Consider the following 266,988-nt stretch of genomic DNA (forward strand, 5'->3'; position numbering starts at 1 on the left):
TTGTTCATGAGAGCTTATAAAATAAAATTCTCTTTATTGTAGATGTGTGTAATAGTGGACTTTTGTGCTACAGACTCTTTTGTATCTCAAGAACTGATCATATTAGACGAGTTCTTAAATTGAGTTCTTAAATCTTAAATTAAAGAACAATTTGTATTTTTTCCTGCCAGAGTAGGAATGACTTAGTAAAGCCACTTATTTGCAAATTTATTATGAGCTGCTGTCACCTGATCTTTTGTCTAACAATCCTGATGTATAAACCCCAAGTCCTGTCAGACTGTTGAATGTGTCCCTTATATCCTGTGTGTCTTCTATTTCCATGCTCACTTATATGGAGAAGACTGACATCTGCATCCCCTTTTACTGCTGAGTCTTATTTGCACAGTTGTAAGAAATAAGTGTGCAATACCATACTTGCATTTCGGTTTAAAAGAATTATCTTTTGAGTAAAACTGGAGCTTAATTGATTTAATATATTATGTTTCTAAAATTAAATCCTCTAGGCATTTAATTCTTCTGGATTTAGTAATTATTGGACTTTATCATATTCTCCCATTCCTTGATTGGTCCATAACAGTTTGGCCTTCACTTTTGTCCAATGCTTCACTTTCTTCCAATGCTTCTTCCAAAATAAGCATTTGCTCCTTTCTCTACCTAAACTTGATAATTGCTATGAAATCTGTACAGAATATCCAGCTCAGCCCTATGCTGGATAATTTTACCCTCTTCTGTCAAAGCTCCTCATTGTCTTTTGTCTGCTCTCTGCTGTACAAGAGCAGCAGGCAGTGACAGGTGAAGGAAGTCTGTGCGGTGTCTGCTGAAGAGGACACGCAGGCAGGTGAGTCCCAGTGAGCATAAGAGCTGTGAATTGGCTCCCTCTTGCTCAGTATCTGCAGTGCAGAGATTGCAAGCAATCTGGTCTGTATCAGCGTTCCTAGATCCAGGCAGTGTCAGAGGTTGTGGCCCTGCTGTTGTGACTGACAAGCAGGATGGAGTTCCTTCTTTGAGAGACTGAATTGTGTGCAGAGCCATACGGTAGTTACATCAGTTGCTTTATGTAACCAACACTTTCTTCTCTTCCTGAAGAACAATTAGTTTGGACTCCTTTTGCAGTTTTTCTGTTCTCCCCAGAGTTCATCATTTAACTACAAGTTAGGCCAACAGGAGCAGTTTGCGGTGAGAATTTTGACTTTGGAAGTGTCTTTTCATTTTAGAAGGGACTTCTGAGAAATTTCTCAGTACCTCTTAACACAATAATCTAGTGTCAGAAGTATCAGCAAATTTTAGTGAGCTTGTGGTTGTTGGATACTGTCTGATTTTTTTGTCATTTTGATGTGAATTGTGCAGTGATATAGTTTATAGCTGATGCACTTCCTTAGGGAAAAGAATAAGTAGTGGACCATGTGATTTCCGCCCCCCCCCCCCCCCCATATGTTACAAGAACAGGTTCTTTATTTTATGTAGTTTCAGATGTAAAGAAGTCTGTGGGTTGTATCTGGTAACATCTGACAGTTTTTAATACCAAGAAGTTGGAAAGTTTAGTAAAAGTTAGTAATGAAAAGTTCTATCACTCGTTGCAGAGATTTTTGTCCCTTTTCAGAGCTGGTGGAAATGTGGCTTTGTCATCTTATTTTCTTTGACTAAAACTTCTGTATCAACAACTGGGAACCATTCCTGCTTCCTGTGCCCACCTAGAATCCATTCCATGTTTTTCCTACAAATGCCCTTGTTTACATAAAGTCCCTGACTGAATTGCTCAGTCACAATGCAACTCAAGAGTTCTGCTATTGATCTGGGAAAGGAGGAGGAGGAGGCTCAGGAACACGAGTGCTCTATTGGTCTGCTGGCACAATCTTGTGAAAGGTTGTGCCTACTTATCACTGAAGAAGTCGGAAAAGCTTACTCTCCTACCACTCCCAGTGAAGTTTTGGGCAGGATGTCTTCCTTCAGGAGGTGCTGAGGTGGTTGCTGGAATGAAAGTCGCTTTTGTTTTTCTACTTGAAAGACTTAAAAAGTATGTATATGGTATCCAATTTTCCAGGTAAAAAATTGAAATGAGTAAATGTTTCACATATTTTGAGTAAAAGGGCTAGAAGGAAAAGTAGACCTTTAAATGCAGTCCTTTAAAAACATTTAGGAGATCCTAAAAGATTTGCATTCTCTATCAGCAAGCTTCCCATTACAAGGAGACTAATAATACAATTACCTGACAATTATTGTCAAAATACCACTGCTGACATATTCCTATAATAGTCTTGAATTGTGGTGCTAGTTTTCACAATATCTAAAACTGTATTGTGAGTAGAGGCTAAAGATGACAGCTGTCCTCCTGCTTCAGAGAATTTTGGCACATGTCAGTATTATTTGGCTGGATTATTTACAAATTTTGATTATAATAATCAAAAGGCCCTTCTTTGGATATTCATTATTTTCCCCAATAATCCTGTCATCAGGACCTCTCCTTCTGCAGTGGAAATTTGAATAATTTTTTTTTGCACACTGGAAGAACAACAGCACGGTGCTTTTGTTCCAGCTGTGTTTCTAGACCTCCTTACATTTTAATTTCTGCTTACATTTTCATCCAGCCTGGAAAGCTAAAGTAGGCCTTAAATCACATTATTTATGTATCTTAGGAAGAGTGTTCAGACTTTCATTGTTTTTGGGATGGATGTATTCTGACCTTTGTTTAAGGCTAATTTTAGGCATTTGATTTCAATGGGACACAGAAGCAAAAGCAGCAGTCTAAATTCTCTCTTTAGGTAACAGAGACATGGCAGTAAAGTCTGCAGGGGTGGAGTTGGCACTGATTGCTTCAAACTTCTGATCAGCTAAAAATGTCTTAGATTAAAATACACTTGAATATCTTTTAAAATAATTGATACAAATAGTTTTTACATTTTGCAGATGAAGTGCATGGGTTTAACCACAAGAGAGCAGTATCACACCAGGTCTATGTTGCAAGTCTTTAACTAAAAGAAATTCTGCTTTGTCAGCATAAAGTCTCACAACAAAATTTTAATCCCTTTATCTTTTTATTTTTATAGTGATATACACTAAATTGTCGGGGTAGATTATTCTGTCTTATTAGCATTATGATGAACTGTATTTATGTGCACTTGGATTAGTAAAAAGTCAACACCTGGCTCATTTATTCCCTTCACAAAATAAAACTGCCACTTCATTTTCTGGGAGAACAGGCTGAAAATTTTATTTGGTGAGTTAGAGAAGAGCTTAAGCTGGTAGTAATTTTTTTTATGAAAAAAATATTCTCTTTATCCCATGTAAAATGGCCATTGGACATTTCTCTTTGTGGTCCAATACACACATAACTTCTAGCTTATACAAGTGAAAATATGCTGCTTTTTACTGATTAAAAGTCAAAGTGACAATAGGGCGTAGAGATTCACTTTTTTTTTTCTTTCAGATGAAACACTATACTGCTCTTCTGTAAACATATGCATTCTTTGCTTCTCCTATGTGCACAGTGACTTGAACCAGTTTAGGTGTATCCATAAAGCTGGGTATGGGGATGTTTGCAGAGCTGGGCAAATTTTAACCTTTAGTAGTGTCAATCTTTAAAGTGTCCACTTCATTCTTCCCGTCTGTGCTTTCTCTTTGGTAGCCAACATTTTGTTTAGTTGGAAAAGTTAAACCAGATTGATTGTTCCCACTTCTCTGTTTCACTTTATAGTTCTCATGCCATAACACAGCAGCTGTGTTTGCTGGGAGGCAGGTGCCACTGAGCAACAGCTGCTGGCGTAAAGGAGCAGTAGGAAGAAATTTAAAGTAAGCTTAGTTTTAGGTTTTTTCCCTGTGTTATTCTTGCCTTATGGCTGTTTGATGCATTGTTACCTTACAGTTTACAGCTGTAAGTATTTGTCCTGGTTTTTTATAATGGGAACTGTAGGAATAACTGAAATATCAGAGGTTGTGTGTTCTACTGCTGAAATGAGGGGTTTCTGTCCTTTGGAATATTGGGGGGTTTTAATGTGTATTCTGTTGTTTCTTACTTAATTTTGACTGTCATCTACTGGGGCAGGCTTGATAAGCCAGGCTGTTTTTAAACTCTTTCTTTGCTTGTATGGAAGTGTTTCTGAAGAGAGGACAAACTCAATGTTCTTGGTGTTAATTTATTAAGTGTGGAGTTCCTTACCAGCATGTACAGTGGGAAAATAATATCCAGCTCAGTATTTTGTGATAGTAAAAACAGGTAGTTTGAAGATGTGCTTTGGTTTGACTCAGGTGAGATGTAAGCTCTATCAACACCTCCTGTTCCTGTCTGCTCATTGGACCACTCCAGTATTTTTCATCCATTTGTGTTTGCTTCTTCTGTCTGTTTCTCTCATATGCACTCTCTGCATGTGCAAGAATTATATTAAGGCTTTACTAGTTACATTTCTGGGGAGTCTGCTTTTTCAGGACTTCTAGCAAATCCCCAGCTCATTTATTATTTTTCAGTAGTGGTATAGCCTTTTCTTGCAGGTTTGAAGAGTATACTTTGTATTTAGTATATCAGAACAATGCAGCTGCTAGTGAGACTTATACCAAATAAGTATAACCTAGCTTGTCACTGAACTAATTTTTGATGTTAAATTAGGTTTTTTAGTTCACAGATAAAAGAATATATTGAAGAAACATTGACATAAGGTGAGCAAAATAAACAGAATTTGTGAGCTCCTGCTTCGTGCCTTGTGAGCTCTCAGAGCTGTTGCTAGGAGAAGAGCTTGGTAACAGTGCTCTGAGCTGGTAGTTGCCTGGGGAACCCAGAGACACTTGTGCTCTTTCTACACATCTGTACCAAATCACAGTGCTTTTCTTTCATGTACCCCCTTTTTCCTCTTCTCTAGCATAATAAAAATTGTGGGGGATCTTGACCACAGGACCAAGTCCTTTGTCATCCTTCAGCATACAGGTCTCACAGTCAAGACTTAGAAGCTTTTGTGAAAATGGTACTTGGCCAGATCTTGACTGAGCACGATAGTGGTGAATAGCTGACCCAATACAGGTTGAGGATGGTGAATATCACACCTGGTAATGGGCCCTGGTGCTTTTATTTGGAAGTTGTTGCTGTTCCATTGCTTTAATATGAGTAAAAGTCTCACTTAGAAATTGCATAGATTTTAGGAAAAGTGGAATGTATTTACTTAGGAAAAAGCCCAGGATCACTAATTACCAGTGAAGTAATTATTTGATGGAGGAATAAGTTAAACTCTGCTTACTAGAACAAAAAAACTTAGAACTGCAGATGGCTAAGCAATTTAAATCTGCAAATTCTAAAGAAGCTGGCTGTCAGACGTATCTGGCCCTTTATATTTACTTTGAATTAATTTTACAGTAATACAGAAGTTCAGAAAATTGTGTCATCTAAGTTTTCTTTTTAAGAAAAGTGAGGTAAGACACATGACTATAGGTCGATTGGCATGTATCAATTCTAGGCAAAAATACCCTGTACAATGGTATCCTTTTGCACAGTTGGAAATATGAGATTTATCTCTTGTGACTTTATTGTAAAATAGATGTTTTAAATCATCTTTAACAAAAGTAGCTGCAATAGAATGCTGTAAATTAAAATACAACATTTTTATTACCCACAAAAGTAGATGTTAAATGGATGTAGAACTGATTAGCTGCCAGATAATAGTAATCACTGAAAGGAAGTATTTCTACTAAAGATTACAGAGAATGGTACTGGACTGATGCTGTTTCATATTTTTAGTAATGAAATAAATTATAAAATTTGTGGATAATTAGAACCAGATATTACATAGAGAGAAATAATGAAGATGTGAAAGATGGCAAAAAGCCACAATGATAATGCCGTAGCAGGTTAGGTCTTAAGAAGGAAAGTACATTCTAGTACAGTCAGTTAAAAACTATAAAGCTGTTTCATTCACACTGTATTATTTCAGAAACAGAAAATCTGTTTGCAGTGACTTGATTTGTCAGTGAATGCATGAAGATTAAAAAAAGTGCTAAAAGCATCTTTCTGTGTCAGAGAGAAATTGTAATACTAGGCTTTTGTAGGAAGTGAGAACTAAAATAATTTAAATGAGAGTGCATTTCAATAATGGGCATGACATCCACAGTGGGAAGTGGTGACTCTTTATTTATTCTCTGTAGTAGAGCCCAGTGCTGGTTTGACAGTGACCCAACTACAGAGTGAAACAATTATCCCTTTTTGACAATGGTGCCTTCCTTCCTCATATGTTTATTTTCTAGTGTATTTATCATAGGTTGTCTCAGAAAGAGCACAGCTCTTACTATATTCGTTTTACATCTCAAAAGTCCTCTTAGTTTCACAGAGTAACTCGTGCTACTCTTGAAGGTGCAAAGTCTTTGCCGATATTCAGATATTTAAGAAGACTTCATTCCATCATGAATCTCAGTAAAATTGAAGCTTGTAGATGTGCCATGCCAGCTGAAAAATGACATCTGCATTATTATGTAAGATGTCCCTGAGAGCAATGTAACACCCACAGGCAAAACTTCAAGCTGTCAAGTAACTCAAGTGATGATGTAAGCTCTCCCTTTAAATTAATGATACTGAAGTATCAGAAAGAAAGAACTGTGGTTGAATTGGTGAAGGAATAAACTCAAAAGGAAAAAAACAAAACAAAACAGGACCCTAAACTCCTAGCAACACATACAGATTTTTTAAAGGTACCCGGAGGTCATCAATTCACTTTTTCCACAAAACCATAGAAGTTGTACTCCTTTATCATTGAAGTAAAAGCTGTCCTTTCACATGTTGCTCTCTTCAGGATCTATGATGATTTGCTTCTTGACCTCTAACATGGCTCTTACTAAATTATTTCTATTATAACAATTTGTCATGGGAGCAGCATGGTGTTCCTTGAGTGGTTCCTGATCCATAACTAGAGCACTCCAAAGTGTAACCACAGTGAAAATAAATAAACTACACCTCTATTTAGCATTTCTCATACAGCAAGACTGTTGAGTTGCCATAATCAAAATGTCAGATAATTTTATTGGTGGTTTGTATTTCAAAGCCTGTCAACATAAAGACCTAAGTAGAGGAACTGTTCAGAAAAAAATGGGGCCTATTTGTCACACAGGATTATATTGTGACATGTTTAGGTCTTGGGCAGGTGGAGGATTTGGTAAAAGGCAGCTGAAGTCCAGACTTTTCCTATGCTTCATCCTAAGAAAACATTAATAGTAATATTATTGTCTATTCTTTCTTAAAACTGGAAAACTGAAATACTCTTTAAAAAAAAGAGAAAATATTTCATACTACTGTAAAATATGCTTAATAAAAAGTGGGATGGGAATTGAAGCAGGTCTGAGCCTCAAGAAGCTGTTTCTCTTGAAATCAAAAAGACAGGCTTTATTACAATAAAACCTTCACAGTTTTATCCAGGGAGAATATAGGAATTATCAAGGAAGACAGAAAATAAAAAAGGGGTTGTGACCTTGCACGCAAGTCTTTGCTTCCACTCAACTCAATACCTTTCTGAGTTGCAGCAGTCTCTTAGGCCCCTCTCCTGTCTGGCTGACTGCGAAGGCTCGCAAGGATTTTATTTACTTGCTGCATTCTCTGAGTGAGCTGTGAGCTTCTTGCTCTGGCTCTCTTGCATGAGGTATCCTGCAGTTTCTGATCTTTCTATCTTCCAGCTAAATCCAGAATATCTCAGAGAAGAAAGAATTCCCTGAGGGGGAGGGGGAAATCACATTGCTCTTTAAAAGTATGTAACTTATGAATTGCAATTATGTTTGGAATCATAATAGATATCACCATTTCCCAAATCAAATTATTTTTTGTGTTGCTTGTGATTAGTTGGTGTTTTGAAGAAGCTGACCATAATTAGATATGGAAGAGAGGGGATGAGGGCAAGAAGGTAAAAATTAAGGTTGATAACCAGTTTTAGTTGTCTCCAGACAGGACATGGATAGACCAAGCACAGAGGATTTGTGAGGATAAAGTGCAAAAGGAAATCAACTGCACAGCTTCTTATCCAAGTTTTTTTACTTTGATTCATGAATCCCATCAGGTAACAAAATTTCTGTTTTATCTTTGTAACTACAATGGAGTTAAATGAAGGAAGTGTATTTGCTCTGTTAAAACTTTAGTACACACTTTTATGTACCTAAAGCCAATATGCCAATGTCACTTAGCCATTTTGAGTAGCTGATGTTCCCATCCCAAATCTTATTTATGTTTCTTGTATCTGCCTTTATAAAGGCTGTCTTCAGGCAGTGGCATTGTTGAGGAAGATTTCCTTTTCATGTGGGAACTGGGGCACTTACCATGTACATCTGTGTGCATATTAATTCAGCCCTAGCACTGAATAAAAGACTTCAAAGCACCAAAGTGCAAGGGGCCACTCCTTAATGGTCCATGCAGAAATGGTGGAGCTGGTGGCAGTAACTTTCCTGATGCACTGAGGGAAATAAATGTTGTACCACAAAGGGCAATGGTGATGCCTCAAACTACTTGTCATCTACATGAACCCTCATCCCAGCAAAACAGTACATTTTTTTAAACAAAGTAATTCCACTCAGGTTTTGGTCTCTCAGCTGAGGATACTAATGTATCTATTTTTTCTCCTCCTCCTAGAAGTTGACTTGAAATAATATTTACCCAACACAAAGCATGGCAGATACAAACAAGTGATCTTTGGGACAATAGTTTCTCAATCTGCCCTTGAATCTGCCGTATGTTCAGTACTTCCTATTTTCTTTGCATTTTGGTTGTCTAATGTGGACTAGCCCCTGAGAATATCTGCAGGTGTTGGTAGGTCTAGTTACAGAAACGAGGCTGGGCATCAAATACATGTGTAAGTGTAGCACCAGGTTTTTCTTTTTGGTAGCTGTATTTCTTTCATAAATATGCTTATATGTGAGCTGAGCTCATAGGAATCCTCTACACATACAAATGGAAAATCTGGATTTGGAATGTAACAGCTGCTGAGTAGCATGAATAGGTCAGGAAAGCATAATTTTAAACTAATGGTGGATTTAAGTATTAAAGTGTATTTTCTTCAGGATTACAGTTTTAGTAATATTTATTTGTAACCAGGAATTCCCTTTTTGTTTCATATAAATGTTCAATCTTTTAAGCTTTTCTATGTGGTAAAGGTTAATATATTCTTATGGCAGCAACTTCCATATATACTGCTGCACTTTGCTTACCTATGTTTTGATTTGGGGAATGCAGAAGCTCTCAGTCTGCCCAAATGTTCTGATTTTTTTTTAGGTGATACTAATGAAGCTACAGTATTTTTTCTTCTCTCTCTCCCTCCTGGAGGCTTTTCGTGATTCAAATTGCTTTTTGCCACTCTTTGCACTTCCCACTCTTGTACTTGCACTTTCTAGAGGGGGATGATTGGTATACAAATTGAATTTATCTTTAGGTGGTAGGAGTGCTGGAAATAATAGGACAACTCCTCTGTTTGTATGAATTCTAATACTCCATTTTAGTTACAACTTCTTAAGACACCCAGATCCCCTTCCTAATCTAGTAGTACAATATATTTAGAGCTCTGTAGGGTAGAGGATTCAAATCTTCTCTCTAAATTCTATTACTATAAAATCTGACATGAAATCGATCTGCTGCTGCAATACTTCCTTGTGTCTTAGGTCTGCATGGCCAAGGTAGCTTTTAGGAAGTGCTGCTGCTGGTAGCAAAATCCAATTGTCATGGATTAATGTGTTGCACAGTGTTCAACTCTGCCTAAGAGCCAAACTAGCCCAGGATGCAGTGAAATGATCCACTGGTTTTACTGGTAGAGCGACTTCAAACTCTTCTCTAACCTGTGATTCATTTGCTGTCAGTTCCTGAACAGCTGTTTGAGACTCTACTGTACACAACATCAGTGAAACATTGAGAGGTGTTGAACTGGGGACACCACAAACCTGCTTTGTTGGTAAAACCAGAGTATTTTGTAATAGCACTCATTTTATCTAGAAGAGGATTGGGACATTGGAGAGACCCTGCCTTCCTCACCTTTAGAGAAAAGGAGTGTCTGTCACATAATCGATTGTCACAAACATATTACATTGTTTCTTCTCTTGTTGAATAGATATATTTCCAAGATTTTCCACCTGAACTTTAAATAATAATTAAGTATTTGGCCAGGACAAAAATATTGCCATATAATTAATTTTTCTTTTGCTGTTCATTGATGCATTTCAACTTGCTGGTCTGCATTTTTTGTTTTGAACCATGGAACATCAGCATCCATCCAGACAGTGCCTGTGCAGAGTGGGAAGATGTATTGATTTGGCTGTACTTGAAAATAAATGTTAAATCTGTTATGGAAAACAGAGTGGTTTTCCAATGGTGACTGTGTAGAACACTCCTGGAGAAACCATCACAACTCCAACCCTATACAGGACAGATCTCTAAGGGGCTTCATTCTAAAATCAATTTTGCAGTTCTGCTTGCATCTGGGGGACAGAGGAAAACACTTACTGTGATTCTGAAGGGTGCATTTTTTTTTAGAAAAGTTTAATTTTAACATGTTGGCTAAATAGCACTGAAACAAAATATATTTCTAGCTCCTGTATTTTGTTCAATTGTAGTATTTGCATAGCATGAACTATGTGAGTATTGTTGCTGAGCACTTTGAGATACTAATGAATTCTGGCTTGAGAAATGTGTCAGAGTCAGGAAGAGTCCCTGCAGTGATACCCATCAGTGATGACAAGTATTTCTCACTTAGAAATACTTATCAGCGTAGAACATCAATACTTCTCGTATTTTTAATTAAACTTCAAAAGATTCTGTCATGTTGCACATATAAAGAACATGGTCTGAAAGAGAAATGAGAAAATGGAGATTGAAACTGACCAATGATCCTAAGGAGAACTCATTACTGGAACTGAAACAATAGTTTAAGGAAAACTCCTTCAAATACTTAACCAGGGAAGCATGTTCCCTGGGGTTTGAAAATCTTTCTACTACATGCTTAGGAAAATTACATGGAAATGCTTTCCTTGCTGGGAACTCCATTTATATTCATACAGCAAGTCTAAGGGGAAATTTAGAGAAAAATTCTCAGAAACAGCACACTAGGAAAGTGATTATTCTGTTGGTAGAAAGGAGAGGCAGTGAGAGAATGGATGCAGGGGGATTTTTGCTGCCTTGTCAAACCAGAATGTCTTCTGCAAACAAAGGAGATCCTTCAATCAACTGGCTTTACCAAAGAACTTGGAACACTTCACTTTTTTTTTTTTATTAGCTGTCATTCTTCGACATGATGAATACTTACAGCAGTATGTTAAAAAAGATACAGTTAAATCTCTTGGCATCACTGCATAGCAGTCACAGCATTTTCACACAATCTAGTGCTTCCTTTCAGAATGATGCATATGGCATATATACGCACATATGGGGGCTGATTCTTGGTCCCAGTGAAGTTGGGGGGACCAGTGTTTGGCCCATAGAGTTGTATAAGATATGTGACTATGTATATATAAAATGCTTTACAATAAACATGACATATACAATCTTGAATTCAAAGATAAGCAGAATATATTTTACATCCATGTCAAGCTTATGGTCTGCACTTAAAGTTTATGTACCTAAAATATTGGATGGATTATAGAAACAAAGAGCAACAGTTTGCACCAATCAAAGTAATTTGAATACATATTCATGGCATGAAGCTTGCCTTGTGTTTTTGTTTTGTGTTTTGGGATGGCTTTTTTTTTCCATTTGCAGGGTTTTAATTCGAATTTAATTATCAATTTTTGTGGGCCATGGCGATCATGGGGACATCAGGACGGGAATGGGCATACTTTATGGACAACTCAAGATTAGTGACTTAAAATATAAGGCAATAAGTTATGGCTGGTACCCTGTCTGGTACCTGAAAATAAAATTGTGACTACTTGAGTTTTTCCTTTCTGAGAATTCATTTGGAAGGGCAAAGTGTGCCTTCTGTATCTAATTTGATGGAAACTTTAAGAGAAATTGAAACCCCAGATTGCAAAAGCTGGTGAGATCACTATGCAGTGTAACAACAGCCTTATCTCATTTACAGCTTTCTCATTAATCGTTGGGGAGGTTTTGGTTTTCTTCATGAAAACCAAGCTTTTACAAAACTAATTGACCTGTGTTGTAGATTAGGTTAGACACAACTGCAGATCATGTGGTTTTTTTTTTCTTTCCTTTTTCCTCCATAGACTCTACTTAATCTCAGCTACTCCTTTGTTCCTTGTATTCCAAAGGTACATAGTGTCAATAGTCCTTTTATTCCCCATTTGACTGGTGGCTGAACCATTGACACTTACAAACACAAAGGCAGGTAAAATCTTTACTTAATGACAATGCATATGTATGGATTATTTTAACCAGCCTAAGATTTTCACTTATTATCACTTATTGTTAGTTATACAATTTTTTTTTGCCTCTTAGATGGTATAAAATCTTCATTTAGAGGAGCTAAATTCAAATCTTATTTGTGGGGCATAAAAACATTTTAACATCCTGCTTTTAACAGCTTTTTTCTTCTTTCTAGATATGAAAACCTTAACTCAGTTTGAAAACTCTAAAATCTTTCAGCTGCACTGGCCCAGTGGGAAGGAAAAATAATTTACAAGGGCCTTCTGTAAAGTGGCTGATAGGGCTGACACCACCAAAATCTGTGTTATCTGCATAGCTTTCCTATTCTGTGCATCAGCAGCCTGTTGGCACACTGGGGAGAAACCCCAGTGCAGAAATGCCCTCCAAACCAGAGAATACCACACGTGTCACAACTGCATGTGCTAAGCACTGGTGCTGTGGGATTGCCTGTACCAGTTAGGGTTTCTAGGGAAATCAGATGGCTGCATTTTGCATTACAGACCCCAGGGAATCTGGCTGCCAGGCATCTGCTTTCTCAGCACCTCTGTCTGGAGCACCTGAGGCAAAGTGGCCCAGGCCCAAACCTGTGCAATGGGTTTGGCTCACAAGCACAGAAGCATTGCTGGGGCCACCCTGAACCTCTTTCAAGCACTGTTTCATTACACAAGGTGATTGAAATCTAGCAGGTATGCTCAGTGCACCAAAATCCCCCGTAATAATTTTGGCCCCTACTAGTTTGTAAGGGCCTGATAATTTTCAGAAGAACTTTTTGAAGTTGGAAAATTTTAACATGGTAAGAGCAAACTTGTAATGGAACCTGTAGGTTCCACTTGTAGAAAAGGGCTTGGGTTTAATGTGACTGTAACAAAATTTCATTTGTACCTAAGCTTTCTGGTTGGACCTATTTTCTGGAAGCTCTTCAGAAACAGCTCGACAATGTTTCTGTCAAGAGCTTTTTATGCTGCTCTGGATGCTGAGTTTATGCTGAGTTTAACTAAATTTCAGAACATATTAAAAAAATTCTTTGAGCTAGATGGCAAAGGGCTTCCATTTCTTAGTAAAAAGACAAAACACGGGAAATTACATTCTTTTGTATGGACTTAAGTGCTTCTAAGCAGCACATTACATTGCTCACGTAATGTCCTAATAATTGTCCTACATCTGTCAGAAGGAAAGGTACACCTAAAAAGCTGCAAAGTGGTGGTGCTTCCACCCCCACCACCCTCATGTGCTTAAGAAGACATTTATGTTCTGTAGTTAGAAACAATTTAATTCTACTACAACTCTCTTGAGTGCCCTTTGCTTGCTGTGGTCCTTCTATTATATGAATCTCATTTAGATTAGTGGGAAGAAGAAGGTTTTCTATTGGTTGTACCTTACATAACAGTGGAGGGGCAGAAAAAACACGGCTGGAACACTTTGCGTGCTCACCACGTTTTGCCCCTTTTTACTTCACTGGCTTTCAGCCTCTTTTCTCTGAAGATACATACAAAGAATTAGTGGAGTAAATCATCCTTCCCTAAAACTCATGCTTTTTATTTTCCTTTCAACACATTAGTCGCCTTATGAGCATGAAACTTCTCTCATCAAGTCAATATCCCTTGTAATTCAGAAAAATGTATTAGATTTTCCCTTGCCCTTCTGTGACTATATATCTTTCTCATGTTTCTCAAACACCAACTTGAAAAGCTCTTTCTTTGTTGGCCTCTTCAATGTCTTCACATCTCAAAATGACTACCCAAATGCGACTACCTGGCCATACCTGCTGGTTCTTTTGGAAAGCAGCTGTACAGATTTGATGTACAGGGGGTTCACAACAACCCTGCACTTCACCTGAATGCAGTTATTCTTTCTTGGGACAGAGGAGCAGGGGACAATCCCTTTGGCGCAACACAGTAGTGTCTGAGAATACAATCTCACTGAAATGGTAGAAACTTAAGTAAAGTTTAATAAAGACTTTCAGAACTGAGCTTGTTTATGGCAGAGTTAAGGCCAAGTATCTTTCACAAAGATGAGATCACAGAAAATTCTTCAGCCACTCTGATAGCTAAGAGAATTTTAGTAGTCTGACTACAACACTTTTTTTTCCTTCATTGACTGAGAATAATATAAAAGTCAGTTGAAGTATTCTTTTAATTAAAAGAAAAATATAAATGCATTTTGATGCTGACTATCTAAGGAGGGCATGTGGGGAAAAAATCAGCTACACTGCAACATCTCTCAAGAAAACAACTGAACTCCAGAACTAATGCCGTGCTTTGTAGATGACTAAGCTATTTAGTAAAAATCCACACGTTTGAATAAATGGTAATCATGCTGAACTGTCAAATCATGTGGTGTTGCTGTGGGGCCTGGGGGCTTTTTTGAGCTAAAAACTTCAGGCGCTGTGAAACATTTGCCTAGACCGAATGTGCAAGGTGCCATGGATTAACAACACGGACCCATATGGAATGTGTTTGAAGTTTTCAAGAAGTTATCCTGCCAGACTTCATTCCTTAATGACCTTTGATACACCTTGGATAGTGGAAAGGCAGTTCAGAATCATATCTTGTAATTGTATGATTTTGGCAGCTATCAGAAGATGAAGGATGCTAGAAGTTAAGGCTTTTATCCACAAACAATGGTGTATATTAATAAACTCTATACCATATTTACAAATGCTTTCTCTTGTATTAAAACTAACAGTATTCTGTTCACAGTGCCAATGTTTTTACAGGTAGCAATCATCCCACAGTACTCCAGTATTTTGGCATGGGAATCAGTAGCGCTTTCTATTTACAGAAAATGTACACATATGAATATAAACAGGTAACTTGAAACAGTACTCAAAAGATAGATCTGTTTGTGTTTCAAAGGTTTAGACTGTATTACACCTTCCCTTTTGGCTGCGAGGGAATACTGTTCCTTGCAATGAGAAGATGCCTGTCTTTTATCCAAAGTGGCATAAAAATGATTACCAAAACAAGCCTTGTTACACTGAAGGTGTGTATACGGAGAGTAACTTCAGTCCAAGATTTAGAGATCTGGTGTTTAGTGCACAGAATACAAAAGTTAAAAAGGTTTTTATCCACTAAAACAACCCGACTCTCTGCCCCCTGTGAGCACTGTCCTGCTCGGTCCATGTCCTCTGGATGCTGGAGATGCTGGTGGTTTCATGTGCAGCCCAGCTGCCAGCCTAGAACGGGTGTGGCACTCTGGGCCTATATACATATGTCACAAAATGACTTGTGGTAAATGAGAAAATCACCAAGAGTGCCTCTCTGTGCCCCCTGTCCTCTCAGCAATCCTCCCTGCTTCACGGCAGCTGGAACTGGCCTGGCTTCCCGGCGGCTGGCTGGGACTCCACGTTGGGCAGATCGGGATCAGGAGTGACTAACGGCATCAGGCATGCGCAGAATGGAGAGAGGGGAGAGGAACGTGAAGATCAGAAAGAAACCCAGCAGAACCATGGGCATGTTCATGAGGACCCTTAGAGCTTTGCCATTTCTTGCCTTTGCACGGTGTTGACAACAGGCTCCAGCTCCTCCGGACCGTTTTTGCTGCTGTGACCAAGACGGAGATAGCAGTGCTAGAAGGAAAAGTGCAAAGCTGCCACTAAGGAGTCTCTTCTTCATTTAAAGTCTGTTCCTGGCTGCCAGTCACTTGGCCTGAGTGGTCGTTGCTCCTACTACTGCTGTGTTGCTTGTGGAGCAAACTTCTCCACTTGGCCTTGTTCCTCCTGAGATGGTTTAGCATGTTTTCAGATAGGGGAGTGTTGCCTGTAAACTGGGCCCACCTCTCAAAGAGTGGCTCAACGATGTATGTCATGAATCCTGGAGAAACACACAAGGGACAGCTGGTGAGCAACAAGTTCATTCCACAAGTGCACTGCCCCACCGAGTGCCTCAAAAGCACAGAGCCAGGTAAGTGGCAAAAGCCCTGATGAGAAATAACAACAAACTCTCAGACATCAATTCGTTTTGAAATGCACAGCTTTTGACCAGCATACATGACAAGATATGGTTTTATCTGTGTGTGTCACAGTAAACTCTGTGACAGCCAGCAACCCTTTGAGGAGATATCAGACAAGAAAGTAACAAGTGTTTAACACTGGCTGCAATTTTTTCACATGGGTATTTTCCCCCTATGCAAAGACTCCTTTGTCTTTCTGTTGAACATTGGGCTTAGATAGATTTCTTTTTGAACATTTTAATTTAGAACACATTTTTAACTCTTATGGTATCCGCAGCTCTTATTGTTAAAACAACTGGATCAGAGTGGGGCATGTGGTGAATAAAAGTTTCTCTTAGAGCTTCTGTCATAGTAAGATAAACATGAAGGGAATGAAACTAATACTTACCAATCTGGATGCTTGGTACTGTATCCTTTTGCTGATTACAAAGGGGGCTTATTTCCAGTTCAAATTTTTGTTCCAGATCACCTGCAAAAAAAAAAAAAGGAAAAAAATTATCTTTTTCTGACACTTTTACATAGGTTTCTCTTCTCCATACCTATGCCACACTCTTATTACAGTGTCTGCAACTGTGTGAGGAGTTGGAATCTTCTACCAACGATGTCCATGGTAAATGTATAAATACCTTCATTTTCTGGACTTTTTCTTTTTAGGTATCAGAGAAACCAATTATCCATACAAAGAAAAATCTAAGAAAAGATGACTTTTAGATGAACATTAAATCTGAGCATGTAAGTGTTCTGAGTACCTTAATTTTTAAAATAGACTCTCTTATGTGAAAGGTTTTTAAGACATTCTAGTTAATTTACTACTTGTTCAGATCACTTCCTACCAGAAAACTGCAGTGTATCAATTTTAGATTTACAGTAGTACTGCGTGGAATTTGCTGGTATGTTCTTGTGGAAGTGGCTTGTAAAGGGAAGAGTGTTGGAGCCTGGAATGCCACAGCTGTGGCTGCACTAACAAACTGGTAAGGGCCAAAGCACGGACTCCAGTAATGTTTCAAGAGTCAAGAGCTATGGAGCTCAAGTTATAAACATGGAAAAAGGATGAAATTAAAAGTCTGTCTTATTATTGTGCAGTAGCTGGGTATCAAGCTATGCCTTTGCTGCTGCACTGAGCATATTTATTCCCTGGGTCATCCAGGAAGTCCCCAGAGAGGCAACTGCACAGGACTGACTTGAGACAGAAAAGTAGCTGGCTGAACTCCTAGCCACCTTCATAGCAGAGTATTTTACTAACTGAACCAGCAGGTCTCCAGTTCCAAATATGGGACTGCCCTGAAGATTCCTGCAGGCAGCTCTTGCTGTGACCAGCCCTGGGGACTGTTTTGAATTGTTGGAAGAAAAACCTGACTGGGATATCTGCTCGCTCCAGATGCCACCTCAGACTGGCCGTGATGCAGAACTGACCAGGTTTGACATTGAGAAGACACTTATAAACAGTCAGTAGAAATTATTCCTGCAGAAATGGTCACACAGGACAGGCTTCTGTACATAGTAATGACAGGAGATGTTTTTTATGGAGTGGAATGTAATCAATAGCAACGACCATGCTGGATTTAAGAATTCAGCAGAAAAACATCTCAGAGGCTGTAATTTGCTCACTGCCATGCCAAGACAACAGTCACTTTTTCTGCTGAAGGGACTGCATTCCCCATGCCTGCAATTACCTCATGCAAAGACTGCTCTGAGTTAAGTTTTGGGTGTAGGGGTTTCCTTAAAACAAACACTCTGTCTGTGAGTGCAACACATTCATCCTTTGTGACTGTTAGCCTTCCCTGCCAGTGAAAAATCCTGGCTACTGCAAGAGGTACAGGACCTTTCCTGTCTGCAGTAAGGAAGGGAAGTGAGAGTTAACTGTGTGCAAGCTAAGATGTGCCACTTCCCCTCACACAATAATATTTTGTCCATCTGATTTACTAATCAGGATGTAGTGAGGGCTGGTTAGGAAAATCTTTCCTGTAAGAAAGACAGACCTGCTAGTTTAGACAAAACACTGTATTCAGCCCATAAAGAAATATTTTGCTTTAAATCCACTGTTTTTGTTTAAAAGCTCTTTTCTCCCCATGAACAGTTTTTGCTATTGTGCTATTCAGGTTCTGTAGCCCCATATAAAACATGGTGTGCATTTCCAAGCCTTGCCTTTCTTCCTTCTGCAGCATGGAATCACTTCTTAAATGTGAACAGAATATTTTCAGTTGTAATTGAGTGCTTAAAAAGCATCAGGAAAACATTTTTAGCTGCATGAACAATCAAAAGGAACAATTTAGCAAAACTCAGACACAATAACAGTTTCTTATGTTTCCAAATGTGCAATTTGTCTTCTTCTCATCTACCCCTCCAAAAATGTTTGACTAAAAGAAAGTCTCTAATTCCAGTGATATCCCCTCTGTAGCTGTTCTGGGTAGAAAATGACTGACTCAAAGTATATCCGTATCTGTCTGGCTCAAAGTATATCCACATCTTCTTGTCTTTCAGAAATCACTTAATTGACATAAATTAGATTTGCTTTTGCATGGTAAGAGCACTGGAAGATCACGATCTGAGTCTCTATTAAAATGGCCTTAGAAATGTTCTATTTAAAAATGTTAAAACTTTGTTCCAGGAGGAAGATTAAACAAAGCACTAATTGTGGTATTATGTGTCTCATCTACAGTTAAAAATCAAAACATGAGACCTTATGGTTTCCAAATATTAAACATAATGCTGAACAATACCTTCAAGCCTCATCATTGTGTGTAAGGGGGTAGAGAGGTCTACAAAAACACTTTAAAGTGATAATGATATCTAAATGCATGCTATTTAATACTGGGGGTGTTGTACCACTGAACAGGATTATACAGCCACTAGTGATAATCAGACCACAGTTTCTGTATAACTGTCCCACATAAAATGCTCCTTTTCTCCCTGTGGTGCTTCTAACTCTGGTCTCATGTACTCAGGTATCCCCTTTCAGAGGTGTATTTTTGATGTTAGATGAACAAATCTTGAGGAGAGTGGAAAAAGCTTACATTTGTAAGAGTTGAACTCTCTTTCTCAGCGTGGTCCCCTAATACACTAAAGGTGATACTGCACCTCATGAGCTGCCTGATTATGCCTTCACTACACATCTGACTAACGAAACCTGCACTGGGAAAGTTGCTTATGTTGCTTCACAGGCATCAAAGTCAAAGACATTTCACCAGCTTAAGCTGACATTGGCTGAAAATTGACTTGCTGACCTGTCTGTCCTTGTTACAGACTAACTCTACCAGGTGCCAGCTCAGATGTGGCTTAATTTTGTAGTGCAGAATATTAAATTAACTAAGAACTTTATTGTGTGCTCTTCCACTTGCCTTCAACTCTCAGGATGCTCTGAACAAGGAATTTAGCAGTGATTAAACTCTGCTGCACCCTGTATTGTAGCACAGCATGACCTTGCCTATGCAGATAGAGCCAAATGGTGTAATTACTGTGTTTCAAAAAAAGCCCTGCTTGACTGTGCTCTCTGCAGGGGTCTGAAAACATTTGCAGTAGGTTCTAGCTGAGGTTTGGCTTGCCTGTTTTGGCCTTTTCAACAGCATGCTGGGAAGCATGTTTGAACCCTTTCTCTGCATTTGCAGGCAGAAGAATGTGTCATATTTGGTAAATAGCGAGGGTAAGGCTCCCATCAGCGTTGTAGTGGGAGCATGAAAAGCGAGACAAAACCCAGTCTGAGGATTTTGGGGCAGCGTGGCGCCGGCACCATTCCAGCTCAGAAACACTCATGGTGACTGGAGTGTCTCAGAGAAGAACGCAGCCATGGGCTTTGCAGCTGAATTCAAGTGCTGAGGCACAGCAAAACCCTCCCTCCTGCCTGATGCTGGTAGAGCAGCAGAGAAACACTTGTTGCTCTTCCACCCCTTCCCACTTTTCCAATGAGGCAGCGCATCTCTGAAGAGCTTATTCTCAAGGGACATTTCAGTTCTGCCTCTGGCTTGTCACACAGAGACCATGGAAAGCTGAGGTGGAAGGGACTGTTGTGAGCTGAAGGCGCTCACCTTGCCGGTAAAACTCTTCGCAGACCCGTTCACTCCACTGCTTGCTCAGATCCCAAACCCGGCAGGGATTGCAAATGTCAGCACACTTGAGTGCAATCTGAAAGCAAGAAGAAAAGCAGTACTGAGAAAGGAAGTTACTGTTTAGCAGTGCTTCAGCAGTAAATCTGCAGCCATGGAACTCCCAGGCCCCAGCAGCAATGCCAGGAAGGGTTAAGATTACCTTTCAGAGGCTCAGCCTCACCCAAATGTGCCCTTGGAGGAAAGAGCATTTATTTAAGCTGCAAACAAAACTTTCATTCAGCCCTCCACTTTACCGTAGTGAGAACAAGAGCAGGGCCAAATTCCAAGGCTGCAAAGTGTTTTGGATATTCCTTGGAAGAAATAAGCCAACAAAAGCCTCAGGCTGGCTCCTGCTGACTGCTTGGCTCAGCATCCGAGGCTGATGACAAGGAAGGAAAGAGCCAAGCTGGTGTATTAGGGCATGATTCCTCTGTGGTCTCAGTGAGTGACCTTGCATCTCACTTCAATTACACTTCATCTTAATGTCTGCGTATTTTTGTTTACAAAGCTAAGCACAGGGCTCTCCACACTGCCCCTGGCCTGGTTTCACTTAGTTAACTAGTACTTTTTAGTGCTTTGCAGGAGAATGAGTACAGGGGAAAAGTTTTTTAAAACCGAGTAACTACTTCAGAAAAGTAAACCATGTAATAGTCTGCCTGTCTTACTGCCTTGGAACAAAATATCATCTGCCTTGTTTCTTCACAGACTGAACACAGTCATTCAGTCTGACAGAAGTCAGAAGTCATTCTGGCACCCAGGAAGAAAACATAAGTATTTCCTCTTAGGAGTGCAGACCTGTGAACCAGCAGAGGGAAATCTCCAAGTCATTCTTCTCTTTGGATTAAGCTGATTAGCCTTAATGTCACTGTCTACTGCAAGGACCTTTCAAACGTTCTTTAGCTTACTCCAATCAATCAAGAATTCTTGATCTTTTTCTTTTCTTCTTCCATAACTAGAATCCACCAGATAAGTGAATCTTACTATCTGTTCCCTTGTTCCTAAGTTCCTAGTGCATAAGAAACTTTTTTTTTGCCATAGCTGAGCTGTAATTCCTCTGCTTTTGGTATTTGCACAACTTTCTTGCCTTATCTGTCCAGAAATATAGTCAACCTGTCACCATGCCCTGCACAGTCTGTGCAGGAATCTGACAGAAGACTGTGTTTGAGACAGAACAGGTGAGAAGCTACTGCATTCCCCATGCTGCTGGAGGGGGAAGAATTAACAGATCAGCACTTCTTTCCTTGCAGCTGTCACCTTTTCCATGACTTTGATGGAAGGAAAATATGTAGGTGCTTGTTTTATAAATGAAAACGATTACTTCAAATTCTTTATGTATTTAGGAATGAAATTATTGTAATTTCTCCAAAGAAGCAAGTGTATGTAGCTACGTTAATCACAATAATGCTTTAATAGATAGAGGTTTACTCTGAAGAGTCTGCTAATGACTACTGCTTAGCTGGAAGAACCAGTATGAACCTATTTGATTTCTGAATAAAGCATGGGCTTTCTGTTAGCTGGTCAGACGCACTAGAGAAGCATCTGCTGCCATGGCAACAGCTGTCTCTGCAGAGGCAGTTTCTGAGCATCCATCATGGGAACAGGACTTGGTGACCCAATGTCAGGCTGTCCTAGAAAGAACACCAACGAGGAGGCTCTTCTGCACAGTGCTAGAAAATAACACCAGTGGAGTGACATTTGCCACAAGAGAGAAACGCTACAACTGAAGCATTACCTGGGAAGAGAAGCAGTGTTCTGGAAATAAAATAATCTAGCTTATCTCCATTCCTTAGCATTTGACGCTCACCTGTATCTGTTGCATTCACAGCTTTTTAACTCAAGGAAATTACATAAGGAAATACCAGAGGCACCTTATGCTTGCCTGATGTGCCAGAAGGTGGCAGAAGGGAAGTGTTTATGGTAATAGGTAAGGAGAGGCTGATGTACAGTCATGCTATAATATATTACTCTTAACATATACTAGGAAATACTGTGACCTGAAAAATTAGTAAAAACAATTTAAAAAAAATGAAGTTACCTGAAGCATAAAATGTCTGTCCTGCGCATCCTCCAGCCTCAAATCCTGATTGTCAAGATGAGATTTCAGACGGATCAAAAACTCATTCTGCCTGTTGATGTCTGTTGCCAAGATCAGGGAGCCCAACTGCTGCTCAATGTCCTGTCTGCAATGAAGGTAAATAAGCCTCTTTAATCATGGAACCATTCAACATTAAGAGCTCAAAACAACCTGCTCTGGATCACTGGAGCTGGCATAAAGCTCCCTCTTTCTTTATGGACCCAGTCTGATCTGCTTGGTCAGTCTCTGCTGGGTTTTGCAGGGTACAACTGTTCTACCTGCCCAAATGGGTTCAAGAAGAATAGATAATGTAGAAGAAAAATGCTTGTTGGCACAGGTTGTTCTGAAAGCTTCTGAAAAGTACTAGGAAAGTACAAAAAAACCCACCCTGAAACAACAGCATGTTACATCAAGAAAAATGCTCACGTCTTACTTCAGCTGCTCAGAGCTGAATGGTGAATACTGCAACTTTGAAGTTGCAGTCAGAGTTGTGAAGGTCTAGACTAAAGTTCTTTAAAGTTGCTGATCTGATGCAAAGAACTTCTGGAGGGATATAGAGCTTACTGCTTCCAGGTAACTTGTTTATATTCTTGGTAGTGTCACCTGTGATTTAAAATGTATTACTGCAGTCTGTTCACTGTCTCGATCTCCCATCCTTGGTGGGACGAACACAAACAAAAAGCTAGCAGCAACTTGGCCAAGGTGTTCATGTGGCTGCTCTTTTTCAGCTTTATCCATAAAGACTGAACCACATTCCCTCAGTGACATGTGAAGTCCAAAGCAGTCTTGATGCTCCTTGACCAACTCCTTCAATTTCCTCTTTTTATCACTAAATCTTTCCATTTTTGGTTGATGCTAGGTAAGATGAAAAATGCCAACAATCCATCTAAACAATCCCTCAGCTCTTGCTGGCACTTTCTGTGTTCCTGGTGCTGAGAGTGGCCATTCCACTCCTGTGCTGCAGAAGTGGGTAGGTGTTAACAAATACTTCTGCTGTTTAAATTTATCTCATGGTTTCTCAGTGGCACCAAGAAGGCGCAGGAAGCTCAGCCTATTCTGAAGCCTGGGCCTCTTTGCCAGAGTGCTTTTAAGAAGGGAGAAGGAGGCCATGGCCTGGTTTCGGTGATTCTGGTGGACACTTACGTGACCTCCTTGGGCAGGTGGGCGAGCAGCCGTGACTCCCGGAGCATGCCGATGGTGGAGCGCCAGTGGTGGTTCTCCAGCACCGACACGTTCTGGCGAGGAACAACACCGACAAACGCAAGGATTAGGATGGTATCCACGGCACACATATGGATTTGCCAGATCACATGATACCCAGAGCTGGTTGGACAAGCTGTAACATGAGCCTGAAATGTGTGCTTTTCAGCCACAGCTGGATTAGAGTAATTGGTCTAGATTTCTACAGCTAAGGACCTTGTGCTTCTGGGTGTCTTAGCTAAGGTCAGCCCCAGAGGCCTGTTGTTCTGCAGTTTTCGAATCCTGCTGTGAACAGAAGAGCTAATCTCATCTGAGTGGGAGGCAGTTTGCATTCTAGCAGATTTATTAACAAATAAATTAAAGCAGGAGTGCAAAAGCTTATTTTTACCTCCTACTGATTCCAGGCTGACTTTTCAGCCTCTACAGTTCGAATGCAGAGCGGACAAGAAAAAGAAAACTAAACTGCCAAATTTCCCTTTGAGTCAGGGAACTGCAAACTGCCTGCAGCTGTTCAGTGAAAGCAAGAGGAATTGCAGTACTGCTGAGCATTTGCAGGCTTCAGCAACTTAGTCTGCAACAAATTTTGACTCCTCTTTGTTTCCTTGCTTTCAACTAAGTGGAACCAAAGTTAGGTGGGGAAAAAACTTTGAGGGAGCTAAAACCCAGCTATCTAGGTTGTCAGTAAATTACAACAAATTTGGTATCTTTTGTCTGATGACTTGAAATTACTATCCTAACACACAATGCATTTTCCCATCATCACTTGGTTAGTTCACAGAGTACTTTCTACCACAAAATGCCTCAGACATGTCACTTGCTCAGAAACCTCTGTCATCTGTTCCCTGTTTTGGGCAGTTCACAGCTTTTGCAGTAGATGAGGACTGGATAAGAAAAAGAAAACAAAGCACAACCAAACCTTTTGAGCAGGCAGGAGAACAAGGACTCCACCCTCTCACTGCCAGCTGGGAAACTGGAGTGAGAATCCCTCCCTCCAGCCACTGTTGACTTCTAGCTCCCTCACACACGGTCCCACAGCTCTGAGGTACTGCTGCCATAGTACTGCCTTTCCTGTGGGACATGATGTGCAGCTTCCACTTTTCCAGGAGGGACTGAGCAGTATTTTCTGCCTAAGTCTTCCTCATCTTCCTTTGTAGTCCTGTCATATCTGAAGACTGTTCAATAACTAAACATTGCATAAGCAAGATCCAATTTGCATTTTGATCATCTTGCCTAGTGCAAAGGTGAGAGTACAAATTGGACTGACTTCCTATCACACGATTTTCCACAATGCTTTTTGTTGCTTCTGAATTCACAGAAACAATGCTGCTTTGGTATTTCTCTGGCTTTGTCTGTTTGTTTCCCTTACAAAAATCACAGATTCTGGGGAAAAAAAACAAAACAAAGTAAAACCAAATCCAAAACTTTCAAACCATGTAAAAACCAATTCCTTTTCTTAGGAAGAGCTGATGGACTCAGATCACAACATCAGTTATTCAATAGAGAAATTACTTTTGACAGCAGTTCTGTTCATTTGCCAACTTAAATATCCCTTTTCTCCTTTTGCCTAAATACATCAGGATGGACTTTTGCAACCCTACACTCTGACCAAGAAAAATAACAGAATGTAATAGGACATAATAATGAATTTTTTTTTTCACCTACCTAGCTGCAGATCTGAATACTGGTCCCAAGAGTCACCCCAAGGCCACAGGCTGCCATCTTCCTACTAACTTGGACAAACTCTATCTGATGTCACCTTTGGCTTTTGGGATGGTTTACACTGGTTTAAGACAGTGCCTGTGTGCACAGTTTCCCGTGACCCTGGTCTGACTGGATCCTTGAAGCATTGTGACCAGGGACATCCCCCTTGGAGCACCCTGTGTCCCCACAGCCCTTCCAGCATGGCAGCCTTACTTGCTGTGAGGAGCTGCTGCAGCAGCACCTTCCTCAAAGAGGGAATTACACTCCATGGATCAGCTGCTCCTTGGCTATCCTGAAGGCCAGCCAGAACAGTGCTGAGAAGTGATGTAGGCATCTGAGACCTTTCCAGCATCCAATTAGTAGTTACTCGTAGGGAAAAGCACACTCAGGGAGTCATCTCAGAGTATTTCCACTTCTCTAAGTTTCTCCTCTTTGCCTGCTGCTCTAAGGAGAACCTCAGATTGTCTCTGCTGCACTGTTTAGTTTCCCACACTGGAACTACAGGGAGGAGGGAAAAGGAAAGGTCATGCTAACAAGCTACAACAAGCATGAAGTCGTATGATTCTCCTCTTAAATGTAAGGAGCCAGAATCCCTGAAGTGGCTGCCAGCAATTAGTAGAGTCAGCTCATCCCCCTAGGAACACACTAGTGCTTTATTAAGACTAATTGCCATGAGCCATCTGATCACCCAGGCTGGTGGGAGACAGCCCATGTGGGCAAAGTCTCTGTGCTGGCCTGCAGACCGGGGCTCCCAGCTCTGCTTCACGTGGTGTTCTGGTTTTTTAAAAAACTGAGCAATGCAGCTTTACTTTAAAGGCTGCACTATAGGAAGCTTCTGTCACACTTACATCCCCACCCACAGCAGTAGATTGCTAAAACAGACTTCAGGATTATGACAGTTTATTTTACTTAAGCTACCACAGTATTTCCAATCTGTTACTTGGTCTGAGCCATTCGAACCACTGCATTCATACACACTGGAAAAAGAACAGTACTTGAAGAGAGGGAGACTTGCTACTAACTACGTGCAGAGCAAATTTCAATTTTAATTTAAAGTCAAAGGGGATTGACTTTTTTCAATCTCTTCAATCTATTCTTACTCATTGAGCAGCTGGTTTAACTGCATAAATAGCCAAAAATGACACTTATTCTTGGAAGTGTTGCTTTTAAGGAAGATTGCATAAGAGTAATGTTTTCACTGATGCCCAAAATGTACTTTCCTATCTCCAGCCTACCTACATTAAAGTTGTAAAGTGTCCTTTCATGGTTTTCTGAAATGTTTTGTACTACAGACATTGTACGTGATCTATCCACACTTCTAAACTTTTACCCTTCATTTAAAAGCCAGACAATACAAGTTAGAAGCAAAGTCTGCATCACATTACAAGGAATGTTGTTGTGCTCCTCACAGGAAAACTAAGGGACCTCCAGACCACTACAGTGACCTTCTATGCTCTCAACTGTCCTTGTAATGCTGGAGACTTCAATGAACTGCTTCTGTCTTTGTAGAAAATTATGGCGTGTGCAATCACGTGCAGCAGACCTTAGAAAGCTACCCTACAGATTACAAAACAAACTTTTTTGCATCATAAAATACAGATTTAGTTTGAAAATAAATACTGAAAGCTTCGAAGTCCTTGGTGATGTCCTCCTGAAATATGAGTCTTCTCACATATGCACTTCAGAAGCTGTCAAACACTTTACATCTTTGTCAAGAACTGACCTACCTCATTTTGCAAAACCTTTTCTTCCAAATGTAAATGTAAAGTTTGAATTTAAATGTCAAGAGACATTTAAAAGCATGGAACTGCCATACATGGATAAGTCCACTGTCTCAATGACAGATGACTGCCAGCTCTGTTAAAACTTACTTTCACTTGATCCTTTTGCTGATTAATCCCAGCAGTTCTGTGGCTCTGCTTAAAAACCAAAAACCTAAGAACTTTGTTTCAGTTTCAAGCACATGTTAAAGTACATGTTTTAATGACTATTCACTAAATCTAAGTTTTTGACTAAAAATGTTTTCACCAAAACTTTTTTCCAGGAGTTATTTTTATTGGCATCCATATACTGCATACTACTAAAAACTTTGGAAACAATGTGGGATCATTTTCAGTTAAAATAACTCAAACTTGCCAGTGAATGTCCTCAAGTAGGGTACTTCATATCTCATTTGCTGTTGAAAGATTGCATTTTCTGCTTTGTCACTGCCTTTTCTAACCAATATTTGTAAGTATATTCAAACCCAAATACCTGAGCAGAAACCACTTCTCCAAGATACCAGTATTTTAGCTGTATGTCTTTCAGGTTAGCCTGATTTTTCAACCTAATTATAAAGTACTGTTTGCCACCATTAATTTGAGAAGGAATTGTTTGTACCTTTTCAAAAGACAAGGGGTTTTGTGGAATGGCTCTACTCACTCATCTTCAAAGCAGCCTTACCATTCCCAAAGTACCACGGCTTAGGCCCCTGGCTTTTTTCCCTCTTCACTCAGCTGGCCTGACGCTTAGAAAAGACTGGACCAGAAACATATGGGTATGACATAATAAGCTGCATCAGCTTATGATGAGGCCAATCACAAAGTTTTCAGTGTTTGAGCATAACTGTCCTTGGCTGGGGCTCCCACAGTCCAGCCCATTCCCATGTCTGAGGGCAGGACAGTTGCACCATTACACAACCAACTTCTTATGGGAAAACCCAAACGTTGCTAGTGTAGGGTAGAAAAAGAGAGACTCTCTTATCAAGCAGTAAGCACATTGCAGCAATTCCTCAATTGGCTATGTATGTAGCTCTTAGTGAGTCTTCCTCAGGCAGGTTAATTTTTAACACGGGATATTTTGTCTCTGACAACCTCCGCAAAGGCTGAAATTGACTCTTCTGAAGTGGCTGGAAAGCAGCCCAGTGGGTGCGCTGGCTGACAGCTGACTGAACATGATTCAGTGTGTGCCCAGGTGGCCAAGAAGAACAGCGGCACCCTGGCCTGCATCAGGAATAGTGTGACCAGGGCAGTGACTGTCCCCCTGTACTCGGCACTGGTGAGGCCCCACCTCGAATGCTGAGTCCAGTTCTTGGCCCCTCACTTTAAACAGGACACTGACGTGCTAGAGCATGTCCAGAGAAGGGCAACAAGACTCACGAAAGGACCAGAGAACGTGTCTTACAAGGAGTGGCTGAGGGTGTTTAGCTTGGAGAAAAGGCAGCTCAGGGGGGACCTGATTGCTCCCTACACCTACAAAAAAGAGGCTGCAGGGAGGTGGGGCCAGTCTCTCCTGCCGTGCCTGCAGTGACAGGACCAGAGGGAATGGCCTTAAGCTCAGACAGGGGAGATTCAGATTAGATAGCAGAAAAAAATGGTCACTGTTAGGGTGGTCAGGCACTGAAATAGGTTGCCCGGGGAGGTGGTGGAGTCACCATTCCTGGAGGTGTCTAAGAGGTTTTTAAGAGGTGTCTGGATCTGGTGCTAGGTGAACAGTTGGGTTGGACAGGATGATCTTAAAGGTCTCTTCCAACCTTCATGATTCTATGAATCTGTGATTCTAAAGGATAGAAATCACTACTAACTCCATTTATTACCTGTGAATTACGGTTAGTGCAACCAAAATTAAGATTTGTTCTGGCAGCAAATTGCTCTTGCACAGTGTATATATAAGTACAATGCAAAGAATAGAGAGATGTGCACATATAATAACAACGTATACATGTGTGTGGAGATTATACTCATAGGACAGTTTTAGATAAAATACAAAGCTACAATGATTGCCATGGGCCAAAATCTCAAATATATTCAAAAAGAACCACAAAAATCAGGCAGTATGGGTTCATTGCTAGTTATTGAACAAGTGAGTCTGTGTTTTTGTTTCAGGAAGTTTTCTAATGCTGCTTGCCAGAGCAGAAAGGATGGATACTAGGTGAAGGACAACTCTGTACCGATCCCAGACTTGTATTTCTCTCTGAGATCTTTTACTGGCTGCTCTTAGAAACAGGATACTGGTCTAGACAGCCTGTGGTGTGACCTAGTGGCTTTCTTGAAGTTCTTTCTTTGTATCTCGAGGAATGTTACTGTAAATGTCTATGACTTTTCCTTTGGTTTATCTGTCTGTCTTCTATTTTTTTTTAAATGCGGTGCTCATTAAGTGTTTAATTTTACTACAGCCTTATGAATCAAAGGTTTCCTTTAATGCAATACCAATTTAGACCATGCCTGTAGCTTATCTGAAGATGAGATCTTCTTGTCATGATTTTAAATGTCCTACCCACAGTTCCTCATCCCAGATATCTACAGCAAAAACAACCCAGACAACTGATCTGGCTGAAATGTCCTCAAAAAAAAAAAAAAATCTGACATTTCCACCTCTTTTCCTGTATCAGCTTTGCTTTAAGAAGTGACACCCAGTGAGGTGCTTGACTGAAATTGTCCAGACTCCAAAGTGCAGGATCACTTGACCCACATCCTCCCGCTGCCAGATTTTGGCATTAAAAGTTCACTGCAAATTGCTTAAACTCTCCTTGACTGCATTTTTTACGTTAGCAACTTGATGAGCAGTTTTACCTGGTACAAGCTGGCAAGGTGGTGTTTAGTTTTAATCAGAAAGGGTTGGTTGACCCCTGGGTGATCCACGTCATGAGCTGCGGCAGCGAGCAGTCCGAGCATGATGTCCGATGGGGTGAGGAAGTTGGCAAGCTGAATCATCACACACATTAATCACAACAAGAACAGGAACAGTAAATATTTTTTGGTAAATAAACAAACCAGCTGACATCATGGCATAAATTGGGTGTGTTGGCATTTGTACACAAATGTCAAGTATAAATTTTCTGAACAATGTTTTTAAGGTAAATGTTGAACATACATCTATAAAGATATTATACTACATAATCATCTTTTATTAGAGTTTGTATTTCTTATCTCTTTATTACCCATGGCAATATAAGGATTGTTGCAATAGAAGGGCATTGGCATAGTCTCATTTGTTTTGAAAAGCAAACAGGTAGGCTGACAGGTAGGCATATGTTAGCATCCATTGTAAGAGTTCAGCCCCTCCAAGTATTTAGTAATGCCAACAAAAGATCAGGCTTCAATTCTCTAGCATAGCACTGCGTTACAAAATGCAGTTTATCAACTTCTGAAATTTCAGCTTTGGCTGTTAAATATCTATCCCCATTCAAGTATATGTATTTTATTAGAGAACCTAATTTACCTTTCTAACTTTAAACATTCAAGTTGGAAAACCTCTCCAGATTTTTTTCTGCTACAGGGCTCATTTAGAAACAAAAAAGGGTAGTCTTAGCATTTTCTGTTTGTGAGAGTGAAGCAGTTATTACCAGCCCAATGAGTCTGTAAAGAGTACAGGTATATGAGATGAAAGAAGCATTCTGAGGTCAGAACTGATGAGCAGTATGGTCCAGGTTCTGGATGTTGTCTGTCCTCTGCACTTCCTGGCAAGAAAGGACTTGCAGATCTTGCAGGAGATGAAAATACAAGAAAGATGGGGCCTGGTCCTGCCCTCACCACTGGTATATTCTTGTGTAACAAATTGCTAGTTCTAGCAGAACATCCCTTCATTTGAGCCAAGCCAGAAATGGTTAGTTATGTTCTTATACTGTGGCTCAGCATGGCAATATCACAGTGCCTTCCAGTAACACACAAGGCAACACCACTCTGATGCTGCGAGAACTTGCAGCAGCAGTCAAATACTCATGCAGAGGATACCCTTGCAACAGACCCGTCTGAAGGGACTGTTTTCCCCTTTCCTGGTGATATTGTGCCCAATTTGGTATGTTGAAATAGTGATGTGGGGACCTGATGCTCTGAGGTGGCTGAGGCACAGACATGCATTGCCTCCTTCGGAGTTTGGTGGGAGAAGAGCTGCAGGCACCAGTGGGTGCCTGGGTCACAGCACTGTGCTGGCTGGAGCTTACATGGCAGCACTCAGACAGGATGCCTGCGTGATGAGAAGTGACTCTCACAGCTTGACTGAAACATCTGTAATCTGTAGCCAAGGCTGCTCCTCACTTGCTGCTGACTTCCAGCACGCCATCACTTTCTGCTGTCTAGAAGTATGTCCTGGGGCTTTTATTTCAACCCTGGGAAAAAAAATCTGAGAACTATCTGAAAGCAACATCAGTGTGAAAAGTTGTCATTACCTTGGGCTCCCTCAGATAGCAGTGCATAGCTTGTGTGACATCAGCGGCATGGACAGCATTGTGGTATGGGTTCTGGCTATGGTAATCGTCTTGAACCATAACTGCGAATCAAAACAGAAAACAAAGATCCTTTTGTCTCTGAATGCCATGGCCACAAGTGGGAACTGGACTTAAAATACAAACTGAGGTTTTGCAGTCAGCTGCCTGAGGAGTTTCTTCAAATAGCCATAGCTTATTTAAATTGCCGCTTTTATCGGGGTACCTTTAGAGAAAAAATGCATGAAAGGATTTGTGAGGCCCAAGGGGATGTACTGGGTCTAGTGCATAAATCACCTCTTTCTTGCCTTAGTGAAGGCTTTCATTCAGGAATAAAATAAACAAGGAAGAGAGGCAAATTTATCCACAACGGAGTGTAATTATTTAGCCTGCTGTTGTAGGGTAGTAGTGTGCCATTAAGGCAGTACCACCTATTTTACAGCAGCAGGGGGTGAGACCCTGATATCCTGCCATGATTTGTTATTTGAGTGATGAACTGCAGGCAAAGGCATTCCTATACCCCCAGGAGAAGAATCAAAAAATACCAGCTTTGGGGTATTCACAGCAAAATCTCCAGTGACAATTTCAGTCACATCTGTGTGTTCATTTTAAAATGCCAGTCCCTCTTGCTTCAGTTTGCAGCTCTGGAAGCGGTCCAGTTGGACCAGGAGCACCAACCTCTTAACTCTCAGCGCTCTCTCTCAGACAGAAAAATCATTGAGATGTGTGCTTCACACCCCTCTGTTCCTTGCAGCAGTGTGTGCACCATTACGTGGGTCGTGGGACATCACCACGTGAGCACTGGGAGCTGCATGTGATTGTGCCTAGGGCGCTCTCCTAGACACGATCCAATTAATCCAATGGAAAGCCAGCGGGCAGATTTCCCATGGCGCTCACTGCCAGCATGAGGAGCGCCAGAGAAAGTCCGAGCCTTCTGTCTGTTTCCAGCCACACAAGCATCTGGAGGTACAGTGGGTAATCCCTTAAACTGGGAGTTTAGACCATTAGCTCTAATTGCCCGACTGTCCGCTTCATGTCTGCCCACAGGAGTTAAAACAGCAGGGAGATTTTGTCTGTCTCCGCACCAGAGGAACACTTTCCAGAAGCAACAATTATGCAGTCTTAAAGAAGAGACCCTGCTTTGGAAACTCTGCCTGACAGCCTGAAAAACTGGCATTTAGATGCTTTCAAAAAGTGATGCAAAAAGTAATTGATTTTGGCCAATTTCTTCTTTTGGTTCACTGACAGCATGGGGCTAATATTTCTGTTGGCAGTAACAGCAGCAGGGGCTTTCATCAACACTGTTCAGTGCAGACAGGACAGCTTGATATAATTTGTTAAATTTTGCACATAAGCTTTTAACTGCCCTGGGCCTCAGTGGTCTTTTTGTCACTAAAATAATTACACTGCGCCACAATTGTACTGCGCACGCGTAGGTTCTGCAGTGTCTGTCTGTCTGTGTGGGCCTGAGCCAGCCACATCTCTGCATGGCATATTTTATTTTAAATCACAAGTGTGACTGTGGTGCTGGGATGCTTTAGCCCAATGCAGAGCCTTTTGAAATCCCTCCACTGACTAGGTACTGAACCAAGTACTTGAGTGCCTGGAAACTGTATGCTGATACATATCATAGGTATCTTTTACTGAAATATTTCCAACTACGTCATCATTTTTACACAGACAGACCAAGCCAGTGCCTTCTCGGATGTTCTACTTAAGCTATAAACTTCATTCAAAGATGGTTGTTGAGGTGTGCACTTACCAAAAAACCTGTGTAATGTAACCATGTCTAACTGGAAATGGTGAATAAGTCCATGCACATTGAAGAGGTGACAAAGCAGTGTTACAAGACTGTTTCCTAAAAGGAGGAAGGAACAACTCTTAGATTCCCTTTACAGGTAGTTATAAACCAAGCAAGGCTAAAAATCTGGGTAATTTCCTATTAGTCAGCTCCTATCACCTCATCTCCAATGAAGTGAGCTTAGATGACTCTCAGGTAGTCAGAAGTCACTTATACAAATTACTCCTATATGTAATCAAGACTTGATGGAAAGGTTGTACCAATGGAGTGTCATCCTTGTGTCTACATGCCTTAAAGACACGTTTGCTGTTTCAACATGACAGGCAAACTGTGGTTTTAACTGGAAGGAGGCAAACTGACGTGGTTTTAACAAAATCTTCAACAGGCTTGTCTGAGAGCGATATCATTTTCATAATTCAGGTCTATCTTCAGAAACAATAGAAACAAGAGTGGCTTTTCTGCCACTTGGGTTTGCCATACTGTACTAATTAATTACTAAAAATCAGGAGTTTGGAATGAATTTTTTTTATTTTGCATATGGCTGTATAAACATGTAATTAACCGTGGTAACCTAGCTCAGCTACAACTGCATCTCATAACAATGCCACAGACAGGAAAAATGAGTTGCAGCATTCGCAGTCTCAAGTCCCACAGTAATGCTGCACTGGCCTTACTGTAAATCCAATACTGGGAACACTGGCAAAATTGAACCTTACTAGTATTACATGATCACATAAACACAGTATTTCAAAAAGTTTGCACTGCTTAATTCAGCGTCACTGTTTCCATAAAAGTTAGAAAAAACCCCAAACCAACCAACCCATACTACACATAAACAAAGCTTGAAGGGAGTCTTCTCTTATTTAATGTAACTCAGGAAGGAAAATAAATATCTGTATGAAGAACATATGGAAACTAACTTGGTCTTGACTACTGAGCAGGGGCACAGAAAGATAATTTAGAAGAACTATGGTTTTGCTTCCCAGGCAATTTGCAATCCTTTTCACTCTTCACTGCCAGTCACTCAGCTGAATGAGCCTCTAAACCAGCTTTTTTCTACATCTTCTGCCCAAACCAAACCTAATTAGTCTGGAGTGAGGAATGAGGGATCTCAATTCTCTGAGCAGTGCAGAAAGGGGAAAGGTGTGATCATTACTCTCTCTAGCAGTTACCTGATCAAGGGGTAATGTCTGGACATTTGTGGGGAAGGGGGATGGTTTACATGTGTTTAGAGAAAACATTTCACAGATTTTTACTCTCTAAATAAATTTCCTAATTTTTGCTGCTGAACAGAAGAGAGGGTATCTTCAAATGTCTTTAGTATTGATAGAAATTGACAGATTATGGAGATCTGGATTTATTATATCTAACAGGTATATTTAAAGTGGCTTGGGAGTTTCACAGGCAAATGAAACAGAAACATCTCTTGAAAAGGCGACAACAACAAATGTAGAGGATTAGATTAGTACAAAAGCACACCTGAAACATTGTCCTATAGTTCAGGAAAAGCCTGAAAAAGCTCCAGGATGTGATTTTAATAGAGGTTAAATATGGCCAATTTCTCTTCAGTAATTTGAACTGGAAACATTTAACAAACAATTAATTATGGATTTTTTGACTAGTCATATATGAGACAGAGTAAAATAAAGACTTAAAAAAATTACTTACCATTTGTCAAGCGATCAAACAAGAAAATGTCAAAATCCCACATTCCCACTTTGGATAACATATGCTGGAAAAAGCAAATGTGAAAAGGCCAGTGACTGGTATGTCACACTGTAAAGCAGATTTTTATTATTATTCCACATTAATCAGTCACAAGATTGGTTATTACAGCTTTAAAGTTTTTTTTTTTGAGAAACCTATAGAAGTCATATTTGAAATATCAGAAATCAGGCTCATGTGGCTGTACTGCAAAAAATATCAGTTGCACTTTTAACTGAGAAGGTTTTGAACATAACAGTAAAAATGCCTCTAAATGGAACTCAAAACAATGAATAATATAAACCAAAATATTATGAAAATATTCCCTTTTACTGTACAAATGCTTCATTGTTTCTTCATGTCCCCAGACTTTCAAGTGCAAATTCTCTTAGGTTTTAAAACACTTAATAGTGTTTTAAAATCTTAGCTCTCATTGCAAATATGAGTTACAATGTGCTAAACAAAGAAGTACACAGGAATAGCTTTTATAAATTTAGATACAGTGCTACTGTTAAGCCCACTCAGACATGCCGAGGAATCCATCATTACCTACAACTGCAGTGTTTTCACAGCTACATCAGTTGAGTCAGAAGACTGATTGTGGACTACCTCTATGACCCACAGTGATGTGTGTGTGAATGAAATACACATTCACTCCCATCTCTAATCTACATTCAAGCAGTTCTAGACTCTTAATTTCTAACATCTGCCCCATAATCTCCTCCAGCAGAGAATGAAAATCACCTGGGCATATAATCCCAACACCATCAATTGTGAAAGTTTTGCTAGAAAATACCATTCAAAGTAAGTGTAAGAGCTGCAAAATAAGATAATTATATTTTTATCAGTGTGAAGTTCGCAGTCAATGCTCCACACTTCCGAGCCCTTGCCACTATGGAGAGCTATTGTGGGTTTCCCAATAGTTATTCCATAGCAGATGAGAGACACCCATCTTTTTTCAAGTGGATGAACTAAATGCTGTGTCTGGGCTGCACTTAAATCAGTAACTTAACCTGAAATCCTTCATTCTTTAATAAATCCACATTATAATTTCAGTTGTTGGAATCTGAAAATGCTGAGTAGATTTAGCAACGTTTTCTGTTGCTTTGAGACCTAAGCCTTTAAGGCTGTAACCACAAATGAGGAATGGACAATCTGTTTGTTGAGAGATAGGCACTAACGTGGGTCATTTAAGAAAGATCAGTTAGGAATTTCGTTACCTGAAGACTAAAACAAAACTGACACTCTCTGTAGTATTATTAAAAGAAATGGAGAGCTGGAGACCTGTCTTACCCTTGCTTGCCCAAGGTAGTCCTCATCCAGTAGGTAGAGAGAGGCTTGTGGTACAATTCCACGCAGTAACCGGGATGCATGGAAGTATCTCTGGAAACTTAACAGTCTTTTCACTTTCTTCTTGGTGCCGACTTCCCCTGAGAGTGCACTATCTGTGAAAAGCAATCAGCACAGAAAGCATCAAACCCGAGGTGATGGATGACATTGTCAGCTTAATATGAGAAATATCAAACACTTTAAAATAGTAATACAAAAATCATGGAGCTCACACTTCTTGCCAAGCCACATGAAGGAGCTGTATTCAAATCACTTCAGCATAATATATTTGTTTATTTTAGAGAGGAAATATGTTCCAGGGAAGAGGATACTATTGTAGGTTTTGGAAGAGCTGAGTTCAGTACACTGCCTGCCACAGCCTTTAATGTGATCCAGCTCAGTCACAGGCAGGAAGGGGGTGATACATCTCCTACCTGCAGGTGTTAGGGAAAGCCTACATGACTAGGCAGAGCTAGGTACAGGAAAGCTGCTCTTACCCTCTCTGCCTCTGTTCCCTAACTATACACCTGAAAATAACATTAATTACTTTGATACCTCACAGGAGGTGTCACTGGAATATATTAAAAATTGCACAGCACTACGAGGTGATCTTGGGTATAAAATCAAAAAAATCATACCAAAAGAGAACTCAAAATACAGTTTGAGAACACAAATGTGTGATCCACCTTTGGAAAAGGAAATAAAAGAGAGAAAGAAATAAGAATAGGTTCATAATCCTACTGCATTGTCTGCTGTCATTTCTACATATTAAAGCAAGTTATAAATGAAGAAAATATTTCACCTGTGCAATGAGGAAAGCAGGTATATTGAGATAATATAGGCATTTCTGGTTACACAACAGAATATGTTCTTTTCACTCGGTACCAGGATAATTCTAATTCCCTAATGCTGTATTAGGAGATTTTCATATAGGGCTAAATGAGACACAAAAACCAAGGCAGTTTTTATACAGTGATTAAATTACTAATTAGAGTAATTAAATTACCTTATTGTTAGTAAGAAAAATATGGAGGCTTTCTAAAACTCATAAAGTTATAGGGTAATTTCATCTGAACTTTTAATAGAACCTCACACTCAGCTGTGGTGTTTTCATTTTGCAGTCTGGTATAAGTTTTGGAAAAAAGAGAGGACAGAAACTGGACAGCTGGCCAAAGGTAGCAAGATACAATACAGTTTATTTGTAAGACAAATCTTGTAAGAAACTGAAGATTAAACAGTCCTTTGAGAGAAAAGTAATGATTTCTTTGTAAGACAAAGTTTTATTTGTAAGACAAACCTTGTAAGAAACTGAAGATTAAACAGTCCTTTGAGAGAAAAGTAATGATTTCTTGAGATAAGAAGCTCCATAGCAATGCACTGGTTTAAACAGAGCTCATGAAAAATATCTACACACTGAAGCTGACTCTCTGTTTTCTATTTTTCCATCTCTTTTTATGGAAAAACACTGAATGTTTGTTCTACTGTGACATTAAAATATCACTTTGTCCGCTGTTTCTATGGGTGGTATTATTCTGAGAGGATTTCCAGAGAAGTCGCTAAGGTTTTTTGGATCGTGGATGGTTCAGGGTTTGATTTCTCTAACAGCAGCAAGCACCCTCTGTAGCAAGCTTCTTCCTTATTAAGTAATCCAACAGCTACTGAGCGGCACCAAGTCAGTAATAACATCCAAAAAACCCATCCTTACATACTGAGGAGCAACAGAACTCCCAACACCAAGTAAGCCTCATGGTTCTCATGAGCAGCCCAAAGACCTCACTGAGTTTTAATAATATAAAAGCACAAAACAACTTCATTGCATCTTGACAAGCCATGTGGTTTCCAGAATGAAAACAGTAACAACACCACTACTGTACCAGCCTGAAGGTCAGGTTTTCATTTATGATGTGCCGGCACCTGCCTTGATTTTCTCACACATTTTAAAAGCTGGAACAATTTCATGGCCTGTTGAAGGAGTGACTAATGTAGGTGTGAACAGTTACCCAGTGGCAGCAACACGTGGAGGAACAAGTACACTTGTTTTCTTATTTCTTTTCATTTATATAGGGCTGCTATGAAAGGGCTGGCATTCAATTTAATTCCTGGATAACAAAACACTCTTAAAATTAATTCACTTTTTAAACTTCTGTTAGCTGTTTCTCAACTTTCCAACTTTCCTATTTCCATCTTAGCCACAAGCTGTCACTACTTTCAGGTAACAAGTTTAAAATTTAAAGTACAAAAAAATTCACTTTTTAACATTAAAAATTAGAAGTTGCTCCCACAAATTTTAATCTAAGTTAATATATTTTTTTTCAGTTAAAGACAGATGACTGAAATCACCACCTACACTCTCTTAAACTGTCTTTAAAACTCACACATAGAGTTGCTGTGGATGATCTGAAAATGAAGGTTTGGCCTCAGTCCCAACAAGCAGCTGTACATTGGATTATGAAGAAGTGTTTATTTTATCCTTTGGATTACCAGATAATTTCAGTAGCATAAATAATACTTGCCAAAGCACGAACAGGTCAGATGGAAACAAGTAACTTCTTATTACGAAACATATTTTCTGAACTGAACCACCAAACTTGCTGCCCATTGCTCTGTATGGTTGTCATGGGTCTCAATTAAAATTTAGTTATCAGCAGACAGCGCCTCTGAAACCTGACTTGATGTTTCAGGTGAGCAATGTACTCTAATATATTCTACAAAAAAGATTACCCACAATAATCTGTATTTTCATTCATAAGGGAAGAAGTTCATAATACTGATTCAGAATTGTAGCAAATGTATTTTCAAAACTGGGCTCTTGACAGGACAGCCCAAATCCAGCACTGCAGGCTATCCACATGCAAACTCTGGATGTCAACTTAAAAGAGTATCATGATCCTTTGGGTCATTTTAGTAATAACTGATTTGCTTTTGACTCACAGGACTTATCAGCTGATTGCTATGACCTATCTCAGATTACTCTGACATCCACAATAATGTGTTTTATTTTGATGGTGTCTTGCATAAAATTGGACTGATGCTGCCCTTCTCTGAGCACAACACACCCCAAACAAGTATAATCTCACTAGCGTTTTCCCTTTCCCCTTCCCATCCGTGTCAAACAAAAAAAAAGGAAAAGCACAACTATATGAAGTTGAGGGAAAAGGGTAAATTAGAACAGAAGAGCAAAAGGCAATGCAGCCAAAAGTGAACACTTAAATTTTGCTCTCAGCTCAGCAGTTGCATCTGAATCTCCCAGAAGCAAAAAGCCATTCCCAACATATGGGATCTACCAGCTGACATAAAATCAAGATGCATTTTTAAGATGAAATTAAGGATTTATGTGAATGACTTACAGTAAAATGCTGAACATACTATTTTATTGACAACCATAAATTTCAATTTAAATAATAAATATAAAATTTTGATGATGACACATGTTACAAGTCATACTGTGCCTTCAGATGAAACTGAATTGCAAAGTAAATGAATCAAAAATATTACTGCAGATATCCCTGAACTTCAGCTTTGGAACTATGGATACCAGAACATATGCTATAGCATCTGGTTAAAGGCCATGATCTGCAAAGGTCATATGGGAAGGATTTAGTAATTATGGGCAATTTTGAAATGAATGTGAAAGACAAACAAGAATGTCTTTTGTTTATACCCATAAAACTTCCCTCCAGAACTGTGTGTAACTTTAGTCACTGTGGCAACTTTTGAATGTTTTGCTTACCTAAAAAACTCCATCTCTTAAAAGATGCCCATTCTCATGCTACGGAGCGACTGCCTAGCGGAGGGTGGCAGAAACCCTCCTTTGTACACTGCACAAAGCTACTGTATGGATTACACAGACATCTTGTATGAATTACACACGTGTTTACGGAAGTGCTTGTGCAAGCATTCCTCACAAAGCTCAACCTCTGCCTTCAAAAGCTCAGCTGGCCTGAGCTCGCAGCGTTTCTCCCGTGTTTTAGCAGGCAACCAAAGTGGCTGCATTTTTCTCCAGGTAATTTGACAGCCACATCACGCAGGCACGCACAGCCAGCAGACCATGGGTGATGTCTGCATTACTGCTCGTGGCCCTCAAGAGGTTAATAAGCTGCAGAAATCAATGGCTGCCTTCTTTCTCCCAACACAGCTCCTCCAGTTACACAGATCTTCTCGCCTTAAATTGATCTATGCCTCGCTACACACCAACCTCTGTTATTTCAGGAAAAGAGTTTTCCTGCACTGGGAACTGCTACCGGTTTTATTTCACATTTCTTTCACACTGCTGCACTAGCACGTGCCCACAGGCAGCATGAATATAAAAATGATGGAGGTTATGCTAACAATGGTTGAGTTAACATCCAGAAATGATCACATAAATCAAACTTGGACAAGGGTGTACTTAACTCTGCACCAGACATTCATTACATTGTTACTGTTCTTTCAAAGTAAACAACCTTTGTTATGCATTCAAATAAAGCCTCTGAGTTTTTCTTCACAGTACTGCCTTTTGTTATTTTATTGCACTTCAGCGTACAATAAAAACAGGTCACCCAGCAGCATGAGTGGATAAAAAAAGGGCTTATTAATTTTCAAAATGAATGGATTCAGAAAAGAGAAATGTTTTTTTTCCTCTTCTTTTCTAAAGGATGCAGAATAAATCAGGTCCTCAAGCAGCTGCCTTTGATTCATATAATTTGTAATACCCTTTCCCCTCTTCCAAGGATGCAAAGGCATTTCATACACAGCCACTGTATGCCTGAAGACCCAGGCAGGACTGGTGGGAAAGTGCTGGGGTATCTGGGAGATAAGGTGAGAGGGTGAGTCCTGCAATTTAAGGTCTGGACAGCCTGCAAACAGCAAGGACTCTGGGAAACAATTTTTCTCCAGTCCCACAATTTTCCACACTGGTTCCTGGCTTGACAGCTGGTTAGAAAACTTCTCTTTGTGAGCCTTTGTGAGAGATATGTAATTGACTTGGGAAGAATAACTGGTGTTTTTCCTTTTTATGCACATAAAACTATGCCATGCATTTACATCACCTTTACTGAAATCTTGTTTGGCATATTCATTGCATGCTTGGTTGCTGAATTTTTCTTACACAGGCGAGTGCACAGCACTAATGATAGAAAAAAACTGCTGTGCCTTCCTAGTATCTTCTTATGTTACAGACTTATCAGTGTCCAAAAGACAACAGCAGCATTAGTGTGGGTAGTTGAACTAACACCGGTGATCTAAAAATTAATGACAAACTTAATGTTTTAAATTTGAATTTTGTAGAATGCACTTATCAACTAGAAAAACAGAAAACCTCTTCTCTCTGCACTGTCTAGGCCTTCCAGACACATTTCACCTTGTAGTCCAAATAGCCTTCAGAAAGAAAACACTGAGGTTTTGAGGAAAGGCCTGAGAAAATGCACAAGCCACCAGAAGCCTATGTGGAAGGACTGTCACTTAAAAGCTTTCCATCTGGTGTAGAAGGACCAAGGAGCTTAGATGAATACCCCAGTTCTATGTCTCAATCACCTGCGTTAGGAACTAAAAAAGATTGATTCAAAATTAGCAAGATTGTGTCAATTTTATCATCCGAATATACACTGGTCACTGCAACTAAGAAGACTGAGATGAAGACCTTGCACTATATCCTATCTACAGATAAAAAAGTGTTGTTCTGAAATCTTGTAAATGCAGGAATCTTTCTGAGACTTTCTCTGACTACATGGAAGTCAAAAAAGTTGTTATAAACACTTTGTTTTTACTTGCTTCTCCAACATCTAAAATATTCTTTGTTCCTTGACTTCTGAAAAATTTGTTCTTAGAGATCAAGTGCTCTCTGCCAGCTGCCATTGTTTATTTAGGTTGCAACTGCATTATTTCTCTTTAGAGGGGCAAACTTTTTTTCAATGAAAACTTTTCTCACAGCAGAAGCTGTGAGAAAGAGAAAATGACCCTGAACACATCAGAGAAAAGCAAAAATTTATAAGTACAGCAAAAGAGGTTTAAAATTTTCTGCTTTAGAGTAAAAATTTTGTTCTCCAGCCACATCCACAAGCACACAAAACCAATGCAAAGCCTTGCTTAAAGAGGAGTCACTTGTGCTTCTCTGGCTAGAGTGAGAGGTTCTGAGAAATCACCTTTCTAGGTGACCTGGCTCTGGAGTTTCCACTTCTTTGAACATCACTTGAAGTGATGGTGCCTCGTTACAGCTGAATTTCCAACTCATGAAGTTCCTGCACAATTATTGGCACTTTGAAAAAGACTAGTCACGCAGTTTCCTCCCCATCCCAAAATACATTCTTTTCGATACTGTTTGAAAGAAGTTAAGAATTATGCTGATAATTCCACTTATATACTAAATAATCCTATTACAACAAGTTCTGGAGAAATTAGGGTTTCAAAGACCACTTGAATAACAGAATATTAGTCATAATAACAGGAAGGGGAATAGATTAAATCAAAATTTAAGATAAATTCAGATGTGTTTCTTATCAGAACTTGAAGCCTTTATTTGGGCTATCACTCATCTTTATGCAAACAAACACGTTGGCATCATTTTATTAAGCCTCCTCCAAGTTCTTAGGAAATGGCATGTTATTTTCTGGTTTGTCACAATCTCATTATCATTTCATTATGAACCTTTACTTTGACACTTCAATCTTTGTACAGCAGTCAGGACCTTTTCTTCCTAAAACTGTTAATGTTCTATGGCTGATTACAGTTTCTCCAACAGGAAACAGTGCATCCCCTCCTCCTTCACTCCTCTTGAGAAAAAACAACATAACCTGTAATAACAGCAAAACCCAACCTTCATTTATCACTTTAATGATCCCTTCTCCTTGTTCTCTCTCTTCCTCTGGTCATTTGGAAAGTATCCTCAGTGTTATCTTCAGTAGATCCTTTCCCTTTTCTAATCAAGGAAAAGGAGGTGGGGTGGCAGAACGGGTCACGCATCATTTGGCAGCTTTTAAAGGGACACCTTCAGTGACTGAATCCCAAGTCTGTACTAAAAAGTAAGCTACAAATGAGTGTATCAGGTCAGTGTTTGCTAAGACTCAGTGTGTGAAGCACATGCAGGCTTTTTGTTTGTTTTGCTTGCTTTTGTTTGCTTTGAGTTCTTCTGACGCATTCATAACCCAAAATGATGGATTTTGTTGGCATATGAGGCCATGTGCATCTATTGGTTTTACATTCTAGCTTTCATTTTTCTGCAAGTGTGGCATTAAAGCTAAACAAGGAGCATGAATAGCAGGAAGTCCATTATACTTTTCAAGCAAACTCTGTTATTAAATTTTGCATATAGCATCACTTAAAAAATACAAAAATGCAAACTCTTCCTCCAAAAAAAAAAAAACCCTTCCTATTATTTGATGAAAAGGGTGAACCAGATTGACTTCCAATGATACAAAGAATTTTTTAATATAGTGAGGGGTTACTGGAAAAGAGAATATTCTCTGTGCTGAAGTATTAAGAGGATTCTAATTTCTCTTCCTTGAATAGGTAACTGATAGCAAGGCCACAGGCTGACCAGTTCTGAAAATGTTCATCCCATTCAAACAAGCTAATGTGATTAAGAAGCCTATGTGTCTTAGGGATGATGATGAGTATCTTTTGGATATGTTTATCTACAAGGAACTAGGGGAAGTATTATGCAGAAATAATGCAGACCTCCTAAGATCTCTCCCTTTCTAATTTAAAAACCCTCTGGAACTTTGGACTCATCTCCACAGGCTGGGCTGAGTTCTGAGTAATCCAATCAGCCCTTGAAACTTCCTCACAAGACTTTTAGTGTCCTAATTTAACCCAGGTCAGAAATATCTAAAAAAGCATCTCTCACTCCCACTTCTTTTTCTAGCCAAAGGCAACAAAACAAGGCGCTTAACCAAACTCTTTTTAACCTCACTCAATTGGGTTCAGGTTACTTGATGGTTCAGTTTTGGCTTGGTGGCTGTGGTTAAGTTTTATTTTCCCTGGAGATGGGCCCTACCTGAAAGCCCTGGAGTGTTCAAAATTCAAACCCAAAAATGAATGTAAATTTTGCAATAGACCCTTCTGTAGACAGGCAGAAACCACAGATTCAAATGTCCACAGACTTTGGTTCTTTGAGATGGAGACATTTTCATGACTTCGTATCTTCCCTTACTGATCCTGACAACATGTTTTATTTCTCCAATACCTAATTCATCACATTCCTGCAAAGTATGTGATGAATTCACTTTATTTGCAAACAAACTGAAAACCAGAGTATTTTGCTTGACTCAGAACAGACACAAATCAAGGACAGAGATGGAATGTTACCTAATATGACCATTTATCACCATCTGGAGTTAGAAGTATATAATCTGTAATAAATTAATTTGCCATGCTAAGCTTAAAGCAGGTGGGGTTCTTTGGGACTCAGCTTCTGCTTGCATGACAACATCAGGATCCTAAGTAATACAGAGACATACCTTTGGAATGTCTACAGACATGTTTTGATATTTTGCATATTCTCAGATCCCACTCTGCGTTCCTGCTGTGCAAGGTGTAAGAAAACAGGTATCTCTCTGGGTAACACCACTTGGGTACAGAGACTCCAACTTGCAGGTCACATATATAAATACAGAAGTGAATACTGAAGAAGGGAATCAAATATAGTCAATTAAAGGCAAATAATTTTGTTGTTTGCAAGCCAAAATTTAATCCAGATAAAAGCTTAGCATAAACAAGATGGGAACGGGAGAATTTAAGTCTTAAGAACCTTGTCTTCTGGCTTGCTTGACAAGCAAACTTCTAAATGGCAAGTTACTTATCACAGCTGTAATCTATGTTATTTTGTTACTCTACTTGATTGAACCTGGCAATAAAACAAAGTATCCAACATAATTTCCATAGGGTGAGGTCTTGCTTACTGCTGCATGTTTACCTACAAGTCCAGATTAATCACAAGGAATTCCCTCAAACTTCTGAGTTAAGGCAGTGAAGAAGTGTACTGTCACAGCCACCAAAAAAACCCCTCATAATGAGATAATAAAATCCATTTAAATCAATGCATATTAGTCACTAGTGAGATCTGCTTCAATGACTCACTGAGCAACTTTATGAATCAGAGAACTAAATTATTGCTTACCATAGCTATGCTCCTTTATTCCTCAAATCCAAAATATACTCTGCTAAAAGGAAAATTGGATTAATTTTCACTGCAGAAGTGTTTTGAATTCTAAATTATTACCCTGCAAATATTTAATTTAACTCCTTTTCTGTCCTGTGAACAGTAAGGTTCGTTTAATTCACTGAAATGTGGAAGTGTCAATGAGTTGCCAACATCAATTTTGACCTGCGCCAGGTTCAGTCTCAAGCTTGAGCTACCCAGTTCAGAGTCAAAATTTCCTAAAATTTGTGAGGTTTTGTTTGGAATTAATTGAAGACAAAACTATCACCCTATCTTCCCATAAACCTATAGGGCCGTGCAGAATTTGTATCTCTTATTTTAGGAGTCCTCCCTCTGCTGGGGAGGAGCTGCTACACGGCTTCCCCTCAAGCTTCTGACCGGCTGCCATCAACAGCGAGCAGAATCTGGTGGGTCACACAGGTCTCCACAACATTCACTCCTCAAAGAACAGAACCAAGGAGTTCTCAGTGACACAGGGGTATTTTGCACTCAATTTTGTATTCCAGAGTTATTAAGAGTCCCCAAACCCACAAGTGCAGCTATGCCTAGGAAAGCCTAGGCAGAGGAAAGACAGGAAGACACTAAAGCCCTGCATCTCCCCCAGAGAGGATTCTGAAAAATCCTCATGGTCCTGAGAGCCTGGCAAAGACAAGGTGAAGCAACACTAACTTTCTATATACTGCAGAGTCACCGGGGGAATGTGTAGATGGCATCACAGACTCAAACAGCAAGAAGCCAACATTGGTACAGTTGGCTTTGATTAGGGCTACAGAAGATCCCATTTTCAGAGTCAAGGAAGTTTTCCTATCCAAAAAGACTTCATGGTGTCTTAAGTTACACAGAGACTTTACTGTAGGACTCCAGAAAAAACAGAAGATATGGTCTAGTCAGTGTTAACCCTTAACAGACAAAGTAGGGAAACATCCACTAATTTGACTGAATCTGCACTAAAAAAAGTTACATATAAGTAATCTTTAGTCTGACATTAAATATCAATATCCTGTATTTTTTTTACATGTGAATTTACATAATGGATGTCAACTTGTTCAAGAATGAGCTTCAGTGTTTTCCCTTACTTTAAAACAAGGCTAGTACTGTTTTTTGGAACAGTATTTCAGATGCAAGATAGAACAGTCGCTATTTAAGCTCAGTTTGTTAGTGAGAAGCTGCAGTAATGTTTATGCTGCATTTGTTGATGACCTTTGAGAACTATAACATTTACTATAACATTTCATCTGCCTCTTCCTTCCCTCACTCTAACATTTTTCAGTATACAGTTGCTGCCTGCCAGTTACTGCCCCCAAACAAATGCAGCATGGTGACAAAATTTTATTGCAGGCATTAATTGGGTACTTTTCAAGAAAGTGTGCAGTGGTGGCATTTATATATATTTCTTTTTGATAGGATGGGCAGCACCATGTTTTTTGCTGTTTATGTGGTTATGTTTTTTGTTACTTCTGCACAGCAGGAATGGATTTAACAGAAAGATGTAGATGAACAAATATTACAAAAGCCTGTTTATTTCCTGGCAAAACACATCTGCATGCTCTAACACTGAGCATCTTCATTTACTTGTAGGTCACCAAGTGAGCCAGGCCCCGTGTGCACTTGCCAGCTACAAAATCAGTAGTCAAGCATCTAGAAATCCCACTTCATTTTGCACCAAAAAATTGAGGCAACACTACTCCTTAGAGAGAAAGTGATAAATATAAAAAATCCTGAAAACCAGGGAGAATCTAAAATCAGGATCACTGCTTTCCCTTACAGAGATCATGATCAGCCAGCCATACATTTCAGGTTATGGAAAAGCAGTGAAAACAGTAAGCTGGAGGTCTCTGAGAGAGAGCATAGGAGCACAGAACTCCCAGGTTCCCTCCCCTGTTGGACCAGAGGTGCACACACAAGGAGGCATCACGCTTTATGTTCAGCAGTTATATTTAGAGGGGTTAGGTGGAGTGCCCTGCTCCTGGCATGATCAAAGGCTGAGTATTCACCAGAGCATCCCTCGCCATGGATGTCTCATAGCAGCAGCATTTCCAAGAAACTGGCAGGATCTGGAGGATGGCAGGACTCACATACAGGGGCTAGAAGTGAAAGCCCTATACCCAGAAAAAATCCTGAAACTATTCTTGTGTTCTTCCTTTTCCATGGGTAAAGAAACTGAAAACTCTTTCGAAGTTTAAAAGAAACCAAATTTTATATAATGTATATGTATTCAAAATAAAAAAGAAGGAATCAATTTAGTCACGTTTGAATATGAATATATATCCACTTCTACTTCATGAATGAAAAGTGCTTTATTTGCTCTCAGTTTTTACAAAAGCATGCATGACCAATACTATTTCCAGCTAGCCTACACCTGATTTTTCTTCATGCTTTTCATCGGCAAGTCAGAATAAACTGTCCTCAAAACTCTGCTCAACCAGAGTAAGTTATTCCCTTTGTCCTGGGAAAACTGATGGACCCATCTTACCCCCTTATGCCTTTCTACCTCAGCCATAGCAAGCTCTCTGATGGACTTACAACCCAGAAAACACCTTTAATCAGCAGGAGTGACAGCAGCACGTTGCTGGGTGGCAGTAACTCAGCCAGAACGGGTGGATGGAGCCCATCAGACCCCAAGCCCTCCCTCCCCAGCTCCTCTCTACTCCTGACTCCCAGCCAGCCCTCCTGCTTCGCCTCCTCTCTGCTCCCTTCCCTCCCCGCTTCCTCCTCCCTTCCCCAGACACCCAGACAAGGAAGTGCAAAAAGGAGAATTCAAAGTGTGGTTTGACAATTGCTCTTTGATGAAAAGCACAATCCCTAGGAGCATGACAGTGTCAGCACTGAAATTGTTGGGAGTTCCAGTTTGTTTTGATGAAGACAGTGAATAACAGTTTTTTCAAAGGTTCCTTGTGCAGTACACAAGGACACATCAAAATCTGCCTGTGTCCATACACTGAAGTTTATACACAGGCTGAGTGTTACAGGACCCAAGACTTAGTGGTTCTTTTTATTTTATTTTTTTACACGCTTGCTAATGGGTTTACATCAGTATAGAGAGTCCATCAGGTGAAAAAAACCCAACGGGGCCTCGATTTGTTTCTTTTCCTTTTTAGATTTGCTGTCCTTTATTTACAACAGTGGCAAAATAACTTCAATCAAAATGAGGTTAAGATTATTTTTAACAGATGTTCACTGCTGGCCTGACCCAAAATCCATTGACGTCAATGAGAAGACTCCATGGGGCTTTGGATTGGGTTCTAATTGTTGGAAAAATTAATGTTATTGTAAACCACTGGTCAGTGCTGTCACATGCTCCCCTTCTGTGCCAATTCTATATGACCGGATAACAGCTTCACATAAATCTGTTCCAACTGTTGTCTAAGAGGCTAAAGGACACAGAGGTTTATCTCTTTAATTCTGAACTGCCCCTGCTCCTTCCCCAGCACACCCCATGGCCCTACTGTATTTACATTTTTACATTTGACAGATTGAGCATTATGGACTATTCACACAATCAAAACATTTCACAGCCAGACACTGAGTGGAAATAATGGAATTAATGCTGACTGTGTGAAGACAGCTGAGATACAGATATGTATGAGAAGAGACAGTTTGGTTCATACACTTCCAGTAGAGATTTTTATTTGTTTTTATTTAAATACAGACCTGAAAGAAGGGTTGCACTTACTGTTAAGAAGACGGAAGTCTATAAATGGGTAGGAGCCGCGGCGCTCGGAGACAACCCCTGTCTGACCTCTCACCCGTGCATCTCCTGCAAAACACAAAATCCCCAGAGACATTAGAAGGGGCAGCTGCCTTTCCCTGCTGTTTTCATCTAGATCTATTTTTTAATACAAAGTGACGACATTACACTCCTCCAGTGGGAAAACTAAGGTCCAAAAATTCATCTCCCATGACATCCCGGGGTAATTGGGTAAAGCAGTACAGCTGATCCTCTTATCAGAACAAAGACACAAAAAACCCTTCATTGCTGGCTGGGATTAAACAACATTATCCTATTGAACAACTTCTTGCCCAGCAAGCAGGCTCTCATTGCTTCACAAGAAGTGCAGACATCTGCCTTTTTTTTCCTCAAGCAACAACAGGTAGGACTCTGACTGTCAGGGCTTCACATACAAAGGTCCCAATCCCAGACTAGGCTCACAATCCAATGGACCTCCACAGCTGTGGGATTGCTCTCAAAACCATCAGTTGATGAAAAAATCCCCCCCAAAAAGTACTAAGATGTTTTTGCACTTAGGGGGGTGGTTTGTATGTTTGTTTGTTTTTGTTTTACTTTCTGCTCTTTGAGCACTCTGGAAAACGCAAACCTTCTCCTCAAACACTGCAGCTGTTTTATGTAAGTGAAAACCTGATGTTCTCAGATAAGCATTACTCTGAAGCGTCAGCATGTATATTTAAAGGTGATGAAGTGCCAACACAATACTAAGAATTAGTACTGTGTATTGCTGTGTAACTCACACTGACTAGTTCCTGACTTACCATGTAATATTGATGAAATAGGCAAAACTAATTTAAGCAGAAAAATGCTCCCCAGGATATATAAGAGTTACAAAACCTCTCTCCAAGTAGACAGGAAGTAGTGGGCAGGCATGTCAATTTTACGTGTCCATAATTTTAAGTATCTTGCAGTGAAATGTAACTGTTCCTTTACAGGCAATCAACAAGACCAAAATATTAAAAATTCTTAAATAAGATGAAGTCTGGAGACCTTGAGGTTCTAGTTAAGAGTACTCTAGTTCTCCACCATACTAACTCCTCTTCTACAGAAACAGAGACCACAGTGTTGAAAGCAAACCCACTGCCCATCCTTACACAGCTCACACTAGTAGCAGTAGTAGTGTAGTCCTATCAAAGTTTGCAATGAAGTGTGAATTTTTAGTTACTTTGAATTGCATTTCCTCTGGGATACAAATATAGCATCTGACTAATCTAAACAATAATTTAAGAATTTGGCTGCTAGTGCTAGCTTCTACTGCTTGTGTTTAAAAACAAGAAAACATCTAGTAGCATAAAAGAAGGACCTAGTTAAATGCTGGTTTTTTTTTTTTTCTATCTAATGTTCACTTAAAATGTGCTTACAATTATGTTCAAGGGAAGAAAGCCAAGTAGAATTACTAAGTTAAATATCTGAGGTGGAGAAAAACTTCCGTGCCCTCTAGGGGTCCTTAGAGATACGAAAGACACAAGAGAGTGCATGCAAATTAAGAATTTTTCAAACACAGTCACTTTTGATTATAAATATAAATCTAGGTTCTCTCGCCCTTACTTTCGCTTTGCTTTTTTGTTCCCAGAGACAGAACACGTGCTCCCCGTTCTCGGCTCCTTCTTGCCAACCACTCTGAGGAACCAGTCCAAAGCAACTCCGGCTGCTGTTGACCCCAATTACCCCTCCTGACAGCAGGGCCAGGAGGGGCAAACCTCTACCTGCTCTTCAGCTGTTCCACTTCAAAGGTACGCTGATGCCGTGGGTCTACCTTCAGCAGCAGCTTAAAATTATGTGTAATGCAGTTGTGGCAATGAAGGTACAAGAACCCATTCCCCCGTGATCCTCACGTTAAAAGAGAAGAAGGGTGGAGCAAATAGCTGGAGAGTTTGTACAGCTCCGACGCAGGATTCACCAGCACCCACAAGCCAGAGCTCATGAAGCAGCGCCCAGACTTAAAAGCATTGCTCTCTGCCACAGGTAACCCCATCAGATTGGCTCACGTGTGCACAAAGAGTAAGGATGGCAAGCACATGGTACGCATGATATAAACCCAAAAAAATCAGGCAGGCTTGAGCCTGCTGCTGATACAGGCATCAGCAAATTAAGAACGGGTGTGAATTCAGAGCATGCCTTGACCAACGCTTTTGTTTTTCTGCAGGCACCAAGGAATTAACAGGAATCTGCAAGTAATCCCCTGTATTACACACTGATAAACATGTCACTTGTGACTGTATCAGCGGAGACATTAAAAACAAAACAAAAAAAGATAAATTCAGACTCCAAAAATCTGAAAAAACACCAAAAGCACATGATACTATAAAGCCAGAAAGACTGATATTCTTTCTAGGCATGAAATAATGCATCTATCAAATCAGAGGAGGTACCACAGTACTAGACAAAAAGAAAATCATATACAACAGTCATGTATCAAAAGGATTCCTTAACTCTGATCTCAGAAGTGTGACCCCAAATTTTGAGGAAGAGAACACTAAAGGTAGGTAGACAACTGTAACACTGATGAAAAGACAAGGTGGGCTTACCAAAAGTAGACCATACAAGATACTCAATTACCTCAAATAAAATAACTAATTGTTAGAAAAAAAGGAAAAGAAAGCAATACTGTAGTGCAATTCAACAATATGGACCTCATTAAACATCCAAGAGAAGGGAAGAGATGAGTACAAGAAATGAAGACTAAAAATAAGAAGATAACACGGTGCACGGAAAGGAAACTTTTGCGTGGGAACAATTACTCCGTAACCTCCATGATATTTAGAAAATTTATGCTGGGAATGGTCCTAAAGAATTTTTCTTGATGATCTTGACACAGAAGAGCACTCATGATCCTTGAGGATAACACAATGCTGGGAGATACCAGGTATTGAAGCTACAGCTATTTTAAATTAGGTTCACCGCAGCTGTCACCTCTTTGTCCCAGCTGCTCTGTGGCCCAGATGCCTGATGTTCCTGCTAGCCCAGCTTCCTCCCACGGTCCTGCTGTCTCATACAGACCTACAGACTAGCCAAATTAGATGCTTATGTACACCATTCAAAGCAATTTCAGCAAAGGGAGGGAAAGCAATAGAGCTATTGATGGAATTAGTAAGAAATGTGAATGAGTTTTATTGAACTAGCAAGCCCCAGAATCGGAAGTCATGACAAATTAGTGATTATTAGAATTGGCTGTTTGTGTAATTTTAAATTTTTTACAGATAATATAATTTTGGACTGTCTCTAGCACTATAGGAACCTGTATACAGAATAAATCTGCATCCTTGCTGACTTAGGAAAAGCTACTAAAATCTTTATATTCTTATATGATTATTAACTTTATCCTGAGGGAAGGCAAGTTTCTGATGAGTCAAAGATGTTATCAAGTAGCTCTACCTCATGAATCTGTTATTTCAAAATACTTCACCAGGTGCCTCCTAGTCTCTCTCTACATCATTAGAGAAAGATTAGTTAGGAAGTGGTGGTGGGCTAAATCAACCACACCTCCCTTCCTCCATTTTTTTCTTGGCACACGAATTTGGAAAATATTCATATTCTTCCCTTTTACTTTTAATTACATCTTAGTAAGGGATTGCACCAGATATACAACTTGCCACATTAATTTGGGCCGTTAATGGCAACACACTCAATGCTTTTTTTTTTTGCTTTGGCAGATGACTTTGAGGCTGACTTCCATCAGTCCACCAGACCTTTACATCTCTTTGTCTCCACCTTAAAAATCAAGCTAAGCAGTCGTTCTGACAATTTATGCAATTAGCAGTTTTAGATAAATAATACTTTTTAGAGCGAAAGGAAGGAATTCTGTGGTAACAAAGCAGGAAATTTTGACAGCTCATTGTGTTCCCAAATGAAACGGGCAGGGTGAAGGGAAATGGTCAGGGTACAGATTCTCCTTGACTGTTTTGGGCTGAAGATGCAGGGCTGGAACATCTGCAGCTGCAAACACCAGGGGCTGCACCCTCACTGGTGCCAAGCTGCCACGAGAGCTTCCAGCAGGGAGATCTCCCAGGGGCTGCTGTGCTCTTGAATTTTACTTTGTCGTTGTTAAAACAAACAAGAACACAAGCCAAATAAACCAAAGCAACCCGTTTAAGGAGCCAGTGCTGTGACTGACACGCATGGCAGATCACAGGCACAAGAAAATCATCTACAGGGCAAGAACCACTGCACTACTATAGCATCAAGGGCACTTCAAGATGGTTCAGAAGGGTTAAGAAAAAAATGAAGCAGCTCTTAACTGCCTTTCACATCTGGAGGAAAGAGCCATCTGCACTGAGGAAAACAACTTCTCCAAGACTTGCCTGAAACAGCGTGCGATTCAATTTCACTGAGCAAGCACAACAAATTAGGAGAGAAAACAGGCCCATAGCTGTGACAAAACAAGAGAGTAGCTTCATCCAGCAGAAGTCAGGACCAACCACCAAATTATTGATTCTATTTAGTACACAGCTCCATGTGGTAAATCTGGAATACCACAGCAAATTCACAAGAGGTTACAAGTATTTATTCCAGTCAAGCTTTCTTACAATCTTCATTCCAGTATTGCTTAAGTTGACTGTTCAGGGTACATACTGCAGTGGCTGACAACTTTCCATGGAAAACCAAGTGGAGTAGTAAGGCCTCCTGTGGACTCCATGGAGCCCATGGCTCCTCCACTATTTCAGTTATGAAAAGGCTTGGGATTTCTGACCTGAAGGAAGAGAGCTTGATGATGTTTTAAGCATCAATCTGGTTTTAGTGGAAAGGTTTCTAAAAGAGAGAAATGTTGCTCTGTAAAAGTACCAAACTCAAATGAAAAGCTATGTTAAAAGTGAGCACCAGAATTACTGGAATTATATTTTTATTTGAAGACATCTAATACTTGCTCATGGTGATTCATGCTGGTTTGGATAATTTCATTCTGTTGTATTAGTGCTATAAGTGTTACTGTAAATTCTTTTTTGTCGAAGGCATTTCATAAAGATTTCTCACGTGCATCAGATCTTCTGAACAAAACCATTTCCTCTGAACAGACACAAAGAGACTGATTTAAGGGTTACAGACTCAGGATGACTCCCCTTTGCAGAAGGAGAAACTGCAGCAGCCACCTCACTTCATTCACTGTAAGCACTGAATTTTTAAGCATGTAAACATTCCAAAATGTAAGTTTTTCTATGCTGTATGCTGGAGGATTCTACTATTTCTGGTAGTAACCCTAATGAGTTCATAAGTATTGATTTCATCCAATGTATTCTGTAGTTTTGTTTCAAAATGCTCTGCAAAGGAAAGTAATTGATGGTACTCCTTTTTAGGAAAAGAGCATAAAATGATGATGTAGAAACTGTAGTTCAGTTGTTCAGTTTTGTAAATGTGTTTTACACAGAAAATGACTTAATTTCCCTTGTAGTGGTCCTATCCTGTGCATGAATTATTTTTATTTATTTATTACCAGTCAATTACTTGACATTCAGCTATTAAAAATTCCTTTTCCAGCTGCAGATGAGACATTTCACACATGTTCTGTTTTCTTAGTATTCTGAAGTGCACGGTTGTTCTTATGTTCTACAAGAGCTACGGAGACTGCTTTAGTGTATCTGCCAGCACTAATTTCTGCCCTCCTTTTCTGACCAAAATCCATCCCACAGCTGTATCTTAACCTACCATACAGTACCCTCACCACTCCCTATCAGTAAATCCCTATCACTCCCAGTTAGTAAAATGCATGAAAGAGAAGCTGACAATCTGTTCATAAAACCCTTCTCAGTGCTGGAATTCTCCTGGTATGTCTTACCTGGATAGAGAGGAAGAACCAAGGATCCACAGGCATACCTTTAACAACTGTCCATTCTGACAAATGAACAAGTTAAATATTTTACAGCCACTCCAGAAATCCTCTCTTTAACCATATCATATGACACCAGTGACTGGTGAAAAGACTGAACTGATGAATCTTGAGGCATAGCTCTTAAAACTTGCAGACTTTGGAAAGAGTTCTTGCAGACAAATGAAAGCCAAGAGGATGCAAAAACTGCCATCGAGAACCAGAAAACAGCAGTCATCAGCAACTGAGATATTGAAGCAGCACCCACATTTCCCCCTTCACAGACCTGCCTGCTCTTGCATGAGCAAATGTAGAGCAACACTTACATCTGACTGTAAAAGTGGCCAGAGTCGACTGACAGACATCAACCCTCCATTTCATGAGCTAACAAAGGTAGGTTTCCAAAACATCAATGTGTTATATTGCACTGGCAATTCTTTCACTTGTTTTTGAGTTTGATAATGGGCTACGAATTACTGCCTCAAGGTCAAACGTATTTCACACCCTCGTAGGTCTAAATGAGTGAAGTAGGTGCCTCCACCCAGTGACTAATGCTTAAAGAGATTTTCAAAGACCCAAAATGTTTCTGACTGATGCAGATGGAGTCTAAGACCCTTTTCCTGAATTAGGTGCCACGATTATAAGCAGAGCATGAGGAGGGAAGAATCCAAGATCTCACCCTTGAGGACTGTATTCAGAAAACTGAGACACACCACACCCCTTAGCTATGGGTATGCCTTTCACTGTGTAATCCCTGGGACTATTGGTGAGAAACAGAACAGATACATGCACCTTTAGTTCACACCAATGTAGGCACACCCTCAAAACACGTATGTACTGTGTACACTCATACAGTGTAGTACTATCCCACAGCTGCTCAGTTAAACAAAAACCAGCACTTGCTATGCAACAGCCATCGGAGTACTGTTGTGGATAAAACACAATAACTTATCTCTTTGATTCTACTGCATGGTATCTACTTAACTTTCAGTATTTTCTAGATAAAATATGAAAGTTTATATAAAAGTTTGCATTAAGTGCTAAACCACTGGACACAAATACAGAGAGGAGCATAAGGATGGGCAATTTGCACAGCCTGCTTAAATAGGAACCCTTCCTTTTGAAGACATGAGAGATTCAGATATAGGAAGGTACCTGCCAGTACAAATTTTGCAAAATTCAGCCAATGGCTTTCACATGCACATAAAAAGATAGACAAGTGTTATTATCTAGCAGGAAAGGATAGGGAGTTATAGAAATAAGGCCAGGAGACAGGTCTTGAAAATAAGAATCCAACAAGAGAGAATGCTGTATAAATACAGCATTTCAAGTGCAGAAGTCATCTATCACCACCTCCATACTTGAAAGGCATGGTTTAGACAACCACCTTGACTTTGGTAAATATTTCTTTGCACTGCATTTTAAAGACCAAGCCATCTACTATCTAGAGGAGCTGATGGTATCTTGAGAGTCTCACAGCTGGGATCCCAAATGGAAGCACTCTGGCTGACTTCAGGCTTACCATACTGCTGCTGCTCAGCAGGGCTGGCACAGTAACTGAGGTCCTGGGATATTCTGAAGCAGACAGGATCCTCCAAGGATCCTAGGAACCATCTGTTTGTATGTTTTGTATGGTGTTATTGGTGGGGCATTTCTGTCTCCAAATATTGATCACTGACTATCCACAGGGAAAAGTGGATGTTAATATAGATAGGGCACTGAACTGTCTTGATAATCTTGTCTTCCTACATGGTTTGATGGCTTGTAAATGTCTCTGCATTAGAGGACAGGAGCCATGTCAGCAGAATCAGGTTCTTGCATTGCTATCATTGCTTTTACTATAGAGCCCTCCTGGCAAATGGCAAAGCTAACTGGTTTTCCTAAAAATGAAATTGAATTGTAACAAACATCTTAAAAACTAAGGGATAAAAAGCTGTAATAAAAGTAATAACAGCTACAGCATAGTCTTAGCAACAGGTAGTAGGTTGCATTACCATGGCAACTTTGAACATAAAATCCTACTGTCATGCTACTCCCATGCCTCTCCCAAGTAAACTGCAGCATAAATAAAAGAACATTATTACTTATTCAATTTGAAATTTTGTGATTCTAGTCTTCAGCCAGGCTCTCAACCACTGAAATAAACATTTATTTAATAACAAACTTCTAAGACATCTACACTCCCAATTCCAAGTCATTAGGCTTTCATTTTGTATAAAAGAAAAATATCTGTTTTTTCTAAGACCAATGCCAAAAAGAGGTACAGAATTTGTATCTCTATGAAGAGTGCAATAGCTGAAGCCATTTCTGTTGCCATTCCCCAAAGATAAAGATTTTCTTCTCTCATGAATACATCAAAACCCTAAGTTATCCTGAATATAAATTACATTTTCTTAACTGTAATAGCATTCTAGATACAGACACTCTTTCAGAGACCCTTTTATATTTGCCTATGAATTGTAACTTCAAACTGAATTCTTTCAAACATCTACATCTTATTTTATTATATGGATTTCTGACTTGAACATTGTTAATGCTTTAAATGCTTCTAGTGTGAGAACACAATTGGACCCATTGAATTCACCAGTGAGGGTTTTGCAGTTGAAAAACAGATTTTTTTTCTGCAGAAAGCTGAGCTAATTGTCCAGCATTTATTCAACCAAATTTGCTTTACATTTCTGCATTCTCATTTCTCACCCACCAATAATATTTGTTAAGGGATCTCTTAAAATAACTTTTTATTTTTGTTCTGCAAGTTCTTCAAGAACTTATATGTAAGTATACACACATAATGGATTGCGCTGACTGAGCCGCAAGATATGATTCTCATTTTCTGCTAAGGCACTATTATGTTGGCAAGCAGAAAACATTTGATATTACAATCCACGTAAATCTAGCATACCATTGCTTAAAACTTTATATATTATATATAACTAATTTATGTAAAACAGCAGTTGATATAATGACATAAATATTAATGAAAAAATGCTGTTCATTCTAAAGTGGAATAGAACATTTTTTTAAATGTTCAGTAATTTGGTATTAGTATTTTTTGTTTCTGAGAAAGATAAGGCATGCTTGGAAATAACACACAGGATGATAATCATAAGCCCTGAGCTCATTTCCTGGTTCTTATGGAACAAACTTTTCTTTCCATGCCTCAGTTTTCCACTTCTGTGTTTTGTTTGTTCTGAGTAGACAGCGAGTTCTCTAATGCAGGGCCTCGGCGGTTCCACAGCATTTTCTACCTGCAGTTCTGGTCCTGGTTTCCACATTACCACAGTTCAAACACTAATTATCTCTGCTTTTTTTACAACCAACAGCTAAGTTAGACAACACAATAGAAAATGAATGCACAAGGGTTTACTGGTGCCATTAAATCAAAATATGCTTTCAACTCTTTAACGTGACACTTAAGAAAATTTCCCTCTATTTCCACAGCTTTGCCCACAAGATTTCTCCACCCTCTCTTTCCCATTAAACTACAAAAGACACATGTTTAAAACCATAAGTAGTAATACAGCAATTGCCATTGACTACTTTTGAAACACCTAACATTAGCCAAAACCTCAAGTCTATCAACACTTTTCACAGAACAGCAGCCTGTGGAGCCAAGCAGGAAAAGCACAAGCCCCTCTGAATTTGCTCCCCTCTGATTTTTGTGCTGAAATTGCACGGCTGCCATTTCCCTCACACAAGGAGACTGAGTCTCTGCTGATTCAGTCTGTCTCACCAGATCTAACCTGTGGTGCCTGCTCAACCCTTTAAGGTGCAGCAGTACAACGCGGGAGAGGAGCGAGGCACAATGAACTCAAGTTGTCTCAATCTTCTGCACTGACCGCAGGATGATCCTTCTTTGTCAGACTCCGCATGTTCATCTCCTCTTTTCCAACTCTGCTCTGCATTATACACACACACATTATACACACACACACACATAAATATATATATAAATATATCCCTAACTCTAAAGTGACCCTTCTTCCCTGCCTCTGACCAGCAGTAATTCAGCCTCCCCTCTGCTCCCTGCCCTCTCCTGAGGCTGGAGTGCTGTGCAGTGCTCCAGTAAATCCAGCCCAGCAGCTCTGGCCACTTTTTCTTCACCACGGGGCTACCCCAAGGGTGTTCATGGCTGGAGAGAGCAATGTCAGGGAGAAGGAGGAAAAGGAACTGAGCACTGGCATGGCAGCACACGGAGGTGCCTGCTACATCTTGCAGGAGAAAACTTCACTCACGACCTGAAGCTCTGCTCTGATTAAAAGCTTTATCTATAGGAGAGACTGCAGGAACAGATGTCTTGAGGTTAATAATTTGAATTCTTTTTGTACATTATATACTACAATAAATTCTTCTCTATCTTTTGAATTCAAAAGAAGTATCTACAGTAAATAACTGTAAATCTTCTTATTTATTTTTAAATTTGGTCTAGTACCAAATGGAACATATAAATACCTCCATAGCTCAGTGAATTATTGATCAATAAGGCAAGGGAACTTTGTCCAAAATAATCACTGTTTTTAGTGATAAGGTAACTTCAGTATTATTTGTTTATTCAAGGTGATTATTTCCTGAGCTAGTCCTGGGCTAGTCTATGTCTTATCATGCAATACTTCTTAATCATAAAGTATTTTTTAAATAAAAAGATAGCATATGTATGTAGCATAACTATTCAGGATGGAACCTGTTACATTTTGATGACAGACACAAGAACAAAGCTGCATCAAGTGGAAGCTGAGCTTAACTGATCTACTGTTTGGAAAATACTTTTCTCTTGCTGTTTTGTACACTTTATTTTTCAAATAATTCATTGGATCTAAAAAAAAAAAATCAAACAAAAAAAAAACCACCAAAAACCATCACACCCCAATCATCAAATGAAGAATCCTAATCTGGCTATAATTTAGCAAAAATGCTACCTCTTACAATTAAACAGATCACTCATCTGGGTCATTCTTGCTTGTTACTATGCATTTAAATTTTAAAACTTCAGAAAAGGATGGCAAAAGAGAAAGCTCTGGATCAATCTCATGTTACTCAAACATTAGCATAGTCTCTGTGCACTGTTCACTGTCATGGTTTACAGTCTAAAGTACATTTAAATAGCAGTTTACCGTTTTTCTCCATGACACATTCTTAAGAGAGGTAAGCACAAGCTGTCTCAAAGGAAAACAATTATCTACGTATTTCTGTAATTACAAAACACCTGATAAACCCATCTAATTAGGTGCTTCCCATGGGCTAAGTCTGGTTATTTCCCCAGAGCCTGGTTTTGTGTTTCCTGGGATGGCTGAGCCCTGGGCCTGGCACAAAGCAGCAGCAGCAGCAGCAGCAGGAGCAAGTGGCATCTGGGCCTCTTGGCCAAGCCATGTGCTGGCAACCAGAGCTCCACTGAGCCCAGAAAATGGCCAAGCTGCTGCCAGGGAGTCCTGACCCAACTTCTTCAGACAAACATTAGCTGGGTTCCACTTTAGCTGAGTTCCACTCCAGCTCTTTATTCCAGAAACTGAAAACTTTATCATCTGAAAGGAAGAGCAACCAGCAAGGTATGCAGAAAGGATGGCTTACCATAACCATAACCATAACCATAACCATAACCATAACCATAACCATAACCATAACCATAACCATAACCATAACCATAACCATAACCATAGCCCCTCTCAAGGCCCTTTGTTGATTTCACTTTGACGAACAACAACATCCCATAAGGAACCTGCACTGAACATTGCCCTTTGTGAGGAAAGGCCAAGCATACCCAAAGAGAGGAAAATCCTATCCTGCCCTAAAAATAAATAGATTTTGCTGGGCCCCTCACTGAGGAGAACAGACAGAGCAGGGGAGAGAAAGCATTTTCCTCCTTCCTCCTATTCTGTACCTACTTCCACAAGAAGTCAGGAGCAAACCTGGTTTTCAGATACACTGCTCCACATCTGCATCAATACATATTTGATTAATAAGCTTCTGAAACCACCACAAATGGACAAAACCATGAATTAACACTGTAAAAACTGTACAAATGATTCATTTGCTAACTGGCCCAACCCACAGTCTCAATTTATGAACAACTACACTGGAACTACATCTAGAGACTATCTGCAATTCAGGCCCATTGTGGCATAAACCTTGCCAAAGTTTTATTTACTTGATGTCAGCATCAAGAACCAGAAGACATATACAGGCAACCCACGGTGAAGGGAGCCAGTGAGGAAGCTTTTTGGGATGTTGGCAGTCCAGAGCAGGCTGGCATCATACCCCTTCTGGAAGCCAAGACACACAGTACTATCTTCCTGCTTAATGTCTTCCAATTACTTCATCCTTTAAGAAGGGTCATTAGTAAATATATTTAATTTTTTAACTATAAGGTTAACTTCATATTTGAAGTTTCCACTAAGCCCCCCCCTGCATTTAATCCCTGTTTTTAGTTAATACAGAAAAACAATAAAACCAAAACAGCATCAAAAATACTCCCAACATTTCAGATGTTTTTACATGAGAAATGCCTGGTCCTCCAATGGACAGCATACACTGCAATATGGCCTTTCTCCACACCCAGGATTGAAAACAGAAGCTGAGGCTTTTGTCTCCTGTGTTTTAACATACTCTTAGGGAATTCAAATAATTGCTCAAGTCTTTCAGAAAGAAGAGAAAACTGCAATCTAAAACTTGTAATTCAACAGAGATAGTTTTTTTGGGTAGAGGCAAAGAATACTGGGGATGTTTTTATAAATCCCAAAGGAACAATAAACTATGCAAATAGTAATTTAATTTCGTTTTCTCTCAAAATTTACCTTTCAATTACAGCTTAGCAACCCAGGAGTTCTATCTTAGATATTAAACAGATCCTTTTCTGAGCAATCCAGCTCCTCAGGCTCCTTCTCAAATAGTATTTTAAAGGAGAAAGAGCAAGACAGTGCTTCAGTATTTGCTCTTCACAACCCCCTGTGAATTCCAACAGAGAATAGCTCTGGCAGAGACCTTTTGGCATGTGCATGTGAAGACACATAAAAAATATTTCTCGACTCATACTCTTGTGCAATTCATACCAAGCAAAATGTTTTGGGTTTTTTTTCTTTTTATTTTGCATTTGGTGGGGAGTTTTTTGTTGTTGTTCTGGGAATTGAAAGATATAACAGAAAAAACGGTAAGGTTACTCTCTTCTTCTTCAAAACAGATCTGTTTGAATAAACACTGAGCGTAACTTCAAGCAATATTCGAAAAAAGGTTTTGTTTTTCCTAAAATCTACCTTAACAGTATATTCAGAAACTAAGGATTAGCAAGAAAAAATCAAGACCTGTATGAAAATAATCTTAACTAGTTAGACTCTACTTCCAAATGATATCTAATATAAAGGTTCTGTAAATTAGATTTTAAATTATTACAGAAGAGCAGTTCTGAAACTGTGATAGAAAACTTCCACCTTCTTTACTCAAATATTTGGCTGACTGACTGAGCCAGTGAAACATGTAACGCTTGGAAACTGTGAAAAAGTTAAATTTTAATTTGGTTCTACACTGATGAGAAAGTCCACGAAGATTTGTAAGAATCAGCTCATCATTATCACATTACTGAAGAATGCAATAAAATTCTGTCTATAGTTGTAGAACTGACTAATGTTTTGGAGCAGGCTCTAATACAGATGTATATTACTGGGAGAAACGCTGTACTCCATTAGTTCCCACACAAGTGTAGCAAGGTAATTAATGCACACTGTACTTACAGCTATTCAAGCACAGATCCTGTATCAACCATATGATGAAAAACATTGATTAAAATTTTACCACCTGACAGAAGTGTGCCTGGTTCCAAAGGACAGACATTCCAGTTTACCTTAAATTGAGCCTCCTGGTTTATTCCTCCCCAACACCAAGCAGCTGAGTGAGTCTTTCTCCAGAATGCAACATGATCCATTGAAGTAGGAAGGGATTGGTATAGAGAAAAATAAACCAATTCTTCCATCACCATCTTATTTGTTTAGTACACTGCAGCTGTGAGCTCATACTTCAGATCAGTTGTTTCACTATGAGATGTTCCTATTCTCTCAGTCTTTATGAGATGAAGCTCTGCAAATGTTTGTTGGGTTTTTTCCCCTAGATATAGGAAGAACAGTTATTCCTAGATCTCAGATATCAAGTACTGGGTGCCTTCAGTACCTGTGCTGGCTCCTGCAGTTGCTCTGAGATTTGCTGGCCCATCTCCAGGTGTCCCACCAGCCCTGGACACCGAGAGATCTCGTGCACAAAGGCCAGTGGAGGTAGTGGCTACATGTGGTCAGTCCCCACAAAGGAGATGAAAAGCCTGCCCTGCTGAAAAAAGGAATCTGATTTTTGTGAACTGACTTTCCATTTGTATAATAAAAGGGGAAAGTAATTTCCACTCTATGCAAATGGGAACGAAGTTCTGGGGGTGAGCTGGTCACCTTCCCATTTGTTGATCACCTCTGTGACCTCACTTCCCAATCTCAGTAACTGGCATCATCACTGGGGACCAGAAAAGTAAATGTGTTGGTTTGGGGAGGTGTTGGGAGTAACAAGAAGAAAAGAACAGGTTGTCCTGAGCCTTCCGCAGAAGGAACAGCAGATGCAGCACACCCTCAGGCTCCTGGGGCAGAGACAGCAGTCTCTGTTCCCACATCTTTCATTTTCAGAAACTGAATGACTGCATCTGAATTCAGATACTGCAAAGTCCACAGATACTGCAGGAACCACGGTGGTCAGTGAAAAATCAAAGTTGTTGGCAATGGTTAAAGGTGAAAACAAACTCAGGCAAGCAGGATGCTACCATTACTAAAAGGATATGCTATTCTGTTTGCATATTACTGAGGAGTCTTGACAACTCAGATCAGAAACAGGGCTGGAAGTTCCAACTTGTAAAAATCACAAGTATTCAAGACCTTGATCTAACAGCCTCAGAACTCTGTCTCCTAAAAACAAGCAATGACACCCAGCACTCCTAGGACACTCATGTCAGGCTGTGAGGAATTTCAGCAGAGACCAACACACTTCTAAAAACTAGATGCAAAAATTCACTTATAATTTTTTTCCTGTAGTCAGGTAAATACCTGAAGTGGAACAGACAGAAAGTGCAAGAAGTTGAAGTTAATATACACTTTCTACAATGAAATATATTGACTATAAGTAAGAAGTAAGCCCTGTAATCCATCCTCAACATGATAATACATAAAAAGGAAAAATACTACACTATACACACATATCCAGAGACATTAGTGAAGAATGGAGAAACAGAACTGGGTTTTAGCAAATCACTAAATAGCCTTCAGCAATTTCTTGTCTAGCAGATTTAAAAGGATATCAGATTTTCTTTCTCTATAATATGAGCTTCTCAAAGAAGAGCATACATAGCTAAACCAGAGTAGTACATAGGTTGTTATTTGACTTTCTTTCACAGATTCTAGGCACCGGAAAAAGAACCACCTTTGCCAATAACCTTTGTAGCACTACTTACAATCCTCAGAAAATGTGCATAATCATAAAAAGATCAGTAGTCACAGAGTACAAATGTTTTCACTGCATTTATGAGAGGGTGGAGGGAGCCAGAGGAGATCAAAGCCAACTATTCTACATTTTTCCTCAGTGTTTAGTCCAAGTGTCTCTTTCCTTCATTTATATTCTCAGAGATTTTATGTGCTAAGTCTTATGATATTTTAAGCTAAAAAAAGTAAATTTTAGCTCATGTGAAATCCTGTATCATCTAATCAATACTGTAGCAATACTATGAGAATTTTTCTATGGATATTAACATTACATGCAGTAAAAAAAAACTACTGGAAAAAACCCTCCTATACCACAGGGCATCTTCAAATACCTTCAGATGATTTCACATCCCAGTCCTTTAAAGACAACATATTCCCTGAACAAAACAGTCTGAAATGTTTGATAGATTCCAAGAAGAAATTCTTTAGCAATCTTAATTCTCTAATGTTATCAGCAGCAATAAATAGGACAGGTGTGAAATATATTTATTTTATTGAAAGTTATTCTGCACATCCAAGAAAGCTTCATCTCTACCCATTCTTCAAAGGCTTTTATTATACAATAAACTATCAATAAAGCTTTGTCTTTTTCCTCTCACATCAGTATGAATGAATTTGAGGTGGGTTTCCCTTCCCAATATAACTTTTTTCAAAACACCAGACACTTACCATTTCAGATTTATCATAATTAGTTTCACACCCAAAGACTGCCAACAATATGTGCTTGCTATTGTTTTTAGGAGCAGAAGTGGGTTTGTATAAACAGTTCTACATCATCTGCCTGGCAAGCCATCGGCTCCATCTGCGAGCAGCCCTTCAGTGTGGAAGTTCCTGCCTAATTACTGCAGACAGATGTTGTCCTGCTGTAGCTGTAGACACTGTGGAGGCTCCTGCCATGTTAATTAACCAGCTTAAAGACATTCCTTTTACAGAGTGAAAAACCTAGAAACATGGTGGAAATTCAAGGGCACACCTCACCTCCATTTTTTTCCCCTGAACGTAATTTTCTCCATACTCCCTGTTAGATGCTCAGTGGAAATTCAGCCTAGCTTGGTATTTTTAGTATCTCTAACCTCTCCTCACCCAAGCAGTCCTTTTCAGATGGCTTTGGGCAACTACTCTGAGAGACCAGCACAATTTTATACTTGCCAGAGACTAATTTCACTAAAGTAGCGTATTAATACATGGATCCACGGTATTTCTAAAGGTTATACTGACAAAACAAGTGGCAGAGGTGGTCATGAATTAAATCAGACTGGTGCAGGATTTGAGTAGCCAAGCTCCTGAAAAATTCTCCAATGGATAAAAAAAAAAAAACAAAGCACAAAGAAAGAGGAAAGAGAAATATGTATTTACACACATGTAAAATATATGTTTATGTACATAAAAATAAATTGAAACACAATTCAAATATTTTTAAGATGTGATGTCTCTCACAGCAGTGAATTAGTAAGGTAGTCAAAATGGTTTTTGTGTAAATTATTTTATCAAGGGAAACAAAGGTTTAAACACTGCAAGTATTTCAGAAACATGACCCTTTCCTAAAACCTTATTTACCAGTAAGATCCTCAGATGAAAGAGTTTGACAAAAAGATTCAAGTTGGGAAAATAAACTGTCCTTTCATTCTCTCGTTTACACTTTTATTCTGGCTGGGAAAACAGATGTTTGGGGATTAACTGAAGGACAACATATATGCCCTGCCCCTGTTATGTCTTCAAGAAACACCAAAGAATTTGTATGTGACTAGTGGTAAAATCACGAAATATGCAGAGTTTTTAAACTACTATTGTTAGGGGTTGTTCTCTTTCACAAAGCCTTCTGCAACAGGTCACACCAAACCTGACCAGTTCAAAATACAGGTAGAACACCAGACTTTTCCAGTTAATGCAAGCAAGGGATGAAGGTAAAGTAGGCTCAGTTCATTCTTATCTAGATGTTCAAGTCCATTTCACACATGGGAAATTAATGCTGGAAACTGAAACTGACTTCTGAGAATCCATTAAGCCCAAACTCCTTTACATCAAGCACTGCTCATCCTTCACCCTATTATTAAGTAGAACATTTAGTTTACACAAAGGTGTTTTGGTCTCCAGGAGACTTCTTTACTTCAGAACAAAGGTGGAGAACAGGATGGCACTTCAGGTTTTCAGGACCTGAAATCTCGGCAACAAGCGGGTAAGTGCTGTGCCCGGACAATTGCAACAGACAAACAAATGAGAAGAGTCATGACCCCCAAAAGTTACTTGTTTTAAAGGAAAATGATGTTGAAATTGAAAATTTTTCCGTATTTATACTCAGATCACTAAATGATCCTACAACATAGCTCAGTTTCTGTGACACAACACGGAGATTAAGGTGTAGAGCTGGAGCTGACTCTTGGGATTCTCCTAATGCAGTCTAATGGAGAGGCAGCTCCTGAGTCTGGGCTCCAGTTCACAAACAGGCCATGTCCTAGTGGCCACTTTATTTTTCCACTTGGTCCCAGCACAAAGTGAATCAAGCTTTAAGTGCAACTGCAGCCTTCCATCTATCAGGTCAATGCACACTGCCCTACAGTAATGCATCACCAGCTGTAAGGCAGAGGCAGGAGACAAGAGGCATTAACTAAAACCTACTCATAACTGAGGGAAATGCTGATACAGAGAACTGAAAAATCATATGAAAATTAACAGAAGAGCCAGGAGCACACAGCATTATGTCCTTGAAGTAAGGGAGCATTCATATACAATCTATTCCATCTTCACCGCCTATAAATAATTATCTCTTACAAGACTTTTGAACCTCAAATTACTAGATTTCATTAAATCCTCTCAGACATCAGTATAAATACCACTGTAAAAAAAGGATGTCTTTCCTATATGGGAGGTATTAGTCCTGAGGAGGTCCCACTGAGAAGTAGAAAAGAAATAACTTTTAAAAAGAACTTGGACATTGGTAGAGGCAAGACAGGAGTCAGTAATATAGAGCAAGGATGCTAAATGGCTGCAGTGCACTCAGCAGGTTACCAAACAGCTGCACAAAATAAAATGGTAATGCACACGCACACCCAAAATATGTGACAGGCACACAGATGCTGGCGTACAGATGGCTGCTCTGAAAGATGTAAATGCAAATAAAACACCCCGCTGCCTAGAACATGATGTTCTTGAGCGTGTGATGGCTAGTGTGAACTCTTCAAAAATATCTCATTTGGTAGGTACGAAAGATGATATGTAATTACTTCTTCAGAGCTCTGCAGTAGGTCCAACATCCTTCCTCCTTTGTGTGAAAAATCTATTACAGTCGACTCTGAGCCTCCCTAATTGGTCTCCATTAGTAATGATTTGCATGATATTACAGCTTTCACTGAATGTCAAGGTAATTTTCTTGTTTTCTTTCTTTGAATCCTTTTATGAATTTTAGTTTAAAAGAGTACCTACTGTAAACATGTTCTAACAGAGGAGACTGCTAAAGAAAAACAAATTCTAAAGGACATGAGACTGTGATTTTGAAGTATCTTGTCATTACAAAATTGACATTATTCATTTCAAGCTATGAAGACTTTGTATTTATTTTTGCACCCATCGTGAGGAGTGAAGAATTCAATTTTCTGATCTGACAATGGCATAGGAACAGGGTGGAACAATCTGTCACTCCACTTGGAAACTTGATAACGTGATGTTTTCAATTCATACAGCTTCAGCGGTTGCTAAGAAATCCAAAGTTAATCTTCACAAAAGCCGTTTCTTAGGATCACATGCCAAAACTGGGCTTAGGACCTGCAGGCCTGAAAACTTCTAGAAAGAGGACAGGCCTGGGGTCGCCTCCATTTCCAGCTGTGAGCCTGGAGGAGAGGCTGATGCTGGAAACAAGGCTGCCTCCCACCCCAGTGGTGTGTTGGATGGAGGAGCATGGCACGTAAGATGGAAAGCAGGCAGGGCAGCATGGAGTTGAAACATCCTGGCTTTACACTGTGAGGCCCAAAAGAGATGCAGTACAAGCATCCTCCCTCCAAAGGAGCTGCTCTAGACTGAGACTGACCCGAACCTGGCGGGTACAGGAACACAGGCTGCCAGTACAGCTTCCCCGTGGGTGTGACTCACGCGGCTCCTCACGGCGGTGCTGACAAGAGACTTGTGAAGAGAGTCTTCTCAAAACCTACACACCCCAGCTATGTCCTGCATTTCCACATTTGACAAATGTAGTCAAAGTCACTCTGTAGTCACTGACCTCTAACCAGGAAGGTTAAGATTCAGAAAGAAATACATACGATGGTGCTTCATTATGACATTTAGACATGGAAAATAAAAGGTAGAAGGAATGTATTGGCTGACACAATTGGACTGTTGCCTTTAAAACTGTTCCTAACAGTAATTTAGACCTTGGTTGATTTTTTTTTCCTTTTTTTTTCCTTGATTTTTTTTTCTTTTTAGTACAGGTCTTTAATTCACACTTACTAAAGATTATTCAGGAACCACTTAGGAAAGCAAAGGTGAACTTGAAAAGGAGTAAGATCCACTGAAAATCTGCCCTGGGCAGATTTGTTTTCATCCTGAATAATGTCTTTCTTCCAAATACAAGTCCCATTGATTACCATTATAGAGAAAATCTGCTTTCCTTTAAAAAGTAATTATAAGCAAGTTGATTTGTGTTCGCTTCTCTGTAGCCAAGTCTTCATGTCATAAAACAACCATTACCATTTACACTACTGGGTGTACTTCTCAAGGAGATTAATAGGGAGTTTTGAGGGCTCTGCTGTCCCAGTGGATGATGCTCGGTTATTCCTGAGGATCCCATGGAAAATCAGGACAGAACAACTCAAAGAGAGCTAAATGGGAACAGCTGCAGCCACAAATGACCACGCTCTGACTGAACAAAGCAATTCACTCCTAAAAACTCCATGCTGTCCATAACAACCTATCACATCCTACTTGGAAGAAATATTTATCTGTCAAATAGTAATTTTTCAAATAAAATTTCAGAAGCTGTTCTTGGAAGCTCCAGACTACATCAAACATTGTTTGTCCCTAAAAACCAAAGTGTGGAAAACACTGCAGTATCCTTCTGCACTGAGGAGGGAGACCAAAAGAAAAGCAGAAGGCTGTTTTAAGATTCATTACTGGTTAAAAAACAAATCCCCCCCAGCCCACATAATAAAAAAACTATAAGCCTCCAACATGGTAGAGAAGCTTCCTTAATGCTTTAGCACATGGAAAGAGAATACTGTTTATGCAGAATCAGAAAACTGCCAGAAATTGTGGTCAACAGTTATACATACCAAGCATCAGGAGAGATTTCAAAATCATGCTTGAATTGCTAACAACTACTACGTGAGACATAAAATGGCAGACAGACATAACTCAAGTGAGTTTTGCTCTTCCTTTTTTTCCCTATTCTTATTTTTTTACCATCACAGCAAACAGCTGAACAGCAAATGTTCAGATCCCCTGAGCTTTACTAAAACTTTTTTTACCAAAATATTTCGCTAAAGTGCTGGGCAGAAGTGGGGCCAAGAAGCTGTGTACTGTGTTGGGTGTCAGTGTTGGGCCCTGCTGTATTTACTTCTCCCCTGGGACTCAGGCAGAAGATGGATGAAGGAAGGACTGTTCCCTCAACCTGCCACCAACAATGGGAAGGGATTGGGTTAAGCAGCAAGAGCTAGGTTTGCCTGCCCTCTCCTTGCTTTGTTCCTGCTGTCAGAGCTGCTGGGTGCTGGCAGCACAGCCAGGCTGGCCATGCATATTTAGGCCTGCACCTACGAGCACACCTCCTGGCTGCTCTTGTTTGGGGAACATAAGAAATAAAGGTGGCTTGCCAAAGGGAGGGCACTTACAGGCTAAGATGTGGGTTTCCCTTGTACTGCCAACGAGGTGAGGGCCCCCACGGACCCATCCCAGCCTTACAAAACATAGATGGGAAGGTCAACCTGGGGAACAGCACAAATCCCTACACTCCTCTGAGCTCTTCCAGCTTTCACATGCCCACCCTCTTCTCCCAGAGCTTCCAACCCTCTGCAGGGCCTGGCAACTCCTATAAGCCTTCCTCAGCCTTCCTTGTCTTCAATTTCTTTTACTGGTACTAAAATACTGACTTCTGCTGCAACCAAAGCTAAGGACAGAATATGTATTCCTTTGTTCTTGGAGAGGCCAGATTTTGCCTTGTCCATGGAGAAACCTTGAACTGGATCTAGATCAGGCCCATCACAAACTAACATCACTAAACTCTAGCAGAACCTAAAGGTTGAGAGAAAATTCCCCATATCTAATAGTTAAATGTAAGCATTTGCATTTGAGCTACATGTCTCAGCTCTCACTCCAGTCAAAGCTGTAAGCCAGTGGAGCTTAAAGAAGCATTCAGTTGATTCAATTTCCATTAGTTACAGCAAGAACTCATGTACCAAATTTGAAGCATTTAACGCAGAGCTGAATCACTGACCCCTAGTGACCAAGAACAAAACTCTCTAGAAGGATTACAATTTTAGGACAAGCTGTATAGAAAGGAGACACCTATTAAATGCTGGGGGTAATTTAGAATAACATACAAAATCCCATTAGAATCACCCTAATTTTGGGGGTTTTGTTGTTGGTTTTTTGTTTGTTTGGATTTTTTGTTGTTTTGGTGGTTTTGTTTGTTTGTTTGTTTGTTTTGGGGGGTTGTTTGGTTTTTTTGTGGAGGGGTTTCAATTCAGTATTTTCAACAGTTATCTGACACAGAACAAATTGGATTTAAAGCCTATTAGTTCAACAGTATGAAGGTGAAAAAAACCTCATCTTGATAGGTTTTCAGCAGAAACCTGTTTTGTGGATATTACTCAAGAACACTCTAGCTTTCAGTATGTTTTCTGATCGTAAATTCATACTTTCCCAGTCTTAACTCAGAAAGACAATAACACACTAAAACACTTGCTTTTCATAGCAAGCTATGTTTAAGCTCAACTAATTAAACTAAACCCTTAGCAAGAAACTACTAGCAGTACATAAGTATGCTTTGTGAAGTCAAAACTCAGAAACCACTCATTACCACAATAATTATATAATAATTGTGGTCAAATTCATTGAGCTACACACTATGGTGCCCATATCTGAATATTTACTTCTAGCATACCACAGTTCATTAACTAGCATCTTATACATTCTTGAGCAGCACGACATGAGATGCTTTCAGGCTGTACAAACACATTGAAAGATGTGGAAACATCGTCTGTCAGTTTGCCTAAATCTGCATAATCTTTGCTATCTGAAACTAATGAATACTAATTTAAAGGCTCCTTTCCAAATTCTGTCCCGCAATGTAAATGTAACACCCACCACTCTTGTGAAGTACCTAATGCTTCCACTTCACTGTACCTGCACAGCAGCTATACACAATAGGAGAAAATAAGGATTTTCACCAGGGCAGTAAAAAAATGACATTTGAAATGTGTGTGTGTGCAGTTTGAGTCAATAGGCCAGTTTCCTCAGCTACCTTAGGAATGCTCTGCTTGCCTAGCTGATGTTCAGTGCATTTTCATACAGAGATGAAGCTCTGCTTGTTTAATGAAATTACTACTAAAGTGAACAGTTTTCATTGCTGGAGATACAGAGTTCTGCTGTAATTTCTTGCCTTTAAGAGGAGTAGGCTAATGGAAAAGTAACATTTTTGGCCCTAGCAAAGAGTCCCAAAGAAAGTTACATTTTGGCTGGATTGGAAATACTAAGAGAAATACTGTAATCCATCTCACAGTATTTTTGTTCAGTTTCCATGAGATTTTGGGCGAAGAACTTTGATGGTCTTTGAACTTCAACAAGCCTACCATCTTCAGGTCAGGTGACATTAAGACATTTCTCTACCAGCACACAAATTAACATCCGTGGCTTTGACAAGTCTACATACATAAGGTAGACTGCTAAGGCAGAACACTTATTTTCTTACAAATCCAGTAGACAGACAAACAAATCCACATAGACAGGCGTTGTACGACTCAGTCGTCATGTCTGTCCTCAAAAGAATATTGAGATAAGACTTCTTTGCAGGCTTTTGTGTAAGCATATGTTTCAACTAGTGTGGGCCAAACCCCGAAACTGTAGGGGAAAAAATTCAAATGCTAGAAAAACCAAAAAGAAAAGAGTACTCTTTTCATGGTCTCAGACAACACAGTTCTTAGTGTGTGGTTTATCAGGGTTTTGGGGTACCCCTCGGCAATTTCTAAGAAGCGACTCTAAAATAAGAACCAGAACAGAATATATTTGAACCATGGGCGTGCCTACAACAGGAAGCTGCATTTTAATACAGACTTTGCAAAGGCATCTTTTGTGGCAGCAAACAATTGCAAACTTTTTAAAATTTTTCTGCAACTTTGTGACAGGAATTTCAGTTTCTGTGAAGTGCTGACACACTGACATGTTGTCTCCAATTAATTACAATCACTAACATCTCTGCTATTTGTTATTCTGAATAGATCCATTCCCATGGAACTAGTAAGAGAATGAATCAAAGTACCTTAAATCATGAGCATTTTTATTACACATTTTGCTCTTTAAAGCACTCTAACAGAATGAGAGAAAATAAGGACTGTTAAGGAAGGGAATCTTGAGTTGTTATGTGACTATTTTCTCTGATTCGCACCTTACACTTATAAGAACTCTGTAACTCTATGGAGAGGATGATGATATTCTCATTCCTGCTGCAAAGAGAGATGGGCGCATGCTGTGCTCTTCTAGAGAGGGTTCTTTTCCCTCACTCTAACTGCTCTTGTTATCAATCTAAAGTGAATTCTACTCTTAGTAGATACCTATGACCACTCATCATTATTTTCTGAAGTTTGTGGCTCAGTGACAAAGCCTCTCATTAGAAGAAGGAATTTGTTCTCTCAAGGATGTTTTTCCACCTCTGGCCTCCTGCATTTCCTTTGTTCATCTGCCTGTCTTTTCAAGACAGATATACAAAGTTCAAAATGCACAGCACCCGACACCCCGTCTTTCTGCAATTTGCCACAATTTCTGCATGAACTCTGTGCCCTGGCATTAGCAGCACAGTGCAGCCCATGGGAGGGCAGGGGGTTCTCCCACCCAACAGGTTGTGCAAACGTGTCTTTACTGCAAAGACGACTAAGTTTTTGACAGCTCAAGGATGATTAAAATTTTCAAGAGCCTGGCAGATACCTCTGCTAAAGCAGAAGGGAAATGGTGGGTAAATAAAGCAAATACATGCTCACCATTTAGCAACAGCTTTTCTCTCTTCATGATGCCAGTTTTTGTAATCTTCCTGTCAGAAGTTGTTTGTTTCATACACAAGCACTGCTGCACAAAGCCCTGCTAATCTGCCCTTGCCTGAAGCACCTCCTCCTGTGCTTCAAAATATAACAAAAGGTGATTTTCTTTCCCTTTTTGTGTAATTGATTTAAGTGAAGGAGGTGTTCTTTTCATTAGAAACCTTCTTTATACAAGACTCAAATACCATGTCTTAGACCCAAGCATCAGGAATTTTATTAGATATAAATAAACGTACCGTCAAACCTGGCACTTGAAACAAAAAAACTTTTCCTTTCCCCAACATCTCTCTGTTCTCCAAACTACTGTTTTATTTGCTGTACTCTGATGCTGACCATAAGAGACTGCTCTTGTTGATAAACACAGTGTAAATTTCCAACTCTATCAACATCCATCTGCTTGCCTAAAAGCTTCCGTTTTGCTGTTATTTCATTAAACACAAGAATCATGCAGTGAGGTGATACAAATTTGGAAATAAAATGTTCATGCTTTCATGCTGGGTATTGTTGTATTGCACTAAATTTATTACAGGGTATGTAATGCAGAGCATGATGAGATGTTATATCTACCATTTCAGAATTTCAGGCAGAAATAAGAGTTAATTAGACAGGATTTGTCTCACGCACTCAGTCACACTTTTCACAATGCTCTGAAACTGGCTTTTTCCAGCCTTCCCTTCATGAAGAATTGCTACCAGTGTCCAGTCACAGTGAGTTGTTAGACACTTATGAAGCAAAATCAGCTTGCCTGGACTGTTATTCTGAAAATTCAAAGCTGTGAAAAGGACTGACAGCTCAGAGTGATCTGACAATTAGAGAAAAATAGAATGCAGCCTAATAATTTTCAGTGTCAGCCCTGGTTTGGTCCTATTCTACCCTAAAACCATCTTCAGACCCAAACCCAGGACAGCTCCAAATCTGCAGGATGGATGGGCCTGAAATGCACATGTACTTATCAGCCAAAGTGCAGAGTAAATCTGAATTTTGACCAAACAAATGTATTTCTCTAAAGACATTTTTTTTTCCTTTCTGATCCTGACTGGTTCCTATATCCCTGAGATATTAAATTTCATATGCACATTTGTGCATAAGTAATAAATATCACTCACTTCTGCTCCTAACAACTTACTGTTGTGTTCAATGACAAAATACATAACCTTGGCATTACCAGCCTTGCATTTCAAAGGCATTTCATAATTGTTTACCTCTTGGCTTGAACAGTAGTACTGTATGTACAAGGCTCTCCTTGAACTTGTGTAATTCAAAACTGTTCGGAAACTTTTCCTCAAACTACTTTCTTCAGGGGAAAAAAAAGCAAACAATAATAATAATAACAACATATTCCTATGAAGGATTTCTGTTAAACCTATTTGTTAAAAATAAAAAATTCCTTTCTCTTTTACGCCAGAAAAGCAGTTTTCATTCCTGCTTATTTCAAAGGAATGTCTGCAATTTTGCGGTATTATGCAAACTCCAATTAGCAGTCCACAAGGTGTTTTGAGAAACAGGGCCTAATGTGTTACAGACACATTTAGTGGCCAACCTCCAACAGCCTGAAAAAATGCCTTTTTTGAAAGAAAGTTTGGGAATTAAGTCACCTCAACTTTACTGGGAAATGCTAATAGAAATAATTCTTCCAACAGTTAATAAAACTTTTTTTTTTATTAGTTGTTGTTGTTTTATGCTCTCTTACAGGAACAGAGCAGGATATTTCTGGTACCTCAGCAATTTAGTTTCCTTCAGTCTTTCCTTAAAATCCAGTTCTACAACTACTCACTGCTGAGCAAAGTGGTTAGTCCTACAAATTGTATTCATTATTTGAGAGCAGTTCCAAAGACACCCGTTGATTACATTTGTTTATTTAGATTTGTTACAGGACTTAATAACTGTGAGGGTTTTTTACCTACACTGTGCAGCATAACAGGACACAGATACTTAGACCACTTGATAGGGTAGCCTTCAGGATTGGGGTTTACAACAGCAAGAACAGTAAAAGATGGGGTGCACTGTTTATTCTGGGAGCACTCCTGGGCTACATCGAGACTACCAGTGAGCAGAATGTGCTGTGTGACACAGCTTACCTGCACTGCAGAAACAAGACCCCACAGATTTAAAACACACAAGGCAGCACTGACAGATACAAGTGACACTAAAGCTGCTGCTCATTAAAAGGGTTGAGGTTTTATTCCTCCCTTCCTCACCAGAACCGTGGAAAGATTTTATGAACTCCAAAGTCAGAAGGAAGGTAAGGACAAGCATATGTGCATTTCAAATACTCAGGACTACATTATGCTGAGTATTTCATACCCCTTAATTTCTCTTCCCTGCAGAGGAAAAAACCCTCATCCTATTGTTAGCAATCTTTTACAAGTGATCCTACCCTAGCCAACTGCAATAAGCACGTTTTATTGCTCAATTAGTTCTTTATTTCTATCATGCCTGGGAACAGAAGCAAGATCTTGAAGGTTTAAATCTTTTTTCTTCTTGGCTCACATTCTACACAAACTGTTTCTAAAACTCTCATCCTTTCTCACTGACACATAAAAGTTCCTGGTCTCCTTTTTCCAGTTTCTAATCATGCCTCAACTCTGCATGAAACTCCAAGAGGCCCTGGCAGGCTCAGCAGCTCCTCTCTCTCATTCTTTGCTATAACGAAGTGGGGCAGAGTGGGCCTTACTGGACAAAAGGACAGAAAGGGCAAGGCTTTGTTAAAGTTACTCTTGAAAGATTTTAATTATCATCAGAAGACGAGTATCTTAAACTGTGAAAAATTTTCCTGAAGGCATAAAATATTGTGCCTATCTAGAAACATAATAAATTACAGATCAGCTGTCAATACATTGTGTAAATAAATATTCAGTGGTTGAATTAGACATATTTCTGAGCCTCTATGGCTGAGTACCATTTAAGTCATTCAACAGCACAACAAATCAATTTTTTTGTTTTTGTTTTCTGGAGAAGTCAGTTTTGCTGACCAACTGCCATTTTACTCTTCCTTGTTTTAAAATCCACAAAAGGAAAATACATATTTAAAAATATCAAAGCCATAAACCAGTAAATTAAAAGCTTCAGAGGAAAGATCTGAGCTTCAGCTGAGTGATTCTTACAACCTTGGCTTTAATCTGTGTTGTACTGAGCCTCAAGCTGACAAAATGGGGTCAGCCAGCCAAAATCTTTCCCTTTTGGTTCACACTGGCAAATTGGGAAGGGCTGAGTCAGTCACAAAACATGGGGCCCAATCTGTTCTGTTAGAACAGCCACTGTGGTAGCTGGTCTTGCTAACAGGCCATTACTTTCAACAACAACCTGAAGTCTTCCAGGCAGTCACCAGCCTTAAAGCATAAGGCAAGCTATGTGATGGTACTCCAAGTGGGCATTGGTTTATCAAAGGAACTGCCCTGCTGCTGGATCATCCCCCTAGCTCTGTTAGGTTAGAGGAGCGTGCAAACACCCCTAGCCTCCCTCAGCGCAGGATATATTAAATATGTTAAATAACCTGACTAATGAACTTGTGGGTGGTTTCCAGAGATATCATCCCTCTATACCCACATGCTGTGGGCTGCTTTTAAAGGTCAACTCTATAGGAACCTATGATACAAACAGTTTTCACCTCACTAGCAAGCATAAGTCTCTCTGCCAGTGATCAGCACAGACGACAAAGCAGATCCAGAAGGCCAAGGGTTTGGTTCTCACCTTACCTGTCAAGTAACATGAAAACTCTCTAAGTCTATGCAGTTTCAAAGCTAGAAACTTAATGAAAAATTTATATGCTTTTACCTGTTTAATTACAGCATTAAGAAAAACTGCCACTCTGAGCCTAAATAAAGTGCATTTAGGGCTTGGGCTCTATTTCAAGTTCTTATTAACTCCTGGAGAGGTGCCACAGCAGCTCAAAACCTCTCCTGCCTGAAGTTGCTTAACTCTGCTGCATCTGCATAGAAGAAGATCCTTTGGATTCCCCACCAGTGGCCCTGCTTAGCTCTGTGCACCCATACTCTCGATGTGCTGAGCTGCCTGAGCCAGAGATCAGCTCTGCTCCCCATCCCCACGCTCCCCTGCAGCCCAGGAAACATAACCCAGTGCACACAGCAAGAATGCACCACCAGACCACCAGCGATCCTAAGCACAGATCACCTGTGACACTCAGCACAGCCCTGAGCAGCTTCTGAGTGCCTCATGCATAATTCACGCTTCCTAACGTGGTTTCCATGTGTATTTCATCGGCTGACACCCCAAGCTCCTTTCTGATCTGTTGCACCATGGCATGGAAGAGCTCTAAATGCTAGCTGACTGCCCTCAGAAAGCATTAAGTTACACACAAAGTCTTTGTTCTCCACACCTGCCCCTCACCAGAAAAAAAAAAAAAAAAAAAAAAAAAAAAAAAGCTGGAAGCTTTCCTGTAAATTGGTAATTGGTTCATGCCTTCAGTAGCTAAAAAGGAAATAGAAGAAAGTCAGTTCCTTCCTCCACCCTGCATCTTATAGCAGACTCATACAGAAAAGCTAACACCGTGGTCACCCATCCTCCTCCCACCCCTCCTTTTCAAGCAGTGGAGACTTTGAGCTCTTTGAAGGCCATCTCCTTGGGTAACAGTCTGCAGGCTGCACTTTAGGAGCCTGCCACTGGTGACTGGGGAAAATCACAGTGCGGCTCCACCAGCTTGACTTACTGCCTCTCTCAGCTGGTCCAGCATTCAGGTGGTTTTCCACCCAAAGCAAGTAGGAAGATACACTACTCAAGGCAATGGGAGCTGACAGGCAGCTCCTTTTTGGTTTGGGCTTTTTTCATTATTTCCCCCATGTTTCTTTATTTGTAGAAACATCTTGTAAACAGAGATGGAAAAAATAAGTATTTGCCCAGATCTTCCACGGTTCCACTGTAAAATCTGTTTGCTGATTTTACATTCGATAACAAAGGGAGAGAAATAACAGAGAAAACACTTTTAAGTGTTTCATCTTCCTTTCTCCTTCAAAGAGTGAGCAGTCCTGTCCTCAGACAGAACTGAATGCCACCTACTTTGTGAATTGGTGCCTCCTGCTCACAGGCCACCTTCCATTAGCACGCGTATCAAGCTTTAAAGAAAGTATTTTCTTATTTCATCCTCAAGGATGACAGCCTGAAGTGGAGGTGATACACATCCTGACTTTCAAACTAGTTTTTGATTTATATAGCACTCACAGGCTACTTAGATATTTTGGGAACTGACAAATGAAGCAGTTAAGCCACACTCCATCATATTTGAGTAGCTGTGGCATTCAGTAAAGTCCCCACCAACTGGAAAAGGGGAAGCAAAATCCCCATTTTTATAAAAGGGATACAAGGAAGATATTGGAAACTATATGTCAGTAGGTTGGTCAGGTTCAGGCTGGTCAGTCTCACTTCTGTGAGTAAATCATGGAGCAGATCCTTCTACAATGGAATTAACGTGTTGGTGGATAAGGGAAGAGCTACTGACATCATCTACCTGGACTTGTGCAAAGCAGTAGATGCTGTCACACACAATACCCCTGTCTCCAAACTGGAGAGACATGATTTGACAGAGGGACTATGCAGTGGATAAAGAACTGAAAGGATGGTTGCACTCAAGGGCTGCAGTCAATAGCTCAAGGTCCAAGTGACAAGTGGCATTCCTCAGGGGCTGGCTTAGCAACCAGCACTCTCCCACACTTTTGTCGGCAACGTGGACAGTGGGACTGAATGTACCATCGGTAAGTTTGCCAACAACACCAGCCCTATGGTGTGTTCTGTATGCTGGAAGGAAGGGATGCCATCCAGAGGGGCCTTAACAGGCGTGAGAGGTGGGCCTGTGCAAACCTCCTTGAGTTCAACCAGACCAAGGGCAAGGTCCTGCACCTGGATAGGGGCAGTCCCAAGCACAAGTACAGGCTGAGTGGAGAAAGGATTGAGAGCAGCCCTTGTGAGAAGGACTTGGACATGCTGGTGGTTGAGAAAGTTGACATGAATGAGCTGTGTAAGCTCACAGCCAGAGTGGTCAACCATGTCCTGGTCTGCATCAAAAGCAGCCTGGCCAGCAGGGCAAGGGAGGTGCTTCCTCATCTGAAGTGCTGCATCCAGCTCTGGGGCACACAACATAAGAAGCACATGGATCTGTTGAAGCAAGTCCAGAGGAAAGACATGGAGATGTTCACAGGGCTAAAGCACCTCTCCTATGAACACAGGATGAGAAAGCTGGGGGGCTCTTGGAGACACAAAGGCTGCAAGGAGACCTTACAGCACCTTCTGGTACCTAAAGGGAGCCTACAGGAGACCTGGAAAGGGACTTTTTACAAGGGCATGAAGCGACAGAACAAGGGGAAATGGTTTCAAACTGAAAGAGGGTAGGTTTAGATTAGATGTAAAAATGAAATTCTTAACTGTGAGGGCGGTGAGACACTGGAACTGGTTGCTCAGAGGAGCCATGGATGCCCCATTCCTGGAAATGTTCAAGGCCAGGTTGGATGGGGCTTTGAGAAACCTGGTCTAGTGGAAGGTGTCCCTGCCCTGGTGGCGTGGTTGTAACTACATGATCTCTGAGGTCCCTTCCAACCCAAACCATTTTATGATTTGTAATGCAATGTAGCGCTACATAAGGGATGTCTAAGAAGTTGGTCTTTTGTCATTTCAGTGCAGTTTATTTTTGTTCTGTCCTTGTCCAATACAGTTCAATTACTGGCTTCCCTCTTTAAAGGGATTTTAAAACAGTCATCCAACTGCTCTGATATCCCATGGATTAATTGTGCTCCCCACCCAAGCCATCTGTCTCGCATTCATATTTTTACATGCTTTTCTGTGTTTACTATCATGCTGCTTTATTTCATTTAATCACTTCTCCTTCCACTTCTGCCCCTGTGTGAGGCTCTGATGGTTCTGGGTTACTTTATCAGACTCTTAACTATAAGAAAAATTTGGGACAGATACAAAGTTTTGCTGCTGTATGCTCTGTTTGTGCTCACTCAGAAGAGGCTAAGGCTCTTCTCTTGATAAAGAGATGGGTTTGGGAACAGGAGCAGAATTTTGAGCAACAATTCTAAAGCCAAACAAGTTTCTACTGGCAGCATCTTACCAGCTCAGTTGGGAAAGCTGCTGACTCCTACAAGCCATAGGGTTTTGGTTATTGCGATGCTCATGACACAGTGCACAATGAGGTTTCCATAGAAAACTAAGTTTCAGTATCTACTCTCTCCTTCTGGACAAAGGTAAAAGAGAAGCTCCTGCAGGACACGTCCTGGCTGAGACACATAATTTAAACAGTTGCTGGCTAGTAGCATGGCTGCCTTTGCACCATGACAGTCATCCCAGTCGCTTCAGCTACCCTAATTAAAATAAGGTGTAGGGTGTTGTCTGGGGAAAAAGAGGAGTTCTACTGACTTGAGCCAGGGAACAGATATTTATGAGGCATTTCACAAGCCATTCTTACAGTGCCATAGCAAGATGTATTTGTAGGGGACATCAACTGTCTGCAGACTCCAAGAGGACACAGCCTCATCTACCATGTGCTATCCTTCGTTACAGAAAAGGAGCAGTAAATAAAATTCTGCCCATGTAACAAGGAGGAAGAATTACAGAGGGACAGGGGATGCCAATTTTCTGTTGAAAGAACCATGAGTGAAAATGTACTGTGCACAGAGGGGGAGGTTACAGGAGGGTTTCAAAGACTATCTAAAATAGAGAAGAGGCAATTACTACTGCAGGTGTGGGAACCAGTTAAGTTGAAGACAGAGATGCGATTGCAACAGAAGAGAATTAATTTGCAGCGAGGTAGTCAGTCTGGTCATAATAATTTGGTAAGATGCTCAAAGGCATGGCAGCTGAGGAGCACACTAGGACAGACTTTGCAGTATTAAGGCAGAACAAATGACTATTAGGAGAAATCAAGGACTTGACAGTGATGGTGAAAAAAAATCCTGTATTGAACTGTTCTTCTACTTTTCTAAAATGGAGGAGAACTGGCTTGGCGATTTTTCTCCCTCATCTCTCCACGTGACCTAGAGTCAGCATAAAAACTGAAGTCTAAATAGGAGAACAGGGGAAAAAAAATTAAGCAAATGACCAGAAAAACACAGATCCTCAATGATGATCCAAGCTTCAGTAGCTCTGCCTCTAATTCATAGTGTTGCTCTTAACTCATGCTTGTTAACAAGGTCACATGCAAAATGTTTTTCTGTCTGTATGACAAGGCAGCTAAGTATAGAGTGCTTTCCCCTTCTAGTCATTTGATCCTATTCAAAACATATAATCTCCCAGGTCTCCAGTCTGTGCAAAGCCAGAAATCAGCACATTTTTGGCTACAAGGCACCTACAGAAAGATTAGTGACAGTCTTGTGAGGCTTGTGGTGCAGATTTTGTCAAGGGGCCAATATTTAAATAAGGAACCTTGCATTTTCATTATGAGAATTCCAGCTCACTATTAGCAAAGTTAGTTTAACTTTTACTCTGTTTTGCCAGCTACTTAGTAGGTACTTAATGATGTGCATGGCTGGAAACGGGGGATGGGAAGATCTATTCTATTACTATTCCACAGGGAAATTAAATAGGTTTGCTGAGTCTGCCTGGTTAAGGGTTATAACTTTATTCTGAATTCCATCTCTTTAATGTAATTATGATTTAACAGCTATGTGATTTCGGTAGATGATTCCATTTTACAGATTGCATCTTTTAACTCCTAAAAACCAGAACAGTATTCTGTACGTAGCTTAAGCATTTATTTAGCACAAATCAGGTAGCTTCCTTGACACTTAAGTTAGGCTTCTGTCTTGAAGCAGAACTTCAGACCTAGTTATTAGTGAAGATCTGAGCATTCTATCTATCTGATCACTGAAATCTTGTCAAGGATCATACATTTATAACAGGTAAGCCACACAGACCACTCAGTGAACACATTCCAGTCCAGTTCCGACAGGAAAATCCCATACTTCTGAGTCTTACTAGTTCTCCCCCAGCAAAATAGGGTCTTCAAGCACACTTCTGTGTTAAGCTACTTATTACACCTTAAGTTACTTAAACTGCATCTTAAGTTACGTATTACTTATTGCACTTCACCTTGCCTGCAGTATGTTATCTGCACTTGCCTCACAAGTCCTACTATCCCTTTCACTTTTACAATGGGTAAGTTAGCTAGTACTCAGGAAAAAAGAGAAGATATCAGACTGAAACCTTCTGATTACTCATTAAGCTGAACTACTGTAGTCCTGTAGCAGCTCCTTTATGCTCTTGCCTGCAGCACATCTTCAGCATGAGCCCCCATGCTGCTGTAACTTGAGTTGCTATTCCTTGATATTTTCATCACTTTGGCTGAGATGCATGAAGCTAGAGAAACAGATAAACCATACTTCACAACACGCTCCTTAAAAAAAAATGTCTCTAAGAGTCAGTGCAGGACCGCACCAAGCCCATCTCATCTGTGTCACCATGCCCCTATCCACATCAGCAATTATGGTTTCCAATGAGAGGGCAGGACAACTTGACAGAAAGAAGATGGGGAAAAAGCTGTGCCAGCACTCATACAAAGCAGTGACTGCTGCTTTATTCATGACTGACAAGGAGGGAGTTTGGGATTAAATGTGGGACATGTCAGTGAACTAAACAGCACTGAGGTAATTACCATTTCTCCCTCCAACTCCTGCCCGCTGCTTGTCTCCTCCAAGTGCGCTCTGCTCCTTGCTGCTCAGCTTCCTTGAGAGCTCTCAGTTTGCTGACTCTAAGCAGGATGTTCAAACTGACCTTGCTTTGAAGTGTATGCTGACAGTGTCTCACCTAAAAGCCTCGCACCTCTGCCATTTTTGGATGGTAGCTCTCAGCTGCGCAGTAAATTCTTCTTTCCTTAGTCTCCTTTCCAGTGGTCATGGAAAGCAACACACAGATGTACACACACAGAACTGAGTTCAGTTCTGAGATATTCCCAGTACAAATTTATTCAGCTAGCTTTAGTTCCCAAATGAGAACATGAAATGCATGTTCACTAGTGCTTCCAGGAAGAACAGAAAGCAAGTGCAATAGCTGTGCAGCACCTATAAAGTTCAGAATCTCTTGCATGTGGTTTTCTGCTTCTCGCTGTTAGTGTGCCCGAACATAATCTGTATCACTAAAACAATCTGCAAGCAGGGAGTGCAGAATTCTTTTCTTCTCCCCACTTCTTTTAATGAGACAAAGCTGCATGCAGACCCCAAGCTGGATCACATCATTTTTTCTGGCATTTCACAGAAGCCCAGTGTCTCTCACTCCTTTATTCTCTCAGTTCCACTTGGAATTAGAAATGCAATTGCCCAATTACTGTGAAGGCAGATGTTCCTGCAGTATATCCACCCAGGCTGGAAGCGGGAAATAAGAAATCTTCCATGAAAGCCTGTAATTACAAGATTTCCAGTTTAAGTTTTGCACACATGAAGTGTTTGGAAGATGTTTGGATAAGTGAAGTTTGGAACACAGCTATCTGGATAAGCACCTGGGTGTTGCAGTGAACACAGTCTCCTGACAACCCAGATAACGTGCAGAGATAAATCCCCGAGGACTCGCTGCTGATAACCTCAACTAACGGAAAGCTCGCTCACAGAAGCACTTCTTATTGGACAAGGAAGAACTTAGCCAACAGATATTAAAAACAGGATAATGGACTGAATATTGAAGGTGTTTTCAGCACCTGTCAAAATTTTGATGGCTTAAGAAATGTTCTGCACCTGCATTTTCCAATTATTCTGTATGATTTTTAATTGAATATTTGCCTAGCACATCCGTGTAGACACCAGTTTTTGACTCTTGTGGAACATTGCTTCAGCAAGCTTAAAACTAATTCCTTCTACTTGATGAACCTACTTTATGATTTAAGTTTCAAAAGCAGTGTTCAAACACTATTGTGTAGTACTTAGTTTAGAAGTATTTTTCTGTCTGATCTGTAATTCCAGCAGCTGAAAACAAAGCATTCAATCTCAAGGCAGTGCTTAAGCAGCAGGAAAGAAGCAATGCCTGCCACAGCACAGCACGCTCCAAAAGCCCTCCAGGATAACACTTCATTTCCAACTGCACCTGCACAGAGCATCTTTTAAGTAGGCCTTTGAGTTAATACTTTGTCCTTACCTTAGGTCAGGGATATGAGGAGAACACTGAGATAGCAATATTTGAAGGGCATTACCTCCACACAACCCAGAGCTGGCTACAGATGAAAGAATTTCATATGCTCCCACAGGAAGCAGAGTTTTGCATACTTCCCCTTCAGAAAGGATCAGAGCTGGGGAAGTTTACAGCAATTTCTCCAAATGGTCTTGTGTGTATAAAGAGACACTCAAGAGTACACCTTCCACAGGGTTTTACCTAAAAGTAACACTGAACATCCTGGTTTAGAACAAAGCCCATCCACGTCCATGGAAAGACTGTCCCTGGCTTCTCTGTAATTTTAAACAGGTTCTCGGTTTCTGGGACTGGAGAGCAATCCCAAAGTATTGCATTCCCAGAGATTATAAATAAACTAGCAAAAGTCAATGGCAAAGTTTTATTTTCTGAGGGAAATTTGAAGGATACCTGAACTTCAGAATATTCTGTTCAAAGAGTAATGGAATGGGTTTGCATCTCTATTGCTACTGTAATAAGGGTGACAGTATTACTGACAGCAATACTCTTGAGCCTACTAAATCCTCGTTGTGTTGGACTTCTCTCTTTGTACACACCTTAGACCATACTACATTCCACTTTTTCAGGGAAAACCACAGCTGGGAGTCCACAGAGGAGCCAAAAGAATGCTTTATCCAGGAGGTGAGCATGAAAGATTTACTGCTTCTCTCACTTAGAGTTTGTTTTTTGTTAGCCATAACAGTGACAGAAGAAATTACATGTTGCAAGCTGAGGAAAAAAATGAAAAGTGGAGACATTTTTGTCTTGCAAGTCTACACCATGGGTCAGTTAAGTACTTTACCTAATGTAATTTATCCCATAGGCTGAACGCTCTTTTTGAAAAAAGGATGACTTACAAAAAGTTATTAACAAATGTCCAAGCATATTTTAAGCTGGATATCTCTAGAGTATTTCACTTTTTAGTCCAGACAAAAGGAAGACAAGAGAACTAGGAAGTTTTATAGAATTATGGTGAGAACCAGATGCATACTTGCTGCGAAGAATCAGCCTGAGGTCAACTGACTTTTTTCAAAGAAAGTGACACCAGGGAGTTCCTGCAGGACAACTCCAATTCAGACAAGTTTGCCCATTTGTAACGATGCCCCCTGAAACGTGGCAGTGGTTGGGAAGCATGTGAGCTATTATCTTAAGTAACATGCTTTTGCATATTCTGAAAACAGAGCTCTGAGGAGGGGCTGCGAATAGGTCACAGTGGAGAAAATGGTGACATGGACACCCTTTTTGTTGCCGGGATGGAAAGCCAAACTCACACTTCCTAAATCAGGACTACAGAAAGCTGTCTGGGATGCACGTCTCCAAGCCACCTCTTTCAAGTATGACAGATCACAAACAAAGTTTGTTATGAAGAAGCGCTGAAACAGCAAACACGCTGCATACAATGCGCTTCCTCCTTTGGAAGTTGGAATGCCTCCCACAGGAAGCTGGAAGTATTGAGCTTCCCACAATGCATTTTAAACACTTCTCTCACAACATTTAAGCGATACAGAAAAACACCACCACTAGGCAGGCATGGCTAATACCACTACAGCTTTCTATTGTGCTTATCAGTTTAATTCTTCACAGAGTACAGAGAACTTTAGAGACAATTTACCAAAGATAAAAGAAAACTATCAGCTTTAACTATAATGAAGCAAACAAGCATTCAACACCCCCCAAGCTCTGTTTGAATACAGTGTAGTAGCTTTTTTAGCTCTTCCTTTAGAAACAATATTTTTATATATAAAGCCACATCTTTGGCTCCTAATATTTAGAACAGCTTCACTGAAAGCAACAGATCTGGCCACCATTACACAGCTCACTGGAATTTGCTCTATTTGTATTTACAGTTTTCAGCAGACTGCTCATTTTTCTCTGAGCTGACAGACCAATAAACCTCAGTCAATTTTCCAGCACACCAGCCCATTCCCTTCTTCATACTGGCCAACATCCAACCTGAGCAATTCTGCTTTATCTCCTAACTTTATCCTGAAGTCTTAGCTCTATAATATTGTAATCTTTTTCTCTCTTTTGTGGCTGTACATAGCTGAACAGCTGCTCAGAGAGCTTCTCCAAATATTTCTGCAAATAAATTTTGATTTCCAACATTCACAATAATGCAAACAAAAAATGTGCCAGCCCAGCTGAACTGAAAGACCATTTAAAATTTAGTGAGATTTTCACATTATTCCTTCTCTATGGTTCACCCCTGATCTAGCTCCTATTTTGGTGGACATGGCAGTGGTTGAACTTCATCATCTTAGAGGTCACTTCCAACTTAACTCTGAATATCCCAAAATCCCAACAAATCCACACCAGAAAATTTACATAAGAATGAAGCAGAAGAGAGTGGTTAAGCACAGTAGCCAAGTAGAAAATTTTCACTGCCAAAATAAACACAACTTCAATTGACACTCACATAAGTTCATTTTGACTAGTTCAAAATGAAAGACTTCTACTATCAGTTCAGCTTCTCATTCTACATTACATTTTAAAAGTACTTCAAAGTAAAGAGGTAGGTATCAAACAAGGACCAGAATTTGAATGGTGACCATGATTTAGTATCTCAAAATTATTTCTTTTAATCTTTGAAGTAATTTCTCTAATTAGTATAGTATTTTTTTTAAATAGCCCCAAATCTTATGTATTAATAAGTTATGTTCAGCCAGTGAACTGAAGAGTTGTGTTTGAACTGCATTACCCATAGATGTGGTCTGAATTCTTTCTCTTGGTCTACATACACACACTACAGAAGTAGTACTGTACACTGTTTAATTTCACCATTCTTAATGAGACCATCACACACAGTTCCACTGATTTAACCAGCTCTTCACGAAATACAGAATAGGGTATTTCTTGTTCCCAGGCCCAGGACTTTCAACACAACAGTCAGCGAGCAATCACACTTGCCACAGGTAGTTTTGATCATATCAAATTCACATTCTTTGTCCTTCTAAGTGCAATGGATTGAACAAGTCTCAACATAAAACTTGGGGGAAGAAAAGAAGAAAAGAAAACCTAATCTCAGAAATATATAGTAATCTGCCCTCCTACCTGCTGTGCATCTGTCAGCACGACATAAACAAAGCTGATTTCAATCTAAACAATAACACAGGAGACTGGTCAGATGCTAAGACAATGCCATTTGATACCTCCCACATTTTATTTATTACTAGGATCTACATTTGTGGCACCTAGATGCTCATCACCAAATGCTCAAAACGATGAGCTTTTAAGCTGTTAGCCAAACTCCCATTTGGTTCTCAGTAATTCGCAGATTTAAATTTTAAGATTTTATGATCATTAGTTACTGCAGTGGAACTACAAATGCAAGCATGAGTTTCAAGGTGTCACAACCAAACATGCACCCAAACAGGTTGTTCAGAGGAGTTGTGGATGCCAATTCCTGGAAGTCTTCAAGGCTTGGGGGGGATGGAACTTTGAGCAACCTGGTCTAGAGGAAGGTGTCCTTGCCCATGGCTGGGGGATTGAAACTAGATGGTCTTTAAAGGACTCTTCCAACCCAAATCAGATTGTGATTCTATAAGCAATGATAGGAAGGGGAAGTTTATTTGAACATGAACAGCAAAGTTGTTACACGGCATGATAAAAATTGTTAAATACGAAAGAAAAATTAAGTAGAAGGCATGATTCCTGGGATACTATGGATGAATTAAGTCTTTGGGAGTCTTGTGAATAACTTTAAGGAAGACCTTCAAGCAACCACTGAGGAAACACACATGATTTGACTCTGAGCTCTTCAACAGGTAGATCACAAGATTGCTCAGCTCTAAGGTTTGAAAGAACAAGCAGGAAGCTTAATAGACTACTGAACTGTAAAGGAGACTAAAGTGGACTAAAGAGGAGAAGTAAAGAGACACACCAGTAACTGGTGGAGATTTTCCCAACTTTAATAGGAGTGGTACTTGCTTGTTTTTCCTACTCATGGCAAAGGGACTCACCAGTTAACAACAAGCATGATACACACATGAATCAGAACCTACATTTCTGAGAAAACATCCACCAACAGAAAGAGGTGAGTGGAAAAAAACATTCACAGTTATTTCAAAAAACCCACGGTGTCTCAACAGACCTTAATAATTCTTAGTAGCACCTTCTCTCAAAGTCATGCATGTTTGCACATGTGCAAGACTCGGTACAGAAAGCCTCTCTGGAGTTATCTGGGATGATCACTGGAAGCTTAAGAGGTTGCTAATGCTCCTAAGGAAGACTTGGAGGCAAACCTGTACCTGTTCCCTGATCAGGTTGGTTTGATATGCAAAGCTACTGCTGAACTCTAGGAGAGGGTGATAAGAAAGTTGGGGTCATAAACAGAACACAGTTCCCTCCTAGAGACCAACACAGTTGCAGATCAGAATTATTTGAATAATTCAGTTGTTATAATATCAACACATGCTGTTATTTCATTCAAGTAAAAGGCATTGACTTGCAAATAATCTATTTGAAACACAGTATGGAATGACATTGAATTATACCCATTTCCCACAGAAATGGCTCCTGTCACAGTTGGAGAGAGTCTTCAACAAATCTCAGTTTTGTGCTGATTTGGTCAGGAATTGAAATGGGGGGCGGGGAAGAGTTACTAAGGAACAGCAGGCCAGGAGCAGGAGAAAGGTCTGTAGTCTTAATTGATACTAACATTAAAAAGTAGTGCAACAAGAGAAGACTCAAGATGTGAGTTTTACTGCTTTGGAAGTGAAAATAAATCATCATTAGAAACCCTAGGCAGGAAGTCACTGAAATCCGAGTTCTTCATTCATCCCAACTACATGCTGCATCGATGTATTGCAAACCCTTTTTTTTGCAGGGAGATTAAGTAGCTTATTCTCAGTACTGGACAAGGTGAAAGACCCAGATATAGCTCTTACATATGAGAGCCCAAGACACATAGATCGTTTTGCTTTCTACTCCTACCTCAGGAATGGGGAATGTGGTATTAATTACAGCTAAATGGGTCCCCAAGACGTTGCCATCCACAAAACTGACATCATGTGCAGATATAGCTCTCCCTCCTTCACACTATCTGTGGTTGAGAGGGTTGTGACTTTTCTAGCCATCCAGCCCAAAGCCCAGTCCAATCACTTGGACAAGGTAAAGAAATTTGCTTAGTTAAATCTGTATTAACATGATCAAGCAAGCCAGAAATCCTGACTGTTTCCTTCCAGAATTCATATCTATTTCCTCTTCTACTGTAAGCAAAGTAGTTTCATGAGGATGTGATAACAGAACATGAGTTATCACATGAATACTTACAAATTCAAATGAAAAAGCCCTTGATGTGGAAAGTGCTGTGAATTCTACTACTGAACAATCAACCTTTATTTGCCTAGCTAGCAGTACCTCAAGCAGAAGTTATTTGCTTTAACTCCACCTGAAGAAAATCTGATTCCTGACTAAGTACTGCCTTTTTATAAGATACGAGTTATGAAGTTTTGTTCTGTTTTTTTTCTAGGAATCAAACATGTAAAAAACATCACACAAACATGAAGCTGAGTACTTCAAACTACTGAGCCTTCCAAATGATTATCTCTTCTCCCCATTTCTGCATTCTTTGACTCTGCACTTATTTAAGTATACTAGATTTCAGCATTTACTGGTTTTCCCACATACTCCAATGTACTTCAAGTGACTAAAATGAAACCACAAGAGGGAAAACTACTAGGATGACTGTTGCTGAGGAGGAAAAACCAGCAACCCAGGTCTGGCTCCCTCAAACCGTCTGATGATTCGCATTTAAAGTGTTGAGAGTTAAGAGTCATCTTCTGCCCGGATTTGTACTGCTGCAAGTCAGCTGAGCTTATGAAATAGATCTGGCACCATGAAGAGGACTGTCCCCTCCACAGGATACGAGTAATGGCCATTTGAGTAAATGCAAGTTACTCACATCCTGCTAGTGGACTAATCTGTCTCTCTACATTCACGCTCATTTTTAGTTGCCTCCAGGAATCTGAAGGTGAATCTCATTTGTTACCTAATGAAAGTAATTTCACCAGATACAACACAAGCACACTGAAAAACCACCATTACTCATACATACAGCGTAAGCAATGCAGCATTTCTTGAGTTGCTTAATTAGGGTCCATCTCTGAACACTCAGCATTCCCCACACAAGCCTCGATCTCCCTGGCTGACTACTGTCCATTCCCAGCTGATTTGCTCCAACTTTAAAGAGCAATATGACCTCCTCTTTCATTATCCACTCACTCTTACTTATTACTCTTTTAAACTGGAGTGATCCCCCAAAAGTGGGGTGACAGATTGTACATCTTCCTCAGAGCCCGAGACCTATCTCCCCTTTTTCAAAATGGAAGTGGACCAAGCATTCTTTCATTAAACTACACGTATTTTAAATAATAGACATACAATGACCATCCAGTCAACCTTAGCAGGCTTTCAAAAGTGATAGACTGATACCTATTTATTATTCAAGTTTATATATACAATTACGGAGAATATATACCTACATACACAAAACAAGCACTTCGAAATACCTACAAACAGGCGATTCTACCTAAAAAATTAAATTATTCCAATTAAATGAAGTACTGTCAATTATATGTCTCAGTAACAGGTACACCAAAGGAAGGTGAAGGCACAATGGTCGAAGAACTGAATGCATCAGAAGAATTTAGTGACCCAGCCACAGAGATGAGATAATCTAGAGTTCTGAAGAAACAAGCCACACAGTTTCATAAAGTCTGCTAAATCACAGCAGTGCAATTAGAGGAGGATAAAAAATTACCAACTGGTACTGAGATAGCCATAGGCATGTGACCCTGACTTTAACAGAAGGAAAGAGGTTTTGTACCGTAAGCAGTGTGAAGCACAGGTTAAGATGCAGAATCAACTGATCAGAAGTACCCTGCTAACCTGTCAACTCCTCTCTACCTAATGAAAATGCTGCAGGTCTAACCTGGACTTCAGTAAAGCACGTGATGACATGCCATATGTTAGTGAGATCAGAAAAAAACTGACAGACAAGATTTACACAGTTAAGGAAAAGGCATGTGCTCTTTACCCAGTAACATACCACGTTTAAAGAGAAAGCAGTGGGATAGGGCAGCGTTTCTCAAGTTTTTAATAATGGTGGCTATCAAGATCCAAGCCGTAAGGGAGTCCTTTAGCTTTGCACAAGGGAAGCGCGGGCAGGTCCCGTGAAGGGAGCCCGGCGCACGCAAAGATCGGGGAGAGGCTCGGCGGTGGGAGAGGAGAGGCCATGTGCTCGGGAGGGCACGGCCAACGCAGCCGGGGAAGCTGCGGCAGCGGCCGGGCTGCCGGCGGCCCCGGGGCGCCGCTTCTCCGTCACCTTGACCGCGGGGCCGCGGCTGCGGAGCTCCGACCGCGGGCCGGGAGAGCTCTCCGCGCCCGCACGGAGCCCGGCCGCCGCGGCGGAGCTCAGCCTCGGAGCAGCGGAGCTACTCGCTCTGGTTTTCAGCCGAGCTTTTATCACCCCGCGTACGAAAGCCACGCAACAGACCGGACCGGGGGAGCGCCATCGGCAAACTGACGTGGCTCCAGCGCGGCACAAACTCCGGTGCGCGAGTCCCGGCGGCGGCACGGAGCTGCCCCGAGCACGGGCTGCTCCTCAGCCCGGCCGCGCTCGGTGCGGCAGCTCCGCGGCCCCGCGGCTCTGCCCCACAACGGGACGGTCCGGCTCCGGCCGAGGCTCCCCGCCGCCCCCGGCCCCAGCCGCGTTTGCCCCGCGGCTTCCCCGAGCAGCAGCGCGGGGGGGAAACCTACCTGCCGAACCGCCCAGGGCATCCTCGCTCTCCAAAACGCCTCTGTGCTTCGCCCCGCGGAGCTCCCCCTTGGATTTCCAAACGAGCTTTACCATCTTGATCATCTCGGGCAAGTCCCAGGCCAGGGTCCCCTGCTGATAACCGGGCAGGCTGCCCATGGGAAAGGGCATCGCCTCGTCCCCCGCCCTCCTCCGCCTGCCCGGCTCTGCCGCGGGGAAGAAGCGCTCCAGCACCGGCATCCTGGCCCGGGCCCCCCGCCGGGGAGCGGCAGCAACCCCCCGGCCCGAGCAGCCGCGATGGGCATCCAGAGCGGGGCGAGGGCGCCCGGCTGCCCACCGCCGCCGCCCCTCGCCAGGGGCGCGCCCGGCCCCGCGGAAGGAAGGAGCGCCGGGCTCCGGCGGCCGCGCTCGGCTCCCGCCGCTGCGCGCCCTCAGCCCGCCGCCAGGCGCCTGCAGCCGGGGCGAAGCGGCTGCCGGGCAGGCGCGGGGCCGCCGCTCATGCCGGCGCGGCGCCGGGACCCGGGGGCGGGGGCTCGGGCCGCTGCTGCGGGCGGCACTCGGGGCAGCGGGGCCGCGCCGGCACAGCCGCAGCTCGCACCCCGCTAAGCGCCGCGGCGGAAACACTTTGACTTTATCCCTGCCGTGATGGCATGGGGGAGCCCCCACCGCCCCGCCTTCCTCCTCGCCCCGCTGGCTGCGGAGCCGGTGGGAGTTTTGGCCTTTTAGTCAAACCCCGCCGTCACCTCGGCTGCCCTTCGGCGGGAGGATGGGCGGTGATTCACGGGACGCTGCGAGGGCCGGGAGCGGAGAACGAGTTCGCTGCCCCCGCCTGCCCCGCTCCCGGACGCCAGCCCCAGCGGGCACCCGGAGCGGCAGCGGAGGGGCCGGCACTTGAGGGGTCGCAGAGGAACGAGTTGCTGAAGGGACGGGTCTAGGGGAGCGTGCTGGGGTCTGCCCCGCGCCCGCAGTCACTGCGGCTCTAAAGCTCCACCTGAACGGGTTCACTTTAGGACAGTGCCTGGTGGCAGCGGTCGCTCCCAGACTACGACGAGGAGGCAATTATTCATCGCTAATCTTTAAAAACAAGGCAAAGCCGCCCGGGGAAGTGCTCTGGCTCATGCAGCAGCAGAGGTGGCGTGCTGGGGCTGCGCAGCTGTCAGCGAGGGCTTCCCCGGACTTGAGGGCTGCCTTCGGCCAGACCCTGTAGCAGCACCCGGCCCTTCCCGGCGATCCCAGACCCGGAGGGGCCTTGGATTTTCACAACATTTATGTTGCCTTTATACAAGATACACTTTTTAGCCTGATCGTGGTACTGGTCTGTCCCTTACTTTGCGGAGTGCACAGCGGAGGGGTGGAGGTTGAGCTCTTGCACCAGCCCTTAGTTTTCAGTAAAATTGCAGACTTTTTTAATGGGATTTTACTGGGCATTATAACTTTCCCTCGCATGCATAGTTAATACATTTGTCTTCTCTGGGTTACATTCAATGTTCTGCCTTCTCTCCAGATGGAAAAATAAACCGTCAAACAAGCAGGATCTTCCTTCCCACAGGAAGAGAAGCCAAGAGAATGGACTGAAACTTAACACCCTTACATGTAGAAAACAGTGCACGCCTCTCCTCCTCATATTAACATCATGCCGTTTCCCCTGTTACAGGATCTCTGCCTTGAATATATCGATGTTCCAACCTCAAACTGACAACTGTAATGGTTTGCTAAAGTTTTCATTGCAGACTGTTGTGCCACAGTATTGGCACTCTACACTTGGTAGCTTTGCCTTGAAAATTATGAAGCAATTCCAAAGTAGTGTAGTAATGTTGTTGTTGTGCTGTTATTTTTCAGTCTTTTGTATCAGGATATCCTGACTCTTGAACAAAGGAGTTAAGAACAAAGAAATAGATGATGGGCAGTACAGTAGCACAAGCACTGACAACATTAATATAATCTGTGATTATAATTTTCTAGAAAGGCAAATTTTATTGGTTTTATTTTCATATGGCTTATTGTGATATTTTAGGTGTTTTATATTGATGAGTCTCATGTAATTACTCTTTGAAGCACTGTTCCTATCAAAGAGGGCTAAACTCTGCAACTGAAGTCCGGAAGACTTTGAAGACTCTTTGCCGACTGAGTAGTTTAAACCTTACACCCAAACTGCTTAATTTTAGTTTTCTGCAACAAGGAGTTGCAGTAACTTTTTTCAGCTATTGTTTTCCCTCTTTGTTTACCTCTGTGGTCCCCACTGAGGCAAAGAGCAGAAGTGCCAGGGTGCTCTGAAAGAAAGGCTATCCTTGTGCCATTTCCAGCTTCACTGAACACAAAAAGTGACCAAGAAATAACTGAAGGCGGCACTTAGTGCTGTGGTTTAGCCGCAGGGTGATGTACTGCCAAAGGCTGGACTCAATGGTCATGGATATCCTTCCCACCCATAATGATTCTATGATAAAGGATACCAGACATTGTGGAAGGCAATGTATTCACAGATGTCCAGACTAATTTTTAGATGAATATCTGAATATTTAAGTGGTCAACAGAACTTAGCCACCAGCCCTCTTGAGAGCAACAATAAAAATCTACTGATATTTCAAAATCTACCCTACTTTCTTGTGTCCTTAAAACTGTGAAAGGTTCTGTATCATTTGTAGTTGGATCACTTGGGTAGGTACCTGTCTTATGCATAGGATCAAGATTAATTGTTGTATTTGTTTTCTCTTACAGTTCTACAGGTGCAAAGGAGGAGGCCAGTCAAGAAACAAATTGAAATACATCTATTGTTGTAGTATCAGTATTTCAAGAAGCTGTGTAATAAACCAAACAAAATGTATATACTTTTTCTCTTGTAAAATTGCTATCAAATGAAAACAACTGTTTTAGATAGCCTGGAGTTTTTGGATTTGTTTTTCTTTCTGATTTCTGGCCAGTTTAAGGATCAGCAGTTGTGAATGAAAAAAAAATATATTCAAATTGTTGCTTGGCTTTTATGGGTATGTCTGTAAATTAATTAATCTTATTCTTAATAGACTTATGCTTCACAGTTGTTCTCCAATTCAATGATTACTTATCTTGAATTCATCCAAGATTTTTCTGTAACTGACTTTTTTTTTTGTCTTTTTCATTATAAGAATGCAGCCACATATGAGCTGCTCACAGGAAAGCCTGGGAGATCGATATGTGAATATGAGGAGTTCTAGCACCAAAAATCAGCTGTAGCATCACTCTCAGAGATTTCCAATTGACAAAAAGCTCAGATTTTGCAAGTTCTCTGTTTCTCTGACTTCAGCTGTGCTGTGGTGATTTACCCAACTTGAAGATGTGACCTCAACATCATGCATACTCCTACACGGCAACGTACCCAGCCATTTGTAACTGCATTTTAAACAGTCCTTCAGCAAGCCTGGCTCACCTAGAAGTTCTCTTTTGCATTCACACTTATAGCCATACTTGAAGGAAATAGTTCAGCAGAGATGGATTGCTGTATTTCTATCAACTGCATTTCTCTCTGACTCCGAGTTAAAGAAGCTTAAGTGATTACAAGAGAAATATAAATGCATTAACTCTGTCCCTCATTCATTCTGAGAAGCAATGCCAAAAAAAGGCAAATGGAGTCATCTGAAAACATGACAAGGCAGTGCATATTTCCACAGATAGACATGAGAACTGGAAAAGATTTGAGGAAAGGAATACTGTAGTGGGAGAAAAGTGAAGAGAGTAAGCTGACAGATTAATAGCTGGTGTTTCATAGTTGGTGTCTCTTAAAAAAAGTTTTGCTTGTTTGCTTATTCACTCCAAAGTTATGTACTAAGAGCAGCAGCAGCAGCAGCAGAATTGCATGCCAGATGGTAGAGGAAGTGCCTCGTGTATCTTTCCAGTCTACTGAAGCCTGCAGGGTTCTTGTTAACCCACTGCTCTGGTTTTCATTGCAAATCCCTTTCTTCCCCTTTTTTCTTTTCCTTCCTTCAAAGAAAAAGGAGGGAGGGGGGAAGAAAAAAAAAAAAAAGTAAAAAAGAAAAGCCATAGTTTAAACTGGCAATAGCACCATCCTTTTGGCTTTGAGCTACCCTGTCTTGTGCCAAATATACTGTCTCCAGCAGCTCTCCCACAACAAATCAGTCCAGACACACAAAAGCTGTAAAAAAAGAATGGTGAAGAAAGATCCTCGATTCTCCTCTTCTAGCCCCCCACGGCCTTTTCCTTTTGCTTCCCTCCTCCAGCTCCATTCCCGAGCAGGGGTCTCCTCCTTGCCAGCACTGTGAGCGATACTGGGACCTCCAGGCTGCAGCTCTGCTGACAGCTTCCTTAGAGCACAGGCGCCTCTGCCTTTCTGCATTAACAGGCCATTGTAAAGCACAAGTTATACTCTGTTATTCCTCCCACTTCCATCTGATAGCTGATGTTTTAAAAAATGGCTCATAAATTATTGGCGCGGCAGAGTCATTACTTTTGGAAACTTTGCCCATTCTTTCAGCTAACCCACACCACTGCATTGTATCAGAGCTTGCATTTCCAAACAGATACCTAAAAAGATTTAATATAGTCTGTTTTTACAGTACATTATTTAAAATTTTTTGGAAAATGCTCCCAATTTTTAAGTGATTCAGAAACATTAAGAAGCCCAAATATAGAGACCAGTTTCAAAGACTATAAAATACTGATTTTAGAAAGTGTAAAGCATGTCTTTATATGGCACTTCTTAGTGCAATCATCTTAAATCAGTAGTTGCTTATGAAAAGTATGCTTTTGTCTCTGTCCCAGGGATCATGGAGTCATGCAGGGACCACAGGTGAGGCCATTGCCTAGGGTCAGAGCCAGGAGATGACACCATCACCAGAATCAAGTTTTAGGAGGTTTCAGGGTGAGTTCAGTGTAGAAGAGAAGATTGTAAGCACTGGGGCACAGTCCCTACACAGAAAGTTAAAAAAATAGTGCTCATTTTCAGGGCAGCATAATCAGAGCAACAGAGAAAACAAGAATGCAAGTAAGTAACTTTTAAAAGGGACAAGGGAACAGAGTGCCTAAAAAAGGTGGAGAATATGACAGAAGAAACATAAGCAGGCGCAGTTATGCAGAATTTTTTCTAATAACCTCCTGGAAGGCTTCTTTCATCACTTTAAAAATCATAGTATAATTTTTCTTATTTTTTGCCCCACATTTGTCTCATTCCAGATGTCTATTATTTTTAATGTCATTCTTACTAGTAAGAACAATTACTCTTATTTATGGCTATCATTGCAATTACTTCATTAAATAAGAAAAATTTTATATTTATTTGAGGACAGTTGCTGTGTCTTTGCTCTGAAGTGGACATATCAAATTCTCTAAATTTTATCTCAGACCATTTTTCCCAACCCTGAAATTATTTTAGTATTTTTACTATGAATTCTCATCAATTCACTAACTTTTCTTTGATGCATACTTAAGGTATGCAATAGATTATTTTTCCTGCTACCAACTCGCTGTCAAGAGCAATGAGCTGAATTGCTAAGAGAATGGTACAATTAATTAATTAATTAGTTCACATTGCCTGAACTTTGCACAGCATCATGCCTTGAGAGCCTCACCTACTGGGAAATGTAGAAGACAGGCAGTAATGTTCTGTGGGTTCATAAACTGTTGTTTTCATCAGTTAATCAGATTCCTTGGAAAAATGTTCTGGAAATGGAGGAATAAGGATTGCTTGAGTTCTGTAGGGCAAGGAGAAAATGCCTTTTTCATTTTTAGTGTAAGTGAGAGAATAAAATTTTAAGATTAATAATTTGTACTACTAACTAGGCAAAAATGCTTGCAGCAAAGGAATAAACAGAAGTCCATAACTAATTGGAAACAGCGAGGTGGTGTAATATTTCCTTTGCTTGCTCAGGAAAATTAAAAGTTCAGCATACTGAATGTGATGATTCAAATTTCCCATAGTAAACAGCAAAATTCTATGTGGCTTTAAAGGAAAGAGAAAATAGCAGAGAATAGGTTCATCTCATCTTAATAAACCATAATAAGAAAATAATAATGATAAACTGAAAGGGAATTGCCACCAGGATATTTGATTGTGTTGCAAAATGTATCTGATGGACTCTATTAGTTTATTTCTTCCCGTAGTTCTTACACACAAACAAAATTTACCTGATCCAAGGCAAAGTTAAGGGATTTTAAAAAAATCCATTGCCTGAGTTTACAGAATGATCATTGTACCAGATGCTTAATGATGGACTAGGCTAATGGAGTAGGAGGTTAAGAACACTGCATCAGCTTGAAAATGTTGGTAGAAATCAGGTAGGTGGAAAATAATAACCTGTTATTTGGGACAGTAGACATGCTAGTAATCATCTTTATGAAACAGCCCTAAGAAAAGAATAACCTCTGCATCCCACAGGATTCCCTCTAGGGAATACATGAAAAAAAAGCTGAGTAGAAAAAGGTACTGAGCATGTGAGAGACACCTATCCCTTAAATACATAACTAATAGTAAGTAACTGTATGGTCTCAATGAATTCAAAGGGATTACTGCCATCTTTAAAGCTAAGAATGTGCATAGATATTTTTTTCTGTTGGCACCTATGTATCTAAAAATTATTGCAGCAGTTTGGCAGATGAGAGATGTGCCACATTTGAAATGTTTCTTCTGTCTTTCTTCTCTTAGCTTAATGAGATGGCGTAGGTGGCCGCATGGCCTCTGGTGTCCTTGCCCCTTATGGTATTCAGAAAGGACTTGTGGCTATGATTTTGTCTTTTTCTGTCTTTTGAAATTATAAAAGTGAGTAGCTCAGAAATATGCATTAAGTGATATCTAGTTCAATTTTTTTGTCAAAGAAAGCTTAATACTGTAAGGATAAATGAAATGGAAATACAAGGATAACTACAGATGAATAATAGTACTTGCGCCCTCTTTTGTAAATCAGATATCACAAGATCTGATAACTTTGTTTTTCTTTTTCACTTTTAAAATGCAGATTAATATTTGACTAGGAAAAGAAGCACTATTTTAAATAAAATTAATGCATGTTTCTTAACTTTGTTAACTTGTTAGGTATTCAATGGCTGCACATATTAATATTGCAGAGTATCTACACCTCATTATTCTTCAGTCTTTATCTTTCTGACTTTAATAATTAATGGTGAGTTTAGCTCTTTAAATAATCCCATTTAGACCTTATAATGAGCATTAGGATTGCATAGGTGCATTCCTCTTCCAAATTTATTCCTCTTTGCAATGCAAGAGTTAAATAATAAATTGAATTGCATTTTGTCTGATGCCACTCTGGTTACAGACTTATTATTATCTGACTAAAAAGCTTGGTACTTTGGTCATGTTGAATAGGTAGGCCACTAAGTATTTCAGATTAAATATCTATGATACTTGAGTACCTACACTTCTGCTCAGGTTGTATCCACACTTTGTGTTTCTTTATGCTGCCTGCACATCAGCATTCCAATGACGTGCAGATCCCAAAGCTGACATTATTTGCCCTCTCACAGATGCCCTATGGCTTTCTTTCCCTCTTTGCATCTTGCATGACAGCAGTGGGTGCAGTTTGCCATGCGGATGGACAGGAGATGCAGCTGGGAAGTCATGGGAAAACCCTAACAATGATGCACAAATATCCTAGTGATAAACTAAGCTGCCTCTGACCTAGTTTCTCATGACTGCAAAATCAGGCCATATTTACTGTAATCAAGCTCTTTGCATTTCTTACAAATGCATTTGTGTAAATGTAGCTCCACTGGGATGAGCAGCTTTGGAAATATGCTGCCACCCCTGTCCTGGCATTTTTTTACCATGCATTTAAAACCCACTGATAATCATGCAAACACATGTTGATTCTTTTCTTCACTACAGATTCTTCTTGAAATATATTCATGCTGATGAAGCTGCGGAAGGAAAAACTCTGAGTAGACAGCCTAGGAGGAAAAGCTCTTTCCACTAGATCTGCAGATGGAGGGAAGGCTTTCTGGAAAACCTGTTTCTCTCACATGTGTTTGGTCAGGCTGCTCTCAGTAATGTAGTTCCAGATGTACTGTGCTTTCCAAGATATCCTGACAATGTGTAAAGCCATAAATGTTTTCTAAGATATCTGTTACATTTTTTTTTCCAGTCCAGGCAATCACACATCATTTTTCCAGGCTCTGCACAGCTTTTTGATACCAATAATAATTTAGATATGCAGCAATTGTAAGATTTAAAAACGACTAATGGTTAGTAAAAGAAGAAAGTATTCAGGTTTTTTTGAAAAGATGGTAATGCAAATACTGTACTATATACAAATTTTTCCCCAGACCTTAACCACATATCAAAATGTGAGCTTCGGTCATGGTATTGATATCCATAAGTATCTCTTTCCATGAGTAACGGTGCAGTTACATAAGTTTTCAGATGGGACTGCCAGTCAAAAGTTCTGTCTCCCTTTCATCATCTGCGGTACTAGGAACTACATTTGCTTGTGCTTTTTTCCTGAGGTTTGCAATATTTTCAATCTATTTGTCTTAGGTTTGCAGTATCGTGTGCCAAATCAAGTAAAAGGCATCACTGGCTACTTAATGATACAATTTTAAGACTTTTGGGTTACACTCTTTAGCTTGCCGTCTGCTCCTCTAGAAACAGCAAAACCATTTTCAGCCACCTTGGGTTGAGATGAAAGCTAAACCTAAATTTTCAGCCACCTTGGGTTGAGATGAAAGCTAAACCTAAGAGTCATTGCTCCCACAATCCGTGTCTGCCAGTTGCAACCTGAAGGTGCTTAATTCAGAACCAAGCTCAGATCCTTAGAATGACAGGTGCCATTTTCTCTGTATAAGCATGGGCTTGTCAAACAGTCACCCTTTCATTGGAATCTGTGGAGTTCTGACCACACTCAGAGAAGCTGACTGAAGGAGGTTGCTGTGGGTTTCCATCAGCCAAGGACAGACAATTTTGATGCTCAAGGGAGCACGGAACTTCCAGGGACAATTTTGCTTCCCTGTTCTATATCCACTGTCCATACAGCTCTTGAGCGCTTTGAATAGTGGAGATGTTACAGAGTGTTTGTTACTGTGTCCCACAATCAGAGTTTTAAAAAAAGTCCAAGCAATTGCCTAGTCTATCTTTTTACTTGTTTTTAATGGAATATTGTAAATACACTAAATAAATAAAATGTTTTATGTTATTTTTATCAGGAACTTCTTATGCACTTCAATGAAACCCATTAGGTAGTTGTTGCTGGCCTTTTTTAAAGCATAATATCAATGTTCAAGTAGTACCAGATAAAACTGATTTCAGCCACCACTAACTCTGGCTTTTCAGAAAGGGAAAGGAATCCTTCAGTATTTCCAACTTCAGTTGGAACATTGGTGCAGGAAACAATTTAACAGGGCTAGTGCGCAAGGAAGTGATGTAACTTTTACCAAATTTTCTGACTGTGTGGAAAAAAGAGTCAAGTATCAATTGGCCTACTACCCTGTTAAGCCACTAGCTTCCTGTCCTGTCCCAGTGCATTGAAAAATGAAGTGCATCTCCTTTACTGATATTTGCAGTCTACATCAGCTGGTTTCTTATTGGTTAAATATCAGATTTCCAACTATGCCGTAACATGTGCTTGAGCAAGTCCAATAGGAAATAGTTAAATAAGTCTCATTTTGGCCTGAACATAAACTTCCCTTTCCAGTCATATCAGAAACAGAAGTGTGTGCTGATCTAGCACTGCCTTTTTGTTCATTAATGTATTATTTAAAAAATCCTGGTTCAGAATAAAATTCCTAAGACAATGGTAGTAATGTTAGCAGTAGCAAGTTGGAAAGCAGAATTTGTTTCACAAAAATGTCAGATTTTTTTTATTAGATGTTAGAAGTTAAAACCAAATGTCCATCAAGCAGAATTTAAATTTTTGCAGGAAATGACTTCTGAGAAAATATTTTTTTTCTTTTGATATAGTCCATATTCTGTTGAGATAACCTCAAAAAATTGCAATATAATAAGAGATCCTATAACCTGGTATTTGAATAACATTTAACCTGGTATTTGAATAAAATTTGAATAAACATGTTAGAATATTAAAGCCTAAATAAATTAACAAAACAATAGTGAAGGAAGATTGCCAGTAAAGGTCAGAATGTAATGCTAGTTGTTTTCTTAACAAAATGAGAAACAAGTAGCATCTTTTCCCCTACAGAAAAAAAATTGCTGGAAAAAAAAAAAAGGAAATACTGCCTTTTCTAAGGCAGTATGAATCCACTGGGGGAAAAAAACCCAGAACAACCTGATAGCATCTCTGTAACACTCAAATATCTTTGAACCAGTAGGGGTAAAATCCCCACCTTTGTGGCTGTGTGGGTGATGTCCTTTTCTGTAGCTGGGACCAATGCACTGTGATAGAGGAATTGGCAGAAATGTTCCTGTTGAAGCAAGGTTAAACAATGAAGAGATATACAGGAGAAAATTCATGGGCAAAAGAGAACCATAGAATAGTTTGGAATGGAAGGGAGCTCTAAATGTCATCTAGTCCAAAGCTCCTGCAATGAGGAGACATCTTCAACTAGATCAGGTTGCTCAGAGGCCTCTCCAGGCCACCATCTCTCTGGTCATATGCACCTGTAACTGTAGACACCTTCAGTGACTGGTAGCTATTTAGTATTTAATTACTTGTATTTTATTTAAAAAAAAAAACAACAGAAGAACCCCAGCATTTATTAAACAGGTGATGGTTTTCTAGATAAGATGAAAAATGTTAAGCTCATAGTTTATATATTTAAACATTAAAGGTAAATAGTAGTTTCATTTAACATGTACATGAATTTTAGGTTATTTTTGTCGTCTCACTGCAGCATAGAGTCAAATATAACTTTTCTAAAAGCTTTTTTTTTCTTTAATACTAAGTACCAATATATTTTAGTGTGTATGTGGGAGTACAAATCATTCAAATTAGATAATGTGGTAACAGATGTCTATGTTATTTGAGCCTTATTTTGCTAGATGTCATACAGACAGGTTGTAATTATCATTTAAAGGTCAGTGTAAGAAACAGGGAGGCTTTCACAATGCCAACTAGTTTACTTAGCCTTCTACTCTGAATCACTGCATCAGAGAGTCTGTGTCTTCCCTTTGACTCAAAGAGGAACCATGGAAAACAGCTAGACAATTTAACCAGCCAAGTTTTGTGTTGATATTTGGGTAAGCTAATTGTACTTAAATTATAGTAATGGACAGTGGAGTAGCATTTGAGACAGACCAACTGTCCTAAATTGTAACCTTTGCTGTTTAAACATTGTGTAGTAGAACTTGGCATACATCCAAGCAAACAAACTTTCCTTCTTTTTGTTTTGATGTTCAAAATGTTCCATTGCTTTAGAAATAAATAAATATTGGAGTCATCTGTGCATCCCAGTTTTTGCTGAGATCAGAAGTAGGATAAGAATGGCACAGAAGGCACTTCCAGGGAAGAGAATCTCATGAGAAAATTCTGATCTCAGGTTTTCTGCCTAAATTCCAAGATACTAAGATAAATAGAAACATTCAGTATTTGATATTTTAAAATAAAATGCACTCACCAAAGCTTTTGAGGCTTGCCTGTTATCTACTAAATGTATCAGGAGTATTGCTTGAGAAGTGTTGATTTTGTAAATTCAGTCTCTGAAGCTTGAGGAAACAGTAACAGCAATGGCTGTGTGAATATCTATAAACTAACACAATAATCAAAACAGTTTTGTTTTCACCAGTTCTCATAATATATATTCTTATTTAAGGAGTTCCACTGTATTGGTGGCATTTCAATACTTCCCCTCTCCCACATACTGTCCTTATGGGAAAATAAAGGAAAATGAGCTGTGCTTTCCTAACAGTCTTCCATCTCTACAGATGTCACCTGAAGAGTATTTGTGAAAAGATCTGTCACAAATTACACATATTCTTGAAACTGCTTTTGCTTGAAGATGCTTTTCAGAGCAGATACAAACTCAGCTCTCTGGTCTGTCACAATTCCTGTGACAAGAACTACTAAGAAATCAGTTGTAATCACTTTGGCCATATCTAAGCTGCTTTGACTCTGGAGCTCCTCCTCCTTCTATGGCTGGCATGGAGGCAACTGAGATCTGGGATGAGATCTTCAGCCTATTTCTTGTTTTTCTTTTGCCTCCTGGTTTCTCTGTGAAAAAGTCCAGGGATGTAAGTCAAAAAAGCACCATGCTGCACTGGATAATAGTGCTTGATAAGGAAACCAGAACTAAGCTCTTTGTAACATCTGCCACACTGTATACATGTAATTATTGTCTTTGGGTAATATGGGAATAGTGCTAACTTTTTTCAAAGGAAGAAAGTAAGGTTAGGAATAATAAACCTCTAGTCTACTACAATAACAGAGGCCTTACACCTCTTTCCAAACACATTTATTTTGAAGAATCTGTCTCAAACATAGTTGTATACCTATAGTTTAATAGTTGGACTTGATGATCTAAAATGTCTTCTCTAATCTAAATGATTCTGTGGTTCTGTGAACCTGGACTATCAAGATTTATAGCTATCTAGTCACCCTCAGGGCACAAGTGCAATTGGCAAGACAGTACGAATAACAAATGCGAGTTGAAATGTAACCCTGTTAGCCAGGTTCAGATATGGTGGTGTTTTTCCCAGGGAGCCGAGCAGGAGTTCCTCACTTTGCAATGTCTGTGAGTCATGCCAGGTAGCACTGGCAGCCCTGCCTGACCTTGCCAAGCGCCGTGTCCCCAGCTGACCTGAGCCTCTCGGTGTCAGGGACACGTGAGAAGCCTTTCCCTGGGCCAGCTGTGTGCAGGCAGGGAGTGCTTGCAACCACCCCTAAAGCCCTCTGCAGGCACAGTGTTCAAGTGGTGTTATTGTTGCCTTTTTGTCCAGCCCAGTTCTGGTTGGGCAATTCTTGTGGGCAAGAAGTGTCTTGCATCTTTAGCTGCTTTTATTACGAATATTTAAAAGAGTTTTTTGTTTTGTTTTGTTTTGTTTTTTCTCAAAATAATTTGATTATTTGTGTTTGATTATTTGTGTTGTCTTGCCAATAACTCCTGGGCTATAGGTGAGGGTACAGTTGCCAGCTATGGGAATAGCTGTAAGCTCTGCTGTTCACCTATGACTGAAGTGTGACCAATACTGAAGAGGACTGGATATCAGTGGTGCAATTTTTATCTATAGAACTTGAATAGATTGTGAGCAAAATTTTAAAATAATGTTGTGTCCAAACCAATATTTTGGTCAGAGAAGTGGGATAAAGACCAATTCTTGGCAGGAAAGTGGGATAAACACCAATACTAAGAATCATCTGTCATTGTCACAAGTAACAAAGGCCACAGTTACTTTATCTCCTTTATGGTTTGTGAGGAGTCATTTCCCTTCATTTCACACAGGGAAGGCTGCTTACCTAATTTATCTTTCGTTCTAGTCCTGTTGTGACCGGTGGATCAGCTGAAGGGTTGCAGCTGGCAGGCACGGCCTGCACGTGCAGCCTGGCCCAGGCTGGGCAGAGCTGTGGGCCTGGCTGGAGACTGAGAGCTTTGGAGGTGAAATGTGCTCAGAAATTTCCCTATCTGGCCTATCACCAGCACTGCATGCTGCAGCACTGAAATCAGCTGCAACAAATGCTTGCCTTCTCACCTAAATACCAAAAAAGTGCTGTTGCTGTGAGATGAACCAATTTGCTCTACACAGTAAGTGAAGGGATGTGCGTCTCTGAGAGGAGCTGGCACTTAAATGTGTTTCAACATGAGCTACCTTGGATGAAATGCTGTGAAGCAGTAAGAGAGGGAGGCAGAAATTCCTGTGTGTGATTTCTCTGTTCCGGATGTGTGTGGCCTTGGGTGGGAGGAAAATCTTTCCATCCCATCTGAAAGTAACAGTGTCTTGTTTATGAGAACAGCATAGACTTTGGAAAGTTGTTATTCTAAATATCTGTAATCAGTTTTTGTGCATTTCTTTCACATGTGCCATTTTCCACATTACTGAAGACACCTATTTTTGTTCAATTTTGCTGAGAATATACATTAAACTCCTCCAATTGCACTACACTAAAAAGCATTTAAATGTATGAAATCCCTTTTCGTTATGAATCTATAGATTATAAAACTTAGAAGCTGGTTTCCAAAGAGACTGCTGATTTGGATGTCCAGATTCCAGACAATCCACTTAGAAGCATGTAAAATTAATTGATTTTTCAAGAGCTAATTAATAAGTACCATTTCACTAAAAGGGTATTTCTTTAACATATTGCATGCTGGTATCATAAAATCATAGCCTGAGGTTTTAAGTTATGATGGAAAAGATATAATAGCTGAGGTATCATGATTCCTTAAAGAGCCAAATTGCCTTTTTAAATATGTGGTATCATGTTTCTTGGCTGGACTAATTCCTCCCATGTCATGGAATATTATCTGCATTCTCAGAGCATGTCCAATTTAGTGATTTTTCTCTTTTATACCATGTAAAATGCCTTTTACATACGCATTGTATTGCATTTGCATAGTACTGCACAAATGAGCATTGTACATTCTCTAGAAAACGTGTATTCCTGCTAATGCCCATGTATGTGGACTAGGCATGCATGCAGACATAGCAAGGCAAGCCAACACTCCCACACATGCACTTCTGGGACATTTAGAATTCAAAACATAAGTATCAGGCAATGTGACACTCTCTCTCTACACCTGTAGCTGCATTACCTACCATCATTGTTGAAAAATTAAGGTTGGACATCAGTTGCAACCGAGTGTTTTAGAATTTCCTGAATTATTCTATAACCAGAACTAGCTTTTAAACATGACATGAACTGGATGTCTGATTTGCCAAACAGGTGAGCCCTCTCAAAGTCTTACTGGCCTCTCCCATTGCTGTTCCTCCACACAGAGGAGGAAATTCTTGAACAAGTCATCCTTGGGTCCCTTCTAGTTAACCAACAGGAACAACTTATTTGATTCATAGGAGGTATTTACATTGCCTCACTTTATTTTGAGAGATGAAAAGAGCTGTCAAAATGCCTGTGTCTTTCTGTTGACTGACAAGAAGCCTCAGATATAAACATTCTTACTGTGGATATATAAAGGTAAAAAAATAAGAGGTAAGGAGAAAGCACACTGCTCCCCTGGTCATTCAATGTGCTCTCTGTAAAGAGAATTTACTGCCCTCAGTATTGTGCAATAAGAGTTTCTCCTTTAGAGCTCAGATTGCCCATTTTTACTCTTCAACCAGGACCTTTCTGTGCCTTATTGTCTCCTGCTTTCTTTCCTTTTCTGAGATGAAACTCCTTGAGCAGTAATTTAATAGAGTGAGAATATAGTTAAAGACTTCAGAATGAGGAGTTTGTTTATAATGTTATAAAGTTCCATAATTTCTTTTGTACATTTATTTTGTATGTCTGATCTATGCATAAAACATGACTACACAAGCCTAGGAAATATATGAATCTTTATATTTTGGCTCAATACCAGTCTCATACAAACTTTACCTCACTTCATTCATCCAAAACAATCTAGAACTTCTGCCAGGGTTATCTATTTCTATATTCAGTCTACGATGGTAAAAGAGGTTACAAATATTAACAGCTACTCCATAATGACAAGGCAATGAAATGAAATACCTCCAAGTAACTCCATTAGATTTTAATTTTTTTTTCCCCTATAGAAGCCTGAGGAAATAAAAAAAATCCCATTTAGATAGGCCAAGTTTTAGGGGACAGTTAATGACAGAAACAGTAATTACAGGAAAGGCTACCTCAAAGAGCCTGAGTTCCACATCAGTAACAAACTGTTACTGATGAATCAAGAAGATAAGACTACCTTTACGGACAAACGGGAAAGGGTCTAAAAACAGATATTCCTGTTAACAATGGGAAAATATCTGGAGAAAAGCCAAAGTCTCATTTATTTGCGCAGCCTTTAGGGAAAAAATTATAATGTATGGTTGCCATGTAAGGAATATGAGAAAGCAAATTGGTAACTGAGAGGCTGTTCAAACAGAAATCCATCTTAAAAGGTAGCGTATATGATTTCTAGGGTTTGTACATGATGAAGCTTCTGTAATACTTATGTGGATGGATTGAGGATGTTTATAAAGAGACACACAAAAGTGGGTTTTAGCATAGGAAAGAGAGAGAGCACTGTAGGGAGTCTGACTTCCTGTCACATAATTAAGCAAAGTATTGAAGGAGAAGAGGCATATCAATTTTGTGGTGGTGAGAGGTGAGAAGGAGAAGGCTGCTGGGAGCTGCAGCTGCCCTGAGCCTGAGGAATTACTTTGTTTGTTACAACCTTGTGAGCTTCCATGTGTTTGCTTCCCTGGGGGCAAGAGCTAAAACTTGTTATGATGTGATAGTCCTTGACTTCCTGGGAGCAGCAGATAGCCCACCACATGACTAATAGCCTCAAAGCACTGGGGTGGCCAAACCACCCACCTCCTACAATCTCCTGTCAGTCAATGGGTGGTGTGATAAAAACTTCCACTACAATTCTAGGTGACCCATTGGGACTGCTGGGACTCAGCACTGACATGTTTTTTCGAGAGGGATGGATGGTTGAGCAGCTGTAGAGCAGAAGCAGGGATGAGAGTTTGGTGAGGACAGAAGTAGCAGACTGCCTAGGTCTCGTGACAGCCCAGGGTGAGTTGAAAGTGGCAAATTCAGGCACAATTAACAATGAACCCCACAAGTACATCAGTTGGAATTTTTGCTGCCTTGTAGGATGAAATAGGCCAGCCTGTAGAGAGAACTGGATGGAGATGGAAGGTATTCACCGCAGCTGCTCTCTGCTGGCTGGAGCTAGAACTAGACGCCCACAGGCGCGGGGAGATGTATGTGCTCCTTGCTTTTGTCATCTGATAACTTCCTGGACTTCGAATTGGGAGAGTCTTAAGTTTTTACCTCACCATAAAATGAAATGCCAAGAGCATCAGGTCTGTAATTTAACAATAATCATGAAGCCAGTAAGTGTAGCTTTGTTTAAGTAAGACCTGGTTAGGTCACATCTCTTAAAAGTAAATGAGAAGGAAAGATTAAAGTGGGTTCAGCAGCAAACGATTATCTTTGACCACATGTTATCAACTAGATGGCCTTATGCCTTTAAGTCTAGGTTAATTATGGTTTTTTCCAACAATATCCAATTACATGACGAATAACCTTGGCATCTAAGGCAGGAACCTCTGATATGCGTCACTTCTTACCTCAAGAAGACTGTTTATCAGAGTTATCAGTGCTGGCTGCTGAAAAATCAGCCTGCTATTGTTACATTCCCATTCAGAGCATGCTGTCTTCCAAAACATCCAAGCAGACCTGACAGACTGATGGCTGAGAGTGCTTTGACACACTCTGCCAGAGGGAACTCCTGGGGGGAATAAGCCAACTGCATTCATTGCACTTCCTCCTTTGTAGTGTGTGTTAGGGTAGCTGGGGAATCCAGGGGAAGTCTCTTCTGTGAGAGACAAAGCAGCAAGTGCATATTGGAAATATTCAAGTCATATTTCTGCATTGCACTTATTTTACTCCAGGTTCTTTTTAGGCCAGTGGTTACAAATTACAAGGAGAGAAATATCTTACACTGTGGAAAAAAAGGCTTTTATGTACAGGGATCACTCTGCGATCGCTCCACAAAGAGAGAAGCATTCCATGACTAACCTGCCATCCCACCAGCAACAAAGACCGAAAAGCATTATTAGAATGAGTGCTACCAATAAAATGCTTCCTAAGAATAGATTAGAAGGTGATGTAGTTTGTACAGTAACATCTTGTACTGTTTTAAAATAAGAAGACACTATAAATTGGAAAACGAAAGCATGAACCTCAGTACAGAATTGTTTGGGATATTCATTAATATCAATGGCCATTTGATATATATTATTTATTTATCAATTTAGCTATATAATGCTCTAATTAACCTGGGATTTGCACTTATTATATATGCCTTGTTTGAATTTTGGGTTAATGCTTTAGAAACTGTCTACTGTCCCAAAGAAAAATTATCTTCCCAGTCCTTTGCCAGAAAAACATAAGCTTTTTTTTAGACTCATAGCTAATAAAACTTTTGTTAATAATTAAAGACTGTTGATGATTAGAAGCACCCTAAAGCTGCTATATATGTATGGCATGTATACATGTATATATCATGCTACACAGATAAGATCTATATGTCTGTGTTTCTTAGTGATTGTGAAAACATAGTCATCGAGATGTTACAGACTAGATCCAAAAAATGTTCCTGAACTGGGATTTTAGAACTTCAAATAGGATTACATCCAAGGATAAGACCCTGAAAACTCCCATTTCACTTTTGTTTGACATTGAAAATGCTTCAACACTCTGCCTGGCGCAAATTTCTTGCTTTGCTTTCTTGCTTTCTAACTTTAAAACCCAGTTGGTTTCTGAAACATTTGAGTGAGAGCATACTCAAAATAACCTCAGCTTGAGATAGAGCTCAGAAGCCACTGCTGCTTTCATGTTCCATTCGATTTGCATCCATTTTTTTTTTCCCTCCAGAAAAGAACACTTTTTCTGTAGTTCCCTTGGGTTCACTCTAGTTAGTGTTCTCAGTACCTGCCAGGTACAGCTCGTCACAAGCTCTAGGCAGTGACCACGACAAAATAGGACCAAGAAGAAAAGAGACACCTTTTCTCTATATAACAATAAAACTGAGCATGGAATTTATATATCAGTTTAGCATTTATAAGGGTTATCCGTAAATTGGGGAAGCAGGTTAAATTTCACTCTCTGCTGGGGGAAAGGCTTTTTCCACAACTTGTAGCTCCTAGCAGAACTCTTGCCTGCAGCGTTAGGTGTACTGAGCAGGACCAGCCTGTCTGTGCAATAAAGAATTCAAGGTTAGTTGTGTACGTGTGTGCAAATGTGAAATGAGTTTGTAGTGTAATGGTTTTGACACGGACCTAGGATGAGGGAGAATGGAAGTCATGTTTGAACTTCATAGTCTTCTTGGATTTTATTACATGACTTCCATGGAGGACATCTAGTCTGGAGACCAGAGTTTAGGAGTGCTTCTTCAGAAGTGTGTGATTTTAACTGGAGCAGATTAAGCTCTAATTTTAAAATTTAATTTATTTTTGGCTTTCAAATTCAACCTTTTTTATTTAAGATTTGTTTTCATTTTAAAGTAGCTTTACAATAGTTCTTTATGGTTAAAAAATTGGTCAGGTGCTTGTGAGCCAAATGAAATGACTGAGAGTCCTCAAGTGAACAGGGACTGTTTGCAATGAGTTTGTTCAAATTCTTTTTCTAACTGGCTGATAAGATATATACAGATGCTTTCAAAGTCCCTCTGGGACACGAGTGACTATTTCAATACTTAATAACTTTTACAGACTGAGCCTGCAGTTTTCCTGTTCCAGTGTTGCTGCTTTATTTCGTGGATATATGAGTTCCCCATTTGAATCAACATTTGCACTTCTGAGGCAGACTCAGACTCAAATTGCTGTGATGTTTTGCCTTGGAAAAATTACAAATAACTTGCCACAAAGTCTTGCATTACACACCAGCCAGCACTTTAGGGTAGCTTTATAATGACAAGGAAAATATAGACAAAGAGCTGTTCTACCAAGAAAGATGCATTCATTCTGGTGGTCTGGCTTCAGAAACCTGATTGAAAACAGTTTCTTTGTTTGTTTGTTTTTGTGATAGTCAAAGGGTAACTGGCAAGTGTTTGTGCCCCAGCACTCATGGGAGAAAACAGCCCGGAACGTGGGAGCAGGTGTTGCACTGGCCAACTTGAAACAGAGGGAAGATGACTAAAACCCTCCTTCATTCTCATCCCTTGCCAAATTAAATCCAATTTAGAGCAATGTGTTGCTACACATTGCCCCAACAATTAAAGACTTATTTATTTTAAAACTGAAGAAGTCTTGTTTTACAGTACCATAACAACTGCTCTTACAAAAGAGATGCCACAGGATCAGTGAGAAAAGGGTGTTAGGAACAGAATTTTATATCTTTTCAAGCAGACAGCTCCTCCATGAGCAGGACAGTCACAAACTGCACAACAGCACCAATCTAGAGCTGACACAGGCACTACAGCAGCTCCATCCCTCCCCTTACATCACCCATGTCACTGTGTTAATCCAACTCATCTTCCTTTTTGTCAGATAAGTTAACTGCCACAAAGCTGGCTCACTAGAGATCTTACTTGTTAGCTCTAAGTGAACAAGCTTAATTAGGAAACATGGTAGAAACTGAAATGTTGGCCACAAATTATTTTTATAAAAAAATTCCTGTATTCCGCAGGGAATTTTTCCTATTTGTCAGAGCGGTTTAGTGCTCATTTTCTTCCACAAATGAAATTTCAGTTTTCATCTGTAAATGCTGGATTCACAGATGCTATGGGAATTCCTCAGGTGAACCTTAGCATGTCTGTCTCTTTATCCCATTTTCTTCTGTGACTGCAGTTACTCAGGCAAGCTGAACCTGCTGTGAGCTGTCACCAGGGACTCCAGTCATATGCTGGAGTAACTCAGTGAGACACACAGTGATGCACCTCCCACACAAAAGACTGAAGCACACAGACCTTTAACAACCCTGCCTTTTAAAAGCCACATCAGCTTTTCTGAATCTAAAGCTTGTTACCAGCCAAAGAATTTCGCTAAAAGCTATTGGACTTGGGTCACAAGTTTTCATCTGAAATGTAATTGTAAGATCTAATTTCAGGAATATGATTTTTTTCAAACATTTCTGAAGTAATTCTTCTTCCAGCCAACTTAGGTATACACTTGCTATCAAAAGCAGGCAAGTTTTTTAGTGGAAAAGAAGTGAGCATAGTGACAGGAAAAACAAGGACAGGAACTAAATGATGGGCCCTGCCTATGTGAACCTAAACTTCTGGTGTAGCTCCCACCAAGGGAGTTAAATATGTCCATAATGTGAGATCCTGCAGCACATCTTGACCCTCTCAAGGCAGCTTCAGCAAGAATACAAAAACCAGATGGATAAAGGTGCTAGTAGCTCAGTAATTCCTGCAGATGATCTTTCCATTTCAAGGAAGATGATTTCTGGCTGGACAGTGTTAGAGGGATTTATGCTGTTTTGCAGAGGGAGGGCTTGAGGCTGCACAGCTGCCAGCCTAAAACCTTTCTAGATCTACTACTGGAAATTCACTTAAAATTAAGCATCAGCACCACCCTCCCCCAGCAAAGATTAGGAACAAAAAATGCCAAGTAGGAAATGTTCAGGGTGAAGAGAGAATTGTGGTGATTCTGATTAAAATCAAAATCAAACTCTCCCCCATCCCATTCTAGGATTTCAGAAAGCTTTCCAGCAAACATCTGCCTCCAGTTTCCTCTTTGTTTATTCAGTCATCAATTATCAAGAGACTTTGTTTTGTCTCAAAGAGCTGCACAATTTGAAGCAACTGTGGTATCAGAGATGGTTCTGCCTAAACAAAACACAGATTCCTTCTGGCACAGAGAAACTGGTTTGGATTAAAATAAAAATATCCAAAACCAACAGCATTTTCTCTGTAAACTGTTCTTAGGGCTATTATAATGTCATTTTCCCCCATGAAACAAATACACAGATTTCAAAAGCCTTGAGTCTTGTTCTCAAACAGCAGAAAATAAATGAGATTTGACATCATGATTTATTCCATTCCTTTTTTTTAAGAAAAGTGAAATATGTTAATAATTAAAGTAATGCAAATTTGCATTCTTCTGGTTTCTTAAGTATTATGACATGCACTTGCCTCAAGAGCCCTCCAGGACAAATGTCCAATGGCAGCAATTGCACTTGTGCCTTTAATGTGGTAGCTCCCTGGACATATTATTACCTGTGATAGTGGATTAATGTCTGTTGTTACACTCCCTGCTGATAACAAGAAATCACAATGAGGCATCTGCCATTCATCTTCCCTCTCCAGCAGAACTCTGTCAGTGACTGCCATTGTTGTTACACCATGCAGCTGCTAGCTGGGGACCCGAATAATTTATGCTACTCCTTAACTTACATCAACATCATCACAACTCTTTCCACAGGAGAAGTTCCATGGTGATTTTAATTGAATATTTACAGAGTGGCTGGGTGTTTTGGCAACCCTATTTGAGGTTTACAAAGCAAAGCCAAATAATACCAGTTTAACAATGATTTTTTTTTTCTGCAGATACTGCCCCAAGTCTGTAAATATAAAAACTTCGGATACCAATAATTAAAGAAATTAAGTTCCATTAGAAAATCTTCACAGGGCAGTTAGAGCTGAGAAAAGTAAAATTTCTCTCTTTCTTAGACAATGACCCTTCCCTTGACAAATTCCTGTCTCAACCATCAAGGTTCCAGAGCATTCTAGGACTTAACAGTCATGTATCTCAACTATAAATTTGTCTTTCTACTTTTGTAGAAATCTGAAATATAGCTATGGGGTGGAAATGCACAGGCTTCTTTTTAAGGGTATGTTCATACATTATTTATTAACAAAAGATATAATAGTGTATATAAATAAATATATGTATGGGTTATCTTTACATATTGTTATCTAATGAAAATACACTGAAAGTAACTGCCCCTTCTTCTGTCAGCAGGATAATATTCTTCTTGATGTTACACATGTTATACATTTCTGCTGTCAGTTTATTGCACTGTTTTCAGATGGAGAAATCAATTCTAGTCCACTAATCCTTGCTTTCTTCTAATTCTACTAATAAAGCGTATGATCCCAGTATTTCTGAGTCCTTTCATTAGCAATCTCCTTTATGAAATGAGAAGATATCTCAATTATAATTTGTCCTATATATGCATGAATAAAATGTGAAGATCTCATTATTGTATGTTAATAAACAAAGCTTTGCAATATGAATAATTCCTTTGAATTGTGTTAAATTAAATTCAGTGTAAAATCCTGATCTAGACTTAAAAATCATTTTACCTTATGTTTCAAAAAGGACAAATTTCTCATTGGACTAAATCACTTTTGCCATTCCCCATAAACCTGTCCTCATATGAGTGTATAAGACAAATATCTGATAAAATTGTAGGTTGCATGCATCAATAGATGGCTTGTGTACTCGAAGTAGGCAAACGACAAACACAAGCTTGCAACTTGTCATAAATTATGAATCGTATACATCCTAAACATCCTCAGTTAAATCTTAACTGAGCTGAGTGGTCCTGAAGGTAGGATGTGGCTACAGAAGTCGGCATGTTAGAGCAACTGCTGGGCTGAAGTCCCAATGGGTGTTGATCTCTGGCAAGGTTTAGAGAAGCAGGAGCACAAGAAGAGCAAATTGGCTGAGTTAAACAGCCACAGCAGAGGCCCCCAGGTCTGCACTGTGTGTGCTTTGGAGGATTTTGCTTGCACTACTTCTAATCTATGTCCCTGGATTAGATGTCTAGGAGAAGCCAGAATGCACTGGAAGTGCTTCCAGAGCACAGTCCTTGCTCTATTACATGCGAAAGTTGCCCTGTTTGTCTATTCCCAGACTGCTTCATCAGGCAAAGCAGAATTTGCAGCATGTTGGGAGAGGATTTCAAGAACACACTCCTGAGATCATCTAAAGCACTAATGTGTACACTTTCTTTACAAAAATAAGCTATAGAGTACTCTCCATTAAAAAAATTACTGTGAGTTGATATTCACAATATTATGAAAATCAAAATCATATTTGACACCTTAATGGCAGAATTTAGTCTTCATGTCTAAAGATTTCACCATACAGTCAAATTTTCTTCCCATAGGACAGCATGCTGGATCCCTTAAGCATTTGAAAAACCCTTTGTCATGTTTTCAATTTACTTTATTCAACTCAAATTCAGGAGCTATTCAGATGTCAGAAAAGGTCCTGCAGCTATGTCAAAGGGAGAGAGAGAGAAATTAAGACTTCCCAAAAGCAATGAGGAAAAGAATTCAGTTAATAAAAACAATTTCCCACAAATACTTTTCTACAAATATCCTGAAAACTTGAGACTTGATTTTATGTTTAAAAAAAAATTAAATCTTGCAGATGAGGTTGATTAGCTTATTTTTCTATTATTCCCTCCACTTTAAACCTGAGAGCTTTGAACACCGTGTTCAATGGTGAAAAACAAGGAGTAAGATTATTCTCCTCCAATTGCTCTCATCCACACTTTCTTGAGGAGTCAGTGGGGAGAGTAGGATTCCTCAGACCAGTTTTAGACATTGAAGTCTGAAGAAAGCACCTCTTTCCTGTTCTTTCCTGCTACAAAAGGGATGGTTAGATGATGGCTGTAGACTTTAATTTTTTTTTTTATAGATGTTTACAGACATTCTGTTAGATGAATTGCATCCCAGCTGTCTTCAGCGCTACTTCCTCTGCAGAGTGAGAAGAATGCCCTGTGAGGGAATTCCAGCAGGAGAACTCTCTGAACTTTTCTGTAAGAAATACATTAATTTCTTGGCATAGCCAGCTACGATTCAGAAATTCCATTTCTTGTTGCTAAATAGAATTTCCATCATTTACTACCAATATTCACAGTCACACTCCATGATTTCATAAGCCCAGAGCCTCAAGTGTTTGGATCAGTTCAGTGCTTGAGCATGCACAGTGCTAGACACTGTGACTGACCCTGGCATACAAACTCATTTCAATCTACTCATTTTTTGGCTGCAGTGAGAGGATGTAAATACATGCCTAAGTAGTTTGATGATCAACAGGTGAGCTAAGAAAACAACTTAATGCCTTAAGAAATATGAGATGTACAAGAAGACAGCAGATTATAATTAGAAATTATATTTTAATATTAAAAAAAATTTGAAAAGGAAAAGGAAGCTAAAGCCATCAAGGAAAACTACTTGCCCAGATAACCAGGCAAAAGAACATCAGGGTTTTTATTTGGTAGCTTTATTTTTTATACTAGAAGTGAAAAAAATCCTACAAATATTACACTGCCAATTCTCAGTAACAATGAGAAAATTAACAACATTCAAAACAGAAAAAATGTTTAGCTCCAGAATATGAGACATTCTTATAATACAGAGCAGAGAAGAATACAGGAAAATGCATTCTTAATCTAGGAAATTTATGAGCATGTACAGTCAGGAACTGAGTGCTTGAAAGCACAGGAATTCCATGGCGTTCTCACACATTAATCACTCTTACTAAGGGTAGCTACACAATAATCTGTAGGACATTGCAGAGACAGTGAAATTCCAAGATATCACCAAGTAATAATTAAAGAAGCAAAGATTAATTGCTGGAGATGAGCTCAAACCACAAATTATAAATCTGAACATTTTTAATCTAATTTTGAAAAGTTTAGCTCTGGAGATTTTATGCTATCATGAAGGGATGGCTGATGTAAAACTATGAATAAGTGTTTTCTTCTTCAATTTGGAGATTCTTTTCCCCCTCCCCATCTTTTGAGAGAACATTATTATAGCAGTGTGGTTAGTCACAGCAATTTTCTGTACAGCAAGTACTTTGGGTGAACACAACCCACTCACAGCACTTTGGACAAAGAAGATGGGAAACTACGTGAATGCAGTCCGTGCTTGGGCACGAGGTTAGGCATGAGGAAAAATCAAACTGTGAGGAAGCACAGTGAATAGGCACTTGAAATCTATTTTCCAACAGGGGATCAGCAATAACTCATGTGACAAATACCATGAAACAACATATGAGATAATCGTAAGTAAATCAATCAAGCCACTGTTCCTCTGCTTTTCTAAGAAGTACTTAGTTAAAAAAAAAAAAGAAAAAGGAAATGTCTGTGAAACAAAATTCAGGATTCTCCTTGTCTTACATGTGTGTGCTCCCCCAGATGTGGGGTGCTATTTCCTTCCTCCTGGAGCCATAGCCAGCATTTGTCCTTGTGCAGGGTCAATAGAGGGAACAGAGTGCACTTAATCCCAACCTGTGTTGCTTTTATTTTGATAGGTAAGAAAAAAAGTGAGTGTTGTGAGGTTTAACTATCTTAGGATGATGAAAGTTCAGAATTAAAAGGTTAACCTCTCACTAGATTATTACATAAATGGGCAGCAGAATGCAACCCATCTGTTTGCAACATGCTTTGGACAAAAAGGAAGACACTTGACAGACTTTGCAGGTATTTGTAGACATGCTTTGAGTGCAACTTCTGGATAGGACTTGGAAACCTGTAGCTTTTGCCTAAATTCTCAGGCAAATCAAAAAACCTTTTTGATAGAAAGACAAGCTGAAGAGTCAGGGGTTTGGGGTATCTCTAGTTGTGAGACTGGAGGGTTTTTTTAATCATCTCTTGAGGTTTTGAATCTCAGCTGGATCTCCTGGTCCAAATGAATGGCTTTTGCAGGTGTGGGCAACACAGTAACACTCTCTTCTCCAGAAAGCCAGGGTGCTGTGCTTACATTATATAGATGCTGCCAAATCATCATTACTGCATTCTCTACAAGTGCCCTGACTTCCATCTCTTTCCTGTAACAGGTTCAGACATAGGATACAACTAGATATGATTCAAGTTAATGTTTATGCAATAGAAAACCAAGAACCCTAAATTAAATTTTGCAAAGTGTTTTATGCACGTGCTCAAAAGGACAAGGCCAGTTTTTGTCTCCTTCAGCACCTTTCTAAAAGGTAGAATGCTGCAAGAGAAGTAGTTTCAGTCTGACCTGATTTACAGTACAGAACAGGATAAACAGGTGGTCACTGTCACTCAACTACCAGCCTATATAATTACCTAAAATAGCAATTAGATCAAAATTACTTGAATAATAAGATATTATTAGAGAGCTGCTCTTAAAAATATTCTTAGGGCATCAGAAATTTAATATTTTTTTTTACTGGATTCTTACCCAAAGTAATCAAATAGTCATGAAAGTAAAGCTGGATTTGATATTTACATTTTTGAGGTTTTAGGCAAAAATCTTATCATAGTAAAGACAAAGAGTTCCTACTTGTTTAGCCTGAGACTGCAACACAGTGATGAAGTGGCACAATGATGGTGTGTGTGCACCACAAAGCTCTTGACAAAGGAGTTGCTGTTGTGGCCTCATGCCCAATGGTTTGCCACTTTCTGTCTCCAAGCTACACTCCCATTGGAGCGGCAGCCTGGCATCTCAGCCTTCCACATCACCACTTGGTGACAGCCCAAGTCTAGTCTGCTCTGTGCCACTGTGGCCAACAAGTCACGGGAATTCTCGGAGAAAACAGGTGAGATTTAGAAAATGCATTTCAGGAAGATACAGTCAGCTCGGGAGGAGTTGACATGAAGGAGCAATAAGCCTCTGTTTCAGTGGTGGTAACGACACAGAGAAGCCAATTTTTAAAATTCATTTACAAGCTAAATAGTTGCAGTATCAGGAGTTGAGTCTTGTTTTTAAATTGTATTAATATTTTGGAATGCTATTTTAGAGGAAAAAGGCACAAGTGTTAGAAGTTATGTGAAAATAACTGCTCAATTGGGTGGAAGAACTACAGTTCCATAGGTCCTGTCTACACAATCCTGTTCTCATCATAATAAATATTCTCATCAGAATAAATTGTTGGTAGAGAGTGGCAGTTGGAAATATAAAATGTAAGTGAAAAACCCGAAGCATTGACTTATATGTTGAAATTTGAATTTATCTACATGAACAGGATATCAAAAGGAGACATGGTGTTTATCTTTCTGTATGCATTCACACCATTGCTTTATAAATGGAAAAAACCTGCTTCTCTTCATCCTCTTCATCCTGTGTTGCAAGCTGCTCATGGAATAGAAGGCTATCTTTTTGTAGCAGACATCCTAAGCCTCTCCCTTCCGACAGCTATGAATTTCTGAGTAATCCTGATGGGCAGCGTAGCAACAAGCATGGGTTTCTTCCTAGCCACTGTAGATTGTAGGCCTTTTCCCAACATATATACATTGCTTAATTTCACAAAAATTAATTCATGTGTTTATTTGTATCTCATTTGCACAGATTGAATACTAAGTCTGCATAAGGTCAAGTGCAGGTGTAAGTCTTCGAGTGACTGGGATATAAATAGTCCATGTATTTGGCTATTTAGAACACCATTGCTCATGCATGACTATCAGTTGCAGCAGAAATTTTGAATGTGCAAGAGATATAGGGTCACATTTCAAATGATGTCAGTGAGGGCTCCAGGAATGGCTCACAGGTTCTTTGTCAGTGCAGAACCATTTGACTACATGCCTCATTTCTTTTTCTCCCTTTGCTGCAGGGCAAGTTGACACACTTAATTACTCTTCAGTATTTTTTACCCATTAAGTTATTTGGTTATTTACCTGGTCAAGTTTTGCATAGCTACAATAGATTTTTTTCCTGCCACGAGTGAAGGTGCCTTCAATGGTTATATAAGGCAGGGACCAGCCAGCCAGAGCCTTGCCAGTACCCCTCTCCCCTGGCTTTCAACACAGTTGTTATTCCAGTAGTGTCTCTCTCTCTCAAGCTGTGGTTGCCAACTCTGTTCAAATGTGTGGTGGTTTCCTGCTTTGGGCAAAGAGCCACCAAGACTGAAGCTGGATCCACGAAACTAATTTCATGGCTAAATGCCGATTCGTTTACCCGTAACTCTTCATAGGCAATAAATGGTGGAAGTATGCAATAAAACCCACTTTTTGGGGGCATGAGGGACGTAGACACCTCTCTGTGCTGGAATATGAAAAAGTTTGCTGCCTCAAAGCAACAAAGTTAAGGGCTAGTAGTCTGGAGAATAAAAAAAAAAAGGTGGCACTACCTCAAGTTTTAGAAAATAATTGGGTTTTTTTGTTGTTGTTGTTTTTGATTAATTTTAAACAGCTATTTGTGAGGAAACTGCTTTTATTCCAAGCAAGATTCATCTGTCTGCTTTTGCAAGGATTAAGTCTGCACCAAATGGGAAACAAAACTCAGCCACATCATTCCTGTCTGTGTGGAATTTACAGTAATGAAAAGAAAGCACCTCAGCCTTTTGCCATGGGGCATCTGGAAGGCTTGTGTTTTAATCTTACTAACCAGCTCCTTGAGGAGGGCAATTCACATTTCCCCTGGAAGGATCTCTGCAGACAGCAGAGTTGGCCAACAAGAGATGTGACCTCTTCCAAATCTTCCCAGCATTTCATTAAGGAGTAAAGGCGAAATCTGGTGGTGAAAGACTTCTTGCTGGAGCAACAAACGAAATAATTTGCACTTATCATCCATCCCCCTTACTACAGTATCATCCATCATGTTGAACAGATTAAAACCAAAGGGATAACTTAATTTTGTATGTGTTGTGATGAGTGCAACTACCTATTTTCTAAACAGCATATAAGGATAACCATATCTATTCTGTATAAACAGGTAATTATTTATATAAACAAAATTGCATATATACATAAATATACATATAAAAAATTGAAGTTTCTCTTCTAGTTGGCAGACCTTTTTTGCTTCTTAGTCCTAGAGCCAGCTAAGGGAACTCATTTTTTCCAGGACAGATTCTTAAAACTCAGTGCTCTGCCATGTAGAGGTTACTGAGTTAACTTTGTTAACTGAGCTAGTTAAGGAAGTGAGATCTGGTTAAGCTGCCTTAACTTTGGACTCTTATAGGCTTATATACAATCTTTCCCAGCAGAGTTAATTAGCTTAGGCATCCAACCAGCAATTTTCACAGCAAACTAACCCAATTATCTCTGCATGATATGATACTGTGTCATGTCTGAGCCCAGAATATGTCTGTCTGCATATGGGAAAAATTAACTTCAGGTTGTGCCATTGAAAATAGCAGTGGGTGCTCTAGGGAGAGGGATAGTTCCCTTCTGCCTTTCATAATATGAATCTCTAGACTGATAACTGGTTAATGTACTCACTATTGGTCAAAATCTCTGACTGATAGTGAGTACATTTCATAATCTCAATTTTTGTGCTAGCTATAATTTTTTTAAGTCAAAATCATTAAAGGTAAAGAGCATGAGGAGCCCAGGGTTCTAACTTCCAGAATTCAGCACAAAGCAAATATTTTCTGACACCCTGTTCAGCATCATCAGGCAATTTTTTCATAGCCAAGTGCCCTCACTAACTTGATAGCAATTCCAATTTAAGGAGAAGAGTTCAGATTTTCTTCCTTGCCCTGGAAGATCTTGCTGATGATCTGCCATTGTCTCCCGACAGACTTGGAGATTCAAGGGAAACCTCTGATAACACACTTCTATTGACAGTGTAATAGTTTCATTACTTATATTACTGTAGAACTTCAGCTTCTCATTGTACTTATAAATTTATTCTTCTTTTTTCCTAAGTAAGGAACCACTTATCTTCCCATTACTTGAAGCACAATGGATATGCAGGGTTCAAAGTATTATCCAATGCCACACTCAAGAAAGCTGTGATATATTTAGGATCTGAGCACTTTGGATCTTCAATGGGCTAAGGTAGACCACTGACCAACATTCTTATCAAAGTTATCGAAGTTGTGTTGCTTTAACTGGTATAACACATTGTCCTGGCTTTGACTGGGATGGAGTTAATTTTATTCTTTGTAACTGATACGGTGCTGTGCTTTTAATTTACTATGAGAAAGTTGTTGATAACACACTGATGCTATAGTTTTTGTTCAGTAGAGCTTGCTCTAAGTAAAGAAATTTGTGTTTTCCTGTCCTCTGACTGTGAGCAGGTGTACTGAACTTGCCAAAAGGATATTCCATATCATACAGCATCATGATGATCCGGAAATAAACTTGTGTTTCTGTGTGTGTGTGGGGGTTGTTGGCTGGGAGCTGCCAATCACTTTGGTCAGCAGGTGGTGAGCAGTTGTATTGTGCATCACTTGTTTCTCTTGGGTTTTATTCCTCTCTCTCTTTTTCATTACCAGCATTATTATTGTTATTATTGTATTTTGTTTCCATTATTCAACTGTTCCTGTCTCAACCCAGAAGTTACACTTTTTTCTGATTCAGCTCCCACTGCGAGGCAAAGTGAGTGAGTGGCTGCATGTTGCTTAGTTGCCAGCTGGAATTAAATCATGACAGATAAAAGTGTAAAGAGACAAGCACAATATGAAAAATAAGAGGGAGAACATAATTTTCTCTAATGACTTTAGTGCAGATAATTACACTAACACTAAACATATCCTGGTCAGAGCACATAGCTATTATCTTTTATATCCTCAGGAAACACTGCTAAGTGACCATTTAATTTTGTTATTTTTTACACTTCAATTATAAATATCCATCACTCTGATACTGAAAGATGAAGCATTAAGCTTATTCTATGCTCTTAATCTCAGGCTGAGTGGTATCTAGTCAGTGTCTTGAAAAGTTATCTAACTTCACTCTAGGCATTGTAAGCATTTTGGCATTTTAAATCTATTATTTACTATCTTCTAGCAGAAAGCAGGATTTTTACTGCAAACCCCTCTTCCTCAACCATTACAGAAAAAGAACTTCATACACATAATCCGTGTTATCTAAAGGAAGGTGGACTCAGTGGCAAGCCTGGCATTACTTCTAAAAAACTAAATTTGAAGCTAGCCCAGAACCAGTAGTATAAAGCAGATGCAGACATTTTCTGACAAAACCAGCTACTGCCATTTTAGAGTACAGCTCAATAATGTGCAGTTTCAAATATGGACTGATCTTGCATCAAAGATCCCTTAAGAAATACAGTCAGTACTCCAGGCTCCTGTGTTTCTTCTCTTGCTAGGGTAATTATCCTCTTGCAGTTGCTGGGACTTGCCCTCTAGGTTTCTGTCAGCACTGTGTCACAGCTACATTACATGGCAGCACGACAATTTCAGCATATTTCAAAGACAGAGCAGCCAAGAAAGAAGGACCCCTTCTGAAGGCACGCTGTGCTTTGTTCACTGGTTATACCCACAGACATTAATAATGTCATCTTTGCATTGATCAGTGGCAACCTGTGTTACATTCTCTTGGAAATTCAACTCCCTTGTAAAATATGAGACTGGGCACTGAATGGCACGTCCAACACAAAGTCTTAGGTCTTTTTGGCTGCACAGTTTCTGGTTTCTGCTCTTCCCTACAAGTTCAGTATGAAAGGAAAGGTGTCCAGAGTGGACACCCTCTGGCTTTACAGCACTGCCAGAACCACAGAGATTTTTGTGACAAATTGAGACAATAGAGCTTGTCTCCAGCAGTCACTCTCAGAGAAACCACAGTTTCTGCTCTGTTTGTACTTGTTAGTTTCTTCGTTCCACACCTCTTACAGAGCCAGTTCTGGAATATACAAATTGCGCTTAGAATAGTTTCAGTTCTGTACATGATTTGGAATTCCTTGGGGTGAAATGAAAAATTCTATGTTATATATGACACTACAGTCCTTAATTTGTTAGCAACATTGAAAAATAACAATAGCAGGCGAAATATATACAGGCAAAGTAACACAAGAGCTGTAACCTCTGAGAATCAGTTACGGCTTTGGCATGTGCTCTTGGAGTCATTTTTACATTCCTAGCAGTTTCCTTACACAGCACAGCATATGTTCTCATTCTTGTACATGTATATACTACAAGACATAGATAAGAGCACATGTAATGGAAACAAGATCTTGTTCTTCTCACTTCTCCTAAAGAATTGTTTGCACTAAGAGGTATGTCAAACTTCCACTTTTGGACTCACTCCTTCTAAAACTGCAAAATGAAATGATGAACCAACCCATTCAGAAGGCCTTTTTTTGTTCTCCTCTCTTCCATCCCCCATTCTTCCCCTAATGCATAATAACATTTCCATGGATATAACTTCCTTAGAACTAGAGTATTAGGAACTCAATTGTATTTACACTGTAGATTATAATTGCCATGATAAAGGATCACAAGTGTATCTTTTTTTGTCAGCTTGTTCCATTAAGGACTCCTAACCATGGATCATTGATGTAACAGATCATTATGGCCCATTGTGTCAGTTCATCTATTGGGATCTGTGCACTACAAGCATGACAGATTTTCTCTGCAGCAATTATAGTCTGTTGTGACAATAGGATTTAATGAATCTAAACAACAAACCTCATAATCTGGTATTACAGAGCACAGCTATGCACCCAGATGGGAATTAAGTTCCTCGACATTGCCAGTTGCAGTTTTAAAAATTGTGGCTATTTCAGTCTTCACTTTATTAGATGCAAAACTCTAATTTACAGCATATATTTATCTCTTCCTTAGCAGGTCAAAGGTCTTCAGAATTTAAGGCATAATCCTGGAAGTGTTCTGTGATTTCATTTTTTTTCCGAGTAAACATTATCTCTTAGGTTTTTAGACCCTTACTCCCTGCCTTTCACTGTGATACTAGCCATGCTATTAATGATTCAGTACTAGCATTGTAGGTGAAACACACAACCACAATGAAATTGGTCACAGAAATTAGTGAAACATAGCAGAATATTTCTGCATTGTTTCTAAAGAATAGGCACTTCTAATATGAATTTCTACAAAGTTACTCCAGTGCAAATATGTAAAATCACATTGACTGAAATTTCCCTGACTGATGCAGCTGAAGGTCTGCTTTAGAGACTTTTGATACATGCTTGTGGAATTAATACTGTCTTTAGACGTACAAATTTTCAGCTTTTGAATATGAGTTCTGGACTTCAGCTCATCAGAGCTTCCAATTACAGTGTTGGTACTGCTATATTTTCATCTATGCATATAGACACTACTGGAATATATGTGCTTTGTTTAAATAATTGAAAGTGCATTGCAAAGAATATATTCATGAGGACTAGATGTGGATGCACTGTGTAAATGCCATTGTGGATCATCATGGTCATTATCATGTACTTTTAAGAAGAAATTCCCAATTAAACTTATTTCCATATCCATACACTTGAATAAAAAAAGGAAGAGATTCTTACCCTTACCTAGCATGCGCACACATTTGGCATTCTGGTCAGGACTATCAAATGAGATTTCTCCGCACCTCTGGGGAAAAAACAGATATATTTCATTAGTCTCAGTGATAAAACCCCTGTCCTCATCCTCTGATACCTCTCTTTATGCTTTGGAACTAAAGATGTTCAAGACTCATTGCAAAAACATAAAAAAGGAAAGCCTTTGCAAGTAGCCAAAGTGTGAGAAAAAAATGGTTGTTGCAAATGTGTCAGTATGGGTCAACACTGTTCTCCAGGGTGTTTGTTGAGGAAAAATCTAGGTAATGTCTTACTGCCTTTGGGTCTGTCTTAAGCTAAGACTGATGTCTGCCTCTATCATTGAGGATGATTGTGTCCCTGTATATTCCCAATCAAGGAACATCATTGGAGTTATGATCAGAATACAGAACTGTTACATTTTTAAACACAAGATATGATTTTTGAGTTTATGCAGACAGACCTGTCAGTTTAGCTGCCAGGACAAACATAACTGGTGTGGCTTATGGGTCTGATCCAGTTTCAATTAAAGACAATCAGTGGGCAGATCCCACTTACTTCAGTGGTGGTTTCTTTAGCTGCTACATAAAAGATTCAGTTTTGTATCACTACATTCAAAGCTCATGAGAGGGGCTTAAGGACGGCCTCAAATATTCTAGGTAAAAGGGGTTTATACTTCCTTATCTACATACTTAAGGTTTTGGTATCCATGACCAAATGGGAATAAAAGCAGAGTGAGTAAAGTTTGGAAAAATAGCTGAGAGCTGTCCATTTCCCTTCCACTTTCTTTCTCTCTCTTATGTACTGTCTCCTTTTCAGCACCTATGGTGAAATTGTTAGAACTGGGGGTTTTTTTGCTTTTTTCATTAAAAAGATGACATTGCAGCAAATATTAAAACCTACAAATCAGGTAAGTAAAAAACCTCAGAACATCAAAGAAAATGAAACACAGCAGCAGTTTCATAAATGAACAACACATTTGGAACTCACTATTGTTAAAAACTTTTCACCTCCCTCACACTGAAATAAACACAAATAAACAAACAAAAATCCCACACAGTCTTTTAATATATCATTACATCTAAAAAGAGCAAACAGATGCCTGTATTCACCTTCCTAGGTGGGAGCACATACTACAGAAACAATGAAAAAGAAAAACAACACCTTGCATTTCAAAGTTAATTTTACAAATGCTCTTATGCCAGCTCACTGTCAGGAGAAACAGAAACTTGATATTTATTCTTCTGAGAAAAATGCTAAAGTATAGGCATGTTTTCACAGAAGTCTCCCAGCTGCTTCTTGTCAAGAAAGCATACTTAGACAAACACAGATGGTAGAAAGCACGTCAAAATTCACTGCCCACTTCACCCCTGGAATTATGGTGCTCTGTGAAAACCTTTGGTTATTTTTGATTCAGTCCCTCAGAGGTACTGTATGTCCCAGACATATTTATATAAACATCACATTTCAAGCTGGCAAATGGTGTCTTACAATATCTAACAATACTCACCAGTCCTAGCCTTATGAAATTGGGAAAACAGTTAATGTTCCCCAGAGCCAGCTAAGATCCCATGGGATCCATTGTAATGATGGATGAACTTCGAAAACTTCACATGTAAGATTCAGATAACTGTATACAAGTTCATAGCCTTATCTGAATTCCCTTTATGCCACAGAAGTGGTTGAAAATCATGTTACAACAGTCAGCCTAGGAGATTTTTCACTGCTACCACTTACAGCTGGAAATACCAGGAGAAAGAGCTTCTGCAGCAATTTCACTTCTGTTGCTAGTAAAAGTTCATAGGTACATGTCAGGGGGGTGAAAAATAAACTGTTACCAAACTGCTCAGAGTGTCAAAAAGGACCTGTTTAAAACCTGGATTTGTAAAATGGCACAGAAATACAGCAGGAACTCACTTTTGCTCATCCACAGAATAGGGTTGTTTGTGCATTTTTACTGTTAGCAAATGTTTTCCGTGAACAAGAAGTGAGGAATGATTTCAAGATTTAATCTTTAGGATTAAACTGGGACTTTACCACAAGTACTATGCATTCCTTCCAGGGCTGGATAAGCTTCCTTGCCCTTTTCCTGGACTGGCTTACTTCCTTTTCCCATTTATGTTTGTTCCGCCTGCTTGTATATCATGGTTGGTACTGTGAGATGTGGCCAAAAGTCTCTCCAGACCCAATCCATTTCCAAACTAATCTTACAGCAGCTGCTCATTCCCTCCTGAAAATGTCTAAGTTGGCTATAAAGAATCTATCAGGGAAAAGAAATAGGAATTTGACATTAGATGCTGGTTATTCTACTTTTTAGTTTCAACCAGTCAGAAAGCAGAGAGAGAAGGAGGAATGACCTTGGGCATACCTGAGTTGGGATACTTTAAATCTCAGTTTGGGCTTCATGGCTGGGCCCAGTATAGTATTGGTTGGACTGGTCCTGCTATATGCAATCCTGGATGTTGCCTCTGTGAGTTTACAGAGGCAGCACTGCTGAAAATAATACCACCAGTGTTCAATTTCCCTGAACTGTGAGAGCCTTTGTTGTTGAAAATCTTAAAAGAACCGTTGTGTTTTGATTTGGTCAGATTTAACAAGAAATGGGTAAATACAAGTAAAATTCAACCCTCCAAGTCGTCACTGTACATTCATATACTTTGAATAACTGAACTCTGGACTAGATCTTTTTTTTTTTTTCTCTTTTTGGAGCAAAGGAAATCATAGGTGCTTTCAGTTAATAATATTTCAGTAATAGAGGTGCATTTTCACATAGAAGTACAGCCTTCAGCTCATTACATGTGTGAATTTTTAAAATATTTATATTTATATAAGAAAATGAATTAATAAATTACCTACTCTCTACTCCCTTTTTTGAGATCAGATGCATGACATGATATTGAGCCTGTTACACAAGCTGCAATGTAGTAAACTAGAATGGAACTTACACGTCCCCATGGAAAAGACACTGAATCATGGAGCAGCTGAAAGTGGAGCTTAAAATAAAACAAAGTGAAAAATGAGAATAGGGACAAAAGGCCATGGAATTCAGAAGAAATGTGGCATGAACTCAGTAAGATAAGTAAATTGGAGAGCTTGAAACCAGCCTGGATGACTCTGAGGGCCCGGTACCACTTGTCAGCAAAGGGGAACCCCAAAAAGCACAGGCACCATCTTCTGCAGAGAGAGGCTCTGCTGGAGCAGGGCGCTCTCAGGCAAGGTGAGAGGGATGCTCACTCAGCAAGACACGATGAGGAGTGCACAGGAAGATGGGCAGCCATCTGCAAGAAGCCCTGTACCCAAACAGTGTAAGTAAAACTGCAACACAGCAGGGCATAACTAGCAGGAAAAAGCTCATGCAGAGAATGGATGGAAAATCTACTCTGGGTACTAATGCAGTAATGCATCTCAGGTTACTCCTCTGGTGTTACGTGATCATTCATAGGCTGGGTTTCCATTTCCAGCATGCCTGGGCTCACACCAGCTGCATTTGAGGATTTGAGATATGTGGCAATAAACAGGGTGTACATACCCCAGACAGAATATGCTCTTAGTTTTACCTATGGAAAAACTGGTTTTGAAGTCATGCTATTCAGCTTCTATCTGTATGATAAACTAATGCATTACTCATTTTAAGGAGGAAGATGCAAATCAAGTAATTGAAATAAATGGGTCTAAATCTTTTCTATGACAAAATTCAGCAATTAAATGTCTGAAAGTGTTTTTCATGAAAATTGCAGTAAGTGGCATGTTAATTTTCTACTTATTAAAGGCATATAATTAACACTGATCTAGCATTTAACTACTCTAATCTTGTTAGATTGTATAGTGTTTTTAAAATATAGTAGGAATTTTTCTGGCATGAAATTTGAACATGTGTAATTTTTGACCTTTTTAAGCTGCAGATAACCAAGTTCTTTAAAGCCAGTTTAAAAGGTTATTGGAGTAGGAACCATATTTACAGGCTTCTTCACTCTAATCTGTTTTGTTCTGCATGTCCTGAGTATGGTGCTCAACACATGTCTCTTCCAACATGGCAATAATCAGGAAGGTACTTGATGTACATGATCAACCAAACATGATAATAAATATTGGATCATTTTCTTTTTGCAGGAGGTGACAGGGATTATTGTACTGCCAAACAGAGGAGATGTGTTAACTGCACACTGATGGCACATTTTTAAAGGATCTATTGATTTCTTTTTTTAAAGTAACCTTCAGTTAGTATGCTTTGCTCTTATCAATATAGTGTGGTGAAAGAGCTTGCTCTTTCTTTCTTTCTTTCTTTCTTTCTTTCTTTCTTTCTTTCTTTCTTTCTTTCTTTCTTTCTTTCTTTCTTTCTTTCTTTCCACGTATAATTTCTTATTCCTTAGGAAAGTAGAGTTAAAAGATATAAACACAACTGATTAAAGGAATTTAAGGCAGAGCAAAAAGCTTCTATGCTTTTATGAATAAATGGATATTCTCAGAGGCAAGAAAATGCTAGTCTTATTCCTATTTCTGTTTTCCTATTACATTCCTTTCTCCATTACCTGTAAAAAGTACATAAATCATGTTCTGTCATATGTAAAAACATCATTCTATTTGCCTAAGGATTATTGATGTAAAATCTGCTAGCGTGAAAAACAATGCTGCTTTGTAAGTCAGCAAACTTCCATAAAAACAACAGGCCACTCATAAATAGCTGAAATCTAGAGGCAGTATTTCAGAGAGTCAGGCCACATGCCTTTCATCTTCAGGCTGCATGGGAGGCCTTTTAAGGCTGACTCACTTGATAAACTATCAGAGTGCAGGAACTGTAGGATGTCCAAGGCATTGTGCTTCCCTTTCTGCCTCTCCTCTCTGGCGGGGACAAAAGGAAGTACGGAAGCTACTAAGACAGACTGGTGTGTAATGTCTCTTACCTGAAGCCTTTCTGCTATTACCTCCCCCAAAACAAAAGCCTTGTAATAACATCTGCTAGTGATTAAATCAATTTTTATGCTAAACAAGGAAGTTCCCTACTGATACTCTGAAATCTTGAGATTCACTTAAATGTCAGATGCTTCTGAGTTTTGCTGAATTTTTATTCATTGTTTTTTGTTGGCCTCAGCAAAGGAAATAAAACCATTGTTTTTGTTTCGAGACAAAAGCTCATTTTCTCTATATCACACTATATTTTAATACGTCCATATTTGATCAATTTTTTCTGAAGACAGTAATTACAAAAGCTTACCCTATTCATGTGATCTGGAATTGATGACTCTGCATTATGTAATAATTAAACTTATCCTTTCTTACATGAAGCATGTGTATAATGAATACAGCTTGAGAATTACATGTATAAACTTTCTCATTGGTAGCAAACACTATTAGAATCTTTCAGCTAATGAAATTCCCAAGATCTATAAAAAACTGTGATTGGTGTTATGTACTATTTCCCAAGGACTTAGTAACAGTTCCCATAATAATTATAGATAAAATCTTATACTGACCTGAAAATTTAGACCTACATTAGGCAAGTTAAGGGTTTCACTAAACTGGGCGGAAAAAACTACACTTCCTTTGAACTGGCACGTATTATGTCTATTTCCATCCACTCGCAACTATTGTGTAATCACAGCATACTGATGACTGCCTTTAAAATACTATTAGAAGCCAGAATGCTACATTTTTTGCTATTCAAATTGCTATTGTTACATTGCAATTATTGCAACTGTGTTGTATTTCATGGGGAAAGTTTCCAGCTTCCCTATTTAGTATCAGCATTGAGGCATTCTTAAACTGAAAATTCAGGTTCTATTAACACCTGGATGATTTTCTGCAGAGTTGAATAGCTATATCTGGGCAGACTTGTTCAGAGAGTTCATCCCTTTCCAAGTTTTCCCACTGAAAGGGAAGGTTTCTCTTCCCTCCAAGAAATTAAAGCATGTTGCTCAAGTAACATTTCAACACTGTCACTGTCAATCTCCAGCAGAACCCAGGCACTGCATTTCACTCTAGAATCTACCACGCTGTAGACCCTCAGCTAGTCTGAACAGAAGACACAGCAAACTAAGTAATTGCAACTAAATTGAGCAATAATTGCCAACCACCCATTGCTGCCAGTAGTCAGCATCTTGTTTGTGGGCTGAATAGCCTGAGGTGAACCTTTAGGCAGTTAATTTTATCACAAACCTGTGATTTAATATGGTTAAGAGTGGTTTGAAATGGATTAATGTTGCTGGAAAATGGACATAGCAGTTTAACTGCTTTGTTTTCTTCTTGAGTCAAGGGAAAAAAAAAATTTAACGGCGTGTGACTTCATTAGGGAGGCGCCAGCAGCCCTGACCCCCATGGGAATCTGTCAGTGTTTTAATATGGCATCCCCTCTTTTCAGTGTTTATAACAGGGACACCAGGAGCCAAATCCAGAATTGCTAAGCAATAAAAATGTTGGGTTTTATTAAGCAGTAAGTTACAGTCGAGTGTGCATTAACGGGTGAGGCACAACTTTCAGGCATGTTCTGAAGGGGTGCCATCATCCAAGAAACATTAAATAGCTGACTAGTTTTTTTACCCTCATGGGATGAATCTGTATTACAATTCATATTCTAGTTTACATTTAAGAATGTAAAACATCTGTAGATTACCTAATGGATCCTCCCACAACAGAAAGAGTTTTAAGTAGGAGGGAAGATGGGAGGAAAATATCAATATTAGGGAAAAGGCAAATATGTTCTCTCTATTTATTGTTGCTCTGAAGTGAAACATCAAAGTTCTTTATATTTAAAACATTTCCTGGACCACATAATTATCTTTCCTTCTCTGAATTGTAGAGCTGGACTGTTCTCCTAGTTGCTTTCCATGGTCACAGCCATTTTAACTTTTACTTTCTATTCAAATATGTAATGGGAGGAAAGTATGGGATTAATTTGTGAAAATTTAGGTCTCAATTTCAACTACGTTTTTGTCACACAATTCCCATCTATCTACTGGATTAAAGCCTTGGAAGCTCCAGCTGACACACCACACTCTGCAATAAGCAAAGGTCTGTGGGAGAATGAACCTCCTGAAAGGTCTCCTCAGGCTGTTCAGAGCAATGCGGGATGGATTTTGGCACCTGCTCGTTTGTGTGTGCCCACTGCACAGCGCATGGATTGCAAACAAAAGCACAGTCTCAGGAAGGACAGGAGGACTGAGTGCCAGTGAGTTGACACAGGCGTCTGCCTATCATGACTGTCTGTGTCTCTGACGGCTTCCTGAGCGGCACCAGGCACCAGTGGCCACCTGCTTCTCAAGAGCTGGGCACTCCTGGCTCCCTAAAACATTGGAATGTACTGGGGCAGCCCTGTTTCACCCTTTTGAGGCTAAATTTTTAAGGAATAGGGGTTGGTGAGAACAACCCATGCCAAAAGCATACCAACAATTAAATAATGGGTTCACGAGTCCACCACTTTCATTCACTTTCTGGCACACTTAGGTAGCAGAACTGGCACTGGGCCAAACAAACCACATAGGAGAGAGCTAGAAGCCATCAAACAAACGTGAAAACACATGTGGAAGGTCTTGTCAAGTTGACAGCTTCAGCAGAAGTGAAAACAGCACTTAGAGGCAGAAGGCAGGAAAATACTTTTCCCTAGTTCCTTGCTTGTGCACCACACAGTGCCTGGGTCTGAAAGTAGTTGGGTCTCAAGGACAGCTGCCAAAGGACTGCAGAATTTGCCCTCTTGTTAAAAGGGACCTTTCCTCCATTCTCATTTCTCACTCTCCCTCTCGCTCTTTCCCTAAGGTAACTTTGCTGGCATCCATAGGGAACTGGGCAAATAAAATTTTGTATTTTATATTAAAAATAAAATATAAATTCTAATATATAAAATATATATAATTTTGTATGAACAAAGTCCTTTCTGCAACACTTGGAGGCCCCATGATGCCCTGAAGAGACCCGGGCCCAATTTCTGTGTGAAGAGGACACCACCAAAGGACGGCCACAGGCCTGCTTTTGATTAGCTGTTCACATGATTTCAATGTGTCACAACATGAATAGCTCATGTCACACAGTATCTCCTGGGTTTATTGCCAACCATTTTCAGTTTTACTCCCAGATTTGCTCCTGGTTATGCTTTCTAAACATTTTGAGCTCTACTGCATTGTATTTATTTTTAAGCTCTTTTGCCACTATAAGCAATATTAATATATAAGTGCTACCTTAAATAATTCTGCAAAATTGGCCCAATAACAAAATTTTGTGGGCACGTGTCCAGCATGTTACCAAACACTTACTGAAAAATGGGCATCTATATAGCTTGTTAACACATGCTTCTACAGTCATAGCTATTCATTAGAAGTGCCTATTGCACTTATGTGTAATATTCATTGAGTATCTCCCTCACTGGGACATTCAAGAGCTCTCTGGATTCAATCCTGTGCCATGTGCTCTAAGATATCCTTGAGCAGGGAGGCTGGACCAGCTGTGACCCACTGTGGTGCCTTCCAACCCGACCCCTTCTGTGGTTCTGTGATACTCTTACATCACTGCAGTTTCGAAGAGGAAATCAAACCAAAAAATTGAGTGACCTTAACACTGAAAACATGGGTTTTGTAAACTCAAGTACAGCCAGCATACATCATGTTTCTATGTGCAGAACATATGGAGCTAAAAAACAGCAAGTGTTGTTTTGACAGGAAAAATTTGCATTTCAAAAATTGTCATATTAGACATCATGGAAGAACATCTTCGGTGTTAAAAGAAAGTGTCATTGGTACTAATGTCTCTTTGTCAACTTTCAAAGTGGGATTAATAACATCTGGAGCCATACAAATGCCATTATATTATAAGGAAATACTTAGAGGCTACTGCAGTAATCCCTGTGAACATATTTCAGATACAAAAAATCCACATTATTTTGACACACTAGCTACTGTTTCCAAGGTTGCAGTCTTTTGGAGTAATTCTAAAAAGAATAATTTTCTCCCTGAAAATAATTTCCAGAAGCAGAGTGTTTTGTTTTGTTTTGTTTTATGTGTGGAACCATCAGTTCTAAATAGGTGCATTGCTGGCAAGTATTGCACAAAGCTGCTCTTTTCTTTCACTTCTGAACAGATTCTGATTATAATCTCTTAGCCAAGACTACATCCATGCTTACCTTTGAGAAGGTAAAAGAAAAGGACAAAGTACCTGCAAATGTTTCTCTTACTGTGGTAAAACTTATCATAGGAGTTCACACAGGGAATGAAATGCCCAGGAGTTTATGCAGGGAATTAATTGCCCAGGTATCTTCCTCCTTCTCTGGCAGTCCCAAGGCCTTCCCAAGTGATTTGCCTGTTGAGTCTCTTTACAAAAATTGTCCAAGCTTTTCATCCTAAAGAGGCTTATTTTAGACTGCAGAAACAACCGGAATAAAAACCAGCAAAAACACTCAGTGGGAACAAAATGTTCCCTGGTCTGCACTCAAGGTCTTTTAGAGCCATCAATCTCTAGTCTAGAGAAAATAAAGCCATCATAGCTTCAAAACTATCTGCAGTTGCTGTCATAATCCTGTTTTGAGAGCAGGTATTCAAGCAAGTCTGAAATTTTATTGTAGAGTTCACTTCCATGTATAATCCAAACAATATCCTGATCATATTGGAGGATAAGACACCTCTAAAGTCACTCTACTGCAAGCATTTTATCTGCCTGTCTTTGTTTTCTTACTAAGTTTTCATCAATAAAAAACATTAAAATATTTTGGACTTGATTATTAACAACTGCATTTTGCAGTAGAAAAAAGAAGTAGAAAAGTAGAAAACTGTACCTCACATTTTAACTATACCACATAGTAAAGCCCATTATATAGGAAAGGTCATAATTATTAAAAAAGGCAGGACACAAATTAATTTCATAAAATGATTCTGTACTAAACTGGCTTTCTTTGTAACAGAAACAGGAAAAAGATAGAAGTTAATATTCTTTTAGGCTTTGCTAAGACGTGACAACACCTACTATTTATGGGATCTAAATGAAGATTAGAGAAGGACTCAGTTGAGCATGGTTCCCTCCCTTCATCTGGATTTATTCTCTTGAAGAGCTGTCTTCCTGCTGTAACTAGTAAACCTCAAGAATTTTGCAAAAAAGGCAAAGACATGTTTGCTGTTACTCCCTATCCAAGTGGATACTGCTTTTCAGGGGGAAAACTGAGAACTGTACTTCACCTGTAAAATTAAGAAATTTAACCTGTTAACCTCTGTTGTCATGGGAATAATCTTAGATTGCCTTTTGGCCTGGCTTTGCTCACATCTTCCACTCTTACCTGCCAAAGTCAACATGGTGAACATTTCACTGCGGAGTTTCTGTCATATATCCCCTACCTGTCCGTACAAAACCAGACAAACCGTTTCATTTTTAGTATAAATCAATTTGATTCTGACTAATACGCATGGCATCATCTCTTTTCAGTGTCTGTTACCAATCTTAACACCACACAGCTGAGTTTCTTGCAGTGGGTGTATCAAGCATTGTGACTAATACCTGCCATACATAGTTTATTCTTTAACTGGTCCCCCAAAGGGAAAACTGGGTTCATTAGCTATAATTCTGCTCTCAGAAGATTTTATTCTCAGATCTGTTTGGTTTTGCCTCATGCTGTTTAAGTGTGACTGCTATTTGGTATTTATGTTAAAGATGGGATTCAAAACCAATTGGTTTTGAATTTTTTCCTTTAATTCCCAATTTTTATATGATAGGCTTCAGGAAAAATCATCCTCTCTGTATATTTTCAAACAATTCCTAAGATACTGAATGTCTTACTAAGTTATTTCTTTAAATGAAGTCCCTCTATTGGTAGAAGTCTGTTTTATAAAACTCCCAGGATTTAACATGTACATAATATTTAAAACTATGGTGGGCTTTTCTGAATCTCACTTGAGGGAACTGAGCTCTTGATTTTTTTCTAGATGTTCATAAAGGAAGGGAGAGACAAATTTCTGGAGACTTATTTAGCCTATCTGATTACAGAGAACAGCCTAACTCGTCATCAAATGCAGTTAGAATGATTTAGCTGATTCTTAGTGTAAACACTGGCCGCACATTTGGACCCTAAAATCAACATTAATCCCGAGTGTTAGAGGTTGGATCTGCACAGCTGGAAAAACGTTTTCCCAGTTGCCACATGACAGTAAGGTGGCTGTCAGGGAAGCAGAGCTAAGGGCGCTGCTAATGGTCTCACTGGGATGTGGGATATCCAGAATGTCTGCTCATAGACGAAGGACAGCATGGACTTTTTAACATCTCCAAATTAATTGTGTTTTTGTGAAGGAATTAAAAAGATGTTTTTAATACAGCTATGGCCACCATTATTAGGACTAATTAACCACTTGGGAAGAGTATGAGGTGAGTAGCAGAATACAGCTGTGAGGCCCACTAACAGCTGAAAGAATATGCCATTTCCTTCACAGTAAAGAGAAAACCTTTTCTGAAGCTAGGGCTAAATCCTGTTATTTCCTCTCAGCTTTAAAAAATGATAAAGCAGTGAGCAAAATAATGTTTCCCATTTTCCTATTTTATGTTGTTACAGACCTTTGTATATAAAATACAATTCTTATAATGAAGCATAAAAATACAGTTACAATTTCATGGAGGTAAGGATTGCTGAGTAAATTGTACTTTGTGGGAAGCAGGGGCACATTTAGAAGTAGTGCAGTGCAGTCATTGAGAGCAAGAAGCAGAAGCACTTTGCTTGCCAGAATCTGAAAGCACTTCTTTTTAAGAATTCTCTTTTGGAAACATTTATACATTACTATGGTATCTTTTGTATTTACATATGGCAGGCCTTTGTCATTCTTTACAAATGAGTCATCATTTCCCATATATTGCAATATACCCGAGCCACATGACTCTGATAAAATTGCACATATTGCAAATGGTAAATCCACACAATTTTTACAAGAAAGAGCAATGGCTTTTCTTTACAGCTTTTAGAAGCTTTTTCTAAACTTACTTTCCTAGCATTTTCAAAAATTCTTTCAAAATAGATTTTACAGAATACATAAATAATAAAGTTGTATCTAGTTATCTTTGCTGACTTTATTTTACAATCTAAAGGTGCTGTTCATTTTATGCTACATAATTAATAACCCAGGTGAAAATGCTGTCCAGTGCAAACAAGTTTTTGAGTGGAAATGTGCTGGGTTCCAATTAAAGGAGGTTCTGAAGTACCCCCTATTGATATGGAAACATATGAAATTTGCATTAGGATGTAAACTCTTGTTGCTCAGGCAAATCTGTATTATGGATGCTGCGACATTTCTCCTATTTGAATGCTGGCACTGAAATGCTGACCTACTGCCTAAAGTGACTACAGCAGTTGTCATGCCGAGCCTGACACGAACAATGTAATGAGTTTTTAACAGGTCTCTGCAAGTCAAAAACATTTGCTGTTGTCTCTTGTGATTTTTATATTTTTTTTCTCATTCTTTCAATTTTTTGTTCTGATTTTATTTACAATATTATTAAACATTACCCTTGAGGCAGGCAAGACTTTCCAGTTAGGTAGTGTACGGATGGGAAAAGGAGGAAAGGACTGCTTACACAAACTTGCTGAAGGTCACCAGCCCACTCAAAGAGCAGGGAGTAACATTCCAGTTGCCTGTCATTCTGTGTGCTCTTTCTTACATGAACAGCATGACTACATTTATCTTGTTGAGTAATGGATGACTAAATACAGGAGCTAATGGTGCCCACTGATGAGAACTCTCACCTGACAAAAGCAACTGAGCAACCTGGGCCAGAAAAATCAGATTTGAGGGGAGATATTTTGAAAACAAATGTCACATTAGATCAGAAACTCTGAAGATTTTATTCTTCAAAGGCAGCTGGGTGACTTAAGAGCATAGTTATCAAAACAGTCCTGTGCTTGTTGAGCATTTTCTTCCTTATGAACCTGTAGCAAGTAAATCCAGCACGTACAGGTAACATTTTGGTCAGCATGAGAGGCTCTGCTTGACTCTGATCTGCAAAGGGAGTAAAAACCCTGGCTGGTACAGCAGTGGTTGTTTATCTAAAGATGACCACACACACCAACCCCACACTCCTCCCTCCCCACCTGAAAACCACCCGATGAGTCCCTGGAGCATCAGCCAGCATCACACATCGACAGCAAAGGGAACTGTGGGGAGAGGGTCAGCACTGCCAGCACTGCAGATCAGATGGTCTGTGCTGTGTTTTGTATTGACACATTCATTTTGCACTAAACTGATTTGATTTGTACAAAAATGTGTATGAGAAATCCCATCAAGGGGAAACACAGAAGGGTTTATCCTGATGAAATTTCTGTTTCCAGAAAAATCAGATTTTGTAACAGGACATAAAACTGAAACCAAAGAGATTCCAATTTTGAAAACAATCACCAAGCAAAAACTCCTTAAGTTGAAAAAACCTGTAAGTAAAACTAATCTTCCCATCTGGATGTACAGTAATCCAAGAGGAGAATAAGAAAGTTATTGTGTGGGTTTTTCAATGTTTTTCTTGTGTTTAGTGTGATATTTCACAACTGTCTGGGGCCTACTTCCTCAGTGCATTGGGAAACATCCACTGCAATATTAGACTCTGTAAATGAAAAAAAAAAAGATAGTTTGCCAGAAATGTTAGATTTCTCTAACACAGGAAGTTGGCTACTTGAGTAGCCATTGACAAATTGATCTACAGATGACAGACTGGCCATTGGAAATCATGTTTCCAATGGCAAATTAGAAAGTCTACTGACATCTGGGCTAGTGCTGCTTAGAAATTCCAGTTTTCACAGACACGGGACTGATGTGGAAAACACTCAGCATCCCCCATTGTGCAGACGGAAGAGACAGCTGCCAAAAGAGACAGCAGCCATCAACTCAGATCCCAAACAAGACTCAACCCTGCTTTTCTGATGACCAGAAAGGCAGCTTTCCTCTCTACACCTAACTCCTAAACCACCATCATTAAACAAAACTACTGTCTTCCATTGTTTTAACCACACATGAGTTAAATAACAGGTCCTGTTCAGCACTGAATGTCCAGCAAAAATCAAAGCCATGACACATCTGTGGCTTTCTGGACATTACTGTGATAACCTAGCCCCTCATTCAAGGCTGACTGTTCACCTCTGTTTAGATTGTCTCTGCTTAGCTGGTACTGAAATCTTTTGCTGGTGCTCACTAACAACAACATCTCCAAATGTGACATGGGCAGTGTGGTTAGTATTTTGAAGTATGGTGGTTTTCCCACTGTTATATTGCTTTATGAGAGAAAGCTCTATCCTGAGTTCACCCTCCTTTTCAACATGGAGATTCAATATTGTTTGATCACACATTTATTTTTATCTGCTGACTGTATAGAAGGGATTAAAAAAGCCTATTGTAATAACACAGAAGCCTGGAATAAGATTAGAAGTGTGTCATTGCCATGGAAAGGATGTTAATCCAAAAGTATCAAAAAGTGTTTAGGATGTGATATCTTTGGAAGCTTACGGATGTCACCTTACAATGGTGTGATAGCTATGAGTGGTCTGACTGAAACTAAACAAAGATGAAATTCAATGTCATCCTGATCCTGCTTATCCTTTACACATTATATCACACTAAAGCAGGGAATTTCAAAACAGTAAATTGCTATAATCCCAATGGAAAATCAAGGATGGAGAATTTCCTGTCCTTTGATATTTAAAATCAGAAATGCTGATGTTTTCTTTCAACTTACTTTTATTGGTTTTACATAATACTTGAAACAATACATAAAATAAATATTTTATAATTTTGTTCCTGAACATTTTCACAAAATAAACACAAGATAGTGCAACCTTGTCTCCTCTGTTGGCCTTCACCACAAGTGTCCAGGACATGAGTATCTCCACCCACCAGCCAGCTACATAAAGGATTAATATGATATTTTAAAAGGGAAAATTGTGAGCGTGTAAGGACTGCTTGAGAAGAGATAATGGGGAAAGTATGCCGTTAGAGGGTTCTCTAACAATTTTGCCAAAACCACAAGGCAGAGTGAAACCCAAGGCTTCTTTTAAAAAGTGTTCAGCCCTCCATAGCTAGACCAAGCACAGCACAGTAGTCACAAAAGTGTATCTCCACAGCTTTTTCTAACCACGTTTGAAAATTTTGTCTAACGATTGTTTCAAATCCTGGCAACTCATATCTTACCTCTGGGAGACCTGACATCTGTCACTCAGCAAAAAGGAATATGTTACCTCACCTCCTGCAGAGATTACTAAGAACACCAATAGCCTTTATACCAAAACACTAATACTTTCAAAGCTTGCCAGAAACACTCTTTATCCCATGCATTGTCACAATAAAGCAACTTTACTCCCAAAGAGAGAGCATCATCAAGCCTTCGAAGAAACACATTGTTGCTGGCCTGTCACATCAGTGATCTCTGTTTCCAGAACACTAAAATTACCAGATATCTTGACCTCCTTCTAAACTAGAAGAGGTTAACATGTTTTTAAACCCCTTTATACCTTATTAAAAAAGAAAGGAAAGTGTTTTGCTTAGAATACAGTATGTACAGGAACAAATGTGAATTTATGTGTGAAAACATGAACAAGCTACAGTCTCAGCTCTTCAGTTCACAATGTGAGCCTTCTGAAGAGAGTAAACCAAGTAACTGACAGCAACAGCTCCAGATTACAGAAGAGGTGGACACCAGCAGAGCAGACCAGACTTTGAACAGAATTTAGATTAAGGACCTGAATAAAGAATTTAAATTCATGTTTTTGTGGAAAGTAGTTTCAAACATAATCACAAATTAATACTTTGCTATATAGTCCTTTTACATCAGTTTTTTGGATCTGATCAGTACGTCCATTAAAGACAAAGTACTGTCTGGAAAACAGTTATCTGCACAGATTTAGTAAAACATAATTGTTTTCTGAACTTCCCAGTTTGGACATTAAGGTGTTGTCTATCTTAGAAATTGTGATACCAGGGACAGTTCTTTCTGGCCTACTGGCACAAAGCAGTTGACATCAATCATATTAAATTCTGTGTAGTCTCCAAAGCAGGCCACAGTGAAAAATGGAGAGAGACCAAGTCCACCCTGGGATGATGAAATTGCTGTGAATCAAATCAAACCCCACAGATCAGCACAGTCCTCACAATTGCTGAAATACAGCAATGCACTGAAACTGTCTATATTACTGTGAAACTTCTTAACCCTGTAAGCCTGGCAAGAAAGCCAAGCTCAGAGCCTCCCTTTCCCTGTTTGCAGTGTGAGGTTTCTCTGTTTAATTACCTCACAGAGATGTTGTGAGGCCCACCTACATAATGTTTGCAAAGTAATGTTTGCAGAGCAGTGCATGGCACATGAAAAGCAGGGAAGCGAGCCAGGCACCGAGGTGGAGATGGAACAGGCGATAGAGCTCTGGGCTCCCGTGCCTCTGTTTGCTCCTCTGGGAGCTTTTCAGATGTTTAGGTAGCACAGCCTCATGATTAATTAATTATTTCCTTGGTGTAAAGCGTGTTAAGGGCCCCTGTGTAAGACTGCTGTTTACAGATGGCTTACAAGTGGCTGCTGTTTTCTGCTTCATGTTACACCCTGGCATGGCTGCTGCCCTTGCACACGGACTGACATGGATTTTCCATGTCGGTACCTGACTGACCTTGGATGGTTTTAGCTCCGAAGGAAACTGCTTAGGAAATAAATGTGAAAACAGCATTGTTAAGGCAAATATTGTTACTGAATTGTAACAGTGACTACTACAGTGATATTTATGCACGTGTGCGTGTGCGGGGGAATTCACTGCAGGCTCCCAGCAATTGGGGAAAGCCAGACCCATCTAGCGTGAATGGTTGCTGTTCAAGCAGGACACAATATTGCTACTGTTGCAGACAGCTGGGAGGAAGTCTTAGGCATCATAGTCCACTGACTGCACACTTCTGTCTGACAGCTCTCAAAGAGACCAGCAAGAAAAATCTCTGCCTATTAAACAGTGGCAAACCCTGCTCCTCCCTGGGTAACCATGAGAGCTGGGAGACAAAAATTCAGTTGCCCTAACCATTCCCTCCAGAAAACAAAAATATCCTACAATTTAAAGTTCCATTTTACCTTGCCTATATTGGCCCAAATGCATTAAAAGGGCTGAAATTGCAGAAAGCTGGCCTGTGGTTTTTGAATCCTGGGAGTCTAGGCAGACACGTAGCTGCAATCTCCATGTATCTCCTGTTCAGGCCATTTGGCTCAATTACTCTCAGAATAAGCTCGCCTGTTGCTGGCATCCGTGCACTTGTAAAATGCTCTCAGCACAGGAGCAAAGACTGGTCCAAATCCAATTTGAAACTATGCAGTGCAGAAGGTGTGAGCTGTCCCCACCAGCTTCATTACTACTCACACTAGGCAGCCTTCTCTGTTATTTCTTGTTACAGATGCTGTGATGTACAACTCCTGTGCTTCAAAACCAGTAAGCATGGCCAGGTTACTCTCCAGGAAATTACCAACTCCTGGCATTTAAATCCACTGTACCATTCCCATTTAGCAGGGACTCATGAAAGCCCAAGTGATTTTAGCTGGTGGGAGAGTGGTGCCTCATAGACAAGTTTCAGGGTGGAAATCACTATAAAATTACACTCAGGGTTACAGCAAGGAACAAGAGGGAGAAGCCTCCCCTTATGGCCAAGTGCTTGGAAGAAGGATTTATTACTCCTCTGAGAGTTTAGGACAATGCCAGCTGTTGATGGCAGCTAATATGGCACAAAAGAGAGGCTAAATTTACACTGGATTTAACATCGCAGAATTAACAGAATTGCAGAAGTATGAATTTAGTTTGATTTGCTCTGAATAGTGTGTGTAAAATTTGATCCATACTCTAGAAAACATTTCATTTACCCAGCTTGCTTTCTCCATATCTGTTCTTATATTGTTATCATTACACTTGGCATTTACAGAATCCTTCTACCCTACAAGAATATCAGTGCTGCTAGAATTAACATTATTTTTACTAGTTATGGGCATCACAGTTTCTAAAGTTAAGATGGTGAAATATTCTGAAAAGCTTTTGTTTTAATTCAGTTATTAAAATCAGTAAAGACGTCTGTTGCTATTTCATATTTACAGTTGGAATGATCTGTCCATTAATGAAGGTGGGGATATTGACACGATAAAATGAACATGATGCGAAAGGAAGGCAAAAAGAATATAAATAAAGACAAAATACTTGTAGAAACTTTGAAATCATTAAAGAATATCTTGTTCCTAGGAAATATGAACTCTTAAAAATTAAAATACACATAAATTTTATAAATTATAAATTTTTCTTTCCAAAGCTGAGTTTTCTTCTAAGAATAAGAAAAGAATTTTGAAGAATACATCTGGCATATAGAAAGAATTGCTGTAGAGAGCCTTTAGGAAAGTACTAAAATTTTTACTCTTGAGTAACAAAACCTAATTTCAGAAATACAGTCATGCTTAAATAGATGTTTGTTTGCTGATTTGTTCATAATTTGGAAAAATTTAAATTCTTTAAAATAGAAATCTTGGTATGCGATCAAAGGAAGTTGTATGCGCAGGGATCAGAAATAATCTGGCAATCTGGCATCTAGGCAATGTCCACTGTTACTGAAATTACAATAGCTAAGAAAGTTTACTTGCCCACAGCTGCTGTCCTTTAAGGAATATTCTCTATAAGCATATTCTTGTAATAGTTGCTCACAAACACAAATAAAAACAACTATATCCATAGAGAAAGATATTCTTACTTTGCAGATAATGACATGCACCAGTCTTTGTGCCTCCTTCTTTGGACTATAATACTTCCAGAAAATAGTATAGATTGGTGAGACAGTGGATAAATTAATGGATTGTGAATATGCATATTGACAACACATTGCTAAAAAATATTTTCAGTGTTTCTTAACTTTACCAAAACAGGCTATAGAAAAAATCTTGGGCAAATGGATATTTTATTTTGAAAGTGTCCAAACTTTTCTCCCTAAACATTTTCATTTTTAGTATTTCTCCTCTGTTATTATTTTTTTCCTTAGACCAAATATGCTATTTGCCTTTGATTTTAGAGGTCTGTTAAATTGAATATGCAGAAGAGGCAAATCAGGTCCTTCATTTTTAAAATACTTTATCTAGGAATTTAATGGTTTGGTTGTATTTTTTTTTTTTCAAAATACTGCTGCTATTTGGTATAATGTTACACATTCATTCTTGTATAGGCCACATTTCTTCTCCCACTGTTCCACAGCTTTGCAGTCATTTCCCAGTTCTGTCTGTTGAATTATTTCCCTTTAGTTTCCCTTTTCTATAGGCTGCTATACCTTCTCCCAATACTGTCATCCTCCATCCGTTCCTAGATGTTTTTATTCTATCTCCTCTACCTGATTCTCATATTTTTCTTTTATGAACATCAACATAAACTAGCATAAATTGCTCCAGAAACTTATGTCCTCTAATTTAGTTTAATGAAATTGCAGCAGACCACAGATGTTAACAAGTTGCTAAGATAGGACACCTGAAAATCGGATATTTGATTATGCCATCATCAAAATCCCTGCTCCATAAGTTTTAGAGAGCAACTTTTCTCCTCTCCTTAAAGATGGACTTCTGGGTACATTTATCATCACTAAACTGTTTGCTGCCTGTCTTCAAGGGTGTGCTGACAAGTGCATATCAACCTGATATGAACTTGGATCATCCTCAAAGAAGAAAAATTTTCTGGGTCTGAACATGGAAAGGAAGGCAAAGGGGAGTTATCTTCTGGGCCAGCTTTGAACAGAGGTATTCTCTGTGGTGAAAAAATAAAAAACTTGATGAAAATGACATTTTAGAGCTTTGTTCATTACTGTGATTTTAAGAGCTGGTCTTACTGGACTATATGGAGCTATCTCCAGAAAATCCCTGCCTGTCTCATGTGGGACTATCTCATTTGGGAACTGGAATGCACCTTAGGGCCCACATGCCCTAAAGGTCTGTGCTTAAGGCACTGACATAATAAAGGTATTTTAATAATATAATAATTTAATATAGTAATATATTAAATAGTTTAATATCAATATCTAATTTAATATTAATATTTAATATAATAATATAATAGAGATTATTTTATAAGAAGCATCCAAAAGCAATGTGGCTGCCTAATGTGCCACAAAAGGCATGAAACTAGTGAGTGCCCCCTCTTTTACTGTAGCTAGTGTCCAGCTTAGGGCATTAAACACTGTTAAGCCACTGGAGTGCACTGATTTTGAAGTAACAACAAGTCAGACTGGTTTGCAATGGGGAAAGAAAAAGTTTGCAGCATTTTTCACTAAGGGCATTGTCACTAAGGGTACTGTCCAAAGGAAAGGCTGCAATTCAGATTTCTGACTCTGCTCTGTATTTTGCATTAAATAGATATTGACCGATAAATATAAGCAATCCAGAAAGCAAAGACTACAGATCCCTTTGCCTCCTAACACCATTGCCCAAATCCTAAAGAATGAGATCTGTGCTTACTCTCACTCCTGGCCCTGGCCCATTGAATCTCTAAAGGCACCAGGCAAAGAAGAACACATTCATGGTCATATGGAGCATATCCATACCCCAGAGTGCATGTTGTCTGGAGGCTGGGAAGGTAGGAGATGTCAGTCTGTCACAGACCAAATCACTGTTCTTAGCACAGTATCATACAGAACTGGCTTCAATAGAGCAGTGATGCTGGTCTAATGTCAGTGGCCTGCTTATATAAAAACAGTTTTTCTGTATCTCAACAGAGGCAGGATCAATTAAAAAGTAAAAGGAGTTGCACTAGGTGCCTTGGACAGAGGTATGTACACAAGCCTGTGAAAACAATGATGTTCAAGAGACGCTTTTATTGTTGTTTATCCTTTTTTGCTATCTGAAAGTGCTGTTGCCTCAGTTGGCTCAGTTCATAACTGGCTTGATTTTGTAAACCTCAAAAAAAATTTTAAGAGAATCACACCTTTTCACTAGTAAAAAGGTCTGATTTTGTAATGCTTTCAGATATTCTTCTGCTAGAAATCCATGCTTTGGGAAGATTCAGATGCAAAACAATAGTGCAGCATAAAAGGAAGGCAAAAGTAGTCATTACAGCTGTGAGCAACACAGCCATTTGAACAGTTCCTTAGCAATTTTTAAGGAGCTGCATTTATGGAAATGGTTTAAGATTTTAAGAGTCAGGCAGAGAGATACATAATTTAGAAAGAAATAAATTAGAGGTCACTAAAATATAAAATTCCTGAATGTTTGTTTACTAATAACGGGAAAGAGAGGTTACACAGTACCCAGACATTTAGTTAATATAAGCAACACAATCCCTATGAAAAGAAATTTTGTAAAACCCATTGAGGAATAAAGGTGACTACTGCTATTCTGAAATATTCAGCAGCTGACCCTGTTCAAATCAAAGCTGTTATTCTCTGGAAAAGATGCTGTAAAAAGCTCTTGTCACCAAAACTAAAATGTTACTGCTAAAACATTGTTTTACTTGCATTTCCAATACTGCATATGTGTTACTGTGTAAAGCCTGCGACAGCATGTTTGCATGGCAGATGCTCCACAAAATAAAGCTGTACTGTACTTTTGTTTGCCACTAACAACATCTTGGAAGTTGGGAGATATGCCAATAATCATGAGGCACTTATGTTGTTGAGATACACCAAAAAGACTTTGTAAGCTTCTGCTGTGCAATTTTTCCGCAATTCTAGTTAACAATTTAGTTTCCACAGTAGTGGTGTTTGCTCATTCTTACCAAAACAGTTGACCTGATCTATTAATAAAAGAGATGACCACAAGTAAGTAAAGTTAAAGCTGTGGAGTTCCAAGAAGGATGCGCTGGAAAAATGAGCTGCATTTGGTCATCCCTGAGCTTTCACAAAAAAGAAAGACCTAGCTAGGACCTGCGCTTCATAGAATCATCTGCATATGGGATTATGTCTGCTAGCACATATCTGTCCTTTACTTATTGATGAAAAAAAAAAGAAAAAACCAAAAACAGATAGAAGAAGAAGAGGACATCAGGTTTTCTACCTTTTTTTTTTCCTGTCTAAATGGAAGCAAAAATGGAATTTCAAAAATCCAAAATCAAAATGGAACTCTTGGGGGAAAAAAACGTGTGGCAACTCATTGAAATCACACCTAGATTTCTGAAAACATTTTTTGCTTGTGTTTTAGTTTGCTCTTGATCTCCTGAAACTTGACTTAATCAGAAAGAATTTTTCCTTTACGGTAAACAGTGTAGATACCAAGAAGGCATGATTATGGTAAGTCACAAACTATTCACCCTTGTCCTCCAAAATGCACCTCAGTGAGGTACTTGTCATCATCTTCTAAAATTAACTGATCTCCTCAGCTGTGATAGTGTCATCACCATTCTCCAAATTGGGTTTTACACTGCAGCATGAGACCCATGACACCACTTCAAAGAATGTCTAGGCTGTATATTTCTCTGCCTTGTTTATAACTTGTCAGAACAAATTGTACTGTGGTGTAACAGCTTCAGATCATGACCACACTGATTATTAGTCAAAGCTATGAGATAAACAACTAATTTACTTTATCACAGCGAAGGTAAAAAGACAGGTGTTATCTTTAAACAAGCTACACCAGATAAAGTAATATGCCCTGTACATCTGATACTTGTGTTCTATCTCTAGCAGAGCCTCCAGATTCCTTCTTGCTAGAGATCAGTCATCTAGGAGAACCAGAGATTTCCTTATCTGGCTGGCCAAGATGCCAGAGTGATGCTTTGTAAAAGAATCATCAGGATATTGCAGAGCATGTGGCTGTGGACTTAATTACCACAGCACGCCTTATCTGGCACACCTTCTCTTTAAAATAGCAGTTCTAATCTTGACTTGTGCTCCTATAATTATACCTTCCCCTTGGTCCCTAATAAAACTCTTTTTGCTTTGTGCAGAAGGAGGCATTGAAAACTGTCAATCAAATATAAAGAAAATCCTATTCATTAAATTAAAAATAATGATACCTGAGAATCTGAATATTCAGCAGATAAAAATGTCAAGATTGTGTCCACATGGCGTTTGCAAACTAATCCATTCTGCAACATTATGCCTCAACAGAAACAACTTGCATTTCTTGCATACATTTTTAATACGAACAGATATATACAGTACACTTTTTTTTTTCTAAATTTAAATAATCTCAAAAGTTTATAGACCCTAACAGTAAAACAAATAGTAAAACAGTAAAACAAATACAAACTTGTAAGTGGGATATTATGTTTATCAGTACCAGGTTACCCCATTATTTGTCACAGTTTCATTTTGGTAAAAGAACAAATAATTCTTCTGCCCCTTAAAATGAAGATATGGGATAGCTAAAATATGACATGGGCTGAAAAGTGATCTAAAGCCCTTCATCCCAATCTTTTTAGAAGACTTTTCCTACAAAGTTTCTAAGAACTTTACAAAAAAGACTCTTCCCAGTCTAGCCTTACAAGGACTTCTCCCACTACTGCCCATCCTTAATGCTTTCTAATCCTAGTTTAGCCCTGCTGTCAGAGGAATACTTCTGTTTTTTATAAATTGGCCGGTGCTGCTTTTTCAGCTCTAAAAATTTTCTATAGTAAATATTTGGAGAACAAAGTATGAAGCCTGCCAGAAAAATTATTCAACATTTCAACATATCCACTTCCCACCTGAGCACAGCACAGCTTGGACAAACTCCATCTAGTTTTGGGAAGAAGCAATCATAGCATACGATTTCAAACCTGATCTGTCATTTTTTATTGACTGTGAACCTTGACATAGAATTAAAGGTATTTTCCAACCTAAATTATTTTATTTTATGATTTTATCCTTCTAGTAGCAGAAACAGCATGTTAGAGAGCCAGTGTTCCCATATTAGAGAGAAAACATGGGGAGCACTTGATAAGAGCATAATATGTACATTTTACACATGGAAACTGATTGTAACCATGAAGCATAATTTTCATAGAAAAATAGAATGTTGATGAAAAATCTTTCTAACTTGTACAAAGACAGATTAAATGAAAACTTGTAAAATTTCAAGCAAAAAGAGCCCTGTCCATGCAGAAGACAACCACTAAGTATAAAACATTGGTAATGAGTTATTAAGCATTTCTTTAAGGAGCCTTAATAAACAAATGTCACTATATAGCAGAAGTCCTCTAGCAGTATAACTGGTATGGTGGAAAAAAATAAGTGAACTTTGTGGTTAATTTTAAAACATATTAATTGAGAAATAGTAAAAACCTGTTTATTTTCCACTTGACATTGTTTTCTACAAGACATGCTCATTTCCCGTTTAAAATATATGATGCAATAGAGTTTCCTTCTCAGTGAAGAATGTTCTGACAAAGAATTGGTGGCAACAAAATAATGTATATTTTAGATATTTCTGATGTTAGCATTTTTCAGCCAAGTATGACTGCCTGTTTTTCTCACTATTCCAACACAGACATGTTGGATGGAAGTAGATCTGTCTGACATATTTCTTAGAGGTGAGGTATCCAAAACTGTGTGCCTCCCCAACATGAAAATTTCAGCAAAATATTTTCTTGGGTGTACCAAAATAATGCTCCAGAGTATAGGTATTTATCAGAGGCATAAAGGAGTCCCTATCCTATTTTTCTGACACTAACTTGGTGTGATGGATAAAGGAGTAAAGGAATGATAATGTACAAGAGGAGAAACACTTCACAGCACCAGATCTCTGCTGAATCCCTGAAGGCAGGGGAAACTGGATCCCAGCAGAAACCCACTGCCCACAGCAGCTGAGAAAAGCAGGGTAAAGGCAGGAGAAGTGCTTTGAGTCAAAGCAATGTCTGTCAAACAGAATTTCCAGGAAGGGAGTTGTGGGTGCTGTTACCAGACATTCAAGGACAGGTTAAGTAGGAATGCAAGAACATCATCCAGATTGTAACAGGCCAGTGAGGTTTCATGCGACTACTTGTTTATAAATCTGTGTGAAAACAATTCTGCCACATTTATCTATACATGGAGAACTTTCTCTAATTAAAAGCACTGGAGTTTATAGGCTCCAGGCCAGTAGCAGAAAAACCAATGCAAAATAAAATCTATAAAATACAATAGGGGGGGAAAAAACAAAAAAGGGAAACAATTGGAGCCCTTGTACGACACAGCAGTATTCTTTGGTGTCTCTGTTCCTTTGTTAATCAGGAAAATAGCAAAGTGACCCCACTTAGCTTCTCTCCAGAAGAGGGTGGGAACCCCATTGAGCTGACAGCTATCTAGTCAGGCTCTAAACAAAGGAATCTCGTTTTTATGGTCACATTTGCATATGTTACACAGCCATCTGTTTGCCCATGTCCATATTACTTTTTTGTAGAGATAGACAACATCCCATTGTGAGTTTGAGTGTAACAACATATGGCAAATCCTTACAAAAAAGTACATATTTAAGTCATACAACTGAATAAAAACACAATCAACATTGTTTTTCAGTTTAACATGTAAATAACTGGGATTACTTCAACCTCCAGGGGTTTTTTTTGATATTACAGAAAGTGCCACAATGAGTATTTATAATTAAACAAATATAATAAAATGATACTGGATTCTATTTTGCATCTTCGAATTTCTGGTTCTGCTCCAGTAGCACAAAGTATTATGCCTGGTGCCATTACTGTACAAATCTGCAGAATTGTTAAAACTCAAAATGATTAAATAAAATGTAGTATTTCCAAGTTAAGTTATGAACAGAAAAACAAGCAGTCTTAGCAACCTAACATGCAATTCTTGTCAAACAAAATATCTCAGGCAAAAGTTTTGAAATTATTTTCTTGAAGAAAATAACTTTTTTAATCTATCACCTGACTTGTACAATGTTTTTTATTAATAATTTTTTTTCAAGAAGCGATATTGGTATTTCTTTCACAAATTTAATCAAGCAGAAAAACTAATTTTTTGCATCTTCTTTGAAACAGAACAACGCACGCGAGACCATTGTTACAGTAATTCCTTGGTTTGTCCCACTTTGCTTTTTTCCTCTCCCGATAACAAACTGATTAAGGGGAAAGATTAGAATAAAAGCCCACAGAACTGAAAATTCTAAAACATCTTTACAAGAAATGTGGGAGGATTTTTCCAAAATAAAGATTTTTTTTTCCCAAGAGCAAGGATTGGGTAAAAAACCATTGGCCAAAATTGTGATTTTTGAAAGGAATATTTTGCAAAATGTCATCCACTCTTACTAAAAATCTCTCTGTTTCTTGTTTGGAAATAATGACAATACATAATCTATTGCAGATATATTATTCAGCTGATCTTTGCTTTGTAAATCTGGTGACAAAGGAGTTAAAGGAGATTTTGGGAAGGCATGGTGGTGAGTGGGGGATGAAGGGCACTGACTGGCTCAAAACTGCCCCAAACAGCTGGGGCTTCATGGAATTCCAAGGAATTGCAACCACTTACACCAGATCTAAATATATCTGCATCTGAAGAGTTTCTATTAACTAAAATAATCCTATTTCAAACAAAGGTAGGGGTTTGTCATGATTTTTGTATCTGCAGAGTTTAATTACAGAACTCCTCTGAGCTCTCCTTGAGAAGAGCCAAAACTACACTGGTCCCCACCTGTGACAGAAAATGAGTTTTTTTTCAGTTTTCTGATGAAGAAAAAAATATGTTCAAAGAAAACAGACCCTTTCCAGTAAAAGCTTTTTCCAAAATATAGCACTGAGTAGTTGTGCTGTGAAAATGGTATATTTCTATGATTGATTGCTATGCTATGCAGGATCACAAAAAGGATCCTTTGCCTTTTTCGACTTCTGTCCACCTTCTTCTGATAAACCACACAAAAAATAACAAGAAGAAGGTGATTTTTTAAAAAGAGTTTGGCTTTTGTTAAAAGAAAGTAATGGAAAATTCTTGAAATAATGCCATGTAGGTAAAATGTCAACCCAAGCAGATATGTAAATAGTCATAGGATCATATTCTTCTGGGCTGGCTCTAAAAAAAACTAAAGCCAGAAAAAGCTTTAAGAAAGGAAATCAAGTTTTTCCTCAGCCAGGGAGTGCTTAGCTGAGGGCAGAACATGACACTACCAAGGGCTGCCCTGGACAGCTGTTCAGGGCTGCTGTGGTTGGGGTCCCTGAAGTTTACAATTGTTCTGATTCTGTTCACAATCAGCAAAAACCCCCAAACAAATGGGGTCACATTGAGATCCTTCTGCTTTGTAAATAATTTTATTAAAGACAAGGGAGAGATATTGAGGTAAAGACCCTAAGAAACAGAACTGAGAGATCCAACCTCCTCTGGTAAGAAGCTGTCATGGTTTGGGAATGGTGTTCTCCAAATTAGCACTCCCACTAAAACCATGCGCCACCCATTCCCTGCTTCCCCACCCCCTGCAGCACTCTGGAGAGGGAACTGGAGGCAAAAAAGGCAAGTATCACAGGTTGAGATAAGAACAACTTACTGGAAACAGCAATGAGATAAGAAAATGAACAGCAGTAGCTACAATACTAATGACAGAAGGCACAAGAAAGAAACAATTCGCACAAAATCCCCCAGCAGGCAGTACGAGCTGGCTCCCTCTGGCACCTCTGCTCAGCCAAACCTCTTCTCCTCAGAAGAGAGTCTCTTCTCCTCCTGCCTCTGGCAATGACACAAGTATTAGAGAATAACCTCAAGGTCCTGGCCATGCTGCCTCCTGGATGCTGAAAAGAATTAACCCTGTCCTGGCAGGAACCAGGACAGTAGCTGTCCTCTTTCTAGAATTTGGTAAGACTGTGATTTCCTAAGCAGGTTGCAACTGGGCCATTTTGTTTAGCTGCATTCAATGGATCTGTTCAGCATGAATTTGCATCTTTCATCTTTGAATTTATTTGTATTTTTGGCCTCTTCAACGTCCTGTGGAAAGGAGTTCCATGATTTAATTATGCATTGTGTGCAAAAGTACTTCCTTTTTGCCTAACTCTGTTCTCCTACATTCTCATTGAGTGTTTCCTCATTCCTGCCTTACAAAAACTAGTGAAATTCCATGCCCTTCAAAACTTCTAGACCTCTGTTAAATCCTTCCCTTTTTTGGTGATCCCATCTCTTCCACTCCATCACCTGGCTCCACCTGGAAGCCAAATCCATTTTTGCAGTAATGTTCAACAAACCCTGCTGCAGCCAGAGCAAGGTGGTGGCATTCTGGCTGAACTGGCAGCCTGAGCTTGTCATGGCAATATGGAGCGTGGCTAGGATGGATGTTTTACTTAGTAAGCTTTTCTCTGAGAATCTGAAATGCCACGGTCTATCACCATTTCTCTCCATGAAGGAGGGTCCACTTAGGTGGCATTTCACATTTCAGTAATGGAGTGCACTTTGGTCGATGGAAATTACCTTTCACCTTTGACTTTATGCTACAATTTGGGGGGAGACTGAGCATAACCTTTACCTCATTTCTTTAACATGTTACCAAATTCTAAAATAAGGAAGACAACCTCTAAAAAAAAACAGGGTAAAATCCCATCCTCAGTTGTACTTCAATAATATGTTTTTGATGTGTACAAAATTACAAACTCCTAGTCAGTGCCTAATTTGGTGTCTGGGGGAGAGGGAGATTCTTCCCTTTTTGTTCTGGGAAAATGTTCCTGTTAAGTCACTATTTTAGCTTTGATAGTTTGGAATTACCATCGCAGTTCATTTATTTAGGCTTGAAACAATTTTCTATAAGAAATATTTGTCTCTGAATTTTCATGACATTTCTGGCATCAGCTTCACAATTGCACCATAAAACTCGTTTATTTCCAGAACTTTCAACCTTCCTGTCAACACACAGCTGGAATGGAACAGAAAGCAGACAAATACACTGTTTGTGGGCTTTTGAGAGAAATGCATTAATCACTAAGCCTGATATGAAAAGGTACAACTGACTTCTTAACCACTTTCTCTGCTACAGACCATCTTTCACTTGCACTACTGACACCTCTGAAATGTTCTTGGGAAATGTGTTCTTAGGAAAAAGGGTGAAATTGTCAACAAGTACAAATCTTGAAGCGATTTCTTTTTGGTTGCAAAAAAGGCCTGGGCTGAGTGATTATCAACTGTGTCTATCATCACCTTTAAAGTATGGATGCAGAAACTAACTGTGCTCCTGGAACTAATTGTACTCAGAGCTGAGAGACAAGCTGGCATAAATCAAGTTTTAGGAACTTTCTGCTGGGATACTAAAACTGGGATACTAATACTGCAACAGCAGCAGCATCAGCTTATTTCACTGCAAAATACATGGATATGACATCTCACTGATGCAGAATGCAGAAAAAGAGGAGAAAGGAAGAGACACAGAGATCACGGAAAAAAAATCTGGTACAAGAAGCAGAGATACGGAATGTGAACAAGTGTGAATGGGAAATGCTGTTGTGCCAGAAGCTCAGGCACACTATCTGTGGAAATTGGCTGACTGAGTTTGAGAATACCAGTCTAACAAAGAGGAAAACCCAATGCTGTAGCAAGAACATGTACTGACTATAACAAAGGATGAGGTTCATATTTGACACAGAAAATGGGAAACAGGGATGGGGGTAAATTTCAGGGTGCAGCAGAATCATCATAAATTCTACAAGAAAGGAAGTAAAAGGGGAGGTAGTTCTTAGAAAGGAATTGGAAAAGAGAAATCAGAAAAGAGGAACACCCTGGATTTCTCTGAAAATCTGACTGGCAGTCACCTGTAGCTGAAAGTAGAAGATGATGATGACTCAGGGAAGAAGCACAGCAGACCTCAGGCAATCTTCAGTGCAGCCATAGGAATACCTACATACTTGTGCAGAATCAAAATATTTCCTCAGTGCAAATTAGAGTTGTTTTCACCCTTAAATGCTGTCAACAATGGAGACAATCTTTATACGAAAAAATATAAAAAACAAAGACTAGGAATTCAATCTGCCAAAATAATTTGAAGTTTCATCAACTTCTAAACAAACATATATGGCAAAGCATAAATTTGCACCCTTCTATGCTACTTTCCCTATTTAAATTTGCCTTGGATTGTAGCCAAAATATCATTCATAGGAATCAGATCAACACATCAAGAGTGAAGTCAGAAATATATGGCCGTACACAGATGGCAAAAAGATTTCTTTCAACCCACATCAGTAAATAAGGCCTTGAGATCCCTGTTTTTTGAACATGTAAGAGCTAAATGCACTGCCTGAGTCAGAAAATGCTTCATCCTATCACCTGCATTTGTCCCCTGTGTAACATAACGCACCAACATCCCTTCCAGCACTTCACTCAGCTGTTGTTCCATCAGCTGGTACTCAAGGAGACCTTGAGCACTGGGCTGGGCAGTCGAGCTGTAAATGGGAGGACAGTGCTGGGTATCACTCATCACTTCTTTAAAACCACCTTTCAAACAGGCTCCTTTTGGATCCCAGCATGTGCTGAACAGAAAGGGTAACAAGATGGACCTCATCCCCCTGCAGAAGGTATGTCAGCAGGAGAAAATATTCCATCTCTAACAGAGAAACTGGTCATGATGAAAGACAAAACCTCAGCAAATTCAGTTTAGGAAATGTGACTCAGTTTTCATTATTTCTAGAAGCTTACCTGCCAATGTACCAATGCTGTTACAATTCCACATATGAGTGCAAAACCTCTGTATGCTGCAAGAAGTTAATGTTTCAGCTACTTGTTTACTTGCTATCATCTTTTCTGCCTCATTCAATGACAGACAATTTCTAAATGATGGAGATGCAAAATTACATTGAACAAATAGGCTCTTCAAAACCTTCATGCTACTCTATTTCCCACCATGTTACTTAAGTCTTAAAGTAAGTAAGGATTATGCTATGTTATAATCTTATTTTGAACTGACTGAGTGGCTTGTAGAACATTGTTTCCTCTTAGTTACAGACTGACTGCTCTGAAATAGTGCATTAGGATCTCAGTGGATAAATGGAGAAGAGCAGGGCAATGAAATAATTTGTTGATGTTGTTACCAATCTTTTCTGATGTGATGCTTAGGGACATGGTTCAGTGGTGGACTTGGCAGTGCTGGGTAAATGGCTGGACTCAATCCTAAAGCTCTTTACCAACTTAAATTATTCTATGGTTCTTTGAAGTTGTGAACAGCTCCAAGCTTTTGCCCAAAATATGTTGAGTACCTATGAATGGCACAGGCTGCTGAGGCCACCACGAAGGGCAGTACAGAGGCTCTGTGGTTGAGCAGACACTCTCCTGCACAGTTAATGGCAACCAGCAGGGCTGAGGATGGGCTGGCAGGAGAGTCACCCTCGGCTGCAGCATGTCTTGTATCCTGAGATAAACTGAAACATAACAAATTCTGCAACACCTCTTCCAATTAAATTTGCCTTCCAATTAAGAATATGGTGATATATAACAAAGATCTTTTTCAGAGAAATTTCTTTCCAGTTCTCTGCTTGATTTTCAGTAGAAAAGATGTCTTTGTCAAACAGACACGTGTTCCTACATTATCCCACCTTGTGCCATTTCTTTACCTTGTGTAAAAGTGCAGGAACTTTTCTTGTTTCCACAGAGCTATGCCCACCTCATTACTAAGTCTCTGTGTCACTTAGAGATGTGCAGTACCTGACTTTCTGTTCCTGTGTCCGAGGTCCATGTCTCTTTACTCTGCCACAAACAATGAAGTTGACATTTCCTTCAACTGAGAAGAGCAAAGTACCTTTAATGTATATTTAAGGTTGCCAGTCACATTGATTGACACAGTGGCTGTCAGAACCATTAACTCACATGTCAAAAGGTGCACATTTATTCTGTTTGTTTAATCTTTAGTGGGGCAAGAACCACAGAACATGAATCCTTTATGCTTGTCAGGACCTTGCAAATCAATAGTAACCTTCTGTGATCTGCTGCTTTGAGCTGGGTGAGTTCATAAAGGTGTACTCAGTGCAAATCCACAATGGGTGTTTTTTGGAGGTTACCTTAACCAGCCATACATTAATAAAATCAAGAAGGAGATGTTTTCCTTGGCATCTGAAGAAACATTGTCTGCCACTCTTTCTAAAGGGTTTCTTTACTTCTTCAGAAATATCAGACTGGAAGAACTTGAGGGAACATCCTGCTAGCACTGAAAATATTTTAAGAATGTATTATTATCAACAACTACAGCAGACCACATGTAATTTGTCCCCTTGCTACAATGATTTTTTTTAAAGAAATAAACCTGTCAGATTTGAGGAAAAGAACAATTTCTTTACTTGAAATAAAAGCACAGAAGCCTGTGAGATGCGATTCTGCACTTGACTTGTAAGTACAGTACAGCACTGAGTACAATAGCTACAAAGGGTGAAAAGTCCAACCATCCCCTAGAGTCATTAGGTGCTTAGGCTGCAGCAATGGATGAACTAATTAAATAAAAGTGAATTAGACTGGAGCCCTTCTTGGAAAAATACTTGGCTAATGACTTTGAAAAGAAAATGTCAACATACATTTTCAAAGTGTTTCTAGATTATACAATAAGGTACTAATAGAAAATCCTATTCCCTTGAGAAATTTCTAGACGAGTTCTTCACAGGGCAAAGACAGCAAACATAACCGCCATTGTTGTGACTTCCAAGTTCAGAACAAAGTTTGGGTGCAAGAATTTTCAGATATTTTTTGTACAATTTTTAAAAGATAATATGCAAACCTTAGTACTCATTCAAAGCACACAATTCTGATTATGCAGTCTTTTTCCTAATTAATGCAAACAACTAGGCAACATAGGAAGAAGATAGTCATGAAGATGGAAGATTTCAGTAAAACTCTACCTGGATTTGCTGGAATTGTTCTTTTTGCAGGATCCCCTCTTCCATTTGCAGCATGCATGATCAAAGTATGGGAGCTGTATTATCTTTAGCCCTCTAAACTAAACAGCACACACTTTCTCTCAGTAAGACCTCAGATTCTAATTTATTCCCACACATTAAAGGAAAAAAATAAGTATTGTGTGCAAACACAGAGTGTGTATGTATGTGTGGGAGGTATTTTGCAATGTAGATGCAGCTGTTGCTTTGTGAGCTGCAGCTAGTAAAACTAGAATTATGAGCTGAAGGTGTCTACTTTCAGGTTCCCCTTGTGGCATTATGAGGCCCCCCTACATTTTTGATCCTTCTATCATTAAATATCTTTGCAGCCTTCTGAAAACTACTTTTGGCTTTGTCCGAAGGTCATTTCCATGCACGATGAGGAGTTATTCTGTTGGCTACAGTGGAAACCTTGATACTGCAACCTTATTGTATCGCTTCCATAATAGATAGAAACACTTTTCTCAAGTTTGAGTTATTTCCTTTAAAAATGCAGGAACCTCTCCTCCTTTATCCACTTAAAAAAACTAAGACTCTACAAAGCATTTAAAAGGAAAGAACCCCAGTTGTCAATTTACTTCAGTTAAAACAAAAAATCCCCACACTCTCTTCTGAGTCTGTACTTGAGAAAAAAAATGCAACTTCACAACCCGCTGACTTTCTCCCACTGAACCTCAGCCTGATTAATCAGGTCAGTGACAGTGCTGAGGATTAACTATCATCTGGTTCCTGCTGCTCCCATGTAGTTCCTGGGTTATGCCTCCTAATTAAGGGACAGATTGCTACTTTGCTTCATAAAGATGCAAATATGTGCCAATAGGGATCTCAAGATGAGAAACATCAGCTTTACAAATGGCTCAAACATATTTTTTAAAGTGGGTTATGAATTTCTATTTGCTACTTTCTCAGGGCCCCCGTATGAACTCAATGGGAATTGTGCTTTAACATATAAATGCCAAAATAATACAAGTAATTAGGAAATCTAAATTCCAGGCATTAAAAATAGCCTGGGAAAATCAGACAAGAGTAGGCTCAGATTTGGGGAAAAGGATTATTTTTCATCTGTGAAGATTATGCCTCTAGAACTTTAGATGGATTCAGCTTTGATTCATATTTTACAAATGTATACTACTGATGGAACCCTTGAACCTAACCTATCTCAGGAAGCAACAAGCCAGGTTATGCAGGTAAAAATTGAATGCTTACATACTTACGTAGTTACTAAACGGAAGAGGAAATAGGAGAACAACCATTTCATCATAAAAACCAGGAAGACAAAGGAATTTTGCCTGCCTAGTGAAAAAAATATGAAGGTAAAAGGACTGAACAATAAATTTGAATTTTAAATATAGGAGAATGCTTTCATACAGTGCAAAAAGAGGATAAATTATTAAATTATTAGCTACTATAAACACCAAAGAGATGGAGGCACGGGCAGCTAACAGGTACTGATTACCTTGTATGAGTATTTGTCATACAGAAAGAGAATCCACAGTACTTGCTCACATTTAAAGTGTCTAGGGTAACAGAAATAATATAAGGGTATCAGACCTGTTGCCCTTAAGTAGTTAGTAAACTATAAACTGTGTATAAAACATCCACATGCTCAAAGAACGGTGAAGCACACAGAAACAAAGGCACAAGAGGCTGAAATAATTAATTTTGACACAATGTGAGACCATGACCACCTATCAGACAAAGTTCTTGCTCCTGTTTAAGGCTGATCACAGCTTAGTTGGTCACAGGATATCCTGAGTTGGAAGGGACCCATGAGGATCATCAAAGGCCAGCTCCAAGATGTGTAACTGTACAAACTACAAGGCACATAAATGCAAAAACTTCAGACGCTGTCAAGTACTCAAGACATTACAACAGAGACCTTTTCTACTGCCCTTCTGCAAGGCTTATTTTAAACAAACCGTGATATTGAAACATAAGCAATGGAAGAATGCACAACAAAGCTGGCAAGATCTTATGGGCCCAAACAGTAGGTAAAGGGCTCGCTTGTTTACACATGGGCACTTCTTTTTGCATGGAAATACAAAAATGCTCCATGGCCACCATCACTGTTAATGCAGTCCCATGTGGCAAATGAAGCGGGTGTGCCTTGCATAAAATGCTATTACTGAGTTGTGCAAATATGATAAAGAACAATATTTACATGCCATTTACAAATTACAGCTATTAGGAAGAAGCAATATAAACACTTAGGAGGCACATTTTTCCTACCAGGAACCTGTAAGAAATGCTCAGACAAGAGAATTGATTCAAAGTTTACTGCAGTCAGAGACTTCCCATTCATTTTACTGGGCTTTGGATCTGCACTTAAATCACAAATAGCTTTGTAGACGAGAATAAGAACATTATACTAAAGAAACAAGATAATAAATAATGAACTAAAAATTATTAACCTGGAAACTACAAAATGCATTTACTTGTTATGGAATGATTTTATCTATTTTGCAGCATTACTCTCTCCTTCTTCTGTCTTTGGCAAACAAAGGAGACACTGTTGCACTATATATTTATCACACACGAATTTCTCCATGTCAATAACTGACCAGGAGTCAAATAAGAGTGTACAAATGCATTATAATTAAAAATTCTTCAATATGACAAACACAGTTATGGAAGGACCACAAATACGATATGTAGGACTTAAAAGCTTTTTACAGCTCTAGGATTAAAAGTCTGGCTCATTAACAACTAGTAAGCCTCTTACTGTTATTGTCGAGCATGACATCAAATATTCACTGAATTCACTTTTCCCAACCTAACTTAACTCCAGGCCTGCTGCTACTGAGTTATTACAACTAATATTTGCAGAAGAAAAACAAAGAAAAGCAAATTCTGTCATATATATATATATGTGTGAACAGCCTTGATCAAAAAACACATTTAGAACATTATGAGTTTGTCAAACAAAATCTTCACAAAAGTAGCATCCAACTAATATGTTGACTGTTTCAGAAAACCCTATTTACACAGAACCTTGTACAAACAACGCAGCCTTTTGATTTATTAATTATTCTGTAACTACCAAATGCAGTTGCACTTGGAAGGTTCAAGCAGTCTACTGCTAAAAACACACTGTAAAAACTGGGATAGGAAATGTAAGCAAGCTATGTAACATTTTAACAAAATCTCAATTGATGCTGATAATTACATCATCCGATTTCAATGTATGAGGTTGCAATGTATGCCCAGGTGAAATTAAAATTTCAGCAAATTCTGCATACAGACACAGTACAAATTGAAACACATTCAATTCCACTGTATTGAATGCAACTTTGGTTGCTAGGCAGGAAGAACCATGTTTACACATTCCAATTGGCTGCGTCCTCCAACAGCATTAGAAACAAAAGATACCCCTGAAATTCAACACCAAAACCAAGATAATTATTGCCAGCAGGCAGCAAAGAATTGGCAAATGCAATTTGTCCACACCTTGCAATGAAGTTTAAGAAGTAAGCTAAGAAGTCAGTCCATCCCCGAGGTGCATGATTTCTTTCAGAGGTTTCAGGTAGGTATATTTCTAGTGTATTGCTGCCAAAATGACTAATGACCACAGTGCTGAAATGCCACCACCTGAAAAATTCCACAGGCCTATTTGTTCTGCATTCAGATCCTCAATTTCTTAGTTGGTAAGAAGTTTCTTGGCTGACTAGTTACACTGAAGTTAAAGAGGTTCCTAACAATGGGAATAAGCACAGTGTAGCAATCACCTTTAGAAAGAAACTGTTTTAAAAGACAAATAATTCTTGCTTGAGAAAAGAACAAATCCAACTCAGTTACACTGAGATAATAGATAAATAGCCCCACATTAATAGAGTAAAAAATAATTTTGTTGGAAGATTCTATGCCATTTCTTGATCAAGATGAACCACATGGATGATTGTATTAATCAAACAGGCAGACTGGGACATGTCAGGATATTTAATAAGTTCTGCAGAATTTTGGTTCCTACTGTTGTGCTAGTTCCTCATGGTTATTGTGATATTCTGGCTCTGCTGTAGCTCACAAGAGATTTATTACAGAGCTCATTACATTCATTTGATACACTTTAATTAAAATATTAATTAAAGATAACACTAGCAAGGGACCTGGGATATATTGTGTGAGATCAGATTCACAGAATTACATGTTGCTTCTCATCTTCAAATGCAGACTCTGAAGAAGGGCTGCCACACAGAAGCAAGCTTCCTACTTTATCTGCTGATGATAGGGACAACGTACTGGGTTTTTCAAGGTCGTTCTTAAACTGAGAACTGTTTGGGATTTATGCTTTACTTGTAGTAAATTTCCATTTGTTTTGATTGAGAGTCCCAGAAATTTTCAGGGTTGTAAATATCTGAATTATAAATTATGATTCATTAATAGATATAAAAACCTTCGCTGTAGTAGGCTTTTAGAGCAGAGAACATGCAGCTGATGCTTTTACATAACCCTGTCCCTCTAATACAAGCTATTAATCAGTGGGATCAGAAATATTTTCCCTTCTGAATAAATCTAGCAAATGCAGGCAGCAGATATGCGCAGAAAAATTAGAAGTTGTAAAGGTAAATTATGAGCAAATTACAATGTGGCTTCCCTGTGGATTTCAGAGTCTTTGGAAGAGATACAAGTACCAATGCCTGGGCATGTACACACACATACATACACATAAACAAAATCAGGCCTTCAAATTACCTGTAGTAGCAATTATTTGGAACATCATAAGAAATGGGACTCTTATTCATCTTCTGAAAGCATAAATACAGACTGAAAGCATATGTTATATTTGAAACATTTACTATCGTGTTCCTTTTGAACTCTTAAGAGTACACTAATGGATGTGCCAGAAAAATATCAAAGCATAGATGACCTAGAATGCCCAGTGGCAAAAGGGTACGTTATTGAATGTGAATTAATGGATAAAATGTTCTGAAAGATAATTTGATCTGATTAATAAAAGCAGGAACAGACAAAATCCAGAGTATCCTCAAAATATTCTGAAAGATAATGGAAACATAAATTATCTGCATTGTTTTGATAAAGAAGCAAAGGTACTAATTTCAACACTTACTTGAAGTCATTTGTTGGCTTGGACCTCCCTGCTACAGAAAACTTGTTAGTAGAGGGGTGCTCCTTCTGTCTTCTCCCCAAATGATGTTACTGGCATTTGCTCTTCCAGCTGGTGCCTGCCGGCAGTGCTACCACAGCTGTGGGGCTTGGCACTCTGCCAGCCTTATGTGTGTCATTCTTGGCGTCCCCAAATGGCTGGGGTTGGAAGGAACCTCCACAGCCTGGTCCATGGCCTGTCTCTCTCTAACACGCTCCATCGTATGCAGTGACACAGGTATCGGTCTGTCCTCAGTGACACAGCTATCTATACACAGTGACACATCTGTATGTCTATACACAGTATGACGAGATCTTTTCCAAGCCTTCCCTTCTCCAGGCTGAACAGTCTCCTCGCTCTCCCGTCCTCTGCATGCATGACAGACCCTCCCAGCCCTTATCCATCTTTGGTGCTCCACTGAACTCACTCTGGCGACTTCGTGTCTTTCTTACACTGAGGAGCCCAGAACTGGATCTGCAGTGCTCCAGATGTGGGTTCACAGCATGGATTGTTAATAAACTGTGAACCTCTAAGGATCTCAGTAGAAGTTGTCATTAAGGACCATGAATTAAGAAGGCCGGCAAAGTTTTTTTTGGATTGAATCAAGACTGATTTGAAGGTAGGCCAACCATTTAACTTAGACAGAATGCATCAAAAACCAGTAACTTCTAATGAAAGTGTTGTTTGAATTCCCCAAAAATAATAAAACTGCTTCTGCTCTGAAGTAAATATAAAGGATAACATTTACATCAATGAATTTTTTTTTATATCTGAAAAGGTTCCATGCTTCATTAGACCATTTTAACATACAAAAATTTAGATACCAATTTATGCAACAATTTAGCCATGCAAGTATCAAATCTTACTTTTATATGCTTATATTGCTTCTTGTCTTTCATTTGCTACACTTGGCTTTTGTTGCCAATTAAATGATCGAATCAGTGCCTTTCTCTCTGTGTCATCTTGATTATACAGCAGCTGGAGCAATGGAGATGGCAGAGGGACACAGGATAGCTGCAATGCAAGTAAATACATAGGGACCAAAAACATGGGAAAAGTAAAAACCAGTATTCCCTTATTTTCATTCAGGTCTGTCTTTGGCTTCGCATTTGAAAGGAAAGCTAGACTTTGCTATGATACTGTAAAATAATTCAGAAATCTTTGACAAAATTTGGTGTCAAAAAAGGAAAAATCTGCTTTGTCACAATAGAAAAATTCACTGGTCTAAAAAAGCATTGATCTGTTATTGTATTTCACATATTGAAATAGGAATAGAGTCGCTTTAGCTGTCAAATGGTTCTGTATGTCAGAATTAAGCAGTCCAGTGTTTAATCAGATAACAAATTCCTAGGAATGGGCAATATTGTTTTATTCACATAAACATAGAAAATACCTATTTACACCTTGATACCATGCATCTTTGTGCTGGTGGTTGAAAACTTCTTCCTGATCCTGTGGAATACAAATTCATACCCTCAAATATGGATATTCTACCCTTATCTTTTCCAAACATCACACATTGTTACAGTTCCCTTCTCACTCCTTTCTGGTAGCAAACACGCCTTCAGATATTAATTACTTGGCATTTATACTCTCTTCTGCTAGCTTTCAAGTCCACCCTTCACTTAAAACAAGACTATATTTAAAAAAAACCGAAAAGTTTGTTCACAATAAGAAAAGCTTCCACACCTTGAACATAATAAATCAAATGAAGCAAGAAAACACTTTCTGCAGAATCTGAATAGCTTAGGAGAGCTTTGCAATAGATGGCTCCTGTGGATTGGTCTTCTAACACACTGTCACATGGTCATTTGACACTTGTATTCCAATTAAGAGAGCGCTCCTAAATAGCGACAGAAATGCTAATTTGACATAGCTATGATGCATACAGAAAATCAGGGGTAGCAAGATATTATGTTATTATTACATCTGATTCTTTATAAGTTCTTTATACTCTTTTCTTGAAAATCAGCACTTTGGACCTCCTACATGTTGTACTAGAAAAAGATAATATGGATCAGTAACTTTTTCTTTTGTAGTATTGAACCTATGCCTAGCGGTTTTTGTTTTTACAAGACTTATTCTCAGTTCATTCATGTAAAAATTCCTATTTGCATTTTAAATTATCTTCTGCTGTAAGTAACAAATCTATTTATAAAGATTTAATAAGGGGATCTGGAGGTAAGTAGTTCTGGAAGGCTAGCCTAGTTAATCATAACATTGACCTGAATAAACATACCTTTTAAATGATGGTATTTTTATATTGCTATAAATCTTCCTACAGATAGCTTCATACAATTTTTAGAAAACCTTGTATTTTAGGGAAAAAAATTGTTTCAAAGTGTTATCATTAAATGAAGGAGCATATAACTTTTTTTCCTTATTTAAAACAAAGAAAATTAAGATTGTGGCCTGTGATTTTCTATATGTAAGTATTAAGAATCAATATTGAAGGACCAAGTATGAGTCAAATCCTAGTGAGTTTGATCTAAGACCAATCACCAGTACAGTCTGAGTTTATAGGCCACTTCAGTTTTTTTCTGTCCACCCCTGCCATTTAATTTATTTATTCCTTTCTCCATCCTTATTTTAGTGAATGTTAATCTCTGACATTACTCAGCAAACAACGTTCTTCACCTGACCACTCTAACTCACTAGTACAGGACCTGTCACATCAGGAAAAACCCAAAAAACCTCTCAACAGCACACTAGGCAGGCACAGCTGATAGAGAGCAGTGACACAGCCTGGCACATCAGGCCATGTGTGTGATGGGCACAGCAGCTCCCAGGAGCCATCAGCCAGGGACAACAAAGGCCACCAATGGCACCACCTGGTGATCCTGGTGACTTGCCACCCACACCAGGAGGCACAGCCAGGCAGACCATGCATCAAAAAATGGTCTGGAGGCAGGCAAATCAGGCAGCACACCTGATTCACCATCAGCTTTCGGGAGCCTGCAGAAGACAGCTAAACTCCTCTGTAGGCTAAACTTCCATCAGGCAGAACTACAACTGGAACTTCACTATGAGACAGAACTGTGGAAACTGAGCTGCCACTTCATTTCAGCAGCATATATATGTATGTATACTTAATCTGTGCATTTTTTGCTTCTCGATAGGATATTTCTGATTATGATAAACAAGTTTTGCAGTGCAAAGAAAGCTGCTGCTTGCCTGCCTTTGGAACATGCAGTGAAAGTAACTTCCAGGCAGAAATCAGACTCTTGGAATATTAAAACAGCAAAGTCCAGGAGAAGTCTGAGAGTACAATTATGCAAATCTTATTAAGCATTGGTTTGTTTCAGAATAGTTAAATTATTTCCTAGCATTTAAATTATTCTGTGTCAAACTGCATCTTTTATTAGGACTTCCTACATCATGGAGTGATATTACAAGAAAAATGCACAGGTAATATTCCAAAGTGGCTGGTATGAACGGAGCTACAAGGAAAGGGAAAATAAAGAATTAGACAGACCACAATGCCTAAAGGCCTCGTGCATTGTTTGTTGTCAAACACTAATAGTCTAGTTTGATGTTTCTCAGAGTGATGTAAAACACGTGGTAACCTTTGCCCATTCCTTACTCTGGAATTCCCATGTACCAAATGCCACTGAGGCAGAGCAGCTTCCCTGGGATGGCTGCCAGCACTCTGAGTACAGCTTGCTGAAAATAAACCCGGTGCCAAGAAGATGCAAAGGGTAATCACTTAAAGGGAAAGATGCCATCAGAGGATTAAGCAAAAAACAACTACAGCAGAGAGAGAGGAATATATGTCTTTAAAGTAAAAAACAAACGACAATTTCAGAACAACTACTACAGTTCCTAGGGCTTATTTCATTAGTTACAATAATTTCAGGTGCCTGTAGGCAAGTTTATTTTAAATTTGTACTGATTTCTTCAGAATGATTAGGAATCTGGAATCTAGACAAAGGCATAGCCTGATTTGCTGATGTGCTAGAGACAAGAAGATGTCTGCCAAATTCATTTATTTATGCACAAATACTTGTTTGGAGATATGGCAAAGGCTTTGTAACCCCACAAACTGTTAGATATTTGTCTCTTCAAAGTAAAATGCAGTAGAGATTAGCTGTCAGAATATTAACACAGAACTTACTTAAAACATGTAAACCAGCAAGGCATGATTGATAAAACAGGAGAGCAGGATTCTCCTTCTTATTAGACTCAGATATATCTAAGTTGAATCCTAAAATTGGAAACAATACTAATTTCTTTATGTAACATAGCCCTCTTCCATACATGGAAGATTGCCATGAAGCCAAACATGTATAAAAAGACAATTTTTATGTATAAAAAGACAATTTTATTTATGTCTGCCAAAACTGTACCATGCAGTTTTTCAGGATACTCTGACAGCTTAAGTATGCAGTTAAAGACATGGTCTTTCACCTTATGAGTTTGTGTTAGACCCTAAATTCTTTTTCATGTCTGTATTTAATAACAATTAATAGGTGAAATCTTTCATACTGATATAAATTATAGAAGGATATAGAAACTCTTCAAATACATAGATATATTTTGCCAATTTTCCAAAGCAACAATTGCCTAAATATCGTACAGACTTTCTAAAAATGATTTAGTAATAGAGAAATCAATTGTTGGTACTGTGCAGTGGTATTGTCAAGACCTGCAGAGACATTGGCACTTCCTCAGTATTTAAACACTCCTAGATGCAAAGCTATTCACATAATTAAATACATTGTTAAAGATCTAAAACATTTAAAGTATTTAAAATCACAGTTCTTCATATGGAAAAAAAAAGAATGAGCATATTCTTGCTCTTATGAAACACATTATTTGCAGGTAATGTCACAATGACTTTTATTTCACATATCAAATAAAATTGCCACAACAAATTCTCAAAGACTGTGTGAATGGTCCAGATAATTGCATGCAATGGGGAGTTACAGGGTGAACCACTGAGGTTAAAAAACATTCTGGAGCAAAAAAATAGTGATTCTCATTGCTTCTTTTTCTGAAAGGGCAAATCTTTACCTTTCCAACAGTCTTTTTAGGTTTTGTTCTGTTTTGTTCTGTTTTGTCTCAAGGGTGAATATTTCCACTACTCCATAAATCTGTTACATTTCATTTGTAGTCTCAATTACTCTCTTTTAAACATGTGATGATTTCTTTGAAAAATAGGGAGAAATATTTGTTGCATTTGCAAAGGGAAGTGTTGAAGAATATGATAATCCTCAGTTTCTTAGCAGCTCATTTTGAAATTTCACAGAAATGTCTCGTATAAAATCTTTATTTTGATGCTGGAGACAGCCTGTATGTCACCACAGACATGCAGCCCACCACTATAAAGAAATCTGTGTAAAGCTGGACCCAAGCCCTTAAGTACAGCTGAAGTTTAATAGACTAAATTTTTTCAAGAACAACTTGTGCAAAAATACTGGGGGGTCAAAAGATCAAGAGTTGATGGAAAGAAGGAGAAACAGGGCTGATACGGATTTAATGACAGCAAATTTAGTCAGCATCAGATAGAGGAAGGTGCATTACTACAGACATTTAAGATAGCAAGATACAGTGCGATTTCCCCCCCATCATTCTCTGTATCCACCCTTTCCCATTTCTTTCTCCTTGACTCTTCCATCCCTGTCTGCCCCACCCTGCCTGCACAGGGAAGCAGAGCCGGCACTTTTGGGTCAGCGACAAGAAATTCTCTGTGGGAGATTCTGCTCACAGCCTGAGCTGTGCCCAGTGATGCTGAGCAAAGCTGCACTCTTAGCAGAGCTATGGGATCACTCCATTTGGCATTCTCTGCTCTGGGGGTGCCTATAGGAATCAAAGCTCCAGGGTGTGTGAGGTTTCCACTCCCCTGCTGGAACAAGTCTGTGCTCTGGGTTCAGAGGGAGATGGGCACAGTTTGTACTCAGCGTGCATATGGTAGGTGAACTAAACACCTCCCTTTTATTTTTTTAAATAGTGAAAATCAAACAGATACATGAATTCATTCTACCCTCATTTCAAGAATTCCCAATCCCTACTACACAGAGCAATTTGCCATAACAAATTATTTTATGAAGTGGCAAGTTTCCATAGTAGAAAACTCTGTCAACATTAACTGCTTAAACAAATGTTTGATTGTTCTGCAGTCAAATAACTGGATTCACAAAGAACAGAAAGCATAAGTATTGTAGTTAAACACTAAATGATTTCTGAGTTAATTAAAAAAAAATTCTGAGTTTGAAATGACAAAAGCTTGAATCTCCAACTTTTACAAGATTTATGCACAGAGAGGGAAGCCATTTCCAGAAAGCAACCTTTAATAGATCTGCATCTCTACCTGTGGGGAATACATGTGTCTTATTTAAATGACTATTACTGATCTGATTTACATTTTACATACAATATTTTCATACTCTGCTGCTGCTGCAACACACTTTGCAACGTAGAGCAAGAGCCTTAAATAATCTCTTAGCTCAATGCAATTTTTCCTAGGCTAGCATTTCATTTGGTATGAGTCTGAACATGATATCATGTTCCTATTTGGGATACAGAGTCTCTGAGACCATATCTGCTTGCCTTTCTCCCTTTCACTCTCTTATCAGCCACAATCAGAAATGCTTCTGACATCTTCTGATAGATGAGGCCATACCTTCTTCTGAAGCCTGCCTGCAGCACAGTGCATTGACCGCCTGTAACTCTGCTCACAGATCAGAAGGACAGTGCACTTGCAATGGTTCACAATCAGAGGAAAAAAGATTCTTTTTCCTTTGATATTTCAATTTTTAAAAATCAGTTAGATAAAAGATTCTTTTTCCCTAAATGTAGTAAGATAATTTTCAGACGTAGTAAGCAGTTGCTGTGAATGTAATATAAAATATGGACAGGAGGGTTGCAATTTTCAAAATGAGCTCCCAAAACATTTCAAAGAGGGTAAGATTGAAAGTTCTGAATCTGGCCCTTAAAAGACTCTTAATTAAAGTCAAAGTGTTGGGGTGACCAAGTCAAGCTAAAACTCTTTCTATGCCTCTATTTGTAAAACTAATAATGGTAAAGGCTCTCTTAAAAAACCCAATTTTTGCTTCATTCATCAGTGTGTTCAGAAACATCCTCTGTCTATATGAGGGTTTTCATTAACACAGCTTTTTATACTAGACTCTGAGAAGAGTGGATGCCATTGCATGCATGAAACATGAAAAATGCCTTATAATTTTTAATATCACAATTTAGGCTGACACAGTTTCATATATGCCTGGGCTAAAACTAAGGCCATTTCCTTTACATAACTGACTTTCCAGTGCACACCAGAGCAGATTGCCCAGAGAGATTGTGGAGTCTCCCACACCAGAGATATTCAAGAACTGTCTGGATGCAATCCTGTGCCATGCACTCTAGGATGAGAGCTCCCTGCTTGAGCCAGGAGGCTGGACCAGACAACCCACTGGGGTCCCTCCCAACCTGACCCATTCTATGATTCCATGAGCTCCTCTTCCAGCTGCAAGGAACTGCAGGAACTGCCCGAGGTTCACGGGAAAGACGCAGAGGGACATTAATTAGTAAACAACCTGTGTGCTCAGCAAGTACTTGATTCTGAAAAGCAGTGAGGACAATTTAAGGGACCAAAATTATAGCACCCCTGGTGACTTAGTAGAAACATCTGGTGGTGGGCTGACTCTCCATAAAAGCTTTTCTGTTCTGCTTGTCACTGAAATCTGCAGAATCCTACATCTCAGAAACATCCTATCATTCTCTAGGTTGCATTTTATTTGTTGCCAGCACAAAAAAATATGAAATGTGTCAAATATCAGGGTAAAATATGTCGAATCTCATGTCCCAGGAAGAAGTGTTATTCATATTTGAGGTTTTAATGTAAATTAGCTAAACCAATTTTTTTCTCTCTGCTGCACTCAAGTGGCACTTCTCTGCAGAACTCAGTTGTATCACAGTTTGGATCCCTGTTTGCTACAGAGACTGACTTCCTATTGTTACTTTATAAATTAATGAATGTCTTCTCTACTTGCAATGTGGACAAGAACTCCCTGGTTCAAAGGCAATAGATTTGCTTGTGTGGAACTTAATAAAGTGTAAAACGGTTTAGGTAATGAAGGAGTTGTTAACATCAGATTGTGACTAATTTTCTGTCTGCTACTAGGAGTAAGAGTATTATTTCCCATGCCAGAACCTATAAATCAGGGTGGTGAAAATATCCTTTTAAGACAAGTGTTCTCAGGAGAAAATAAGGGTTGCAGATTCACAAAGGAGAAATGCCCTTTAATATAGTATTTTAGAAAATGTTTCTAGAAATTGATGAATTAGTTCAGAGGCTTCTGAAATTCTCATAAAGTCAGAGCTGAAGATGTTCAACTGTTGAAGTATTGTCACCAGGTGACAATTAAAGTGTGACGAGAAAGCACTGAGACTTCTCTGCTAATTATTTTCTACATCATAAACATCAGGACCTTTTCAGACATTTTAGAAATTGGTTTGCTTGTTGGCAAACTAATTTTCATCAGCTATCATAAAAAGGTTCAATGCCAAGTACAAATTGAAATTGAATGATTTTAGCTTTATTTTTATGTGAAATGTGAAATAGTTTTCACTAATACTTAGAAATAGCAGAAGTCAGCTCCAGCTGGTTCACATTAATAGTAAACATGATTAAAATTTTTACAAATTATTATCCAAATGGTGCTCTAAAACTATGAATACCAATTTAACAATTCTAAGGTAGTGAGACCAAGCTGTAGGGGAGTATTAGGTGGTCCAGATAACTGTGACGTTGTCCCCAAAGATGCTTTCTGATCAGCTGACACATTAAAGCATTATAATTCTCCCTTTGTCATATTATGGGATTTGAAACAATGAAACAATGTTTGCTATGGTGTTTAAGTGAAAAATAAAAACCCAAGCTGAATTCCACACTCCTTTGCTCTGGTAGAGAAGCCCTGAAGGGCTGAATTTGGGGAGGGATGAGAATAATAATAATATACCTGTAGTGGATATGAAAATCTCTTTTTAAAGCAAATGTGTTTCATAGTTTAAAAAAAAAAAAAGTGCACTCTACATACACATCTTCATGCAAAAATAATCTATTCAGCATTATAGGGATCCTATAAATAAAATATGGGTTGATGATTTTTCCCCCACTTACTCTGAATATAAGAAGCAGAAGTAGAACTAAGTCGGTTGGTAGGAGAGTGAGAAGAGGATTGCTGAAACATTTGGAAATTAAAGGTTTCAGGGATCTCTGAGCTTTCAATTCAGGTGCTACAAAATAAAAACTAAGCAGATACTTCAAAATGGTCACTTGGATGGTCACCAGAACTTCACAGAATCATCTGTGAAGTTAGAAGAGACCTTGTTAATCATGTAGTCCAACCATCCATCACCGACCTCTGCCCACGAGCAGGCACCCAAACCAAACAATGCCCCTGTAGCCCTCAGTCCTCACAAGCAAGATGGACATGCTGCAGTAGTGGTGAGATGGCTTTTCCTCCTCTGTAAAATACATCTGAGCTTTCTTTTTAAAAACAACTGTTCATTGGTACTAAAGTTGTTCAGAAGGAGGTGCTCATTGGAAGAAAACACCCATCAGAAAAGTTTCTTGGGTTCAGGACAGAACTCCTGGAGCTGCAGGTAAATGTCTGCCTCAAACCACCTTAATTAATGTACCCCTTCAGCAGTGTAGAAGCTCAAGTTCCACACTGGGGCTAAAGCCGGGGCAGTGGAATGTGGGTTGCCTCTGTGAGGCCCCATGAAGACCCAGCTCAACCCTCAGGGGACACTGCAGTGGTAATCCACCTCAGGAAAGACTGACAGAAGCAGAGAAGGAACTGGAATCTTTTCTTCCACACCTTCTTGAAAGCACCAACAGGATACTGGCTACTTCTGTCTGTCTGAAGTAGAAAGAGAAAACATTTCCCAGGCAGCCTCTAACAAACAGCAATTTTTCAGATCCAGCCATTTCATTTAGAGACTAAAGTGAATTTTAGCTTTTTAGAAAGCCTGGCCATTTCTATCAGCTTTGATGATGATATATAGGATGAACGTCATTCGATGTTCTCATGTTGCACTGGTGTTTGTTACCATACTATTACAGAGGTTATACTTTGGTAGTGGATAGGATTGCTATAGTTATAGTTTCATGGTTCAAGGAGACAGCATGTTACAATCCTACTGCATGAAAATTTTCTTGTGATACAGCACAGTGCATGTTGGTTCCTAAACAAAATTACTGTTTTCCTGTTATTCCTCAGCTTTTAAAACTATTACTTACATAGCTGTGTTCTTAAAACAGATCATGGTCTGTTCTGAAAACAAGCAACATCAGCCCCTTCTGTATTACAATTATATAAAGTTTTGCAGATGCTAGAACATAAGCTAAAAATTAAATGTAGGGATCTGATTTCAAATAAAATCTGGTAAACATTTATTTTCTGTGAGAAAGGGAAAGAAAGGGAGGTTAGAGTGTCATGGGAGGAAAAGAATGCATCACAGCTTCTGTGGAACCAGAAAGGCAGCCCTGTGGTACCACACTGCTGAGGAAGTTGTGGGAAACTGGTATGAAACAGGTATGATGCAAGGTAAATGAGCCTAAAATTTGATCTAACCATTGAAGAGAAGGAATGCATTTTAGTCCTGAAAGCTCAGTGTGTCTGATCTTTAACAGGTACAAATGGATGGAGTCCTATTAATCTTGGTGGAATCATGACGTTTTACATGCACTCACAGCACTCCAATTAGAGTCTTGTTTTTATCTTTTGGTTGTTTTGCTTTTCAAAGCAGTCCTAGTAAAACAAACCAACTGTGCACTGGAGGAATTTGCTTGTTGAAGAAATACATTCCAATTTTATCTTTCTAGCTGATACAGTTTGCTCAAGAAAATTATTTTTTTTAATGAGAGAATTTTATTTAGTATTGTAAGAGCATTTTCAAGTGTTTTTTAATAAGTGTTCTCAGATCTGCTGAAGCAGAAAGCAACTCGCTGTCCTTCCAAGCCCTAAACATGGAAAGTTCCTCTCTTTCCTTCACAAATCTGTGCAAATTCTTCTTTATTAATAAGGACTAATTATTATTTTTCTGTCTTTCCTATGGTCTTCTAAGGACCATATTGATTAAATGGAGATACACTGCCTAATTACATTTATGATGGCCATTCTGATGCTAATTCAACATTGTTATTAATAGATACTCAGATGTTATGGCAGCGTGTAAAACAAAAATGACTCTGCATAAGTCAGACAGAGCCAAGTCACATTTCAACATTTGAAACAGAAAGAGCTCTAGAAAATACTCTGTTTCAACATGGTTTTCAGTTCACACAAAGCCAGAAGTGTTCTTTCTCCATGAAGGTGTCATGCATCTGTTTTCATCTCTCTGGGTGTCTGTGTGAGGTCTTCTCCCCCATCCCAGCAGCCCGGTATGCACCAAGCCCTCGTTCTGTCTAACCTTCTCAGAGGTTCAAAGCCAAATGGTAAGTTAAGGAAAAGGCAAAACCAAACATCAGGTGTTGGCCATCTTTAGTGTCCTTCAGTGTGCAGCTGCACACGTGTTCCTCTACAGAAATATGAAGCAGATTCTGTCCTCTGGGGCTGTGCAAGCAGAGGTCCCTGCTGTTATTCTACACCTGGATCACTGTACATAAAGGGGAAAATAGCTGCACCCTGTGGATGACAGCTGAATTTTTGAGAAAGTACTGAGGCGTTTCATGTCAATACGTGTTTGTTTGCACAGCAACCACCTGGGGATCCACACCTCTTTTACCAAGGGATGAATCCTTGCACATTTGATAGTAACTCTGACTCCTCGTATTAAAACAAGCCCCAGAACCTAGCCAGTCTTTACATGCCCTCTAGGCAGTGTGTTAAGTTGTGCAGGGGGAAAGAGAAGGAATAAGAACCTGAGCATACATTTCCTTTCTTGCAGAAGTAATAAAGGGCAGCTGCCAACAGGAGCAGAACTGATCACACAGTAGATCAATACCACCCTCTGGGAGTTTTCTAGTTAAGTTGATGTTTCTTAATTTCATTTACACAGTTGTATATTTCTCGAAGACATTCCCGAGTTGCTGCATATTCAGTCAAAACGTGCCTCCCTCCTGCTTTATTCTTTGAAAGGTAATGACCATCCTTCCCAAAACACCTTTCCTACATACAGAGGAGTTAGTATCATAAACCCTGCCATGAACAACCATGCAGAAAATTGTATACAGGTCCTGACAGCAGCTGCCCCACAAATGTGTTTTTATGCCACCGCAACAATTAGCTAAACTTAATTTGACAGGAGATTCTCTGCTCTTCTTTTCAAAACCTTACACTGCCAGCATTAACACACACCGTAGTGAGATATTAGTTGGTGAGTTTTCTCATACCAGAAATTTTTGTGGGTAACTAATACAAACGTACCAGCCACAGAAAAAAATGCCTCTGCAACTGTTTCCTTCAAAATATTTGTTTCTACTTTTTAAAAAATAACTTACTCAAAGGGCAGTAAATCTTGCTGCTTGTGTCTGAGGGCAATTCTTCTTTAGCTAAAATGTAGCAAATTTGTCTCTGTGCGACTGGAAGAATCCTAACTGTTCATGTCCCCCTGTTAAGAGGAAGAGATCATCAGCTATGTTTATCCATCCAGGCAACCTGGGTGTCTTATTTGGCTGGACAGCAAGCTGGCAGAAGAATATCACATGCCACCACAAGACTATGTGACTTAAATAAGTAGCTGAACTGAATTCTTATCCATCCTCACTCACAGCTCCTACTGGGAGAAAGAACAGAATAAAAAAATACAACTCCATAGTATCCTTTCATTAGTTTAGTTTCTCTCATTTGACACCGTTTACACACTTAAACAATAGCCCTGGACTTTCCAGTTTTCAAAGAACAGAACAAGGGCCAAATGTATATCAAAATTACTGCATCAAAGGACTGATGATACCACACCACTCAATGTGTGCAGAGGAAATGCTTAATTCACTCAACTGCTGGTTTTTGAGAATTGTCTCTGCCACAGACTTTTCACTCACAGTTTTGTCACTGAAGCCTGGTCTCTGGAAATACACTGTTCTATCTGATCTGCCTCTGATTTGTTAATTTTATACTTTAAAACTGGAGGCTTTAAAACAGCCATCATTTCCCCAGACCTGAGCACTGTGAACCCTTGCAATACATCTTCTGAATCCCACAGTCTATTACAGGATAACAGAAATGACAGGGTTCAGAGCTTCAAATACTGTTTTCTAATGCAATTTTTTTGGGATGGCACTGTAGTAAGAATAATAGTAAAAATTAAATTTAACAGTTCTCCACAGTTTCTAGGATGATGTAGAAGAATTCTTTTTGCAGAAAAATCTTCACAGAAGTTGTCTTTGTGTTTTCAAATTCTATTAATTATTTAAACAAATTGTCTTAAGTACAAAAAATGCATTCTAAATCTCTAGTATTTACACAAAGCTAATACTTCAGATCTGAAAAACCACCACTACTGTCAGAAGGCATGTTATTTGGTTTCCACTCATTTACTGTGAAGCACAAAATGTTTCTATCAATCCTTATCTGATTGCATATGTGGTACCTGGCACTTTGACCCATCTTCTCAGAATTATTCATCCTTAGGTGCCAAAATTGATGCACCTGGTGGTAGCCAGGTAAAGAAAAAACATCAGAACTCCCGAACTACTTTTGTACACTTAGGCTTTATCTGTGTCCCACTGTTGTCAGGGTATAAACTCTAAAGAATATCAATTCCACACCCTAAAGCTTGTGACTGAAAAGTGCAAATTCCACACTAGAGGTAAAGCCAAGTATTTCACTGGAAGTGTAAGAACTGATGTCCCTGCAAGAGTAAGCCAGCTTGCTGGCTGAAGAACAAGTACGATGAATTTCATACTTCTGACATCTTCTACCCAATATGGATCTGAGAGGAGGAATACTGAACCATCATTTGATTACAAAAGACTTAATTTTGTTCTGGCAGCTAGCAGGACCGCAGCTGTCCCTTTCACTTTCACCCTGTGACAAGCACATGGAATGCTGTAATAATTTCAGGCATGAAAATGGAGTAACAATGTGATGATGAACAACACTGAGTAGCTAAGAATTCCTATTTACATGGGATATCTTCCTGGCTGCACCACATGACTTGTTTTCTGTTAGCCCAGAAACCAGAACCAATCTCATCAAGAGCATGTATCTACCTCAATATGAGGAGAAATTAAGTCTCAAATATTTTTATGATTAAATAGAGATGTGTCAGGTTTTACTCTGTTGACACTAATGGCTTGGTTAATAGCTGGCATTTTTGCTTCATGCAGCCCCTATAATGAAACTACCAGTACAAGAGCAGTTTTTTGCCTGAGATTGCAAAATTACAAGAAAACCATATATGTGTCATAGAACACCAATTTTCAGACCATTTCTCATTAAAATATGCTTTAGCTATTGGTAAAGAACCACGTGATGAGTGAAAAGGAATCACGTATGATCAAATGTCTCAAACATACATCATACTTGCAATGAAGACCCTGGAAAGTCAGTCTGCTACCATGACTTACCTAGAAGTCTGGTAAGAGCAAGCAGAGGGCTCATTTCCTCATTTTCAGAAGGGAAAAGGACATAAACAGGGAGAAAAGGACATGAACAGGAGCAGCTGTTATAATGATATATTTATATACTATTTTACACAATTAAACATTTTACAATTTTAAAAAGTGATCTGTAGTATATTGGATTAGGCTCAGCAGACTCTGCCTTGCTCTGATGGAATCACTGGAACTTCACTGGTGAAAACTCCTGTCCACCCTATGGCAATTAACTCAGAAGAAGCAGCCATTCATAGCCCATGAAACTTCTGCAATACACAATTTTTTGGAGACAATGTGAGTGCAAATGTCAGTAAGTGTTTTGTCCACTGCAGAGAGGCCAGCCTTAAATTTTATTTTCTCTAGATGCTGAATTGAGATTGTTCGGAGGAAACACTGCAAATAAACTTTTCTTACAAAACCAGCAAAACTCATTGCCTCAGCTGAAGTCCACTTACCAGATTTTCTATTGGTACCACCACTAGTAGCTGCTACGGAACACAGATGCACCAACATGTAGATACAGAGCTTAAACCAAAGCTTCCCTAAAACCCGTTTATCAAAATAAGTGCATAATTTAATACTCAGAAATTATTATAAACAAATATCTTACAGATTGTCCTTTGGAAACTTGAATATATTCATGGTGACAGGGTTTTTCCCTACAGAACAGGTTATAGTCTCTACAGGCTGAGACACACTCAGTGAAATTTACAAATCAATCACCTAACCAGCACTCTGTTAGCCTTTCTGAACTCGAGCCTAGAGAAGAGTATTACTTTAGTTTTTGAAAACAGCTGGCAGTTCACATAGTAAGAATTTGGGGAGAGCTGAGGAAGACAGAATGACACAGAGGTTACAGAATAACAGTTCACCCAGCTAAGCTTGACTTCAGGTTTTTGGATATGAGAAAAGATCTTCCTGCATCTTCAAAGAGATGGGGCACTACAGAGCTTATCTGTGACAAACCTCTTTGTTTCTGCAGTCATCAGTGAAGATACAGCAAAGGAAATGGAGGAGCTGCAGTTATGCATTTGCAATACACAAAGTCCTTGTTTTCCCACTAGGCACTGCAGAATAGCAATTGTCCATTCACAGCACATAGCACATCCTCTGCATTTCAGAGCTAATATTTTTGCAGTCCTTAAGCTAGCATGCTTCAGCCTAGTGTAGTTAATGTTTTTAACCCTATGGGGTACACTGCAGGAGAAAGGTGTGCTCAAGCTCTGTTCCTTGTTAAAGGAATTGGTTTTTTAGGTATAATTTTTTAAGTTAAACTGAAATATTTTCAAATTGCCAAGGATTTATAACTACAGCAACATTTCAAACAGAGCTATGAAAAGTCTCTTTCCACAAATCAGAAAAATATGAAGATTGCTGGATATTGAACATACCTGTATATTAATCCAATTAACAACAGAAATCTCCTGTCTTGGCTGGAGTTATTTTGAAGACCGCTTGTATACACACAGACACACAGACACAGACACACAGACACACACACAAGCTCTGACAAGTGGCTCTTCCTCTTGTAATTTAGAATCACACTCTTGAAAACAATGTTAGTTTGATGGCAGCAGTTGCTTTCATTTACTGCAGCACACACTGCCCACTGTGGTGCTGCAATACTCATTCAAGGCAGATCACTGGCTCAAACATGAATTGAAGCTATATGCTATCAAACAGATGCCAGGTTACATCACTTCAACTCCTGAGCAAATTCCCGCTTTTCTCTGCTTAGGTAGCAAAAGCTGTATGAAAACTGGTGTTAATATAAGACAAGCAGCTCTCTCCCTTCCCAGTGGGGATCTGTTTCTTAGTCAAAGCTCAGGCTGCTTCTTAATTTTGAACTTTTGAACCCAAACCAAGTAAAGTAATCTAAGCATGTATTTTAAAAAAAAATGAAAAAGCAGTACATGTACTCCTAAAAACGAAGCTGATATTTTTTTCTGCTTGACCTGTTTATTTCTAACTCTTCCTCCCTCTGCTCTAACTCTCAGAAAAAACTCACAGCCCCCTCAGGATAGGAACAAGTTTCTGTTTTCTTCTTCCTTCATCTAAGCCAGACAAGTCCCAGGTCTCCTCTCCTGCCACAGAGCAATAGGAAAACATACAGAAAGAAATCAACCACACTTTCCCCAGCAGGGTCAGAAAGGACTTCTGCTACAAGAGATTATTTTTGCAATCTTCTGTAACCATCAAATGGTTAAATCAACATAAGTCAAAATTTTCATCTAGTTTGAATAAAGAGAAAAAGGGACGAAATTCAAAAACCGGTTGCTGTAGTAACAATCACCAGCAAAAATCTTTTCCACTAAATAATACTATTATCTCCCTCTCCCCCTCACAATTTTAGTTCCCCTTCAAAAAAACAACCATGCTGCTTCTTTTAGATTTGCCGTACGTACCTCAACCATTAAACAAGACATTTAACCATAGTGGCAGCTCTGTGACCTCTGAATGCCGTGAAATCTCTGAGCGGTGCAGCTTGTTCATGAAGACTTGTACTGCACAATCCAGCAACTGCATCCAGGATTGGGAATAGAAATAAGTAACTAAGATAATAGGAACTAAAAAAAAGAAAAAAAAAAAAAAAAGAAAAGAAAAAGAGAAAAGGAAAAAAATGAAAAAAAAATTTTTTTTAAGAGGGGGGGAAAAAAAGGGAAAAGAAAGGAAAAGGAAAAGAAGACCTCCCCAAGTCCCCCAAGCCAGGCAGTGAGACCACCTTAAGAGGCCAGGCGGCTCGGGCGGCGGGCGCACGGCGTGCCAGGGCAGGGCTGGGGCTGCGGCAGTCTGGCCGCCCGTGTCAGGCCGGCCGGGAGGCGCTGCCAGCGCCGGGCGCGGAGCGCAGAGCGCAGAGCGCGCCCCAGTCCCCGCCCCGCTGCTGCCAGCGCCGCCGAGAAGCCTTCGCTGTTTGTGTTTCCTCGTTTCGGCAGTGACGTCAAAGGGTTTAGTTTTTCCTCTGCATGTGCTATTAATTTTAAAGGACTACTATGGGAGGAATGTGGCAGTGATTGAGGCAGGCTACCCTAGGCGAAAGAAGCCGGAGTCATGATTTATCTGTCCTGGGTTCAGCTCAGAAAGATTTTATATCCAGAGGTACTAGAAAGATCCAAAATATCCTCACGGCATGGGGAAAGGCTATAAATATGCTAACTTATATTGAAGTATTCTTAAATATACACAAGATGTTTTCCAGGGCGAGCTGGGTAATCTCTATGGGTCGTGGTGCAAAATCAGACCTGATTCTGCCCTCGCCCTACAGTAAATCAGGAACTGCTTGTCTAAGTTCAGCAGTGTCACACCAGTGTAAACCTGGCTAACGAGATAAGACTGAGACTACTGTACACATCCTTTTTATCAGTCAGCAGGAGCAACGCTGCAGATTAGCAAACTGCTTTCCTTGCCCCATCCGAGTCACGGATGCAGTCGCCCTGCAGGGCTGATCCGGGCAAACAACTGCTCCTTCCACCAGCAGCCCAGCTGTGCTCGCCTCTGAGCTCTGCTGTGGGCCACCAGACAGCATTTTATTTACTACCAAAGTCCACATCAAAAGGCAAGAGGAAGGTAGACCTTGGCTTTTACTATAACCACACCATTGGCAGTGGAGAAACCACGCTGCTGAAGCTTCAAGAAACAAAAAACATTCATCAAGGTCAATTAGCATGGGCAAAAAAGGCCAGAACAGCACAAGATAATTGATAGGAAGTCAGTTGACAACAGTAAGTGTTTTGTTATTTGCATCATTCCAATTTTATCAATTTGTTCTTCTAGGGAATCCTTTCAAAGATCTCAGTCTATGAGGCACAATTGATTTCTAAAAAGTCTTAACAGCCTTGCATTTAATTTTAAAACACAGAGAAGTGCTTTTAAAAATGAGTAGACAGAAAGCTCTTGAGAAAGAAATTTCTTTGTGCTTCACAGAACATGTTCAAGTCATAGGAACTTCCCCATGACCACCAATTGATTCTACCAAAATGCAGCTCCAGAGTGACCAAAATATTTAATGAATTTTGCTTACCAAAAATGTGTCTGTGCTAACACTGCTAATGCAATAGTCTTCACAAACAAATGCTAAGTGTTATGGGGATGTAAATGCTAGAATAACATATTTAAAAGTATTCAATAAGTTACAGATTTACAAAATTAATTAGAGAATGTTAAGTTCACTGACTGTACTTAGAGAACTGCATGAAGCAATTTGAAATGCACAAACAGAAACATTATTTGTAGTGCACAGAAAATCATCATTTCATCTTCACTCAGCATTGGTGAGTAGGCAACTGAATACTGTATTTTGGGAATTGCACTTCAGGAACCAGTCCTGGGAATGTCAGCTGAAAATTGAATGGATTTCAGTGGGACTGATCTGGAGTCTGTGAAGAAAGACTGATATTGACATTGTTTAGTCCAATGACAGCAGAGTTGATAACTATGCTTAAGCATGCAAAGGGTATATTTCTCTGCAAGAAAATAAACAATACTAGATGGAGTTTATTCTTGCTCCTGGAGACATTATGTGGCCTTTAAACTTCTTCACCTTTATGGCAACACAGCTTAATCTAAGCTGATGATAAGTCTCAGACTGTGTTTGGAAAGCAATCAGGGCAGTGTCCAAAATGCATGAAGGTTTGTTCTAGAATCATGACATAGCAGGTAATCAAGGTCCACTGTTTCAAGATGCATTCTGGCTCTGTTTATTTAACTTGAGTAGATCCAGACAATTTGCAAAGAAGGAAGGATTAATTTTTCTCTGTATGGATTGTGGTTAGAACAAGTAAACTGCAACAGAGAAAAGTTGATTGACTTCAGAAAAACTAAAGGTAGGAGAGTAAAATACTGAAAAAGATGGGCTGTAACAGTTTACAGTGTCTTGTTACTGGCTATTTTTATGAGTATGGTTAGCCAACTATTATTCATGAACAGTTTTGATACAGATGATCCAACTGTGGATTATAGATGTAAGAGTAGGAGATTTTCAAATGTCTATTTCAGTCTGATTATTTTCTTGGTTTTGCATTTTAGGATCAATCTAATTAGCAACATTACGTTGCATTTTGTTAACTAAGGTCCAGGTACATTCCAGTTTTGCACAAAGTTTTAGGTCTTGTATCTCTCCTAAATAAATTAGAGGTTACATCAGCCTCCTGCAGCCTAGTGGCCCTATAACAGTGAGTGCTCACTGTGGGTTTTGTGATATGGAGGTTTCTTTGGTGAAAAGACAGAAAGGTCTGAAAGCACTTCTGATTGCAGTTTCTGCTTGGACAAAGAATCTTAATGCCTGCATGAGGAGATGCAAGTAAGGGTGCAAATGAGAAGGGATATCTTGGTTACCTTTGCACAGCCATGCATTTCCATGATGGGTGGGAAGGACTGATGAGAAAAAAATGGGCTCCACCTAGCAAAGAAAAAACTTCAGCATAGATTTGCTAATGTGATTTGATGTATGCTAAAATATCCTGTCGGGCTGGTGACATGCATGTCCAGATAAATGTGACCCACACTGGCCTAACAAATAAGTTGAAAAAAGAAAACTGTGACTCTTTAAAAAAAGTCACTGAAGGAAGAAAAAAGAAAACAAAATAACTGATGTTCAGCCTAGACTGATATAAACTGTATCTAAATAAATACAATAGAGCCAGAACACTTAAAGCAAGATCAAAATTACAACTTAATTGACGTAACAGAAACGTGGTAGGGTAGAGTTGTGTGAGTACATGATGGGAATACTAATGCCAAAGAGCACAGCTTGTTCAGAAGCAAGAGGAGGAAACAAAAGAGGAAAAAAGGTGAAAGAGATTATGCCTCATGTCTCACTGAGATGTTTAGAGTGCCGCAGGAAACATGCATTGAAAGTTTGATCAATAGTCCAAAGGACAGGTATATAGACATTGTTGGGGAATCTGCTGCAGATCCAGGCAGATAAAGCAGATAACTCTTTTTGTTAGCAATTAGCAGGATTGTCCAAAGCATAGAACTTGGCCAAAATGGGAGAGTTTAACCATGCAGCTCTTGAAAAAGGAGCAGAGCTTGCCTCATACACTGTGATGCCTTCACTCTGGAATAAGCAACTATATATTTGGAGACCCCTCAAATTTATGAACCTGTCTTTTTGAGAAATTTTCCTTGATTAAATAATTTGACTGCTTTTTACAGTCCTGGCTCGGCACTGGAGGTGCTTTAATTTTTTTTTTTTAGCTATTCTCCTTTCTCAATGTAGGTGGGACACCCAGAAATGTTCTCTCTTACCATGGAATGGCATTCCTCTTCACAAATCTGCAATCTTCCATTGTGGTCTTTGGAAAGAAAGTTGGATATTAGAGAGGTTGCTTAATTGGCCTCACCCAAACCACACTCCTTATAAACCAGATATAATCCCTGAAACTTAAAAAAAAAAAAAATCATCTCAGTAAAATTCATCTCAGTGCCAGTAAAATTTCTTTGCACATGATAGAATGGCAGGCATTGTACGTGGAGAGGCAAAAATGCGTCTCCTTCCTAAGGTACCTTCCACTTTCTTCCCACTGCTTTATTTGTACTCTGACAATCTTCAGGACAGACTACAGAACTGGACCAAACATTGCTCTTCATATTGCTCACAATGACATCTGAATGGGAGCTGGGAACAAGGAATGGAAAATGAGGCATCACATTCAAGCTGCTACCACAGAGGAATGACTTCATGCTGGACTCTTCCTTTCCACTTTCCTCCATTCCCCACAAAATTGCTCAAAATTGCAAGGTTGTAGGTGTTACAGTGATTCCCCAAAGTATTTCTAGTATTCCTTAGGGCATAGACATGTAAATCTGAGAATGCTGAAAACTCTGCGATCAAAGTAGCTCTTTGTCATGGCTGCTGCAGCTTTCTTTGTCAGGGCACAATAAAGGTGGACCAGACCAGAGTGACAGTGGCCTGCATTTATGAAAACAAAGGAAGGAAAGGGTCAACAACTCCAGTCAAAGTATAGTTTTAAGGAAGTTTATGCTTATCCCACCCCATAAATATAGACACACACTACAGTTGGAGGTGAGTTCATATCTTACACTGTAATTGCTGTTGGAAAGCTTCTAAAGGCAAATTTCTCCAGGCTGAATTATGTGAAATTGCTTGTAGTGACTAGATGTGAATGTTCTGTGCCTGTTTATTTACAAATCAATGCCCTCAGATTAATCTTGTTATAGTTGCAGTGAATGGCTGGAAGCCTCCTTGGCGCACATTCTGTGGAACAGACTCCTTTACAGTTCTTTTCTTCTCCTGGGATCTGTGTGACATTTTTGGTGTGTTTTCAGAGAGCCTGTGTGAGCTGTCAGAAGCTGCTGGTGGCTGATCCCAGCTGAGGTTCAGGGCTGTTTGGAATGACCCGGGGCCATGTGGCTCAGACAAGAATGGAGGTTGGTAAGTTCATGGTGTTGTTCAGAGTGAGCTGGTCCCCACAGGAGGACACAGATTGCTGACATGACTTTAGTCCTCATTTATTTGACCTAAAATCTGCTGTGTTGGTACATGGTTTGGGCTTCCAAGTGCTGTCATAAGAAGATTACACTGCTTCCAGGAAAGGTGTCTCCAAAAGGGAATGTTCTCCAGCTCTCTCAAACTTATGCATGAAATATTTTGTCTGGATTTCCAGTCTTGATGCCACTTACCTCTTGTTAGATATATTTTCCAATATGAGCTAGAAATTAATATTTTTCTTTTTCTGGAAAAAAAATCCCTCTAACTGTCCCCTATGTCCTATCAGAATGCCAATCTTCTACCCATGAACTGCTGAGTTGTAAAAAGCCTGTTTTTATGTCATTCTTTTCCTTGTAACTTTCTTTTTACTTTTCCTTTTTACTTCTATACACTTATTCATAGATTTAGGTAATGGGAAATATCCCCAGTAAAATGGAAATTTTTTTAAATCGAATGAGAATACAAGTAATTTCTCATCTATGGACTAGATACTTCATGTAAATAGTACTGGATGAGCTCAACAAGCATTATGTAGGCTGATGAACACATCAGGAAGAGAATTTCAAATCTCCATTACCTTGAGGCACTGATCTAGAATATTGTGTGGACCTCTGTTTTCAGCAGATGTGACCCTTGAATTAACAAAAAAAAACCTGAATACATTAATGTTATGAACTTATTTTGGGTCCAGTCATAGTCTGGTTTCTGTTTTGCAGCATTTAAATGACTTCCAGAGGGTTTCAGTTTCAGAGGACCACAGCACATTCTGCCCTCACAGTGAGATCTCCTGGCCACAGAGCAAAGTCCCAAAGTCAGCCAAAGCCATCCCAGCAAAGGTGCAGCTCCCACAGCTCCCACAGGTGTTTTATACAGGCACAAAGGACCTCATCACATGGGCAAAGGAGCTGGCATGCAGCTCCCAGGCACTGAAAAAGAAAGGTGAGAAAACATTGCTGTCAATGGCTCATATTTGTTTTAGTGATCAGACCATATGCAAAACCATTTTGTTTTCTCAGACCCGATACAATAATATTTGATGTTCGATTTCAAACCCAGGAAAACAGAGAACAGACAGGTGAAAATTTCAAGTATTTTTCCTTACCTGAAAGAGAACAAACTTTTATTTTGGCCAATGCTGAATACTTTTGTCTTCATTATATCACTCATAGGTGGGTGGCAAAACTTCCCCCTGAAAAAAAAACATGTTCAGAAAAAAATTGAACTCTTAAAGAGCAGCAAGATTAGCAAATCCAAAACTTTATCTTCTTAATACCACTGTTACTGATAATTCTCCAAGTTCATCCAGCTCTAATCTGTGCAAGTAATTTTTTTGTTTATCTCCTTTTCAGTCAGTGGATTATTTTTATGTGGCTCTTGGTGTTTAAAACAGTTGAAAAAGAAGAAATAAACCAGAAATAATGTTTTTACATGCCACAGAGGTAGTTAAAACAATAGAAAAACAAACCAGATGCAATTCTGCATCAAAGGGTTACAGACAGTGTCAGAAAGGCTAATATATCAACAACTGTGACTAAAAAGAAGAAAGTATTGCAAGAAAAAAAATCCTTTTTGGTTCAATTGAACATCTTAAATTCTATGATCAATAAATAAGAAAAAAAGAAGAAAAAAAATCATGAGGTATTTTCCAATTCAAAACCTCATTTTAATATTTAAGAGTTTGTACTACATCACTATTTTAGACAGATAAACAGGTAGATGCTTTCTTAAAAAATACCGAGGAATATAACACACAATTCCTAGGTTTTCAGTTCAACATATATGAACAACAAAGAGCTTCATTCTTGCTTTTTCTGGGATTTTTCTTTTTCTGACACCTATAAAATTTAGGTGCAGGAGACCTATTTTTACAACTTTCAATTAATTTTACTAATTTTTCAGAATTTTAAGATCTTTTTCTTTTTTCCATTGTGTTTTCTGTGACATAGTCATTAATTGAAACGAAGTTGAGGCCAACATCTTTTAAAAAGCATTGATTAGTCTATCAAAGACAATTTTAGCTTTCACATGAAGCTAATCATGAGTAGCTTTCTTATCCTATTGCATTGAAACATGATAGTGTAATCCAGCAGGCATAGGCCTTGAGGATGAAAAGCATATTGAGATATGCAAGTGAAAATAATTTTATTTTGCCCAGCAAATAGTACTTGCACATGAATAATGCTTTGGCCAGTTTTATAAGTATCCACTTATTTTTTCCCCCTCACCTCCTATTCCACAGTGTGCAATACCCCTGTGTTTTGAGATTCCCATACAGTCTACAGGCAATAAATGAGCCATCTTCAAACATTCTATGTAGTCCACAAACTTGTACTTATTTCATGCTGTCTTTGATAGACAGAACTGAGCCCAAATTACTGTTCTGGTTTATGATGTCCTTATGAGAAAGGGGGAAAGAGGAGTAAGTGTACAGCCCCCTGGCTGGTACCCTCCCCAGCATGGTACCTGCACAGACTGAGCAGTAACCAGAAGTCCCTGAAGCATTTCATAATTTTATTTCATTACATGATGTTGGTCAATGATAAAGCTAAGGATAAAACCAGTATAATCAGAAGGGAGAGAAAAAAAATCCCAAGCCAAGCAAGAGGGAAAAATTCTCTTATAAATGAGAGGCAAATTCTCAGCAGACAGACTGCAAGGTTTGAGTCCTAATTTTTTGCATCTTTTTTAATCTCTTATTCAAATAGCCTCAGCGCCATGTTGTCTGAAATTCAAGCCAAAATGTAACTGCCTCAGAAGAAGGACATTTTTAGTGTCAAAACTTGATTCTCTTAGCATCTCATACAAAAAAACTCACCCTAATTAACTTCACATACATGTCAAACAGTCTACAAAGTTAAAGCATATGTAGCAGTGTACAATCAGGTACATTTATGCAGCAATAGATCTGTTGCTTTCAAAGAACAGTGAAGATTTGCACTGGTTTTCCATGCAGTTTTAGCCTTTAAATGAGTAATTAGAAACTTTTTAAAAGAGGAAGTTAAAACTAATATGAATTCATTCAAATGCTAAAGATGGGAACATTAGATATGGTAGGTAAGTCAGGAAAACAGTGGAAATGTATTGAAGATATATAATGGATAAAATCTTTGAAGTCAACAGGACTTCACCATTTACTTCAATGGATTACACCTGCTATACTTTATAATTATATACTTAGGAAGAATATATTCAGTGTTAAGAGTGTAGTGATACTTCAAGATGCTAATCTTCACATTTTCATGTACATTCAGAATCTGGATGGATGGGCTAAATAGTTAAGTAAGACACAAAGCATGTAAATGCCCAGATCCTGTTATGAAGGCAGACTCATTAAGGACAAATACAGGTTGCTTTGCTGTTGTGCCAAACATCTGTAATTTTGTAAATTACAGAATATAGTGACATTTTGAGACAACTTGTCTTGGCAGAAACATTGACAGATGACAAACCACTGATTTTTCTGTCAGCTGCTTCCTTCCTCATTTTTCAGTTCTCTACTTCCAAAAATCTCCAATCCACATCTTCACAGGCCTTAACCAAGACTGTGGCTTTCCGCTGGGTTTCTAGGCAGTAGATGAACCTGGGTGATGGAAGTTAATACTCCCTACATTCCTCAGGCTGTGTATCACTTGGAGGAAGCCTCCTATGCACTGATGTGCTTTCTGGAGCTGCTTCATGCACAATTCAGTTTCTCGTGTGAGGACAGTGACTTCTGTGAGAGGCATCTCCTCTGGCAATCTGACTTGGCCTACTCCACCCATATATCTGTTGTGTTGGCTTAAAACTCAGGGTGTATAAGAACCTAGGTTCCTGAAAATGTGTCAACCTAGGTTACAATTTGTGCCTTTGAAGGCACAGATTATTTTACCTAAATCTTAGATTTAAATTTTGTTTTATGCTATCCTATTTATACAAATACTCCAGACCTGCAAACAAATAAAAATGATGATTTGAAAAGATGGCCCCATTTCTATGAAATGCTATAAATCTTAGGATCCACCTTTTCCAATTTTTTTTAAATCTAGAAATTTTTCAGTTGGTAATTCTTGTAGGGCACTTGAAGAGTAATGCGAAGTGACATTAAATGTAAGAAATTACAAATATACATATTTGAGGACTCATAATGCATTCAGTAAAAACTTTTGAGAACAAAAATGTGGTTCCAGATGGGGAGAATAAAAATTACAACAGTCACACACGGATCTGACAATATGAATATTTGTTTACGTGCATCAGAAGTCCATATTTACACAGCACTAATTGCAAAGTCGTTCTGGCATTCAGCCACTTGACCACATTTAAAGATAGGCCATAGCTACCAAGGTCCCCTAGATTTTGGAGTCCAGGTTTCTCCTCTAGAGAAATTTAAGATTACTTTTTAATGGCATCAAAAAGGACTTCAAAGTAATGCTCCTTGCTACTGTGGCTGACCCACCCTCCTCCTGCACACCTGCTTTTGTTTTACGAGCAAGGCACTTTCCCTGTAAGCTCTCTAGATTTAGCCTGTAAACCAGGCACTTGCTGTCCCTGCTTTGCACTCTTAAAATATGCAATCCCATTCCCAGATACTTGCAATGCCAAGGTACATAAAGTTTAGCTGTCTTCCATGGGCCTTCTGTCTGAATGTCACTTTCAGAGTCACAAATTTTGCTAAATGCATGGAAATAAGTTTTTGTAATTATTACCCAGCAGTAACTCTTAGGAATCAAAGTCAAGCCAAACTAGGATATTTAATCCATCTTGCAAAACTCAATAAATATTAAAATAATAGCTAGGTAAAGACTAACAAAATTAATTTATTTTCTATGCAATTTTCAGGTATGGCTACATATCACATGCTTCTACAGTTTAGTTTATACCTGAAACTCCAGGTTATTGTGTAGTAAGGAGATAACACAGAATCAAAATACTAGGAATTGTATCTATAATGCTCAAAGAAGCCCAGCCACTCACTCTGAAGTTCAATTGCCCTTTAAGATATTTTTCTGTGATAACTAAGCTCACTAAGTACCATGAGACAAACCAATCTCTAATAAGGGTGAACATGACAAATGGAAACTACTAAAGAACAAAAATAAGCAGAAAAGAGAGAAAATATTATTAAAAACAAGGCTTGTGAGAAGGTAAACATATTTTTACCTGGCCCTAAATCTTTCCAACGTGCTTAGCTTTTAATCCTAAAGGCAAAATGTCACACCCATTACACCCATGAGATACGTAAACAGACTAAACATGACCAGGTTAAGGACAAAAGCAAACATGGGCCTGCACTGACACTGAAGAAGATGGGCTCAGAGATGTTCAGAGATTAACTCAGCTACACATTGAGGACAGGAGAGATTTGACAGCCAAAGCCTTGTTAGAACAGCAGCAGCCCTGCAGACCACTCTCACAAACTGAGACACCAGTTGTCTGATCAGGGCTGTGAAACACATCGCTCTGATCAGTCTATTGATCTCTTAACATGAACAATGATTTTCATTTCTGAAATCCCAATTTAGACTTGCCTACACACAAAATCCTCATTGGACTGCAGCAGTATTCTCACAGACACACAAACACATACAACCAAGTATTTCTGACTCTTCTACACAAAGTCATTATTTACCATTATACAGCTCAAATGATCTGTATCGTATTTCAAAGAAAGGTCAATATTTTAAGTGTCGGTGGAAGTACCTACTCCTTTTTACATTGGTTATTCACCCCGTGGAAGCATTGTTTTCTGAAAATCTCCTTTCTCAAGGAGACTTTTGTGAATTTTGTGGCTTTCTTTCAGTCTGCTACACCATCCCATCCCTGGGATTTCATGATCAGAGGACAGCAGAATAATTTCTTGCAAAGTTAGTAAAGGTTTAAAGAGAAGTTTTTAAAAATAGAACTTTCTTTAAAAACATTGGAAATTGAATGAAGGAACAATTCTTTAACACAAGATGCTGTTATGCTTGTATGAAAATATCTTTCCCTGAATCTCCTGTTTTCACTGTTGTCTGGCTTAGACACATTTCTAATTGCCATATAAAGATGAATAGAGGCAACAATCAATTACAATTGTTATCTGAAGTAGTATTAAGGAATAGAAATGGTACTGGATGAAACACTGAGAGAAGACATATGAAGAGTTGGTTGATGTAAAAAAATGGGAATTTGGAGTCAGGGACTTAGATTTTACTCACAGCATGAAGCAAAACCAGACATATTTTGTTTATTATTTGTTGGTACTGTAAAGTTATGAGAAAGATTTTCCACTGTGACTGGGTGTGGAAGCACTAGAAATCCCCTGAGAAGGCATCTTCTGCCCAAACATGAAAAGCCCAAGAGACTTGCCTGGATAAACTTTGATACAGCACTATAAATAATGAGCATGTGTCTGGGAAACAACCTTGGATGCTGAGGGGCTTTTGCATGTCATTCATCTCTACCCCACTAAAGAGTTATGGGAACAAAAAGGCTCATCCAAGGTTTGCTACCATCCCTGTATAAGAACTTGTGCTCATGTATTGTACTTGAACTTTTTAGTTCTACTATGTACAAACAGACTCTTGTATAGTTGCTGTTGCAGGAGGTTAAATTTTTTTTTTGTAGTAAATGCACAAAGGAGAGAAGAAATGAGAGCAAGCAGTAAGCAGAGAAAGCAAAATCTGGCTTCAGTTAGGTTCTGCCTGGGACTTGAATTTGTCCACAGCATGATTACAGGACAATCCCACCATGTGGCTTGTCCCCTGCTCCTGCTGGATATACCAAATCATAACATGGTTTAGTTCTCCCTTTGCATGCTTTGCCCATGCATTGTAGAACAAATGGAGCCTGCTGATCGTGCCTCTCTGCACCACTCTGCATTTCTACCTTCAGATCGAGAGCTCCATAGGAAATTAGTTTGGGTAGAAAGGAATTATAAGATAAAAAGAAAAGTATCGTGAGAAAAATGTGGGCAGTCAGGTCTCTCTGGTGTCTGTATAGACCTGACAGTAGAGATCCTCCCCTATCTGAAATACAAACAGCTTCTGAAGGGCTCTGAAGAACCAAAGGCAAGGCTTCCAAATCAGAAACTTGCCAAACATGATGTTTGCTGCCTCCCTCTCCAACAGAAACAATGTTTTCTGGTTCTCCCTGACTACAAATCTAGAGGAATTTTAAGTTTCCAGACAAGTTTGGAAAGGAAATGCTGTGGTCTGTGCTAGGCAATGTCAATCCAGAGCAGATTCAGGCTGCCCACTGTGGCTTTGCCCATACTGTGTGCTGCTGCTGAATGAGCCAGCTCAAACACGAGCATCACAGAAATGCATCCAGGTACACAGGATCTGTATGAAACCCTACAAGTGGGACTTTACCCCTGACTGGGGTAAGTCATAAAGCAGCTTAGAACAGCACCACATAGCTGCCTATAGGGTCCCTGGCTGTTTTTTCTGAATGCTGGCACAAGCTGCAGCTCATCAGGAGCCACTGTGTCCCCCAGAGGCAGAATCCAGCTGAGGAATTGGGGGCTCTTTGCAGTTCTTGCAGACAATGCATTCACGTTGCAGTGAATCCACATTCACATTGCATTCCAGAAAGAACAGTTGGACTGCAGTAACTACACTCAGTAGCACTAGTAATAGCAAATGGGGGTAATTGAGATAATTTTTTTTATCTATAGTGTACTGAGATACTGAAAACCAGTTAAAAATGAAGAAGTATATCCCACTAGCACTACCACCAACGACATGAAGCTGTGTTCAGTCTCAAAAAGTGGGTCACATATTTTGCTTGTGTTTGCCTAGCACCTATCACTGTAAAATCCTGGTCCATGACTCACAAAGCATCAGTAACAAGCAGAAATTTCTTCTTGCACTTCCCTGCTGCATTCTCTTATTGCAATGTGATCTAATAGGACAGGGATTTCTTTGACCATTATTAGTTAGAAAGCATTTGAAAGTGTGACAGGCATCAACATTCAACACTATTAATTTTTTTGTTATTTAGTATTTTATTAACAATACCTATTAAATAAAGCAAAGGTGCTTGTGAAAGCATGCAAGGCACAGAAAAATTCCTTGCACGTCAGTTCAATGGAAGCATGAACTACTTTGATGGCAAGACACTCTTAGCTTTGGCTGATACCCTTAATTCAGCTGAGACACTTCCCTAAGGCCAACTGTAAATTTATTCAGGACTGGAGAAAGCTACTATTTATTCCATGTGTACAAGCATTACTGGGGAAGGGAGGTAGTACTTCAGCTTCTGCTAATATAACATATGTTTTATAAATCTGAAACCCATTAAAGTGGGTATTGCTGTGGAAAAATAGCACAGGATGACGATAATTACTAAAAACACTCATTATAGTAATCAAGAGTAATAAAGGTCATGCAAATGAACAACATTCAGAGAACAGGATATGAGACGCTGACTTCTCTGGACGGAGGGCAGTGAAAGAGATGGGAGAAAATGTTAAAGGGGAGTGCAAAGGAAGGAAATGTGAGACAGAGTGAAAAGACAGCAAGTCTGTGTCATTTACGTCACAACTGCCTTAAACAAGAGCAGCCAGGAAGATGCTTCAGAATTTTTCCATTTCAGTAGAACTGAAATTATTTATGTATGAAAATTGTAGAGAACCATAGTAATTTCATTTTAGAGTAAAGCACAGATGTTTGAATTGAAACACATAGAACTTGATCAGGAGCAAGACAGAAAAAGGGAAGCTGATGGGAAAAAAATAAAGTGAAGAGATCTGATTTTGTTACTAAAAATTCCTCTGAATGGATATGAACATTTTACCTCTCAGTCCTTCAAAGGACTTTGCATCAGTCTGGCTGTAAATGAAGGGGCTGAGCAGTAAGAGGGATCTTCCTTAACATGTTCCAATAAAACATTCCTTGATCTTTCCCCTAGTCTCAAAAAAATTCTTTTCCCCTTCTTCCAATCAAGCCTGAAGGTCCCCCTCCTGCAGCTCCTCAACAGTTTCTGATCAGCAGAGCACAACAGGAACTCAGTTCAGTGCTGAGCCCAATGTACTGAGATTCTCCTCATCCCCTGTGCTACTGCATCCAACTGGAAATTTCCAGAGAGGCCAGGGGAGGCATCTGCCTAGAAACCTCCAACAGGAGTAGATACATGTTTTGATAAATCCTGAAAACAGTGTTCACTACATTCATATGTCACAGTGACTTGCTGCTGTCTTAAAAAAACTTCTTTGAAGATTTCTTTATGGAATTCTTTTTCCTTCACTGAGCTGCAAGAGCAAAATCAGAGGTGTGTGGGCAATGTCATGACTTAACAGGCAATTTCTCAAGCAAGAATTCCCAAACATGATTTTTATTTCACTTACTCAACTCAGCTCAGCCTCAAGAAAACAAAAAGCATTAAGTTTTCTAGTTAGATTTTTTTCAGCAGATATTTCTTCAGGCTGACTTCTATACTGTAAGTAGGGCTTAAATAACAATTGCTTTCTTTAATATTACACTGCAAAGATTTGATTGATTGATCCAGCCTTTCTCTTAGTTAAGTGAAAAGTGAAGGGAATCAGTGTCATCCTTTATAAAGAGCAAAGGCTGTCACACCAACTGCTTTTGTTTGAAGTAAAGCTACAGGAATTGAAATTACATGCTGAAGGTAGGCTAAGACTGTGTGTAGGAGTTATCATGATGTTCTAATAATCTCTCAGTGTAAAAACACATCCTGGGGAACTTCTGACTGAAAAATAGGGGGAATATGCACATGCACAAAGCCAGCTGTATCTTTACTGCCTTCGATGTGAGAACTAAAAATCTCAGTTAGAGGTAAGGTAAATTCCTGTCGTTCTTCCTGTGGTAATGCCAATTCCTTTAATCTCTGTGCATCCTGAAAATTATTTGTAAATTATTTGGCATAGTAATGCTTTCCTCACTGCTTATCACATGTTCCTTTATTCTTCTAATTCAACAGATTTGTGGGGAAAAGCTTATGAAAAAACCCAACAGTAAAAATTTGGCTCTGAATACAGTTCAGCTCTGAATCAGTTGAGAAAAACTATTACTATGCAGTTAATCAGCTATGTATATTTTAAAGATGTAACATTTCTACTGAATGCTAGTTTACCTAACCATAAATACACATTAAAATGAACTGATAAAACATCTTTGAAATTTCATGTCCCGATGCTCTGCTTCAGTTGAATCTTGAGATATACTATTCCCCTTAAAACACACAGAGTTAGTAATTTGTTAGTATTGTTTTCCACCACAGGAAACATCTGATTTGCTGTAATTAGGCAAGGCAGCAATACATGCCACCACTCAGCAAACTGAGCAGCAATCGACTTTCGTGATTGTTTGCCAATCTTCAAGCATTAATAGGAAGCCAACATCGTTTCTTTTGACGTAATCTCTGTACAGTAAATAGGGCACTTGTGCAAATTTGATGGGCTTCATTAAAGCTCGTAGAGCAAGAAAAAAAAAGGAAAAGATGGTGCAGTGTAATGGAGTGTAGCCTTGGGACATTCTATTCTGTGATAGTAGAGAGTTGCCAGGGGAAACTGCAAGATGCAGATGCCAAACATGTTTTGTAAGGGAAGAAACACTGATAGTGGAATGGTGTCCTTTCTTGCTCCCTCTTCTGTGTGTGACTGCAGAGCTCATATCAAATGCTCGTGTTACACTTTCTGCGCTGTTATGTGTTGAAAGACTTTCCAGTCTTAAATTGTGCTAAGTGAATGCTTAGCAGAAGTTTGTTAGTACTAAGCAAGTACTTGGTTTGCCCAACAGCACCTTAATTTTGAACTGCAGTTTTGAACTCAGCTTCATAGGTACAATGATTCACACTTGGCAGACTATAGCACAAGGAAGAAGAAGCATACAGGCAACCAATCTTCCTTCCTGCTGATTTATTTGTTTGGTTTTGTTTTTTTTCTTCCACATCCCCCCGCCCCTCAACTATCTGATTAGATCAGCTAGTTTTCTCTAAGAAATGCAGTCAAATTTCTGAGATGGACTTGCAAATTAATATATATCCTAAACTCCATTTTTTTACTATATACTACACTAAAGGTAAGATTTTCAATCTAACTAGAAACAGATTTTTTTTTCACTGTCATTTGTAGCTGAGCCAGGTATCTTTATTAACAAAAGTATATATGACACAGCAGCAATACAACTTCAAGTAGATCAATCAACAAAGCAGATAGCCACAAATTTTCTTTCTGTTGGTTCCTTTTGATGTATCTGATCTGATTTAATAACTGTACTTGTGCAAAACCAATTCCTCCCTTGCACAGGGGAGAAAAGCGGAGAGCACAGGGTGATCTTCTCATAAACCTTATACATCTGACAGCCATCATGGCAGTCATTGGTATATCAGAGATAGAAACCTGCTTTCTGTGAACATCCCAACTAGTCATTTGCAGTGAAGTAGGAAGGCCACAGCTGACAATTTCATTTTTTTTTTCCTAATGTCACAGCAGAAAGCTTGCTGCCTTTGCTATAACACTCTCTGAACACAACACCATACATATCACTCACCAGGCAGGGCAGACTGGCGTTGCTTAAGTTCTGGCCAGGAGTTAAAATGCATAACTGAGCCAAACTCTCAGTGAACTGAGAAAGCTCTGGAGTTAAAAAATGCCACCCACCTCAAGGCGAAGTGAATAAATCCTTCCATTTATATCTAATGCACCAGCTGCCTGCCCCAACATACAGCAGTCATCCCTGGATCACCACTAGAGTTTTTTATAAAAGTGTTTTTAATTTAGAGTTGCATTTGTGAATATCCCCACAGCACCAGAAGAATCCTGCCTTGTAATTAACAACTCTGAATGTAGCTTGTAGAATACAGCTGCAAACCTTGTGATTTTTTCCTGTCTCTAAGGAAAATCATGAGAAAAAATTTCCTTTCTTTATCTCACAGCCTAAGCCTCCTTGTAAGCCTGCAATTCATCAGGTTATGGCTCACAATGATGAGACGCTCTTATGTAGAAATTAGATTTATCAGGTGCTGAACCAAGCTGATCTTTACAATGAGAACTACTTAATCCATTTTGATTAAATCAGCAAAGCTCCTAGTGAAAAACAACTAGAATATTTGAGACAGAGCTACACAAGGATGGATTCCTAAGTCAAAAGCACCAGTTGCAAGTCTGTTGTAGAAAGAAAGCCATTTCCACTAGGAACTCACTGCTAGTTTATAGATAATACCTAAATTTGAGATGCTCTGCAGTGTTTTGACTGCCATAGTCCTGTTTTAGATCCCTGTTTTTATATGTGTCTATGCTCTTTTCCTAAGACACATTTTACCTAGCATTTATAAGCTGCTTTATTCAAAGCCATTCAGAGGTGCCTGTATATGAACCCTATCTCTCTTATTGCTCTTGTGATTTACAGAGTAAGAAAGAGGCACAGCACTCCAGTGATTACTCTGAGACAGTGGACAGGGTGACACATACAGACGTGTGCTCTGTTCAGGAAACCATGTTGATAGCCACACACAGGCACAAAGTGAAACATTTCATGAACAATTACTGAAATCAGAAAGCCATCTGTCTATGAAATACTGCAACAAAACCAAAATAAGTCAAAATTAAAACCACCACCCCCACAAAATATCTAAGTACAAGGCTTATTCCAAAATACAGTATAAATGCTGTGCAAGTTGGAATCTGTGAAGAGACTGGGGAAAAGCTAATTCAAGGGAAATAAAAGAAAACCTACCAATTTTCAACAATTTCATCAATAGTACCAGTGGATGAATAGGAATTCAAATTCCTTTTAGTGATTGAAGTATCATATATTTTTCAAAGCACTCTAATTTACTCAAATATTCTGAGATCACATTTAATCTCTTGGACTGGAGTTAAGAGCTGGTTCTAGACCACCTGATGAAACTGAGTAAGCACAAATCTTTGAGGGGCTTTCAGCAAACTGGGGCTGGAAATAGATGGTCTTTAAGGTCCCTTCTAACCCAAACCACTCTATGATTTCTTTTTATGTTGCATTACCCACAGGCTTTCAGCCTTTAACTGAAATGAAAGTTAATTCTACTCTTGTAAGTAGAAAATAATTCAGACAAATTCTAAAACAATTATTACAGGTCTCAAAGCTATGGCTCAAAATCCCTGTCTTCCCTATATAAACTACATGGGGTGCAATTCAGTTTGGACAGAAAATTAAATTTATTGGTTATCTGTAATAATTTTCCAATTTAGATATGGAATAGATAGCTATGAATATAAGATTCTCTATCATCTGGAGTCTTCAAATAGGTGTTAGATGTGTTTTCTCAGTGAAACACCACAGATCAGAGGGAAGTGATGGACAAGTGCTACTTAAAGTTATGTTGTCCTGATGTGCAGCTGTTCTTAGTAAGTCATGAGCACAGTGCTAAAAGGTAACTCTGTGATTGATAAACCACCTTTGCATTCTATATGCAAAGGTTTGAGATTGAGGCCCCAGGCTAGCAGTATGCTTGCACTGTGAGCAATGCCAGCACACTCAGCTCTGTTGAGGGCAGCCATCACAGCATCTGCTGATAGCAGTGCTCTTCCCCCTTCCTTGCCCTGTTAAATACCCAGAATATAATTTCAGGAGAAAATATGTATTTCCTTCTTTACAGTTAAAAGTTAAACATCTCTAGTGAGGTGCTGTTCTGAAAAAAGAGGAGGCTCTCTATCTATGGAGAAGAGCAAAAAGTAAGAAACTGCATTTATGCTTTATGCCTGTTTTGAAGTGACACATCACTGGTCTTCACTATTGCAAGGTTAATATTTCCTACCCTTGCATTATTTAAAAATTCTTTATGTTGAACTTAAAACTGGGAGAACATTAGTGATGCTCCTTTACCCAAACTTCAAATGCCCCAAAGTCCTACAGATATGCTGGCTCATTGTCTGGGTATACACATACCCTCTGTGCCACAGATTACAATTCTGCACAGAGAAAAATTGGTGTTTTTCCTTACACACAAGAATGATTAAAGTGTAACTTATTTGATGACCTCAAACATGGATGGCCCATCCTTATTCTTTGGGAAGGTACCAGTGGAAACATTCTAAAGAGGAACTAGCCGAGCTTTGTCCTTAAGAACCAAACACCAAAACAAAGGAACAACCAAGAAGAGAAAGAATCCTTCCTGACAGGTTTTTGATAAGGAGGGTTGTTAGTGGCCCCATACTTGTATCCAGCCATGCTGTGACACAAGGTCAGACAAGATGAATCCTGCCTGACCACTGGTTAGGAGAGTGTTTCTGAGTAATATTCTGCCTGCACAGAATAAATAACCCCGGGCAGTCAGAAATTCTGTTGAAACTCAAGTGCTCTATCTTATAAATTAAGGGGTTTTTTTCCACCAGACATTATTTTCTGAAGAAACCGAATTATTAAGAGCCATATAATTGCTCTTTGTACCATCATAATTAATTTCTAAAATTTTTCCAGCGTTTTGTAATGGCCACATGACCTGGAAAAATCCTCTTGTTGATAATGCATGGAACTGTTAGCAGGTATAAAAGTGATATCTAAATTCTGTATGTTAATAAATTTCTAAGCAACTTTAGAAGCATATTATTTGTTGAAGAGACCACATACCTGTATAATTTTGGAAGCTACTATATAATAGTCAGCTGAGAGATGATCAAGTGAAAAATCAGTTTGAAAACCAGCTTGTAAAAGACATCTACTAAAAAAAAACTTTTTAGAAAGCTTCCTAAAGTCCTCAAAGAAAATAAAGGCATTGAAACCAAGACTTCAGTAAATTTTTGCTTTTTCCATTATAGAGAAGCTTGAGTGACCCCTCATGCTGCGCAGCTTTTATACGGCAGGCACACCAGATTATCTGATGCAAACTGAAAACTTATTAAAGGAGATTTCAGAACAAACTGTTAGCATTTATTTTGTCAAATCACAAGATCCAGGTGGTGATGTGTAACCTCCTGCTTAGAGCTGCTTGGTGCCTGAAGAGTGGAAGGCAACCAGCAAGGCAACTATTTAATGAAGTGATTTCAGGGTTGGTTTGGGGTGAAGGGTTTACAAGCTTATAAATTTGAGGTTTGGGCACGTTGGTAGATATCAGTTTAAAGTTATGAGCAACTTGATACTAGAGGGAGTATGATACATGTGCTACTGGGTATTGGGGTTTGGTTTTTTTACAAAATGATTTTAACTGGGTAAAATGTATATTATTGCTCAAGTACTGGAGAATTTTGTATGTCCTAATTGCAAAATGCTGTTTCAGATGAATGGCCCTTTGGCCTAATCCAAAACAGCTGTTTCTGATCAAAACTCTTTGTATACTTGCTATTTACCTTTTAAAAGAGACAAAATGTATCATCAATTAAACCTGATTTTGTTGCTCGTGTATTTTAGTATTTTGTCACATATCTGGGAAATCACAATGTAAGTGGAGGCAGTATTCTTAATTCTGACTTTAACCTGGGAGATTTGTATGTTAATTAACTAAATTGAACATAGATTACTTAGCACAGGGACTGAGAAACCTGGGGTCTAGTCAAAATATAAAACTCTATATAGAAGTGCACATACAAGGAATTGTTGGACTTCTTTATTTGGCTTAATGTTTAAATTATATTAATCTGCAAATCTGGCACAAAAATTTTTTTAAAAAAAACTTCCCTAGGCTGATTTTTATATTGTGCTCTTGTGTAGCATAATTTGCAACTTGTGCATCATGAAGTTATTACTTATCTTGCTAATTCCTTGGTTTGAATCTTTCTATCCAGATATCAACACTCCAGACATATAATCTCATAGGAGAAATAATGTTACTTTCTGACTGCATAATACTGTTTCTCCCCTTTAACATGTTCCCTGTACTGCCATTATATTAAAATGTTAGACACAGTTATTTCTCTGAGGAAAACCAGGTTCTACCATTATTTCTTCTTTTAATAACTGTGTAAGTTCCAGAAACTTTCAGTCATCAGGGCTTGATACACACTTATCAATCAAAAAGCTTGCCTTATTCTTCTCATACCCTTTTACTGTCAAAATACTTTTATCCCATTATTTAGTACTGTAAACAAATTGTTAATGACAAAGGATATAATATTGTGGCAATACATATTTTGTTAATTGTTGTTTTGGAAGACATTCTGGTAGTTCTAATATGATGTTCCATGCCATGTATATCACTTCAGACACAGATTCAGGTTGAAACAAAATTTATTTGCTCCATGTTTATATTTTTTAAAAAGGTGTTTACTGAAGAAATAATTATTTATTCCAAAGTGATGGCCTAATCATCCATACTTTTGACAACAAACTGTCAATAAAAGTACAGAACTACTCCATTTTTGAAGCATTTTTCATCTGCTTTGTATTAGTTTCAAGTGTATTCAAACAAGTATTTCAGAGTAACTCTAGTTACTTTAAAACATCACATCTTCAGTGTGAAGTTTTTACCTTTTTATGGGTCAGTCTCATGAGGTAAGGTTTTCCAATATAAACAGCAAGTGTATCCCAGTACTTGTTTTACATTTCTGTTCAGTCCAGCAAGTACATTATAAATATTGTCAGTAGTGTTAAGTCTTTCTGATGGAGAAACAAACTGATTTCTGAATTTCTGAAAATTACCCCTGCTTATTTAAGAGTAGAGCCAGCAACACTAATGCAAGCTTATAACTTGAGTAAATGTCTGTGATTACATCTGAGCATTCCTCCTTTGCCTGTGTACCAGATGAAGTCTCAATAAAGGTAACTTGAAAGGGCATCACAGCTTTGTGTTGGCTCTGTTTTGCTTCCTGGGGAAAGGTAAGGGTCAAGTTTGTACCTCTTGGGTTTTCAAATGAAATACTTCCAGTGTGATCCAAGCATATGCAACATAACAAGTTTTTGAATCCACCGAGAGATTAAAAAAGAAACCATGGTTTGAGGCGTGAACAGCCCTATTCATTGCAAGGCTGTTACCTCATGTAAATAGTATTTTAAAATATCAGCACTCTTAACTATTTTGTTACAAAAAGTATGCAAAAACAGATGGGAAGTACAATTGGAAGATTCATGCAATTTGCTCAGAGAACTGCTCTTTTGAGAGAAGCATTTAACAATACACAGTAAAAGATTTTTTTCAGTTTTACTCCTTTTTCAAAAGTAATTTAAAGAGGACAGATACAACTTTCAAAATGTGCTCTTGTCAAAGAGCTTGTTAAAACAAGAGTCTGGTTTAGCTAATTGATAAGGGAGATTCAAACCACTGAAATCAACTGCACATATAGGAAAAAGGAAATACTTAATGTAATACTTAAAGTTACTGCAATTGCCAAGCATTAATACCAGAACAATATTATTGCTTTACAAACACAGACTTACTGCAAAGCCAGGCATTGTGCAAAGCCTTGTTTAGAGCTGATATGATTTACCTTTGTCTTCATTACCATCACTGCTAAATAGCTGCACTTGCTGCATTCTTTGCTGTGTGTAATGCATGAATATTTTTGGACATTATGCTATGTAAATCAATCTCATGGTGGAATACTTAATCAGCTGTGCTGTTGCTCTTGCACACAGACACCTTAAAACTCATGTTACTTTTATATATCCTACTATCTATTGGGATTTCTGTTACTTCTAAACAACAGCTGTAGAATTTCCCTTCTACTGAAAGAGGATGATTTGCAAATATTTCAAGACCACATTTTGTTCTTATCTAGCTTGTACTTCTTAGAATTGACTTCTGGAGTATCTTCTGTTTATGCTGTGGTTTAGGAAAAATATGTCACTTCAGTAGATTGAACTCACTGACAGTAAAGGACCATTATAAAGAATTTTTTTACTTCAGTCCTCTTTCCTTAACTTATTTAATCATATCTCCTTAAAAACATGCAATATATTCACTGGCCTGTAATACTATTGCAGTGAAGTTCAAGAGGTCTAAGAGACAAAGCCATTTTCAGATATTTTCATTAGATGTATTTTGCTGCAATCTTAAGGAGTAACTGTAGTGTCTCCTTTCTCTGAAACAGGAAAACCCAGGGATGAGCAGCATTAGGACTGTAGCAAACAATGTTGCAGCACATGTTATTTGCATTAACTAAAATATGGTCATTATTTTTTCACCCACTATGAAGAGCTGCATAGTTTTAGAAGTATGTTTTGGATATATCAGACATACCTCTGACTGGGAGAGTGCCTGTTGTACTGTTATACACAAATAATCAAAAGCAGAATCTCCAGACCACGTGTATCTGGTGATTTTGGCATGAGGTCCTTTTCCTCTTCAGATTCATGTGTGGTCTTTGAATCAGACTTTTTTACTTGGTGTATTAAGAGTATGGGTTTTCTGACTCCATTTTAACACACACCTATTAGTCAGCTTTAATGCATTTAACATGTAAAACATTCCGTTTGTATCATTCTAAATTGTTAGCAGGAAGTTCTATTCAAATCTTAATGTTCCACAAAAGGTATGGGTACTGTGTTAACAGCATTAGCATTATGAGTCCAACTTAAAAGCTAATTAAATGACATAATTTGACATGTCCTGATGTGCAGATTCTGTTTAATAAATGTTATACAATTTTATATAAATTAGTATCATTTGTATAAGCCTCTTTGAATTGATTTTTTTAATCAGCATTTTCACTTTTCTCCAGGATTTATGTTAATCTGCAAGACCTATTATTGCCTGAATTAGTTTTTTTCACTCTGTTAAGCGCTGGCTGCATTTTTCTTCCCACCCTGTTGAGGTTCTAGAGCTTCTTTCCTGGTGTCTGCAAGGGCCTCTTGCAGCCTGTGACCAGCCTTTTCAATTATTCTCTTCTCTTTTCAATTATTCTCTTCTCTTCTCTGCTGTGACACCAACAGAGACAGCTGAAAATTGCCGTCAACAGCAGAAAAAGTTGAACATTTCCATTCCATCAGCAGTGAGCTGTGATGCGAAAGGTCCAGACCCCCTTTTTCACTGGTGAAAATAATGCTATCTTCCTTAAAAACTTCTTTGTCTTTTTCCTCTTCTGCCATCAAAAGCAGCTACCATAGCACAGGAATGAGTCACTGCTCCTGTCCCTACCTCTTCACTCTAAAACTGGAAACATAAGATGCTCTGGCTATTCTAGGAAGTGGGAATTGGTCTACACATTCTGAACACTTAGCAAACACTTCAGGGAAGGAAAGACAGAAGCTGCTCTTCTTGGAAGTCAGAAAGTACTATGAAAGTGGTATTTTGTCAGTGTAACATTGAAACATTTCTCTCTGATGTAAAGCTGGACAAAAAGTGCATGTACCAGATCACTTTGTTATCTACTGTCTGTCTTCAAACCTCTCTCACAGTGTCATTAATGATAACGGTACTTCAAAGACAAAGAAGAGATTAATCTAATGATCCACTCCTAGTTCATCTTAGATAGACCCTTGAGCCACATCTACCAAACTGTCCCTTTCTGAATGGGCACAGATCCTGGAACATCCTATTAGCTCTGAGGACTGACTGCCAGAATATGTGTGAATCATGTACTGTGAAGTGATGCTTAAAAAAGCCAAATAATAAAAATAAATTACTTCAAATATTGGAAGAAGATTCTGCAGTTCATTTTCATTACAGCAGTAGTTTATTGTGACTCAGGAAGTACAAATTCTTCTGCAGAAATTTCTGCAATACTTGAATTCATGCTACTCCCCTCTGTCTATGACTTGTTTTTCTTTTTGTTGAATTTATCTTGTTTGACGTTAACACTCTACCTTGAATTGAATTAGTTACTAAATTAATGCAATTCTAGCCTCATCACAGTGGCCAAAGAACATGGAGCAAAGATTTCATTACAATTGAAAATTATAAGGATACATTTCCAAGCCTATTAAAAAAGCAGTATGGCAAAAAAACTTCAAGTGTCAGTTTGCAGTAAAAATGGAAAAGTGATGAGTACACAACTACCAAGGGCTTTATATGCTACTATGTTTACAACATACACCAAACAAAGTGCAACAATAATGATTAGGAATGCGTGTGGAATCACAGAATGCCTGTAAAACTGGTTTATGAAGTTTAAATGCTGGGCTTTGTAAATAAATTCACATTGATGAAGTATCAAGAGAGGACATTGTATTGCCATGAAATTCTGATTAGTTTTGACACAATAGCAGACTAAATGAGCATATAATGGCAAAATCTGTACTGGGAGGACTGCAGAAGTGAAGTTGAATGTTGGAGGCATACACAATAGTTTTCCCTTTTCCTGATCTGTGCACTGTGAAATTTAGATTCTCTTTGTTATTTGAATCCTTTATATTAATTTAAAGGCCAGATCATTTTTAGAGGAGAAGGAAATAAACATATGCCAGTTATTTCAAAAATTACTGGTTTAAGATCTAGTAAGATTGAGGGCTTCACACTGGACCAGGTCTTGAAACAAAGCAAAATAATTATTAATAATAATGTATTTTGGCTAGTCATGCTGGTATTATTTAGAATCTCATGCTCACATAATCACTCTTCAGACTTATTATTTTTCTGCTTTTGTGAAATCAAGCATTTTTGATATCATCTCTTATTTCAGTTGCCAGGTTAATTTTCACTTATAAGGACCAAATATTACTTGTTCCTCTTTGAGATCTTGCTGAAAGTGGAATAGGGACTTTAATCAAATCAGCAAGATTGAGACCAGCAGTAAATCAAAGATGTATTCTGCTTTCTGCTATTCTTACAAGATCAAATAGTAAATAAGGTTTATTACAAGAGGCCACATATTCAGGCTGCAGAGGGTTTCAGCAGATATAAGAAAGGATTAGTTAATTTCATGGAAAACAGGTCTACAAACATCATCAGGAAGAGGCAAAGTTCTGATGTCTCTAATACACCAACTGGAGTAATGGTGGAGTGTGGAGAGCTTGGTTCAAACATGGCTTAAAGAAAGAGGCCATGAAAATATACAGCTGATGGAAAAGTAAAAGGCAGCTGTAAAGCAGCAGTTCCCAGGCCTGATTTTGTAAATAGCCAGGTTCTCAGGCACATTTTTTATAAATAGCAGGATTCTCAGACAGTCTTCTCATAACAGGTAAACATTCAGTCCTTGGCTGCTCTGGGAACAGATATGAAGGTTTTGAGAACTTTTCATATCACGGTGAGAACACAAATCTTGGTTTCAATAAACAAACCACAGGTATTGTAAAAAAAGGAGGGGTTAGAGTTTTCTCTGTAGCCTATCGTGAGCTCGGATTTTGCAATATGCATGAACTTAATTAACACTGTTATAAAAGGTGACTGATTGGATCAATAAATTGGAGTCGATGCTCATCAACCATATGGTCATCTCCCTTCACTTCAATAGTGGAGTGGAAGGAGAGGGTGTGACTGAAAGCCCCTAGGTTTGGGTGTTGTCCCTAACAACTGCATCTCCAGCTGCCATTAGAGCATTAGGATAGAGGGATCATTGATCTGACTCAGTAGGACAATTTTTATGTTCAAATGAGGATGATTGAAATGGAAAAGAGTCATTAAAATAAGATTAGTACAAAAATAAGACAAAAGTAAGTTTGGTAACACAGAAGATTAATAATTCTTACAGTGGACATTTGACCACCATGAATATTACAAGGACAGATAAATAATATATAGGGGAAGAATAATTAGAAATATGCAAATGCAAAGAAGAAAATACAATAATATTTAGAGAAGGAAAAATCAAACTGCCACAAATAGGAGACAGAGAAATGTGAATTACAACTGTTAAGAATCATACCAAACAACTAATAATCATAACCAGAAATTAATATAGAAATGAATGAGAGCAGTAGGACTTCAGATTTATGTGCCAGTATGAATCGTAGGTGAACAGATTATCTAGAATCATCAACAGATGAAACGGATCTTAATCAAAAATCTCCAGTTTGATTTCATGTGCTAGGTACTGGGGTCAAAGATACAATGAAATGTCTGAATCCAGTGCTCCAATAGATAGAAATGTTGAGGATCTTATTTTGCAATAACTTTAGTAGTATTAATACTCAAAATTCCTTTACAATAAACACACATGCAAAGTCAAGAGATCTAATTCATCTGTCTGCTTAAACAGTGCTTCATTTTAAGTGTCTGTATAACTCCGCGCAGTTTAATTAATTAAGCTGTATTTAAAGTTAGTAATACTCTATTAATTTTGCTTTAAGTATTGTTCTGAATACTTCAGTAGGCAGAGTGGTGAGGATTTGCAGAAGAGTGATTATTTATGAACTTAGAAGTTTGTAACAATGAAAGTCCTAATAGGCTAGATACAGATCCAAGTTCTGTTCTCATTTATACTGCTGTAAATCCAGAACAATTCTACTGATGTCACTGGGCTCTGGGGTGAGACAGAAAGAAAAGCATGTGTTTCAGTACAAAAAGCTAAAAGAGGACTTAGGCTAACACAGGATATAACTGGACAAAGTCAATGAATGTTTTAGCTCTGAAAACCAAGCAAATACTTTTCTCTCCTTCCAAGTTTGCTGTAATACAGAAACACTCAAATTAGATATCCAGCCAGCAAATTTCCAAACAAGAAAATGTGTAGTTGTGTCTACAGCCCATCTTCACCCTTTGGAAAGAAATCATATAGTTTTTACATGCAAAGGACGAATGCAGATGCCAACTCCCCTGTAAAATTTCACAGCAGACGCAACAGGACGAGAGAGGAAGCTGCAAGCATCTGATGCACCTCTTCAGCCCCATCAGTGTTCCAGACTGTTGTGTGCATCAGCTAGCCTGCTCTTGGATGAGAATTTACACTACTCATACTGTTAGTGAAGTTATCCTAGATTTAAATTGCTGATATCCAAAGCTTTCTAGATGTTGAGAACACTGCGAGATCTGCTACGATAAAAAATCAGAAGCTGTAGACAAAGACAGAAAAGATACAGGATTTAGGGCAGGTGATAAGGCTGACTGCAAACTCTTTGGAAGCATTATTTAATAAAGGCAATAGAAGGACAGAGGACTTGTTCAGAGTTAAGAGGAGAGAATGAAGCTTACATTTAAAGAAAGGAGGTGTCTGTTGAGCATCATGATAAACCTCATTTATTTTACACTGGAGCACTCTCTATATCCACTTCACAGTAAATCATTGTACAGTTAAGGAAAGTGGACTGGACAAAGCATTAAAATATGTAAGTATTAAGGAATTCTGCAGTGCAAATGGGAATAAACTAGGCTAATTTATAAACACCACAAGTTTAAATTACATGGGTTCACAATTTAGAGTGAGAAGCATTCTTCATATTTAATTGATCACAACCCTTCTAGTCACTTTATTTGTCCTCTCCTTAGTCTATTAGCAACCTAGTAAGAGAATTAGGTCACATCCCTAAGAGCACTAATACTCTTCCCAAGCTCCCTCATTAAAATGACCTCTTGCTAGACATTTTCCCCAAAGAAAAGCATTTATTCCATCACTATTGCTAACAGTTTGGATTGATTAAAAAAAAAAAAATGTTCCAGACTTAGAGGTTTAACCTGGACAGTGATATCTTCAAGGTTCTTTACAGGTGCCTGGAATGTGAGCTATGCCATTACAAACCAGCTACCCCTGGCTCACAGCTTGTGGAGCCAAACCTGTGCACAGGCAAGATCCTTCCCTCTGGATGTCTCAGTGGCTCCCAAGCCACTTTTGTCTTCAGCTACTAAGGGAATGTCCTCAAGCTGCAAGAGCCATTTCTGCACCACAGACTTGGCAGGAGCCAGACTCACTTCAGTGATGTCTACAGAGCTGGAGAGGACAGGATTTCTTTTGGTCTAGACTGATCTGATAGATGTGCCTCAAACTGACTTAAGATTTTAGTTTCATGTACTTGTCAGCCTACTTCTCTCAAATTGCATTTTAGACAGTGAGAAACCTTGCTTCAGTATTTTTCATCCACTGAGGATGATGGAATATTGTCTGTAGTTTCAATTTTTGTTCCTAATGTGATTTTAAATAATTATTTTAACACTTAATTTGGATTAATTAATTACATTAATAAGCAGTGACTAATTAATTTGTAACATCAGAGACTTTCCAGTTTCCAAACACTCTTGATTTTAGAATATTTCTTGCCCTTTGTAACTTCCTTGCTTATTTGTTACTATATTATACTAATAAAGAGTCAATTTCTTGCTTAGTTGGCTATAATCAAAAAGTCATGCTGAAATCAAATTGCCTAGGAATTTTTTTTAGTTATCTTCTCTTTTCCCAAGCTTCTTACAGATGTTATGTTTCCTGACCAGTTGTCAATCCAGCCTGTTAAGCATATTGCAAACTTAGGTTGAGAACCTACCATTGTGTAATAAATGAGACATTAGGGGCAGATCTGACAGTTTAGGCATCTGAAGTCATAGAATATATCTTGAGTTGGAAGGAACCCCTAAGAATCATTGAGTACAAGTCCCTGTTTCATGCAGGACTACCTAAAACTAAACCATATGACTGAGAGCATAATCTGAAAGAAACTGGAAAAAACACTTTAGATGTTGAGGAGACAGTTTTTCATCCTTGACCTTTCAATGATAATAGAAATGCTCTAGTATTTTGATTTAGCCTAAATTCTAGTTAAGGCTTAGTCTTTTTGTTATTTCTCTTATATTACTAAAAAAAAGGGTTCTCACTTTGGCCTATGATTTTACAATTGCAATACAAATAGATGAGAGTTTTTTCTGGCTCTGATAATTATGTTGAGCTGTGTTAACCCCATGTTTGCAATAATGTGAAACAAAGCAACTGAGCATTCCTCACAGGGCTCTGCTGGTGTTTTGAAACAGTCTCAGGTCAGATCTTTCTTTACATTGAGATTTTGTCATTGTAGTAAATAAAAGATTTAATAAAGAAAGATTTAATAAATAAAAAATTATTTACAACGAAGCAAGCAAACAAACCCACAAAGCCAGATATCCAGAGTGCCTTTTAGAGAATCCAGTCCTACTTATTGTTAACAACTGTAATTTTTAAAAAAATAAGGACCCTTAGCATATTCTTAATTTTCATTTCAAGTAAAAATATTACAACTGAAGTGATTATGCTTGTCCCAGTTTAGGAATGGTGTTCTCCAGTTTAGTGCTCCCATGTTGCTGCTTGCTCTCCCTTCTCTCCTGAGGGTGGCTGGAGAGAAAAATTGCAGGCATAAAAGACAAAGATCACAGGTTGAGATAAGAATAATTTACTGGAAACAGCAGTGAGATGAGAATTGTAGCAGCAACAATACTAATGAGAGAGGCTAGAAGAGAAGAAAGGATCCACACAGAAAAAAGCCAACCTGGTAATAGAAATTATTGGATGTCTCCCTCTGCCATGTTTCCTCTACAAGCAGGAATCCCTTCTTGCTGGAAAAGTCTCCCTTTTCCCCACTCCCAGCAATGAAGTGAGGTGTTACAGAACAACCTCTGTGTCCTGGCCATGCCCCCTCCTGGTTGCTGCAAAAAATTTATCCTGTCCTGGCTGGAACCAGGGCAGTGCTCTAGAGTCAAATGTTAAAAATCCGACAAATCACGATGTCAATAAATTGGCAGAATGGTACAAAAAGCCCTGGGGAATATATTATGAATAACTTTAAAACCTGAATGCAGTGAAATCCATGGGAATTTTACCATTCAACATGACAAGGTCCCATTGTAACAGAATATTTTGTTGCTTTTCAGTATTTATCTTTTATTTGTACTGTGGTACTATTCAGAGGCTCAGTATTTATTTGTAGAAGAGCTGTAAGTTGCAAAACTAATTCAAAAGTTTACACAAATGAGCATTGTTTGCATTTTGCCTTATTCTTACTATTTCTTGTAGCAATGTCATGTGTCGACTCAGAGGACAAAAACAATAATGTGACTCAGTGAGTGGCACCATATTTCATGTAAGTGGGCACAGAAAAAGCTATCTAAAAGCTGAAATTTGTTTGCATAAATTATTTGCTGAATAATTATGACTATCAAGAACATGTAAACAAAATCTGGACCATTGCAGAAGAGGGCAATGAGAAAAGCAGCCAAGAGCAAGACAAAGTGTCTCGTGCAGAGCTCTGTAGTGCCACAGCTGTGCTGCCACTGCTCTTCAAGCTGCATCACATCAGGCTGCCTTGAGTACTTCAAGTTGCTACAAGTTGCTGCTGTCTTGTCTAAATAAACCACTTACAATAAATTATTCAAACAATTCAAAATCTCAGAACACAGCGGTTTAATAATATGCCCTAACTCCAGCAGTGTCCAACTGTCTGTCACTCCTTACTATGCACTTTAAAAATATTTTTAATCAACATGTTTAATCATAGCAACAACACAGAGACAAACAAATGTTTTACAAATGCTTGAAATCATAGAAAAAGAACAACTAAATTAATACATGTGAGTTACTTTTTCTCTGTGGTACTCTTGTTTGAAACATGCGAAGTAAGACAAGGAATTAATTTGTTACTAGCAATTTCTCCAGTTTTCTCATTCTGCCTAGGTTTCCCTGCGGCTGAATGGCAGTAGAATAAACTAGATTTAGAGGGAACTACCACACTTTTATGCTATGTGGTGTCCTGCTGGGTTTCCCATGTGAAGTTGCCATTTAACCAAATAAATCAAATACAGTGCTATAAATCCAAATTTATTTAAAATGCTCAGCCTGATTTTCATATTATTGCAGAAAAATACTGTGATTTTTTTCTTCTGACTGAAATTATTTTAAAAGAGGAAGAAAACTCTGCAGAAAATGAGGGCTCCATCTGGGTTCTATATAGAGTACCTCCCCCCACATCCCATACCCCAATATGTGCCACAGATTATCACCAGGCATTTAAAGAAAGCAAATGCAGAAAATAGAAATATTTATATTAACATCTAGAGCACCATGAAGTAGAGATAGAAATTAAATTCTGTGGACATTCCTTAAATGGAATACAAAGCTCCTCTTACATTACTTAACTTTTGCTTTATGGAGCATAAGCTTGACACAGCCTTAGGTCAGGATAAAAATATTAAAGACTACATCTTCTGTTGGGTGTCTGCTTCCTCTTGAGAAGGCCTCCTTGCCAGGAACAAATGCTGACAATCTGATCCACTTTAAGATCCACTCAAGACTCTGCTTGCCCAGATTTACTCTGAATTTTAACATTATGGCTTACCAGTTTATACTACTAAAATGGTGATTTAGATTTGGGCTATAGTTTCAAATTGTGCTTTTCTCTCTCTTTTAAAAAAAAAATTGTTTTTTTTTTTCTACTACAAAATCATTGTACCTTGTACCAAACAACATTTTGAATAAAAAGAAAATCTGCATTCCTGAAAAAAACGAGGCTTTTTCATTAAATTACCCTCAGTGATGCAATGTTTGACTTACTCCATTTGGGATTTGGTTGGTGCTGAGTTAACTTGCTGATCTACTACAAAATTTATTGTGAAAACGCAGCAAGTACTCTGGATCTACAATGCTTCTGTTCTCTTGTAATGAGATTATAAAAGTATTTATCTCACAGAAGCTTCATAAAACTCAGCACTCCAAAGAATGGGGGTAATGTAAATTACAGTAGAGAGAAGATAGACAATTTCTTGCACAAAAAATAGAGGAGAAAAAAGCTGTTTCTGGGATAGTGCCAAAGGGCCTCAGTAAATTTATTCAGAAGTAGGCTGAACCTAATTTCCTTGTTTGTTTTTAAAGTCTCACTGAGGATTTATGTAGCTTGCAGTGCTTGTTGTCAGTAGTTTTAAGTGGCCATATCCACCCAAATTACAAGATTTCAGTCATGGAAATATCTTTTTCTTTTTTTTATTTTCATAATCTAAAATGTAGTCTGTACCTCCATACATATATTATTGTAAAAGGACAGAAAAGCTCATATGTACTTCAGGATTTTGTAAAAGCAAACTTTTGAAAAACTTGAAATCATTATAAAATCTTTCCCAGACTTGTGTTTGTTTTTTCAAATGCCAGTGAGGGTCTGTATACATTATAGAAATATATTTATATAAAGCAAAACAGGGACAAAAACCCCTTAATCCAAATGTGTTGAAAATGACACATTTTTCTATGGCAAGTTTGTTCAGCTGCTGTCAATAAGGTCATTATTTAACTGTTTTCTAGATGGAGACAGTTTATCTATAAAAATGTTTTATTTTGTTTTTTAAAGGACATAGTTCAGCTTTGACTTGGCTTTTTCAGTGGAGTACAGCAAATCCTTTTTCTACAAACAAAACGTTCTAATTTACTGCCCTCGATAAGATCCCCAGACTTGCTTGAATTGTTCAAAGTGTTAGAGGTGCAACCTATGCCAAAAACTATACTGGATTAAATATTGCATATATTTTCAATTTGTGGGTGAATGTAATGCAAAACAGTTTTGTTTGTTAGGCACATTGCAGGCAGGCTCTGCAGGCTTCCCACACACATTGCTACCAAAGCACTTTTGTCCTGACAGTTAACACCATATGATGTTCCACTCTTGAATTGCCTTATGAGCAGCAATTGCCAACTCTGTCTGCGAGTTTTGGAATATTCAAACCCTGTAGACCTGATGACTGGTTGGATTTTTTGGTTTGTTTTTCTTAGCACCCTGCTCTTTACAGACTATGAATGTCTGCTTGCTGTGAAGGATTTCTTCTGCACATTTTGCCTCCTGGAAAGTCAATTTTGCTCAACTTACTGCCACTTAAAATCATGGGACAACTCCTTTCTAAGTGAAGGCACTGGATTTTTTTCCCCCAGCTCCTATTAATATAATGAACTTGTGTTTATTGACACTATGAATATATAAGTTGGTCTTTCATCTCTTCCTGAAATTTCTTAGAGCTTATAAAAACAGTTAACCCTCGGTATAAGTTGACTCAATTGACTCTAAGAGATACACTCAGTAAATTGAAATGAGAATGGCCAAAAAAGTGTCCCCAGCAGAAAAAACATATTCTTCCTCCAGCAGTACTGGAAAGAAAAAGCAGCAGGTTGTGGGGAGGGAAAGAATAGTATGCCTGGTTTTCTGCATTAACTTAAATTTATATTGGCACATTCTTTATTACACACCAGAAATTTTCCAGTTTTGTTACACAGTGGCCAGATGAAGAAACCTTAGAGAATGGAGAAAACAGACAAAGTAAGGATAGGCTGCTTTGGAAAGACACTGGAGATCAATGAATGTTTTATTTTATTCAATGTTGCCCTGTATCATTTATCCTGTGAGAGCTCGGCATCACCTGTGGCTTTGGAGCATTTGTCATAGCAACCAAACAAACTGGTACATGCCTAACAAGGCAAAGTGTTGTCCAGTCATACTTCCTTCAGACTCTTGTTGTCAAAAAAGATTTGTAAGAAAGACTAGAAATAATAAAGCTATAGCTGTAGTCTATGCGCAGAGAAAGAAAATTAAAAAAAAAACCTACTAGCACATACATGTAGAAGTAATTTTGGAAATAGTGTTGGAAATGTAATCTATATACCCATAGGATTGGAGAAAGTCATTAAATAATGGTCTCAGAAAGCCTACATACCACCTGCACACCAGCAAAATAAAAAAATATAGAAAAACACAGCCAGCTGAAGCAGTGCAGGAATTCCTAATTTTATTCAACATTCTTAAGTATTACTTCTTTTCATAAGACAATTTACATTGATCTCAGAGCTTAATCAAGCTCCTTAGGCACTATGGGTGTTTTCAGAAACACATTCTGCTGCAGTGTACCACCAAGAGAATGCTGGTTTTTGGATGGGCATTTAAATAATTTTTAAGCACACGATCTTCATTTAAATGTAACAGCAACAGAACTCATTAATTTAGGTCATCTGAAGCAACTGACAGTTTTTCCTGCCTACTTTGGTCAGTGTTGCTACAAGAACCTTTCTTCACTTCAGTCTTATGCCTCTACCAGAGCTGGAATTTGTAGTTACTGTACAGCTTAAGGGTAGTCCACAGCGCCTGTCCACTGCACTTAACCACCAAGTCTGCTGGGTTGTGCTCTTTCCCTCTGGTTTTGGGAAGTATGAAAGAGGCGGACATGGAAATTTGACAGTTTTATTGTTCTGCTTTCTTGAACATGGTTAACATCTAAAATTAAAACCAAACATTTACAAGAAGACAATAAACTAATAGAATGCTGGTTTTATTCCATCTGCAAACACCCTGCTTAAGTTTATTTGTTAGATGTCTCTGAGCATTTACTCAGTGAGAGAGATCATATTCACCCAGACAAAGTTCCTCAGCCCTGGTTCACTCTTGGGTTTTGCCTGTGTTTGTCCAAACCTGTTCATCAGGTTCATGAGGACACCAAGCCGAACCTTTGCAGCCCAACAGTTATATCATTGCCATTAATGGCACTCAAATGTTTGCTAAGGTGTGATCAGTCTTCAGTACATCTCCCTTCCTTGTTTTTACGTTTAACTAAAAGAATTTATTTGCAAAATAAGTGTCTCATAGGTCCAGTCTGTTTTGCTGCTTTGCTGAGCCTCAACTCAGAGCAGCGACTTGCTTCATTGTGTTGCCCTCCATCCGTAATATCTGTTCCTTCCATCTTTTTGTATTGTTTAGATAGTGCACATCCTGTCTTCAGTCTGAATATATTTGGTCACTCTTTCAAAGGACATATTCTATGCAAGAAATTCCTGCATGCACTTGGATGGACAATTGCCTGCCAGCATCTTTCACCTGTGCTTTCTCTTTGAGCAGCAGGAGAAATGAGGTGAATGGCAACACTGTCCTGTCGTCATTGCAGGTCTGGGAAATTTAGTCTTACTTTGTCCCACTCCTTTCCTTTCTTCAATCACAAATACTGATGGGAGGCACAGAAAAATTGTGCCATTCCCACACCCACCACAAGCAGATACAGTAAGATAAGAGTTCAGTGATCCAGGGAAAACCAACTTGATGCTCCTTGTTAAAGGCAAGGGAAGCAGCAGACATCTAGCTGAGCAGACAGTGGTGCCTTAAATGGCCATCAGAAAAGGAAGAGAGGTCTGGGAGAACGTTGATTATGTGGCAATTTAGGAGGCAGCAGGGCTGATGTACTGTTCATGTTGACATAGTTCAACAATCTTTTCTACTTTCTGACAATCATGCTAATCCTCTTTTCAGGCCTTATTCACCCCAGCCTGCCCTCCTGTGTAAAACACCTGCATCAAAAACCTGCATGAAATAGCCTTTTGTTACAGCACTGCTGTTTTGGGCCTAACCATCCTTCCATAGGAAAATAAGGCAATATTCAAAGACAGTTACTTGTCAAAGAAAACAGAACAAAGTGGCAATTCCCATGTTAGCCCATCAAGATAAAACAGCATGTCTTGTCTATAGGAAAGAAATTAAAAGTGTTTTTAAGTGTAAGAATTTTGTTCATTCATCGCTCAGGGAAAAGAGTTTTCACATGTGGGAAAAACAAAAAAAGCTTTCTGGTGTTGATCTGCTCATATGTGGCAAAAGAATTCTACCTGTTGGCACAGAGTCAAAAAGCAAAGTAATTCAACTACTGACTAAAAATGACCTGGGCAAAAAGAGCTGAAAAAGTCATGCACTACAGGAATCCTGTTGTATGTACAGGAGTACTGCTTTACTATCAAACATTCTGATTTGAAGGAGAACAGATGAAGCACAATATAGCTGCAACAAGACCCAGTATGTAAATTGCTCAAGGCAAAGATCACGATGAGGTTTTTTTAGTATTTGCACATATCACAAACACCACTGGAATTTATGGGGACTAATACAACACGAATGTTATTGCTTCTAGTACTGCTCTTATGATAGTAAATGCTATTTATAGGAGACAGAAAACTGATAAAAGTCTTCTGTAAAGGAAAGAAATTAAAAATGGCTCTAAATTGCATGGGATATATTGAGATTACAGCACTTGGCAGTTTCAGTTTCCTCTCTCCTATGGATAATTGCTGAATTAGGCATAGAATGGCAGGTAAGGAGGCTGACATAAAATGGTATCCAATTTTCATGAGAATGATATAATCTATTTTATTATGGAAAGAGGTTAAATTGTGATCAAGAGTGATCCATTCGGCCCAGGCTAACATGCTGTGTCTGGCATAGATGCCTAGCTATCTCACAATTCCCAGTGCAATCCTGACAGCTACTCCTTTAGTCCTGAGCACAGCCTTGGGACTGAGTGAAAAAGGTGCCTCAACTTTGGGATTGCATGGATCTCTGCTCTTCAGCATGGCTTCATGCTGATTCTTGGGTTTTCAGCATCTACAAGCAATTCAGCAATGCAGCCTGACTTTGCTGCAAATTATAGAGCAGAGTCACAAAACTGGGATAATATTTTGCCTCTCCAAAGTTGAATTTTCGTCATGCTGACAGTGGGCTCATCATTCAAACCAGACTGAGCCTGGACACAAATATCCCTTTTTGTATTACTGGATGTTTCTGCATTCTAGTCTGGAGTCAGACCCTTGCTTGTGATAAACCTCTCTACCTGAGGAGTGAGATCCCTACCTGCTAAGCTCTAAGCAGCTCTTGTTGCCAAGCACTAGACCCAGACTCTCGACAGCTCCTCTCTTGAATGTGGTATTGTGTCTTATTCCTCCCTGCTCTCTCACTTGCAGACCAGTTACCCCTCCAAATATCAAGTGACACCACTCCCTCTAGGCACTAGTTTCTCAACTCTGTGTTGCATCTGGTGTTTATCCCACTCCCCATGCTATCCTGGAAAGGGGAGGAGGTACTTTCCAACATGCACCATTCTCCCAAACTTTTATATGGTTGAACAACATGCCAAATTTCCTCTCTTCCAGTCTCCTTCTGTCTGTTTCTCATTTCTTTTCAAATATGCAGCTACTTGAAGATGCCCTGGCTAATATGCTGACATGAGACTTGCATGTCATGCTGACATGCTGTAATCTTGTAGAGGAGAAATGAAACAGCATCTTATTGTTTAGAAATTAAAAAGCATAAATTCTTTCCTCCCCACTCTGTATTTCCTTGCCAGTTTCCGATTTGATTGCTGGCTTGGTTTTTTATCCTTCTTGCACACAGCACACTCCTGGAAGATTCTGTGTACTTTTTTGGATGCAGAAAGCTGTAATGTTCCACCCACTGCATTGCAGTTGTGACTGAGAAACAGTCTGCAAAATATATGGGATTCCCAGAAGATCTGAGACACCATTATAAATATATTTATTGTTAATAGCCTATGATAATGTTTATTTAGGAATCATATATGGTGTTAAATAGTGGCATTATTGCTCACCACAAGGACTGTACTTTCCTCCTTTATTTGAAGAGGTTCACTATGTTTTTATTTCATTTCAGTTTGATTTTTGTGAAAACAGCTAGCTGCTTATTCCTTAGTGACTGCTCTCTCTCTGAAAAAAATGTTGTGTAAAAATATGATTTATGCCCAAAAGGCAAAGCTTGTCTTCACTCTGAGCCCAAGTGAGAGAAATGCCCACTTTAGAATGGTCCTCTGCTTTCTTGGCAAGCCTGGCTTGTGAGCCATCACTACATGTAGTATAGTGGAACTCACAAAAAATTTCTCAGAAACAACTGCCCTGAAGCAGCTCTCAAAGGGTCTGAAGAGTAAAGCCCAAGCCACAACAAAAGGTCAAGAGGTGGATAGAATACTGTAGAGAATATAAATTCATGAGCTCAGATTTTCTCCAAAACACAGACTACAATCACAGGAAACAAAGCAACCATGTAACTTAATCCTGTTGTCAGCAGATGAAACTTTCATGTTTCATACTTCTCATGTACTCCAAAATCATTTTTCTAGCAATATGAATATCATCCTAACAACTGATGGACCTAGCCATTATATGCTAGTTTAAAGAAGATTTTCTTAACTGTTTTGCAGGAGTTTAAAATGAAGGAGCCACAGTACAAAGAGGAACAGCTTTAGATATGTGTCTCGCTGGAAGGGGAGGGAAGCCAGAAGGAAAGGGAAGGAGTTGAAGGAGGCAGAGGGAGGGAGGGAAGAAGGGAGAAAAAGAAACTCCTTCTTAATTTCTGTCCCTACACATCCCCACTGAAGCAGGAAGTGATGTAATAGCTTACTTTTTTTTCGTTTGTTTTTTTTTTTTCCACAAAATTTGCAGTAGATTTTGCTTCCAAAACTCTTATACCTGGTATACAGGAGAATGTTATAAGAACAGAATTCATGACATATTCTTCCTTCTGTATTGTCTATTTGAAAAACTAGCTCTGTCAAGAACTAGTTTATTATGTGAAGAAAGTGCTCACTTTATTTTCTGGCTAGACACAATTCATTGTTTGCCCATGAGTGATGACAGATCTCCCCCCTGTTACAGCTGAAAGCTGGCAAACAGCTATTTGATGGTGTTAAAAAACCCTATAAGACAAACAGAAAATGTAAGCCTGATTTAGAAACTTCTCTAGAATTTGAAAGGCAAAAAGATGTTTGTTTACAGGTTAATGGGGTACTGGGAAACAAAGCTGAGTGAGGACTCTTTCAACATTCGCCTCTTTCTTATTTATACAAATAATTTTGGATGTGTCTTTGAAAATCTCTGTTATGAAAAGATTTCTAAGTGCAAAGCATAGTTTGGGGTTTGGTCTTTTGAGACTTATAGTCCTTGCCTGTAAGGATAAGATAATTATAACTATATATATCACAAGAGTATTTTATCTCAGTTTGATATATTGTTTTATATTAATTTGATATTTAATAAATGTGTGCACCTATGCAAAAGTGTCTCAAGAAAACAAAGCATTACATTTTCTGCAGTATATTATGTCTTATAATTTTTACATTCCTTTGTATTAGGTGATGCTAACCTCCTCCTGAAACTTCTTGAAAAGTCAGGAAAGCATTACTGGGGGACTGTGGTAACAGTAATTCAGTTGTGATTCAAATTCAGAAGACCTTTTAGTCTCCTATTTCTATCAATGAGGTAAAATGACTGACTATATAGATAATAAGAAAGGTGTGCCTTTGCTCTAAAAAAGAATTATTTGCTTTGAGTTAGTGCTATAAAAAAGGCTTCTTAAGTGAAGTAGCAAGGCATTCTGAAATTAGCAGATAAAGCAGAATTCAATATTTATTGCCTTTGGTAGGAAAGCTGATGAAGAATTCACAGATATATTTGCCATGCTTTGCAGAAGACACATCAAACATTCTTCACCAGGAATAATCTACAGACTGAATTCGATATCTTTCTCTTTGAAAGAGAGATGGTGGTAACAAATCTGCCTTTAAGAGTTGTTTTCATTTTCAAAGATTGTAGAGTGATTGGAATAAAAGCAGTGAAACTATAATAGGCTTTCCTTTCTCTCTATTTGGATGTTGAAACCAACATTCAACACTGATTTAAAACAGATTTCTTAGAATACTTGGAAATCTTGCCAGGTATTTATCATCTTGACCAAACCCAGCACAGTATATCAGAAAAAAAAAATCATATTTGCTTCTTTGATTATCCTTCTCCTGAAGAAGGATTCTGACCTGGGTGGCTTGGCAAACCAGAAGCACAGCAGTTCTCTATAGGGTCACATTCTGTAGTTCTTTGCTGCTTTAGAATCACAGTATATAAAAATGAAGCAAAAAAACCCCACCTGGGATCTGGGAAAATCTAAAGAGTGATGATTAAGATTTTGCAAGCAAACAAATGAAGCAGGTATATTTTTTTTCCCAAAAAATATTTGCTCCTGTAATTTAATGTGTATTTTTTAAAAAGCCATTCATACATCCCTCAGTCATCTACAGGAAAAGTTCTGTCTGGAATAGTCATGGAGTAAGGCCTTTGTCTGTTAAACAGTGAATGTTTCATGTATATTAAAAACTTAAAATGTAAAGTTTGCAGATTTAAGTACATATTATCTCAAAACATCTGAAGTTATTTCTCAGCACAGAAAGCCAGGCTACCTATGGAATGTTTTCTGTGACTGTATATACCTGTCAGCAATGGATGATGATCCCTGGCGAAGTCAAGACCTGAAAGGCACTGACAATGGTTTGTCTCACCTTTTTATTTTCCACTGCGACCCTGATGCTAGACTCTTTGTTCACTGGTGTTTGCTTTCAGCTTTTCCTTTTTTTCCTACAAAATGGCAGCATCTATTTATGTTCTCCCTTTATCTTAAGGTATCAGTATAATGCTACACTATGCTATAAGCTTTGATGAACCCTCAAAATACTTGACATTTTCATAGTGATTATTATATTAATGTGAAATAAATTCAGAGTCTCACATAAAGATAATTAATAAGCTGATCTTCTGGTCCCATCCATAATCACATCTCTTTTCATATATATAATGAATTATTTCTTCAAAACCAAAATTTTAAATTTTAGCTACAAAAACTTAACATAAAAACACTGACACCAAGGAACAATTTCTGTGTTTTCTAAGACCACATTTTCCTGCACACATTCACAAAGGGTGCAGTTATAAATTTTTTAAATCACAAATATTTGCAGCAGAGGTTTTAAAAAAATTATTTGAAATATGTTTTAATGAAGATAAAATGGTTGAAGAATGGCTTTCCAGTTGCAGTTAGGAACATCAACTGTAGCACACTTTCAAAAACATGCATTCAAAAAAAAAAATTCAGCCCTGAGCTTAAAAAATCTTCAGCAAAATACAGTTGCCATTCAGTTTTCAATATCTGGTAACAAAACAGGTGTGAGAATGCCTCAGAAATACACTGAATTGAGCTAGCTTTTGAGTTAACTATTTATCCTGATTAATTGTAAAATTGCCGGTGTATTTTGTGGGGGATTTTTAGGTCCCTGATAAACAACAAGGTTTGAAAATTCCTCTTAATACAGAGGAAAAGAATGTGAAAAGAAAGCCATTGGTGCAGAATAAAAGACATTTTTAAGCTGAATTCTGTATTTAATGCTAATAAATACACCATATTAATGCCTCAACAAGAAGCTCGTATGGAGGTTTTCGCACGCAAAAAGCAGCAGAGCAGCTTTCCATGGCTACTGCTCCTTGCCTTTCACACCCGCCTCGCCTGCCAGCTGGATCTATCTTGAAGGAGAGACCTTAAATCCCTGCAAGCAGACTGTAAGGCACATGCAGTAGCAGCAGTGCACTGACATTTGCTAAGCACCAGCGTCCCTCAAGTGACTGGGAGCGAAGCCATTGACGTCACTGAACAATAGGCAAAATATTTCCTCCTCCTCCATAGTCCTGAACTGTAAACACCCAGCTTGCACACAGCAGGCTGAACATTTGGGGAGAGGCGGAGAAGGAGAATGTGAAAAACTCTCAACTGATGCTGCTGAAAACAAGCAGCTGTTCCTGCATAACCAGTCTCTCCTTATTCCTTCCATTTTGCTGTGAGGATTGCTTGTTCCCCCTTAGCGTAGGTCACACAGTAAAGAAGAGAAAGCTAAAATAAAGTACAAATAAAACTCTGTCTACTGAACTCAAAAGGAATTTTTTGAAGCAGAATGCCTATTAAGTATGAGTTTTAAAAAACACACTCTTTTTCTCCCTCTTTCTGTGCCTGTCATGGATAACTGCAGTATTGTAACAGTCATCCATGTATTTTGCACAAGGTGTGGTGGACTGAATGTAAGTGAATTTCCATCTCAGTCACCGTCTCTTCATGCAGCTACCTTATTGCAAGCTGAAGAGAAAAAAACCCCATAGATCATAATTATAATTATAAAATCACATAGATCAGTATATGCTCCAGATTCACTGTACAGACTGGTTTAACTCCTTGAGTTGGAGAGTGATGGTTGTGGCATAGGCAGAAAACAAAAGGGCAGAGTTAATCCCGAAAATGAAAATCCAACTACAACTTTTTGTGAATATATTAAAAAAAATACTGATGCATGAAATCGTTAGGATTTGCCAGTTATTTGACAGAATGTTGAACAGTGGTATTAAACAGTTCTGGAATGTTATAAATTAATGGAATCTAATTCAGCTCTTTTCTTTGCAGCTGCTTCGAAGCACCTGCAATCCTACAATCTTCCCTGTGTTCAGAGCATCCCATGGAAGATCCCTGGGGTGCAGAAAAAGGAGACTGCTAGAAACAGGGAGCAGTGTGATGCCAAAAAGAGGTCAGAAATGCTGTACCTCTGAAAAAGCTCAAGAAAACCACTGAACCAGAGAGCCCTGGAAGCTTATGTAAGCCATTTCAGGGAATGCACCAGCTTATTTGGTCCATCAATGTGAGCTATAGGAATTAATTTCACCAGGAGTCCTCAGCCTTAGATCCAAAAGCCAGCATTGGAAGAAACCCTCAGATATAGCTCCATAAAGATATCAGTTTTGTTTTTAGAGCCTTGACTGAAAAAATAAACTTGATGTGCCTGGAAAGGCTTTAGGAGTGCCCAAAAAAATAAATTGATGTGCCACCTGATTGCTAACTGAAGAGTCGTGTCATTGGAGGTCAAAGTGATCCAGGCAAACCATGATGTCTATCTTCCTTTTGCGTCATTTAGGTTTTGCTCACTTAGGCCAAGGTGGTGAATAAGCCCCCTTGGACATATTTGTTCTCAGACTAAGATGAAAGAATCGTCACCATTTTCTGCAGAAGGCAGCCTGTAAGAGCCAGGGACGGGCACCTTTTTCCCTCTCCAGTGTGGCTCTCTGTTGAATGAGCCTTTTAGGTGGCACACCACATTTGCAGCACATATTGATTTATGATTTCAAAGTGCTGAACAAACAGTCATTTTTTGCTAACAGACCATAAGCAATTGCTCATTATCCCTCCTTTAATATGCAGGAAAAGTAGGTGGGCAAATAACCTAGTTTGCCGTTCAATTACTCCAGTGTGTCACGATGCTGCACTAATGTGGCTCCGTGTCCAGCTGCTGTGCTTGTGCTGAATTAGCTGTGCTGTTGCAAGTGCCCAGCTGAAAAAGAATGAACCTCATCACCTCTCCAGGGCGTGCAGCAACAGCACACACAATTAATTGCACTTCTGGGGCTTGACACCTACTGTTCCACATGTTTTGCTCCGTTTGTCAATGTGCTGGCACTGAACCTCTGCACCCTGTCTGTGCTTTCACACAGAAAACAGTGGCAGAAATGGACCTTCTCATCTTACCAGAGAAAAGGCATGTGGAAAAGTAACATTTTGCTGGCCTGCTTTCCTTTTTTTCCTCTTTGCCAAATTTCGCCTTTGCATGAGCTACTCCATGCAGCTGAGCTAGGTGGCAATATCAAAACATGTAGTGAAAAAAAGCAGCTAGATTAAATGAATAAACTGCTGCCTGACATGACCATCTCACACAAATATGGTAATACCAGCCTAAAATGCTATATTTTCAATCTGATAAAATCGCACTCTTTCCTTACCTACGCCTGAACAACCACCTACAGCAAAAAGCAATGCACGCCTTATTGGGGACTAGGAGAGCCTTTCATAGCTTTGGGAAGCCAAGTGTGCTGAGATATATTTGGAAGCCTGAATTTAGTGAGTGCAGCCTGGGCTGCACAGCTGAGAACGTCTCAGATCTTTGTGTGTGCCACAGTTGTATCCTAGTCCCAGAGAGGTGTTCAAGTGTCTTTAGGAATATTGTTTTCTACAGGAGGAAAACTCAGGCATCTGGATTTGAATGAGGCCAAGACCCTAGGACAACCTGTAAAAACATTTGCCACTCGGTCTTATGTCTATCTTGGCACCTTCCTTGAGAAGTACTGCTGCTGGAAGCCAAGTGCAGACTAAGAGAGGGTTACACAGTCTTTGGGGAACAGCCTAAAAGTACAGCCTGGAATGTTAAGTACATTCACTTCATTCATAGTAATGCATTTTTAAGCATACCTTTAGGCAAACATTTGTGCATTTAAGTTTTACTAGTGCAAATACTCAAAGAAAATACATCTTATTTTGGTGGCTTGCCCACACTGATGTGAACATCATTTGATACATTCATGGTAAATTCCAAGGTTTTACACCCTTCCCCTTTTGCACAGCTGAAAACATATTTCTCAGAAAATATTGTATATAGAACACACAAACATTTCTAGCTACTCCCTGAACACATGTGTTGCAGAAATAAGGGATGGGGGAAGGAGTGACAGAAAGAAAATCAAAGGAAACATTCCCTCACTGAAGGAAACATCCCTTTTGCATTGTGATACCTCCATGTACAGCTGAATGGATTTTACACAAATTTGCCTTCAGGCAGATTCTGAGAAGAGAAAATGCTGCAAAAGTACTGGAAAACTGTGCACTCTAATGAAGTCTCCTACAATCTAAACTTCAGTGTATTTGCATAAAATTAAAAGTTGAAATATTTCCTCTTGTTCCATCTGAGCTAAAATGAAAGCATAATATATCCAAAAGAATATAAGCAGCATTTCCCCATCCATTAATTGGACCTATGACAATCAGGAAAATCAAAGGTAAAACTAAGCCACATGTGTATAATTCAAAACATGAGCAAATTCTTTAACTTATGCACAAAGTGCCAAGGAATACTTTGGTAAATAACATCTTTGCCCTCCCACGAAACAACAGCAGAATCATTGCATGGCTGCATTTTCAAGGGGTAATGTATCTTCGAACAACAGTCTCTAGAAATTTGTTTTATAGATCCTGCTCTAGGATCTACCATGTTATAGGCATGTAAGCCATTTTTAATTATGGCCTTTCTTTGATGAGCCCTTCAGCAGTAATAAGAGGGAAGTTTATTAAAATACAGGTTTCTATGTGTTTGTAAATTCTTGGCATACATGGTTTAATTATTTAAGTATCCTTATTAGGATTTGGAAATCTGAGCTTTTGACTCAGATTGTGAATTTTGTGAATTGTCAAGTGTGGTACAAGGAGAAGTCTAGACTGAATGTATGTGAAATAAGTATTGATATCAAAAGCAAATGGAGAAAAACTATTCTCTTCACAAGAAAGAGTTTTGACATGGAAACCAAACCATTCTCTTGAGTACCTTCTTGAATTTCTCTGGATGTCACCTTGTATCCATATTCCTGTTGACACATAAGAATTTGCTGATTGGACAGTGTTTCTAGTCCTTATGCAATATCTGGATATTTATTCCCAGCACAAGTACCTTTGTTGTAACCATACAGCAGACACAGCAGGCAAAAAAGCTTATATAGTATAGAAGTGATGGAAATTAGATCAATAATGTTAAAAAACAGATAGAAAAGGATGTTTTATACTTAGCTGTGGTTTTTAAAATACTTCTGATATACTTGCCTCAAAATTTTCTGCTCTAGTTCAGATAAACCTCAAGAGCTATAAAAATAAGGCAGTATGCTTGGAATAAGTACTGCTTGGAATAATCGAGCCCAGTGGAGATACTGGGAGAAGCATCTTGATGATGCTTCAGATCTTAGAAAACTCTAGTGACAATGTAAGTTACACCTAGTAAGAGGTGTTTAGAAAACCTTAGTGAACAGTAAAAGAAAAGTTTGATTCAGTCTTTCATTGAGCACATACTTTAGCTTTTATCAAGCAACTACTGAACTGTAGAAACTTGATTATAAATCTGTTGAAGTCAGTACAGCTTTGACACATTAAGGAAATTAACACAGGTAGGTCTATTGTTCTCACTCTGACTAATTGCAAGTTTAAAATTAGACATTCATTAAAGAACCCTTTAATGTCCTTCTGCAGCAGGAAGGGAATTTGTTCCTACAAAACTTCCACTATTCACAGCTATCTATATACGCAAAGCTTCTCTTCTGGCCCTGTGTCCTGTGTGATCAGTCACAAGGATAAAATTCTATAGTGAGGTCAGTGGCTTTAGCTCATAGAATCTTACAATGCAGCCACAGTGAGTACCCTGTATCAGGGCAAATTGGTAACATTTTCTTTATAACGAATTACAAAGACTTAGGAATCTACTGAGCAAACCTCCTAGGAAGATTTATGCAACCTGTAAATATTTACTATTTCTTACAGTTCTCCTAATATGTAGCAGAAAAAAAACCTAATTAATGTAAAATCCAAGAAATTCCATGTTGTGCACAAACCAATCTCTAATAAAAGCTAAGATGCTGATATGCAAGGTCATAGCAGCTGTTCCAAGACTTGGCTAACCCCCAAGGTTGCCCTGACATTCCTCATGTTATTTATAATTCTGGAAGTTAAGAGCAGGTTTATTTATTTAATAGGAGGCTCGATCCATTGCTCCAGAGCTACTTTAGTAGAAAGCACTGATATACATCAAAGGGCAATACTTATGGACGGCTGAAACTGTAAGGCAGGCAAAACCAAACAGACTGGAAGCTCCTCAGGAGTTTTGAGATGTGTCTGTAAAGAACAACGTACTTCTTTTGGCTGCAGGTTCACTGTAAGTTTAGATGAAGGACATGATTTCATCCAACATTTTCGTGGTTCATTTGCAACCAGGATGTTTATATAAAGTAAATAGCTGGAATTGAAAATTTGATTTTTTGCTTGCCAGTAATATCTTGAACCTGAATTGCATTTCAGGAATTTAGCTCAGAAACTAACTTATACACAGCTAACATTTTATATTCATATCTAGAACTCACTCACTATCTTTCTCCTAAACCTGATTATTTGTTGACATCAATCTCTCTCCCACAAATTGCAAATGAAATAGAAAAATGCTGGAAAATGTTATGAAATAGAAAAATGCCTTTAGATAATTTTTAAAAAGTGCAAAAGACCACTGTGTAAACCCACAAAAAACAGTATCATGAAGGTAAATTTGAGAACATATGAGATCACATCATAGCATATTTAGAAGGCAATCTTTGGGATATTCAGAAATTAGTCTTCAGAATTATCCAACTTCAGAGTTAGACCAACACTGTGTATCACCCTGACCTAGCAACTGGTTCAGCTCATGAGGATGTGGAATGCAGTCGTTCTGCAAGATAATGACCTAAGGGAAAAAACAGGCAGCTCAATATCATGGCAATATTTCCTTTCATTTCAAATTGAATGTTCTCACTTTTTATTACCTCTCTTCCTTCTTCAGTTTCTTTTGTTTGAGGATAACTGTGTTATTTACAGAATTTTACTGTTCAAACTGCCAAGATTAAATTTAGTCAATAAAAACAGTTTAAGAGAAGCACCCTACATTTACAGAAAAAATGGACGTTAAATCAGGCACCTGCAGAAAGAGAGCAGAAAATGAAGATTCAGACAGCTGCATTTAATTTCTTTTCATGAACTCTTGTCAAAAAGAATTGCTGTTAGTTGTGGCACTACTTTACTTGAATCCTGCTGTCAATTGAACTAAAAATTCTGAAAATTCTGCTGTTCTTTTGCTTTAAATGAAGGTCGCCATAAGAAGGAGCAATTTCATTAATGAGATTTCTAGAGGAAGCTCCAAGAGAAAAGAGTTCAGCCTTCACAGTTAGAATCAGGTTCATTTAGCTCCTGCCAAATGCCCCCAAAGCTGCTAAGGTTCAGAAGTTGAGCGTCAAACCCTCATAGCTGATGCCATACATGAAAATGCAGGGGGAAAAGGTGATTCATAGCTATCAATAAAGGCTTTGAGTCTTATTTATTCCTAACCATGCAATTGCAGGCTCAAGCCATGCCATTTCCAGCCTGCCACAGAGTCCTGACATTTTGGGAGCATTTTCAGCTTTGCAAAGGTCAGAAATCTGAAACAACACCTTATCTCACAAGAAATAGTTAAAGACCTGGGCCCTTTGTGTGTCTGCATATTTTTTTTTATTAAAACCAATAGTGTTGTGGGTATCTCAACACTATTGGTTTTAATAAAAATAAAATTTATTTTTTATATTGGGTTTTATTCTTTTGACAGAAATACTCATCTAATCTACTCCTCAGAGAAAAAAATTTTGTCAAAAATATACTTTAAATGAGACTTTCTGTAATTCAGGAATTCAGAACACATTTTTTTTCTAGTTCAGAAATTGACATTTTATTAATTCTTAAGCACTAGAATCTTTTTCATAATGGCGTACCATTGTTAATCAAAGGGTCTCCTCTGTATTTCTTGGAATAAAGCCAAAGCAAAATCACATTATGCCTGAAGGGGAATGCAAATGATCTCTCTTGCTTATTGCCTATCTCATTTCAATTTTCTTACTGAATATTTGAATTTTCTCTCCTAAATTAAATTAAAATTCTGTCTTATATACATACACCTACCATTCCACTGCCCTCTGCTGGAGAGAATATATCCTATAGCCAATTTATGGGAAAGTAATCTGTGATTGACTTGGGGCTGATTTTTCTGGACCCAAAAACGGGGTGTTCCTCTCTTGGGTGAACCCTGCAAGCAGTTGGCCAGTACATCCAAAGGCTGATGTGGCATCATTATCTGTCTCCAGCACAAATAAACATTCCATTCAAAAAAGTGAAAACACTGAGTTTAGAAAACATGATGACAGCACTACTAAGAACCTAAAAATTAGGATGTGCCAGAGGTAAAGTTTCACATGGAAATGTGTCTCTAACTCCATGTGCATATGCATTTACAGTGCAGATTTTGTTTTTATGGAGGAAAACCTGATTGTTTTTCTGTATGGTTTAGGGGTGCTCTCAGATTTAGGTCATTTTTTAGTGTGGGTAGTCATTAGTAAGGATTTATCTGAACCTCCCCAAAATAATGGCAGGTGCTCTTCTGCTTTTTGTTATTGAAACCAGCTTATCTGTAAACATAAGGTGCAAACCAAATTCATAAATAAACTGAACACACAAATTCAATCTGGATTGTTTGAAGAATCTGTGATAAATTACTTTGCAGAATGACATATTAGAGTACCACTTACAATTGTGTCAACTAGCTATTGAAAACTAGTATTTTGCATAAGCAAAAGACAATTGAATCAGGACTTGCCTCACTTCAGGCAGCTAGGTGGTTATGAAGTGATCATTCATTCAAACAAAAATTCAAATGAAAATGAGCAGATCTCTTTAATGTGCTGTCACTGGCAAAAAAATAATCAATATGATGATTTAACATTTATCAATGATAATTTAACATTTATCTTGCTGCATTACAAAATTTCTCCATGTTTTTCACTGCTACAGCTTCTCACTGGAAACTACTTAATATCAAAAGCTGGTAAAAGAGACTGGAAAACAAACAGCTTACAGAAAGACTTCCTATATTCTTTCTTCTGTTTTCTATTCAGTTTGCAATGACAGATCTGCAAACCACTTTTCCTATTCTGAATTCATCTGAAAAACAGAGAGGAAAATGGGAATCAAAGATCTTACTTTCTTCAATTTGAGTTTTTCTCACTAACTCAGATTTACTTACAGATTAAGAAGGAAAAATTATATGTGCACTTCAAGGTTTAAGGTACTTCATATCCTGTAAGGGATGAGGCTATAAAATCCATTTGTAAAATCATTTGCCTTTTTTTCAGCTGAAATTTTGCTGTAAGACAGCCAAATTTAGTCGCAATGTATACACAATAAATATTTTTGCTTAAAATTATATGCAGCATACAATCCATTAATTCAAATTTTCATCAAAACCTGGTATTGTTTTCTCTTGCAGCTGCTCTTTGTCAGACTAAATTTTATTTTTCAGAGCATTACAGTAACAGAAGTAAACCCCTCTTGGCAAGATTTTGTTAGAGACTGGAGAAGTCCTTCTCTTGTATTACCTGCAGGCAGCACACTGTTCAGCAAGTCCCTTGGATCCAAATGGTCGTGGTGGGAAAATCTAATTAAATTGAAATTTTTTTTTCTGGGGATGATGAGTTTGCGCTGCTCTGGAGCAGAAATGCTAAAAAAGCTGTGTTAGACCCAGCCATGTTTTGCTGCTGAAAAATCAGGATACAGAGAGTACAAACACAACAGGCTTCCAGACCTCGGGCAGGGGGATGTGTAACCTGGCATCACCAGCACAGTCAGGCGATGTAACTTCTTCACTTGAAGGCTTCATTCACAGACCTTTAAGTCTTTTCCCTGTAATTGAAACCTCTGAAGGAAAACAAAGCCAATCCTGACTTGTGTTGCTGAGGGAAATTTGTGATCTGTTTGACAGATGCTCACCCGTTCTTCCAGGTCCCAAGGCTTTCCAGCAAATGAGCCGCCAGGCTGTTCCCCACTGGTTCAGGCAGGAACATCTCCTGGTACAAGAACATATTTTTCTTTCCCTTCAGCTGAACCTTTGCCCATCTTCATGTAGCGTGCCCCACTTTAATAGAGAGATTATTCCCTGTGTGTTTAAATACGCTGGAAAAAGTAATTTCTGTAGAAGTACAGAATGACCTCATGCTTGTATCATTTTTCTCACCACTCTATTTTGGAGGCAAGGACAGGATCCTGGTGTGTGCAGCTCAAAGCCATCTGACCTACAAGACTGATGGGCTCTTGGGCTTCCTCTCCTGATTCTCAACACAGGGTAAAAATAATCAAAAAGACCACAAATGTTTTGCTTAATATGATAGTTGAAAGTAAGTGCATGTGGTGTTGCCTTCATCAGTGATGTCCTCATCAATTTTTTGACATCGTGGGATGCAGTGGAGTCTAGTGACAACTGCTGAAATGAAACTTGGTCTCAACTCTAAACAAAGTTACTGCTGCCCTGTGTGTGTACAGAACTAGCATGAGAATGAACAAAACCTCAGGCTAACTGGAAGGCACCTGGGGAGGAATGATTTAAAAGGAGATTTTCATTTCCTAATCCAATTCAAATCTTCTCTGGCTAAAGCCAGGCACAATAATATTAACTGTTAGTCTAATAACAGCACCTCACCACAGTGACACTGACAGGTTTGTCTGTAGTAAGATTTCTCACATTTCTGCCTCATAATAGAAGAAAAATTATTAGTTTCTAGAAGTTTTGGGAAAGACATAGTATTGTATCCTTATTAGTTATTTAGGGAAGCTGTATTAAAAAAATTTTTTTCAGTATTAAAATATTTTGTTTTATGGTCATGGCAGGGGGGAACAGAATAAATTGTTCTTCTGACATGAAAATTTTCTTTTCTCAGAAGCTCCTCTTGGTTGATTGATTATATATTCCAATGATAACCATTGAAATTTTAGCTTTCATGAGACCATATGCAAAAGAAGAGTCTCCCTCACCTGTAGCTTGAACTGGTCAAAAGAAAGTTCTGAATCCTAAACCAAAACTCTTCCAGTTGACTTGGAAGCTCATACATGCAGCAGAACACCAGGCTGGTGAGCTCTTTGCAGCCTGTGTTGCCAAGGAGACGAGGAACTGGTTTTGGAAAGCAATGTTTAGTACATTTATATAACAAGGAGTTGCAGGTTTCAGTGCTGCAAGTGTACAGATTTCTGCAGTAATATATATTGGATATATTTGAGAAGGCTGTTTTTTTCCACAAAAATAACCCCAAAAACAACAACAACAAAAAGCCCAAAACCAAAACCAAACAAAAACCAACTAACCAAACAAAAACATGTACAGGAAAATAAGTGAAGAAATATTAGAGACACTGTTAAGAGAATTTTTTTTAAATCTATATTTATTTATTTTTTGTTCTGACTTGCATAATCAGTAGCACTGAAGGAGTCAAAAGGTTCTGAAGACAAGAACTGATGTAGTCTCAGCCAGGCCCACACAAAACAGTGCCTGACCCCTTCATGTGGCCAGCCAAGAGCCAAGAGGCAGCAGCCATCTGTCCAGTGAGGATTCTGAGCCATGAAGATGCCTTCTTCCTCACCCAGAAAGTAAACTGAGGCAGGGCTGGCTGGGACAGAATGGTTGCAGCCCAGTGTTGACAAGCCGAACTGTTTTCTTGCCTATCCTCAATGTGCAGGTGCATTTGATGACCAGGGGTTTTCAAGGAAACCATTTTTCTTCTAAAGCATTTGCTCTCACTCTGGTTCAGTTTTGTCTTGCCTTTTTCATTTCAACTGCCCATTTTGACAGTGTTTTCAGAAGGCTTCACTTCTCCCTTTTGGCTGAAAGAAGTTGTAGAGTTTTTTAGATTATATTCAAGAATTTCCTGATAAATAGATTTAAAAATCCCTAGCATAGTGATAACTTCTATTTCATTTAACACGAAGTAGTAATACAATGACATTGAAACAGAATTTTCTAATTTGTTTGACACTTCAAACAGAAATATATATTTAAAAGCTCTCACTTTTACCACTAATCAATTTTATAGTTAAATTGAGACCTTTGCTGAAATATTTACTAAGAAGTTAATTCAGAGAAATTAGTTTTGCATTTAGTTCCAAAAATTACTGTCATTGTGGGACTACAAAACTGCTGGTCTAAAAGTTTTTGTGAGTATTTATTTCGTACTAGAATGTACTGGCTGCCATTTTAATAAAGTCACTATAGAAATAAATGGGATCAGTTAAATGTATTCAATTCTTTATAGAGGTACACAAGATTCAACCTAACTATAGGAAGGACAAATTTTCTTAAAATTGGCTACTAAAGCTAAAATTGGTAACAGCATATGTCCACACTTTGCTGCTTCCTATGTTTGAGAAAAACTGACATTACTTTCTGCACCCTAAAATCCAGATTTGCAAACAAAATAAATCAGTCCTTCTATCAAGTTGTGCATTTGTAGAATAAGACACTTCCACTACATTAATTCGTGGTATTTAAATACCCTAATGAAGGCAGGAGCCAGATACTGTAGAAGCACATTCAAAATAACAGAATCTGAATCAAAGAATTTACAGACCAGCAGAGAGTATCATGGACAAACACCGGAAGAACAATTTCCCTAGTATGTTATTTGTCCAATGGCAGGAATAGGAAATCCTTGGGCATCATAATCCTCAGGTGATTTAAAATAATTAGAAATTGTTCAGATGCATATTGCTAGTTCTGTGTTAAAGGAGTTGACCACAACAGAAAACAATGTTGGTCACAACCCTTGTAAAATAAGCTTATACAACTAATAACACCTTGTTGAGGACCAATGGTTTTTAAACCATTTAAAACCATTCCTAAACTGAATGGTTTTTATTTAATAATAAGCTCTTTCCATTGTTGAAACCAAAGAAAAAGATATTTAGATATGAGAATAGGAGTCCTATATGCTGAAAGGCACAAACCAGTATTTCCTGGAAGTGGTTAAATAATAGTGGACAAAGCTCAACTTCTATATAGTGCAATAAGGTCTCCTTAAATCCAAGTTGTTGCTAAAATTTGTCTAACTTTGGAGCTCTTTGCTCCTCTAATTCTGTGGCTACAAATAATAGATTGTTTCCAGCTTACTGAATGAATCTAGAGCTATATTTTCTGTTATCTTAAAGAGATTGCATTGGCGGTAACCAAGAAGAAGACTTTGTTTACCTCACTCTGGCTGCTGTACTCTAAATTTGAAGCTTCTAGAAAGGAGAAGGAAGGGGGGAATTGCTTATTTTCTCAGGAGCAAGCTCATCTCTGCACAACTTTTTAAATGCAGATGGAAAAGACGAGAAGAGAAGTGGTGAGCAGCATGATTACAGACTGGGATATTCCTGAGAGGACACAGCTACTTGCCTGCAGCGTTGCCTACAGATTCAAAGCTGAGCTCTGGAGGAAACAGATCAGAGAACAATTCCTGGGAATGGGGAGAAGGCTTCAAGGCTAGGAATGGGGAGAAGGCTTCAGCCTTTATTTCAACCCCCAAAGTCACTGGCGGCTGCTGATTTTGGAAGGAATTTGGAGAAAGGACTCTCATACTGCAAGAAACATTGGTTGGGGTTGATTTTTTCATGCTTCCTTAATCCAGTATCCTGATGTTCCCTACTTCCTGAGCCATATTGTCCAATTGTGTTTACTTTTGTGCCAATGGCACAAGTAACTTTAGAATTTGGAGATTTTGTATCTTACATAAAAAAAAGTATGACAGGAAGACAGCAGAATGGTTCTGTTTATAGATTTCAGGAAATTCAGTGTTGAGACAGGAGAGAGGCATAAGTACCAAGTAATCCCAGGCTGGAATATCAGGACACAGATATCCACAGTGTTCTGCTAACATATTTGTTATTAAGCTGCTTTTAGGATTATGTTTAGAGGGATAGGAAATGATGATGCTATGCAGTTCAACAGGCAGCTGCATCAAACAAGAGGTATCAGAGACTCTGTGGACAACTGGCTACCATCAAAAGGCTTGAAATCTGAAATTCTTACAACTAGTTCATCTGTACAGAGCTCAAAACCATATTCAGTGTCACAAATAGCAATGCTGTTGTGGCTGAATGGATCTTAAATACATTTCTTGAAAATCAAATATTTTCTACCAGAGTTTCTCAGTTGCCCAATATCTATTATCTGTGCATGATCGAGAAATTAGGTTTACAAACATCCTATTCTGCCAAAACTTAAAAAATGCCAAACATTTATTTCCTAGGAGAAAAAAGTGAAATTATAAAAGGTTGATTGCTTTCTATTCGCTCTTTAAACTTTCACCAACTACTCAATTATTTTTATTTCAATCAGACCATAGATACTAAATTAAGGATTTTCAGTGTGATTTTCTGAGTTTAAATTACTCTGTTTGTATCAAGCAAGAGAACAAAGTGAGACATTTGATATACATTATCAAGCAGATTAAAAAATCCTGGGCAAGGATGTTAGCAAACATGCACAACACTTTCATAGATTTCTGAAGTAGACTGTAAGGAGAGAAATTTGATTCCTGCTCTTCAAGCTGACCTTAATTTGGTGGTCACAGGAATCAGATCACCTGCGGCCTCAGTCTAGCATAGCCTTTCATCCGAAAAAGAGTATAGTAGCAAATCTTAATCAGAGTAGTAATGCACTCCCAGCTGTGTACTAAATTCTGTCTTGAAGGACCATAAGACCTAAGAAAAATTAGAATTCACCTATTTTCCATTCCTGATGGCAGATGATTTTAGGAATAGTGGTAATGAGATAATACTGGACCTGTGGGAAAAAATAAATTACTCAACAATTGAAAAACAAGACCAGAGTTTGTTACCAGGGCATTTTTTTGAAGATTGACTACATAATCTTTCTGGTAATTTGTTAATCTTTCTGGTAAATTGTTAATTCTAAAGTTTTCTTCTGTTTTCCAAAATCCTGAGATTTAATAGGTTGGTTTCAAAAAATCATGAAGATTCAGGGTGAAATTTTCAACAACATGCTACTTTAATTTTAAATACTAGCACATTGATGATGTGAGATGCACCTGCAGCTATACATCGTCTCTCTGCCACTAAACCTGAAGTGCTCATAGCACTTTCAAACTTGTCCTTATACCCTGCTGAAAGTCATATTTCAGATTATCACAGGAGGAAGGCTGTTGCCTGCACAAACAGTTTTACTGGATTAGTTACTCTCTAGAGAACTGGTTTGCTTTGAATTTTTGTCCAGAGTCAGGCTTTTCACCACAAAGACTAGAAGAAAAAAACTGAAGTTTAATCAAGGAAAACAAAGGCTAAAGTTCTTGGTTTCAAGACTGCAAACTTACAGAGGTGAAGGAAATGGAAAAAAAAAAAGAAACAATTATGGATTGTACCTAGCAGTATTACACAACGAGCCTTGAGGTATTATGTAAAACATTCTTACTCAAGGAACAGCTTCAGCTCATACCACTTCATGCCCATCCTTGCCGCTGCTCTCAGTGTGGATTAGAACTAGTTTGAAGACCTGAGAAGTTCCCACACTGCTAGAGTTCATCAAATTCTTTTGTGAGTTATTTTCTCCCTTTACTCAGAACAGAACCTTATCCCCCCTTTCTCATCTCTTCTCTGGCATTGTTATCATGTAGAAATACAGTTTCTGGATCTCCACAATAATGAGTGTTTTGACTTCTGTCCCCCCACCCTGTCTTTCAGAAGAAGCTATAACACGAGTTTTACCTTTAGATAATTAGCAAGTATCTGAAGTGCATGGGATCACCCACAGTGTTAATGCATATGGATGAGCATTGAAGGAGAAAGAAAACTCATTTCAGTGACTGTGGTTCCTCTGCATTTTTTCTTCAGAGCTCTGTCCAAGCTTCTTCTGCAGGCGCTCATGTGGTCGAAAGAAAGCTCCCCTCTTATCTACCTGGAAAACAGAAGGAGAATGAAGGTGCAAGAGTATTTTTTTAAGTCAGTTTAGAAGACCTGACATTCTCAGACCTGAGGTCACCAGTCTTCTCCAAAACTGACAACAAAGATGGATTAGTAGTCAACTGGAGTGCCAAAGCTCCTTGACAGTTTGAAAGTCTATTGACTATCCAGATTCAAAAGAAAACAGTGTCTAGCCAAGAATTTCTTATGCATGAACAGATCACACTGTTTGCCCCCAGGAATTACAGCGACTACTGTTCAAAATCTAAACTTGTGTCTATGTCATCTTATGTTTCATGTCATCTTTCTAAGAGATGGTGATGATGAAAGATGAAACTAGCTGCAGAAACTGGCAAAGTCATGATAGAAATCCAGAGGTAAAATATTACTTAACATGAATGGATATTTCAGGTGACCATAAACAAAAAGGGCACAAAAGGTGCTGTGGGTAAGAGCTGAGTGCAACCTTCATTTTGTTTTACAGAGCTGGAAAACTTAGGAGGAAACAGAAGAAAACAGAAGAACTCCACCCCCAAACCCATGAACAAAATAATATGAAAAGCATTTTGTTTTGGCAAAAATACACAATATAGAAAGAGTTTTGTTTTGTCAAAATGTTTCTCTCCACTGTCTAAGTGTTTTGATTCAGCTGAGCAGCTTAGATGATGCAAGGGACTCAGGCATGTGCACAAAGAACAGCACCTTCCAGGCATATCTAAAGCAAAGCGGGTCTGACTTAACCACCTGCAAAATAAAACCACACAATAACGTGAATACACATGTAGAGAACACTCAACAAAGAAATGTCTTCCTTTGCATGTTTCAGCTGAGGAGGCTTGTGGAAGGTTTCCAATTCAACTTCCAAAATGTGTCTATCTAAGCCTAAATTTTTGCACAAGTTAGACTTTTAAGTGCTAGTCTGTGCTAAAAAGGATACTTGTATTTTAAAAAGTTATTTCTGTGTGTAAATGTTGTTGGCCATATTCTCGCTCCAATAGGATTTAAAGCTTTGCTAGGTCAGATTTCCATCAGTAAATACTTCTCACTCAGCAGGCATTACAACACAACTAAATCCATTCTCCTTTTAAATATTCAAAGCAAGGAGAAGTTTGAGGGCAGCCCGTGGCATAGATCAAAACCCACAAATTAAGTAACTGAATGAGAAACATAGGAGGCATTTGGCAAAAATTTTCTTTCACAATAAACCACACAGAAACTTGATTTCATTTTTCAAGCAAACATTCAGAGGTTTCAAAATCTAGGTTTTTCAAAACTAAAAAGAGGTCTTGAAACAGGCCTGTTCAATCATTTGGGGCCAATAATTAATATGACAAATGCTGAAAAGTAAAGCTGGAAGACCTCCAAGTTCCAGATAAAAGACCAAAACTGCTTTTTTTTAAATTTTCCATTGCAATTGCCATTCACTATATAATTTTTTTGGTCTAAGAAAAACTTCACAGTATTTCTTAAATTTATGAAGAAATTAGTACAAATTGCCATTCCTACAAACTGCTCTTTTCACTGTAGTCTTATCTCCCTTTGCAAGAAATGTAACAGTCATGAAATAACTTGCATACAATGAAGCAATGAACCCAGACCTGAGAAATATGAACAGCAGATGAGGGGGTTGTGATTGACTATATATTCAAAATACAGTGACTTGTGAAGTAGAGGCAAAAATGCTTGTAGTATACAATGTATGGGTGTTGAAAAGTAAACAAAGGTAATATACATTGGTGCTTCGTTTGAGTTCCTCTTTTTTTTCCACCTATACCCTATCCAAACACAAGTTTATTCTATCCTGAACAACTTGGAAGTGCTTAAAGTGTTATGATTGGCCCTGTCTGGTTGAACTGTACACTCAATTCATTAGCTTTTATTTACCAGAAACACAATCATCTATATATATTCTACTGAATTCTTTCAAATATCAGGTTCTGCCGACCCAGCTGGGTAAGTACAGCTGCAGAAAATTATTTCTATTTTGCAGTTTGGTTCACCCAAAATGTAATATATAACACTGGACAAAACATGCTATAACACTGTGCAATTTGGCAACAAAATAACGAATTACTAAAACTTGAATTTGTGGGTTAAATCAACAGAAATAAGTAAGCCCAGCAAGACAGCCTGAAAGAGAATTCAGAGTCGATTTGGATAGGAGTCTAGCCAAAAGAAATGGACTAGCACTTCTTTGAATAACTGCACTGTCTGGCAATCCATTTAGTCTTTTTGAACTGCATGCATGTGAAACCTGTCATAATGAGGTTTGAGCCCAGGCCAGAATTTCATATGTATTGCAAAGAATATTTAATTTACTGAATCATTGTGCAGCAACATACAACAGAAAGTAACTGAATTGCTCTCTTGATGTCTTCAAATGATGTCTGAGTGTCTCTTTAAGAACATATGCTTTGCCATAGAACCATCTTGTTACTGGAGTTAGAGAATTAAATAGCAAGTCCTATGCAGGAAGTCAAACAAGATAACTTAGTGTCACTGTCTGGTTTAAAAAATTTGTAAAATGCAGGTCTAAGTGAAAGAATACCTATGGGTTGCATTTTATCAGAACGTAGTAATTGCTGTGCTGGCTGCTATAATGTGATCACATGAAAACCAGCTTTGTTTTTTGTTCTCATGTCTTGTGAGATAAGCCAGTGATTATAGGCAAAACCTAAATACCCACTACTTCTAAAAATGTGTACAGCTCTCCATCATCCTAACAAAATTAATTTTTTTTTTGAATGGTATACACTCTGTCCTTGACTTAAAGCTGCTGTTTAGGTGTGATTATCCATTCACTTGGAATCAGTAAGAGCTAATGGAAAAACAGTGAAAAAGAGAGTAAGGGCTTCAGAAACATGAGGTAATACCAAATACTAGAACATCCTGCAAGTCCACAACAAAATATTCTTGAGAATGTTAATGATCTTGACTCCATCCTCCCTTTATTCAGAATGGCTGCTGTGCTGATACCAAACCATGCACTGAGTGGCAAAGGGAAGGCAAGGGGAAGCATGACCAACAGCTTGCTTCCAGCTCTAGTGAGCTGTGCTGGGAATGAGCATTTGCGTTCTGGTAGAGCTGATCTGCTGCAGCCTCTGAATGGAGTGACTATACAAAGCAGTCACACGGCATCAGCTTTGTACTCCGCTGCTTTCCAGGAGGGTTAATAATAAAGTCCTGAATGAAAATTAAACCAAAATAAGGAGAAGTTTTTGTGCTTTAGGGCGAATCAAAATAATGAACGATATAGTGTGCTAGGACCACACAAGCAGGGAGAACAGCTGGTGAAATAAAGGAGATGGGGCTGAGAGGGTACAGATCTGCCTAAGGAAATAAGTGTGCATATTTGTTTTGGGAAACAAGATATCACAGAATCAGCTATCAAAGTCACTCAATCCAAATACCTCATTTCTGACCTTCCATTTGCTGATTTATTGCCACTGATAACTAGAAAGAGAGTCCTCATCTGCAACTTCACGGTTTTCCCCTAAGAATTCTTGGCCAGAAAGCAATGAGACTTTTCAACAAAATGTAGGCCCAAGTTTTTAAGTGCTCTACTGCAGTAGATCACTCCACAGAAATAACCTGATTTAAGGATTCTTTCAGGGTAAATCATACAATTCAAAAATAACCATAGGCTTAGATGAGAGTCATGATTAACAGCATCCCAGTGTCATTTGGCACTGCCCTTGTCATACCCCCATTGCAGCTCCAGTGATTTATAGCATGTGTGTCTCTGTGATCACACAGTAAACTGTAAAACACTTTCTTACATATTGCAGAATCACACAAGCATCAAGGCTGGAAGAGGCCTTCAAATCTAGTCAAATCATCAACCCAGACCCACCATAATCACCCCTAAACCATATCCCCAAAAGCCCCATCCAGGCTTACAGAGACAATATCTCCCCAGACAACTAATTCCAATGCCTAACCACTCCTTTGGTGATTTTCTTTTTCAAATATCTAATCTGTACCTCTCCTGAAAAACATGGGGTTTTTTAATTTGTGTTTTGATAATTCATCAAATAATTTTGAGGGTTCAAATAGGTTTACTCTCACTGTGTTTTTTCTGCCCTGTTGTTTTTTCTGCCAAAATTAATGTCAGTTCACTTCAGATGGTGATGAAAGATGGTTAAAAATTCATAACAATAGAAATAATGCCAGAAGAATGTGCTTGTGAAGTAGGAGTGGCTACCCAGCAGCAGAGGCAATTCATACAAAGCTGTCAGGTGTTGCTCCAGTGAGACAGAAACTCTCGTTATTGACACTTCCTTTCTGGCTCAGAGAAGTCTGCCTTAGGTGGATTACATAAAAAAGCCCAAGAGGAAAGTGAAGCAGGTTGGGCAGCTTGGCAGACGCTGAGAGGAGCGTGTGCGTGCTCATTCCTCAGCGCTCGTGTGTGACGGGCACGAGCGTGCAGGTCCCTGGGGGGATGTCTCCTTTCCCAGAGCATTGTTCAAGTGTAGGAGGGAAAGGGCACTGCCCATGCTCCCCTCCCAGGACCTGACCCAGTGGCAAGGGCCTTGCATTCCTCAGCTGAGAAGTGCGTCTGTTTGCCTGAGCTGAGCCAGATGAAAGCAGCGCTACCAGGCTCCATCTTTGCCTCAGGCCCTTGCTTCTGAAAGAGCCAACCCTGCTGTTTCTCTTTGGGGCTTATTTCTGGTTTGAGAAGAATTGGCTAAAAGGAAAACCTTCTATTTTTCATTTGCCTTTGTAGTTTAGTAAGGAGACAACATATATTTTTCATTTGAAAATTCATTTATTTTAAATATGGCAAGACTTTGAATTTTATGCTTGAAAATGACAATCAAATCCCCCTCCAGACAAGTTGATGCTTTCAAGAACTGGAATATGTTTAGAGTAAGACAGTTTCTTACAATTTCATTTATAAGCAAGAAGAGGATTTAGAAAACTGCTGGTCCCATAATTCAGTTGCATTGGAGAGTAGCAGTAGGCAGTGGTATTCCTAATGGTATCCCTGATGAGCTACTTGGGCAAATCCTTTTACTTCATTGTGTATCCAGCTTCCAAGAGTGATGCCTTTCTGTATTGTGGATTGGGCAGTGGGCACTTTCTCATACATATATATTTTGTACTATGTTCAGCATGGTTAGTCAAAACATATCAATGTTTTTGTACTAAATGCTAACACAGTTTCTCTGTAGAGGCTATCACTGAAATATTGAACATACTAATATCTTTCTTGATATGATCACCCTCTCGGGAAGAAGTCTCTCACCTAAAAGCTGAATGTCAGGTCCCATGCATGGAGTATGAAACTCTCATTGTTTCCCAAGATTACTCTCCCAACCAGACCTACCTGTTATCATTGTGCTGTGCAGTTCTGAAGCATCTCTGGCATATTCTGACAGCCATCTGCTAGACACTGTTGGCAAGCTGTTAACTACATGCATTTAGAATTTTAGGTCATAACAGGGGGAAGCCAAGAGACATTAATGCAGTGAGGAGATGTGCAATCCTTCCCCTATTAGTTGTTTTGTTACTTTCCTTATGTGGCCTAATGGGGCTCTGATGCAATTTGTAAGTTTTGCAACGCAGAGCTGCCAACACAAAACATATGAAGAGATAATTGTGGGAGAGATTAACAGAGCTCTCCACATACAGAAAAGTGCACCTCAATGTTGGGTTTCCTCTATATATTTATTTCCTATAAGAACTGCTCATAAACACTTTTAAAAACACCCAAAATACTCAACATTTGATTAGAATCATAGTTCCATAGAACAGCTTGTGTTGGAAGAGATCTTAAGATCTGGGATGACCTGGCTGCTCAAAGCCCCATTCAACCAGGCCTTGAACACTTCCAGGGATGGGGCACCTAGGGCTTCTCTGGGCAATGTCACCCCCCTCAAAGTGAAGGATTTCTGCCTAATATCTGACCTATACTTATCCTCTTTCAGTTTGGAGACATTCCCCTTTGTCCTGTCACCACATGACAGACAAATAGTAACAAGTCCCTCTCCAGCTTTCTTGTAGTCTCCCTTCAGGTATTGGAAGGCAGCAATTAGGTGTCTATATTTTTCACCCATATGAACATAAGCAAAGCTTTTTTTAACCTGTATTTTATTCATCACAATCTCAGGGCATTCTAAAGTTAATCCTCTGTTTCTGAGACCAGATGGATATTTTTTTTTAAACATTGGAAGAAACCAAGGCTGAGTCAAATGGTTTCAGTGGCTTTTTGTTCTTTTCTAGTGTTGTCTGGAAGCAATTTTCTCAAGCTTTGTAATTTATTTGTCATCTTCCTCAAAATCCCCACACAAGAAAGAATGAGAGCCTTTCTTTGGAATTAAAAACAAACAGAAGAAACCTTGACATTAGATTTTTATACACATTGTTCATATCCTGAGTGTAATAAATAGGTGTTTTTAGTACCAGTGGCGGGGATCTTGGGGAAAATAAGTTATGACTGAAATCTTGTATTCTGGAAAACAGAAGTGATAGTTTGGTTCTCCAGGGATTCAGTCACACATTACCTACTAAAATTCAAGTGGCCTCATATTTTTCTGTTGTAAAATCTGACATATAAAAGCAGAGTACGTATACCAATCTTTAACCTGGTGTAAATGTTGCTTCTATGCTCTCATACCAACAAAGTAACTCTGCAATAAAAATAAAATCCAACAACATTTTTATTTTTTACAAATGTCATTTTCTTATGCTTTGTTTTTTTCACAGTCTGTGTAAAGAGGTTAATGTTCTCATGAACACACAAGAAAATTAAATGTTGATACTATAGGAACAAATAAGAGACAGAAAAAGTAAATTCAAAGCTGAAAGTTCCTGAAAGAAAAATAAAAAACCAAACCAACAAGACAACTTGTCTTTACTTGTTCTTTCTTTTTTCACTTACTCTTTTTTTCTATTTTCTTGATCCAGCTCAAATGCTTCCACTGGGCAGAGCTGTGGCAGGATGATAGAGGACATAAAACTGCAATGGTTCCAACTCATTCTTGCAAAATAATCCATATCTTCAACTGCATCTGGAAACTCACATGGACATTTGTGACAATTCATTTTGGCCTGTATGCTGCCAAAATGCAGTGGTTAAGTGTCAGGTGTGACATTCTGTACCAAGAATGGGTTCTGGATTGATTTAGATTCGAAGGTTCATAATATGTGCAAACAATCTATCTCAAAAGGGAAAAAGCCCTGTCTGTGTTCAAAGTAGACCAAAGCCATTTGTAAGCCAAAGATGGGAATAGCTTTCCCCAGAAATACTGGAATGTGATAATTTTACAGCACCCTGGCCTCAACGCTAGAGTATTTGGTAAACATAAGTTATGTAAAACAGAAACATTGAATAAGACGAACAGGTGGAGTCACTACATATATACAATTTCTTCCTACAGCTCACTGAGATTACCTCAGGCTGACTGCCTGCCAATTAGCTAAAATCCATGCACAAGGATGGATATGATCACTCTCAAACACTACAAACAAAAATTGGGATTGAACTAATTTATTGTTATTTTATATTCAATTCCAGAAAAATTCTAAATAAAACTATTTTGAGTTATATGAATGGAGCCAATAAAGTGAAGTTCTGGAATATTATAATAATCATAATCTTTAGACAGTTCATTGTATCATAACGTCTTTCTCATGGAAAGCATGAAAAAACAACAAGCTGCATCAGGTAATTTAAAAAAATGAAGAAGAAACCGCAACCTAGGTTAGGTAATTGGAAACTATTTTTTTTATTAGTTGTGGCTGTGAAGAAAGGACAAGAAATCTGGACGCACTTTCAGTGCCTCAAGTGGGCCTGCAAGAGACCTGGGGGGCATTTTTTTACAAGGGAATAGGACCAGGGGAATGGTTTTAAATCAAAAGAGGAGAGATTTAAATTTTAAAAAGGAGAAATTTAGGTTAAATATTATGAAAGAATTCTTCATTGTAATAGTGGTGAGACACTGCAATAAATTGCCCAGAGATCTTGTGGATGTCCCATCCCTTGAAGTGCTCAAGGCTGGGCTGCATGAGGCCTTGGTCAACGAGTGGAAGGTGACTCTGCCCATGGCAAGGGCATTGATATTAAATGATCTTTAAGGTCCCTTTGGACCCAAACCATTAGTTTCTATGAAACTAATGAAAATTCTATTGAATACACAATCCTGAGATGTATCTAGAAACATGTTTTTCTAGAAAATATCAAATAGTCCGTGAAAGAATTCACCTGGAAAGTTGTGTGAAGTTCTCACTTTTTTCTCCCTTAAAACCATGAGCATTCTGGAATTTTCCTCCATTACTGAAACAAGTAATATTTTTGTTTCTCACTAAAAAGTAATTTTTATAACTGAAATTTAGGTGGAATTATACAGTTGGTTTTACATATCTGACAGCATAAAAGCATATCAATCTCTTGTTGTTGCATGTCATGCCATCCTTTTCACAAAGGAATCAAAAAGTGGTTACAATGCCTACCTACACCACTCCTACTGGGATCCTCTTTTAGAGTCTTCTACCTCTGCTGGTTAGAAATCCTATTCTAATCTCCCGCCTAAGCTTTTCATGACAAGTTTAATAGGTATTCTCTTTCTGGCCCACCCATGCATTTATAGAGAAAACCTGTTATTTCTTCTCAGTCTTCACTTTGCTAGGGTGTACAGGCCGAGCCTTTTTTTCTTATTTTATCTAAATGTCTCCATGTCCTTGACTACCACTGCAGGCCTCCTTTACATCTGTATTTCACTTGAACTAATGCACCTCAAAACATAAGGGAGCAGAACTGCACCCAATTTTCTAGATGAAGGCTTCCACAGGCTATCTTTTCCAGAAGAGACCTCTCTGGATACATCTTGGCTTTTCTTCATAGCCACGACAAGTACAGGACTTGCAGTCCAATTAACTAATTAACTAACCTATGCTGATTTTTTTCCTCTACTTTCTTATAACAAGATACTGCCTATCCATATGGCAGTGGTTATCCTCATTATTAGTAGTAAGATGAAATATTATATCCATGTAATGCTTTTATTTGTACATAAATGTGCATTTTATTTCTTTATTACTTTTTAAGGCACATTCCTTATTCTTGAAGATAACTGTAGAATAATTATCTAGCTGTATAAAAATTCCTCTTTTTCTACATGGAGTAAAATGGTTACAATATTTTTTTTTAATTTTAAAAAACTTAATTTTTGGTCATATAAAGTTCAGCATTTCCACCATTTTGTCCTACACAACCAGAATTTTCCAGGGGCATGAATTTGAGCCAGTAAAATCTTCATGTAAATAAGACATTTTAACCTGATAAAATCTGTAAGTTTTCCTTGATCTACTGATCCTACTGTTGTTTGCTATTTACCTGTATATTTAGTTAAAATAATTCCTTAATGGAGAACTGCTGTATCTGTGGGCCCTCCATTTTAACCCCTTAACTTCTAGAAGCTGTTGTTTTAGTTTCCTTGATAAATCATTGTTTCATATACAGTGTTGGCTCATATCCCAATGCTAAGTTCAAAATTAATGATTCTGGGTTGTTTAGGCTGCTAACATATTCATCTTCTGCTTCACTGTTGGCCATTGAACATTTCCAGATATGTGAATCCAATGAAGAGAGAAAGCAAGCAGCAATGAATAAGGAAGCAATAAGGCTTACAATAATAGCATGAATGTTTTGGAAAAGCAACACACCCATTTTGCATTCAGAGCAGAAATCACTTATGAGCAATCATAAGTAATTTTGTTGTGTAATTTGTTTATTCATAAAATGTCTTCTTGTATACAAGTTGTCAGGAACTACACAGAGGCTTCAGCCAAAGGGCTACCACTCTTTAAACAAGAAGCAATTGTGCTTGGTTTCATTCTTTGACACTCTTCCTAATCTACTCCAGATCTGACCTGCTCCAGACCCTGAGTTTTAAACTTGACAAACACTTCAGCCTCAGGCTCTTCATGGGAAAAGAGAATTTTCTTTTTAAAATAAATTTTCTTTTGTTAAATTTCTCTGTCCTATGAAATTATTTCCTGAATTTGATCATGAGAGAAAAGAAAAATCTTTTATCAAGACAGAGTTTTTTCTGTTATGAACATTCATATATTTATTCAAATATGTATCCTAGCAAAGATGATTAGTCTGTAAGGTTTAAATATTGTAGTGCAAATATTATATGCAAATAGAGTAGACAAAAATCAAGAGGCAATGGCTTAAATATATAACCATCTTTTCATCTGTAAAACATTGTTTTCATCTGAAAATACTTAAATTTGAGTCATTTATCTGTGTAACAAAGTTCTTGTTAAAGAGAAAATTCAATACACTGCCTCTATTTCATCACATTCCACAACAAAATATAATGAAGTGTTAAACTAACACAGCTGTCTAAAATCAGGTCATGGTAGGAGGTCTTAAGCTTATAGCAGCTTTCTAGCCTGTAAGACACTGTGCCAGAAATTCTAGATCTGGTTCTGCTGTGATCTGAAATTTAATTGTGTGGCTGGGGCAAAAGTACTTCTCACTCATTCAGCCACTCTTCTCACGCTAAGCTTCTTCTGCAGTAAACCAGGTAACAGTCATATAACAGTGATATCAAAGTGTTCTTGCTTTGATAGCAGCCCTTGCCATAATGATTTAAGGGCTACATTAATTATGAGCCATTTCTGGGGGTCTCCATTGAAGTGTATTGCCCTTGGGATTTTTTTAAGTTTCAGAAACCATTTATGACTGAATCTTGCTAAAATGCACACCAAGGTATAAAGCAGATTATTCATTTAGCAAAGTCTTTCCTCTAGATTATTCCCAACAATGATTTTACATTAGAACACTGTACAGTGCTGACAATGAAGTTGTCTTCACACCAAACACAATGAACTATGTCAACAAAGAATGAAAGTGCAGAAATTATCAAAAAGAAAAGAAAAAATAAAATTAGTTTGAATAGTCAGTTTCCACAGAAGTCACACAGCCTCCCTCTGGAAAACTACTTAGATTTTTAAAGAATGTCTAAAAAAGCCGATCTCCCCAACACATTGGAATTGTACAGTTTTATTAGAATTGAACATGTCTCTAGCCAGAATTTTCATCCATGTATTTCAGATATTAAGAAAACTGTTGGTAGCTTGATTTTTCCATGTTAAAGGTAGGAGAACAAAGACACAGAACAATTAAAGAGAACTTCTCCCCATGTTCACCAGAGTCAATGCTGAAGGTGGAGATACAGTCTGTTCTGGTGGTGGTAGAGGTGCTGAAGGTGGAGATACAAGTTCTGTGCTCCAGGACTCTGCCTTTCTGCCAAAAACTGGATGGTCCTAAGGTTTTTTCAACACTGTTTAGAAGATCTACATCGACAAATTAGTATTGTAACATTAGAACTAAAATGAATGGGGGAAAAATGGCTTGTCTAACACAGGCATACCTTTTGACCGTCTTCAAAGGAATGAAAACCATGAATACCAACAGTGACCAACAACTTTTCTTTCAGATATTTTTATTAAAATGTTGAAATGACAAGTGGCCTACAAGAAGTAAAAATACAAATAAAGTGAATTACTGAATTACTCCTAAGTTCTATGAGCACTGCATCCACATCTCTTCAGATCCTTCTCGAGCAAAACTACATGGGGCTCAAATGCTCCTCACCATCTGATATTGTAAGAACCCTAATTTAGAACATATCAAAAGACACATATTTTATTGCCACAGCTGAGTTACATGAATAAAGAAAATGCAATATACTGGGTACCAGCTATACTGAACAGGGTAAGGTATACTGGTAATGGGTACTGGCGCACTGAACAGTTCATGAAACAGATACACAGCTCAAAACCAGCACACCTATAGAGTTTGCAAAGCAAAGTCTTTTACTGCACAGTTCCTCAGTTCCTCAGTTCCTTTTGATTCAGTATCTTTCACATGCTTGTTACAAGTGTTATTCAATTGCTTTGCTTATTGACTCATTAGTTGGAATTGGTGCAGTGAATTCCATATCAGTTTCATGAAGACTTTTACCCAGTTCAGTATGGTTGGGTCCCATTATATTACATTTTCTTTATTCTACTGAATATGACAAATTTGGTAAATTTATTCAGTGTACTATATCAACTCAATTATATGTTTCATCTCTTTCTTTGTGAGCTATATTTTTCTTGGAACATGTCATATAAAAGCTCAGCATTGTCACACTTACTGCTTGTATAACTTGCAATGTGTTATGCATCCCCAGCAAGTTAATCTGTAGCCTGCCACTTTCTTTCTCTGCTGCAAGGGCATTTTATCATCTTTCCATATAAAAAGGAACTTAATAGGTTTTTGATTAACAAGTCATTGTACATTGTTTGAACAGCTGTGAAGTCTGAATTAAAAATCTCTATTTTTTTTAAAGAAACAATTTATTAATGTCACTCTAGTGCCAAGTCTACTTTCTTTTAATGTTATAATAACCAAACAAAAGTAGAGGACTGAGACAGTGAGACTAGAGTACTTGTAAATGTGAAAAAGTTAGGAACCCAAAGGGTTACCTCTCATTCTGTGGTCAGGAACCGTTCCATCGAGAGTGCTCAAGAGTTGCAAGCCTGAAACACCTCTTACATTTGTCTATCACAAAGATTAAATTCCTTGCAATAATCTCAATGTTTGTTTAATATTTACCATCTTTGTCTGGAAATACCTGTGCTTCCTGAATTTGTCTAGAAGATGCCTTCAAGGGGGAAGATTAGCAGATTAACCAGTAATCTTGATTTTCCTCAGGCTGCTCAGATTACAGGACTGCTGCCTAAACAGGAGAGGTGTTCTAACCAGACAGAAGCATCTGATAACAATTAGGTAAACCAAGATCTTGTATGCGAAATTACACAGCAGTTACTCCTGCTGTTAAACAGATCTGTGGCAATTGCATGGAGTTACTTTGTTGCCTTAAGCACAGTGTCGCTATTAAGTGCATGGAGGATTTTCTTTTTTTAATATGTGGACTAACACTTATAAAGAACCAAATAGTTGTCAGAATGAAACAGATCAAGTTGCTTATAAATTTAGCCAGAATTTACAACCTTAATGATCGTATTCAAATTTATTTTCCTTTCCTCGTTGCTTCATGTTTGACCTTCGTTTCTCCATTTGAAAAAAAAAAGAAAAATGTCTAGCTGTTTCTTTCAATATGGTTGAAGAAATGTAATCTTTCTTCTTTTACTCAACACTTGAGAATGTTTCACTGATGAACTCTATTGCCTCAAAACTTCAGAGCACAAACATAAAACTTGGCAGAAGCAAAATAAATTAACCTGTTAGGGCAGCTTATGTCATTACAGCTATGCTGCTTTGGGTATTGATTAGGTCAGACCTACTGCTGATACCCACTCCTCCCTGTGATGTGTGCCCCTGGGAGGCAGCCTGCATTTCATAAGGGGACCCCATGATGCATAAAAAACATCAGAAAATGCTTTATATGTACTAATTTTAATCAGAGGTACTGCAGCACTTGCTGATTAAATGGTTGTGCAGTCTGAAAGCATGTGCAGCCCTGGCTCATGCTGCTCACGAGGTTTTGATATTGTTGGCTTGTGTAAAAGAGTGCCCTTGAGGAAGTACAGCATGTCCCACACAGCTGTAGTCCAATCTGATGGGATAAACTATGGAATGCATATTGCCAAAGCACTTTATGAAAGCCAGTGCCTCTTGTATCTGGGTTTCTAAGAAAAGTAAAGTGCAAATGTATTTCCAGTTTTATTAAGGTTAGCAATTAATGATGACACCCACAAACTGACGGTGATGGCCAGAGTCCAGTGCAGCAAGCCCTCCCACTGGCAGAGCACCTTGGGAGAGGAATTCAGGGTCACACCCTTTGTGCTTGTAGAGTTTCTGTCAAGCTTTCAGCAGGGCTTACACAGGCAAAGCTTCCCTTGCTATACAGCTCACAACAAATGGAAACGGTGTCCTCCAGAAAAGCCCTTAGACCCTCATTAAAACCTCTAAATTTCAGTTCATTATTTTGCTGGATTCACAGTGGACAGAACTACATGACATACCCGTACCAGCCCCTGTAATCAGCCCTGGTGAGGCCATGGCTTAAATCCTGTGTCCAGTTCTGGGCCCTTCAGAGCAGACAGTGAGGTGCTGGAGCAAGTCTAAGAGAAGGGCAATAGAGCTGGGGAAGGGTCTGGAGCACAAGTTCTGTGAGGAGCAGCTGAGGGGGCTGGGGTGGTCTAGCCTGGAGAAAAGGAGTGTCAAGGGTTACCTTATAACTCTTTACAACTGCCTGAAATGAGGGTGTAGCCAGGTGGGGATCAGCTTCTTCCCCCTGGTGACAAGTGACAGGCCTCAAGGTGTGCCAGGGGAGGTTGAGTTTGGACATTATGAAAAATTTCTTCATTGAAAGGATAGTCACACATTGGAACAGGCTGCCCAGGGAAATGGTGAAATCACAGGCTCTGGAAGCATTCAAAATATGTGTGGATATTACACCTTGGGGCACAGTTTAATGGTGAACATGGCAACACCAAGTTACGGGTGATACTTCATGATTTAAGAGGTCTTTTCCAACCTTAATGATTCTGTGGTTCTATGAATGCTGCCTGCCTAAAACAGGCTCTCCTTGGAATGTCCCTGGAGAGCCTATTTGGAATTAACTTCCTCCAGAGGAAAGCTACCACCTGTCCTGGCTCCTGTAGGGACTAAAGAGCTAGCATGAACCAGCAGAACTTCATCAGCACCTTTTTGAAAGGTTTTGTGTTGTCCTAAAAAGATCTCTCACACTATGAGAGAGATTTATAAACTTTGTCTGATGAATAATCAACATCTACTACCATTTCTAGCTTCCGAATATTTCATTTTTATAGAAATTCAGAAATTTTAATTTGGGCAAGGGTTGTGGTAAGGCAATGCTGACTCTAAGGCAATCTTACCTTTTCAGGGGGCAGGGATAAATCAGCATGGTATATTCAATAGCTGCATTTATACTTCTTTTCTGAAGGCCACTTTCTGATGCCACCCAGAGCCCTAACACTCCTATTCTCTTAACCAGCTGTCCCACAACTTCTTCCTTTTATGCTTTACTTTTTTGAACCTCTGCACATCTCAGCTCAGCCACTTTAAGACCAGCTGTAAAGCATGGAGTGATCATATAAACTCTACAGTAGATGGTCCTGCCTAAAACCATATTTTTAATTGCACAGATAATAATAGATTTTGTTTAAATGTCAGTATCATTCCCCAAGCATTCACAGATTTTTTTTTTGAAAAATTAAGAGACCATATCCCCCATTTGCATTTCTGAGTTGACAGCAGTGTGACCTACAGCAATTACCAAAGCCCCTGCCTGTGCCGAGCTGGGGAGCTCAGAAAGCAATCATACCCCTATAAGCAGGAAAATAAGAGAGCCTACTGGAGGCCCTTACATAAATCTGTTCCTGAGGTAGATTTATAAAATCAATTTACAAAACACAGTTATACAAGTGTGTTTTTTCAGGCTCTGGTTTCTGAAAAACACTTTCCAAAAGGGAATTTCAGTGGGTACTGAACAGAGACAATAACTTAGAGATGTTATAATTTCACTTTATTCCACCTCAGTTTATGGAGTGTACAGTTTATGTAGTACTGTTCCACAGTGAACTGCAATGTTCTTGTCCAGTGGGTTATGGCAAAGCTGACCCATCCAATCTCACGACAAGTCTGAAAACTTCATATCTACTGTCTGTGTGCTGGTTGCTCAACTCTGCACTGTTTAAGTCTCAATAGCCAGTCCTCTCCTGCTATTGATCCCATTTCAGGGAAATCTGAAAGAATTAAAACATACACAAAGTTTTGCTCCCAGTGGAGTGTATGGGCCAGGGCAGATCTTGCCCCACAAGTGTGACACTTGTGCAGAACTTCGTGTTGCACTTTACAGTGAATGGGGTTTGCAATCACTGCTCTAACACAGCCTTTGGTAAATGGCAAAGAAAACGGTGTTAGATTCTGATTGTTTGTGTACACAATACCCTCATTAAGCACTGGAAAAATAAAATTCCTCACCTGATCCACAGACAGGGGGAATTTTGCTTGCAGATTCATGAGGTCTGAGAAAGAATACTCCAAAGGACTCAAAAGAAATAACTTGTGGAGTAACAGGTTACTATCTGAAAGTATGTAGGAGACACTGACTGGGTAAATCTGCTCACTTCAGTTTAGGATCTGCTTTTCTAATTTGTCAACATTGTAGAAGTATCTGGGAGAAGAGCAGCTAGGGCTGGAAAAGTACAAAACCTAAATTCCAGCTATCAATGATATTTTCACACAGAACACACAGTATAGTGGCTTTTTTTGTTTTTTAGGAGGGAGAAAATATTGAACAAAATAATCCAGGAGGGAAGACTGAATATTACAAAAAAGTGTGTAATAATTAACTGGCACTGGTTCTGAAATAATTCCCATTACAAGCTAAATTTATATTTGTGTCCCTTGTTTTTGATGCAATCCATGAATATCAAAGTGAGGCTGAAGTGGTTCAAACCTTCATCAAAAACTAAATATTGTATTAAATATGCTAGTGCTGACAGCTGTCAGGTATAAAATCACTGCGCACAATACCCTTTGCAATAAATAATTTTTATACTTAACCTGTTTGAAAGTGATAATGAATCCATATGACATCTGACATTAACAATGAAATAACATACTGAAATAAATGCCAAATGCTCACATAAAATTTTAGCGTTCAATTGTATCACAGACTGTTTGAATACTTCCAAAAAGCAATTGAGGAAGGTGGGATATGTTTTGATTATCCTGTGAGGAGAAAAAGAAGTAGCATTCAAATTATTCAAAGTGTATGATTCACTTAGGTTTAAATTCAAGACTAACAGCTGGCCAGTTTATTTGACCTGAAACTTCCAAGGAAATACTTTTAGCATACTTTATAGCTCTGATAAAACTAATGGCATTTTTGATGACACGAGTATTTTTGCCCAGATCATACTGCACACATACTGCCCACACAAACTTCTCTCAAGGTTTATCCAAGCAATCAGTGCTCAGAACAAATAGCAACTTTGACTGAGAACATTTCAAATGATGTCATATACGGTCTAGCAGCTGCTGTACGACTAATACCATAAAATAAATACCAACATCTTTTATAGTGATCTTCTTTCACGGATTTTGCAATGAAAGACAAGCACTGGCTGCTACATTTGCCCCCTGCTCATGTGCACAAGCACTTCAGTGGTGGCTTATCTTGTCATTGCAGGAGACAAAGCAAACAGCAGGTGGAGGGAGCCAGTGCTGCAAGCAACCAGGCTCTAGAATTCTGCTTAGCAATTTCAGGCATCAATATGAACTGAATGCTTGAACCACCCTGACCCAGCTAGACTGTTGGAGCACTGACTGGGAAAGGCATGTGAGCTGTAAATCTTGTCTGTTTTTCTCAGCTATCCAAGGAAACTACGTGTCTCTCTGTATTAGCTCGGCCTCTCACATCTCACTGCACCTTCATGGCCTCTGCAGTGCTGGTAGCATGACATCTTTGAGTCTAATAATAAAGAACTTTGCCTCTTGAGTTCTAACATAAAAATCTGGTGGGTTGGGTGTCAGTAATTTCAAAGTAAATTGGTCAGAGCTGAAGGTAGCAAAAGCAGCAAGTATTAAAGTTCAGTTTGATTAACAGAGCTTCCTCTGAAACAGTTTTAGGGCAACTGTGTTATTCTTGTTCAATCTTAGTCTTCATGTGATTTCAGTGTTAGTTTTTATAAGTGGGATGTCTTTTTTAAACAGTCTCCACTTTGTTATCTTTTTATTCATGTGAAAGATAATTTATACTGTCTCTTGAAAAGTTATTCACATCTACTTCTTGTATAGCAGGCAACCATCACATAGTTCCTCCTATTCAACTGCAATGCTTCTTGTGCAGTGTATTCCTGGATTTGTTTCCTTAGACAGACCAGGGCTGGTCTCTAATGTGTTCTTCCCCTTTACTGAAGAAGGCCTTGTAATCTTTCATCTTCTGCAAGGCAGCTCTCTATTTTCCATTCCCTTTCCTATCCCTGTGGTTTATCTTTCCTGAAGGTTATAGCATTCTCCAGAGATTTAGTCAGGCAGTGGTAATGAAGATCAGTCTGATGAAATTAGGTCAGATATCTGTAACTTTTAGGATTAGCATAACAGATGCCATCAAGTGAGTTCATGCATAGGTACATGGCAGCTGATGATCTGCAAACCAGTATTGGGTTTCTTGATATTAATATTCTCTTCTTGTTCCCTAGTGCCCAAGGAATGCTAGTCCATGTATAGTCCTTCTCTGAACCCTTGTGTCCTTGAGCAACTTGATAAACAGGGAGATGGATAAGCAGCACGTCCCCAGCAACTTGCTCAAGTTTCTGGAGGGTGAGGGCTGGCATCAGACTCATTCTGAAACTGCCCTGAATCCAGAAAGTTGATCAAAGGATATAATCACCAGCATGACACACTCAGAGTAGAACTTGACCAAATATTATGTGATAAGTCCCTTTATGAAAGAAAGAATGCTTAGAAAGGCCTTAAAAATGTCGTGTATAAAGCCAGCTCATGGGTAGAACTCCTGGACTTGTCAGATTTTTCCTGTATCTATCTTTCCAAAAAGCAAGGTATGAAGACACGGCTACTGTCAAGCCCAATTTACAGAACAAGGCACTCTCTGAACACCTGCTATGGTCTTCCTGCTCATCTAACCCCTTCCACAGCCTTTTAAAAAAGTCTTTTCTAGCTTCTCTCAAACATCCCTATCAATGTAGTTATGTTCCCACACTACTGTCATTAAACCTGCTGTTGTTCCAGGTCAACACCTCCTAACAGCTAATCCAATTCCAGTTGCTCTGAGTAAATAATTTTGCTACTCTGTCTGTCTCTTGGATCATTCTTACCTCACTAAGGAAGTTAAGACTTTAATAAATTGAAGTCCTGCGGCTTTTAAATTGATGGATGAGCCTTTGTTCTCATTCCTAAATAAATCTCACTTCCAATTTTGTGTCCATAACTGAACTGGAACAGCAAACTATGAAGAATGGCTCCTCAGGTGTCCAGGCTGTGGATTATGAATTTGCCAGGTAAGAATAACTGAAACATGGATAGAATCAGGAAAGTCTACTTGAAGTGTATGCAGCACATCCACAAGAGAGGTAACTTAAACAGCTGTGTCATAAACATTTTTCTGGGTTAAAGTTCTGTATATAAAACTGATATATACAGAACGTAGTTGTCTGGGGGCAGAGGAGCTTAAGGTAAGGAGTAAGATAAAGGAAGATGAAACTTTGAGGTTTAGACTTGGGCTCCAGGTACATTGTTTTTCTGATAATAAAGCTTTTTAAGCTGAAGTGGTTATTTGCTGTTATTATCCCAGATTGCTCGTTCCTTCACCATCCTTGGAGGTGTTTAAGAGGGGCCTGGATGTGGCACTGGGGGATGTGGTTTAGTGGTTTTGGCATTACAGTGTCAGTGCTGGGTTGGCAGTTGGACATGACCATCTTACAAGTCTCTTCCAAACTTGATGATTATATGATTTGTTAATTCAGCAACCTGTAACTACTGATACACAAATTGTTTTGATGTCAATTCATAAACTTCATCATGGAAATGGTCAAAAAAACCTTCACCCACTTGTTGCCACTGCCACTCTTAACCATGTAGATCTAGCCTTGCCATATACCTTAGGAGATATGAACTTGTTGGTAAAGTTTTGCAGTTCCTGTCAGCCAGCCAGTTCCACTCTCTGGAACTAAATTTAAAAGACAGAATTTGGGGTTGTTGACCAGATTCCACCCTATCTCTGCTTCTACTAAACTATTTTGGCACTATTTCCATCAGTACTCTCCTTGTTAATAAGAAAGGAAGAAAAAACATTTCCTTCTGTATGTACAGGCACAGTAACAATCCAGTGGTGCACATATGATTCAGATGAAGCTGGCAAAATCAAAATGAAAAACAATGTATTAGTAATGCACATCCGGCCATTGGCATGGTGCGCCGGCAACATAAATGAAAAGTACAAAGGAAAGAGGTTTGCTAAATTAAATAATCCTTGAACTACATGAACTATGTATTCAGTTTGGCTAACCACAGGGAGACAAGAGCCTATTCTGAGAAAAGGCAGGAAAGATGTTCAGCATGTACTCAGCAAATAAATGTTTTCCTAGAATATATAAACGGAGAGATCTGCTTATCCTTCTGTATATAAAAAGAATTCCTACTGATACCACATGTGTTTACATCAAGCATAGACTAATTTTGTGCATTGGCCGTATCAAGCCTTCCTTGCTTTAAATAACACACACAATAAAAGAATTCTGAAAGTAACATAAATCTCTAATTTTTTTCATTTCTTTAGCTAATATGCTTGTTATTATTTGTGGGAAAAAAAAAAAACTTCAGCCAAAGAAGATCAGCCTGCCCTTTCTTCCTTCCTCTCCTTCCTCCAGATGAAAAATCAAATACTGAATTACGCAGGTGAAGGCTTTAGCTAACAGTTTCAACATCATGAAAACAAGAGTCATCACAGTTAGCATGGCTGTGAGGTATTCTATCCAAAATATCAAGGGTGGAACAAATAATCAGTATTTTCCCCTTAGAAGGAATTCTTCTGTTGTCAGATTTTGAATCCGAGAAACAATGGGCAGCCCAACAACTTCAAAAGGATTACATGAAAAACAGAGTATTTTTCAAAAAAGGGACAACAGATCCTAAGTAGACCATAAGTATGTCATTATAAAACATTTTGATCTCTTGCTGCCCTTGACGCATTTGTGCTGGGAGTAAACCTCTTTAGTGCTCTGGAGATCAAACAGGCATATTTCCTGAATGCTATACTAATACAAACATTTTTTGAGGAAAAATAAATAATTGAAACAAAACAAATTCTATGAAATCTTGGTATTATTGATATAACTGGAAAAATATACAGTGGTTTGAATCATTGTTCCATTCTCTTACTATATATTTAGCCTATCATTTGCCTCACCCTAAATTCACTCTCCTCCTTCTATTGTCAAAACTTGTATGCTATTATCCTAGCTTGGAGGGAGCTGCCTACTATTAACAAAGTTCTGAGTTGCTTTGAAGGTGAATTATCTGAGACTGCTTGAGATGCAGCATCCCTTTTTTCCAAGCTTTCCAAGCTTTATTGTATTTCTTTTGATGTAATATTTTGCATTTCAGCAGTGAGTAATGCAAAACTGAAGGGCAGAAACTCAGCCTGCATAAATACTTTCTTTGGGCAGTTTTACAATATCCACTACTTTAAAGATCATATCCAATACTTTAAATACTTTATTGCAACCCCCAACATAGACTAAAAGAATCAAACCTCAGGAAGAGTCTTTCCTTTTTTATTATTAGGACAATATTCCCTTTAAACCTTGTATAATCTTTAAACTTTGTAAAACTTTTAAACTTTACCACTTTCCTTCCCACATGGACCTGAGGTTCCTGTCCCCGTATAGTGAGGAAGAGCTTCTTTCTATCTCTTATGTCTGAAATGCTGATGCAAACTCCTTTTTCTCAGTCCACATGGAGCTGTGGTTTTCCAGACACACTGGCAGAACAGTTGTTGGTCCTCAGTCTTGCAGGGGGATGTGTGTCTGCAACCTGAGCTATCTAGTCATGCCTGCATCCCCCTTTCCTTCCCTCTCTGCAAGAAAGGTGACACAAGCTTAGTGAAGAAAAGACCACAGGGATTTTGTAGGAGAAAGAGAAGCAGCCAAGAAATGCAAGTTGAGTAGTCTTGAGAGAGGATAACCACTTACAGGTTAGTGCTTTCCACACCCAAGTCCAAGTGAATGCAGCGTCCAGGTGAGCTCTAGAGCTGGCCATGGGCAACATTCACTGGGATTCACAGTCTGGTGTTGCATCCTGTTTTGTGAAAGGAAGGATGGGCTTTGTGCTGGTGTGAGCACAGTGGCCTCGTCTCCATCAGGACATTCATTTTTCCCTTTTGCTTTGAGGGTGCCCTCTCTGTTTGAGGACCATTTCCCTGGGATGCACTGGGTCAATGTTATGCAGCCAGCATTGTCTGCTGGTCCTTTCCTTGTCTCTCTGAAATACCTCAGGTGTACGAGGTGAGAATGCACAGTGCAGAGCGCAGCCCCTGGGGTGTACAGCCAGTACAGGATGCTCTGCACTGCCATGAACAGATGCCATGCTATAACATACAGCCAACTGAATAGGAGAGTACTCCAAAGCTCTACTCAGGCTAAGACTAATTAGCTAAGCTATGATGGCATTTTTCATGTACAGTTTGAATGGAATCACTATCCAGATGAATACTTAAAAAATAAGGGATAAATACTGATCCCCTTACACAATTTTTAAATTGTGTATTATCCCATGTTTCAGTAGCCCCAGACAATGGTGGTGAATTACAGTGTCTGAAAAATATCTTGCTTCTTAATTCTGACAAAAATATGGAGTCTAATATGATGTGCTAGATAATTTGCAAGCATTGAGATAACACAGTCTTTATCCTGAAGCCCTTTTGAAAAATTAAAACTGGGAAAACAAACAGAACCAAGTACAAGAAATGATGACAGATTCCTTGAAACATTCAGGTTAACCCAGTCATCTCTGGCTTTACAAAATGTTTAAATGGGCTTTTTCAAGAGGGAGATAAGTTTGACAATTGGGTGAGCCAGGGCAGGTGGGAGCTGGAAGAAGCAGTCAGAAACTGCAGAAGACAGATCCTGTCAGATGAATAATCCAGAAATGAATATTTTCTGCAGCTTCTTGGCCACACTGAGTCTCTGGTAGGTTTCAGCTGCATTTTTACTCCCTGAAAATCTACCTGTTCATGCATCACTAAGGAAATGCCACACAGGTGTTGGTGCCTCTACTGCAAATGTCCCCAGGACCTCTACTAGAACAGCAGTGACATTATAAGCAGTTTACATTCTGTGGATATAGAGGCAGCATCAGTCTCCAAATCAAATAGGAAATAAATATGTGGATACAGGTGACTACAGTAATCACAGCTCTCCTGTGCTCTGCATCATATTTCTATTACATTAAAGAATGCAGATGTAGTGTAAATTACTATCATACCAATTCAGTGTTATTCAACTCTTGCTAAGCAGAAGGATTCATAGCTAACATTTGTAAAAATCTTCAGGCCAAAGGCAAAAAAATCTTATATATATGTTGATTAACTACATTGTAGAGATTTACCAGTAGTTATTTAATTTGTAGCTTAAAACATTACTCCAGTTCCTTAAGAGATTCAGAGTGGGTGCAAAATTTTAAACTCTCTCGAGAATGTTTCAAAGTTACCAAAATAGAGGGGAATTCTGCAATGGTGATAAATAAAATTTTTTTCTGTTAAATCAAGTGACATAACTCAAATATTAATTATTAGATACTTGCACTTCTAGTGCAAAACATGCAACAATCTTTTACATTGAAAAAAACAACAGTGCAGCTCTGGAATACATAGCTAACTGCCTAACCTAAACTTTGCTTCCCAGTTGTGGTGTGGAGAATGGACTATGAATGAAACAATTAGCAAGAACATGCAATCAGTCTGGGATTCATGCCACGAAGTATGATTTAGGTCAAGAGTCCAGAAGAACTCAAAAAAAGTCTTGGACATGTGTGGGTAGGAAGAACATCCAAAATAAGCATTTCTAAAAACCCAAAGGAGTTTTTGGGGGGAGTTAGGCTTCAAGGCAGATCAACATCTAACAAACATGGGTTAAGAAGAACATTGCTGTGGCCAGTTGATTCTGTAACATTTTCTGAGGCAGCTGATAGAGGTCCCTGTCAGAAACAGCATGCTGAACTACCAGCTATTGGCACGACTGTATATGCCACTCTCAGATTTCTTGCTGCGAAGGGGAGATCTGTTCTCAAATGTCCCCAAAACCAAAGTAAATGCTTCTGATGGTATCGAAGCTAGGAAAAGCATTTCTACAGGGCTGCTTGGTGCCTGTTTGTATTTCTCTTTGAAAATTGACTGTTATCTTTGTTTTACTCTGTTATATCACGTGAAAAAAAATCCTAAGCTACATGAGATCTTTCCCATGTAAACAAATCATTCCTTCCAGAGGAATGTTATATGATGACAGGGTATGTGAAATGGCCTCAGTGATCATGTGGTAAGTGAGATCATGAGACACTGTCTGCATTGGATTGAATGCAGTCTACTCAAATGCTTTTGGGATCCCCGTGATAGAACATTGGTGGAAAGCAAAACCACACGGATTGGGCAAACTGGACCTTCCCCACCTCCTGACGTCTTCAGGGCCTACAGCTTTGGTATAAAAAGTATACTAAATTGTTTTTACTAGAACTAGTTTAGCAGATAATTAAACAGGGTTTAAATGGTTTAAGAATGGCATAATTTGAGTAGTATGGTCACTTTTCTACAGTTCCAACAAATTATCCTGGGATGAAAATAAATTCTCTACAGCTGTCAGAAATCTTAGCCACTATTTACACCCTTCAGGGATTGTTTCTGCCCAGCAGTTCATGGAGGGAGGTGACACAGGAAATGTCAATACTGAGTTTCAGGGCTGATTTTCCAACCATTTTTCACAGAGACAGAAAGTGTTCCTACAGAGTTTAGAAAATCTTTTACTTGGGCTGTTTGTTTTGTTAACAAAGGAAGCAGACTGGTGTTTAAAATTCAGTATCTTTGCTTTGTTTCTCAAAAAAGTAATGTAACCACCATATCTACAGATGACCATGCCACAAGGAAAAAATCCCAAATAGTCAAAAAGAAAGAAAAATTAATCCCGTTCAGTAATTTTGAGATATCAACTGGGCTAAGGAGAAAAAAAAAAACTGTGTGAGTCTTTTCTTAAGGAAATGGAGCCAATGTGAATATCCTATGAACTCTGAAGGACCAATTCATTTACATTTGGATGCTCTGATTTAATTGTATTAGCACATGCTGTGAGCAAATGATAATTTCCCATATCCACGAGTTTCTCAAATAAAACAATTTTTAAAAGTAACTTAGACTAGAACTGATTTTCTTTTCTTGGAAATAATGTGGGGAGGGTGGGGGTGGGTTAACATTATTTTAAAAACTTTAGAATGAAAATAATTTTTTTGGAGTTTTTGGAAAGAACCATTCAAAAGGTGTTCAAAGCCCGAGAAATCTGAACTTAGGCAGCAGAAGCCACACAACTGTGACTTTTAGCATGGGCAATAGTTAAAGCTCAGTGGTTTAAGCAGCACTGACCAGTTCCATGGATCTTACTGGCATTTAACCCTTCATGCCATATCTTAGGCCAAAGGTGGTCTGAAAACCCCACCTCCACAGATATGAATCTGTTCAAGGTAATTATCAGAAGTGCATCTTCTTATTAGTGGCCTTCAGGGAACCAACAGCAGGCAATTTTGATTACTCTGCCTATGCCCTCTACTTCTCCATCATCTGCCCACCTTAACAGGCTAACTAAGCATTTGAGCAGTAAAAGTTCAGTTCACCACATACACTCAAGACTTATATGGATCCCATGGGTCATCAAAGCATAGGAATAGTGCTGGGCTTCTTACAGAGAACCAGAAGACCAAAGCACAGGCACTGTTTTAGCACTTGTATTTAGTCACCATTACCTGTGATAGAGCTGCTGCCTAGGTTACTGTGTCTGCAGACTACTGTGAAGGAAAATGAATGCATTTGATTAACACCTTGGGAAATGTAAAGTAGTGGTTTTAATACATACTTCAAAGCCAAAGATAATAGTCAAACCTATTTAGATTCCCTGGCACCTCCCATTTAATGGCTCTACTTTCCAGGTACTTGTATAATTACCAAGCTTCAATCATTTTAGATAAAATTTTCCATCTTAGCCATCTTCACTGGATGAGTTTTAAATTTTTTGTTTGTTTATTTTGGGTATATTACAGCCAAAATACCTTGACTGCTTTCAAGGACAAGGTTATGGAAAAAGGAGTTTTGTCCATGTGAACTGATTCCAGTGACCTTAAACTGAGTGTTTCACATGTGTTTCACATTTCAGATTAAAACCTGGGACAGAGGGAGGAGTAAGCACACTTCATATCGAGGATGTGCCTTTTGGCATCCCTCTGAAATCTGACCCTAGTTGATTAAATTTCATACTGTTGGGAGGTGGGGTGTGTGTGTGTGTGTGTGTGTGTGTGTGTGTGTGTGTGTGTGTGTGTGTGGAGAAGGAAGTTCACACCTGTCAACAGATTCAGATTTTAACAGTTTAGTTCCTCAGAAGTGCCATCCATAAGGGACTGCACACGATGTTATCATGACTTGTGCTCCAAGTACAAAGTCTGAGCATGACAACTGAGGTCAGCAAACACTTCTTTATGTCTCCCAGTAATACCCTTTGGTTTAGGGAGTTAAAAGTAGAGGGAAAAAAAAAAGTTAGTGAAGAGAGGGGAGTAAATTGTGATAGGAGTAGTAAGTCATGGGGCACTACTGAGTAGAGTGGAAATAAGAGATGAGATAGGTTATGAAAACAGGGTTCAGAGGGCAAGGATACAGATTGTCAGTGCAGTTATAACTGATGCAGTAAAGACAGTCTTGGACAGGAGAGTTAAGAAATTTAAGATAATAATACCTACCATCTTAAATTTTTACATTTTATAGCTTCATGTCATAGTTTTAATTTTTTAATATATCTTTGTTGTATGTAATTGCTTGTAGAGATGAGACAATATTTCACACAGCTCTGTTTCACTCTCCTTCAGCCTAAACCTCAATTTATCTACTGAAGAAAGTTTTGAGAAGAAAACATTGATAGCTTTCAGTTAATATCTAAGAGAAACTTATGTCTCTCAGCAATGACAAGAAATGTTATTTTAGACACAAATGTTCAAACACTCTGAATCATTGTAAATTAGTTATTTCAATCATTGAAAATGGGCAAGTACTGTGAATTATATAAATAACTTTTAAACCCAGGCACTTCAGGTTTAAAGAACAGAAACACTTCAGTGTTTGCAAGAAATTTCAGAACAGGAAACCTAGGACAGCCCAATTCAAATGGATTCAAGTTCAGACAGTGACTTCACCAAGAAATATTCCATACTTCAAGAAAGAGAAACTGCATGGCTCTGATTTAAAATCTCCATTTCAGTTTGGCTCTTGGTTATCCACCACATAGAAGTCTATGCCAAAACTGGTTCAAGTGTTCAAACTGGCACCAGCATGAAGTTAAAGTTACCTATAAGTCAGTCCAGTGTCAATCACTGCTTCTTCTCACAGAGATATCTTTGAATACTATCTTTCTCATAGTTTCTCTCTTCTGATCTATCTCAGGAAGATCAGTTTTTGAACTCTGAGGGAGATCAGACAAGCAATTTGGCCATGTTACACCTCCCCACACATAGCTTCAGAAACTGCTGTTGGACGTTTGGTGTCTGCTGCATCAAATGATGGGCAGTATCATTTCGATCTTTCATAAGACTGATTCCAAAAAAGCATGATACCATGCTTTTAATATCAAAGTCTTTTGATATTATTAAATGTTGTTAATAAAGTGGCTGCTGGAATTCCAGAAGAACATAGATGCTATTCTTCTTTTATTAACATCCCAGATCTCCAAATATCTCATGGAGAAGATTTTCTTGAGGAACAGCATACCACGATGCCAACTGAACAGTTAAGTAGCATTGCACCATGTCTTCCATTTCAACACCTCACTAAGGTGTAGCAATTATCTGGTGTCTTATGACTTTAGAATACTGCTCATGATCACCTTTGTCTTACTGGTAGATGTTTCTAGATTTTCTTTTCTCCTAAGTCAGCCTGCTGCCTGTATTTGCAGAAATACAGAATGCTGCAACTAGAATCCAAATTTCTTCCCCACTGCTTAAGTCTTATATTGCTAAATACTGCAGAGCAAAACATCTGTATCAGATAAAATGTAACCAAATAAAATAGACATTTCACACAGAAAAAGTGCTTGTAACAGAAAATTAATGGGTATGAAAGTGTTTGTGTGATCTAGATTTTAAAAGGTTAACTACTATGGTTTTGTCTGTGACCTGTTTTTTATGAGAAAGAGCAAAAATGTTAAACAGTAAAATTTCTAGTTTAAAAACTATTCATAGTACCAACTTATCTGTTTCCTTTTTTTCACTGGACAAAGCTAAAAAGAGCCCTAATGTAAGCATAAGGTAATCTCATTGGTAGCATTTTCTGTGTGCTTTGTTGACTGTACTGATGAGAAGAATAACAGGGAAGTCAAAGATAATGGTAAAAATTATCTCAAATGCAAACTATGAGAAGTCTACTGAAAGAAGAGAAAAAACAACAAAAAAAATCAAACCAAACGAACCAAGCAAACAAACAAAAAAAACCCAAAACAAAACAAATAAAACCCCCCAAACCAAACAAAAAATCCCAAGCCCAAATCCCTAGTTTTTAAAAAGAATGAACTGAAGTTTACAAGAAATGCAGAGCAATATAGTAAATTATCTACCTTAAGACTGGCAAAAATCAATCTACTTCTACTGCTCTTTAAAAGTAAGTAAGTCAAGATGCATTGTTATGATGACTTACACCAATCAATACAGGGTCCAAGACCAGTCAGAAAATAAGGAAAAAGACAGATTTAAGATGCAGGAAACTGGTTTCAAGCAGTGCCTGAAGACAGTGCACATAATTCAGAGGATAATCATTCCAGAAGAGGAAGGCTTTAAGGCAATCAACTTGTCTGGCACTTTTCATAAGCGTTAAATTACCTTAAACAATCAGTAAAATCCTTTTTTTTCCCCTGAGGTGATATGCAGGTGATAAAACCCTGACTGATCCAAGTCCAGTAATGCATCATAAGATACATTTACGAAAGAAAACGGAAACAAGAATGGGGAATATCTAAATATTTAAACCCTCTAATCCTCTTTGTTTTGGGACCATGGATATGGTTTTAGTCATGCAATTAATTATACGCAGGAACAACGATTGCCTTCCGGTAGGACGACACAAAGCTTCACTCTGAGAGGTCACCAAATCCTGTCTCGCTTTGTACATTTGCTTTTATTGGCCCTCCATGCCACCTCCAGCACCAGGGAGCAGATGGGGCTTCCTTTCCCTGCGGCTGCCAAGCAGGAAATGTTTGACTCTTGGGCAGGCCTGAGCGGCCAGCCAGGAGCGGTGGTGGAGGAGCAGGGCAGGAACTGACGGGCGCTCAGACGCCGCAGTCACTTCCGACCGGCGGCCCGCCAGGGTTGCATGTACGCTCTGCCATCCTTCCCAAAGCCGAGCATTCCTCACGACTAGAAATGTCAGCCTCAGGTACAAATGGTGGAAATGGGACTAATTAGTCTGGGAATCTATCTTGAGAAAAATCACTTGCTCATAATATCCAGATACGCGCAGTGCCAAGATCATACTTGCTCTAGACTACGTCCTTCCTGTCTCTTTTGTTCTACTGCATTTTTTGATGCAAG

At 38.9% G+C, this 266,988-nt stretch overlaps 2 protein-coding genes across 6 annotated transcripts in view; one reads left to right on the forward strand and one right to left on the reverse strand.

Moving 5' to 3' along the window:
• The window catches only part of MTFR2 (mitochondrial fission regulator 2), a 9,517-nt gene extending 9,476 nt beyond the window's left edge, over nt 1-41 (forward strand). Inside the window, exon 8 of the mRNA XM_063151504.1 lies at nt 1-41. This exon is cut by the window's left edge and continues 788 nt beyond it. The gene's annotated coding sequence lies outside the window, so the exon portion shown is untranslated.
• Nucleotides 42-11,173: 11,132 nt separating this feature from the next.
• On the reverse strand, nt 11,174-181,360 carry PDE7B (phosphodiesterase 7B). Of its 5 annotated transcripts, none has more exons than XM_063151507.1 (14): nt 181,267-181,360; nt 180,950-181,064; nt 126,210-126,276; nt 49,140-49,223; nt 36,298-36,449; nt 34,969-35,032; nt 33,262-33,357; nt 31,464-31,564; nt 29,869-30,000; nt 23,561-23,652; nt 22,379-22,523; nt 20,284-20,380; nt 16,650-16,730; nt 11,174-16,122 (listed from the first exon to the last, which is right to left on the reverse strand). In XM_063151507.1, exons 2-14 carry the CDS (start codon nt 180,968-180,970, stop codon nt 15,905-15,907), a joined length of 1,350 nt encoding a protein of 449 aa, XP_063007577.1. In that variant the 5' UTR covers nt 180,971-181,064; nt 181,267-181,360; the 3' UTR covers nt 11,174-15,904. The 5 variants fall into 5 exon arrangements, with proteins under 5 accessions (XP_063007577.1, XP_063007578.1, XP_063007576.1 ...); XM_063151508.1 differs by having other exon boundaries at nt 126,216-126,276; nt 180,950-181,111; XM_063151506.1 differs by having other exon boundaries at nt 180,950-181,111.
• Nucleotides 181,361-266,988: the final 85,628 nt, after the last annotated feature.

The sequence above is a fragment of the Melospiza melodia genome, chromosome 3, assembly GCF_035770615.1.
Source record: "Melospiza melodia melodia isolate bMelMel2 chromosome 3, bMelMel2.pri, whole genome shotgun sequence".
Taxonomy (NCBI): Eukaryota; Metazoa; Chordata; class Aves; order Passeriformes; family Passerellidae; genus Melospiza; species Melospiza melodia.

Coding starts and splice junctions, on each gene's coding strand:
- PDE7B (XM_063151505.1), bottom strand. CDS start 92,807: ATGCCGGTGCTGGAGCGCTTCTTCCCCGCGGCAGAGCCGGGCAGGCGG. Junction 22,524..23,560: donor CACCTGCCCAAGGAGGTCAC/GTAAGTGTCCAC, acceptor CCTTCATTGCAG/ACAGGACATTGAGCAGCAGT. Junction 16,731..20,283: donor CGAAGAGTTTTACCGGCAAG/GTGAGCGCCTTC, acceptor TTTTTTTTGCAG/GTGATCTGGAACAAAAATTT.